The sequence below is a fragment of the Homo sapiens genome, chromosome 15 (assembly GCF_000001405.40).
Source record: "Homo sapiens chromosome 15, GRCh38.p14 Primary Assembly".
Lineage (NCBI taxonomy): Eukaryota > Metazoa > Chordata > Mammalia > Primates > Hominidae > Homo > Homo sapiens.
In genome coordinates this window covers 78,912,755-79,191,423 of record NC_000015.10, presented here as the reverse complement: position 1 = coordinate 79,191,423, position 278,669 = coordinate 78,912,755, and the positions used below count along the sequence as shown (strand labels likewise).

The 278,669-nt window shown below is 48.0% G+C and overlaps 2 protein-coding genes and 3 long non-coding RNA genes across 19 annotated transcripts, besides 20 other annotated features; 3 read left to right on the top strand and 2 right to left on the bottom strand.

The window, feature by feature from the left end:
- The first annotated feature begins 33,189 nt into the window (after positions 1–33,189).
- On the top strand, positions 33,190–37,026 carry LOC107984750 (uncharacterized). Its single transcript, XR_001751627.1, has 3 exons — positions 33,190–33,413; positions 35,842–36,032; positions 36,668–37,026. It is a non-coding gene; the product is annotated as an uncharacterized LOC107984750 (long non-coding RNA).
- Positions 37,027–100,643: 63,617 nt separating this feature from the next.
- Positions 100,644–231,518, top strand: RASGRF1 (Ras protein specific guanine nucleotide releasing factor 1). Of its 9 annotated transcripts, none has more exons than XM_017022455.3 (28): positions 100,644–101,201; positions 126,898–127,004; positions 132,943–133,090; positions 141,836–141,928; positions 144,425–144,678; positions 156,214–156,293; positions 159,108–159,301; positions 159,915–160,024; positions 163,565–163,683; positions 165,950–166,110; positions 171,320–171,383; positions 173,518–173,654; positions 176,015–176,097; positions 178,897–178,935; positions 184,990–185,238; positions 187,249–187,622; positions 189,637–189,762; positions 191,511–191,681; positions 192,599–192,705; positions 193,216–193,328; positions 195,624–195,684; positions 199,630–199,733; positions 201,151–201,235; positions 206,220–206,417; positions 210,725–210,804; positions 218,004–218,121; positions 219,490–219,558; positions 229,188–231,518. In XM_017022455.3, exons 1-28 carry the CDS (start codon positions 100,926–100,928, stop codon positions 229,278–229,280), a joined length of 3,813 nt encoding a protein of 1,270 aa, XP_016877944.1. In that variant the 5' UTR covers positions 100,644–100,925; the 3' UTR covers positions 229,281–231,518. The 9 variants fall into 9 exon arrangements, with proteins under 9 accessions (XP_016877944.1, NP_002882.3, NP_001139120.1 ...); NM_002891.6 differs by having other exon boundaries at positions 184,990–185,247; NM_001145648.3 differs by lacking the exon at positions 178,897–178,935.
- Positions 144,092–144,591: an enhancer, noted in NCBI's record as "H3K4me1 hESC enhancer chr15:79339175-79339674 (GRCh37/hg19 assembly coordinates)". NCBI's record gives its function as "activates a minimal SCP1, AML or CMV promoter by ChIP-STARR-seq in naive H9 embryonic stem cells {active_cell/tissue: H9 hESC(naive)}" and the evidence as "EXISTENCE:reporter gene assay evidence [ECO:0000049][PMID:30033119]".
- Positions 155,986–156,486: an enhancer, noted in NCBI's record as "H3K4me1 hESC enhancer chr15:79327280-79327780 (GRCh37/hg19 assembly coordinates)". NCBI's record gives its function as "activates a minimal SCP1, AML or CMV promoter by ChIP-STARR-seq in naive H9 embryonic stem cells {active_cell/tissue: H9 hESC(naive)}" and the evidence as "EXISTENCE:reporter gene assay evidence [ECO:0000049][PMID:30033119]".
- Positions 156,152–156,241: an enhancer, noted in NCBI's record as "active region_9931". NCBI's record gives its function as "activates an Ori minimal core promoter by ATAC-STARR-seq in GM12878 lymphoblastoid cells {active_cell/tissue: GM12878}" and the evidence as "EXISTENCE:reporter gene assay evidence [ECO:0000049][PMID:35858748]".
- On the bottom strand, positions 178,996–192,846 carry LOC105370917 (uncharacterized). Of its 4 annotated transcripts, none has more exons than XR_932518.3 (3): positions 192,500–192,846; positions 185,443–185,577; positions 178,996–180,698 (listed from the first exon to the last, which is right to left on the bottom strand). It is a non-coding gene; the product is annotated as an uncharacterized LOC105370917 (long non-coding RNA). The 4 variants fall into 4 exon arrangements; XR_932517.4 differs by having other exon boundaries at positions 185,443–185,535; XR_001751624.2 differs by having other exon boundaries at positions 192,564–192,846.
- Positions 184,003–184,297: a silencer, noted in NCBI's record as "tiled region #5581; K562 Repressive DNase matched - State 12:CtcfO". NCBI's record gives its function as "represses a minimal TATA promoter and a strong SV40 promoter by Sharpr-MPRA in K562 cells {active_cell/tissue: K562}" and the evidence as "EXISTENCE:reporter gene assay evidence [ECO:0000049][PMID:27701403]".
- Positions 184,734–185,569: an enhancer, noted in NCBI's record as "H3K4me1 hESC enhancer chr15:79298197-79299032 (GRCh37/hg19 assembly coordinates)". NCBI's record gives its function as "activates a minimal SCP1, AML or CMV promoter by ChIP-STARR-seq in naive H9 embryonic stem cells {active_cell/tissue: H9 hESC(naive)}" and the evidence as "EXISTENCE:reporter gene assay evidence [ECO:0000049][PMID:30033119]".
- Positions 186,498–187,697: an enhancer, noted in NCBI's record as "MED14-independent group 3 enhancer chr15:79296069-79297268 (GRCh37/hg19 assembly coordinates)". NCBI's record gives its function as "activates an origin of replication core promoter dependent on BRD2, BRD4, P300/CBP and CDK7 cofactors, and independent of MED14, by STARR-seq in HCT116 cells {active_cell/tissue: HCT116}" and the evidence as "EXISTENCE:reporter gene assay evidence [ECO:0000049][PMID:35650434]".
- Positions 194,202–194,975: an enhancer, noted in NCBI's record as "H3K27ac-H3K4me1 hESC enhancer chr15:79288791-79289564 (GRCh37/hg19 assembly coordinates)". NCBI's record gives its function as "activates a minimal SCP1, AML or CMV promoter by ChIP-STARR-seq in primed H9 embryonic stem cells {active_cell/tissue: H9 hESC(primed)}" and the evidence as "EXISTENCE:reporter gene assay evidence [ECO:0000049][PMID:30033119]".
- On the bottom strand, positions 205,498–212,535 carry LOC100129540 (uncharacterized). The gene is made up of 2 exons (NR_148998.1): positions 212,101–212,535; positions 205,498–206,962 (listed from the first exon to the last, which is right to left on the bottom strand). It is a non-coding gene; the product is annotated as an uncharacterized LOC100129540 (long non-coding RNA).
- Positions 214,163–214,252: an enhancer, noted in NCBI's record as "active region_9930". NCBI's record gives its function as "activates an Ori minimal core promoter by ATAC-STARR-seq in GM12878 lymphoblastoid cells {active_cell/tissue: GM12878}" and the evidence as "EXISTENCE:reporter gene assay evidence [ECO:0000049][PMID:35858748]".
- Positions 214,323–214,432: an enhancer, noted in NCBI's record as "active region_9929". NCBI's record gives its function as "activates an Ori minimal core promoter by ATAC-STARR-seq in GM12878 lymphoblastoid cells {active_cell/tissue: GM12878}" and the evidence as "EXISTENCE:reporter gene assay evidence [ECO:0000049][PMID:35858748]".
- Positions 214,503–214,652: an enhancer, noted in NCBI's record as "active region_9928". NCBI's record gives its function as "activates an Ori minimal core promoter by ATAC-STARR-seq in GM12878 lymphoblastoid cells {active_cell/tissue: GM12878}" and the evidence as "EXISTENCE:reporter gene assay evidence [ECO:0000049][PMID:35858748]".
- Positions 246,108–246,646: an enhancer, noted in NCBI's record as "H3K4me1 hESC enhancer chr15:79237120-79237658 (GRCh37/hg19 assembly coordinates)". NCBI's record gives its function as "activates a minimal SCP1, AML or CMV promoter by ChIP-STARR-seq in naive H9 embryonic stem cells {active_cell/tissue: H9 hESC(naive)}" and the evidence as "EXISTENCE:reporter gene assay evidence [ECO:0000049][PMID:30033119]".
- Positions 246,176–246,525: a silencer, noted in NCBI's record as "silent region_6720". NCBI's record gives its function as "represses an Ori minimal core promoter by ATAC-STARR-seq in GM12878 lymphoblastoid cells {active_cell/tissue: GM12878}" and the evidence as "EXISTENCE:reporter gene assay evidence [ECO:0000049][PMID:35858748]".
- On the top strand, positions 246,378–270,366 carry CTSH (cathepsin H). 4 transcript variants are annotated; one of them, XM_017021951.2, is made up of 13 exons: positions 246,378–246,533; positions 252,253–252,284; positions 253,601–253,738; positions 254,001–254,106; positions 255,674–255,744; positions 256,342–256,446; positions 258,966–259,052; positions 259,918–259,973; positions 261,931–262,012; positions 263,643–263,711; positions 265,984–266,090; positions 268,306–268,431; positions 269,219–270,366. In XM_017021951.2, the coding sequence occupies exons 3-13, from the start codon at positions 253,670–253,672 to the stop codon at positions 269,292–269,294; spliced, it is 954 nt and encodes a 317-aa protein (XP_016877440.1). In that variant the 5' UTR covers positions 246,378–246,533; positions 252,253–252,284; positions 253,601–253,669; the 3' UTR covers positions 269,295–270,366. The 4 variants fall into 4 exon arrangements, with proteins under 4 accessions (XP_016877440.1, NP_001306066.1, NP_004381.2 ...); NM_001319137.2 differs by having other exon boundaries at positions 259,383–259,973; NM_004390.5 differs by lacking the exon at positions 253,601–253,738.
- Positions 246,647–247,185: an enhancer, noted in NCBI's record as "H3K4me1 hESC enhancer chr15:79236581-79237119 (GRCh37/hg19 assembly coordinates)". NCBI's record gives its function as "activates a minimal SCP1, AML or CMV promoter by ChIP-STARR-seq in naive H9 embryonic stem cells {active_cell/tissue: H9 hESC(naive)}" and the evidence as "EXISTENCE:reporter gene assay evidence [ECO:0000049][PMID:30033119]".
- Positions 246,647–247,257: a biological region, named in NCBI's record as "Sharpr-MPRA regulatory region 2017".
- Positions 246,963–247,257: a silencer, noted in NCBI's record as "tiled region #2017; K562 Repressive non-DNase unmatched - State 1:Tss". NCBI's record gives its function as "represses a minimal TATA promoter and a strong SV40 promoter by Sharpr-MPRA in K562 cells {active_cell/tissue: K562}" and the evidence as "EXISTENCE:reporter gene assay evidence [ECO:0000049][PMID:27701403]".
- Positions 247,646–247,695: an enhancer, noted in NCBI's record as "active region_9927". NCBI's record gives its function as "activates an Ori minimal core promoter by ATAC-STARR-seq in GM12878 lymphoblastoid cells {active_cell/tissue: GM12878}" and the evidence as "EXISTENCE:reporter gene assay evidence [ECO:0000049][PMID:35858748]".
- Positions 248,126–248,175: an enhancer, noted in NCBI's record as "active region_9926". NCBI's record gives its function as "activates an Ori minimal core promoter by ATAC-STARR-seq in GM12878 lymphoblastoid cells {active_cell/tissue: GM12878}" and the evidence as "EXISTENCE:reporter gene assay evidence [ECO:0000049][PMID:35858748]".
- Positions 251,801–252,060: an enhancer, noted in NCBI's record as "active region_9925". NCBI's record gives its function as "activates an Ori minimal core promoter by ATAC-STARR-seq in GM12878 lymphoblastoid cells {active_cell/tissue: GM12878}" and the evidence as "EXISTENCE:reporter gene assay evidence [ECO:0000049][PMID:35858748]".
- Positions 252,171–252,270: an enhancer, noted in NCBI's record as "active region_9924". NCBI's record gives its function as "activates an Ori minimal core promoter by ATAC-STARR-seq in GM12878 lymphoblastoid cells {active_cell/tissue: GM12878}" and the evidence as "EXISTENCE:reporter gene assay evidence [ECO:0000049][PMID:35858748]".
- Positions 266,016–266,065: an enhancer, noted in NCBI's record as "active region_9923". NCBI's record gives its function as "activates an Ori minimal core promoter by ATAC-STARR-seq in GM12878 lymphoblastoid cells {active_cell/tissue: GM12878}" and the evidence as "EXISTENCE:reporter gene assay evidence [ECO:0000049][PMID:35858748]".

Here is a 278,669-nt window from a genome sequence, read left to right as displayed (position 1 = left end):
ATATAGATAGATATAGATAGATACAGATGATAGATAGATAGATATCTGAAAGATTCACAGAGAGTAAATGACAGTGTCCAAACAAAAAGTGTCCTTTCCGCCCTTGCACAGTGCCGCCCCCATTCCAAAAACTCCCTTTCCACTGACCTGCTGCCTGTGTGCATTGTAATCCAGCTCACTCTCTCCCACTCAGAGCTGCCAGGCAGGGCTACAAACACAGGGCACGAAGCTGCCGTCCTCCCTACCTGGCCAGTGGCAAACATCACTAAACCCAGCCACCCTTCCCACCAAACCTGCCCGAGGCCTTGGGCTTCTTCCCATCACAGCGGTCCACACAGCCACCGCCTGCCAGTCAGCATTAGTTACAGCCACCTGACGCTTGTCTTCAAATCCAAGAGAGAGGTGCAGGTCAACTGTGACCCTGGGGCCGAGGCCAAGTCAACCACACCCATTTGTTTGGGTATCACCTATGCTGTGCTCATACTGCAAAGGCCAAGTTGAGCAGTTGAGACAGAGACTGTGTGGCCCACAAAGCCTAAGATATTGACCACCTGGCCCTTTACAGGAAAAGCCTGCCAACCCCAGTTAGAAGCAAAGCATGCTCAAATTTGTATTTTTTTTCCCAGAATAAGATTGTCATTAAACTTATAAATAGGGTTTCTTAACCTATTCACACAGTGAAATGCAGACAGCCCGAGAGTTGTTATCTAAACTAAAAAAGAAGAGAATGGGAAAACCTAATTATCCTGGATGTCACATGCTGACTCCAGGGGTGACTATACTTTAGTTGACTCAACCTTGGTTTGGAAACTTGCTTTCACTCCCTCCCTGGAGTCAGAAGCCTTCCCAGACAGCATGTTCTCTGGTCTTGGTCTTCGAAGCTACGGGGAGTTGTGCCAAGGAAGCTCACCCTCCACAGGCCTAGAGCACGACGATGCCAGGGTCAGGTGTTGCTAACAGCCCTTCCCTCTCTTCCACCTCCTCAAGCCCCCTCCCCAGGAACAGTGGAGGGAGAATGAAAGAAGGCACAGTTTCACCTTCTCCATCTGCCTTGGAAGCCGCAACATCTGCCTTCCAATTAGGATGGAGTTACCGGGGTGACGGGGTTGGCTAGCAGGCCCCTCGGCTCCTGACTCCTCTGGGGCAGCCCCCTGCTCTAATGAAGAGCTAATTAACATGAAAAGCATTGATTTAGCCAACTGCTGCTTGTATAATCACAAGGCACTCTCAGCAGCAGCTTCAAAGCTGTCTCTCCCTTCAGAACACAGGATTCGCATAAAGCGTGGGACTAAACCCTCCCCGTGTTTTTAAACAGTGATTTCCCCACACTCCTGAAGTGAAAACACCAGCTCTGTAAGTCGACCACGTAGGCGCCCCTCTCGCTGCCTTCAAGGGGAACTCTGGTGGGTTTGGTAAATGTTAGTACTTGCCCGTGTGACCCAGAGATTGGGTTAGGAATCAGGTTCCATCTTCTCTCCTGGCTCACAAACGTGTGTGTTGCCAAGAACTAGTAGGAGGCCATGGCTGTGCTCTAGCTGTCTCAACAGAGAAGTAGCTTAAACCCTTACAGTGAGGGGTGGGGTGCCTTAACTATAAGGAACAAAGGCATGAGAGGCCTCTAAGACAACATCTGCATGGATTTGTTTGACTCCCTCATCCCAAATGATGATCATTCATCTCCCTGATCATCCATGTGGGAAAGTTTGAGGCCAGATACCAGCTCGAAGCAAGACCAAGAAATTCAGGCTCTGGCTTGGTAGACTTCTGAGGTAGAGTGCCGTATGAACCATACTTTTACTGTCTGAAAATTGATCTTTAACATCTACAGGATGGCTACTAGCTGCTCCCATGTAAACCCTGCAGTACCCGAAAACATCCAGAGACTTTAGATAGCCCCCAAACCAGCCACAATGGATGGGATTTTGCAGGGGCACCACCTCCAAACATAGCGGGCCAGTCTGCCTTATGGCCAACCCTTGTGTTCCAGTGGCCCAGCTTGGTGTGCCATGTTCTCACCAAAGGACTATCAGTGTCATAAAACTGTGAAACTCTTTCTAGTTTCTCTCTTGACCTGCATCTGACCTCAGCAGACTTCACCCAAGGTAGCATTGGTTAGAAGAAAGCAAGTGGAGCCCATGATTCTAAAACTGTGACGACGGAAGGGTCATTCATCAAAGGTTTTGACTGAAGGAAGTGAATTGGAAGCCAAGGGAAAATTCCAAGAAAGAAAAGGACTTAACTGAAAAAAGGTCATTATAGACTCAATCCCTTTCCTTTATTTATAAGTTTAATAGATTAGTTTGGAATTTGTTGAAGATACTTTTCATCCAGATTTCAGGGAGGTACATAGCATGGTAACCCTGTGAAGACATTGGAGCAATGGATAGTTATACATCCAGGTAGATCGGAAACCAGTTCAACAACTCTAGCCAAAGGCTATTGATAAAAGACAACTGACATCTAGAAGGAGGTCAGAGCCACTAACTAGACGGTAGCTGTGCCTTGGATGAAGCTTATCTAATTTGCAGCTGTCATGAAGTTGAGTACAATACTGAACAAGTCGACGACAGACTCCTCTGTACGGCAGCATCACTTTGTCATTAAGCACACAGACTCTGAGCTGAATCTGCCCAGGATCGGATCCCAGCTCCAGCACTTACTAGCTAGTTATGTTTCGCAAATTACTTAGGCTGTGAGTATTAGTTCCAACACTCAACTGAGCCTCTCCCTCATTAAACCAACAAGAGAATTTAAAGGGATTGTATAGGCCAGGTAAGGTGGCTCACACCTGTAATCCCAATACTTTAGGGGGCCAAGGTGGCAGAGTCGCGGGAGTCCAGGAGTTTGATGCCAGCCTAGGAAACATAGTGAGACCATGTCTCTAGTAAAAATAAAAATAAAATAAAAATGTAATTAGCTAGGCATGATGGCACACCCTTATAGTCCCAGCTACTCAGGAGCCTGAGGGAGGAGGATCAAGGATGCAGTGAGCCGTGTTCATGCCACTGCACTCCAGCATGAGTGACAGAGCAAGACCACATCTCTTAAAAAAATAAGAAAGAGGGCTGGGCATGGTGGTTCACACCTATAATCGCAACACTTTGGGAGGCTGAAGCGGGCAGATCATTTAAGGTCAGGAGTTCAAGACCAGCCTGGCCAACATGATGAAACCCTGTCTCTACTAAAAATACAAAAAAATTAGCTGGGTGTGGTGGCACAGCTACTGGGAAGGCTGAGGCAGGAGAATCACTTGAACCCAGGAGACGGAGGTTGCAGTGAGCTGAGATCCAACCACTGCACTCCAGCCTGAGCAACAGAGTGAGACTCTGTCTCAAAAAAATGTAAAAATATAAAGAAAAGAATAAAAAGGATAGTATCTGTAAAGTGCCTGGAACAGAGTTAGTGTTCAACAACTGTCAGCAGTGTTGTTAGCTGAGGCTGGTCACTGGGTGACTGTAATATCAGTCAGGGTCTCAGTGATAACAGAAAATACACTCAAATTGGGATAATGTGAGGATGGATTGCTTTCTAAAGGGACTATTTACAAAGGTGTGCTTGAGATTTAAAGAATCTGAAGATAGTGCTATAACCCAGGGTAGCAATTGCAAAGCCATTACCACTCCTAAGCCTAAGGGCCGAGGGGAGGAAGCAGTTGTTAAAACCCAGAGGGAGAGAGAAGCATAGAAAGGAGGCCACCAAGGGAAACAGTGTCCTTTGGTTGAAGGACACAGGTGACCACCCTGGGAGGAAGTGAGCGGAGTAAACACCCCCACCCTCTCTCTGATTCCAGCTGGAGCACCCATTGGCCAAACCCAACAAGAAGCGCAAGAATGGGTGAGCCTGGCCATACAGGTCAGTTTCTGGGGCAGAAAGCGGGGTGGAAAAAGGTGACAGTGGGTCTGGAGGGACAGAAAGACACCTGGTACGAGCATGTTACATTTGTTGGGGACAAAGTTAAAATCCTGCCTGTCATTTCAATGAAGCGACTACAACAATATTCAGGATGGCAGATATTTAAGAGCAGCATCTAGAAACAATGATTAAAAGGGTTCAGTCGGCTACAAGTCCAATATTCAGCCATTCATTCATTTACTCAGCAAATGCAGGGAATGCACACTGTGTGTCCAGACCTGCACTAAGCATGACAATACAAAAATAAACAGAACAAGAATGTATCCTGAGCAGAGGACATACTGGCATACAGTCGGTGCTCAGTGAATATATGTGGAACATGTGAATGAATCAACTTCATCGTAATGGACTGTCTTCATAGTCCAATATGGACATAAGATGATTTGGTGGCAGCAGTGACTAGGGGAGGGGAGGCGGAGGGCAGGGACAGGTAGTATCAGACCCAGTCACAATGCTTGTTGAAGTGGTGGTAAGGGGATTGGGAGACTCTCTTCTAGACAGAAATGCGGGGCATGTCCAGGGCCCTGGCTCCCTCAGGTCCCATGTGCAAAAAGAAGCATGACATCCAAAAGCTCGATGGTTTCCCAAATGCCCAGGGAAGCCCCAAGTGCGAAGGCTGGCAGGGAGGTCAAGCCAGGTGAGTGGCGGCAGCCAGTCTCCCCTCAGCTGCCATGGCCGGTGGGCCCGGAGCACAGGGAGGGCAGGCACCAGGCTTGTGCAAACTCCAGCTCTCAGGCAGGTGTGATCCTGTTGTACCGTGTAGGGAGGGGTCCCTGAAAACTGTCAGTCTGAAGGCCCTGGAGGGGAGGTGTGGACTTCCGCATGGGTGATTCCCAAGCCCAGCAACAGAGCAGAGCAGGGTGTGGTCCAGGGAGTGTCAGGGTCAGATTCTGGGTCACCATCACCACCCCAGGAAAAGAGAAATCCAAATAGCAAAAATAAAGAAGAAATGGGCAATTTTAGCTGATGGGGGGCAAATGGAGGTTTCTTGGGGGAAGACAAAGAGGCTGTCTTCAGACCTCCAAACCGAGTCTGAAGGCCAGCTGGGGCAATCGCTGGGGCAATCGCTGGGGCAATCGCTAAATCTGCCTGCTTGGAAGCAGCATCAGCATCCGAGAGCTACCGTGCCTCCAGCCCAGGTCTGAGGTGTGAAGGCCTCCTGAAGCCCTGAGAGCCACTTTTGGGAAACCTCTCCAAATCCTGCACATGCTGCAAGACATGATTAAAACCCAGCCCAGCCATCTACAGGTTTTATGATTTGGGGCAAGTCAGTAAATGTCTCTGAGCCTCAAAGTCTGCAAATATCTAATGGGAGTAATCCAACTTCCCAGGGTTATTGTGAGGATCAGATGAACTCGTTATGGTAAAATACTTAGCACAGTACCTGGCACAGATTAGAGACCCAAGGGCTAATGCCTTTCTCCTCCTCCTTCACCTACTGCTTGATGCTTTGCAGAAAGCAGTGGTTCCGAAAGCAAATGGGGCTTTAAGAGTGAGGGTGGGACAACAAGACCATCTCTGTGGCCTAGAAGAGGCCGCATCATGGGGACTAGCGTCCTCCCAGTTCTGCCAGTTGTTCTTCCTGTCTTTGAAGTTCCCCAGGGACCACGGTGAGCCTATCCAGGCAAGAAAGCCCAGGCAGACTGGGCTCAGTGGCTCACACTTGTAATTCCAGTGTTTCGGAAGGCCAAGGCAGGGGGATCACTGAAGCCCAGGAGTTCGAGGCCAGCCTGGGCAACATAGGGAGACCGCTGTCTCTACAAAAAAAAAAAAATTAAAAAATTAGCTGGGCATGATGGTACACGCCTGTAGTCCCAGCTACTTGGGAGGCTGAAGTGGGAGGATCATTTGAGCCTGGGAGGTGGAGGCTGCAGTGAGCCATGGTCATGCCCCTATACTCCAGCCTAGGCGACAGAGCAAGGCCCTGTCGAAAGAAAGAAAGAAGAAAGAGAGAAACAGGTAGGGAGGGAAGGAGAGAAAGAAGGAGAGAAAGAGGGAGAGAGAGAAAGAAAGAGAGAGAGAAGGAGAGAGAGAGGAAGGAAGGAAGGAAGGAAGGAAGAAGGAAGGAAGGAAGGAAGGAAGGAAGCAAGCAAGCAAGCAAGCAAGCAAGCAAGCAAGCAAGCAAGGAAGGCCGGCCCAGACAGCGCCCTCAGCTGGTGGAGGTTTGCAGAGTTCCAGGGCTCAGCTACCAGCTTCTGGTCCCTACCTGACTCAGGGCTGCTGGGGACTGAGGAGCATCTCCTTGGCCGTCGAATGCATGTACCTGGAGAGCTTTTGCTTTTCATTTTCCTCCGGCCCTCTTAGCACGTCTCCACGCCACTGTCGAGCTGGATGCATCTGCCAAATGTAAATCCTCCGGGTTGTCTGAGTGAACAAGCATTCCAAAGGGGAAGCTCCTAGAATTCCTGGGCCCTGGTTGCCCTCAGAGCTCATCTAGACCAGAGAACGCTTTCAGAGGAACAGCCCTCTCTAAGAAGGCAATTAAAGCTCCACTCTTCCCCTCCAGAACTGCATAATTATACCTTGTACAAACACACACACACACAAAATTCTTAAAATTTCAAGTGTTTCACAGAATTCCCAGCCATGGATCCATAGATCTCAAGTTAAGAACCCTGGATTCACCTAACCCCCTCAGGTTGCAGATGTAGGAGCTGAGGCCCAGAGAGGGGAAAGGACTTGGATGGCCAAGATCACACAGGAGTTAGTGGCAGAGCCAGGGGAATATTTTCAAGCTGCCTCTGATACCTCTCTTGGGCTTCTTGATGCTCCTTTCAGTGTGAGAGCATGAGGAATAGGAGAAGGAGCCTGAAAGCCCTATAATCCTGACAGGCAGCACTCTGGCCGAAGGTGGGATCATTTGCGTAAAAGCTCACATTTGCCTAAACCTGGAGAAATAATAGCAGGGTTTCTCTCCAGCTGCCAGGGCCCTTTCTCACCACCAGGTGGCGCTTGCATCATGCATTAGACTGGAGTTACAGCCAGAAAGCACTTGAAAATAGGGGAGATCTCAGTTCGTCTCCTGATTACAGATGGGGAAACTGAGTCCAAGAGAAAGCAAAGGACTTCTTGAGTTATCCTGGACAATTATCTTCCTTGTCCATGATCCTGTTTCCCTTGTCCAACCACAAGTAAGGCATTTAGACTAGAATCAGTTTCCAACAATGGAACTTTGGGTGTAGCGGAAGTTGCTTGGGGAGGTTTCTTGGGGAAGACACAGAGGCTGTCTTCAGGCCTCCGAGTGAGCAGAGCCTCTGAGCCCCTCACTCTGTGCTGCCACGAGCCCAGCCCCATTTTACCTGTTTGACACACTAAGCTTCAATGTATAATTTCATTCAAACAAAGGGTTATGTGCCTAAAATACTTTGAAAATCCCTGATCAGGAATTCCACACAACTCTACTCTAGGTATCTTTGTGGCTTCAAACACTCAAGTGTTTCCAAACTGGCAAAGGCACATGGTGCTGATAAGAGGAGAGAGGCTGGAGAGACCCCCAGCCAGGAGGGCAGAGCTGGGATTCAAGCCCAGCTGGGATTCAAGCACATCTGACTTCAGATGCGGGCTCCTTCACAGCGTCAGCCATGCACAATAATGGAGCACCTACGTTGCACCAGGGATTAGCCCTGTGTATGTTCAGTGCAGTCACATCTGTTATTTAATCTGCCTCTCCCAACTTTGTCACTGTGTGTAAGGATTACCTCCCCATTTTACAGATGAGAAAACTGAGGCTCAAATGATCTGTTTAAGAGAGAAAAATGAACCAGATTTTCTCACAGATAAGATTATCTTGGTCTTCCAGTCTCTCCAGGGGAATCTAGAAATAAGCAGGAAAACTATGGGTACCCCCAGAGCACCCCTGACCCAGGCCTCTCCTTGTGGTCCACTCACTGCCTCTGTCTCTTGGGTACACATCTCCATCCCTTCATTCATACTCAGCTCCTCCCTCCCTCTTTCCCACTATAGACTCCCTGGACATCCCCAGCCTGATCTCCTTGACACCAGTCAACCTTCCACAGACCCCAGGAAGCCTGACACCTGGATTAGGCAGGAGGCTGCCTGGGACCCAAACCCCTCCCCAATTCACCATGTCTGCAAGCTCACCACTAAGAGTGTCAATATTTGGGGCTGAAGACTTTTCCCATGGTAAAACTAAAACCTCTGGGAAGCCACATATTTTAATCTAAAATTAGACATTTGAATCCCAGAGCGAGTGAGTATCTGATCTTTTCCAGAGAGCAAGGAGAGAAGAAAAAAATTACACAAAGTCTGGGAATTGCGGCTTACACCTTCAATCCCAGTACTTTGGGAGATGAGGTGGGAGGATTGCTTGAGCCCAGGAGCTTGAGACCAGCCTGGGCAACATAGTGAGACCCCATCTCTACAAAAAAATTTTTGAAGAATATCCTGGCATGGTGGCCTACACCTGTAGTCTCAGCCACTCGGGAAGCTGAAGTGGGTGGATCACCTGAGCCCAGGAATTTGAGGTAGCAGTGAGCTATAATCATGCTACTGCACTCCAGCCTGGACAACAGAGCAAGACCTTGTCTCTGAAAAAGAAGGAAGGAAAGAAAGAAAAGAAAGAAAGAGAGAGAGAGAAAGGAAGGAAGGAAGGAAAGAAAGGAAGAGGGAGGAAGGGAGGGAGGGAGAAAAAGAAAGAAAGAAAGAAAAGAAAGAGAGAAAGAAAGGGAAGAAAGAAAGAGAAAGGAAGGAAGGGGAGGGAGGGAGGAAAAGAAAGAAAGAAAGAAAGAAAGAAAGAAAGAAAGAAAGAGAAAGAAAGGAAGGAAGGAAGAAAGAAAGAAAGAAAGAGAAAGAAAGGAAGGAAGGAAGAAAGAAAGAAAGAAAGAGAAAGAAAGGAAGGAAGGAAGAAAAGACAGAAAGAGGAAGGGAGGGAGGGAAGGAGGGAGGGAGGAAGGGAGGAAGGAAGGAAGGAAGGAATGGAGGGAGCGAGGGAGGGAGGGAGGGAAAAAGAAAAGCAAAGAAAAATTACATGAAGATTCCCGGAAGTCAGAGGGGCGGAGGCTGAAGGGAGGCAGTGTGCACAGTGCGGATGCCATGGGCACCAAGGATTGTCATCATTTACCCATGGGGCTCTCTCCCCCAAGACTCCCACATTCTTAAATGTGTGTGTTCAAGGCCAGCCCCCAAGCTGGGTACAGCTAAAGAGATTCACCAGGTAAAGTTCTTGCCCTTGGGGAAGGCAGAAACGAATACACACAATACCACGTGAGCGAGCAATGAGAGAGTTGCCTCGTTGTCGTGTGGGAGCCCAGAGCTGAGGACACTATCCTCTACCAGGGAGTCAGGGAAGACCCAAGGAAGTGACAGTGGCCTAGAATCAGAAAGGGTGAGCTTGGGCAGTTCCAGTTTCTTTGGAAACTGAAGCTTACTCAGTGGTGTGCACGTGTGCGTGTGTGCACGTGCGCTGGCAAGAGGAAGTAGAAGCCTCTCTAAACAAAAGGATACAAAACCAAAATCGAGTACAAAATCTAATATTAATTTAGAATGAGAAAAGAAATCAGAACAAATTACTTTTTTTTTTTTTTTGAGACAGAGTCTCACTCTGTCGCCCAGGCTGGAATGCAATGGTGTGATCTTGGCTCACTGCAGCCTCCGCCTCTCGGGTTCAAGCAATTCTCCTGCCCCAGCCTCTGAGGAGCTGGGATTACAGGTGCTGACCACCATGCCCAGGTAATTTTTCTGTATTTTTAGTAGACACATGGTTTCACCATGTTGGCCAAGCTGGCTTCGAACTCCTGACTTCAAGTGATCCGCCTGCCTCGGCCTCCCAAAGTGCTGGGATTACAGGCGTAAGCCACTGTGCCCGGCCCAAATTACAATTTTTAAAACTGAAAATATTACCAAGCTCAAGAAAGTCAGAAAAATAACGTTTTTATTAATATTCCTGAATTGCCTCTAAAATGCTTTTCTACAATATGTATTTTTGTTTGTTTAATCTTTGATAGCCTCTGATATGATAATAATTTGTAATGCCACCTTTTCTTGTAAATACAACATTAAAATAAGTCTTTCATTTCACAGGTAGATCAGTAAAAAATATTTATTGATAATTTCACAATTTATTATTTGTAGAAACAATTTTTAGGATTGTTATCAATTTGGGAAAACCTCAAATCAAGGATCAAGGATCTTTTATATAAAAACTGCAAGATTTCAAGGCATTTCAGGTTTCTTTTGCAATAATTTCTCTTTAAATTGATGGCACTCACTAAACACCTGGTCACCAATGTACTTGTGGTAGCAGCATATTGTAGGTTTCATGTTATCTTTGTCAATGTTGATTCATTCCAAATCAGCAAGAAATATAAATCTTTTATAAATATATTCATATGATTTTCTCCTCTTCATTAATTGGATAAGCAAACCATCCAAGAACCAACCCATTACTTATATTTAAAGTTCATCTCCTCTTAATAAATTATATACAATATGTGTGTAATTCACTCCTTGATGACAGAATAATTTTGTTGCTTATCTTTATAGCTTTTGTTTCAAATTTCATTAATTTGTATTTGAATATTCTCTCAGTTCTTTAATAAACTAAAGATATCCAAAAAAAGGTTTCCATCAAGTATGTCCTAACCAGGAGTCTGTGATTTCTCTCTTGTTTTACAGAAACATTCCAACATGTCTTCCCAAACTGTAGTTATAATGACATGTTTGAGCTTATTCACCTTTTTTAAATGAAGTTTTTGTATCTTGTACTTGAATTTCTCTTCTATCTTTAAAAAAAGAAAATGTGTTTAGGCTCCTTAAAATACCATGAGCCCACGTGGCAAGGCTTGACCTGTGCATTTTGGGTTCTAGCCAAGGAGAACTTGAGTTGGGGGAACATTTAGCTTGTGTTAGTGAGGTTCACCATCAATTCGATTTAGAGTTAAGTTATTGTGAGCCTTTTCGAGTGTAGGAGGGGCTTCCAGGAATACTCTCTCCACACCCTGCTCCTTGCCAGACCGCTGGTGCCAGGGCCCTGAAGGGCTAGGCCAGCCATTGTACCACAGTATGAATGTTACTGACTCCTCCAGTGCCACAGACATGACAGCAGGTGTGACGAAGGGGACGATGGAGTAGAAAGAGCCAGTGGGCATAGCCAACTGTAGTCAAAATACAGTATCTTACTTTAGCACTTTTTTTTAAATTTTAAAAATTAATGTCTTTGGGAGGCTGAGGTGGAAGGATCACCTGAGGTCAGGAGTTCAACACCAGCCTGACCAAGATGGCGCAACCTTGTCTCTATTAAAAATACAAAATTAGCTGGGCATGGTGGCACATGCCTATAATCCCAGCTACTTGGGAGGCTGAGGCAGGAGAATTGCTTGACCCAGAAGTGTGTGAGGTTGCAGTGAACCGAGATCAGGCCATTGCAGTCCAGCCTGGGTGACGGAGCGAAACTCCATCTCAAAAAACAAAACAACAAAAAAAAATTAATGCCAAATGAACACATTGTTAAAGCCTCTCCTGGGCCTTGGGCTGTGCACTGACATTTCCTTAGCTTCCTATATATTTACCTCTGAAGGTAAGAAGGGTAAGCCACAGAGAGAAAAGGGAATTCCAAGCAAAGGCAACGAGCATGAGCAAAAACACAGTGGCCACTCATTCAAAAATATATAACCAGTAATAAGCCCTGAGCAACTAGGGGGACATGAGGCTGGTGAGATAGACCCTGGCCAGATGACAAAAGGCCCATGTTCCCAGCCAAGGAGGTTAGACCACAACTGGATTAAGAGGCCAGCACAGTGTTCCCAGATTACAGACATTGCTTCCCTTCCTCTTCACTTCCTGAGGTTCCTCCAAACACACACACACTTTTTCTTTCCCTCGTAACAGTTTTTGTTTGTGTGTTTTACGTTCTAATCAAACGTCCAAGGAGGGAGGTCGAGGAGGACTTGAGGGTAGCTGCTATTTGATAGCAGAATTTTAGAAATGTGCAGAGTCCGATGTCATCTCAATCTCAAGTGACTTCACCTCTCCCTGTCTTTAGCCACTGTGCCCATCCCCCCCTTGGACAGTTTTGTTCTCAACCGCAATGGCTCCAAGAGCGAGAAGCAGAGAATGTGCTGGCTGCACAGAGCGATGCCTCGTAACCCGTGGTAGGTGCTTTACGGGAGGCCACCTTTGGCTCATTTTGCTGTGGATTTCACATCCCTGTGAGGCGGCTGGGGCAGTTACTATTATTCCTATTTTACAGCTGAGGGAACAAGGCCCGGAGGGGCTCCGATGACTCACTGTAAACAGGTTAACAAGGCCCCGCTGCTGTGAGTCATCCTCCCAGGCCGAGGCCAGCTGGGCCCCAGCACCATCTAGATTGTCTTATCAGCTGTCATAGGACAACCTGCCTTCAGAGTCATCTCGGAGGTGATCCACATTGTCTCTGAGAGCCACCGTTGACGGCAGGACCGTGGAGCCATCGTCCTTCCCATGCACCCACCACCCACTCCCCGCCGGTGTTCTCAGACCTTCAGGCTGCAGGGCCGAACACTGTGAGAGACTGATCAAAAAATATCCTGACCTCTAATTCTCTGCTAAACCCAAGCAGACCTCGCCTTCTAGAAACTGCTATTGTCGCACAACGAGTAAGGACTCAGTGTTAAAGAAAATGGAAAGTGATAAGGCACTTCAAACCGTTTACATCTAGCCCATTCAGCCCCCGCATTCACAATCATCTGAGGGCCGTGAACAGAGCAGCATAATTCACCTGTAGCGGCCATCCCCTCTGACATCTCCGAGCTTGAGAGCAACTGCCTTTCAGAGTGCAGGGCTGGAAAAAGAGTAGGGGATGGGGCTAGCATTTCCTTGTGAAAGTACACATCAAAAGCTGTATCAGCCATGAAATCTGATGTGCACGGCCTCACATGAGCTCAGCTGCCAGGGACCTCATCCCAGAAGCTTCCATCCCTCCCCCCGAGAAGGTACAGAGAGAGAAGTAACACCAATTAATTTCCTGGTAACCACTGGAGGGTCACTCTTTGATGCTCAGCCAAGAAGGGCATCTCCAGCTTAGGGGTCTGGAGTAGAGAACTGAGTGTGTGAGATTACAGGGCAGATGAGGCCAAAGATAGCCTTGAATGAGGCCGTCTGATCCAGGGCCCAAGATCCTTGAAGTCGAGGTCCCTGTGTGAAGTTCCTGTTGCCCTGATCTCTGCCCATTTGCACCAAGAGAGCACAGAATTCATTGCAAGTGATGGACTTCTTTGGGTCATTTTTCCCCCTGCTTCTCACATGGTAATGTGCATACAAATCCCCCTAGGGATCTTCTTAAGACAGATTCTAACTCAGTACATCCGGGGCAGCCCGAGAGTCTGCATTTCTAACAAGCTTCCAGGTGACGCTGAAGCTGTTTTGGTCCACAGACCACACTCTGGGTCTCGAGGCCCTCATTTAGTTTCCACCCAAGGCCAAGTAGGCAGGTGGGAGGGTCAGAGGTCAGGACAGACAGGTATCATGTGCAGCCACAGCATCAGTGACAGCAGCAAGTGGGGCTCCTTCTCTTTAAAGAGCCTCCCATCCCAGTATTGAAAGGTGGCCCATGGTGTCCCCAAAATAGTCTGATCTTTCCAGCATCCCCTGAAGGCATTTAATCAGCACTTACTGTCTTCCTTCCTCTGCTCACCTAGTGCCCACACTATTAGAACCAGGTAACCTGAGAGCTCCTGAAGATGGCCACGATCATCCGACAGGAGCTGCTCACCCAACAACTTCATCGCTTTGCAGGCAGCACGTACAATGGCTAAAAACCAGCAAAACCAGCATTCATGCCAGGCTTCTTGGGGTTTATCTGGATTTTGCCTCTTATAAGTTGTAAGGCCTTAGAGAGCTTCAGTTTCTTCATCAATAAAATGGGGCTAATAATAGGGTTGAAGTAAAGAGTACGGACCTCTCATTGCACTAGCTATAAAGTGCTAGTGCATAGTAAGTACCTAATAAATGTTAGTTACCATAAACAGCATTATAATCTATTATTATTCAGAATTAGAAGCTATACCAAAGCTCAATCTGCCATGAAACTGATCGGCCAGCTACCAGAAGCCGCCTTGGAGCCCAGGGTTTATTGCATCCCCCAAATCTCCCTCTCCTCTAAGAGTGTTTACCCATTGATAAATGATGGAAGATAGTCCTTTGAGAGAGACGCTGGAGGTCTCCCATTTCCAACTTTTGTCACCCAAATGATAAATCTCAGGAAGCTTGACAAGCAAGTCTAGGATTAGATATTTGTGTCAGGGTATGTCTGCTTTAAACACAGGGGGCTGTATCAGATCCTAGGGCTGCCATAACAAATTATTAAAAGCCAGGTGGCTTAAAACAATAGAAACTTATTCTCTCAGTTCTGGAGGCTAGAAGTCTCAAATCAATTGTCAGCAGGGCCATGCTTCCTCTGAAGGCTCTAGGGGAGGATCCTCCCTTCCCTCTTCCAGGTTCTGCTGGCTCTGAGCATTCCTTGGCTTGTGGCAGCACAACTCCAGACTCTGTCTTCACAACAACTTAGTTCTATGTGTCTCTCTGTCCTCTCTTCTTATAAGAACACCAGTCATTGGATTTAGAGTCTACCCTAAACCTAGGATGATCTCATCTCAAGATCACTAACTACATCTGCAAAAGCCCTATTTCCAAATCAGGTCACATTCTGAGGTTCTGGGTGGACATGAATTTTGAAAGAACAGTATTCAACCCACTTCAGGGACAATCACCAGAAAATGCCCCAAGCCCCATTCTCAGCTACCTTGCAGTACGCACCCTTTATGTACATATGTAGACTGTGCGGGACAGAGGGGCACTTGGGGGCGAGAAGCATGCCTTTCTTCCCATCCTTCCCTCCAATGCCAAAGGACCACACCTAGAGGAGCAGAGCTTGGAGCACCAGGAGTCTGGAAGATGTCACTCACAAACAACTCAAGGCTCAGGAGATATTCAGCCTTGAGGGGTAAGGTCTGAGTGCTGGACAGCAAGAATGAATCATTACTGTCTGCAATGCCTGGAGATGCAGGATGGTTGTGACATTATAGATGTTATAAAAGCACGGGCTGAAGGAAGACAGTACCTAGCTTCATACAAAGACCTTTCCAAAGCACAGCCTCCTCCCTTTCCACCTGTCCCTGGAGTGTGGCTGCTCCCTGAGGCTCCACTCTCAGCCCCAGTTCTCACTCAGCACCCTCCACAGGAGTCCAGGGCAGCCACTGGGTGGTCTGGATACAGAGATGGGGGGATGCCAAGTTGCTTATCACTACCCCACTCCTCTTTCCTGAGCTCCAGATGTGACATTTGCTGTCTACTGGGGATCTCCACCAACCACTCTCAGAAGAACTGAAAGCACAATTCATTCCACTTTTATTCATTGTCTTTATCACTTGCGCCCAGACTGATCTCCTGCCTTTATCCCACAGAAGAGGGTTTCTCAGCCTCTGCACTATTGACATTGTAGGCTTGATAACTCTTCATTCTAGGGGACTGTCCTGTGATTTATGGGATATTTACCAGCCTCTACTTCATCCCTGGTCTCTACCCATGAGATGCCAGTAAACCCTCAACCACCTGAGTGGCAATCATCAAAAATATCTCCAGGTGTGGTCAAATGTCCCCTGGGAGGGAAATCACCTGGTTTGGGTACCATTGCCACAGAGGAATCTCCTGGTAACTGATCCAAAATATGAGCAGCAACCTATACTCACCCTCCTTCTTCAACCCCCATCCAATTGGGCCTGTTTATCCTGCAGTGCCTCTTCTTCTCACCCTTCTTAAATCTATCTCAACCTCTCCAGTTCCAGTATTGAGGCTCTAGTTCAGGGCTTTGCTGTCCAGCTGGACTATCAGAACAGTTCCCTAATAATTCCCTCTGCTGTTAGTCTTGCTAGCATCAGATCCGTTGGATCCATTTCTGTACGGCCCCTGAATCCTCTTTCTAAAGCAAAACCTTGGCCACATCACTCCCCTTCTTAAAACCCTTAAGTGGCATCTCACTGCCTACCAGATAAAGTCTACATCAATCTGGCCCAAGAGAACTTTCTGAGGTGAAGAGAAATGCTTTCTATCTGTGCTGTCCAATATGGCGGCCGCTCGTGATTACTGAATGTTTGACACGCGGCTTGTGTGACTGAAGACCTGAATTTTTTTTATTTTACCTCAAGTATATTAATTTACTGTACAGTGCAGGTCTACTTGCTTAATATAATCTACATATCCTTAAATGATCTCTAGAACATTGGGTCTCAGCTGGTATTTGAATCAACTAGGAAGCTTTAAAAAATCCCAATACTCAGTCACCTCTGGGGGTGGGACACACAGGCAGTGGCATTTTTAAAGCTCCTCAGGTGATTCTTTGGTGCATGTAAGGTTGGGAACCATTGCTCTAGACCCTGCCTACCTCCCAGCCACACACCTCCAGGGTCCCCCAACACATACCTCCTGCCCAGCTCCAGCCGTGCAGTCATTTGCATTTTCCTAAGAATTTAATGCCATTTTATGCCTTCATGTCCTTATCCACATTCTGCTCCCTCTGCCCAGAATGCTCTCACCTACCCTGTTTAGGTTGGCACCCAAATATGGGATGAGGTTTGGATGGGGAGCACTCCTGGGCAGGACAGGACTGAGTCCTCCAAGAGTGCCAGGAGGGATGCTGAGCCTTTATGTGCCCAGAAAGGACAAGATGCCACAGTGGCCTCCACCCAAGGAAGAATGTGCTGAGGAGCAAAACAGTTCTGGGTGGCCAGACCTCCCCAGAAAAGCTACCTGCTTTGGTTAGTTTTCCAGATAATTTCTTCAAGTTCGGCTTCACTTGGTCACCAAACACTAGCCCTCAGTCTCCTCATCCATAAAGCAGGGATAATTATGGTATCTACTTCATAGGGTGGTTAGGGGAATTAAAGGAGCTGATACCCATTAAGAGCTTAGAAAGGCACCTAGCACATGAGAAACATTCCATAAATGCCACTATTGTTGCTAGTATCATGGACAGAGCTGGGACCTTATAAACATTTCATAATAGAGTGTTGTATAGGTAAATTATATTGAACATTGCAATGTCCCATATGCTGTATGTGCTTAGCACTTTATTATCTCATTTAATCCTCACAGTAATAATAATGTATTATAGGAACTGTTATTATCATCCTTATTTTACAGAGGATGGCATTGAAGCTCAGAGTGGTTGATGACTTGCCCCAAGGTCACACAGCTAATATGCGATAGTGCCAGAATTTGAGTTGGGTCCAAAGTCCATCTCCTTCTCACATCTGTCACTTCATTGGCTCTTCACAAGCTCTGTAAATTGGGACTTCTCCCCATTTTACAGATGAGGACACAGGCTCAGGAAAGTTACAGCAAATTGCCCAAGATGACCCAGCAAAGAAGTGGCAAGTAGAGTGGTGTTCAGACTGAAGCCTGACTCCAAAGCCACTGGAGACCTGCAGCTCCTTGCATCTTCACAAAGCTTGTGCAAGTTGTTTACAGAGACTTGGAGCCTTTTGGAGCACTTCCTACAAAAGGAAGTAAGGTTTCTGCCTGTGTCATCCAACTGTTGCCATGGTCTCTGCATGCTTTTAGCAATCAATTACCACTATTAATTTCCACTATTACCCAGCTCATTACATTTCTTCTTTCATGTCAATTGCTGGCCCTGGAGCAGCCTGTAGTTTTGAAAAGGGGCAGCTAAACCCACTGCAAAGGTGTGCCCCAGCACAGTCACCAGCAGTCCAACCTGGTGTCACAGGAAACCACCCAGGCCAGGCACTAAGACTGCTCAGTGAGTTTAAATGCCTGCATCTCCTAGCAGCCACACCTGGGGTGACTTGACGAAGAGACACCCAATTCATAGAGCCAGCTGTCAGTCACTTAGAAACACCTAGAGACCCAGGGTATGGGAGAGCCCTGGACAGGGAGTCAGGAGACCTTTGTCCACTGCTGATGACACTGTGTTCTCACCACAGACTCCCCGCAGGCTCCTGATGACATTGTGTTCTCACCACTAACTCTCAGCCCCTGCCACTGCCCTGTGCTGCCCACCTTGGGGCTTAGCATCCACATGCTCAAATGCAGCTTTGTGGGGGGGAAAGCAGGCAAAGGGATGTTTTACACCCTTTTTATTGGGTATGTAAGGGCTCACCTTTGAGCCAGTCATGCTGCCCTCAGCACACCCTAAGAAGCAGTCCTCATCCCCATCCCGTGTCCTGGCCTCCAGGCTGTGTGATGCCATATGGGCTTGGATGCAAACCCTAGCAGAAAATGTGGCCTCTGAGCCACCTCGCATTCCTGCTGACCTCCTGATGTGGGGATGAGCTGGAGCTGCAGAAGCACTGGCGGTGTAGACAGTTGGAAGTACGTTCTTGGTACCGGAGCTGGACCTGGAGGGTGGCTCTCAATCCTGAAGAGCTGCAGGGATGCATGTGGAGGGCAAATCTGTGTGACTAAGGCCAGCCTGGAGTGAGTGCAGCCAAGCCAAGGACAGCGGCTAGGAGAGGGGCCAGTGGATTCTTGTGTCGCCACGTCTGTGCTGTGCAGCACTGCAGGCTCTGGGTCAGGGTGCAACTTAGGGGAAAGGCAAGTAAAGCCCATAGCACCGCAGAGCCAGTGGGATGTGGGGGCAGGGGAGACTCATCTTTAGAAAGGGAACAGCTGATCCACTCCACGGCAGTGCCTAGAGAGGGGCCACCTGCCAGTCCAGGGTGGTGTCAGGGGAAGCATAATCATCTCTGCCTTGCTCCAGAAGAAATTGCTGGGATGTCCCCAGGAGCCCAGCAGAGGGCTGGTAGAAGAGGGTGGGCGCTTTGGGGTCCAGAGCCAGATCTAATCCCAGAAGAGCCAGGCATGATGATCCAAACTGAAACAGGGGCTTCTAACCAGGGCCTAAAGCCTGTGAGAGTGCACATGGCACGGGACCTGGGAATCTGAGGTCCCTGTGATCCCAGGGAAGACTCAAGTCTGGGGCAGCCAGGGAGCTCAGCAAGGCAACAAGCAGGGCGATGGGATGAGAGGTTTGGGTCAGAAATGCAGCAGTCTGGTGTGACAGGCAGCCCCTTCAAGGAGTGGAGGAGAAAGAGTGGCAGCAACTGCCCCCTGCCAACCACTGACTAACCCTCTGGACACAACGTTCGTTCTGCACAAGGAGAGAAGGGTCAGCAGGGATGGGCCTGATGAGGAAGACCTTGTAACACCATGGATGTGGGGACCCTGCAGGGTCAGCATCTCCTTTGGGGTTGAAAAGGAGCATGGTTTTGGCCCAGTTCAGCTCTGGAGTCTGGAAAAGGGAAAGGCTCACCCAAGGTCACCCTGCAGGTAGGCAGCGGAGGCAGGAGCAGATGCCAGATCACATGGTGCCTCCACAGCCCCTGGTGGCCTCCCCTATAACAACACAGAATTGAGAGTGCTGTTTTTTCTCTCACACATGCGCAGCAGCATTCCTAAGCACCCACGTGCCCTGGGCTGCCCTGCGCAGAACGTTTTCCTGTCACATGGCTGGAGATTTGTCTTGTAATCATTACTATTAATTTTAACTTTGGAGGGCATCCAACATACTCAATCTCATGTAACGGAGCCCTCTTCTGATTCTGCAAGGTCTTCTGAATTCCCCTTTTGCAAATAAGGAAACTGAGGTTCAGATAGGCTAGGTAACTTACTCAAGGTCACACAACTAATTAGTGGCAGAGCCTGGATTCAGACCCTTTGCCGAAACCCTACCAGAGCGAGTCAGCATGTCCACACACTTTTACCCACCTCTGACAGTCTATGGCTGTCTGCTCCTCTCTGGCCCCCTCCTAGACATGTAGACAACCAGAGAACAGGCTTTCAATTTCTCCTTTTAAAATTTGCTCACCTTAGTCTTAAAAGACAAATGCCCTTATGCTGACCCAAGGGAAGGCTGAAAATCGCAGGAGGCCCCCTGCTAAAACGAATCAACACCGGCTAGACCTCCCTCAGGTTCAAGATGAGATCATCCCCTGAAACAGGAAGCATTGCCTCCCACCAGACCAGTCCTCGTGTTTTCTCTGGAACAGGGATGGGGGTGGCCAGCGCAGGGGTCTGCGTTGCAGAGCATCTTTCCCCAAGGGAGCTACAGATATTGCAGGTGCTTAAGTCTTCATGAAGCCTGCGTTCAGCCTGGCCTTCGCAAGGAGACAGGTCCACAGAGCCACAGTACAAATCTCATGCAGAGTGTACAATAACAAAAGAATGCCCCCCCTTCCAGAACTGAAACGTGCATGAACTAAGAGGATTCGTGTAAAGAACCCAGGTCAGAGGCTGTACCATCTCATCTGTGAAATGAGAAGAATAAACAAGAAAAACATTCACCTCCATGGGGAGTTTGAATAGACACATTAATCCCTGGGCATAGGTGCCCAGTACAGATTAGCCCAATTTAAACAAACAAAAAAAATGATGATGTTTCTTCTGCTAAAAAGTGTTTTTATCATTTGTCTCTTTACATTTTGAGATTTTATGTCTAATTCTAAAGCAATCCATATTATTTACCTTTTCTAAAAATTTTTAAACATAAAAACAAATTTTTAACATAAAATATGCTGAGCAGCATTCATTCAAACCAAAATTAAGCACCTTTGTAATCCCACCATTTTGTTTAGTCTATAAAGAAGTGAATGCTTCACCCCTCTCCCAACCCCTCTCCCCACTGGCAACAACTATTAACTCTCTTGTGGTTCCTTCCAGGTCTTTATCTCTGTTTAAATAAATACATGTTGACATATGCAATAGATAAATAATGATCAAAGGCATTCTAAGTATCTTCCTTATGTAAGAAAGAATAATAAGCATGTTAAATAAGAAGAAAAAATTATAATGTTTTAAAATATAAAAGATAGGGCACCCTATCAGTGGACTGACCCTGCACAGCTGCCTCCTGCCCTGTGCCCTGGGTCAGTGGGCAGCCAGGGCTGCAGGGAGTGGCTGTGACTCAGTCTGACCACTGACCCAGGCAGACAGGGGAATGCAGGCAGGAAATGTCAGGCGCCCATCAGGGGAATGGGGCTTATCGATGTGGCATCGGCACCTGCCTCTGGGGAGCTTCAAGAAGTGCTCTGCATGGAGCTGACAGGTCCATTAGTTGTCAGTTCTGGCCATATCTTACTGGACTGGCAATGCAGCCCACAGCCAGCTGGAAGACACGCCCAGATAACACGATCCTGCAGGGTGTAACAGGACATCGTGCCTTTGCTGGCAGTCATAATAAATACCAATTGCTGAGTAATGACAACACAGGGTGTTTTTGCTGGTATTCCTATTTAACCCCCTCACAACACTCCTGAAAGATAGCTTTGATTGACTCCACTTGTAAATGAGGAAACCGAGGCTCAGAGGAGTGAAGTTACCAGCCCAAGATCACAGGAGGAGGGAGAAAGCCCACATTTTCATCACATTCCCTATGGTCAGAGGAGCAGTTCATGGTCTCATACTCTTCATGTTACCCCACATGAAAGAAAATTTTCTCCCCACTTGACAGAGGAGGAAATTGAGACTGAGAGAAGTCAAAATCTGTATCCTTCCAATCAGAAAAGCCCTATTCTTCCCTTCTGGGGCCCAGCGTGGAGGTGGTGCTGGGAAATTCTGAGAAGGGCAGGTTGCATAACATCCTTGTTCTCCGCCAAAAGCTGCAAACACCCACTTACCCCATTCACGAATCTGGGCAATGAGTAGTGGGAGTCAGGGAAAGATATTTTAAAAAATTATCTTCAGTCAGGGAATTTCACAGTATAATTATATAGTGAGGACACCAAATTAGCAGAAAGAAGGGACTGCCAGATGCAGCAGCCACACACCACTGCCTACATCCCCATGTTCACAGCCGGCTCACAGCCTCTGGGGTGGGCTGGGGAACTCTCCCTCTAGATCCTAAATACACATGACTCTTTAACTGATAGAAAGATATCACTGGAAGACTCCACAAAGACCATCAACCCCAATCCCCTCACCTTACACTTAGGGAAACTGAGGTCCCATAAGAGAAGCTGTGTGTTTGAAGTCACTCCCTGATAGGCTCAGGACTAAGGGCCAGTCCCCTAGCTCCAGCCCCTGCCTCCAGACCCACCCAGCTCCTTGGAGCCAAGAGACAGAAATAAACCATGCTTGGGCTTTTAGAGTCCAAAATAAATGCATGTACAGCTCTTTGCATTGTTACCATGGTTATAGATAACAAGGGCTGTGGCAAAGCACAGCAAATTAGTTAATGATGAGAGAGAAACTTCCAACAGTGACACGTTCTGCATGAACAAACTGCTTTCCTGATTCAGTGGCAGGCTGGACCCCAGTGGCAGGGCAAGTGTCTGTGGTGAGCAGGAGAGTAATTACGGTGGAGGTGAGAGCAGGCATAGCATGTTATTCATGGCCTGTCTCCGCCTTCCCCCCTCCCTCTGTCACCAAACAGAATGTGAACAATGGAAGACTCACATGATCTGTTTCAGCCTTGCCTCCCAGGCTGTCAGGAGAGGCGGTGGTTGTGTTCCCTCTGAGACCCACAGGGAGGCAGCCGCTGGCTCTTGGCAGGATGGGAGGTTAGCACTTGAGCTCAGGAGTTCGAGACCAGCCTAGGCAACATAGTGAGACCCTATCACTACCAAAAATAATTTTAAAAATTAGCCTGGCATGGTAGCATGTGCCTGTATTCTCAGCTACTAAAGAGGCTGAGTTGGGAGGATTGCTTGAGTCCAGGAAGTTGAGGCTGCAGCAGTGAGCCATGATCATGTCTTTGCATTCCAGCCTAGCAGACAGAGCAAGTACCTGTCTCAAAATAACAACAGCAAAAAGGAATTTGGCAAGGCTAAACACTTAAGTCTTCCATAAGCCTTGCTTGATCACTCAGTGAATTTCCTCTTTGTCCTCAAGCTCCTGAGGCACCTGGCTCCAGTCCTTACCTGTGGTGGTTTGAAAAACTGGCTGCAGTTCTTCTCCCCATTATATCCACACCTCTTTGCAATGTGACTTTGCTGCTTCCCCCATGAAGAGAAAGAGTCCATTTCCCCTCCTCTTGACTCTGGACTGTCCTATTAACTCACTTTGACCAACAGGATGTGTGGCTGTGCTATAAGTACTGAGTTCTTTGTCTCTGACCCAGGAGTCTCATGTCTTCTGCCAGAATCTATGAAACAGTTACACACTAACCTATTAGCATATGAATAGGGTAAAAATCAAAACTCAGATCTAATACCAACCAGCCATGCTCTTGCCCTAAGACAATCGCAGTCTCTGTTCCCTCAGCATGGAATACATTTCCCTCACCAATCCACATGGCTTACTCTCTAACTTCCTTCAAATCTGCATTAGTCCTTCCTCTGAGAAGCAGATGCTGCAATGGATTAATCATGCAAGGCTTTTATTAGGGGAAATGCCTTGCAAAAGGAATTAGGGATGGAGCAGAGGAAGGCGGGGGTTGTAGTGGGATCATGGTACAAGTCTGACCCCAGGGGAAGGAGAAAAGAGAGAAGGTAGACTGGAAGCCTCCTCTAGTGCTGGGCAGGCTAGGAAAGTTTTGACAAAACCTTCAGGGAGTCCCTGAGCTAAAGTGTGCTGATGAGGAAGTCCCAAGTCTCCCAGGAGACATAGCCTTCATACAAAAGCAGCAATGAATTTCAAAATGAAATAGCCGTGGCCTTCTGTCAGTTATGCTCCCTGTAGTAGAAGGTCTCACAAGACACTTTATCATGGCCACCATAAGACCTCTGCTGAGATGCCCCAGTCTTCCCTGACCACTCCATATGAAAGACCAAGTCCCCCTCAGTGCCCTTTCATTCTTCCCTGCTTTATGCTTTTTAATTGCTCTTATCACCACTGATTATGTAATTACTTGCTTACTTGCCTCATGGCAGCAGAAATTTTTGTCTGTTTCGTTCTCTGCTATATCCTAGGACATTGAATAGTCTCTGGCACTCAAAATAAAAAATGGCTAAATGAATGAATGAACACATAAATGGATAAAATAAGAAATGTTTCCTGATAAGTGCTGAAGGGCCACTTTCAAACTGTATAAACCCCATGTTATAGGCTGAATATTTGTGTCCTCTTAAAATTCATATGCTGAAGCCCGAACTCCCAATGTGATGATATTTGGAGATAGGGCCTTTGGGAGGTAATTAAAGCCAGATGAGATCATGAGGGTGGGCCCTCATGATGGAATTAGTGCCCTTCTAAGAATAGACCAGAGTGTTTGCTCTCTCTCTCTCCATGAACAGAGGAAAGGCCATAGGAGCACACGGCAAGAAGGCAGCCACCAGCAAGCCAGGAAGAGAGTCCTTAACAGGAACCAAATCAGCCAGCTCCTTGATCTTGGACCTTCCCACCTCCAGAACAGTGAGAAATAAATGTCTGTTATTTAAGCCACCTGGTCTGTAGTATGTATTTTATTATAGCAGTCTAAGCTGACTAAGACACCCTAAGTTCAACGTTAGGTAACACTTATCAGTAAGTTTTCGGAACACTCCAAGTAATGTTCCGAAATAATCATGTCTTATTCTACATAACTTCAACTGTCAGCAGGAAGTAGGACCACCTTTCTTGCAGCTGCTACTAGTTGACAAGGAGACAGGAAACTGTATATTTGTAGCTGGTAGTGACAAGTATATATAGGGAGGGGAAGGGGACAATATCTTTGGTTGAGCATCTAATTTTCCATCCACTTAAATTTTCTGTCTCAGAAAATTCCCATCTCATCCTGGACGCTTACACACAGCAGTGCCCCAGAAGACATGGTGTCAGGCGACAATGGGCTGGCCTTGAGGTCTAATCAGCCCCTGAGCTCTGGGGCAGTTTTCCCTACCTTGTTACCATGGCAATACGGAACCCAGCTGCAGGTGCCCACCTGTCACCAACACCAGGGCCAGACTCTGATTGCATCTGAACATGCCTATCAGTGTGGGAAAGGAGGAAGCAAATGTGAAAAGGCCTTATATAGACCCAGGAAATTGTAGGTGGTAGTTAGGAAGCAAGTCTGGGATGCAGATCTCTTGACTTTCTCAGCTGGTTGCCTGAGTCCCCTTGGTGTGTGCACAAAATCCCAAGGCGCCCTCTTTCTGTGGCAGGCCAGCTGTGACCATACTAGGTACCTCAACTCCTGTAGGCAAGCACTGGTGGGTTCAAAATTCAGAAGAGGCGGTCACCATAATTCCTGCTTCCACCAGAAATTCTTAATCTGCTTATACCTGAGGCTCATCCCCCATATCTGTTACTTGTTCCCATGTTCACCTCCAAACCAAGGGTGGGAGTCCAGGCTCCATCCTGTTCTCCTATCTGTTGGTCCCTGCTTACCCATGTGACCCTCTCCCCACAACCTACTCTGTCCCCAGCAGCAGTGGTATCTCCAAGGAGACATAAGGCATGCCAAGATGTGTCAGTCCTAGATTGCCAGGCCAGGGCTCCAGATTCTGTGATCACTCTCACTGCTGAGGCCTTTAGGGAGCTCTTCTCTCCTTATCCATCCCCCAGAGAAAGCTGCTGGTCACTCTTCACCATGCCATACCACCTTCCTGGACCAGGACCCTTCTTCCTCTTTACTTGGGCCATTGCATCAGCCTCCTAAACCATCCCCTGCTGTTACTCTTCCCTGCCTGCTGGGCCCTGAAGTGATGTGGACTCAGGATCTCACAACATTTTTATGAATGCCACTCTTCTGACTCCTGGCCCAAACCTCTCTCCATCAGGGCTCAAAGCTGATTCACATGGTTTGTCTCTGTGTCTCCACCCAAATCTCTTGTCAAACCTTCTAGTGCTATCTCCTGATAGAGTTCTCACGAGATCTGGTTGTTTGAAAGTGTACATCAATACCCCCTTCGCTCTCTCTCTTCCTTCTGCTCAGCCATGTGAGACTCGCCTGCTTCTCCTTTGCCTCCCACCATGACTGTAAGTTTCCTGCGACCTCCCCAGCCGTGCTTCCTGTACAGCCTGCAGAACTGTAAGTCAATTAAACCTCTTTTCTTCATAAATTCTTTATAGCAGCATGAGAACAGACTAATCATTGATCCTCAGGGCAGACCAATGGTAACGGTCTTGCGGGGAAGAAAGGACAATCACTGACATCCCCCCATTCTCCTCATTTCCCCATCTTTGCATATACCCCTAACCCTCCCTCCTTCCCTAGACCAAAACAAAAGCCTCACACATATTAACACAAGCAACCAGATCCCTGGAGAACAAGGTGTCCTCCATGCCAGATGTACGCACATGGCAGCTCTGCTCCAGTCAGGATGCCCTGTTATGTCCATAGATGTGGTAGTAGTATTTTCAGCTATAGGACTACTCACAGCTGCAAGTAACAGAAACCCAGCACAGCATTCCACACATTGATTCTGCCCTGTAAGAAGCCCAGAGCAGGGCAATTCCAGGTTTGATCGGTTCCGCAGGTCAGCATTATTAGGGTTCTTTCCATTTGCCCTTTCTACCATCATCAGATTAAGAAGCCTCATTTCCCCTACATGGTCTCAAAATGTTCACAGTTTCAGGCATCACATGCAGACCAACAGGAAGCAGCAGTATGAAATTACTTCAGAGCCAGATAATCTTTCCCAAAATGCTGGGTGCAGTGGCTCATTCCTGTCATCCCAGCTACTTGGGAGACTGAGGCAGGAGAATCACTTGAGCCCAGAAGTTTCAGGTTAGTCTGGGCAACACAGCAAGACCCCCATTTCTAAAAAAATGGAAAAAAAAAAAAAAAAAAAACAAGAAAAATATTTCCCAGAATTCCCCTGATAGTCTTCACATCACATCTCCTTGGCCAGAACTGTGCCCCACGTCCATTCCTATGCCAGTCACTGGCAAGGGGAATGGAACTCCCATGATTAGCTTAAAATAATAGAGTCACACCGCCTTGGGCTAGAGCAGGGTCTTATTCACCTGATACTGAACTAAACTGGGCTGGCTGCTGAGGAGACAAACGATCAGCTGGTCTGCCTAGATATTCATACTTAACTGGCTCCAACCAGTTATGGCCAGTCCCTCTTCAAGGACAGGCCCAGGCCTGGGCCTGGGAGCAGAAGATTTGGGAAAGCAAAGGACCAGTGGCAGACGGACACTGAGGACATTTCTGCAATGGTCCAACCAAGAAAAGATGGATGCAGAACAATGGCAGTGGTGGTGAAAGTAGAAAAGAGAAGACAGACGCAAGAAAAATATTAGCATTAGAATCAGTGAATTGTGGCAACTCCCTAGATATGGAGGATACGGGAAGAAGGGGCAAAAAATGACTTGGAGTTTTCCAACCAGGGTAATTTTGAGGATGGTGTAGGCATTGGTATTGATTGGGCTGGACATATTTACTCTGGCTCACTGGGAAGGGCAACGTGCATGTGTACAAAACTTGACAGTTGTCAAGGCTTTTCCATTCTCACTGGCCTCATTGGTCCCTCACAGCAACTTTTGCAAGGCAGGCAAGGTGGGACAGGTAATGGCATTCCCATTTTACAGGTGAGGGAAATTGGCTTGTTGGCATGGGTCTCAGGCCCTCGGGGTGACACAGCCTGGAGCTAGGACACAATTGGGCACCAGGACCCGGCATCAGGCCAATCTGAGTTGGGGTCTCCTTAATTGCTGCATTCGTTCAGTCTTTGCCCAGGAGAAACTGCATCTGCCTCCATTTTCTGGCTTGAAAAGTTGAAATTTCGTCTTTCTCTGTGGTTCATACCAGAAGTCCTTTTATTGGTCAGTCTCAAAGGGATCAACTTCCTTGTACTCTATTTAACTGATATTTTTAAAGCATCATAATTGGATGTTTATATTATTATATCAGACTAGGGAAGGACTTTTCAAATATTACTTAAACCCAGAAGCTGAGAAAGAGAAAGAGAGAGAGAGAGAGAAAAGGAAGGAAGGAAGGAGAGAGAGAAAAGGAAGGAAGGAAGGAAAGAAGGAAGGAAGGAAGGAAGGAAGGAAGGAAGGAAGGAAGGAAGGAAAGAAGAGAAGGAAGTAAGGAAGGAGAGAGGAGAAAGGGGGAAAGAGGAAAGTAGGGAGGAGAGAGGGGAAGAGAGGAAAGAAGGAAGGGAGGGAGAGAGAAGGAAGGAGAGAGAATAGAGAGAGAAAAAGAAGATAAAAAAGGAAAAGACTAATAAATTTAAATTTTTAGAAATAAACATTGCAAAGACCATAATGAATAAAATCAAAATGCAACCTAGGAAAATACAGTATTTGCAAATAATATTACGAAGGGCTAATTATCCTAATAGATAATTAGCTCTCATTATCTAAACTATCTAATTAAATAGATAATAAAGAGCTCTACATATCAATCTTTAAAAAAGAAAAAAGACCAACAAACAAATAAGAAAGTGGTAAAGGAAATGAACAGAATTCAGAAAAGAAATACATATATTTGTTGAACCTATGAAAATATACTCAGCTGCAAATTAAATGCACTGATAAATCATTTTCCACCTGACAGTTTATCAAGAAGCAAAAAGATTGAACCTGTCTTTGTGAGGTGTAAGAGAAACAGGGATTCTCACACATTGTGGCAGAAGAATGAACTATTATGAATTTTATGGAACAGAAGCAATATCTATCATTATTATGAAGATATATGTCCTTTCACCCTGAAATTCCACTTCTAGAAATTTCTTGTCTAGAAATACTTGCACTTGTACCATATTACAAATGTACAAACTATGTGACAATATTGTTTGTAAAAACAAAACATTGAACACTACCTAAAAGTCTATGAATTGCAGACTGGTTATTAAATTATGACATGTCATCTTAAAAATCAAGAACTTTGATTGGACTGATACAGAATAATCTTTAAGAAATATTAACTGAAAAACAAAGTGCAGTATATATATAGTATAGTGCCATTCATGCAAAATTAGTGTATTTATTTAGTGGTAATTGCACATACAAGTGTGGAACATCCCTGGAAGGATAAACGAGAAACTGGTTACACAAGTTGCCCCTGGGGAAGGAAACTGAGTAACTGGGAACAGGAAAACAAGAGAAGACTTTTTACTATAAATGCTTTCATAGTTTTAAATTTTGGTACCATATGAATTTATTATCTCTGAATAAATTAGATACAAAACAAAATTGAAATGAAAAGCATACTGAAAGGATAAAAACTTTAATTAGCATGTGCTGGTTTAGAGTGTTAGAAATGGATATTGTATTAGTTCTCTATGCTTCATAATGAGTTATCACAAACTTAGCAGTTTAAAACAACACATATTTATCATTTCACAGTTTCCATGGGTCAGAAGTCCAGACACAGCCTAGCTGGGTCATGTGCTCAGGGTCAATCAAGGGTACAATCAATGTATCAGCTGGGCTGCAGTCTCCTCTGGAAGTTTGATTGAGGAAGAATTCAATTCAAGGTTGTTCAGGTTGTTGGCAGAATTCATTTCCATGTAGCTACATGGCTGAGGGTCCTGGCTCTTTGCTGGCTACTGACAGGACACCTCTCTTAGAGTCTAGAGGCTTCTTGCACTTCCCTGCCATGTGGGACTCTCCAGCATGGCTGCTCACTTCATCAAACCCAAAAAGGGCATCTCTCCCCCCGTCTGCTAAGATGAAGTCTTACATGACAAAACATAATCACAGAGTGAGGTCTCATCACCTTTGCCACACTCCATTGGTGAGAAGCAAGTTGCAGTTTCCACTCACATTCAAGGACAGGGATTACACAAAGTGCAAACACCAGGAGGTGGAGATTGCTGGGGAACACCTTAGAGTCTGTTTGCTGCAGATAGGATTTTTGAGGAAAAAACTCTGTGTGCTTACATGTTTTTCTTAATGGATATTTTTTGTGCAATTCCTATATACCAAGGACCATATTTGGCAGTAAAGTGGCAGCAGGAAATAATATAAATAGGCTATATGTGTTCCCAGACTTGTCTCTCTCCCCTCCTGCCTCCGAACTCAAGGTTTTGGAGGCGCATTCTGAACTAATCCTGTCTGTCCCCTGCTCCTCTGAGGAATCAGGGTGGAGAGGTCCAGTTAAAAAGCTCAAGGGAAGAGCCAACATTGAGAAAAATGCAAAACCTAATGTGTGTTGTGCTAAGGATTGCGAAGGAAAGATATAGACAACCAGTAACACACACGGGCTGCTGAGCTGTCAGTGTTCCCCACTGCTACCACCAGCCTCCAGTTGGCTATGGGAGATGCTCACTGTGAAGGTGACAGGCATCTAGGGCCTACTGAGACTGGGGAGGGGAGGGGTCTTCAGACACTCCAAGTTCTTTTTGGCCAATCCCCTCCAAAGCACCATCTTTGTCCTGGGAGCCCTCTTACTACTGGGGTTTCTTACCCTGGGTCAGAGTTTTCCCCACACTAAGAAATGAGAGCTTCTTTTGACCAGCACCCTTAGGGGTCCTCCAAGCAAGGCCAATCTGGTTGAACCCACCATGACCTCCTGTCTCCTCTGGCCACACCTGTCATTTCCAAGGTCCCTACTCAGAAGATCAGTCATGCATTTTCTCCCAGGCCCCTTTGTAATTAAAGTTTTGTGACAGAAGTTCCTTGGGTAGCTCCGGGCCTACGCATTTCATACTAGACTTACAAGAGTAACATGTGCCTTAATGTGGCTGGGTGCGGTGGCTCACTCCTGTAATCCCAGCACTTTGGGAAGCCAAGGTTGGGGGATCATCTGACATCAGGAGTTCGAGACCAGCCTGGCCAACATGGTGAAACCCCGTCTCTACTAAAAATACAAAAATTAGCCAGGCATGGTGGCAGGTGCCTGTAATCCCAGCTACTCAGGAGGCTGAGGCAGGAGAATCACTTGAACCCAGGAGGCGGAGGTTGCAGTGAGCCGAGATCATGCCATTTGCACTCCAGCTTGGGGGACAAGAACGAGACTTTGAGACTTCGTCTCAAAAAAAAAAAAAAAAAGAGCAAAAGAGTAACACGTACCTTAATGTGTCACGAGTGTCATCATCATAGCTACTATGTATTGACTGTTACATGTCTCTGGGCTATAGTCCTGCTAGATTAGTGTTGTGAATTCCCACTTGGTACATGTGTAACCTCAGACCCAGAGAGTTTTGGATTGCCTGAGGCCACTTGGCTCATGAATGAAGAGGCAGATTCAAACCCAAGCCTGTGGGACTGAAAGTCCCTTTTCTTCCTCTCCATGTGGCTGCTCGTTGCTCAATAACTCCAGGTCATGCAGTCAGCATTTCAGTGCAGCCACCATGCAGTGACTCACAGGGTCTTGGACTCCTTGGATGGGGCCTCTCACTCCCATGGGAAGACAACCCTTCACTGACTTCCTTCTGGCAACTCTGCAGAGAGGCCTGGGAATGTCCTGTGCTCAAAGCTCAGAGCCCCCTTCTCTACCGTATTTAAGAGACTCTTCAGCAGCTGATCCAGGCACTCAGGCCTCCTCTCCTCACCCCACCATATGGGAAGAGAAAAACTATTTCTGGGACACCCTTAGGACTCCCCTCTCCTGCCACATAAGGCAGCAGCATCAGATCCGGAGCTGACAGGCCCTCCAAAGTCATTCGCTCCACATGTGTCTTTCAGTGCTTAACTACTTCTCCATCATATCCCCCCAGAGATATATCAGCTTCTGCTTGCACTCCTCCAATGATGTGATGGTGAGTTCACTATTGGGCTCAGATAGTCCATGCCAAACAAACCCAGGTCTCCTCCCTAAAGGGCTGAATTTAATGGCCCAGCCAATGAGGGGACCTCTCATGAAGTTAAGACACTGGAAGGCACTTTCAGGTGGAGAGATTTTTTTAAAAAACTATGGGAACAGGCCTGCATATCCTGCGCATGTACTCCAGAACCTAAAATAAAATAAAATTTAAAAAAAACTAATTATGGGGAAAAAAGCATTACGGAATGAGAAGCTAAACCCCAAGACAAATCTGATTACCCCCCTCCCCTCATGGGTACCTGTCTTTGTCCATTCTGTGCTGCTATAACAGAATACCTGAGACTGGGTAATTTATAAAGAACAGAAATTGATCGCCCACAGCTCTGGAGTCTGCAAAGCCCAAAATCAAGGCATCGGCGTCTAGTGTTTGGTAAGGGCCTTCTTGACGCCTCTTCACATGGCAGGAGGCAGGAGATCAAGTGAATGAATGCTGCGTGGGGCCTTTTTTATAAGGGTCTGAATCCCATTCACAACACAGGAACCTTCATGGCCTAATCACCTCTTAATGACCCCAGTTCTTGATACCATCACATTGACCACTAAGTTTTAACACCTGAATTTTGGGGGGGACACACTCAAGCCATAGCAGTCCCTGCACCCCCAGGACAGTGCTCAATCTCTCCCGTGTGTCATACAAAGACCTTCACCTTCAAAGGGCCCCAACATGACAACCCAGGCCCATTGCCTGCCATGCCCTGCTTCCTACTCACTCTACACTCCCACCAGCCCAACCGTGCAGCTGCTCCCTGAAAACAAGACCCTTTTGCACTCCCCACCTTGAGAGATGATGGCTCCCCCTCCCAGACTGCCCCATCCCCTTCACTCTTCTTCGCATGCCCTTATGCATTGTCTGAGCCTCAGTTCAGTGGTCAGCTCTTCCGTGAAGTCTCTGCCAGCCCCCCAGGAGTTAATCCCTCCCTTGCCTCCAGGTCTCTTGCAGTGCTTATAACAACGTAAATAGCTTCCATGGCCTGAACACCTAACAGGGTACCAGGCACTGCGCTAGCACCTGGGCATGCCTCAGCTCTAGCTTTCATTAAGAACTCTTTGTAGAAGGCATTATCATCCTTAAAAATAAAAGCAGTCAGTGAGAATAGACAGAGATACTGTCTAGACCAGGATCACATGGCTAGCTGTGGATCCAGGATTTAAATCCAGGTCTCTTCTCTTTCCACACCTACAATTACATTGTGTTGGGATACTTCCCTCCCACTCTGGGCCAGGGTTTCTTAAACTCTTCTAGACTTTGGCCCTTATTAACAAATACATTGTATATTACAATCTAGTACTCACCTACACACATACATTTTCAGAAAATAATATCTACCCTTTCTACTTTCAGTCCCTCTGATCTTCTCTATTTTGTTTCATTTTCTTATATGCTGGTCATGATCCACTAAATTGATTTTGTGATGGGGTGGGATTCCCAGTTTTAAAATACTGCTGTGGATTGCCAGCTCCTGCATTTACAGGCCTCGCACAGGGCTTGGCATACAATAAGTACTCACTCAGTCCCCAAGCCTGACTTCCATTGAGCCAGCCCTCTGCCCTGGCCTTGGGAAATAACTGATCCCTGAAAGCCAAATAGGCAAGATCCCTGGGGCCTCACAACCTTGGTGCTGAATCCATTTCTCCCAGTGTTAAATTCAGAATGCAGCAGAAGCTTTCAGAAGAACAGCTGGAGATTTAGCCTAGCTAGGAGAACGCGGCTAGTCAGCAGGTCCAAGGCAGCAGAACCGTGTGAGGCTCTCTGGTCCCAAGGGCCAGGGTCAGGGACCTGCCCTGGTGGTCGCACAGCCTGGCCTTGGGGCAGAGCAGGAGTGGCAAGGGTCAGAGGCACAGACTTGGATGCTGTCAGCTTCCTATGCCACCCTCCATGGGTGGTGGCACATGCCAGCCGGGCAGTGACAGGCAGGTGAGTTTCATCAGCCCTGGATTTCGCTTCTGACTAAACAGTGATTGAGCTCACTAGGACGATGGGTTCTAAATTTAGCACCAAACTCTGGGAAACTGGTGCATTTGCCCCCACTGCCTGCGGCAAAGCAGGCTGCGAGGGCTCTGCTTCATTCCTCCCACTCCACCTGGGCTGTCCTGCAGCCCGGGAGTCCCGCTGACTCACCCGGAGCTGCCAGGGTGGCAGGAAGCACACCTTACCCACCTCCTCTGAAAGGCTGCTGTTCAGCTGGGGGAAGTGGGTACAGGTGAAACCTTCAGGGAGCTCTCAGTTTCAAAGGCCTTACAGGTGCCCCCCCACCCCTCCACCCCACTGACTCCATCAGTATCTGCCTCTGCAGCCCTCCTAATGCCTCACTCCACAGCCTGAGCTGGGCCTAGTCCCAACTAGCTCTATGCAGGGGGGCCTCGGGTCTCTGTCCTACTCTTCTTCTGTACTTTGGAGCTGAGGGGAGTCTCCTAGGGTTAGGCAATGATAGCTCCTGCTCTGTCATCCAGTCCTAAGAGCTTTTACACAGCTCTTGAATTACAGGTTGCAACTGGGCTCTCTGAATCCTTGGGTCATCTCCCTTCAACCTCACTAAAACCCCTGTGAGATAGGGACTATGATGAACTCATTTCACATAGTGGAAAACTCAGGCTTGCAGAGGTTCACTAACTTGCGGGACATTATACAGCTTGGCCAATTCAATACCAGACCCCTGCTTTTAATGGCCTCAACTCCACTTGCTTCTGTGCCTGGGAACCTGCCCTAAACTTTGTCCTGGAACTTTGCCCAGCTGTTGGTATCACTGACCTCCCAGAGCATGTGAAATAGAGCCTGGGTTAGGATGAGACTCTACAGCTAGAGTCCCTTGCTAGCTGTGTGGGTCTGGGTGTGTTAATTAGCCTCTCTGAGGCTGTTTCCACATCTGTAAAGGAGGGGTGGCTTCGTAATCTGTTCAGTTGGCTAGGCTGAGCTCCATTTTACAGAATTCCCTTCCCTGTGTATTTCTGGCTAGGATGGCTTACAGGAAACCTTCGGGCAACAGCTTTGCAGGGTGGAAGTGAAGCTGGCAGCCATTTTGTAGCTCACACGGCTTGTTGCTTACCTGCTGGCCTACGTCTTTGGTGTGGGGCCTGCGACTTTTCTACCTTCCCTGAGATCTCTGTTCAGCCTCTTCAACCTCTGAGTCAGGCCTGTGTATTCAGCTCTATGACAGGGCACCAGCCTCCCCTAAGGATGCCCAAACTGCCAAGGCTGGAGGTGCAAGAACTGATGTGGCTCGCAGGCTGTCCTCGTGGTTTCCACCTCCCCCTAGTTTGCCTGGGTCTTTCCCAATTTTAAAACTGAAAGTCTTGAATCTCTGGAAACCCCTTTAGTCCTGGAAATACAGGAGAGTTGGTCCCCTTGTTCCAGTTTGTGCTCATGGGATCCAGCTGGTTCTTGCTCTCTCCTGCTCATTCATCTCCCTTCCCAGCTGCCTGCCCTGTGGAATTCAAGGTTCCACATTAGATGCAATGAACCTGCCTCACAGAGATTGCTTAACCAGCCCCCACATTGTGAAGGTCAAACTTCTATGATAAATCCTGATAGATAAGATAGAGAGGAGGGGAGACAGAGAGATGAGGGGAGAGAAAGAGGAGAGAGTTATCAGGTGGTAACAGTGTTTGCCTCATGGAGCTGTCAGCGTTAAATGAGATACACACATGCACAGTGCCTGGCACAGAGGTAGCAGTCCACCCATATTAGATGTTATTGTTGTTATGTAGCCTTTGCCACTTAATGAAGGTCACAAATTGCTCATGTGTAAGATGGCAGTAGCAGTAGCTGATCCTCAGAGCCATAGATTGTAGGTGAAACTAATCTAGGATTATAGCACTTGACTTTGGCAAAGATGTTAACTGGGAGGTGCATCAGAGAACCTGCTGGGGTGCTGGCCAAGTTCTGCCTTGATGGTGGTGGTGGTTACATGGTGTACACATATACGAAGCTTCACTGAGCTATACTTGTAAGATGTGCACACTTCACTGCAATATGTTATAACCCAACAAAACATTAAATTTAAAAATAATGTTGTAGTGGATAAACCAGGAGAACTCATTCCCCTCTGCCATCAATTTGCTGTATGACCTCATGTAACTTCTTTGGATCACAGTTATCACATCCATAAAATGCATAAGCCTTATCAGAGGTCAGGAAACTGGTCCACATGATCTCCTTGTCTCCAAATTCTCTGGATTTGTTTCAAAATAAACAGAAGAGAAGAAGTAGCTAAAGAGGAGGCCCCTGAAGAATTGAGGCACAACCAGTCAACAGGAACTGGGCTACCCTTTATGGGGTGCCTAGTACTTGCATTTCTAGGCACTGTCCTTTGGACAAAGACAGTTGTCGCTTTGTGTCTACACAGGAAACACCTATATGAAGATGCTTCGGAATGCCAGAGATGCTGTGGATCCACAGTAGATCTGAATGCCTGGGTTTGGTAGCAGTCACTGGGGAATGGCAAGGGAAGGCGTATGCCCGAGACCTTGTCACCTGGAGAAGGAAGGATGAAATGCTCATGCCTATAGACCCACTATGTGCTGGGCTCAGCACCAGGTGATGCACACACACACTGTCCCATTTTACCCAACAGTGGCTTAATGTGCAGTCACAAAAAAACAACAGATATGTGTGAACTTAGATTGTATATTCTTCATTCATTTGCATTTCCTAATTTTTTACTATATTTATACAGCAAAAAAAACCTATAGAAATTAGAAATTGAAAAATATGCAACTGTCAAAGAAGTTATTTTTCTCTCCGTGGCAAGGGGTGACTACGGTCAGATTTCAGGAATCAGTTGCACATAATCCTAAACAGTCCTAAATTAAGGCAAAGTTAGGCGGTTATTATACCAGCTGTATCATCCAGGGACTGTGATTGTCCCAATCGCCACGTGTTTGATTTCAACTTTGATTAACTGAAAACAGGCTCGGTTGGAGGCAGAGAGACTAGTCGCGAGGCTCTGGCAATAGGAAACAGTCAAAGCGCTACTGAACCCTGTTGCTATAGCAACAGCATAGCAAAGCTATTTAGTTGTTAACTCCTGAGAGAAAAAGCAGGAGAAAAATTAGTGTAAAGTTATAGCACAATTTGGACTGCAGGTATTTAACCTCCTTCCCCCCAATGCTCCTGTGAGTATATTCAGCATGTTCCCAACTAGCTAAAGCTGTGCTCTCTCTCTCTTCTAGGCCAGAAACCATATCTGAACCAGCGAGACTAGAGTTATTTGAGGATGATCCCTAGAATGGAGATTTCAAATCACACTGTGCAAATGAATCCCCTGGGGACTTTGTTAAAATGCGGAATCTGACTTGCAAGCTCTCAGGTGATGTGGATGCTGCTGGTCCACAAACCACACTTGGAGTAGAAAAGCCCTAGTCTAGACTGCTAAACTTTTATGAAGGAAGGTACTGGAACAGGCATGTCTTGTTCTCTGCTCTATCCTCCAGGTCTAGCATGGTACCTGATACAGAAGTGTGGAGGGGGAGGGCAAGGAGGCTCAATATATGCTGTATGAATAAATGAGTGAATGAATAATGAATATTGGATCCATTCACATGCTTATACTGGCCTTTTTAACCAGAAAAGTGATGCATGTCCAAGGTAACATCATGAAAAGCAAGCCTTCCCTCCTCTCTGGGCTTCTGGACACCTTTTGACAGGTCTTCACTTATTTTGTTTTATCCTTTCAGAAATTATTGTTAATATACATCTTTTTTCCTGACACAAATAGCAATATATTACAGGCATTACTCCACGTCTTGTGGCTTTTTTCATAATATCTATACTGGGGATTGCGGAGTCTGAATCTTTGTGTCTGCCCCAAAGTTTAGATGTTGAAACCTAACCTCCAAGGTGACAGTGTTAAGACGCAAGGCTTCGGGAGGTGATTGGGTCATGGGGTGGAGCCCTCATGAATGAGGCTAGTGCCCTTAAAAAAGAGTCCTGAGGGAGCTTGTTAGCCCTTTCACCTTTCCAGCCGTATGAGGACACAAAGAAAGCACCATCTCTGAGGAACAGGCCCTCAACAGACACTGAACTTGCTGGCCTCTTGATATTGGACTTCCCAGCCTCTGGAACTGTGAGCGATAAATTTCTGCTGTTTATTAATTCCCCCATCTCAGATATTTTGTTATAGTGGCCCAAAGGGACTAAAACAGAGATTGTTCCATATCTGCACATATAGATTTACTTCATTCCTTTAAACAGCCATATAGGAGTCTATTCCAAATGCCTTTACTCATTCCCCTTTTGCTGGACATTTCCCATTTTACAAGTCTTTTGCTGTTTCAAACTATGCTACAATAAACACCCTTGTATATATATCTTTGTGCACATGAAAGCAATCTGTTGAATAAGTTCCTGAGTCAAAGGGTGCCTGTACTTTTTATGATGCTAGATAATGTTTAATTGCCTACCAAAGAAGTTGCACCAATTTTGCAGACTCATTAACATTTTATAAGAATGTCTGGTTCTGTTTAAATTCTATATACTGTCGGTTTTTAACCTAATCAACTTGATAAGTGAAAAGGAGTCCTTGTTTTCATTTGATCTTATTAAATATGAATGAAATTGGATATCTTTTCACACGTTTCTATACCGTCGTATTAACTAGTAAAGTGTTATTTAGGAACATTATCAATGTTGCACATTGATTTGGGAACCAGAAGCCTGAATTCTCTTACTGTTTTGTTTGTTTGTTTGTTTGTTTGTTTGAGACAGTTTCACTCTGTCACTCAGGCTGGAGTGCAGTAGTGAGGTCTCGGCTCACCACTACCTCCACCTCCCAGGCTCAAGCGATTCTTGTGCCTCAGCCGCCTAAGTAGCTGGGACTACAGGCACATGCCACCATGCCTGGCTAACTTTTGTTGTTGTTGTATTTTTAGTAGAGATGGGGTTTCGCTATGTTGGCCAGGCTGTTCTCAAACTCCTGGCCTCCAGTGATTCACTTGCCTTGACCTCCCAAAATGCTGGGAATACAGGCATGAGCCACTGTGCCTGGCCTCTCCTACTGTTTCTAATAGTGTTTTTTCAGTTTATTTGTTGGGTTTTCCAGTTATACAATCACAGCATTTGGAAATAATAATTTTGTCTTTTCCTTTATGATTTTTATTCTTTTTAAAAAATGTATTATAGTAAAAAGACACATGAGATCAACGCTCTTAATAAACGTGTACAGTAAAGTATATTTAACTACAAGCATAATTTTGTACAGGAGATCTCTAGAACTTTTTATCCTGCATAACCAAAACTTTTTATGCCCATTGAATAGCAAGTCCCAATTTCCCTCTCCTCTAAACTCACCATTCTACTTTCTGCTTCTATGGTTGACTACTTTAGATATGTCATAGAGGTGGAATCATGCAGTATTACTCTTCCACAACTGGCTTGTTTCACTTAGCATAATGCCCTCCAGGTTCATCCATGTTGTCGAATATGACAGGATTTCCTTCTTCTAAGACCAAATAACATGCCCATGTACACCACATCTTCTTTATCCATTCATCCATTGATGGACATTTAGGTTGCTTCTCACTCTTGGCTTACAATTTTTATACCTGTATTTCTTTCTCTTATTGTTTAGTGCTCTAGAAAAACTATCAGATAACAGTGGTGAGAGTGAGCATCCTTATCTTCTTGATTTTAACAGTATTAATAGGTTTTCATCATGAAGAATAGTGCTTACTTTTGGTTTAAGATATGTTTTTTGAACCAGGCACGGTGGTGCATGCCTGTAGTCCCAGCTGCTCGGAAGGCCTAGGCAGGAGAATCCCTTTATCCCAGGAGGGCAGTGAGCTATGATTGCACCACTGAACTACAGCCTGGGTGAGAGAGAGAGAGAGATCCTGTCTAAAAAAAAAAAAATATATATATATATATACACATACATATATATACACACACATATATATACACATATATATGTATATATACACACACGCACATATATATTTGACTACAAGCACAATTTTGTATAGCAGTACAACATATATATATATATTCTTGTTTTATTAAGAAAATACCTGTTTTGTTATGAGTTTCCCTAATTCATATTTTACTAAACATTAAACATTTTATTTTTATTCCATTTATTATTCCATTTTATTCAATTTATTATTATTCCATGTATTATTTTATTCCGTTATTTATTTTTTATTCCATTTATTTTCATCAGATTTATTATTATTCCATTAAACATTTGTAATGTTTAATAAAATACGAATGATAGCAAATGAAGTGTAAAAAAATTTTCTAATATTGAACCATCTGTAACTCCTGGATTGAGCCCCATTTGGTTATAGGCCTTTCTCTTTCTTTTAGCGTGCTACTGGTTTTCATTCACTATTATTTTATTAGGATTTTGTATTGATCATCATAAGTGAAGTTCATCGCTATTATTCTCTTTTATGCTTTGCTGGATTTGAAATCCATATCACACTGGTTTAAGGCAAAACTTGTAGTGTTTCTTTTGCAGTCCTCTAATGCAATTTAAGGGGTTTTGCAACTCTGTTTTCCTTCACATTTTATAGAATTTCATTTTTTTCTTTTTCTAAATTTCATTTCATTTTTAATTGACATAATAATTGTACATATTTATGGGAAACAATTTGATGTTGTGATGCTTATAAACATTGTGAATCATCAAATCAGGGTAGTTAGCAAATCTGTCATCTTAAATGTCTATTATTTCTTTTTGGTAAGAACATTCAAAATCTTCTCTTCTAGCTATTTTGAAATAAACAATACATTATTGTTAACTATAGTCATACAGAATTCAATTTTTGTTTGAAAAAAAAAGACTTGTAAAGTCAAAAATAGCCCAGCAATGGGGAAATGATTAAATATATTTGGAATGAAATACTACATAGCTGTTTAAAGGAAGGGGGTAACTCTTTGGCAAATTTCTCATTTTATTCCACAACAATCCATCAGGTGGATTTAGGTCTTCTGTCTGTAACACAATTAATTTGGGAACTTTATATTTTCCAAGAAAGTAATCCAGTTTCTTCAAAATTTTTTACATAGAAATAAGTATTTTCTTAAATCTTAATTTTCTTTGTTTCTATGATTATTTTTCCATTCTCATTTCAAATTTTTTATATTTTATATATTTTTGTTTTCTCCCTTTTTGTCTTGTATATCTTAACTAGTGAGTGACTAATCTCATTATATATTATGTTTATAATATATAACTTCTCCTTGCTGCCTCCATGTAAAGAAGGATGTATTTGCTGCTCCTTCCACCATGATTATAAGTTTCCTAAGGCCTCCCCAGCCCTGCGGAACTGAGTCAGTTAAACCTCTTTCCCTTATAAATTACCCAGTCTTGAGTATTTCTTCATAGCAGTGTGAAAACAAACTAATACAGTAAATTGGTACTGCAGAGAGTAGGGTGCTGCTATAAAGATACCTGAAAATGTGGATGCAACTTTGGAAATGGGTAACACACAGAAGTTGGAACAGTTTGGAGGGCTCAGAAGAAGACAGGAAAATGTGGGAAAGTTGGGAACTTCCCAGAGACTTATTGAATGGTTTTGACCAAAATGCTGATAGTGATATGGACAGTGAGGTCCAGGCTGAGGTGGTCTCAGATGGAGATGAGGAACTTATTGGGAACTGGAGCAAAAGTGACTCTTGCTATGTTTTAGCAAAGAGACTGGTGTGATTTTGCCCTGCCCTAGAAATCTGTGGAATTTTGAACTTGAGAGAGATGATTCAGGGTATCTGGTGGAAGAAATTTCTAGGCATCAAGGCATTCAAGAGGAAGCAGAACATAAGAGTTTGGAAAATTTGCAGCCTAACAATGCAATAGGAAAGAAAATCCCATTTTCTGGGGAGAAATTCAAGCCAGCTGCAGAAATTTGCATAAGTAACAAGGAACTGAATGGTAATCACCAAGACAATGGGGAAAATGTCTCTAGCGTATGCCAGAGACCTCTAGAGCAGCCCCTCCCATTGCAGGCCCAGAAGCCAGGAGGGAAAAGAGTGGTTTCAGAGGTTAGGCCCAGACTACCTCCCCTCCCCCACCACCCCACCCCACCTAGGGCATCCTCAAGACATGGTGCCCTGTGTCCCAGCTGCTTTGGTTCCAGCCATGGCTAAAAGGAGCCAAGGTACAGCTTGGGCTGTTGCTTCAGAGGGTGCAAGCCCCAAGCCTCGATGGTTTACACACGGTGTTGGGCCTGCGGGTGCACAGAAGTCAAGAATTGAGGTTTGGAAACCTCCACCTAGATTTCAGAGGATGTGTGGAAATGCCTGAATGTCCAGGCAGAAGTTTGCTGCAGGGGTGGAGCCCTCATGGAAAATCTCTGCTAGGGCAGTGTGGGAGGGAAATGTGGGGTTGGAGCCCCCACATAGAGTCCCCACTGGGGCACTGCTTGGTGGAGCTGTGAGAAGGGGGCCACTGTACTCCAGACCTCAGAATGGTAAATCCACTGACAGCTTGCACCATGTGCCTGGAAAAGCCACAGGCACTGAATGCCAGCACATGAAAGCAGCCAGGAGGGGGGCTGTACCCTGCAAAGCCACAGAGGTGGAGCTGCCCAAGGCCATCAAAGCCCATCTCTTGCATCAGCATGACCTGGATGTGAGACATGGCATCAAAGGAGATCATTTTGAAACTTTAAGGTTTGATGACTGCCTTATTGGACTTGGGACTTGCATGAGGCCTGTAGTCCATATGTTTTGGCCAATTTCTCCCATTTGCAATGGGTGTATTTACCCAATGCCTGTATCTCCATTGTATCTAGGTAGTAACTAACTTGATTTTGATTTCACAGGCTCATAAACAGAAGAGACTTGCCTTATCTCAGATGTGACTTTGAACGTGGACTTTTGGGTTAATCCCGGAGTGAATTAAGACTTTGGGGGATGGTTGAAAAGGCATAATTGTGTTTTGAAATGTGAGGACACGATATTTGTGAGGGGCCAGGGGAGAAATGGTATGGTTTGGCTCTGTGTCCCCATTCAAATCTCACCTTGAATTGTAATAATCCCCATGTGTCAATGGCCAGACCAGGTGGAGGTAATTGAATCATGGGGGTGGTATCCCCCATGTGGTTTCCATGATAGTGGGTGAGTTCTCATGAGATCCAATGGTTTTATAAGCATCCAGCATTTCCCCTGCTGGCACTGGATTTCTCTCTCCTGCTGCCATGTGAAAAAGTACGTGTTTGCTTCTCCTTCCACCATGATTGTAAGTTTCCTGTGGCATCCCCAACCATGTGGAACTGTGAGTCAATTATACCTCTTTCTGTTATAAATTACCCAGTCTGGGTATTTCTTCATAGCAGAGTGAGAACGAACTAACACAATTTCCTAAAGTTAAAAAAAGATCATATGTTGAAATCCTCACCCCAAGATGATGGTATTAGGAGATGGGGTTTGGGGAAGATTAGCTCACAATGGCAGATCTTCTATAAGGGCACTTGGAATACTGCCCTTACGGAAGAGGCCCCAGAGAGACCCCTTACCCTTCCTCCATGTGAAGAAATGAGAAAGCACTATGTATGAACCAGGAAACAGGACCTCACCAGACGTTGAGTCTGTCGCTGCCTTGATCTTGGACTTCCCATCCACCAGAACTGTGAGAAATAAATTTCTGCTGTTTAAAAGATGCCCACAACAACGGAAATAATCAGCAGAGTGAAGAGACAACCTGTGTAATTTGAAAACTATTCACCCAACAAGGGACTAATATCCAGAATCTACAAGAAATTTAAACAACTCAACAACAACAGCAAAAAGTAATAACCCATAAATAGTCTCATTAAAAAGTGGGCAAATGATCTGAATAGATATTTCTCAAAAGAAGACATACAAATGGCCAGCAGGTATATGAAAAATGTTCAACATCACTAGTCACCAGGGAATGCAAATCAAAATCACAATGAGGTATCATCTCACCCCAGTTAGGATGGCTATTATCAAAAAAGAAAAAAAAACACAAATGTTGGTGAGGATGCAGAGAAAAGGAAACTCTTATACACTGCTGCCAGGAATGTAAATTAGTACAGCCATTATGGAAAACAATATGGAGGCATCTCAAAAAACTAAAAATAGAACTACCATATGATCCAGCAATCCTACTATTGGGTATTTATCCAATGGAAAGGAAATCAGTATATCAAAGAGATACCAGCACCCCAGTGTTTATTGCAGCACTATTCACAATAGTCAAGACATAGAATCAACCTAAGTGTCCATCAATGGATAAATTGATAAAATGTTGAATATACACAATGGAATACTATTCAGCCATAAATAAGAATAAAATCCTGTTATTCACAGCAACATGGATGTAACTGGAGGTCACTATGTTAAGTAAAATAGCCAGGCACAAAAAGACAAATATTACATATTCTCCTATATATGGGAGTTAAAAAAGTTGATCTCATGGAGGTAGAGAGTAGAATGATAGTTACCAGAGGCTGGAAAGTGAGAAGAGAATGAAGAGAGTTTGGCTGATGGGTCCAAACATACAGTTAGATAGAAAAAAAATAAGTTTTAGTGTTCAATAGCACAGTAGGGTGACTACAGTTAACAACAATATATTGTATATTTCAAAATAGCTAGAAGAGAAAATTTGAAATGTCCCAACACAAATAAATGACAAATGTTCAAGTTAATGGATATCCTAAATACCCTGATGTGATCATTACACATTCTATGCATGTATCAAAAATCTCACATGTACTCTATAATTTGTATAATTATTATGTATCAATTAACAAATGTTTGGGCTCTCAAGTCTATGGCACTTTGTTCTAGCAGCCTGAATAAACAAAGACAGTAATATAAGAATCTGACGATAGCTCCAGCTGTGGCCTCTAGATCTGTGCTCTCTAATGCAGTACCCACTAGCCACATGTGACTATTGAAATTCATTTTAATTAATTTAAATGAGATAAAACTAAAAATTATGTTCCCTATCAAATTAGGCATATTTTAATAATCTTATAGCCATATGTGGCTTGTGGCTACTGTATTGGACTACACAGATGTCAAACATTTTATTCTATTAGACCCCAATGCTACAGAATATAATATATAGTTGTATTCGTTCAAATTTCTATAGTTACAAGTACAAAAACCCAGCTAAAACTCAATTAAGTCCTAGAGGGAAACCATGAATTCAGTGCCTGCAAAGCCCTGGAGTACAGCTGGTTTCAGCACAGCTGGATTTACTGCTTCGTTTCTCTTCATCTTTTGGTTCTGCTTGTCTTGGCTTCCTCAAATCACATCAGGGTTTTTTCTCCCTCTCCTTGTCTCAGTTATCCTTCTTTCTATTTGACTTTTCTTTGCTCAGCTTACCAGTGTGTGGCATGGCAGTGAAAACCTTGAGCTACAAAATCAGACTCTCTGACTTTGAATCCTTGTTCCACCATAAATGTCAGCAATTTATTACTTAACCTCTGTATGTTTCAGTGTTCTCATTTGTAAAATTGGGATACAATAAAAACCTTATAGAGTTGTTGCACAGATTAAATGAGATAAAGCATATACAACACTTAGAATAGCACCTGACATATAGTAAGTGTTCAACAAAGACTACCTGTTATATTAGTAAAGTATGTTCTATGTGGCAGGCTATTTGGCCACTGGCAGCTACAGTCTCACATTGTCCGAGCCTAGCATTCCCAGTAGAAAAGTGTGAGCCTTCTCTATTAGCTGAAAAATCTGTTAGAACTCTAACCCAATTTGGGCCAAATACTCATCTTTAAACAATCACTGTGGTCCAGATCATTGGTTACTCTTGACTGTCCAGGCCTGGGTCCCATGCCCCACTTCTGTGGCCAAAGTAAGATTAGCCATTGTAATTAACAACTGCATCAAAACAACAAAGTTTCAGACAGATATAGTTTTCCAAAGAAAAAGTGGGTTACTTTTGCCAGAGGAAGGATATGGAAAAGAGTGTTGAGTAGTCAGAAACGATAGCAAACAGTCTATTACATTCCACCCTTTGAATACCTAACATGTGCACACACACTGCTTTCCTGGCATATAATTTCTAAATGCCCACTAACATAACGCAACTATCTTACATACAGCAAAAATATGTAAACACTTGTCAACAGAAGACAACTCCAAAGTTACACCCAATTACTGTGTCTATCTCCAAGTCCAGAATCCCTAAGTATTATGTATTCCCAATGATCATGCACCCACCCTGACTAAATGATGCATTTAACCACCCCCAAGCACACCAAATATACAATGGCAAATAGATGATGCTATAAGTGCAAGTGCATGCACACACACACACACACACACACCTTATTGAGAAAATGGAAAATAAGAAAAGAGTAAGTGTGGTCTTAAATCATTAGTGTAAGCCACATCCCACTATACAAGAATAAAAAAGACTCCATTATCTGGCCATGGGTTGAATTCCTTGGTCAGTCACTATGTGATATGGTTTGGCTGTATCCCCAGCCAAATCTCATTTTGAATTGTAGCTCCAACAATTCCCACATGTCATGGGAGGGACCTGGTAGGAGGTAATTGAATCGTGGGGGTGTTTCTTTCCCATGCTGTTCTCATGATAGTGAATATGTGAAGAGTGATAGTGAAGACAGTGAATCATGAGGTCTGATGGTTTTATAAGGGGGAGTTTCCCTGCACAAATTCTCTCTTTCCTGTTGCCATGTAAAACATGCCTTTTGCCTTCCACCATAATTGTGAGGCCTTCCCAGCCACATGGAACTGTAAGCCCATTAAACCTCTTTTTCTTTATAAATTATCCAGTCTCAGATATGTCTTTATCAGAAGTGTGAGAACAAACTAATACAGTAAACTGGTACCAGTAGAGTGGGGTGCTGCTGTTAAGATACCCAAAAATGCGGGAGTGAATTTGGAACTGGGTAACAGGAAGAGGTTGGAACAGTCTGGAGGGCTCAGAATAAGACAGGAAAATGTGGGAAAGTTTGGAACTTCCTAGAGACTTATTGAATGGTTTTGACCAAAATGCTGAAAATGATATGAACAATGAAATCTAGGCTGAGGTGGTCTCAGATGGAGATGAGGAACTTGTTGGGAACTAAAGCAAATGTGACTCTTGCTATGCTTTAGCAAAGAGATTGGTTTTGTCCCTGCCCTAGAGATTTGTGGAACTTTGAACTTGAGGGAGATGATTTTGGTTATCTGGTGGAAGAAATTTCTAAGCAGCAAAGTACTCACGAGGTGGCTTGGGTGCTATTAAAAGCATTCAGCTTTAAAAGAGAAACAGAGCACAAAGGTTTGGAAAATTTGCAGCCTGACAATGCAATAGAAAAGAAAACCCCATTTTCTGAGGAAACATTCAAGCTGGCTGCAGAAATTTGCATGAGTAATGAGGAGCCAAATGTCAATTGACAAGATAATGGGGAAAATGTCTCCAGCGTATATTAAAGACCTTTATGGTAGTCCCTCTCATCACAGGCTTGGAGGCTGAGGAGGAAAAAATGGTTTCATAGTCTGGGCCTAGGGCCCCCTGCTGTGTGCAGCCTAGGGACTTGGTGTCCTGTGTCTATGGCTAAAAGGGGCCAAGGTACAGCTTAGGCTGTGGCTTCAGAGGGTGCAAGCCCCAAGCCTTGGCAGCTTCCACATGGTGTTGAGGCCATGGGTGCACAGAAGTCAAGAATTGAGGTTTGGAAACCTCCACCTAGATTTCAGAGGATATATGGCAATGCCTGGATGTCCAGGCAGAATTTTGATCCAGGGGTGGGGCCCTCATGGACAACCTCTGCTAAGGGCAGTGCAGAAGAGAAATGTGGGGTTTAAGACCCTACACAGAGTTTCCACTGGGACACTGCCTAGTGGACCTGTGAGAAGAGGGCTACTGTCCTCCAGACCCCAGAATGGTAGATCCACCAACAGCTTGCACCATGCACCTGGAAAAGTTGCAGACACTCAATACCAGCCCATTAAAGCAGCTGGGAGGGAGGCTGTAGCCTGCAAAGCCACAGGCATGGAGCTGCCCATGGAATCCTATCTCTTGCATCAGTGTGACCTGGATGTGAGACATGGAGTCAACATGTCTCATGGAGACATTTTGGAGCTTTAAAATTTGACAGCCTGCTGGATTTTGAACTTGCATGAGGCCTTTAGCCCTCATGCAATTTTGGCCAATTTCTCCATTTGGAATGGATGTATTTACCCAATGTCTGTACCCCCATTGTATCTAGAAAGTAACTAACTTGTTTTTTATTTTACAGGTTCATAGGCAGAAGTAACTTGCCTTGTCTCAGATGAAGCTTTGGACTGTGGACTTTTGAGTTAATGCTGAAATGAGTTAAGACTTTGGGGGACTGTTGAGAAGACATGATTGGTTTGAAATGTGAGGACATGAGATATGGGAGGGGCCGAGGTGGAACGATATGGTTTGGCTGTGTCCCCACCCAAATCTCATCTTGAATTGTAGCTCTCACAATTCCCACATGTCATGAGAGGGACCTGGTGGGAGATAATTGAATCACTGGGGCGGGTCTTTTTCGTGCCATTCTCATGATAACAAATAAGTCTCATGAGGTCTGATGGTTTTATAAGGGGGGGTTTCCCTGCACAAGTTCTCTCTTCCCTGCCACCAAGTAACACATGTCTTTTGCCTTCTGCCATGACTGTGAGGCCTCCCCAGCCATGTGGAATTGTACTTCCATTAAACGTCTTTTCCTTTATAAATTACCCAATCTCAGGTATGTCTTTATCAGCAGCACAAGAACAGACTAATACACTATGGGTGCCCCAAATTCTGCACACTGAGGAAATCTCCCTTGATTAATGTTCTACATGCCCATGTATTAGATAGGTTTTGGGAGGGATTCCCCTTCTAGAGGATACACTGCCCTAGAATTCTATTTTCTGGTGGCATAATTAAGGGGGTCTGGGGGTTGTCTTTTGGTTTGAGTAATCACAGATCCAATTTTCCAGTTTAGTTATATTAGGCCATCTAACTCCTTTAAAATTCTGGTCTTTTACCTGAAAATTGTTTTCTGGTATCTCCTTTGAGCTGAAATACCCACAAGAGAAATCCTGCTAAGTTATAGTCTTTGAATCTGAACACATCTATTGTCATTTCTGTCATTCAGAAATAATCTTCTCAGAAAATTTGGACTGAATTGACTTTTGGTAAATAAAATTCTGGTGCATTTTCATATTGAATCTGTATTTCCTCTAAAATTGTTTAAGAACAACCTGATTTAAGTGCACTTGAAAATAACACAATGAAAACATTTTCTAAGCTATCCAAACCTTAGTTCTGTTATAATCACATGCAAGCAGAAAAAACCCACCCACTCTCCAGAAGTTCAGTGGGGAATAAACATCGACTTTTTGTATAATATAAGATGACTGATAGGCACAATCATAACTATATTGTCAGGCATTTTTGCCACTATATTCAGAGTCAAAGTTAGCTAGCCAAGTTAACTTTGTTTGAAAACCAAATGAAATGTCAATCTATCAAACTTTTGGGGTTCTGTCTCTAAAGCTGGAGTTGAAACTCATTCATGTCTGTAGAACAATTTCCCCACTCTTCCTTAATCGTATAGCAGTGTCTGTACAAAATAAATAAGTTTGTGAGTATATAAATTAACCATCCTTCTTTTGGATGGTTATATTTTCATTTGACAAAGCAGTCTGGGAGTTATCTGGTTATTTTTATTAGCACAGATCACTGCATTGATTAGAATTCTGGGCTGCAAGCAACAAAGACCAAGTCTAGCTGATGACACAGAAAATTAGTTCATTAAAGGAGAGTGCATTGCTCCCTAAACTTTTGGAAAAGCTGAAGCTTGAGTCTAAGATTTACACATCAATGACCAAACCACACCATAGAACTGTCCTACTGATGAGTCCTCCTTCACTTCTTCCACCACCACTGTCCCCCTGGTTCCACTCCACCTTGCAGATTGACATGATTTGGTTGTATCCCCACCCAAATTTCATATCAAATTGTAATCTGAATTGTAATCTCCACCTGCTGAGGAGGGACCTGGTGGGAGGTGACTGGGTGGTTTCCCCCATGCTATTCTCATGATAGTGATGGAGTTCTCAGAGAGCTGATGGTTTTAAGTGTGGCACTTCCTTGCTTTCACTCTCTCTCTCTCTCTCTTTCTCTCCTGCCACAATGTAAGATGTGCCTTGCTTCCCCTTCACTTTCCACTATGATTGTAATTTTCCTGAGGCCTCCCCAGCCATGCAGAACTGTGAATCAATTAAACCTCTTTCCTTTATAAATTACTGAGTCTCAGGCATTATTTATAGTCATATGAAAATGGACTAATACACAGATGCTCCATCTCTGAAAGCCAGAAACCTCAGCAGCAACCACATTAGCAACATGATTCCACCCAGAGCCCCCTCCTCATGTTACTGTCATTCAAATTAACATCTCAAGTAGGTAAGACTGATTAGTAGAAATGAGGTCATATCCCTACATCCTAGACACCAGGAAAGCTAGAGAAAGTTTTCAAGGTTCTCCCTTAAGGAAGATCAGACTTGTAAGGGTAGATGTTCTCTGAATGTAGCAATGTGGCTCAAAAAATTCTAAACATCCATAAAATGTGGTCAATGCCCATTTCAATTGTCAAACTAGATTTTTCAGCCATGAAATCTACATTCAAACATTTGAATTGGATAATTGCCAAAATTCCATACATTTAGGAGTTGTAGACAGCAACCCCCAGAAGCCTACAGACTATCACATGGAGAAATATAATTGGAACAAGGAAATCTTTCTCTACCTTCTTTCCCAAACTCTTATTAAGTTGACCCTAAATAAACCATTGTTGAGAAAGCTACATAATGAACAAATCTGGCTCACATGGATTCATGCTCTCTAAAAGGTGATAATGAGACATCTCTTCCAGGCAGATAATTATAAAACTTACCTCATCATTCGCCACTACTGGGCCTCCTGTGTATATCTGGCACACCCAGTTGTTTGTCTTCAATGTTATCAGTCATCTGACTTAGGAACTGCCTCTTCTGGTTAGATGAAGTCTCTTAATGGCTGCCTTCTTTGTGCCTTTTTCTCCTTCTGAATGTCAGAAGCTGCAGCCAAATATCAGTTTTGATTCCCATGCTTGTTTTGATGAACTGATTTTTTTCTTTAGTATCTGGACTGATCTTCTAATGCATTCTCCAAAATGCACCAGGATGGTGGCAGGTGACAGATGAAGACCTTTCTAGGAGTCTCTCTAGGAGTTAGGGTCACCACTAAGACTACTGTAAAAGGGAACATTGTCTTCTATCCCATCCCTCCCCTGACTACCAGCACCCTCCATAGCCCTCCACTGAAAGTATATTAAGTCGTGGTTGATAATAGAGAACATTTGTCAATCCTCCTACAGAGATAGGATTCAATATGAAAGAACCATGTTATTTGAAAAACAGTGGGTCTTCATTTGCATACCATGATCCCTGAAGACTCTCCTGGAGCATTTGGATTCACATTTGATATGTAGGTTGAAAAAGAACAGGCCAGATTCTGATTCCTACCTCTCAGTATCACAGACACAAGACAATGATGAACTAAGTGGATTTGATAATGTATACTGGTGGCCTGGGCCACACAAATCTATTTCTTTATTTTTATTTTATATTAATTAATTTTAAAACACCCAGCTAATAAAAACAGTAATCTACTGTCTTTCCTCTTCTACCTCCATATTTTTAGCTAATACGGCATCTACGTCCCTACCACAAAATAAGAGGCTTCCACCACTATTTCTTGATGTATCAATTTATTGCAAGATTGACTTTTTGCTGTATTGGATGAGAATGTCGCTATCTAAAACCGTTCCCTTCCCTCCAACCTTCCCCAGTGTCCCAATACAATTATAGCACTAGGTAGAGCTCCTTTTTTGGTTACCTTTGTCAACATGAACAATAAACTAACACAGTATTTTTTGTTCCATCGGTTTCCCCTTTCCAAGATGAGAAGCTTGTAATCCTGGCTTCCCTTCAGCTATTTCTCCTTCCTTCTATATTTCTATTTCTGTCAGCTGAACTCTTACCTTTGCATTTTTAACACTGAAAAAATTTGCATTCTGTTCTGTAACGAAAATTAAGTTGTCTTTGCTTTGTGTAGAGGTTAAAACTAAATGCTAAAATTCAATAAGCAGTGTTTGCGTGATTGTGATTATGAAGCAATCCTTCACTGCAGAGCCAACTAGTGTAGGATTACTACTCCTTCTTTCTTGCATAGCTATTTACTTTTCCTGAAGTTTATAATTATGTTCTATTTCTATTATCAGCATCTCCATTTTTCCCCCATAGTCCATAATATCACCTATTTTCTCAAGTCCCTTTTATCCCCCAAGGACCCCTTTCAAGGATTAGGAATTGGCCTGCACAAAAGTCCCTCTAGTTCTCCTCACTGATTTTCAGAGTTGATTCCTCAGTTTCCTGAATCCCACATCTTCATTTTCCTTGGTTTACTCTTTTACTTTGCAGCACATTTTCAAACAGCTTCCCCAGCAAAGTGAATGTAGGAGGTAACATTTCAGAGTTCCAGCATGTCCGGAAACAAAGTACTCCTTCCTTCTAATTTCAGTTTGGCTGGGTATAGAACTCTAGGTTACTAATTTTTCCCTTGACAACAACAACAAATCACAACAGCTTGATGCAGAAGCAGATATGGGACTCCAGCTGTCTTTTCCTAAGCCAAACATTTAAAAGGTTGCCAAAAATGTTATTTATGGCCAGGCATGGTGGCTCATGTCTGTAATTTCAGCACTTTGGGAGGCCAAGGTGGGAGGATTGCTTGAGACCAGGAGCTCAAAACCAGGCTGGTCAACACAGCAAGACCCTGTCTCCATAAAATAAAAATTTAAAAATTAGCTGGATGTGGTGGCATGGGCCTCTAGTCCCAGCTACTCAGGAGGCTGAGATGGAAGGATCACCTGATCCCAGGAGGTCAAGGCTGCAGTGAGCTGTGATCACACCACTGCACTCTAGCCTGACAATGGAGCAAGACCCTGTCTCTAAAAAAAATACTAATAAATAAATGTTATTTATGTTAACATATAATGGGTTTATTATCTTTTAATGGATTCATAAATTTTTTATTTTTTAAATAATTTTTTTCTTAAAACTTTGAAGACATTGCTCTATTACAATCTAGCATCCAGTTCTGCAGATGAGAAAACCATTGCTAATTGACCTTTGTTCTAGAGATGACCTATGTTATCTCTGGAGTCTTTTAATCTCTTCTTGGTGACCTGACATTTCACAGGAAAAGGTCAGGTGATGGTCTTCTTCATTCCTTATTCTCTGCACTTGGTATACCCACTTAATCAAAAGATTTGTGCCTGTCAGGAAAATCGCCCTTTTTATATATTTACATAATTTCTTTCCCTCTGTTTTCCCTATTCTAGCTTTCTGGGCTTCCAATTATTTAGATGTTGACCCTCCTTAATGGATTATCTGTGACTCTTTTTTTTTTCTCTTACATCTTTTCTATTTATTGTATTTTCATTCACTTCCAAAGATATTTCTTCACATTTGTCTTCCAACTCTTCTTTTGAACCTTCTTTGGCAATGTCATTCTCAATGTCTAAGCACTTTCTTGCCCCTAATTGCTACCTTTTCACAGCATCCTCTTGCTGGTTAATGAATATATCTTCTAGAATTTCTGTGGATACTAAATAGAGGTGCTTTGTGTTGTAAGTTCCCTTTTGTTCCCCAAAATTAATCTATTTTTAGGGTCTTTTTTCAGTTCCCTTGGTCTCTGTCTTTCATGCTGGAGGATTTCTTCAAATGTTTAGTGATTCTTGATTTCCCTTCATGTGCAAGAGTGAGACAACAAGAGAGCAGAGAGAGATCTGTGCATGCAGATGGCCTCGTTTGCTTAGGGCGACAAGCAGGGAACCAGCTGAGGGGTCTAGCAGGGTGACTCCCAAATACCCAGGTGGGATGTTCTGGCTCAGGACCATGCCATTTCTTTAGAGAGAGCCCTCCGGTGTATTTCTTTTTTCCTGTAGGACAGACTTTTGGGTGTGTGTCTAGGGGGCTGAGGAATGGAGAGTCCATCACCGCAAATAAAACTATTCACCCAGGGAAGCCGAGGCCAACTCACAGCCCGTTTCCTGCCTTCCTCGGCTCCCTACACACTTGATGTTCGCACCTCCCACTCCAATAGGAGATTAGACCAGGAGGTGGTGTTCCAACCGGCGGCCATCTCCTCCAAGCAGAATATCTCTGCTCCACTAAAAACCTGTCTTCCGCCGGGCACGGTGGCTCATGCCTGTAATTCCAAAACTTTGGGAGGCAGAGGCAGGTGGATCACCTGAGGTCAGGAGTTCAAGACCAGCCTGGTCAACATGGTGAAACCCTGCTTCCACTAAAAATACAAAAAAAAAAAAAAAATAAAAAATTAGCTGGGTGTGGAGGCAGGTGCCTGTAATCCCAGCTACTTGGGAGGCTGAGGCAGGAGAATCACTTGAACCTGGGAGACAGAGGTTGCAGTGAACCGAGATTGGGCCACTGCACTCCAGCCCTCCAGCCTGGGCAACAAGAGCAAAACTCCATCTCAAAAAAAAAAACCTAAGTCTTCGCTTTGAAGTTGCCTGTTATCAGTATAATGACTTATCAAAAGAAAAACTAGATTCTATTCTACTCCCTCTGCAAGTTATTTTCTTTTCTTTATTCCATTCCTCCTCCTCTTTGTCCCCGTCATTCCTTCTTCTTTCTTGGGCAACCCGTAAGCTGGCCAAGAGCACCTGTTGGCATTTTGCTTCATTCTTTCTCAGGCCTTCAGAGATTGTTAAAAATATTAAACTCCCAGCTCTTGTTGACTGTGGCACTTTCGTGTTCACAATCCATCAAGTGGCATCATTTAACACTGCAACAGCTTCGTCATGATTACCAAAACCAAGGATTTTATTATACATTGAGTGTGCTCCTGCCATATGGTTTTGAAAGACACTTCATGTCTTAGAAGAAAGGCTAGTTTAAGAAATGTGAATATTTAAAATTCCCCACAGTATTACAGCTTTGTGAAGTCCTCTTGCTCCCTACTGTGAGTTTCTGACAACAGGCTTCTGCTCAGGGATGAATTTGGAATGTGATCCTTCATGTCCGCAACACCTCTGCACCCTCTGCTCAGTCTTTGGGCAGGCAGTTCTGTAACTCAGGGTCTGGGCCCACCTTTGCTATCAGCCCAGGTGCTTCATATTTCTGCTGGTATTTATTGTGCACTGAGGAGCTGTCAAATGCCTGTGGCTCTGGCTAGAGTTGTTTTTACATTACATTACCTTGATCCTGGTGCTCACTTTAGTCCCAGTTAAATTTCAGCAGAATTCAGTCTGACCCCTGCTTCTGGAATCCCCTTGCGGCCCTTCTCTGCCTTCTGTCTGAATGACAATAGCAAGGGGCGGTTTGGTTCTTACTATATCCTTCAGGCAAGGGCCTCTTTGGCTTGAGCCCCTGGTTCCCTGCAGAGGTGTGGGCCCTCCAGTGTCACACACATGATCATGCTTCCCAAAGACAGAGGAAAGATGATCCCACCAGGAGACACTTGAAAATGGGAAACTTGGGAAACTTGAAACATGAGACTCTATTCGATCAGATTGTTTTTCAGAGACATAACTCAGTTCTTTGTTTATAAAAGACAGGATGGGCCAAAAGCTCAATGTGAAAAGGCTTCATCTGAAATATCTGAGGAGTGTTAAGGTCAGGCAGGAAGCTGTGCTTTGCAAGGTTAGAGACACGAAAGTCTCTTTCAAAATTTCGAGATGATAGTATGAAATCCCAGCCAAGGAATGAACTAAACAAGTGTACTAGCCTCCTCTGTTGAGGGCTACATCCCAAGCACTTATGGATCTTGCATTCTAATGGGGGAGATTGAGAAAAGGAAGGAAGTTAGGAAGTTGGAGGAACGGAGGGAGGGAGGGAGGGGAAGGGAAGAGTAGGGAAGAGAAGGGAGGAATGGATGAAGGGAAAGAAGAAAGGAAAGGTGGGAAGGAAAGAAATGTCAGCTGATGATAAAAATATGCAAAGAATTAAAATAGAGGGATTAAGCAGCAAGTGGCTAGGAGCTACTTCATTTTGCATGTTCAAGGAAAGCCTCTCTGAAATGCAATTTGAATGACAAGAAGACAGTCATGTAGAAACATCTCTGCCTATCCTATGATATATGTGCTGTCACCAGTTCCTAGATGAACAGACAAGGGTATATAACGTTTAAAAATAACTTATTCATGGTCACCCAGCTACTAAGGAACAAAATCAGCCCAAGACTCCTTCTACTTCCATAGCTAGCTCTGATTCTGCAGTAGACATGAAGAAGCAGGAACAACTCTTAGGATATTCAAGAGCCTTCTGTCTGGACTTATCCCCAGATATTTTTCAGGCAGGAGCAGTAGGTGGTTATAGGTAAACTGAACACCAGTTTTCTGAAATAAGCTCTTTTGGGGGCATAGCGTTAGGACCATAATATACAGAGGCACCACTGGCACTGCACAACTCTAGGGGTGTCACCCACACAAGCTACAATGTGAATGGTGCCCCTGGCCCCTGGGATTGTGACAGAGGCCGAGGTGCTCCCTAACCTGGGTGATGCACCACAGAATTAGAGACTCAGGTCTAGCACAGAATTAAGTCTGCAAATATCCAGTGATTTTTTTTCTGAAAAGACAAAGACAATGATCCTATGGCATTATCTGGTAAAGAATTCCAGCATGTCCCAAGGCTAATGTTAGAGGACCACTTTCAGGGCTCATTCTGAATGAGGGCTCCACCACCTTCTTTGGTGATAGGAAATGGAGGGAAGTTGGACATAGTTTCCTTCTCCTTCTATAATTCCCCGGTGTACTTTCCTCCAGCTTTTTCCACAAATTCATTATGATAACTTCTATAAGTGCTGTTTCAAAATATCTGGTTCTGGTGGATGTTAGGGAAATACAATTAAAAGAAAATCTCCTTGCAACCCAGAAAACCTCTCCACAAAGGTAGAGGAAGAGAGAGACAACACTTTTATTACTGAATGAGCATTAAACCAGAACGTGATGCATGTCTCAGGCAATTCACAGAGAGACAGTAAAGATAGAGAGAACTCTCATCCTTTTATTTGACCAAGCAGATACAGCACACTGCATACATGTTCTCAAGATAAACAATAACTAGTCCTCAAGTAGAAGAACTTGATAGTATCATGTGTCTCATGTAATTCATCTCAAATTCACTTGATAGTTTGGGTGACCCCCTATGTTAGCTAATTGGTTTTACCCAAAGGGAAAATTAACTTCTCTTTATCTTTTTGACAGGAGGTAGTTTTACAACTTGGAGGCTCCTACCTTCCCACAGAAACTGGTAGATAAGGGCCCTATCTTCCCTGATAGTTACAATTCAAAGCAATGGTTCTTAAGTCCTTAAAAAGGATGTTCCTGGATCTTTGGGTTGCAAAGCTGGCCATAGGCTTATTTCACTTTTTAAAAGGTTTACATATATATCAAAGAGACAGAGAAAAATCTTACAAGTTTTCTAAAGCAAATGCTCTGAGAAAAAGGGAGGAGGAAGTCTCTTCCCTTATTTTTGATAGGAAGAATTAAGCCACTTATTTTTAATTTCTATTTGCTTTTTTATGGGCATGAGGGAACCATTGCAAAACTTTAAAATGGTTTTTTAAAATGGTTTTAAAATGGTTCTTTTAACTAAGTTCCACCTCCCAGATTCACGCCATTCTCCTGCCTCAGCCTCCCGAGTAGCTGGGACTGCAGGTGCCCGCCACTGCACCCGGCTAATTTCTTTTTGTATTTTTAGTAGAGACAGGGTTTCACCATGTTAGCCAGGATGGCTACGATCTCCTGACCTCGTGATCCACCCGCCTCGGCCTCCCAAAGTGCTGGGATTACAGGCGTGAGCCATCGCGCCTGGCCTTGCACATTTTTAAGTAGCTTCCAAAGTCAGTGATTGCACAACCAATAGAAGTTGCTATGGTAGCAAAAGTTAGTGTTATTCTAATCTAGTTGGTGATGAATTGTCTGGAGTTGCTGCTACTGGCTGCAGGAAGCCATGTTCTTCGTGTGGAATTTTTAGTTTTTGTGCCATATCATGAGCAGAAATCGGCTGAGCTTACTGTATGGAAATCAGGGTGTGAAAGTAGGGCACAGACCCAACATGAGATCTAAGCAGCCATGAGTCAGAAATCAGAGGAACATGGGAAATGAGAGGTGCTTGGGTTTCTCCTTTCCAACCAATCCTCACTGGGGATTGGGCTAGGGCTGGGATCAGGGAGGGCAACTGAGCGGTCACTGTGTGCTGCACAAAAATCTAGAGATTTTATACACGTGATCCCCTCTAATCCCTCCAATAGCAGCAAGATAGACATCACTGTACCCATTTTACAGATGAGGAAGTGAAGGCTTATAAAAACAAAAGCAACATGTTCAAGGCCATAGAGTTGGTGGCAATGTCAGGAGCAGAATCTAGATTTTTCGTCTCAAAGTATGATGAGTTGGCAATATTGATCTGAGCAGAAATTCAAGGAAATCAGTTTCACAGGGAGAGGAAGTGTTTGGTCTCAGGGTTAGAGGAGGGAATGGAAAAAGTGTCATCAGTGAATTTAGGTCCAAGTTATCTAGAAAGAGAAAGAGAAAACAAGGAGAGGAAGCTGATGATACAGATTAAAGCTTCACTAGGATATAAGGCCCAGGAGGGTGAGGATGTTTGTCTATTTCATTTACGACCATATCTCCAGGCCCAATAATAGCACTGGGTACACAAGAAGTCCTCAAAAAATTTTTTGAATGATTGTTGAATCAATTCTTGCAATAACATAGGCTGAGGGAAGAACATAGCTTAAGAAAGTGGCTTTAGAATTTCAGCAAAGACTAAAATAGTACATATCAATAACTGTGAAGAGCCTGAGGTTTTATCACTTTTACAAGCTGATGAGTTAAGCTGCCAGTTTCATGGATGCTGGCAGAAGACACAAGACTCCTGGGTCAGAGAAAAAGGACTGTGTGACTCACTGTAATAACAACAGTCAGAGTATCAGCAGATTTTTTTGTCCCACAGGATAATGTAAAGAGGGCCAGGTGACACCTGCATACTCAGTGAGTTGCATTTCAGGAGAGGAACACTGAAGTTAGGGAACTTAAATATTTTCTAATGGGCAGTAAGCAAGCCTGCCCTTTGCTCCAGAGGGAGACACTAACTCTATCTTCCGTGGCTATTTGGATATATACACCATTGAAAGAAGTAGTCTGGAACAAAGGCCTCTATTTGTAAGGCATGCAGAAACATGACAGCCCCATGGAGAGTTATGTCCCAACAATAAACTAGTACTATGTTCCCTGGCCAGAGGATCACCCCTCAACAGCAATGACATTGAGAAAACCACATGCAGATGAAGTAAAGGGTAAAAAGTGTTAGATCCTCAAAGCAGACAGCACCAGCCTCCCTGAGGTCTGGGGAGAAGTTCAGAAAGGTGTTGACTTTTGATATTATAGAGCTTCAGCAATCAGATTTACAGGGAATAAAAGGAAGTGACACTGAAGTGACCTCACAGAAGCTTAATTCCATAACACATGAGACCTTAAGTACCTTAGTCTAAATTCCCCCAAAGCTTGCTTGAAGTCAGTCTTTTCTAAAAGTAATCCCAAGAAGCAGAAGTGAGGAACAGGGGGAGTAAGACACTCAAGAAGGAAAAGGTGATCCAAGGATGTGTTCACAAGTTGGCTACCTCTGTGGACAACAGTGCTCAATCCCATGGCTTCTGAGGAGGCAAAGGAAATCTATCCAGAACTGCCTTCCCCAGAGATAAAAGAAAAAGCATGTATCTGTTGAGTGCATATTGATCAGCTGGATGTGGAGAAATGGGATTTTTACATTCTTGGGTTACTAACTTGCTGCTAATGAAGGACCAAAGACTTTAAATGCCCCTACAGTGTTAGTAAAGACCCCAGGGTTTGCTGCTGACAAGAAAAGAAAAGAGAAAAGAAAAGAAAGAAAAGAAAAGAAAATGAAAGGAAAGCATGTATCCATTGGTTCTGCCCCCCACTCCCATCCACTGGTCATAGGATTGAACTTGGCTTGAACATCCAGGTTGCACATGTGTGAGTTGCAAGCAGGTTCCTGGGGTTCTGTGTGCTTGGGGCAGGAAGTGAGAGGTACTGGTACAGGCCTGAAAAAAGGAGACATCATGCTGCCCCCACATGAAGCTGGTCAAAGCCTATGTGGAACTGGCCACCCCAAGGACAGTGGGATAGAAAGTGAGGCTGAAAGGATATGAAGATACACAACGGGCATTGTATACAGTCCACCCCTTGCACCACTCAGTTCTACACATGTCCTTCATTAAGGTCAGTGCATACAGTGTTCCCTTCAAGGTGGTGGTCAAGGTGATGGTCAGCGACAATATCTTCAAAGATAGAATGCAGCTGGCCCCGAAGCCGTAAGTAACCATTATCCTTCCCCTCTGCCACTCACCCTAGCTTTGCCTCACCCACAGCCAGTGTAGGACACAAGGGAAAACTTCCAGTTTGTCCTCTGAAGGTTTGCTGAAGAGTCAACTGACAAAAGGCAGATTATTTGGAGAAAAGGCATAAAAATGAATTAACGTGCAGACAAGGGAGAACCACAGAATAATTATTCCAACCTCCCAGTGGGATTCACAAGTTTATATACCATCTTAAGGCTATAGAAAGAATAGGGGCTAGGACCATGGCAAAGCAAGTTTGGTGGTGAATCAGGTTATAGTGGCAAGACAGGCTATGGGAGAGAGAGAAGAGTGGGCCTGACTGGCAAAGGTAATCTTGTTATGTAGATGAAATCTCAAAGGTAGCAGCCCTCAGAGAGAATAGATGGTAAATGTTTCTTTAAAGGTGTCAGACTCAGTTCATCTTTCCTAGATCCAGACAAAGGGAAGCTTCAGAAAATGCCTGGCAGCATCAATGCAGATTTTCTACAGATGCAAATCTCCCCCTACAAAAGACAGCTTCTGTTTGTAGACCTTCTGAACAGCCAACTCAAAATATGCCAAAGCATATTTTGGGACGAAATATTTTGGTTTCCTTTGCCAGCATGCTGATCTCTGCTGCTCACTGGGCAAGGTGACCCAGTTCTTTTACACTGAACGGTGTGAGCCCTTAATCACCTTGGTGGTTGTGGGATTTTGGTTGCCGAAACAGCCCACTCACCATGATCACCAGGCATGGAAATGCCATAAAACTCCAGTAAATCCTCTGGGCTCCAGACCTGCTCCTTTCTGACCCCATTGTATAGCACAGCCCCAGCACCTTGTGGTCATTAGGGTAAATTACATGTCCCACCTCTCATATTAAAGCTGTCAGTGCTCCATTCATATCCCCTTGACAATCACTGTCACATGCACATGAGCTTCGTACCTCAAGCTCTAGAGACTCCATGATGAAGCCTCCCTCTGGCTGTGGGAACACACTCAGCCTGCCCTCAGAGCAGGTCAGAGGTACTGAGAAGGGCACACTTTGGGGACAGTCACAACTAATGATGACTAGGAGTTGGTAGATAAATACCCCAGCTATGTGGCCCCTCTGATGGGACTGGGACAACTCTGGGGCATGTCCACATGGTCTTTTGGAGATCCTTGGCAGGACTGAGCCCCAGTTACCCACAGTGGTGACCTGTTCCTTAAGAGAAAGCATGTATCCATTGGTTCTGCCCCCCACTCCCATCCACTGGTCATAGGATTGAACTTGGCTTGAACATCCAGGTTGCACATGTGTGAGTTGAATGCAGGTTCCTGGGGTTTGGTATGCTTGGGGCAGGAAGTGAGAAGCACTGGCACAGGCCTGAAAAAAGGAGACATCATGCTGCTCCTCCATGAAGCTGGTCAAATCCTATGTGGAACTGGCAACCACAAGGACAGTGGGATAGAAAGTGAGGCTGAAAGGATATGAAGATACACAATGGGCATTGTATACAGTCCACCCCTTGCACCACATGGGCTTCCTTCCCTGCCCTATCCCACTCTCTCATGCCCCTACTGGTGTTTCACTCCCTAACAAACTACTCATCCAGAAAGTCTAGTCTCAGAGTCTGCTTCAAGGGGAACCTAAACTAAGACATTTGGTACTGGAAGTGGCCCCAGGAAGCAGATCATCAGTCTGGGATCCTGGAATTGAATGTCTCACTGGCCAGAAGGCAAGAAGAATTGAAATTCTGGTGGTAAGTGCAGTGGTCATCACCCCTGCCATGCTGCAGCATCACTCATGTGCAGTGGGTTTGGAGGGGCATAGGGGAAGGAGATGTAAAGGCTTAAACAATGGCTCTGACATATGGAAAAATCAGGGGGTGATGGTGATCATAAGGATTATGGCACTGACTAGCTATTGTTAATGGCCATAAGAACGACGAAGAAAGAAAATAACAACCACGGGCCAGCCAGATATCAACTCAGGGCACAGTGTAAAAGCCAGAGGGTTCCATGAGGCATTTAAAAAGGCCCTTATCTTGAAAAGCTGGAGGGATGACTGTACTGAAAATCAAGCTCCAACACAGAGCCCACCCATATCATTTAAGTATTTGCTGTGGTTGGGCACTCAGCAACTTCCTGCTGTGAACACCACTGCTCCCTGACTGTGGGCTTTCTCCAGCCTTCAGAGCATGCCTAACTGCCATTCAGTGCAGGACAGGGTGCCCCAGAGTTGAAGCTTCTGGGAACAGCAGAAATTAGTGTATAAATACCCCAGTTTCTCTGCCTTTCTGGTGAGACAACTCTAAGGCATGTTCCACATTTCTCCCAGATGTCCTCAGCAGAGTTGAGTGCCTCTTTCCTCAACAGCAATCTTATGTTGGCTTCCTTCTTCAATCCATCTTACTTCTCTACTCCCCTTCTGGTATTTCCTGCAATCGTCTTCCAAATAAACTATTTGCACTCAAATCCTGATTCCAGGACCTGCCTCTGGGAGAATCTATTCTAAGAATCCACCATAACTTTCTTTGCCTCCTGGACCATGGGCATAAGGAGCCAAAGTGACCAACAAGATGACAGTCATAGCTCAGTCATAGCTTCCAATTGAAAGGAATTCCTGATAGGAGCATTCACCACTTAGGAAATAGGACCCCTAATACAACAGAATCTAAGGATTCAGGACAAGGAAATACAGCTTTCCTAAGTGTCACTGGGAGCAATAGTGAAGGGGACCAAACTTGCTTCCCCTTTCGTTTGCCAGACCTGTGTATTCTAGCTTCTGGTGACACAGTTTGCTCACCAGTTCAGTGTGCATATGGCATCCTGGAGCTCAGCATGCCAACCCTGCAGATTGTTGTCCCAGAGCCAGTCCCTTAGCTAAGCCAACAGGTCGTGTCATTGTTGCGTTGAGCTTGCTCCTTCCAGCTGATGGGTATACCAAGGGAACCCTTTGCAGTGTGCCATTGTCAGCCCTCCCTTTTCCATAAAATAGGTCCCTCAAGCTGGGACCATGTTATTCAGAATACCATGCCAGTTCTGTCTGTCCACAGATAGAAGTGTTGGCAGAAACAATATAGATAGAGAAGGCAAACTCATATCTACAGGAGGTAAAAATCTAAAATGAACAAATTGCTGCCCCATTAGAAGAAGGGTCTGATGTAATTAACCTGTAGTCAAGTAGCTGGCAGCCTTCCTTGAGCAATAATGCCTTAACATAGGGCTCAACATCTGTCTCAACTTTATGCTTATTGATTGGTGGCAAGTCTTAATATACTAATTATATTAATAATTTGCCATCTATGCTACATTTTTCCCCATTTTATTTTACCTTTAAGTCTTTATTATGATGGGGGGTTTATAGATATAGAAGTGCCTAGCTTTTGTTTTTAGTGAAATCTGTTGATATTCCTGTATGGCTTTTTGCCTCTGTTCCTGTGCTTTTAGAAGGCTTTTCTCATTCTGAGGTTGTATATATATTCACCAATATTCTCTAGTATACTGATGACTTCTTTCTCTCATTCTTCTTTTCTTAACATTTAGATGTTTCACCTATCTGGTGTGAGGTAGGGATCTAATTCTTTTTTCCCTAAATGATTAACCAGTACTCCTAACATTGTATATTGTATCACACAACTTTTCATCACTGATTTGAGATGCTGTCATCTCCGTATGCTGAATCCTTCTAGTTTCTTGGTCTTTGTTAAGATTTTCTCCTCTTTTCCACTTATGTATCAATTCATGTGGCAGTCTTAAACTGTATCAGTTACCATAGCTCAAGGCACTTTCACATCTGGTTGGGAAAGCTCCCTTTCTTTATTAACCATCTCTAAAAATTTTCCAGCTATTGTTGCACATATTTTTTAAAGGAAGCTTCTATACGAATTGGGGAGAGCTATTCTAAATCATAAGAGATGGAAGAAAGGGGGAAATGTTTCAAGGCTTCAGATTTAGTAGGAAGGATATGAGGGGTAAGGCCTGAGAAACTGTGATCCAAGTGTACCCAGATGGTCCTTGTTGTGCTGGGGGCTTAGCCAGCTCCAGGAAAACTCTCCCCACGTGCACATTGAGGGGCAGAGGGTTGGCCAAACCAAAGCTCAGATGATTCACTCTCCCAACAATTTGGGAGGGCTCAGGAATCTCTGAAAAAACTCTTTTTTCCTACATCTATAATGGCAAGAGTCAAAATGGAGGCTTACATGACAAAATGGAGACTGGAGAAGGAGTCATTCGAAGAGAGAGATTGAAAATATGAAAGTCTGTTGCCCCATTTGAATCCTTTGAGAGTGCTGGAGCTAGGTCACAAAAGAAATAAAGACCTGCTAAACTTAAGGGGAAAGACTTTGCTGAGATGACCATGGAATGGCCACAGACTCCCAAGCAAGCAGGTCTCTATAGTTTGAGCTGGGAGCTTAACAGGGAGCTGTCAGATGCAAATGGCAATATGAACCAAGAATGTCAGATCCTGGAAAAAGAATAAAATAATACATTGAAAAATACTTCTTTTGAATCTGTTGGACATTTTGACAAGCAAGAGCGATTCACTGCATAAAATTGTAACCTCCCATGGAGAAAGAAGGCAGGTTAAGAGCCACCCTATGTCTATAGTTGTATCTGACTTTTTCAAGTAGGAGCTAAAACTGAAAAGAAAAGCAAGAATGCTGTTGTTTTAGAAGCAGGCTGTGTGAACAGACCATGTACTAGCAAATGTGGGCACATGTGATCCATTTGCTCAGTGGCTTTGTAGCCCCCTCCAACAAATCATAATATTGCTCAACTGGGAAAATGCACTGTAATTACACAAATCTTAGGAAATTTTTACTGTGAATGCATGTTTGTTTTGAATGAATACAACACATTTGGTTTTTTAACATTTTTTTCCCTCGCAGGGTATGTATTGATTAATTCGGAGATAACTTTTTTCTAAAATTATTATCTGCACTTTCAAAGTCACAATGTTAACTCTTTGAGCTGTTTGGACATTTTCATTATGACAATGAAGACAGAATTTAAGAAATCTAAATTCAGCTTTATAAATCAGTGTGTTTACTGGATTTTTTGGTACCACATAAAGGCGTATGAACTTACACTATGATCCATGAGTAAATGCATGGACATTTATTTTATTGGGCTTGTTAGGGAACATGAACAAGGATGTTCAGTATAATGTTTCTTAATGTGGCCAAGGTTGGAAGCCATTAGAGTGTCCATCCCCGGCAGAATTAATAGGTGAAATGTGGAGAATGAACTTCCTGGAGTACCCTACAGCAGTTACAATCAGTAGATCAGATGTTCATATAGCAACATAGATAGATCTTAGAAACACAGTGCTGAATTTTAAAAAAAGGAAGAAACAATGGGATCTGTAACATAATACTAGTAACAACAATTTTAAACACATGCCTACAAAACAACAGTGCACATTTCCAGGAAGACATAGGAACAAAACAATACTCATTAAATATATTAGAATGGTCTTCTACAGGGAGAAGAATAATGAGAGCAGGGAATGGAGATAAAAAGAGAATTAAAAAAGAACATTTTATAATACCTTTTCAATTCTTTTATGCGTACTTCATATTTAAATTGTGATTTTTTTCCCCTTCTAAATCAGGAAAAAAAGCCTCCCACCCACAATATTCTAGGGAGAGAGATGAATATTCACCATCTAACTTCTGAAATTGACATTTATTTTGTGATTCAAGAAGAAAAGGTGGTAGGAATAAATAACATAACGAGGGAATCTAATCCATAAAACTGGGAAAACAAATTAGATTTTATTAATAAAATCTGAACTGGGTACAATCATCAGCTTGTGAGATTTACTCACTTGGTGATCTTAATGTGGATGGGGAAGATTTTTAATTAGTAACTTTGCATATTTTTATGGGAATTAAAAATTTTCCCCTGTAGTTTGGGTACGCATTCACCACTGGATGCAAAACTCAGTGCTCAGACGTGACATTTTCATTCAGTAATGCTTTTTGGACACAAATAGCAATGGAACTCACTGAGAAACCCTACAGGATGATTAGTCCCTAATACTGTTTTCTGCTTTTGTTTTTATGTAGCCCTGGGATTTCAGCTGTATCTGTGTCTTCTCAGTTGATTTTTAGCAGCCAAGACAAGATTGTCAGCAGCACCTGGGTCCAATTGAGCCCCCTGTTGAGGCAGGTCTTCCAGCTCTCACCAGTTGGTAAAGGGATCTTAAGCTGGCCTATTACTCAGAGCTCCTTGTGGCCTTCCTAGGCCATGCCTAGAGTTGAGCATTCAATTCTTGCTTTTGAGTGAGAAGTCAGAACCCCACAGTGAGGCAGAGAACTCACCACACTCCTTGTTGAGAATTTCAGTGGCATCAGTGGGCATCTCTGCTGGGTAGCACCATCAAACACGTGCAATTACCTCTCTACCACTCCCATCTTGCCCGGAACCAAAGAGGCAGCACTCAGCACTCATTGTCCTAATTCCCTGCTTCCTCAAACTGGGTGCTGAGTGTCTTTCAATAAGCATTTTCTCAACCTACAGAGGGAAAGAAGTGTGGTGTCAGTAAACTTAGGAAGCAGAAGCTACAAAGATGCATATGGGTAGCAAGGCCCGCAGTGCTGTTTCAGTTATCTATTTCTAGAAAACACAGTGGCCTAAAACAAGAACCATCTTGTTTGCTGGAGATTCTGAAGGTCAGAAATGCAGACAAGACCCAGCTGGGCGGTTCTTCTGTATTGCTCTGTATTGCAGTTCATGTATTGTCTCTTCACTGCATTTGACTGGTGACTGGTGACTGGGCTGGGTTGGAAGATACAGATCGCATGTCTGATTGCTGAGGGCTCCTCCCTGTGGCTTATCTCTCTCACGGTGTATTTTCTTCGTATGATCTCTCTTTCCAGCAGGATGGCCTGGACTTCCTCACAGTATGGTGGCTGGGGAGCAAGAGGAAAAGGCCCAATGTGCAAGCACTTATGGAGCCTCTGCCTGCATCACATTTGCTAATGTCCCATTGGCTAAAGCAAATCACATGGCCAAGCTCAAGTCTATGTGGAAGGAGACTACACAAGAACAGAAATACTGGGAGGCATAATTCTCCAACAGCTGCAAAGTAACAGTCTATCACAATTTCTAATTCCAGCTCTTGCAGCCAGAAGACACTGTTGGGTTTTTAGATGCAGGGACAGCCCAGAGATCCAAGCAGAGGAAATACGTTTGGCTCTGGGAGAGTCTGGAGTCTTATTAGCAGCTAAAGAGCCTGACTGGGTTGTTGCATGTGACTCCATGGTGCAATACAGCCTCTCCAGCCCAGGGGCCATGACAATAAGAAGCCTCCATAACTGGGAGCCAGTGAATGAAGGTATCCTGAACAAGCATGAAAAGAAGTATCAGCTCAAACAGAAGTTCTATGGGTCTAGGATGGGATCTTGGCCCCAGAGTGGGAAGCGGAAGAATAAACACCCCAGCTTCCTGGCCCCTCAGGTGTGTTCTGGACCACCTCCCAGAATCCCAGCAAGACTGAAGTCCAGGTGCCTACAACATAACCTTCTCATTGGCACTCTTTAATGGTTTCCATCCCTCCATCCCTGTCATAATTCTTCCCTATTAGGGCTTCCTGGGGTCACCTTTCAAATAAACCACTTATACTCAAATTGGGCCTCATGTCCTGCTTCTAAGAAAACCCAGGTTAAGACAGTGATGGATTTGGACCACTGGATGATTTCAAGAGTTATTCAGTGGTCCAAATCCAAAGCTTGAGAAGTCCATGATCTGATCAATGGTGTGGTGGTGTGCAGTTGGCACTAGACAGGCATGGGCTGGAGCCTCAACTCTGCTGCTCACCAGTTTTGTGGCACTTTTGTTTCCAGAGAGAGCCACCTACTATCCTTCTCATTCTTGGTTACACCTGCCACTCCTCTCCTCAAGAGATGGAGTCTATTTCCCTTCTCCTTGATTCTGGCTGGCCTTGGGCTTGCCCAGCCATATGCCTTGCTTTGATCAGAAAAATAAAAGTGATATTTTAGGACTTCTCAGTCCAGGCTTTGAAAAGCTTGCAGCTTCCACTCTTTTGCCCTCTTGGAAGCCAGCCACCTTGTAAAAATCTCTGACACACTGCTGAAGAGACACCATGGACATAAAGAGCCTCCAGCCAGTCCCCAGCTGTTCTAGCCGTCCTGGCTGAGAGGCATGGGCTCTGAGAGCTTTTGAGATGTCCAAGTGAAGATGTCAAGAGGACAGTTAGATACAAATAATTCCCCTATATGTCTCTCAATAACAACCAGGGCCTTTCCTCTGTTGCTTGGGCAAAGAGCTGCGTTGTGCCATTTGAGGAGTTTACCATTGTAAATGGCAAGGCTGCGTGTGTATGAGTATGCGAGTGTGTGGTTTGTGGGCGGAGTGTTTGAAACAGGCTGTGCAGTCTCCCGCCCCTCACAGCCTCCCTCCTACAGACCAAGCCTCAGCCACACCTGTCCCCTCGAGGCCCAGCCCAGACTGCTAAGTCATCAAGCCCCCAGCGTGACCGCAGGACCTCACTCCCAGCCAGCACATAATGTAGCGCTTGAGGCCGACGGGAAAGCCTTTCTCACCCGCCTGTGGGACCATCCTAGCGTGCTAGCCTCTCCTCTAATGCTTGCCTCCCAGCCTCCCCATCTCACCCATTCGCCCTCTGCAACTTCCCTCCCCAGCCTTCCCATCAGCCATGCCCCTAAATCCCCGTGCCCTGGCAAACAAACTCCTTCCCTCTCCCCTTCCACCTGAGTGGTGGCTTTGCTGAGGATGTCCTTCCCCTGCACCCCCTGGAGGGATTCACTGCTCATCCTCACGCACACACCCCCAGCTCAGGGTCTAGAGGTTGGGTCGGGGTCCTCTGCAGCTCAGCATCCTCTCCTCTGCCAGGCCACACCAATTACTATAGGGAAAGGCAGCCCCAGGCCTGGCATCTGATAAGTCTAAGTCGATCATGAGGCTCTTAGTAGTAATTGGTGCAAGGGTGAACATGTGACCCAACTCTGGCCAATGAGATGTCAGGGGAGGTCTGTCAGGGGACTTCTGGGGAAAGATTCCTTGCTCTTAGGAAGGAGACGGCAGAAGGAATAACTCTTAAACCATTGGACGGTGATGGATCTGGGTGTGATTCCTAGAGCTGCTGCCACCATCTTGCAATGAAGCTGAAAGTGAAGTCACAAGGCAGGGAGATGGAGGGAACCTCCATGAGATTATGATACTATTGAGCCCTGTTTCCCTGGAAACTCTCCTATCTCTGGACTTCGTGTCAGGTGAGATAACACAAGGCATTACTGTTTGTCATCTGTAGTCAAAGATGCCCTGGTCGAGACAGCCCTGTGCTTCTCCCATCTTTTGAGGTCTCCTCCCTGGACTCTGCTCTGTGCACTAAGGCACCTGCATGACCCAGAGGGTCACAGGCTTGTGCATCTTACAGCTGGGATCTGCCTTCCAGATTGAACACCCTGATACCTGCCACAGAACAGGTGTGACCTTGACATCCTCTGCCCCAAACTTTTGATGCCAATGCCTGTAGTCCAGAATCCCTTGCATGGCATTACAAGACCCAGAATTCCTCTCCTGGTTGGCTTCCAAACTGGCTTTGCTACACTCTGCTTCAAACACACTGATCATTCATTCATGTAAGTCATTTTCTATCCCTTGACATGTGCCTGGCACTGTGTGAGAAAAAAAGGACACAAAGGTGAGGCTGGGGCGGCCCCAGCCCTCAGGGAGCTCAGGCTCTAGTGAGAGCCCAGAGGAGTAAATGACGGTAGTATGTGGTGTCAGGTGCTATGAGGTGTGCACCACGGAGACTAAGGGGAAGGGGCCTGGGTGAGCAAAGGAAGGCGTCACAGAAGAGGTAACATTAGACCTCGTCAGGTGGATAGGAGTTGGGTGTGTGGGCGGAGGACATTCGTGCATCTTGGGCAGCCTCTGTTCCTAGACCTAACCATGCAGTCTCAGAGCTCTGTGCCTTTGTACTTGCTGTTTCTCCTGCCTGGAATGCCCTTTCCTTTGTTGATTGGCCTGGGAACTCCTCTAAGGACCGAAGTCATAAAGCGTATCATCTGAGAAGCCATTCATGACTCCTGAGGTAGGCTGCTCCTCTCTCCGTTCCCATATCTCTGCACTCATTTACTTGTAAGAATTTGTTCCCACTTTATTTGCCCATCTATCCTTTCATCAGACAGTGAGAAAAAGACCAGGTCATACTCACCGCTATATGCCCAGCACTTGGCCTAGTGCTAGACACCTGACAAATGCTCATCTCTCCCCAACCCCCTTGTCCCCTCCCAGCCATATTTTCCAAAGGGTTGAGCAGACTCTGACATGATTGGGGGAGGCAATGACTGACGACAGGAAGCCCTGTCTGCTGGGCAGCCCCTACAGAGAGCGCTCCAAATACCAAGCCAAGTAGGGTCCTCCCCAGCCTTAGAGACCTTTCCAGTCAAGACCACCATGTACAGTGATTCAGGTTGTTTACTTCACAAAGATATCCAGCCAAGGCAGCAAGGAGGGACTGAAATCCAGCCAACACCCTATTTCCCAAACCTTTTGCTTTTGCACAGTGCTACAAAAAGGGGCACCTTTTTCTAATTTGCACAAAAGTTCTATGTAGAATAGCTGTGGCCCTTGTCCACTTGTGGCAGAACCATGACCCATCACAGGGCTCCCCTAGGAGGCCTGAACCCCAAAGGTACCAGGGCCTAGCCAAAGAGTTATTGCTAAAGGCAGTCCTGATGAAGAGAAAACATCATTGATCATAGCTCTGTTGCACCTATTTACACTGTTCTGTGTTCTGGAAAGTACAAAAAGATAACATGTCTGGCCTGCAGTGACATGTTTGCTTGAAATCATGAGGGAAAGTGTGATTCTTACCATAAATTATAAGCATCAGTTACATAGGCGAATTAAACCAAGGTCCACTGAGCAAGGAAAGTCAGATAAAAGGTCAGCACTCAGAAATGCACATCTTAATGACCTAGACAGTTATTAAAGCTGCATTAAAATTTTAGCTCTGAATTTCTAGGCAGCCAAAGTTCAAAGGGAACCTTGATCAGTTACGTAATTCTTCATTCAATCAATCAAACATCCTGCCAGGCTGATGGCTGCCTGCTCTGCCAGGCACTGTTAGGCACAGGGAATCAATGGTGACAAAATAGACATGGCCCTGACCTCATGGAGTTTACATTCTAGTGGGGAAAATAGATTTTTAAGTATACAAGTAAACAGAAATAAGTAAAATGATTACAAATTCTAATATGTATAATGAAAGCAACAAATAAAAGACTAAGAAAGAGAATAAGAGAAACTGGGAGATCTATTTATAATACAGCAGTCATAAAAGTCTCCTCTGAGGAACAAAAAATAGGCTGAGGCCTGTAGGACAAAAAGGAGCTAGTCTTGCAAAGGGGTGAAAGGGAGGCTAAGAATTGGGAATAACACACGCAAAGGTCCTGTGGCAGGAAAGGAGTTGGATACAAATATACCACAGAACTATGCATACTTTATTGCACTGATCCACCGCATCTCTGTCCTTACCATGAGTAAGTGTCTGCTTCCCCTGCTGCCCACACCTTAAGGCATCCTGCCCTAACGGATTGTGTACAAGAAGGCTTATGTCAGTCTATTCAGCCCAGTCCCCCACTGCCCAGGTGCTGGACCAATTCAGGTTTGAGGCAAAGGAGTTTCAAGCAGTCAGGAACCCTGCAGGGTGAGGTTAGACATCCAGTCACCATTCCCATCAGTCTAAGCCAGTATCCAATCTTTAACCCCTGGAATCCCAAGTGACCCATCATTATAAGCCCAGAAGGTTCTTACTGTTATCCTGTAGGATTCTTTCATTATCCTATTCTTAGGATAATGAAACATGTATATAAAACATATGACGCCTGAGAGCCCCCTATAAGTTCCCTGCATTCTTGCCCCTTGAGCCATGTATCCTTGAGCAAATTACACTCAAACTGGCCATGCAAAGAAACTAATAGGAACAGAGAACCCTGGACAGAATTTACTTCTGATTTTTATTCATTCATTAAATCAATCAATCTTTATTTGTCACCTACTATGTGTCAGGCCCTGCACTTTCCATACGAAGAGGATGTGGACAAAGTGGATGTTCAGTTGGGGCTTTTCTCCCAACCAGGCCTGCCCCTCCATCTGGAGTGGCCACCACCCATCTCTTCTGGACCAAATTCTACTCTCCCTCCAAGGGAAAGCTGTCGTCATTGGCTTAGCAGCTACTATGTACCAGGGATCATTTTAAGCTCTGGGGTAAAGCAGAAAGATATGATTGTCTTCAGGGAGCTTAAAGTATACTGAGGAAGACACTAAACAAATCAGGCCACAAGGGCTTAAGTAATTCCACCTGTGATATGGGCTTCAAAGGAGAAGCACGAGGGATTCTGTGAGAATACAACCAGGGGCCTCAACCCATCTGGGTGGGGCAGGGAAGGCTGTGCAGAGTTTTCAGTAGGAGCCAGCACACTCTGGTCTAATATTCCCATATGGAATCAAAAAGTAGAAAATACAATAAATAGAAATAAATCAGAGAGGGGAAACCCAGACCTGAACCATTAGCTTTGCTCCCTACAGCTTGCCTTTAGCAAGACACAGGCCTTGTAGTGTGCCTGTGTAGAAATTATCCTGCTGTTAGGCTCAGGTTCCTGGGTTCCAGTCCAGGCATCACCCTTTCCTCAGTGTATTATTACCCTGGCCTAGTCTATTATCCTCTTGGAGCCTCAGCTTCTCTGCCTGTAGAATGGGGGCAGCATCTCCCCCATGGGGTTGTGGGAAGATCAAACAAGAGATGCTTATTAAATGGTACAGTGTACAGAACTGTGGTTAATTCCTCCCACACTGTGACAGCCACATGTTCCTGTCTTGTCATCAACGGTACTCTCTGAAACTCCCAGAGCTTCTTGGCCTGATCATCCCATGGACATGCCGACACACATCGGGTTTTTTTCTATATGCCCCTCACAAAGGTATGAGATTCTTGCCTAAGCTGGAATCTCCTGTCCTTTCTGTCCAATTCCAATTTGACGGCATGTTGCAAGTATCTGTTTGACACTGTCGACAACCAAAATAGAAATCCCATCTCCAGCTACCCTGGATACAGCTTGTCACTGTCTTTAGAAGATAAATTTGGTGATGGGTTCACTTAGAATCCTTTCTAGTAAAGGAAGGAGCCACAGAAGCTAGACATCAAGTCCATTCATCCAGATGTGTGGCAGAGGTGGCATTTTAATAAACTGAGGGGCAGGCAGAACATCCCCTTTCACTGCGCTAGAAAGCTGTTCCCTATTCATGCCTGTACTACGCTCCAGCTGATTTTTATTCAGATTGATAGAAGCTATTGTTTATTAAAGTCTACCATGAGCCAGGCCCTGTGGTGGGACTTCACATCCAACACCATTAATGCTCACAACCACTTTGCAAAGCAAAGATTTTTTAGCCCATTTTATGGATGAGAAAACTGAGACTTCAGAGAGGGTAACTGGTTCCAAGTCACCCAGCTGGAGAGTGCTGGGGCCGAGCCTTGAGCTCAGGTGCCCCACCCCAAGCTCTGTCCAGGGTACCACACTGTCTCTGCCTCACTCATGGACATTTTCCATCCCTGCCACTTGCTCTTGGCCTCTGCCTTCCTTGGCTCCTCTTAGCTGGTGGGTTCACAGCATTCCTCATCTGTGGGCCCCCAAGCTGGGATCTGGGTTCCTGGCAGACACAGCTGGTGCCTGACCCCTTTACCCATTGTTGTTAAAGAGACCCAGAAAGGCTGTGCCAGTGTCCCCAGGCCCCTGTGTTCCACCCGCTATGCCTCTGCTTGATGCCTACTTCTGAGCCTGACCTTTGCCTTGCTGAACAATCTAAAAGAGCCTGGAACCCACAAGCTGGAGTCTCCCCTAGGCCCCCTGCTGATCTCTATATGCCAATCACCGCTTCCTGGGCCTTCCAATTGGCCTACACTTCCTACAGCCCTGCCCACCAGAATGGTCTCCAGCATTGGCCCAACTCTGCCTTTTGGGCAGTGGAGTGCAGGTCACCCTTCTGTCCTGATAAAAATCCTGGACTTTTTATCTGAGATCCCCTCATTAGAATATCCTTCCTCTACTGGTATTTCTCTCTGCTCATACCAGCCTCCCAAGTACAAAGGCGGGAAGCATCACCCATCGAGCGTTCTGCAAGAAGCAAACTCACCTGGACTGCTGGTGCAGGAAGGGCCTTCATACCCATCTTGCTGATCCCCACAGTGCACAGGGAGACTGAAGCCCTGAGAAAGGAAGAGGCACGGGGTCTTATTGGCAAAGCAAAGTCTAGAGCTCAAATCAGGTGGCTGCTGTTGATGATCAGGCTATCCATTTGTGATTAGGATTTTGAATGGTTTACAGGAGATAATGCTATAAAAATCTAGGGCTAGGGTCCTTTGGACAGTCCAGAAATCCCCAATACAGGTTTTTTACCACTAGAAAAATGTGCCCCTTCCTCAGGGAGTCCCAGCTCCACACCAGGGCAAAGTCTCGTCCAGCAGGGCAAGGGCTAGATTTCTAGCCTGCCCCTTCCACCTGCCTCTTCAGCAGAGCACCCTTGTGCAGTAGAGCACCTGAACAACTGTACATGGTAGCCCTGCACATGTAACAGTGAAATTCTTGGCCTAAGTGTGTCTGCTCCTTCCACCAGACTTACGGCTCTTTGCGAATGGGCAGCCTGTTTCATTAATCCCTGGGTCTGTCACCCATACCAAAGGCATGCCGGGCAAAGAGCTGAATCAATGTGTGTAGAAATGAAAGTATCTCTTTGCAACCTCACTACTTCCCTTTGCATATATTCACTTAAGCAACCTTTACCTATATTTAATTTTTGTAATTTTCCTGCACCTCAGTGTACCCATCTGCAACAGGAAAACACTGACATCTGCTTGTTATCTACCTCCCAGGAGTGTTGAGAAGGTGGATGGAAGCAACAATAGTTTTCTTATCTCCTTGTAAAAAGATACAAGCCATTACCAGGGTTTTATAGATGAGATCCCCACTGTTCTCCCTAAATTCATGTGTCTGAGCTCCTGTCTCCCTGGTTATGCATTGCTGGCTGGCTGGAGTTATTCTGGGCATTTCTTCAAGTGTCATTGGTAACTTAGAACTCACCAGTGACAAGCTGGCAAATTCACTTACAGAATGCAGCTCCTGAGAACTACTAATGACGCCGTGAGGAGACAGGAGAAAAGAACCAGCAGTATTTGGTCTTCAGTTTAAGGCATAAATATCTGAAAATGAGAAATTCCTTGGAGCCAGCCTCCCAGACGGAACACTTAGTGCTCAGTTACATAAAGAGCTACAGAAGCCAGGAGGTCAGGGCAGAGCTACAGCAAGGCCCGGCAATGGGCCTGGGCGGCAGGCGTGGGAGGCAGTGACAGTGCGTATGGGGGGAGGGGGGCATTGAGAGTATTGCCCAGTTCACCAGGAGTGGTGAATGTCCAGCTTCCCTTTATCCATCTATCCAGCTGCTCTACTGAAATAAAAGCATAATGCCAGACACTGCCAGGAGGAATTTGAATGTGGCAGGATTGCCCAATGGGCAAACTGATTGTGCTTTATGATGTTATAGACTCATTTGAAAGAGAAAGTTGCAGAAAACAGAATTAAAGGAACCTCATCCTTCTCCTCTGAAGAGAACCCGGAGAGTTCTGTGTCCTGAGATCTGTTCCACGGGAGAAATGAAAGGCTTTTATTTTCTGAAGTCTAGGAACTGGGCACAAAGAGCTGGCTTGTCTTGAATGGGCAGGGGCTCTGGGATGGACAGGAAGAGGTTGAACCCACGGGGAGACCCAGGTTTTCCAGAGACAGCAAGCAAAGGCATGGTGGGATATATGTTGGTGTACTGGTGAAAGCTAACAACGTGTTCTCAGGGTGGTGGGCTGGAGGGCGGGGCTCCTGATTTATAGTGTTTACTAGTTTCTGTGGTGTAAATATTTCCACCATGGTCAATTTCAAGCTACCAACTTTATGTCATTGAGCAGGAAGTTGGGAAGAGACACACACAGTCGGTCCTCCTGAGCCAGTACAAGCCGGCTCCAGCACACCACTGACATGGAAACATGCACCCAGCTAAATGCAGCACCTCAGGAGGCGGCAGGACCTTTGACGGGGAGGCCCCTGGGTGCCAGGGACTGACAATCAAGCTCTAAGACCTTGGGAGCTGCTGAAAAAGATCTCAGAGCCCGGCTTGGCATGGAGAGAGAAGAGCCACCCTTCTTTGGAATGAACCATTTGGACTTGAGCATGAGGCTCCAGCAGTGACCATATGGGGCTGAAGAACACAAGCTTTGCTGAAGTTTCTGGACTATGTAAACCATCCTTGCCCACCCTAAGGAGGGGGTGCTCCAGGCAATGACTCAACCATGGTGACTGGGAGCTCACAGCCAGATTTAATTTGGTTTACAAAAATAAAATACTGCCATGGTTCTTGCACATGACTGTTGGGATGCAAATTCATACCTGCTGCAGATTGCTGGGTTCCTCTGATTTATGGGGACATATGTTTCTCAGTCTAGGAGGGGAAAATGAAACACACATTCAAATAACCATTACGCCCAACAGAATGTGGTATGGACCATAAGAAGGATTACCAATATAGTAAAAAAAAAAAAAAAAAAAAAAAAAAAAAAAAAAAAAAATGCTGTCACCCATTTATATGTTACCACATTTGCAAGGAGCTTTCATGTACAAGATCTCCTGCTAGGCCGGGCGCGGTGGCTCACACCTGTAATCCCAGCACTTTTGGAGACTGAGGCAGGTGGATCACCTGAGGTCAGGAGTTCGAGACCAGCCTGGCCAACATGGCAAAACCCCGTCTCTACTAAAAATACAAAAATTAGTCGGGCATGGTAGTGCTTGCCTGTAATCCTAGCTAATCGGGAGGCTGAGGCAGGAGAATTGCTTGAACCCGGGAGGCAGAGCCAAGATCGTACCACTGCACTCTATCCTGGGTGACAGAGCAAGACTCCGACTCAAAAATAAAAAATAAAAAGGATATCCTGCCATCCTCCTCACAACCCTAAAAAGCTGATAATAGTACCATTTCACAGATTTGGATGCTGAGAGTCAGGGAGGCCCAAAACTATATGGTCCATCAGTGCAGCACCAGCACTCTCCTTCCTGCCTTCTGACTGCCACGTTCAGTGTTCTGAGCCCTGTGAAGTGATCAACTCATCCTGGCTTGCCCAGAACTTTTCCAGTTTTGGCACTGAAAGTCCTGCATCCTGGGAAACCCCTCAGTCCCAAGCAAACCAGGATTTGTCCAGGACTGGTTTCAGTACAAAAGTCCTTTGTCCCTTGAACCTCTTCATCTTGGGCAAACAGGAACAGTCACTCTAATCCCCCATCCTACTATGGAACTCAGAGGAGAAAAAGGAGGAACTTTTGGCTGGGCAGTTGAAATCAAGGAATTCTGGAGGAAGTTTCCATTGGCTAGGTCTCTAAGGCTGAATTTGAACATATGGGAAGGCGGGGGATGTGCTAGGGTGAGGAGATGAACACTTTTCAGGCAGAAATAAAAAGGACATAAACACAGAGAGGGGGTCTCCGAGGGCATGAGGGCATTGGCAGTTGTGGTTCTGCCTGGGGCATCAGGAAAACCAAAGTGCCACTTCACCTGTACTTTCTGGAAGGAACAAGGTCTCAGTAGCTAAAGAGTAGTTAAGAGTCCAGAACATGGTCACAGAGACTGCTAGTCCCTTACCAGTATTCATTCTGCCCTTCTTTCTTGTTAACAGAAACCCACTCTGGCCAGCAATATCTCCAGCTAAAAGAATATATTTCCAGCCTCCCTTTCACAATGGCCAATAAGATATAAGTAGAAGTTGTTGGATAAACTTCCAGAAAGGCTTCTTAAGAGAAATCAGCCAGCCAGAGAATGCCCTTTTGCCTCTTCCTATTTTTCTTCTTGCCTGGAACCTGAGTGTGATGGCTAGAATGCCAGCAGCCATCTTGTGACCTTGAAGATGAAAGCAACATGCTAATGAAGTTGGAGCAAAAAGGTAGAAAGAGGTTGGGTCCCTCATGACCATGGAGCCACCAAACCACCCAGGACCACCTACTTCTAGACTTCCTTTACATGAGAGCATGAACCTGCATGTATTTAGACCACTGGAATGAATTCTGTGTTGCTGGCAGCCAACTATCATTCCAGCAAGGGCACAGTTCAAGCAAAGGCACTGAAGCAAGAATGCACACAGCTTTGGGGGTTGCTTGATTACTCCCCAGGGTGGAGTAATCCCTTGGTGTGGTTTCTTTGGATTTTAATTTTCATTAGGATCTATTCCCCTACTCTCACCCATGGGCATCTTCCTGGCAACTCACAGTAGAATGTAATGGATTCCTGGGACCCAGGATCACATCTTCCTTTGTCCCTTGGTACCTCCAACTACTTGCCAGCTTTTCACCCAGTCAGCCAATGGCACTAATGACCTCAGGGAATGAGTGTGCATGGAAAAAAGCAGGAAATAAAAGAGGTAATGCTTGGCTTTTGAGTTACAAAATCAACTGTTGGAACTCACAGCAAAGACATTATTTTGAGAAAGGTTTTTCTAATTTCAAAAACCAGGATACTGTACATTCCTGTGAAATTTCAAAATACCAGCAACAAAAGACCCCACAAACTTCCAGAGAGTAAAAACAGATGACATGCAAGAAGGAAGAAGAACCAGAATGGCTTCTGAGTTCTCAGCAGCCAGTTGCTAGAAAACAGGGAGCAGCGCCTTCAAATTTTCACGAGAAAATCATTTTCAACCTAAAAGCGTATTCCCAGCCAAATTATCAATCAAGAGGGATAGCAGATCCAAGACACTCTCAGACATCCAAAGATTCAAATGTTCTGTCTCCCACACACCCTTTCTTTAGGTAGCAAATGTAAAACAAGAAAGAGAAAGACACAGCTTCCAGGAAGCAGGGGTTCCAACACAGGACAGCCATGAAGGGGAATCTCAGGAAAATGCATACAGTTGGCCTAAAGAGTAACCAGGAAGGGAGCATATGGGAAAACGTGTAGCCACAGGTGCAGAGAAAAGCAGACACATCAAAGGCAAGGCAGCTATGAACTCCAGGACAAAGAGTTAAACAGCGTCAAAACATTGTATGAGTGGACTCTTCGTTTATCGTGAAGCAATATTTGAACACATATAATACTGTATACACCAGTGAATAAAATGACCAAAATGTGAGAAAACTATGGTAGGCAGAGGTTAGCAGTGGGAAAGCTGTGGGAGAGTTAAGTTCATATCTACTATGACAAAATATAAACCAATAATATCAATTGTTGATGAATAAAACGATATCCATATAAACATATCATTTAGGGACATGGTAAATACAAGGAAGAAAATTCAGAGGAGTTGAGGGTAGTTGCCTCTAGTGAATGGATTTCAGGACATAGGAAGAGGTGAGATACTAACTTTTTAAACTATGTCCATTTATTATATCACTAAATACAAATAATAGCTTTGAAAACTATCCTTTAAAAATAATGAATTTTTTTATGTCTGTATCAAAATATATCATGTACCCCATTAAATATATGCAGCTACTATGTACCCATGAAAATTAAAATAAAAATGTTTCAAACTAAATAAATAAATAATAAAAATAAAATAACTTTTTTAAAAGTAATGAATTTTTCAATGTGTTAACCAATTTTAACACACTGGATAACAGCAATATAATCTATCTGTAATCCATAATTTTTAAATGTTATAAATTTAAATTTATAAGATAAAATTTTAATCAATCTTTTAATGCCAAGGCACTAAAGGCACAAACAGTAGATTACAAAACATTTATGATAGATCAGAACAGTTTTTTCTAATACATATGTATATTTTTAACTTTTTATTTTAAAATAATTATAGATTCACAGGAAGTTGCAATAAGAGTAGAAAGGGGTCAGTATATCCTTCATCCAGCTTCCCCTAAGGGTCTCATTTACATGACTGCAGTACAATAACAAAACCAGGAAACTGGCTGGGTGTGGTGGCTCAAGCCAGTAATCCCAGCACTTTGGGAGGCTGAAGTGGGTGGATCACCTGAGGTCAAGAGCTCAAGACCAGCCTGGCCAACATGGTGAAACCCTATCTCTACTAAAAATACAAAAATTAGCTGGGTGTGGTGCTGGGCACCTGTAATCCCAGCTACTTGGGAGGCGGGAGGCTGAGGCAGGAGAACCACTTGAACCTGGGGGGCAGGAGGCTGAGGCAGGAGAACCACTTGAACCTGGGGGGCAGAGGTTGCAGTGAGCTGAGATCATGCCACTGTACTCCAGCCTGGGTGACAGAGCAAGATTCTATCTCAGAAACAAAACAAAACAAAAAACCAGGAAACTGGCATTAGTACAATGTGTGTGTACAATTCTATACCCTCCTGGCATGTGTATAGATTCATGTGATTCCCCTCTGCAATCAACTGTTTCATCACTACAAAGATTTCTCTCCTGCTGTCCCCACAGTTTCTAAACCCTGACAATCACTAATCTGTTTTTCATCTCTAAATTTTGTCATGGTTAGAGTGTTATGTAAATGGAATCGTATCTACAAGATTGGCTTTTGAGACTGGCTTTTTTCATTCAGCATAGTACCCGTGAAGTCTATGCAGGTTGCCATGTGTCTCAGTAGTCCATTTCTATTGATTGCCAAGTATGATTCCATAGTATGGCTGTATCACAGTTAGTTTAGCCACTCACCTATTGAAGGACATCCTGGTTGTTTCTACTTATTGGCTACTGCAATTAAGCTGCTGTAAGCATTTCTGTACAAGTTTTTGTGTGGACATACATTTTTATTTTTCTGGGATAAATGTCCAGGAGTGGGATTTCTGGGTTGTAGGGCAAGTTCATGTTTAGTTTTGTAAGAAACTGCCAATCTCTTTTTTCCAGGGTAGTCATCCCTTTTTACATTTCACTAGCAATGGTGAGAGACCCAGGTTCTCCACATCCTCACCAGCATTTGGTGTTGTGACTGTTTTTTATTTTAGCTCTTCTAGTAGGTGTGAAGTGATAGCTATCATGGTCTTAATTTGCATTTCCCTAACACCTCATGACTCTGAACATCTTTTCATGTGCACATTTGCCATCCATGTGTCCTCTTCAGTGAATTGTCTCCTCATGGTTTTTTGCTCATTTTCTAATTGTATTGTTTGTTGTTTTGTTGTTGAGTTTTGAGAGTTTTTTAATATATTCTACATATGAATCTTTTGTCAAATATTTGTGGTTTACAAATGTTTTCTCCCAGTCTGTAGCTTACTCTCTTTTTATCCTCTTGGCAAGGTCATTTTAAATCTTTTTGGTTACTTTATTTTATTTTCTTGTAAACTGACAATTTATAATTGTACATATTTATGGGGCACAAATTGATGTTATGATTTATGAATACACTAGAGAATAATTAAATCAAGCTAATTAACATATCCATCACCCAAAATGCTTATCATTTTTTATGGTTAGAACATTTGAAATTTACTGTCTTAGCAATTTTGAAATGTACAAAACTCTATTATTAACTATATGCACCATGCTATGCTATGCAATAGATTTTTTTTTTTTTAAAATCTTACTCCTCCCATCTAAGATGTTGTACTCTTTGACCAGCATCTCTCCACTCCCCACAACCCCTGGCCTCTGTAACTACCATTCCACTCTCTGCTTCTATGAGTTTAATTGCCTTAGGTTCCACATACAGATGAGAATGTGCAGTATTTGTCTTTCTATGCCTGGCTTATTTCACTTATCATGATGTTCTCCAGTTTCATCCATGTGGTTGCTAATGACAGAATTGTCTTCTTTTTTAAGGCTGAATAGTATTTCATTGTGTGTATATACCACATTTTCCTTATCCAGCCATCTGGTGGATTGACATGTAGGTTGATCCCGGAACTTGGCTATTGTAAATAGTGCTACAATGAACATGGGAGTGCAGACATTTCTGACTAACTGGGTTTAAATCTTTTGGGTAAATACCCAGAAATGGGATTGCTGGATCTCATTTCTAATTTTGATTAGGTCAAGTTTTTGATATTTTTCTTTAATAAATCATTTTTGTTGTCATATCAAATTACTCTCATCAAGTCCTATGTCCTGATGATTTTCTTCTATAATTTCTTCTAAAAGTTTTATAGTTTATGTGTTATATTTATATTTATGATCCATTCTGAGTTAAATTTTTTTTGTATACAGTGTAAGGCTTAAGTTGAGGTCCATAGTTTTGACTATAGATATCTGATTATTCCAGCACCTTTCTTGAAGAATTATCCTTCTTCCATTGAATTGCTTTTGCACCTTTGTCAAAAATCAGTTGGTCATAATTGTTTTGGTCTATTTCTGGATCTTTTCTTCAGTTCCATTGCTCTATGTGGCTACCCCTCTGCCAATACCACACAGTTATATAATATCTTGAAATCAGATAGACTGATTCTTCCCACTTTCTTCTACTTCTTGATTATTGTTTTAGTTATTTTAGGTCCTTCATATTTCTATATAAATTTTAGAATTATCCTGCCTATACTACAAAGAAAAAATGTTGCTTGAACTTTGATAGAGTTGTATTAAGTCTGCATATCAATTTGGGGAGAATTGGCATCTTAGCTATGTTGAGACTTCCAATCCATGAATATCATATATCTCCATTTATTTAGATTTTTTTATTTCTTTCATCAGCTTCTGCAGTTTTAAGCATACAAGTCCTATACATATTTTGTTAGAATTATACCTAAGAATTTATTTTTTAGCAATGGTAAATGGCATTGTATTTTTAGTTTTGGTTTCTGTGTGATTATTGCTATTATATAGAAATACAATTTATTTTCATGTGTTGCTTCTATATCTCAGAACCTTGCTGAACTCACTTATAGTTCTAGGACTTTTTTCTTTCTTGATTCCTTGGAATTTTCTATATAGACTATCATGTCATCTGAAAATAGGTAGTTTTATTTTTTCCTTTCTGATTTGTATGCTTTTTATTTCATTTTCTTCCCTTATTGAGCTATCCAGGACTTCCAGCACTATGTTGAATTATTTAAAGGAGAATTAACACTACCTGTACATAATCTCTCCCAGAAAATATTAATAAAGAACACTTCCCAATTCATTTTATGAAACCAATATTACCCTGATAGCAAAATCAGATAAACACACTTCAAAATGTGAAAACTACAGACCATATCCTACATGAATATAGATACAAAAATTCCTTAATAAAATCTTAGCAAATAGAATTCAGCAATATATGAAAGGGTCCAGGACCTTTCACACACACCAGAACCAAATGGAGTTTCTTCCAGCAATACAAGGTTGGTTCAATATTTAAAAGTCAATCAACCATATTAACAAGCTAAGAAAAAAATCATATCTTAATATCAACTGATGCAGAAAAAGCATTTGACAAAATTCAACACTTTATCACTTGATGATAAAACCTCTTGGAAAACCTCAAATCAAGACAACTTCCTCAGTTTGATAAAGAACATCTATTTTTAAAAACCTGAAGCTAACATACTTAAAGGTGAAAGCTTAAATGCTTTCTCCCTAAGATCAAGAATAAGGCAAGAACAAGTACTCTTGCCACTATTATTCAAACAACTATATATTTTTTATTTTTATTTTTCCTATTATATAATCCCTGCACTGGAAGATGGAAAAAAGTCAGATGGCAATGAGGAGAGTTAGAAGACAGAGTGGGTACCCAAGAAGGGCCCTGCACCACCACTCCTGGATTCAGCCCTATGGAAAGGGAACAGCAGAAACTCTCTCTCTATGTAGGGATCATACAGCAGAAAAGCCCTGTGCATCATCTCCCGGTTTCCCTCCCACCCAGCTTGGTGCTAGGGTGGTAGAGCAGAGCTGACTTCTTAAGCTGTCTCAGCAATGGCTCAAGTTAGCTTCAGAGTCTCCACTCCTCAGCGAACAGGGTGGGGGAACCAAACGTTCCTTGCCCCAAGGTGCTCCTGAAACAGCTGAGAGAGGGTGGTACCTAGAAAATTCTGCAAGTCAGGGGTGAGGAGGGCACAGCAGTGACCTTGTGTATTGTGTGTGACCAAGGTCCAAATAGAATAAAGAGCATCTCCGTAGATGCTCCAGTGGCCCCTGTCAGTAATCACACACACACACACACACACACACACACACACACACCAAAAGCTCGCCACTCCTGGGTGCTTGCTATTCTACAGTCTACCGCCACCCAGAATTTAGACAGAATACCAAAGAAAAGGGAAGTGAAACCCTGACTAAATGGAAAATGTGAACCGACTGGATTTACTGTCTGCCTCCCATCAGAATCAGGCACAAAATAGAAACGAAGCTCAATTATAGAAAAATACATGACTTGCACATGTAAGTTTATGGCCTGAGTGGCTGCTGCACTTATTTGAATGCAGATTTGCCATTATCACTTGGCAACCTGATGTAAAATGACCAATAAAAGAAAACCCAGAGAGCTCAATTTTGAAACATTGGAATCCTCTGACCCACTTAGGTGCCCCTGGGGGGTGGGTGGAAGGATGACAGAAGGGTAGACCCTGTGGCTAAAAGAAGGATCACAATGGTGGAAAGACTCTTACATTCCAACATAACAAAATATGTACAACTTGAGTCATAGGGTCCCATAATGCTTGGAAGAAGGTGTTGATCCCTAAAGGAAATGCAAAGCTCCCATCTGGCCACCCTTTCCTCACTCAGCACTCAGAAATGCTGGAATTCAGGCCCCTGAAAGAGAAAGTCCATGCTTTCACTGAAAAGGTCATGCACCAAAATTCTTACCAGGAAACCTCAACAGGATTGAAAGCAAAAGCCTCTCATCTCCTACACCGACCTGTGACTGATGGCATAACTAGCTAAAGATGAGGAGGTCCCCAGGTATCAGCTCACCTCTGTTAATAAAAGTTCCCTGGCAGATTCAAACTTCTTCCCTAACAGATAGCAGATAGCAACCAGTGACCCAGAAAAAATACAGAGATGGCCAAAGCTTAGACTTTGTTTGACACAACTCTGGGTTCCACACACAGGTTCCTACGCACCATGACCCCTCACATACCTCTGTCATCTCTGTCATCAAACAGCAGAACAAAGCACCACTTTGAAACCCTGAAATCCCTCCCCAGGGACCAACAGCATTTTTCCCCACGAGATGCCACACCCACCAGAGGTGGAGAAGGACTTCAGCAGGACAGCCATGAACATCTGGCACGGGAGCTCTGTGGACATCCTGAAGCTGCCATGTTTGGACATGACCTGCCACAGAGTGGCACGTGGGCCACTCCAATGGGACATTTTCCCCTTCCTGAGCCTCCATTTCTTTACCTGTCAAGTGGGGTTGTTGTCAGGGAGAGGGCCTTCCAAAGGAGTCTACAACCCCAATGCTTGGTGGCTCCAGTTTGAGCACACACAGCAAATTCAGAAGGCAAAGCCATTCAGTTCATTTCCCTTTTAGCTGTACTAGCCAGGGTTCTGTAGGATGCAAGTGATAGAAAACCAAACTGGCTTAGGCAGAAAAGGGGAATTCACTGACTAATTTAACTGAAAAGTAGATGCAGGCACAGCTGGATCCAGTTAAACAAAACCATCAAGAACCAGTCTCCTTCATTCATTATTGCTGCTTTTCTCATGCTGGCTTCAGTCTCACTGATACTGGCAAGACTGGCTGCCAACAGCTCTAGGCTCATATCATATGCTTTTCAGCATCCCCAGCAAAAAAGAAAATGCATATTCCCTGAGAGCTTCAGAATGCCCCTAGAATTTCATTTCTTTGGCTCTGATTGGCCTGGCTTGGGTCACATGATCATCCCTAAGCCATTCACCAAAGTCAGAGGGTGTCGTGATGATTGGTCAGGCGTGGAGCTGCAGGTAGAGTCACTTTTCATCTGGGCCATATGGCTGAAAAGTGGGAAAGAGGAGCCCCAGAGGAAACCAGGGTACTGTCACCAGAAGAGGGAATGAATGCTGAGCAGCCAAAAAAAAAAGTCCACTTCATTGGCTCTTGCTCTTCTATGAGATGAAGTCCCCAATCTAGAATTCTAGCATCTGATATTTTTGTGGCCCTCTGGGCAGCACTGTTTCTAGCCTGCCCTGGAGGTGCCCATCCAGGGTGTGAGGTCCAAGGCAGAGAAGATGGGGTGGTGAGTCCTGCTGTCCCTAGCTACAAAGAGGACGCAAGCGTCTGGTGATGCCTCCCCATCAGCTAGCTGGCAAGTACCCACCTGCCTCCCTGCCCACCACAGCAGCCCCAAGGCAAGGCCACAAGAGGTGATGATCCACAGAGTGAACACAAAGCAGCATCAGAGAGTCCAGAATCTCAGCACCCTTTCGAGCCCCTCTGCAAATCAGGATGCCTACATTCGGCAGCTTTATCCCTGAGCTCTGGCCAGAGGGACATCACCTCTGTGCATCTCAAACTCCATTCCATTGTGTACATGGCTTCCCCTGGGCCCCAAAACCAAACCCACACAGAGCCTGAGCTCCCCATGCAGTAGAGGTCTCACCAGCAAGACTTGTTTCCAATAGGTCTGTTTATGGATGATGCTGGATCTCTTCCAGATCCGCCTCTCCTGATTCACTCTCCACCTTGATCCATGTTCTAAGAAGCTTATCTTTATGGACTTCATTGACAGGCTCCTTGGCCGTCCGCCTCCTGGTTAGGTTTGTTCAATGGGAAGCATCCATAGGAGATCGGGAGAGGGTGGGGAGAAGTTGGAATGTCGATTCCTTCCAGGTCACCATGGGTTGTCTCTGTCCCTTAATGAAGGTCATAGCTCCTGTTGCATGATCCTCCCAACATGGCTCTCCCTTTGGGACTAGCAACTACCCCTTCAAGCCTCGTTGGTGACAGCTCCCCACTGTTACTGGCCCGGGGCTACTGCACCGTCCATTATGGTTTTCATAAACCCTGACACACCTTTTCAAATAATTCTGCTAATAACTGTCCTCTGTTACTCAGAGTGTGTCATCTGATTCCTGCCAACACCCTGTCTAATCCATGGCCCATTCCATGTGACCCCTTGGCTTTCCCAAGGCAGAGTCCAGGTATCTTCCGGAGCATCAAAACTGAAAGGAACCTGCTCTTGTGGCTTTAAAACTTGCAGCAGAGGAGCATCAGCTTAAGTGGCAACCCTCACAATGAGGCTTTGTCATAAGAAAGTAGTGGTGGTAACAGCACAGATGAGAATCAAAAAGAGATTAAGCGACGTGCAGGTGGAAGACTTTACATTGACTGCTAAGAGGGAAGAGTGCTGCAGGCCAAGAGAAGAAGGAACGGCATGTGCAAACACCAGAGGCATGAAGCAGCCTGGGAGGACTAGGGAACCTCATGCAACTCAGCATAACGTCAGCAGAGGATGCAGGGCAGAAAAGGGGGAGCCTTGAATGGCATGCTGGTGAGCTTACATTTTATTCTAACAGTAACGGAGAGCAAATCAGGGGCTTCTTATTCTCAGATCTAGAGAGAAGCCAGATTGCAGGGAGGAAGGCCAGTGAAGAGTCTGTTTGGGATTGAGAATCTGGCAGTAGGGATGGAGAAAAAAGGAGAAATAGAGAGAACTCAAGAGATTGTATATCTGAGACTTGGTGACCATCTGGCAGTGGGTGAAGGAGGCATTTTACTGAGACCCAGAGAAGTGGAGCAACTTGCCCAAGGCCGTCTAGAAAATCAGCAGTCTTATGGCACACTGAACCAAGGTCTTTTGACCCCAGTCAGGACTAAGTGCATTTCTCAGCAACTTGTAAATTAAAGTCGATCTGATGTTCGATGTAATCAATTCTGCAGACTCTTGCTTGCTGAACTGCCCACCTAAGGACCTCAAACTCCGTAACTCCCTTGCCTTCACATACCCAAGATGATTTGGAACATGCTTCCTTATCTCCCATGTGTATACACCTCCTTCTCAGCACAAGGACTGTATTTGAGCACTTGGTCCCTTTGGATAAGAAGAAAGCTGCCTGTTCCTCACCCTAGAAATAAGGCAATGTCTTTGGCACACACCACCCTGGATTCCTCTGACATCTTAGGTATCCGGAGCTTTTCAGAGGAAAATTCTGCAATGAGACAAGGGCAGAAGCCAAAACAGTTTTCGAAGCAGCAAAACATCACAGAAAGGGGCTAAAGAAATTGGCCTTCCAGTTGTACTGTGCCTCTAGCTAACCTGGCAACCTCAGGTTCTCTTCCTTCCTACAGGTTGGGATGAATGAAGGGCATGTAGAGTGGTTAGACTAAGTGATTTCCACAGTCCTTTTCAAATATAACTCCCTGTGCTACTGTGAATGATTCCAGGATTAAGAGACTCAGTTTCAAGTCTTGTTTGTGTCACTGGGGAAATCACTTAATGTTTTGAGCCATCTTTTCCTCATCAGTAAAAATAGGAGAGATGACAACAATCTCACTGTATTGTTCATGCCTATCTCAAAGGGCTATTGTATCTCAGAGCTCAACAGGCACTAACTCACAGCAGACTAAAGGCAAACAGGCTAGAATCAGGCCAGGTGACCTGCAGAAGGATAACATAGGTCACAGAGATCACATTCTCAGCACCAAAGTTCCCCAGGAGGTGATGGAGTCCCCACCGTGGGGTCCAGCCAGAGACAAGGAATCTGGAAAGAAAGATACTCCCTGGCTCCATTCCTAGGAGAAGGAGCTTGTTATCCTCAAGAGTACAGAGGACAGTTCAAGGCTGTACTGTGAGCCTCCAAAGGTATCAAAACCCTAGGCATTCTTCGAGGAGAGGAACTTGGAACTGGGATCAAGACGGGGGCACCTAGGCAGGGGCTGCAAGGAGGACACAAGCTCAGAAACTGGCGGGAAAGTCCTGTCACAGGATCAGAACTGTTAGTGGGTAAAGCAGGCAGCCACTTGAGGAACCAAGCAGGGGACCAGAATTAGGCTAAATGAGAAGCAGGCTCAACACCCATTTCCTTACAGTCGGAACCCAACACGTTCGGGAATCACTCAGGAACTAGGGAAGAGCAACAACTGAAGATGGCGCATCTGTGTGCCCAGCTACGGAGAGCTGGGATGGTAGACCAGGAAGGTGAAGCACAAGAGAAGAGAAGTTAACAGCTACGAGAAGCAGCTGAAATGGTGACTTGGAAGGCACTTTGAAAACTATAACACACTCTGCAGACAGAAGGCGGCAGTCTTCTCCCTCTTGGTTATCTGGAATCTTAGGAGGCAGTGTGACGTCGTGAAAAGTGCGTGGGATGTGAATTCCATAAATTAAACCCTGCCACATGTGAGTTGTGTGACTCTGGGCGGTTTCTTTAATCTCTCTGAGATTTCGTTTCCATCCAAACCTGTTATACCCTTCCTCCCAGGCACATGGCTAGTCCACATTTCCCAACTTCCCTTGCACTTAATGAGTGGCCAAATGACTAATTTTCACCAATGGAATGTGAACAGAAGTGAGATATGCCACTTCTGAGATGGAGCTTTAAGAAAGAGGCTGTGCCTCTGCCCCACTATTTCCCCTCCCACGGTTAGAATCTGACTAAGTTACATGCTGACTAGAACAAGGCCCTAGGGAGTAGCAGAACCGCAAGATGAAAGAAGCCTGGATCCCTGAATCGCCATGTGGAGAGACACTCACCCAAATACCCTGGACTATTAATAAATCAGAGGAATAAACTTCCACTGGGTTTAAGCCATAAACTTTTGGATTCATTTGTAAAGTCTAGCCTGTGTCAGCTAAGACCCAGAAACAGACCTGGGAGTTCATTTACAGTGTATTTAGGCCATGTGTCTCAAGGAGTTGTGCAAAGTCTAAGAGCTCGAAAGGTGGGACATTGCTATGGTTTGAGTGTCCCCACCAAAACTCCTGTTGAAATGTAATTGCCAGCCAGACACAGCGGCTCACGCCTGTAATCCCAGCACTTTGGGAGGCCGAGGCAGGAGGATCACTTGAGATCAAGAGTTCGAGACCAGCCTGGCCAACATGGTGAAACCCTGTCTCTACTGAAAATACAAAAATTAGCCAAGTGTGATGGCACACACCTAAGGCCCCAGCTACTTGGGAGGCTGAGGCATGATAATCGCTTGAACCTGGGAGGCAGAGGTTGCAGTAAGCCTAGACTGCACCACTGCACTCCAGCCTGGATGACCAAGCGAGACTCCATCTCAAAAAAAAAAAAAAGAAAAAAAGATTAATTGCCAATGTAATGGTGTTGGGAGGTGGTGCATTTAAGAGGTGATTAGTTTGTTATGATAGATTAATGTCTTAGTTCTCACAGGAATAGATTAGTTCTCATGGGACTGGATTAATCCCTGTGAGCATGAGTTGTTATAATGTGAGGACACTCTTGTGTTTTGTCCCTTCACAAGTGTCCAATCCCCCTTGACCTTCCACCATGTTATGATGCAGCATGGAAGCCCTTGCCAGAACCAAGCAGATGCCAGTAACAGGCTCTAGGACCTTCCAGCACCAGAATCATAAGCTACCTAACCTCTTCTCATTATAAATTAGCCAGTGTCAGGTATTCTGTTATAGCAACACAAAATAAGCTAAGACATGAAAAGTTATTCATAAAGTGATTCTCCATGTTGGGCACCACAGTTGCAACAAGAAACCCCTCATTGATTTTTCCTTTTTTTTTTTTACTTGAAATATTGAAATAATCCTAATGATAATATATTTTTTAAACTCTCTGAATTCCATTTTTTAAAAATCCTGTCCTATTTTGGACTCTGCAACAAACCTACTCCAAAGAATCAGTATGGGATTTTGGACCAACCGTTCCTCATTTAGTAAGGCAGTAAAAATCTCTGCTCCAGAATACTCTAGAAACTCTCTAGAACTGTACCATTGTAGATGGATGAACACTCTAAATAGCTGAAGATTTGCCTACTCTCTTAAGCACCAGAAGTTTTTGACTGAAAACATTTCTTAAAGTGTTTTATTTCTTTACTATCGTAACTTTTTATTACAAAAAGTAGAAAATATAGATCAGAGAAGAAAGAATATTGAATCTAAATAAGAAACTGAGCACATATGCCTACCTCCCCTCCCACTCCCCTAAAATGATTCAAAAGATCAGATTAGCTGGGCCTGATTCCAATGAAGGGGGTGGTAAATCTTTGACTTATTTTTCATATTCTTCTGTGTTTATAAGTCAATTCTAGCTCTCTGTATTTAACAAAATTGGATTGAAAGAATACTGGAGAAGCAAGAATAGCAAACTAAGATTCCAGTGTCCGGAATTCTAGTTCTAGCCATAAACCTGTGACCTTTAGCATGCCTTTTTCCCAATCAAAAGATGAGGAACTTCGGCTAAATTATTCCTAAGTTTCCTACCAGCTCTGTATCGTTTAGGGTCCAGCAGGAAACAGATGAAACATTCAAATTGGGTAATTTGAGAGGCGGTTGTAATAAAGGGACTATCTGCAAAGGTTTGAGCTGGGAGTAGGGAAACCACAGGAGCCGGTGCACTGCCCTAGAATAAGAACATCCCTAGTCCTAGAGCAGTAAAGGCAGGGAGCAGTTACAGGAGCCTAGGGACAGGGCTGGTAGGAGAGGTGCAACACCAACCTCATTCTCCTCTCTCCCTCCAGGAAAACAATTATCTTGGTCCAACCCGCATCAGAAGCCCTTGATGCAGTTGAGACCCACAACTGATACCAGCCTCCTGGGACACAGCAGAGTGGAGAAGAGTGGAGAGCAGGTCTGGAGTGGCAAATGGGAGCTGTCCAGCACAAATTTGTACTGATGATTGCACTAGTGCATGATACTCTATCCTCTGGGCTCATTGAAGGCTTAGATACGTTTCTCTTCACTTACTGTCAACCACATGTTTGGCTCACTCACCTATGAGTTTTTCGTGCCCAATCCAAAATGTACTAGGAGGCCGCATCACCAGATTCACTAAAAGGCACTGTATAATGTAAACGCGGAGGCAATGAGCTATGACCTAGGGGGCTTAACTCTGGTAACAACGGAGCTTGGGAGTACATGGACACTAGTGGTGTTCCTTTTGGCTACTCAGGGGCCCTTTATGTTTGTTTCCTGGCCTGCTGCTGAGCTCTAGACTTTAGCAAGTCCTTGAGCCTCAGGGACACTGGACAGTGTTAGAGGAGAAAAATATCAGCTTTCTCCAGCCCTGGTGCTCTTGACAGTACAAACATCTGCAACTTCGGTGCACAGCTGCACTTACTCTAAACAGAGATCAGTATCAGAGATTTGTTCCTGAATAATATAATTTATTAAACTGATATGTGCCTAGATATGTGTCCAACTCTACCCCCTGTGAAAAGAGTGTGTGTTCCCTTTCCCAAAGTCCATGGAACAATCACAAAATTGACCAGATACAGGACAAAACAAAAACAGCAATAAATTTTGAACTGTAGAAATAATACAGACCATTTTTCTGAGCACAATGCAATATAGCTAGAAATAAGCAAAAGCAAGCAAAAAAAAATCAACTTGGAAATTCAGAAAGTACTCAGTTAAACTTTGATAAATATCCACCTAAAGAATAAATCAGTTTCATACTATTTTAATATAGTGGTAATCAGAAATTTATATAGCAATCCTGTTGTATCTGGAAGAAATCTGCACTTACAAGAAAAGGTGTAGTCTTAAACACTATTATTATTAAACAAGAAATAATGAAAATAAACTAAGCATTCAAGAAGTTGAGGGGACAACAAAACAAATCTAAAGCAAGCAGAACAAATAATATAATAAATAAACATATAGGTATATATTAATGAGCTAGAAGAACAATAGAATTGACAAATAAATTGGAAGTCTTAATAATATGATTTAAACTCTTGTAAGAAAAGACAAGTAATATAAAAACACAAAATCAGCCCTTAAAAAGGGGAAGTAACACGTGGAGAAAATTAGAAAAACTGTAAGATAATATTTGGTAGGGCTATTTAATAAATTGGGAAATGTAAATAAATTATCTTGGGAATTATAAATTACCAAGATTGACTCAAAAAGAGACAGGAAAAACTAAATAAATCAATGATAATGTAAAAATTATCCATGGCTAAGTGGGGTTTATCTAAGAAATACAAGCATGCCTAAATATTGGAAAATATATTAATGTACTTCAGTTGCCTAACTGGCAAATCCAAACAGATGAATTAAAATTTTAGAAATAAGAATGATTCAGGATTCAGGCCAATAACAGCTTAAAAATAAATATATAAATAGCAATCATTTTCTTATATACTAAGACAGCCCCGTTTTTTAAAAAAATAGGAAGGAGATCTTATTTCCAACAGTAACTGCAAAACATATCTAGAAATAAATTAGATAAGAAATATTCAAGACATGTATAAAGAAAAGTGTAAAATTCCACCAAAAGATTTTTAAAAACAAAGAATTGGCATGACACCTTTTTCCTGAATAAGAAGACAAAACATTTGTAAAAGTATTCATTCTTCCTAAACTAATAAACATTTTCAATGTAATTCCAGCTGAAACCTCAATGAGACTTTTTTGAAACTAGACAAACAGAGTATGAATTAATCTTGAAAAGTAAATACAAAAGAATATTCAGGAACAGTATAAAAAGGAAAAGTGATGAAGATGTGTCTGTACCAGCAGCTTTCAAAATGAATAATAAAGCAATAAGAAATAAAATCATGTGTCAGTGGCATAAGAACAGATGGACAGAACAATGGGACAAAAAGTGAAATCTGGAAATAGTCCCAAGCATGGACAAGAATTTGGTATATGATAAAAACGCTACTTCTTATCAGTAGTAGAGTTTGAATTATTCAAACAAGTGGTGGTAGACAACTTGCCAGCCATTTGAGGAAATTAATAATAAAGCCAGACCCTAACCTTAATCCTTTCTCAAAAATAAATCCAAATGAATTAAATGATAAATGCAAAAAATAAAACTACAAAAGAAAATACAGCAAATACGTTTCAATCTTGAGCTAGCACGGTGGGGGGGCGATCTAAAATCAGAAACTATTAAAAAAAGATTTGTCAACATTCATTTAAAATTTGTTACAACATACACAACATATAGATATGGATACACAGGATTAAAATACAAATAACAAAGTGAAATAAGCCAGTCACAAAAAGACAAATACTGTTGTATGATTCAGTTACCAGAAAAAGGGGTCTCACTGCAGACCCCAAGGGAGCATTCTTGGATCTGAGGCGGGAAAGAATTCAAGGTGGGTCACAGAGTATAGTGAGAAGAGATAGTTTATTGAAAGCAATTGCATTACAGAGTGGGGTGTCCTCAGAAAGCAAGCAGAGAAATGCACCATCTTTAAGATTTTATTTTATAGGGTCTTGTCTATGCAAAGACGAAACTAAGCTGTGCCTATATGCGGGTGAGCAGGCAGCATGACAAAATTTATTATTCTATTGATTTAAAGAAAACTGTCCTTGACATTTTAGTGTGTGAGTACACCGAAGCCTAACTATTATTATCTTGAAAGCACACGTTGTTATGGGTATTAAGACATCTGGCTTTCTGATGTTGTAGGTGTGTGTCCTTGTGGGTTTTCTTCAACTATAAACATCTTTGGACCATGGGTTGCAACTGGCACAGAATGTGCCTTGCTAGTTCTAAGATGGAGCTGAACTTAAAACGGCTTTACTCTGGCGCTCCTAGGCTTCTGCTTCCCTAACAATTCCATTTATGTGGTACTTAGAATAGCTAAATTCATAGAGATGGAAAGTGGAACGTTGGTTGCCAGGGACTGGGGAGAAGGGGGAATGGGGAGTTGTTGTTGAAGGGGTACAGTGTTCCAGTTTTACAAGATAAAAAGGGTTCTGGAGATGGATGGTGGTGGTGGTTGCACAACACGGTGAGTGTATTTAATACCACTGAACTGTACGCCTAAAAATGACTAACATGTAAACATTATGTGTATTTTACCACAATGAGAAAAAGACAGCACTATTTCCAGCATGTATGATAGCCAATGGTTAATATCCCTAATATATAAAACACTGTGATAAATCTACAAGAAAAATATAAACACGACTGCCAAAATAAAGATATAAAACAAAAATTCAAAAAGAACAAATGTGAATGACTGTAAACATGTTAAAATGTCTAACCTCACAACTTTAAAAAGAAATTAAAATTAATACAAGAAGGAATATCATTTTTTGCCCTTTCAAAATGGGCAAATATTTAAGAAACTGGCAATATTAATATCCAGGATTGACAAGTCAATGGAGAAATGAACTGTTTCATCCACTGCTGGTAGCCATGTAAGGAGTAAAAGCTCTCTGAAAATCAAGTAACACAAACCAATGTTGCAAATGTGCATCATTTTAACCCCGAAGTGCAACTTTCAGAAATTCAGCCTAAGAGAGCGAAGTGTATATAAAAAGATATTAATTGCATTATTTCCAAAAACTATGAATTGAAAACAACCTAAATCCCCAATCAGAAAGAATCCATTAATTAAATCTGTAGTAATATTTAAAATGTCCCCACATACTGTTAAGTAAAGAGACAGCAAGAGATTGAGATCATAAAATAGCATAGCATAGTTTCTGTATTCCAGAAACACACTTTGGTAGATATATTTACTTAGGAAAAGAGGATTGTATAGAAAAAAGTGATCATTGGAGAAATTATCTGTTTATTTTCTATATTGTCTAAGTTTTTTACAAAGAGCCTGCAGTAATTTTAATCAAACGGAATACTATGGCTATTTTCATTGGCTAGAAAGTAAAAGCGTAAATCGCTGGTGTCCGCAGTTGGATGTCTGGGCAAAGCTGACCAATTGAGCCCAAAGTTGGAGTAGTAAATCCCCAAGGGCAAAGCCTCCATTTCCAAGTCTGCTTCTGACCCCTTGTGCTTAAGTCTTCATTTCTTTAAATGACATGGAAACTACATTTTTCTTATGGAATATGTTGCCAAGGAAGCAGAGGTTCTCTAGATATTCCATCCACACACACGCTGCATGCCCCACACACATACACACCATACCACTCAGAAACTTCCACACATGCAATAGACAACACACATCACACACACACATACACACACACACACACACACACACACACACACACTAGAAATCCTCACTAGCGGGCACCTCCCATCCAGTCAGACCCACAGGACACCCATCTCAACAAATGCTTAAGTTGAGCTCCAGTCCAAAGTCTAATCAAAATCCCACATGAAGACTTAGCAGGATTTTGAACTGGGCAATGTCCCTGTCATTAGCTAGCCATTTCTAAATGCAGAGACCAAACCCACCAAAATATTCCTTAATTCTCCTTCTTGATTCTTTATCTACAGAGACCTCAGCCCACAGGGCTGGGAGGTGGGAAATCCAGGAAGCCAGTTCTTCTGGGATGAGGCCTGGACGAGCAGTCAGAGTACCTCATCCCAGCTCCTCCCTGTAAGACTCTGTGCATGTTGTTTCCACTGTCTGGGCCTCAGTTTTCCCATCTGTGAATGGGATTATTAACCCTTATGCAAATCCTTCTTGGGAGAATGGAATGAAGCATGGCAAAGCCCAGATGCACCTACGGTGCTCCTGTAGACATCCTCTCCACCTTTGAGGGAGGGTTGACCTCAGGACTAGTGGACAGCACACATGAGAGCTAGGTGTGCCCACTTCCACCAGCTATGGCAGGGAATGCCTACCCCCTTCTTGGCATTCCCCACCCCAGCCCAAGCTAGGGCCGGCCTGGTAAACGTTGTCTTCTTAGCCAGCTAACTTAAGCACCTTCCAGGGGCTCTGAGCTCTGACTAGTATTGAGGCAAACGACCACAGAGGGGCCAATCAGCTCTTCTCCGGTTTCCAGCTGTGGGGACTGGAGAGAAATCAATATGCACACAGCTCAGATGGGAGTAATCAAAGCGCCAGGGCTGATGCCACCCCCCTCTTTCTCACAGAGAGGTTTTAAGCCAAGCCCAGCCCTCCTGCATGGACTGGCCCACGAGGAATTCCTGTAACTCCAAGACCAGCAAAAGGAGGTGGCTCAGACTCCCCAATGCCAGCAAGGGGAAGGAGGGAGTGGAGAGCAGATGTTCTTGGCCCAGGCTTTAGACCAGTGGTTCTCAACCCCAGCTGTGCATTGGAATCATCTGGGGAGCTTTTAAAAGCACAGATGCCCAGGGCCCACCCTCAAAGTTTCTGACTTAATTGGCCTGGGGTTCAGCCTGAGCACAGAGATTTTTAAAACATCTCCAGGTGGTTCCAAAGTGCACCAGGGCTGAGACTCACTGAAGTGGGTTCATTTTTTTTTTTTTTTTTTTTTTTTTTTGGAGACAGAGTCTCGCTCTGTCACCCAGGCTGGACTGCAGTGGTGCGATCTCAGCTCACTGCAACCCCCGCCTTCCGGGTTCAAGCAACTCTCCTGCCTCAGCCTCCTGAGTAGCTGGGACTACAGGTGTGTGCCACCACACCTGGCTAATTTTTTTGTATTTTAGTAGAGACAGGGTTTTACCGTGTTGCCCAGGCTCATCTCGAACTCCTGAGCTCAGGCAATCCGCCTGCCACCTCTCATCGGAATCTTTCCCCCAGATCCAAGGGAAGATGGTTTTCTTCCTGCTACACTAAGGGTCAGACAGAGAAGGCATGCTTGGGCATCCCTTGTAAGACAGGGACTGTATTTTGTTTATCACTGTATCCCCAGTGGCCCACCCATGCCTGGCACAGATGAAGGGCTAAATGAACACTAGTGGAATGAAATGTGTGTGAATGAGTGAATGAATGAATGAATCCCATTGCCTCCCACCTCTCGAGTGCCCTAGAACTTTCAAAGTGTGGTCTGCAAACCAGCAGCTTTTCATGACCAGGGAACTTGTTAGAAATGCAGATTATCAGGTCCTGTCCCAGATCCACTGAAAGAGAATCTGCATTTTCACAAGATCCCCAGGTGATTCATGTGCACGTGACCATATCATGAGTTCTCCCGTATATGAGCGGTTCTCCACCTTCACTGCACATTACAACTACCCATGAAAGTGTAGCTAGCCCACCCATGATCTCTGGGAAGTGCTTGTTAAGTGCTCCCAGGTGATTCTGATGTGCAGCCCAGGTTCAGAACCTATGTACCATAAGTCCCTCTGCCACAGCAGCCTCTGTGCAGGCTCAGCCTTGACTCCAGCCTACCTGGGAGACCCTCTCTTGACCATCGTACCCCCTCTTGGGATAAAAGCCAACCTCCCTGCAACCCAGGGACCACCCACTTAGCTCTACAAAGACCTCTGGGACAGACTGCCCCGTTCAAATCCAACCTCCGCTGCTTCCTAGCTGAGCGGCCCTGAGCAAGTCATTCAACTCTCCCATGCATCAGTTTCCCCGTCTGTACAATGGAGCTCATTGGGGAAAAAAATAAACTTACTACATTGGGTTGCATGACGATTCAATGGCTTAATTGATCTAAAGCACTTAGAACAGTGCCCCTTCCCTGAAGTTTTCTTGGCTTCTGTAACAGACTTCCGAATAAAAGAGTTTAGATAAAGAAAGGCCAGATTAAGAACCTCAATCCTGCAAACTCTGCTTCCATGAAGAGAGCAAATGAGAAGAAAAGATGGTGATAGTGTAGGGAAAATTAAGACTGAATGAAAAGGCTTAGCCATCTAGCCTATTTTCATTATTTGTGAAGAAAAATCAGCACCACTGAGTCCTTGGGGTCCCTAGGACTGGAACGATGGCACTAGAGGGAGGACTAAGGTTAACAAGGCCAGTTCCTCCCCCAAAATGCTCCCACTCCAGGAACACAGGCCTGCCTCACTGTGCTCAGGACAGGGGCAGCTCCATTCCTCCACAGCAGAGCTTCTCTGTGGATTCTTCCGTGACCTACACAGGGCTGCCTGGTTTCCAAGCCCTTCCCTAGGGCTCCAAACTAGGGTGTGTGTGTGTATGTGTGTGTGTATGTGTGTGTGGTGTGCTGCATGTGTTGTGTGAGGTGTGATGCGTGTGTGTGTGCAGCCCAGGTTTGGTCTGTGGGAGGGGTGTGTTATGTGGTGTGTGTGTGGTGTGGTGTGTGTGGTGTGGTGTGCATGGTGTGTGTGGTATGTGTGGTGTGTGGTCTGGTGTGTGGTGTATGTGTGGGTGTGGGTGTGTGTGGTGTGTAGGGGTGTGTAGGGGTGTGTGTGGTATGTGGGTGTGGTGTGTGTAGTGTGTGTGGTGTGTGGTGTGTGGTGTGGGGAGTGTGGGGGTGTTGTGTGTAGTGTGTGGTGTTTGTATGGTGTGGGTTGTGTGTGTGTGTGGCGGGGGGTGTGGGGGAGTGTGGGGGGTGTGTATGTGGCATGTGGTATGTGTGTGGTGTGTGGCATGTGTGTGGTGTGTGTGTGGTGTGTGGTGTGTGTGTGGTGTGTGTGTGGTGTGTGGCATGTGTGTGGTGTCTGTGTGTGGTGTGTGTGGCGTGTGTGTGGTGGGGTGTGGGGGGGTGTGGGGAGTGGTGTGTGTGTAGGGTGTGTGGTGTGTGTTTGGTGTGTGTGGTGTTTGGGTGTGTGGTGTGTGTGTGGTGTGTTGGTGTGTGGTGTATGGTGTGTGTGTGTGGTGTGTGGTGTTTGTGTATGCGGTGTGTGTGGCGTGTGTGTGTGCGTGTGTGGTGTGTGTGGTGTATGGTTTGTGTGTGGTGTGTGCGGTGTGTGTGTGTGGTGTGTGTGGTGTGTGTGTGTGGTGTGTGTGGTGTGTGGGTGTGTGGTGTGTGGTGTGTATCTGTGCGTGTGTGGTGTGTGCTGTGTGTGAGTGTGGGGTGTGTGTGTGTGTGTGTGTGTGTGTGTGTGTGTGTGTGTGTGTCGGGGGAGGGGTATACGCAGTTTCCGTGCGGAAAGATGGTGTCTTTCCTTCACAGGGCTGCGCGGGCACCCATCCCCGCTGCAAAGCGCCCGGGCCAGGCGCGGCTTGCTCCGGGTCGGGGCGAGCTCGCTGCCCTCTGCGGCAGACAGCGATGCGCGCTCCCCGCCCCAGCTCCCGGCTCGCCCGGCGGCCCGCGCGCCCTCCCGGTGCAGCATGCGGGCGCTGTGACGTTCTCGGATAAATGCCGTGTAACTGTGTAGGCGAATGAGAGCTAAAAATAAGAACGGAAAATCTATCATTAAGGTATCATTGCGCCAGCGCAGCTATTTGAAGGCTCCCATGGTCCCCGGCGCCTGCGTTTGAAGCCCGCCTTCAGGCTTTGGGGGGTATTTGCAGAAAACTCCCAGCAGCGGCTCGCCAACCAGACCTCAGGGTGCACGGGGGGTGGCGCCGGTAATTATGGCAACTCTCAAAATAAAATAATATAAAATAAAGTAACCAACGTTCACCAACCACCACCCCATCTCACCCCCTGTACTGTCCTCAGGTAGCTGGGGAAGCCGCCGGGAGTGCAGCCGGATGCTGGAATTCAATGTGACCCGGCTGACTATGCAAAGACTAGGACTGGACGCTTTTGCAGCTCTATTTCGCCACCCACCTTCCTCCTTCCACCTCGTATTAGAAATAAAGTGGGGGGGGGGGGCGAGCCTTTGGAGGAGAAAATGACAACTGGCACTTAACCCCAGGTCTACAGTGCGCCGCGGTGGGGCGCAAAGACGCAAACTCCCGGGATGGCGAGCCTTCGGGGTTTCATTGGGTTAAACGAAAATTGATCTGATTTGCTTTTTAACATCCGAGGGAGAGAAGGGGAGATGAGGGGAGGGAGGGCAGGGTTTGAGTGTGTGCGTGTGCGTGTGCGTGTGTGTGTGTCTGGGGAGGGGGAGGAGGCACCAAGTTGCAGCCTGCGCGCGGCTCTGCGCCTCGGCGGGGCTGCGTGCGTGTGTCCCTGTCCGCGCTGCTGAAACGGGCTCTTCGAGGGATCGGCGTCACATGACTCCGCCTGCCCCTCGCCAGCGCGCAGATCGCCAGTCCCTCAGTTTGCCCGGCACCGGAGGAGGGTCGGGCGGCATCTTCCGGGTACTGGGGCTCTGCGGAGCGGAGAAGAGGTTCCAGCGGGGAATGGTATATCTGGATTCAAGAAGCCGCGGCTCGGCGCCAGATCCTGGAGTGTAGATATTTGGGGGGAGGGGAGAGCTAGAGGGAGCGAGCGAGCGAGCGCCAGAGAGAGGCAGCGCGCAGCGCGCACGGACGGGGGGCTGCTGCGCGGAGAAGATGTAAGCGCGTGGGGTCTCGCTGGCCTCTGAGCACCATGCAGAAGGGGATCCGGCTGAATGATGGCCACGTCGCGTCCCTGGGACTGCTGGCGCGCAAGGACGGCACGCGCAAAGGCTACCTGAGCAAGCGGAGTTCGGACAACACAAAATGGCAAACCAAGTGGTTCGCGCTGCTGCAGAACCTGCTCTTCTACTTCGAGAGCGACTCGAGCTCGCGGCCCTCGGGGCTTTACCTGCTGGAGGGCTGCGTCTGCGACCGCGCGCCCTCCCCCAAGCCGGCGCTGTCGGCCAAGGAGCCGCTGGAGAAACAGGTGAGGCGAGCGTCGCGTCCTGACCTCCCTGCGTCCCGGCCGCGGCCCTGGGGGCTCAGGGCCTTCGGCTGGCTGATGGCGCTTGAACTTTGGCCCCTCTACTCTTGGCGCCCTAGGCGCTCTCTGCACCCTCAGCGAGAGGGGAGGCTTGCTCCCAGCCAGGCGAGTGACTGCGGCGGGCAGAGGGGGCAGGGATTGAGGGCGGGGAGTAGATGTGGGCTGCGGCTGCCCTTCGCCGGACGAGCCCCGTGGGAGGCGGGTACAGAGGGGCCGACACCTGGAGATGCAGAGGAAGATGGGGTCCTAAGGACCAGAGACGATGAGTCTGGACACACGTCCAGCCAAAAATGGTGCTCCCAACCCCCACTCCCACCGCCCAGCCCTAATAGCCCCGATCGTCTGTTCTACACCGGGAACGTGTAATTCCCCGCGCTTAGGCATGGGAAGGGCAAGACGGAGGCGTCCGAGCGCTGCCAGCCCTTGCCTCGCCGCAGCTGAGGGCGGAGAGCGGTCTGCGCTAGCTCCTCGGAGTTGGGCTGGGGTTATGGGGCTACACGGGTCGGTTCGGTACCATCGAGCGGTGGTGGGCTCCCAGCTGGCGGCCGCCGGAGCAACAAGCCCAAAGATTCCCAAGGACCGCTCTGATGCGCCGGGGCTAGGGCCAGGGCTGCTGCGGAGGCAGCGGGACGAAGTGGGCGCTTCTCTCCTCCCCCGCCCCCTGCGCCGCCGCCGCCGCCGCAGTCGCGGCTATAGCGCTGCGCTCTGGTTTCCTGAGCTGCAAGGCTGAAGAGCCAGGCCTGGCTCTAACAGGGAGCCCGGGCGGGGTGGGGGTGAGCCTCTGGCGTGAAGGGAGGAGGGGCACCTGCAGAGAGAGCCACCTTTAAGCTTGGTGCGCTTTCCAAAAGCATCTGGTCCAGTCCCTTGCCACTAGGAAGATAAAGCAGATGATAGTGGATCCTAAAATGCCACTGCAGGCAGGAACCTTCCATCCATAGGGCCTAACGGCTGGTGATTGCCTAGATGGGGACACTGAGGCCCAGAGAGAGAAATTCACTTGCCCAGCGTCATGCAAGTTGTTGAGGCCGTCCCAATGTTCTGAAAAGACAACCGAGATCTCAAAAGCCACTGCTGCATGAAGACACAGACTGGTGGTGATTGAATTGGTTGAAATAAAAGCATCGCTTGAAGTCTTCCTCCCAATTGTCAGGACAGAGATCCGAGCTCAGTCTCTCTAGCACATCTCTTCCTTCCCTACCTTCAGCCAATGGGTGTTAGGAGATAGTTTCTGAGGACTGGGAAGTGTGGACAGGAATTTTTGAGGGTGGGTCCCTGGGGATGACAAGCCATGTGGTGAGCAGGGGCTCCCAGATGGAAAGAAGAGCAAAGAGCAGGCAGCTCCTTAAGCTTCAGCTCAAATGGAGCCTGGGGAACTCATGTGGAAGAGCCAGTCCCAGGCCAGACTAGAGAATTTGCTCTCAGCCCTTCAGAACTTGCCCCTCTCCAGCCAGTGTCTACCCATATACCCATACCTACCCGGGGCCTGCAGCCCAAGCCCCAGCCCCAGCCAGATCCCCCCTCCATCCCTCAACCCACTACACTAGATCACAGAGCTGAGCTCCTGGGTAGGCAGGAAGTGAGGGGTGGGGGAAGCCAAGTTGGCATGGGCTCATATTATCTGTTCTCAGCCCCCTGGACGTGAAGGCAGACAGGCCTGAGACTGAATCTCAGCTGTATGACTTCCTGGCTGTGTGACTTCAGTTAACTTGCTGAACTTCTCTGAGTTTCCATTTTGTAATCTACAAAATGAAGATAATAACACCTACCTTTCTGGGGTTTTGAGAGCCCTACATTAAATAATGTATATGAAAGTAAGCGCCCAATACATTTTAGTTAGATCTAGACGAATCACAGTTGAATCTGAATTATACCCACCTGGACAGAGCTATTTAGGTCACCAGATGTTAAAGTCGAACAGAACCTCAGAGATACAGCCTTCCCATTTTACAGACCAAGAAACTGAGAGGCAAAGAAAGGGAGTTACCCAACAACGGGGTAAATCAGTGGCAGAATCAGACCTAGAATTCATCCAATGCCTAAGAATTCCTGAAAATGAGACCCTACATTGATTTCAAATCATCCAACTCTTGGCCCAGGTATTGAATCATCCTAGCAGTAGATCATGGGAGGAACATCAGTGCAAAACTAATTGATGAGATGCACTCATGTTCAGAGCTGTTTCCCCAGAACACTACTAGTCAGAGATCCTCAGGTTTGTTCACGAGAGCAGCCCTCCTGGCACAAGAGAACAGAACCGGGTTAAAAGTAGCAGATGATGGTCTGGCGCAAATTTCTGTTAAAGACTCATACTTAAATCACATATGTTTATATAGGTTCCATTTGCCTCTAGACCAACTTTGACTCCTGTGGAAAACTAGATCCTGCTCCTTCCGGCTACACATGTGTACAAAAATTCATCGCTGTTTCTTTTCTCAATCTTTGAGTAAAATCGATGGTGCCAGCAGCTGCTCCATGTTTCTCTTTGACTTGGGTGCCCCATGGCATAAGCCACAGAGCCTAGCATGATAGGTCTAACTCCAGGCCATTCTGTGACCAGGCTTGAGCCTACGAGAAGCTTTGGCTCAATCTGCTGGGCATGTACAGAGTGCCTGAGTTGAGAGGCGTCTACGAAGCCATCTGTTTAACTAGACTAGCTGGTGTCTGATGAAGAATTGGTTTCAGCAGGAAGCCATTTTACCAATGTCCAAGCAGACAGCTTCCTCCCTGAAGGGCCAGGGATGGTTTTTGAAGGAATAGAAACCAACTCTTGGCTGGGAACCCCTAAGTGGCTGGGGCAGAATCAGGGACCGTGCACATAGTAGATGCACAGGAAATGCACACTAAGCTGGACTTGTTAGCCTATCATATGTTAATTCCATATTTTATGTCCTCAACCTAGAAGCTGACTGTCACAGGCTGTGAGCCCCTGAGGAAGACAGACATAGATAAGGGTGAGCTCCTCACCCCGTGAAGATGCTCTAATAGCGGGATATGCAAGGCGCTCTGGCACCAAACACCAAGCCCATCCTAACATTGTGCAGTCTCATCTGGCTGTATCCAGACCAGTCTGACTGCCTCTGCTGCAGCCTCAGTGTCCAGGGAGCTCTAGCCTAGGATCCTAAGGCCTCATGAAGTCAGACTGGCACAGCCATGCCCCCTATTCCATCTGGCAGCTGCAAGCCACCTCCCTGGCCTGGGCCCTTTGCTCAGTCCTGACCTCTTCTGCTCCCAGCCCTGTAGCCCACACACTGAAAGCCCAAGTGCTGTTGACTTAGAGCTTGGGTTCATCTTCCCTAGAGGCTGGCCCTTGGTGTTCCATACCCTTCTTTGGCATGGAGTCCCCCAACCCCGACTTTTCCCACTCTCATTCCAAGCTCCCTGAAATAAAATGTCCAGCCCCAGCTTCTCAGTAGGGTACCCAGCCAAACCAACTCCAGCACTCCTTTCACTCTTCCCAACCAGGAAGGGTCAAAATGTGGGCACCAGGCTCTTCCTGATTCTCTTAGGACAGAAGAGACTCAGACAAATCCTGGCAGCCAGAACCTCAGAACCTGATGTTGTTGGAGGTCCCAGAAGCTGGGGGGGGGGGGTCTTAGAACCTGTTGTCTACCCACTTAGTTCCCTTCTCTAGAGACAAGACAAAGCCCCACTCCTGAGTCCTCATGCACAGGACACATTACTGGTTGGCCTGGCAGATTCAGATCAACAACAGCCCCGAGGTTAATGAGTACACTCATTTTACAGATGAGGAAACAATTTCATCTGTGGCTGCCCAGCAAGGCAATGGCAGAAATGAGATGCGTTCTCTGGCTTTCTCACTCTGTAGCTATTCTGTTGTCACCACAAAGCACACCCTCCTTGGAGTTATAACACATTCAACCTCTCAGCCAATCAGAAAAATGAAAAGCTGAATGTAGAAAAATAAGGTTGCTCTAAAAGCAGCAGCCCTTAGACACAGAACCCTGGGACGCTGGTATACATATGGTGCCAACAACGCAGAATGTAAGATGCTTGCACCTATAGGAAACCAGCAAGACTACCCAACCCGTTCCAGACCATGCCCAATCCTAGCAGGTGTGGGGCCCCAGGATCAACTGTGTGGGCTACTCATCACCCACCCCATCCCCCAAATGTTCCTAGAGTTGGAATGAAGTTGAAGAGGCACAGTAATTATGCCTGGAGTGGGACAAGGGAATATCGGCTCCTTGCGCCTATGCTTGGTGACAGTGTGGTGAGGATCAGAAACAAATCGTACATCCACAAGCCTGAACTAAAATTCCACATTGTTTATTCACGCAGCAAACATTTTGGCCCTTGGTGTCAGGCCTGTGGTAGGTCCTTCAGACACAGAGAAGAAGAAAACTTAATCTTTGTCTTCAAAACACTCACAGTTGAGTAGGGAGCTCGCCTCTCTCCTCAAAACTCACTCCCACAGTAATCACCAAGTGATGGCAATTCTTCCCTCCTGAAGAGCCTGGGACTCTTTCTCCCTGCCTTGCCTTGTTCAGGAGCTCATGGAACCCTGCCTGAGACTTATTGTAGCTATTCTGTTGTCACCATAAAGCACATACTCCTTGGAGTTATAGCACATTCAACCTCTCAGCCAATCAGAAAAATGAAAAGCTGAATGTAGAAAAATAAGGTTGCTCTAAAAGCAGCAGCCCTTAGACACAGAACCCTGGGATGTTGTGAAAGCATCAGTGGCTCCCATTGCCTTTAGAAAGATATTCAAACTCCCAACCATGACCTGGAGTACCCAGTAAGATCCACCCTTTGCTGGCCCCTCTAACCCAGAGCCACCCATCCCACTCTCCTCCTTCCTCATCCTGCTTAGGCCACCACTTTTCAGAGCTGCATGTGCCTCCCCTTTCCTATCTCAAGGCTGTGGCAGAAGCCATTCCCTCCACCTGAAATGATCTCCCACCAACCATGCCCTTAGAATGAACAGCTCCTTCTTCTCCTGCAGGTCTTAGCCTAAACGTCACCTCTGTCATCACGTGCATTTACAGCACTGGACTCTTCATTCATACAGCTGATCACAGTCTGTGATTACCTCATGTATTTGGCCAGTTGCAAACCATCCTTCTCCCCACTGGAATGTAAGCACCAGGAGAGCAGGAGGCAGGCAGAGGCAGGAGACTAATCAGGGGCTGCTGGAACCCAGAGTCCAGGTGAGAGAGGTGGAAGCCCTGAGAGGATGAAGGAACGGGGTCTTTACGATTAAAAAAAACTTCACCAAGAGACACTCACGTGGAAAATTGGCAAGACCTGCCATCCCATTGGTTGTAACAGAAAAGAAGACAGGATCAAACCTGAAGTCCATGGTTCTGCCTGAGGCCACCAGGCAGATGCATGTCACCAGTAGAGAGGGGAGAGCTGAAGACAAGCAGGTTTATGGGCAGTGGAAGAGGATGAGTGGCAGTGATCTCATCACATTTAATCTCAGGGAGGTCACATTTGAGAAGCCCAAGGGCAGAAAAGGGCTTTAATGCCCCCACCCTCTAGTATGGTAAGGACACTTATTACAGAAACCAGCGGAGCCCCACGAGGAGGACAGTGGGTGGTGTGTGCTGAGAGGGGTGGACCGAACAAAACGGCATGTGCAGAAGCTCAGCAGGTGGCGGCCCTGTTGTCCAGAGCCCAGGGAATGAAGTGATGTGGCTGCCAGGTGCACCGCAGGGGACGTGCAGGCTGGCTGAGAATAGTGCCAGCTGGGCAGAGCCTCATGAGGTCACTTTGGGGTCTGCCTGCACTCAACGCTTTCACAGCCTGGCCTGGCTGGTCAGCCTTTGCTTGCACTTCTTCAAGAGCAACGAGCCAGCACTGGGAAGTTGAATTTGGCGGCTCGTCTACACTAGGATTTCAGTTTTCAAGACTGCCAGGCAGGTGCCATCACTCCTCCTTCATAGTATTTGCCAAACCTGCACAGGAGAAGTAGGATTTGAACCTTCTCTCCCACTGGGTCACTATAGACAAATCCTTAACTTCCCTTCATCGATGATTTTCTGCCTCATTCTGAGGAGCCCTGGGGGCCACACTCCCACATCAATCAGAGCAGTCCCATTTTTAACTGTTTTATATGTTAGGTTTCCACATGAGATTTTATCTTTCCTAGTGCTTTAAAAAGCTTGACCTTCACCATGAGTTATTACTAAATGCCCTTCAACTCTGCCATGCTATGAATGCAGATTTAAATGTATATAATTTTGTAGCAGGATGTTTCAAAACGCCAGATCAAAAATGTTGAATGACAATAAATACCATTTATTGAGCACCTGCTGTGTGCCAGGCACCAGAGTACATGTTTTACCTACAGCTCTTCCCTTAATTATTCCAACAGCCCTGTGAGGTTATCACTAATTGCCCATTTTCTAGATGACAAAACTGAGGCTCAGAGATGTTAAGTTGTTCAAAGTTACAGAGCAAGTACATGCAGAAGCTGGGCCATGAACCCAGGAGGTCTTCCTGATTCTAAAACCTGAGCTCTTCATCCACAAACACATCATAAAGACTGGCTGGGGACTGTTATTCCTTGCTGTCTATTGCCAAAATACATGGAGAAAGAAAGAGAATTAATAGCAGGTGAAAATATGTCACAGTCGCGCCAGTGATTTTTGTGAAGGCGGCTTTTGTTTCTGCTTGGGTGGGAACCTCGCAACTCTGAATCCCCTGAGCATTGATGGGAAGCGCACCAAGGCAGGCATCCACACCCCACAATCCGGTTTCCCTGGAATCTGTGGGAGCATGGAGCCGGTGCCCGTGTGCGTGCAGCCAAGAACAGAACTCAGCCCCCTGATGTTTATGCAGGAGCACTAGTGACGCGTGGACTTGAGAGAGGTCCAGAACACTGCCAACGCCCAAACACTTCCGTGAGGGCGACTGTCGTGCAGGGAGCAGCTGGGAGGTGTGGACACCCCCACTCTCTGTCCCCGACTCAGAGAGGAGAGTACAGCCCCTCACATGCAGCCTTCATTTCCAGCCTCCAGCCTCCTTCACTGAGGAGTTATTTTGTCCCTGATAGTGAGGCAGCATTGAGAATTCGCAGCCATGGCGACCCGGCATTAGATCCTGGCTCTAAGTCTCGGCTCTGCCACCTCCTAGCTTGGGAAGGCTTTTAAGTTCTCTGAGTCTCAGTTTCCCCATCTCTGTGTTAAACTACACGCTGTTTGGAAAGCCCTAGCACAGCGCAATAGGTGTTATCAGTAAATTGCAGCAGCTGGGGCTTTGGCTTCCACCTTTATGACAAGACTGTTCCTCACTATAGCAGTGACCCAGGTCCCTGGGGTCTCTCGCAGGCTGGAAGCAAGCCAACACTGAGCCCTGACCCTGCATATGAAAATAGGATGGAAATCTTAGCTCAAAGAACCTGTGAGTTCCTGAAAAGGTCCAAGCAAGCAAGCCCTTACCAAAGGACAGATGATTGCTGCAGGAGCTTTCTTCATCCCTGTGGACAAATCATCACGAAGCCCTGTTAGTTTTTCCTCCTGGGTATATCTCTCAGAGCTGTGCCCTCTGTCCCTCTCTTCCTCCACCACTGTGGTCCAGGTTGGCATCACCTCTCACCTGGACTCATCTTACGCAGTGGCCTCCTAACTGGTGTGTCGGTCAGGGTAGGTTGGGTTGTGCTGCAATAACAACCAACCCCCAGATCTCCATCAGCACAACTAAGACTCATCTCTTGCTTGTGCTTTATGTCCCATGCAGCTGGCAGGAGGCCACTGCTCATGATGATCACTCAGGGACCTGGGCTGGTAGAGGCTTGGTCCTGACACCAGCCTCCATGGTCCCCTCCACTGAGGGGAAGGAGTGTGACAGATGTCTCATTGGCTTTTCCCAGAAGGGACCCACTCTGAGCACAGTTCACTAGACAGGGTGAGCCACCTGGCTTTATTTCAGAAGAGGTGCAGAAGTACAGACTTACTGTGTGCCTGGACACAGAGCGCCAGAAAGGCTGAGAGGAGAATATGGTGCTAATGGTAGCCACTGTCCCCACACATGCACTGTGCCCCCACCCCCAGTCCACTGGCCTCTCTGCAGCCAGAAAAATCTTTCTAAAATGCAAATCTGATCATCGGGCACACACACAGTAGCTGAAGAGAGGTTTTATGGTGGTTTCATGAGGACACGGATAGTATGTGGTGTGAGTGTAAGCTCAGAGCTTACAGGGGCAGGATCCTTGCCTGGCCTCCCCTCCTTTCATTAAGCTCGGTGACTCTGTCATTCTTGACCAAATGTCACAGAAGCATTTTGGCCACTAGGCTTCCCTGGAATTAACAAGGGAGAGGATTTTAAAGGCTAAAGTGTCCTCCTGAGATGTTAACACTCCATTGACAGCCTTCACTCAACAGAGATTTACCAGTACCTCTGAGGGGCCAGGCCTATGCCTCCCTGGCACTGGGAGGATGGGACAAACAGCAGGGGCCCTCCCTGGAGGGGCTTGCCATACAGCGAGGGGACAGCCTGTGAACAGACAGTGACAATGCAGTGTGATCCCTGCTGGCACACAGGAGAGCCAAAGAGGGGTGAGAACTATGGGAGTCCAGTAAGGGCACTTCCCCCAGCCCTGGGGTGTGGGGGGTGATTAGGGGCATATAGGTTGCAGGGGACACCAAAGCTGCCCTAAAAGCCTGTGTGCTATGTCACAAAGCTCAGGCCTTCCCAGGCCCAGTGCAGAGCCAGTGCAGGGCTCTGAGTGGGAAAGGGGCTGCTCCGATCTGTGTGTTAGGAAGATCACCAGAGTGTGAATGAACAGGAGAAAACCCATCTGGAGGCAGGAAGCCAATTAAGAGGAGGCTGCAGAACTGAGCAGTAGCAAAGGCCTGAATTTGGGGAGTACCATGAGCACTAAAGGTCTCCCCTCCACTCCCATCCCAGCCGTGACTCAGCCACTGAAGCCTGTGCTTTAGTGGTGGGCCATTAATAACACCCAGAGCTCAAGATTCTGAGACTCTGCAGCCCCATGCCCTCTGCCCCATGCCCTCTGGGGCTTCCCACATCCTGGGTTTGGGGCGGCAGTGGGAATGTCAAATTCTCATCCCGTGAAAGCTTCAAGTGTTGTCTCCACACCTTCCAAGTCAGCCACCCACTCAGATAAAGCACCTTTTCAGATTACAAAGTCTTTTTCACGATTAGCATTTCATTTAACCACCACAGTGACCCTGCAGTTACTGTGGTTCTACATAAGAGAGGCACGATCCTCATTTGACAGACGAGGCTTGCATAGACAGAGTTCATTCTCTCCACAAATACCAATTGAGTGTCTATTTTGTGCCAGGCCCTGAGCTCTCGCTGCTAAATGTCAGAATCAGAATCTGCACCAGGCCTCCAGGTTCTAGGTCTAGTGGACATTGAGGCTGGTTGTTAAATGAGGTCATTTATACTCTAAAGACTAGATTTTACTAATCCATCAGGGCTAATGCAATTTCTTTCCCCTGAAACATGAGATAATTATTTTCCAAAAGATACTTCCTAGTTGAGCTTTCTTTTTTTTTTCAAACTGGAAAATCCAACTCAGATCTTAAAATAAAGTCCTTTCAAAATCAGTTTTAGAAGAATGAATGAATTTTTGGTAACCTTAGCTGGTATTCCAAAACTCCATGTAGAAATTTAGAGAAACGTGATCAAGATGAACTTTTCCTGTGAGACTATATGAGTGAAATATAATCAACTTTGTTTAGATACCTCTTGGGCTCTTAGCCAAACTCAAGAAATTAGTGAAATCATTTGGAAGAACCTGTTCACATGTAGTGTTCTCAGCCTGCCCAGTTTCCCTGTGCCCTAAGCCTGCTGCTGCCCTCCCACCCCCTTTCCTCCCTCAATGGGCCTTCCTGCCCCCTCACTGCACTAGTGGCCACCCCAGCTCCCTTCATCTCTGGTCACATCTGCAGGCAGCAAGGAATTGGAGTTGGAGGGAAGGGCTGGTGTTTCAGGAGGAAAGCCAATATCAGGTGGGCACCAGTGAGGAGAAGCAAGTAATTACATCTTAGAGTTTCCTGGTAGCCTGAGCAAGGAGGGAAACAGGCTAGTTATGAGATAGTCATTGCCTCATGGAAAGACAAAGTCCAGTTGCTCAGGCAAGAGTACCTGTGTCCCAGAAGCTTACATACAGGGGACCAGCAGGGAAATGATGATGACCTCGAGGGCAGAGGCACCGCCAGTATAGGGCATGCCCCCATGAGTCGCATCTGCTGGCTCTTAGGGGAGGCTGAGCATGCTCAGTGAAGACCACATTCCAGGAGGCTTAAATGGTGGGGTCCCAGGGAGGTGTGTCCTGGTGTCCAGATAACACAGGGTGCAGCTTGGAGAAGCCTGGGGAATGGAAGGTCAATTGGACCCTCTTAAATAGCCATTGCTTTCTTTTATTTTAAATTTTAGGATTGGTAATGCATGTCCATAGCTCAACATTCAAGAGACAAAAAAAGTATACAGTGACAATGCTCCTTCAATGACTCTGTTCACTTCCCTAGTGGCCATTATACCAGTTTCTTATCCATTCTCCCAGAGGGATTATATATATATACATGTACATGCAAACATCTGTCTGTCTATATGCATGCATGTATAATTATATAAATGGTAACACAGTCTGCACCATGTTTTTCTCACTATTTTGTGGAGAGGATTCTCTGCAAGTACATTGATCACCATTCTTTTTTGTGGCTCTATAGTATTCCATGGTGTGGACATGCTATCATTTTTTTTTTTTTTTGGCCAGTCTCTTCTTGAGGGATATTTAGGTAATTTAAAGTATTTTGCTATTACAAATGGAGCCGCAGTTAATAAGTAAATATCCCTGCACATGGGCCATTTCCAACCAAGTTTTTGACAGAAGCTGAAGGGCAGATATATCCATACTGAAGTTTGTACCTTCATTCAGCAAGTATGAGAAAAGGGGCTGTTGAAAAGGGGAGGGCAGGCTGGCTGAGGCGTCATCACAGATCGAAAGATGTTTGTGCAGGACCAGCCAAGTGTAACAGCCACCAGGACCCGTTTCATCTGTAGCCATGGCGCCCAGGCCCTGGAGTAGTTTACATTAAAACAGAGACCCTTCCGCAGACAGAAGCTTGGAGGCCTACACTGACATGGGCCCCCAGGCCTTGGGTCAAGCACAGCCTCGTTCGAGGCTGATTCTGAAAGAGGGGGGCTTTCAAGGGCTTCTAAGCCCTGAGGTTGCAGTCACTTCCTGAATCTCCTCCCACCTACTTCCTCTCAACTCCCAGCGAGGCCAGGCAGGGAGGATGAGTGAGCACATAGCATGGCACCCAGGAGGTCAGTCTCTGGCCGCAGGCCTCTTCCTGGGCTGGTTTGGGGCCCAGAGTGACGTATGTCTTAGGCCTTAAAGACTGGGAATCTGGACAGAGACCTGAGACAGGCACTGAGAACAGGGACAAAGCAGAGGTTCTGGTGCGGCCACCACGGCCCAGGAAGACTCAGACTTGAGAACTCAGAGGCAGAGTTGGGCAGAAAGAAGCCAATTGGAGCTAGGAAGGAGGTCACAAAGTGGGGTCCTGACCCTGCATGAAGCCACATCAGGAGAGGTAGGGGGTATGAGTAGTCAGGGTGGATGAGTTCTTTCTGGATTGGTGTGGGGGATCTAGTGGGGCATGGGAGAAGCTGATACTTCCTGCTCCGTGGACTGCCTTCCTGCTCAATGGAAGTATTAGCCTCTGCTGGCCCCACAAGTGCAGGAAGTATTCCCTGACTTGGGAATAATGTGCTTAGTGAATCCCCCACTGTACACCACGGCATGAGCACGTGCAGCCAGGGCTGGAAGGAACCAGCGTTGGTGAGCATGCACTGCATTGCAGCAGCTGTGAGAGAGGTTGGAAGATGCTCTTGGGGTGGCCTGCAAGGGTCATGGGACAGTGACTTCCCCTGGGAAGGAGATGGAAAAGGGAGCTGGAGGATCTGGGTGGGGCCGGGGGGGCCTATATGGGTGTCCCCATATAGATGGAAGGAAGGAGAGAAGATGGACCCTGGGCCAGGGCAAGTGCACACATACGCACATGCATGCACACACACACACACACACACCAGGTTCTCTGTAGCACAGCCACTCCCTGCACTGGGATATCACGCAGCATGTGGCAGAAGCACAGCACCTGTGGGCCCTCAGCCCCAAAGGTCAATGATGGCGGGGAGGAGGAGCCAGGACCCAGCTGGGGAGAGCTGGCCCTAACCAGAGCAGCAGAGTGGGACCTGGTAAGGGGTGGGATCAGCCAAGAGTGGTAGCATCTATCCCCGAGCCCACCCCACCCACCCCTTCTCTCAGAGGAGGCAATGAGCAGAGGCCCAGGCAGCAGGTCTGAACTCCCAAAAGGCGGGATGAATTGGAGGGGGCAAGGAGATCAGAGGGGACTGTTTGATGGTCCAGGTGGGTAATGAAGAATCCCTGAAGCAGGCATGGCAGTGAGGATGGGGGAAGGCACAGATTCCAGAAATACTAGAGAGGAAAAACGGATACAACTGGCAGCCAGTTACACAGCGGGAAGAGGAGAGAAGCAGGAACTGAAGATAATGTGCAAGATGCCACAAACGCCATCTCCCTGTAACCCACTGATCTTGCATGGCTGTGACCGTTCTGGTTATGAGCCCCTCCCCACCACGCCCTCAGGACAGTGGCTGGATCCTACGTTGTGTGTATGTGTGCAGGCATATGAATGCTCATGCATGTGTGTTTTCCAGTAATGTGCCACTGCTAGGTTGATTAGACCCATCATTTGACCTTGTAAATGAATCCAGTGGTTTACAAAACACTATTTGAGCCTTTTCATGAACGAGGAGCTCCCACAATGCTGTCCTAAACAACCCCATGAGGTGAGTAATATTGTCCCCATTTTGTGAAAGAGGAAACTGTCCACAGAAGTGAAGAGGTGTGTTGAAGACCCCAAGGCCAAATAATAAATAATAAATTTGAACCCAGGTCTGATGACTCCAAACCCTGGTAGACCCCACAACCCCAGGGCCCCAAAATGGACTCCCTGGAACACTGGTTTTATGGAATATTAATAGATCTTCCCAAAAAATGAAAACAAGATTCCATGGGTGTTCCAGAAAAGGCTCCTTATGGAAGGACTGCCCTGTGCCCTGTCAGCTATCCCTGAAGAGGCACGGATGGCTTTCATGAAAAACCAGTCCCCCCAACCCCTTCCAGCCAGCTCCATTGCCCATGCCTGAGGGGTATATTCAATACCACCCTCTTTGTGGCTTTTGCTATTAGCCAATTAATAAGCTGGGCTCCTGGGCAGTGGTGACAAACGCATTCAGTCACCCATTCAGTCAACCAGGGCTACCCTGTGCTCTGGCCAAGGCACGGTGCCAGGCTCCAGGGAGAGTTCTTGGTCAGGAATCATTTCTTTGAAAGGAGCAGGAGCCTTTTGCTCAAAGCAGCTTGAGCAAGAGAGGACTATCCTGGAAGAAACACAGCGGTAGTTAATGGAACCCAGGGAGAAAATACACGTCTGGGTCTCCATGGCCTGAACACCTCCGCCTAGCCTTGCCCCCACCACTTGATTCCATCACCACCTCTTGCCACTTTCTCTGAGACCCTTCTGCTTCCTTCTTGGCTTCTTACTTGCACTTAGAGCTCAGCACATGCAGCTCATCAGCCTGGTCTCTCTGTGCCACTATGCCACATTCCCAGGAGCCTCAGATGGGTGAACCCTGGTGCATGTCCACTGCTGCTCCAGTCAGCTGCATCCAGGACCATGGGCCTCTGAGAGGGCATGAGGAGCAGGGGAGAAGTCCTGGGTTTCTAGTATGACAACAACCACGTTGCTCCTCCCTCAGGGGTTCCAAACTCTGGGTGATTATAACCAGCTGGGGGGCTTTCAAAAAGACCAGTGCCTGCAACCTCCCCTCCCCTCCCCTCCCCACCCACCACTCTGTTTTAATGGATCTGAGAAGGGACTTGAGCGACAGGGCTTCTTTAAGTTCCCAGACATCGCTAATGTGTAGCCTGGATTGAGACTATGGGCTGTAGCTGGAAAGATAATCAGAACATCATTATGATATGAGTTGAGAATGGCCTTGATGGCACAGGATGGGGCGCTATCTGGGAGCCCCCAGCAGCTTGCCCATTTGGAAGAACCACCATACCTTTCCAAAAGCACATATACAGCTGACATGCATGTTGTCATTGATGGCTGCAAAGTGAACTATGTCTGGCTTCTAGTGGGGGCTAAATACTGGTTGAATTAATGAACGAGAAATGACTTGGAGAGTAAAAGGTGTGGGAAATCTTCACTCTAATACCACGTGTATAGAATAGACCAAGGCAAGTGTTGTTGGGCCTGTTTGTCAGAAAGGAACCAGGGCTCAGAGAGATGACAAGGCTGCCCAGAGTGCCCAGCTCTGAGCTTCACTGCCAGACCCAGACTCAGCTATGGAGGGTTCCACCTGCTCCTCTGTCTGTAGGGGAACCAAACATCCCAGTTTGCTCAGGACTGTCTTGGCTTTAGTACTGAAAGTGCCACACCCCCAGGAAACTCATTAGTCTCAGGCAAACCCAGGACAGTTGGTCACCCCACTGTCAGTGGTTGTCCAATGTTCTGTGTTCAGTGGAGAGGCTGTAGGGGCTGCTGGTCAGTTGGGAGAGGCAGGAGGCAAAAGAGAGTCTAAGTAGGTGGGGCTTCAAGCCCCCAGCCCCAGCTTCCAGAGGGGAAGTAGATCCAGCTCCAGACTGACCTGGGGTAGCAGGGGCCATTTTGCAGCCCAGTTGGACAGGAGAGGCATACTGGGGCCAGGAAGGACATACTGGACAGGAAGGGCATACTGGGGCCAGGTATGCGCTGGAGCTCAGGCACCGCCAGGTCAACTGAGGCCACAGGTGTGGTTCCAGAACATTTCCTCCAGCAAAGACAAGGGCCCACATGTGAGTCTAGTCCTGGCACAACCCCAGATGTGATTTCTGAATCCCTGCCTGTGAGCCTGGTAGGTCGCAGGTATAGTTTGTGGATCAATCCCTCTTTTCCTACTGAAGCCCCAGGCAAAAGTCTAGACTAGTGAGTTGTTCTCAACCTTGGCTGCCCATTGGAATCACCCGGGGATGCTACGTCAAACTCCAGTGTCCAGCCATGGTTGAGACTCGCAGGTCTAGGGATACTCAGCAACCCAGGTCAAGCCTCAGGAGGTCCAGGCTCCATCCATGCACTTGGGAAGGCCTTGGAATCATTGTGGATCTGTTACAGTGATTTTGATTCTGCGAGTATTTCTCGCTCGATCTTAGGACTCCTGGTGGAATCTCAAATCAGGTTATCCATCTCTTACTTCAGGTCTAGGAAAGCTCTAGGTCCATCCTTGATCTCTGTGGAGGCCCCAGGTGGAGCTCTGGGCCCATCTCTGCAGCCCTGCAGGGGCTTTAGAAGTGGTTCACCAAGTCTTGCCTCTTCTGTAGCAAAATCGGGTGCGGCCCATTGGTGGTTTCTTCCTCTGTTGCATTTCTGGGGAGTCCCTGAATGAGGCTGTGGTCTGTTCATACAACTGCAGTTGGACCCCAGCGATGGTTCTGTGAATCCCTGGATGCATTATGGGGCCTGGGTGTGGCTCTGAGTTGGCCCATGCAGGCTAGTGAGGCTCACGATAAGGGTCTTTCTACACAGCCCATGGCACCTTCCAGGTGTGGTAGTGGACCTGGGCCTCCCGCCCAGGTGAAGCTCCACATAGGGTACTGGCCCTGCCCTCACAACCTGGTGAGTGCTCTGGTAGTGCTGAGGCTGTCCTTGCAATACTGGGCTAAGCCAGGTTCGGATGTATCTCTGGACTATAAGACTTCCCATCATTGACCCTCACATCAACTGCCTATCCTCACCCTAAACTGGCTCCAGTCCAGTTCAGGGAAGAGCCTCAGCCCAATTTCCCCACAGGGGCCACTTGCCCTTAGAAGGAGCCATGGGCTTATCAGTTCCCCTTGAAGCATGAGCATGTACGGAATCACCTAGGGTGCTCTTTAAAATAAATTCCAGCCATACCCCTAGGGATCCTGATTCAGAAGGCAGCTAGTGCCTGGAGATCTACATTTTTAGCAAGCGCCCCAAGGGATTTGGAGTGGAAAACTGGGATACTGAAGTAGGAGAAATGTATTTTTACATCTACTTACCTCTGGGGCAGCTCCTGCCCAGCAGAGCTGTAGATCTGAGCCTGGACCTAGAAAACTGGTGGCACCCAGCAAGACTGAAGACAGTCCTGGCCCCACATGTAGTTTTATCTCAAGTAATGGTGGCTTGCCTTAAGCAATGCTTCTCATACCACAGGGTGCAGCAGGATCACCTGGGGGGCTTGTTTCAAAACAGAGGTCTGGGGTGGAGCCCAAGAACTTACAGTCCTAACAAATTCCAAGGTGATTTGGGTGCTGCTGCAGCTCCAGTGACTTTAAGGACTCTCATGGCAGTAAGGGTGGTGGGACATTCTTGGAAGAACAAGAACCACAGTACAGGCAGCATTCCCAGCACACGTAACTGAGAAGAGGTGGAATCCAGGTGTTCCAGGGCAGCCAGTCTTGTCCCCATGCCATCCTCAACCACCTGTAGCCAGAGCCTGACACGCCACCTCTAGCTTCCCACCCTCAGTGCAACTCAGCGGCACCCCGTGTCTGCCAGTGCCACCCTCGGTGCTCTGCTATCTCTGCTTGGCCTCACACCTCCTCCTCACCTGCCCTTCTCGTCTCTCACAACCCCGACTCCAGGTGGTCTCCTTATAGCTTCGGATGATACTGCCAACCAACTGCCTCTCCTCCTATTTCCTAAGGCAAACTCCCCGCCTCACTTCCCTGTTGGGGCAGTTTGGGGAGCCCTTGCTCTACCTGGCTCCAGTCCAGTTAAGGGAAGAGCCCCAGCCCAGCTTCCCCACAGGAACCAGCTGCCCTTAGAAAGAGCCATGGGCTTATCAGGCATCATGACTCCCCTTCTGGGATCTGGGCAGTCTGGTGGAGGACTGCGGGGGATACTAGATCTATTCCAGCAACTCTAGTAGGCCTGTGAAGATTTGTTATTGAAACTTGGACTCGGGTCCTGTATCTGAATGTATCCTATATCCTTGATCACATATAGTGAGTCCTGATCTCATCCAGGGCCCAGGGAAGGTGGGCATGAGGCTCTCTGTTGCATTGGAGAGTTCTAGGATGTCCCTGGGACTGACTCCAGAACAATGCTGCTGTTCCGCAGAGGAATCCAACCGGGATCCAGGCAAGCCTATGTGGTCCCATTGTTGTGGCAGGTGTGATTTGGGTCCTATCCTGTGGTCACACTGAGGCTCGTGTGTTGTGAGTCTGAGAAGCTCTGGGTAGCTCTGGTTGGTCTCAGCATCATTCTGGGGATGTCCAAGTTGTGATCCTGGCCTCATCACAGCAGCTCCAGTGTTGCCCCCAGTGTGAGTCTGGTTTTTACTCTGCAGCTTTGGAGGGATCTGTCTCTGGCCTCTGCCCAACCTTGTAACTCTGAGGAAGCTCAGGTGGGAGTTCAGCTTTCAAAGGTGACTCAGGTCAGCCAGAGCTCTGAACCGATACCAGCTGAGGTTATGAGACTGTCTCAAGAGCTCTGGTGCTATGCAGGGTCATTGTTTTTCCATGGAAGAAATTGATATTAAGATTATTTATTGGCCGGGCGCGGTGGCTCACGCCTGTAGTCCCAGCACTTTGGGAGGCCGAGGCGGGCGGATCACGAGGTCAGGAGATCAAGACCATCCTGGCTAACACGGTGAAACCCCGTTTCTACTAAAAATACAAAAAATTAGCCGGGCGTGGTGGCAGACGCCTGTAGTCCCAGCTCCTCGGGAGGCTGAGGCAGGAGAATGGCATGAACCCGGGAGGCAGAGCTTGCAGTGAGCTAAGATCATGCCACTGCACTCCAGCCTGGGCAACAGAGTGAGACTGCGTCTCAAAAAAAAAAAAAAAAAAAAAAAAAAGATTGTTTATCAAGAACTCCCAGAAACCCCCTAACTGCTCCAGACCACCACCCTCGTGAGGTCCTCAGGCAGTCGCTGGCAATATAATGCTCCTCAGTTCTCTCCAGCTATCTCAGAGCTCCAGGGAGCTGAGCTGGCCTGACTGAGGCTTTGGAGCTTGGGCCTTGAACCAAAGCAGGCCTGTGACTCCTCCTTCCTCCCTAAGCTCATTTCCCAATAGCAGATGGTACTACTCCAGAATCCAGAAAGCCTCTCCCAAAACACACCCAAACCAGCCAGAAAAGATCATAGGGACAGGAGAGCAAGTCTTAGGGCCAGAAGATATGTGTTCAGATTTCTAGGACAGTGGGAAGGAGATGGGAGCCCCTGGCCCTGGTACACTCAGTCACAGCCTGGAGAAGAGGAGGGAGCCAAGAAAGGGAAAACTAGGGGGCCCTAATATGGGGTGCCACTTTGCAGCTGGTACCACCCTGACCAGCTGACTTCACCTGCCATGTGGAAAGAAGCTGGGAAGAGTGGGGAGGGAAGACCTGGGAAGGGGACACAGAGGAGAAAGGCAGGAACAGAGACACAAAGAAAGAAGGAGACAGCTGCAGAGGGCCAGGCACAGTGGCTCACAACTATGATCCCAGTACTTTGGGAGGCCAAGGAGGATGGATCACTTGAGGACAGGTGTTCGAGACCAGCCTGGCCAACATGGCAAAACCCCGTCTCTACTAAAAATACAAAAAAAAAAAAAAATTAGCCGGGCATGGCGGCGCACACCTGTAGTCCCAGCAATTCGGGAGGCTGAGGCAGGAGAATCACTTGAACCTGGAAGGTGGAGGTTGCAATGAGCAGAGACTGTGCCACTGTACTCCAGCCTGGGCAACAGAGTGAGACTCTGACTCAAAAAAAAAAAAAGAAAAAAGAAAAAGAAAGCTTCAGAGAATGCAAAGGAGAGAGAGAGAAATGGAAAGAACAGAGAGGAAAGGAAATGATCCCTTTCCAGGCTCAAAGAGCCAAGAGGTGGAGTTTTTCTAGAACTTTGGCCTATCCATGCCAGAGGCAGCTCTGCTCCTTGTTGAAGGTGCAGTAAGGGGAGATGGCCTTGCAGTGGGTCCTGAGACCCGCCATGAAAACAAGGCTTCAGGCTCAAGCATGTCCAAGCCAACATTCATCTCCCTTGCATATTTGCTCCTTGGGGACACAGCATGAGCATCGGCAGCCCAGCCTGAGGGTGCAGCTGCTCTCCCGGGGCTGGAGACCAGCAGAGGATAAGAGGTCTGAGTGTCCCTTGGGGAGGGTTGCCCTGAGCCTTGACATGCTCCTATGCAGCCACCAGTCACCCACGAGATGGGCAATTCAGATCCTCAACAACTTTGTGTCTATTTCCCTGAAGTTGTCCTGAACTTCTAAAATGGAGTAGGGCCTAGAAGATCATCATATTTTTACCCCAAGCCCATACTAGCCAAGAAATCACCTGTGCTTCAAAGTAGGCACCCAAGCTTGCCAAGGAGAAAGTTATTAAAAATATTAATAAAAAAAGAAGTATAGTGAACATGCATTGGATGCTTGCTTGCAGGCACCAGCATTATCTCACTTGACTCTCACAACAATCATGCAAGGAAGGGACTCTTCTTATGCCCATTTTGTAGATGAAGAAACTGAGGTGAGAACCTCAGTGACTGGCCCCAGGTTACACAGCTAGCAAGTATTACCAACAATAGCATTTCCCAGATAACACAATGCCACCTACACCTGTCATTTGTTGTCATCTGAAACATGTAGGAATATGAACCTCCACCTGCTTAGTCCTCCTCCAATTATTAAGGCCACTTCTTTATCTCAAAAGGAAATCAAGTTTCCCAAATAGAGTCTCCCTTTATTTAAAAAACCCCAGACAGAAACTAAGGCTGAACTGAAGCATCTGTCTCCCTTTTTTCCCAGTTATATGCTCTGTCCCCGTCAGGGGAGCTGCCCAGGTAGGGGCTAGGTGGAGAGTGGGCTCTTTGACCCAAACTGGACCACAAAGCTGGGCTATTGCAACCCTGAGACTTCCATGTGCTCTCCATCTCCAAAGTCCCAGAAGATCAACGGGACACACAAGCATATCCCAGACCCAACCTCACACCTGTGGAACCAAATGCGACCTGAGCAGAATGTTAGCACCTGTGCATTTCCCAGGCAGAAGCAAGGCACCCCGAACATTACTCCCCAGCCCCTGCTGCCACCATCCATGGACCTCATGGGGACATCCTGGGTTGGGGGCTTCCACTGTCTTCAGGTGTCTGTGTCAGCTCATGGCAGGGAAACTTCCATTTGGGTGAATGGTGCATAAGAGCCTCATAAGGGCCAAGGTTTTCTGCAAGTGCCATAAAGTGTAATGGTGAAAGCTAGGTTGTGGGATATGGGTTTTTACTGTAAAATAATTATAATGTCTGTGAATGTTTAAAATTTTCATAATGAAACGTTGGCAGTGGGTGAGGAAGGCAGACAAAGATCAAGGCCTTTTCAGCCCAGGCACCTCAAGGACCCAAGAAGAAGCAATAGGAAGTCCCTTCTTCTGCCCCCGTTTCCCCCAAATCTTTGACTTCCCTTACTTAAGAAACACCAGCATTTATAGTCTTTACTATTCTGATACCATCACCAAAATATCTCTTTCTGTCCGACTGCTGCAGCAAGACCTGCTTCCCCTGGAGAAATCTGCCCAGTCCCTCCATCCTGGCTGGAAAGCAGGATAAAGATGGGAAATTGGTTGGCACAGAGAAAATTCTATCACTTATATTCCTCACTCCCAGGGCTCCACTTATTTGGGGTGAGTCTACATTGGGACAAAAACAGTGGTTACAGATCCTCACTAACCAAAGACAGCAAACGGGGTCTTGCCATCCCCACATGGGCCTGTGTCCCTGAGAGATACAGCAGTGTGGCTGGGATGTCACAAGTGCCCACAAAGGTTGCTTGCAAAATCATTATTAGCAAGTGCAAGAGGAGTGAGGACCATCATGAGGTCCTGGGTGCCTCATCAGGATGTCATCAGAACCCCAAGGTGAAGCATTCATGTGTCTGTTCATTCACTCATTCTTCAGCTATTCATCAGCATCCACTCAGTACTAGGCTCTGTGCAGGGTTCTAGAGTTTCCAAATTAAGCAGGTACAAGCCCTGGCCCTGAGCAGTCCAAGACCAAAGGGTCAGCCAGGTTGTGAGGCTCCAAGGAAGGAGGGGCCTCAGGGAGAAGTCCTGTAGGTGAGGGGAAGGATGGAGTGCAGACACCCCCCACCCCCAAGCCTAAGCCCGGCCAGGCCTGTGGTCCAGGCAAACTCTTTTCCCTGAGACCTGAATCTCTGGCCTGTGTGTTCCCTGGGGCCCAGGGAGAGGTCATCGCCTGGCCTCTGCTGGGGTTCAGCCTGCCAGGCTGACCCCAGGACACAGTGCCATGCCTAGACCCTCAGACCACACTTAGGCCACACACCTGACCCTCACAGAGAAGAGGGGTGGGCCAGAAACATACACAGCCTCTGAGAGCTATGGGAGAGATTGGGAACAACCCAAGGCCTATCCAGAAGTGCAGGGAAAGACCCAAAACACATCCACACACATCCACACTCTCATTCACATTCTCCAGATATATCGATAGATGGATAGATATAAAAGCGTGTGTGTGTGTGTATATATACACATATATATAAATATATATGTATGTATATATATATGATACATCGATATAAAAGCATGTGTATATATATGTATGTATATATATACTTATACATATAAATATACGTGTGTGTGTGTATATATATATATATATATATAGGCTCAAAAAGACCTTGAGCCCAGCTCATTTAACTCCCCATTTCATAGATGAGGAAGCTAAGGATGACAAGGAGGAAGAGACTTAGTTGCCCCCAAGCCACACTGTCTCAACTGCAGAACTGACACCAGATAAGACCCCCTTTCCAGTGCTCTTTCCCTACCCAGAAAGCCACTTGCCCCCTATTAACTCTTCTCCATTACAGTGAAGAGAACAAACAGCGTGAACAGAAGGACCCTGGGCTAAGAGCCAAGCCACTGTCACCCTAGACAGCCATCCCAGAGACACCTCACACCCACCTCCAAGCCTCAGCCCCCTCTGTGAAGTGGGGTCGTGCCACCTACCTCCACCGTGGCTGGGCTCCCTCAGGAACACAGGGACAGTGCCTGCAGGGTGACAGGCACACAGCAGGGCCTCACAAAATCAGTCACTTTCCCTTTTTTTTCCCCACACCACTGGTTGTGTTTTAGGTTTTCCTGCACATAGGTTTGGAAATCTGACATTCTCACTGAGTCCCTTTCACCTCTCTAAGCTCCCTTTTTTGTAGCATCTTCCAGGAGCCTGGAGCTCATCCTCTCTCTCTAGACGTGGGCTTTGGTCTTTCCCAGTGGATTATACTCTGTCTCTGTGTCTCTGTAGGCTTCTCCCTCTCCCACCTGCCCCCCACCCATCTATCTCTATCTTATCTCTGTCTCTGTCTCTATCTCTGTCCCTACCAATTCCTACATAGAGCAAAGTCTCATTTACTTGCTACCCAAAGTCCAGATTTGTGCTGATTCAGAAACTCTGGGTGGAAGCTGACTTTCCCTTAGCAAACAATTTCTACAAGTCAGTCGGGCAATGTGGTTGCATAAAACAGATGTCAGGGGGCAGGTTTACGAGCACAAAGGGAACAAACTGCTCTCAAGTCATTCGAGGCACTTATATTCCAGCTCAGGCCTCCTGCAGCAGCAAAAGCACCACTGGGCAAAGGCAGCCCAGGGTTCTGGCTTCAGTGATGCTGCTTCTAGCCCAGTGACCTTGGACAAATGAATGTGTCTTGCCTCCACATGCCCTCTAAATGGGGATAACAGACTTAATTTCTAGGGCAGTTGTGTCTCTAGTCAGGTGGTGTGTGCAAAGAACCTAGTACCATGCCTGAGGCGTGGTAGATCCTCCAGTTTCCCCTTCTTCTTAAGGTGGAGGCCCTCACAGCTGCCTGGACTGCAGTTCTTCTGGCTGGGAGCCTGAAGTGGCTCTGGATACTCCCAGAGCTCGCCCTGGCCCCTGGAGCCTGGCTGTTATGCCTCACAGGGAAGCTTCTGGGTCACGCTTGTCCCGAAGGCCACCCCTCCATAAACTGGCCACTTCACTTGAACGCTAAGCCTGTCAGTCACTCAGGGTCTAGGCAGTGTCTCCTATCCCAGGAGGACAGCAGATGCAGGATGCTTGTTAGGAGACTGTGACAGTAGCCCAGGAGAAAGGTCGTGGGGCCTAACCTAGGGCAGCAGTGATGGGGTCAGAGCGAGGCCACACAGATGGAGTAGACGGGCAGATGAACTGGCAACTATTGGAGTGACAGGAAGGGAGTGGGGAAAGCCTCTGGGTAGCCTGCGGCCGGCTTCCTGAAGCCTCCAGGAACCCCGTGCCTGGTCTGCAGGATGGAGAGTTGGGCATCATAACCTGTCAGAAGCTCAAGGTCTCTGATGACTGGGTTCAGGCCTGGAGGGTCTTCCTGGCATCCTTCCTCACAGTTAGGTTTCCAGCAGGGGTGAGGCTGTAGGGGATTCCAGTACACATGGGTAGCAGGGAGCCATCTGCTTCCCTACCCAGTAGGGCTGATTGGGAAGAAGTCTCTGTGAAGAGTGAAAGGCCTCAGCCAAGCCCATCACCCCATGCAGCTCTGAGTCCCCTGGTGACCCAGTAGGGAAGGAGAACACTCCTGCTGTGGTCCCAGCAATGGGCTCCTATAGCTCTGGGACATTCCCCTTGGGGCTCTAAGGAGACCCAGCAACTCCACTGTGCCTGTATGTAGCTGAGTGCCTTGTTTCTGATTTGGGACTCTGAGTCTCACCTACCTACAGGCTCCCTGAGGTGGGGACTTTGCCTTTTTGTCTTTGCATCCCAGGGCCAAGCCCAGGGCCTGAGCAGGCGGCAGTTGCCCAGTGCAGGTGTGTCATCCCAGCTTCTCTGCTTTCCCGCTGTTTGGCCTTAGGCAAGCAGCTCAACCTCTCTGAGCTTCAGGTTCATCAGCTGTAACACAGAGAATACCTGTTCTGCTTGGTGAATGTGGAAATAATGAGATCATGGGAGACAAGCATTTGTGTGTTCATCATCTCTCGAGAGATGGGGAAAGTGCTAGGTAGCTGCCTGCCACTATGTGTCACCTGCTTCCTCCTCTAGGGGGGCAGGGTGCCCACTGGAGCCTTTCAGATTCAGTTATTTGAGGCTGTAGCTGACATTTCATTCTATAGCCCCAGTTATCTGTTTCCTAGGAAACAAGAGACAGACATTGACTCTGTAACAACTCACTCTCTCTCTCCTCTCTCTCTCTCTCTCCTGCCATACTCATTCCCCCCGCCCCCCACTTCACATACACCCGGCTGCCACCTAGACTGACAATTAACAAAAATACATAAATGTCAGCAGAAGCTAAAATTAGTTTACACACTGCACCTTGTGCTGCTGCTCCCTGCCACCTGGACACCGAGGGATGGAGGGACGGGCACCCTCTCTGGCTCAGTGTCACACCATGGCTGGCCCGTGGTGCATCCTCTGAACAGCAGACCTAAGGGCCCCTCTTTGTACCTCACCCCCTGCCTCTCTCCTCCCAGTTTCACCAGGCCCAGGCCCAGGCTGGGCCCCCAGCACTTCGTTTGTCTGCCCTCTCTCTCCGACGAATCCCTCTGCATGCGGAGCTGGCCCCTCAGAGCCCCCTGCCCCTTCCTCCTGCCAATGCCCCAGCCCAGTCTATGACTCTCCCAACATGCCCAGTTGCTCAAACCTGAAACCTGGGCTTTGTCCCTGCTGCTCTCTCCTCCCACGGCTCCTCCTCTCAGCTGCACCCCAGGTCCCTGCCCACCTGCCCACTGGCATCCCTGTACAGCCCCCTCCCCCTCCCAAATATGCTATGAGCTCTGGACACCAAGCTGCCCCCATGCTCTTCCATTCAGCTGAAATAAAACTGAACCAATGTCCCATCCTCTGGGAAGCCCTCCTGATCTCCCTGGGATAAGTCAGTGGGTGACTTTCTCTGTGCCCCCACAGCCCTTTGTTCTTACCTCCATGACAGTAGTGATCACACCACATTAATTACAGCAATTACAGTGCTTACTAGGTGCCAAGCATTCTTCTAGGAGCTTTACATGCATTTAACTCATATAACAGTATTGCAGATGGGTGTCTATTGTCTGGCTCTTCTGCTTCCCTGAGTCCTTAAGGGGCAGGGCCCATGGTTGGCATGGTTCTAAGTTAGTCACCTGCACCCAACACAGAGGTGGCTTTCAGTGGGCTCTTACAGGGACCGTGTCTGTTTACTCATCGCTCTAACCCCAGGACCTAGAAGGGCACTTATTCCATTTTTGTGGAGTGAGTTAAATACATGCTGCATTGAATTGGTACCCAGTTCCCAAAAGGATGTTCTAATGATGTGCTTTCCCTGCCTTCCCTCCAGCGCGCCTGATGATTTCAAACTGGCTTTTTTGCAATTTGTTGTTGAACAGGGCTTTGTGTGTTTTGTTTCCTTCTTACAATATCCTAAGCATAGGCTCTGTTACACGATACAAAAGCCCTTTTAATCGAGAACTGGAAACTGCTAAATAGAATGGCATTCTGATTATCACAAACAAGGAATCTGTGCCTAGCTGATGTGGCAGCAGGCACTTTGCAAAACAGCTAGATTGATTGCAAGAGTCGTTGTTGGTCCCATGGACACTCTGGTAATTGGAGATGTCTTCTTCTTGATACAGCATTACTTCACGGTGAACTTCAGCCATGAGAACCAGAAAGCCTTGGAGCTGAGGACAGAGGACGCAAAAGATTGTGACGAATGGGTGGCAGCCATTGCACATGCCAGGTATGTCTCCTTGCCCAGGGCAGGAAGCCCCTACTCCACAGTCCAGGCAGAAAAGACCAGACCCAAGGGCCTTTGAACAAAGCCAAGCCCCATGAAGTGGAGGGCATGGGAAAGGAGGAGGAGAAGCATCTCTTGGCAGGGTCCACCCTTACATCCTGCACCTCTGGGATGAGCCTCTCAGTGCCACAGGGAATGAGAGGCCATGAGTATTGCAGCTCCTACCCTGCTCCCACACTAGTTACCTTTTTTATATTAGCAGAACCAAGTATGATTTGGTTTGGTTAAAGGATTTTGTGGCTCCTGAAGCCTAAGGCCTCCAACATTCTGACCCAAATGCAGCCACTCATTTGCTGCATTACCATGGACCAGTCCTCTCTGCTCTCTGGACCTTGGTTTTCTCATCCAGAGGCTGACATTCTAAGCCTCTCTGAACTTTGACACTCAGGGATTCTAGGCCTGCTCCTCCCCTCTGCTCCAGCAGTAAGTGCCCCCTGTAGGGAGACTCCCTGGGCCAGGAGAGGGGAAAGCCAAAGGACAATAGGTGCCACAGAGACAACAGGGGCTCCAAGCTGAACTGAGTCCCTTTTGGGTCCTAAGGAAATGATGGGTTTGTGAGCCAGGATGTGGTCCCAGAGCTGACAATCGCCTGGCAGAGCTGAACATGGTTAGGGGCAGCAGCACCCAGACTTACGTTTCTGGGCAGTGGATTTTTCTACCTTAGTGGATAATAGTGTTTCTGTGTCTCCTGCCTAAAAAAATGGAAGCTCCTGAGGGCAGCGACCAGATGTGATTCTTTGCATTACCAAGGCCTGATAAAGGCATAGACAGAGTGCCCAGTAAATATGGGTTAGAGGAATGCAAGGATGGATGGGTGGTTGGAGGATGGATGCAAAGCTGGTTGTTGAGTTTATATATGGAAGATAAATGGTGAATTAATGCAGGATACATGGATGATACATGGACAAGTTAAAAGTATGTGTGGATGATGGACATATGGTTTGATAGATGGATCCTAGGGCCCGTCCTTGAGCCTTGGGTCAGACTAGTTAACCAGAAGCCCTTATTATGACTATAGCAATGACATTGGCCCTGAGATAAGGCCATCTCTAGTTCTTTCCTCAAGGGGTATCCATTCTAGCTACAGAGACCAGGTTGTCACATATGAACCAATAGTCAGGCCCAGTGCACAGTGCTGGGAGACAGATGGATGCAACATAAGTATTCCCCCAGGGATATCGCAGTCTAATCAGGTAGACATTAGACATATGCACAGGTAGCTCTGGTGTATAGAGGCTGAGTTAAATACAAAACAACATGAGAGAGAGACATTACTTCCATCTGCAGGGAAATGGGAGAATCTGGGGAAGCTGGAAATAGGGTAAGATTTGGCCTGAGTAAGGGGATTGGGAGTCAGACTTAATGGGTTAGATTGGTAGCATTGAAATGCTCATTTCTCCCCACCCACCCCCCTACGACAACAACAAAAAAAAGCCTTAAATAAAGGTGCTGATACAGGAAAGAGAATTCCAAGAATAATGAAGAGGCAAAGTTTGGGTGTCATAAAGTAGATGAGGTTGGCCAGGTGCAGTGGTTCACGCCTGTAATCCCAACCCTTTAGGAGGCCAAAGTGGGCAAATCGCTTGAGGTCAGCAGTTGGAGACCAGCCTGGCCAACATGGTGAAGCCCCATCTCTACTAAAAATACAAAAATTAGCTGGGCATAGCGGGGGGTGGTAGGGAAGCCTGTAGTCCCAGCTACTCAGGAGGCTGAGACAGGAGAATTGCTTGAACCAGGGAGGCGGAAGTTGCAGTGAGCCAAGATCGCGCCATTGCACTCCAGCCTGGGCAACAGAGCAAGGCTCAGTCTCAAAAAATAAAAAAAATAAAAATAAAAGACAGAAAGTAGATGAGGTTGGACTATGGGCTGCAACCAGACCATAACTGGATCTTGAATACCGCTAAGGTGTTTGACCTTTCCCCTGTGAACGGTGGGAAGCCATTGAGGGTTTTATACAAGGGGAGTAGCATGATCAGAACTATGATCTGAATTGAAAATTGCTCATGATGTAGAGGATAAAACTGAGTGAGGAAGAACCCAGATGCAGGGGGAGCGATTGGACCTCAGTCTCCTAAGCACTAAAGTAGAACCAAGAGCCAGTTATTTTGAGTAGCAAATGAAATTATTTATGTGAAGGGGCTTTGTAAATGTAGAAGTATTATAGAATTCTAACTTTTACGTGCTGATAACCAGGACTACATTGATTTAGAATCTCAATCAATACAAAAAGTTTATAAAGGTAATGAAATACCAATACTTATAGAGTAGAGTGGCTAAAATGCTTAAGACAGACAATAGTGAATGTTGAAGATGAGTGGAACAAACGTAACTCATCTAGTGCTGGCAGGAAGATAAAATGGCACAACCACTTTGGAAAATTGCAAGGCAGTTGCTTAAAAAGTTAAACATACATCTGCTCTGTGACCCAGCAGTTCCACTTCTTAGTGCTTATCCAAGAGAAATGAAAAGATGTCCATAAGAAGTCTCATATGCAGATATCCCTTAGCAGCTTTATGCATGATAGTCCAAAACTAAGAATAGCCAGCGTGTCCATCAACAGGCAAATGTCTAAAGTCACCTTGGTATGCTGCTCAGCAGTAAAAGGAACCAGCTACAAATGCATGCAACCTGGTGGAAGAATCTCAAAATCAATTTGCTGAGTGAAGAGCCAGACACAAAATAGTACATGATATTTGGTTCCAGTTACATGAAATTCTAAAATAGGCAAAATAAGCCTGTGGTGATAGAAATCAGAATAGTAGTTGCTTCTGGTGTAGGGATTGACAGGGAAGAGGCATAAGGGAACTTCCTGGGGTGATGGAAATATCATCTGGATTTGAGTGCATGCGTTTATCAAAACTGATCAAACTGCACTTAAGACCTACGCTTTCTACAATATGTACATTAAACCTCAAATTTTAAAAATGAATGATATATATATATATATATTTTAAAGATAGTGTTCTAATTTTCTATTGCTGCATGAGAAGTTACCACCAACTCAGCAGCATGAAACAACACCCATTATTTTACCTCCCTGTTCTTTGGGTCAGAAGTCCAGGCTTAGCTGAGGTCTCTCTCTGCCAGGGTCTCACAGGCTAAAATTAAAGAGTCAGTGGGCTGAGCTCCTCTCTGAAGACTCTGAGAAATCATCACTTCCAGGCTCGTTCTTGTTGTTGGCAGGATTTAGTTCCTTGTAGCCATGGGACTGAAGTCCCTGTTTCCTTGCTGACAGCTAAGAAGGGGAGGAGGGGGCAGTTCCTAGAGGCTGCATACTCCTTGCCACATGGCCTCCTCCATCCTCAAGCTAGTAACTCTCCAGCCTCAGATTTCTCACTGCCCCTTCTACAACCAGCAGAGAAAACTCCCCGCTTTTAAAGTCTCATTCAATTGGATCACAACCACCAAGACAATCTCCCTGCCTTAAGGTCAACTGAGCCACATTGACACAAGCCGGTGACAGGAGAAGAAGCCCTGCAGGGCAACTGTGCAACGGTGCATGCCAGGCAGGCCATGCACACCTCTCCTGCCTACCATGGACAGGATAATTTTTCAAGCAATTCACTAAATTAAAGACTGGCTCTAAGAAGCCAATAAAATAATAATAATCCAATTGACATCAATGTTGCCAAGCCTGTCTGGGCCTCCAGAGCCTGACAGAATGTTCTGCATCTGAGGGTGTCTGTCTGCTCTACAGTCTGTCCAGCTCTCACAGTTCATCATGTGCTTATGATAACCCAGGGAGGGGTCCCTTCAGCCCATTTGACAGACGTGTGACCCAATGTCACACAGGACATGGGTGCCTGAGCGGGGGTGGTGGAGTCCCAGATCCTGGCTCCCAGCTTAGGGCTCTGCAACTGCCAGGTAATGCAGATTCAACACAAACTAGAAGCCTTCCTCCTCAATAAAGGAGCAGCTGGTGATCAATACCACCTACCTGTGAACAAAAACCTCTCCATATGCATCATCCTTTTGGAAGCCAGCAGCACGTGTCAATGGGACAATGGTGGAATGATGGGACATGCTGATTGTTTGCCTTCTTCCTTTGTCAAGCCCTGGGGTCTGGGTCAGCCCACTGGCCTCCCAGGAATGTCTCCCATTCAACCTGGGGGGTGGGGAGTGATACAGTGATGGTCGCAGAAAGGGAAATCGAGGCACCTTCCTTAGAATAGTCAACATCATCATCAGCCATCCTGGCTGAGCTGAGGCTTGTTGAGCAGTGCTTGGGACAATAGGAGCTATCATTGTACCACTTATCTACTATCTAGGGAGTTGGCCATAAGACCAGAGGCGGACACTATAACTGTAAGCATCACTGAACCTCAGACACCGTGTGTGTGTGTGTGTGTGTGTGTGTGTGTGTGTGTGTGTCTGTGTGTCTGTGTGTGTGTGTGTGTGAGTGTATCAGTGGAGACACTGGCTGTCTTCCACAGCCATATTGAGTATTAAGTATTTTTACATATTCCCAATTTAGTTTTTATTTACATATACATAATAGATACTTCCTATGTACGAAAAAAGGCACTGGAGTGTATTAATATCATGTAGAGACACAATGTTCTCTCGCGCTGTATGTATAATATTCTGGTATTATGGGATGCCTCTGTGGGGGGTGTGTGTTTATATACAGCAAGGTATAAAATGCAACATCAAGTGCATTTTACAGTGTACGTTTCAGGGGAGAGAACTGTATACCAAACCAGAAGACAAAACCACTAAAGGGGGCACAAATGCATGGTCAGGGGCTGGAGCCCGACTCTAGCTCCAGCTTTGACGCTCATGGACTGTGATTTGGACCTCAGTTTCTTCATTTGTGAAATGAGATAATTGGTCTTTTGTGATCCCCAAGTTCCCTTCTCACTCTGAGAGTCTGTGAGTCTGTAAAGATTGCACCTGCACGAGGGGGGATAGAAGGATAGGGAAGGATAAGGGAGGATAGGGAAGGGAAGGGAAGGGAAGGGAAGGGAAGGGAAGGGAAGGGAAGGGAAGGATTGGGAAGGGAAGGATAGGGAAAGGAAGGGAAGGATAGGGAAGGGAAGGGAAGGATAGGGAAGGGAAGGGAAGGATAGGGAAGGGAAGGGAAGGATAGGGAAGGGAAGGGAAGGGAAGGATAGGGAAGGGAAGGGAAGGGAAGGGAAGGATAGGGAAGGGAAGGGAAAGATAGGGAAGGAAAGGGAAGGGAAGGATAGGGAAGGGAAGGGAAGGATAGGGAAGGGAAAAGAAAGGAGGAAGGAGAGGAAAGGAAAGGAGAGGAGGATGGAGGGAGGGTTGGAAGAGGGACAGAAGGAGGGAGGGAGGTTAGCAGAGCAGCCTGCAGATGAGGCGGACGCCTATTTTACAGCACTCTGACGGGGTCCATTAGTAAGAAGAGACTAACGAAGCAGCTGAATTTTCACACCCATGGGGTGAGGGGAGTTGTGGTGGTACAAAAACAGACTCCTTCATGCTCTCAACTGAATTTCCTTTACAAGGAAAAACAAGTCTCTTGAGAAGTTGGAAAAACTTAAAAACCTGATATTCATTTTCATCACAGAAGCACAAAATCTTATTATACTTTAATAGGATAGCATTATAAACTAAAGGATTCTCTCTTCTAGCCCTGTTATTTATCTTTAAAAGTGGGTGGGAACAAGAACACAGATGTGCTTTCTGGATCAGGCTCGCACTCGGGCCCACCGCCCCGCCTTGCTCCAGCTCTCTCCCTGCCTGGACTGCCCCCACCTCTACCCTGCCAAGCCCTCTCACTCTGCAGGGTGCTGGGAGTCAGGGCCTTCTGCTAAGTGCAGGTGGGTGGGTGAGCCCCTCTCCCGGTCAGTGCCCTGCTTGGTTCGCCAGAGGACAAGGAGTCAGCATCTTACCTGCCATGTCCATCTGTCCACAGCTACAGGACCCTCGCCACAGAGCATGAGGCATTAATGCAGAAATACCTGCACCTGCTGCAGATCGTGGAGACAGAGAAGACCGTGGCCAAGCAGCTTCGGCAGCAGATCGAGGATGGGGAGATCGAGATCGAGCGGCTGAAGGCAGAGGTGACTGCGGGCTGGGGGGTGGGCCCAGGCCCTAGGCACAACATCTCAAACCCTGGGCTCCTGCAGGATTGGGGAGCCACATGACAGGCAGGGAAAGCAGCTCCCAGATGCAGTTCTTCCAGACTCCAAACTTAGGACGTGGTGGTACTGGCAGAATGAGAAGGTCCTGTGGTCAGACTGGGTTTAAATCTCACCTCTGTCACTTATTGACTGCAACCTGGAACAAGTCCCTCAATGTGCCTGTGCCTCAGTTTCTGCAGCTGTAAAACAGGGCTTTCTATAAACACCTGACCAGGTCGTGAGGATTGAGTGAGATTATCTACGGGCAAGCTCCTAGTTACTGTGTCAGCCACTGTATTGACTGAGCATTCTGCATTATTAGCCCAAGACTCTGGAGAGCGCAGGGTCACTGGTAGGTCATTAGAGTGTGGGCTTCTGCTCAACTCCAAGGCAGCCCCTTCCCTCCATCCATCTTGATGAAAGCTCCTGCAGCGGCCCACCAGCCAGCATTCTGGAGGCGGCATTGTTGCCAGACTAAGCCTCTTTGCACCTGGCTTCCCCAAGTGTGGTCCATGAAGCAGCAGCATTGGTTTCACCTGGAGCAGAATCTCAGGCCCCACCCCAGATCTTCTGAATTGGAATCTACAGTTTAACAGCCCAGGTGATTCCATTTACATTAAACCTTAGGAAGCACTAGCTCTTAGTCCCTTAGATGCCCCTCACCAGCTATCAACCCTGGCACAGAATGATCTGATCATCTCTTCCCCTTATCACCTCACCAGCATGCTCAGAACCATCTGGCCATATCATACAAGGACCACAGATTTTGCACTGAGGAGGGGAAAATGAAAACAAAGACTCCTGAAGTCAGCTGGGTATCTAATTTGCAGGGTCTGATGTGAGGTGAAAATGCAAGGCCCAGGCCAGGGAAGTCATTCTCCTGTCCCACAGCCTCCTGACTTGACTCATGGCAGACAGGCAGCACCCAACCTCAACCTGTAGCCTCCCCTGCCCTGACTGCCAGGAAGTGCGCAGTAGCTGGACTGGGGTGGGCAAGGAGCTCCTTCTGAGTCACCCACGTAATGCACCCTGGCACTGCCAGCCTGCAGCAGGGATGGCTGTCGCCTTGCCCTGCGACACCATGGGGCGCACACTGGACCCCAGCCTGCACCTATGCCCAGGCATCTGCTGAGGGTTGGGGGTGATGGTGGACTGTGAGTCTCCTCAGCTGACTCAACCGGTTGCTCCCTGAGCAGATGGTAGCAGAGGTCTTGGGGTCTGGGATGCCAGAGTGTGGGGAATAAGCAGCCAAGGACCCATCCAAGGAGCTGAAAAAGCGGTGGGAGGTAGGAACATGCATGAACCAAGGCTCCAAGAACCTGCAGTGTGCTCATGGTCCCATCAAATTCCACTCACTAAACACAATTCAAAGAGAAAACTATCTTAAGAATTTCAACAAAAGAGCTTAAAGTCCCGAATGCAGAGCCTTCTGAGCATAGGGCCCCATCACACCTGCGAATCCAGCTCTGCCTGGAATGTTCAAAGATCTAAAGCCAACAATTTCACCTTGTTCCGCAGCAGCCAAGCCCTGAACTAAGAGTAATATCAACTTGCAACCTCAAGGTCAACAAAAATTCCAGATTCTACACATCTCTGCTAGCCTGATAACAGGCACCTTCACGACATACTTTCATTCCCCACAACCATCCTGATAGGATCAGTCACCTGCATTTCACAGGAGAAACCAGACTCAGAGAGCCCAAGTCACTTGCCCAAGCTCACACAGCTGGGAAGTGGCAGAGCTGAGACTGGAACCCAGGTCTCCTGTCTGCTTGCCAGTCTTTCCACTCTACTCTGGTAGCCTCTTCCCACAGGGCTACCAGAGCTCAGTTCAGGGATGTCCCCACTCCGGCCCACCCAGTTCATTCTGGGATCAATCCTCGCCCAACACAGATTGCTAAATCTAAACTGAACTCCTGTATGGGATCAGGGAAGGAGTCCAGCCCCAGTACCAGATTATTAGCTTCATGATCAAGAGTGTCCAAGTGTCATTCATTCATTCACTTACTCACTCACTGAAGATCACCTACCACTGACCTCATCCTTTTCCCCAAGCACCACCTCTTCAGTCACTGTGGGCACCAGTGCACTATCCGCCTCCTGGCCTTTGCACATGCTGGTGCTTCTGTTTGGAATGCCCTTTTCATCCCCACGCATCCTACCTGGTGACATCCTACCAAGCTCAAACGCCTCACCCTGGGGGACCCCTGCCTCAGAGGGTGCTCCCTGCTGTCTGCTCCCATGGCTTTCCCACACTCAGCTCACCATGTGAGAGCAGGCTCCATGTGTGCCTGTCACCCCAACAGGCCTGGCAGGAACTCCATAAGGACGGGCTGTGTCGCTTATCACTCCTTCTTTTGGCCTGGCACACAGTAGGTACTCAGCAAGGGCTTGATGAGTGGACGGTTGTCAGGCTCGGTGGGAAGCATTAAAGAGATGACAGTTTCTGCCTTTGGGTCTGATTGTGGTAGAGTGTCTTCAGTGCCATAGTAGGGCTTGCGCTGTGAACCCAAGTCAGGAAATTGGTTGTTTGATAGCCTGGGAGGTGTGGGTTTATGTTGCACGTGGCCTTAAATGGTGTCAGGGCATTGTAGGTCAGAGAAGGGGTGTAGGTGCAAAGGGCAGAGCCCCCTGTGGTGTTGGGGAGCAGAAAGCAGGTCAGTCATGACTGAGTGAGAGAGTGTGTGTGTGTGTGTGTGTGTCTCAAAATGGCAGCAGAGACCCATTTGATGGGAATTTTCGGAGCAATGCTTCCAATTGAGTGTATTAGGGCAAGATATTTTTAAAGAAGACTTTGAAAGAAGGACCATCTTGGGAAAGCTTTCTGGCCATAGTGTCTCTCTTGGTCTCTCTCTGTCTCTCTCTCTCTCTGTTTCTCTCTCTGTCCCCCTGATATACACACACACATACACATATGCACAAACACGTCCTGCAGGTCAGAGGGTAGTTGCTGGCTCTGAGTGGGCTCTAGGAGAATGGAAACAGAGCTCATTCTTGAGGAGTGGCCACCAGGTGGGCAGGACACACTGAAAAGCCATGTGAGTGATGAGTGCCACCAGTGAGGAAGGCCCAGGGTCTTAGACTATTGGAGCCAGCAGGACTCTGAAGACACCAAGATCCATGGGGAGGAAGCGACTTACCCAAAGTCTCTCGCCTCCACCACTGGATCTCCTGGCTGAAATCCTTGGCCTGAGCCTGCCCCACCACAGCCTTCTCCTCCCTGCTGAGGAGAGGACCTTGATAACAGAGTACATATTCAGGAATGACAGTGTTGCCTGGATGGCCCTACACTCTCATAGTCCACCTCTCTTCTGATGGCCAAATAAGCTTCCTCAGGCCCCATCCCACATATTCCTGAGGATTCCCAGGGGTTTCCCTGGCCACCTCTTGCTTTCAAACTCCACTCTCCTGATCTATCACTGCACTTCTCATGGCTTCCTCCACTCAGTCTTCACTGCTGCTTTCCCCTTGTGTGGTCACTACCTGTATCTGTCAGAATAGGCTAGATTATGCTGCAGTAACACCCTCCAAATCTGAATGTCTTAAAACAACAGAGGTTGATTACTGACTCTGTGTGTCCATTGAGAGTTCTGCTGAAGACTCTGCTCCCCAAAATCCTCCAGTGATTGAGACACAAGCCAAGGAGGCTTCTGCCATCAAGAAATTCACCAGTCATATGGCTGGGCTGGGGAAAGGCACATGGCACACTGCTCACATCACATTGGACAAAGCAAGTCACGTGACTGTGCCCAACTTCAGAGGATCTGGGAAATACAATCCCACCATTTCCAAGAAGAGAGAGAACCAGAGTATCTGCAAAAGTCCCAACAACGACTCAGAGGAGGCTCCTCCTTCAGTCCCTACAACCCACGACACAGGCTGTTGTATGTAACAGAATGGAGGGGCACTCCACTATTAAAACAGAAAACAGCTCAAAAATGAATAGAAAACACCTCTGCCCTCATGTCACTCAGCCTTTCCTGCCACAACCATCCTTCACCAACCTCCCCTTTAAACACTGACTTCTCTCCTCACACTCCCACGTGCCACTTTTGTTGTTGTCCATAACCTCTTTCCCTACCAAGATCTTCCCCCTGCATCCAGTGATGTGCCAGAGCCTGCTTCTACCATTGGCCATTGGCCATCTGCACAACACTCTATCATGCCAGCTTGCAAGAGCCAACTGTTAGATTTTCAAGAATTTCGCTAGCTGGGTATTTGACCTTTGGTAGCTTGAAATGGGCTGAGCTAGAAATGGGCTGACATCATGGGAATTGGCAAATGCTACAAGTCAGTTTTCCTTTCAGAGAGCTTTACTGTTTATAATGTACCATCATATCATTGTCTGCAACTTTTTTCATGACCAGCTCTGTAATTTGCAGGGCTAAGCACAAAAGAAAATGTGAGGCCTTTAAAAACTTCGAGACAGCAACTGCAGAAGCTTAAACCAACCATTGGGCCCTTGTAAGCCTGGGGCTCTGTGCGAGTGCGCAGGCCACACATCCATGAAGCCAGCCCGTCTCTTCTCCCTCTGTGCCCTCCATCCTGTGGCACCCACCCCAGCCATCTCTGTTAACAGGAGATCATGCCGACACACGTGTAACTTTACTAAGTAAAACAATCAATCCACTGCTGACTTAGTCTCTTCTCTCCCTTCTAAACAATCCTATCAGGACTTCTCTTTCATTACCAGAAAGCCCCATGAAGGAACCATCTAAAACAAGGGAACATCTACCTATGAGAAGACTCCTCCCCTCCTCTAGAATGCTCAGTTTGGCATGATTTCATTTTCTTAATAGCTATTTCTCTCCCATTTGCAATTGGAAGTAAATTTGGAGAGCTAAGACAGGCCCTAAAGGGCAGCATAGGAGTTTGCAGGTGGCTGTAATATTTTATTGGAACGGGAACACACATATCCTAGAAGGCTGACAGTGGAGGGAACTGCAGAGATCTTTACCCTAAGGTTCAAAATGAAGACTTAGCCTTGGAATCAGTTTTGGGTTGGTTTTTCTTTTTTTTTCGATCTTGTCGCCCAGGCTGGAGCGCAATGGCACAATCTCGGCTCACTGCAACCTCTGCCTCCCAGGTTCAAGCAATTCTCCTGCCTCAGCCTCCCAACTAGCTGGTATTACAGGTGTGCGCCACCACACCCAGCTAATTTTTGTGTTATTAGTAAGATGGGGTTTCACCATGTTGGCCAGGCTGGTCTCAAACTCCAGACCTCAGGTGATCACCTGCCTCAGCCTCCCAAAGTCCTGGGATTACAAGTGTGAGCCATTGCAACTGGCCTAGAATCAGTTTTGCAAACACACTTTGATGTGGAACCCCAATATACAAAATAGATAGAAGACTGCTCTGGGGAAAGGAGGGGAGGGTGGCCTTGGTCCTTCCCCACCAGCACCCCCTCTCCATGGCCACCCTCCCTGCTGTGGCCCTGCTCCCCATCTCTCCTGCCATCCCCCATTCCCAAGACCTGCTGCCCTGGCACACAACACTCTATCACACCCATGCCTTTGTTCATATCATTCCTTCTATTTGAATTCCTTCCCCCACATATACCAACTGTTGGACTCCTGTTTGCCCTTCAAAACCTTTCCTGGGGAGCCTTGCCACTTCCTGGCCAAGGCTCTCCCATGGCAGTGGGTACACAGCTCTGTTCTGGCCTGGCCTTGTTGGATTGCAAGCCACCTCTATGAATGCCTGACCTCCTTCTTAGGCTGGGAGCTCCTCCAAGGAAGGGGCACTTGGCATGGTGCTCAACACAGACACCATCAGAGCATGCTGATAAGGTTGGCACAAAGGGAAACAGAGATGGGGGGCACCTGTTGGGCTTGGATGGGGGCAGAGGGAAGCAGGGAGGCAGGAGAGAGAGCTGAGCTGTGTGGCACCTGCTTGAAAAGCAAGCAATGCAGCAATCTTTAGTAAACCATTGGCTGCTAACAAAGAGAAAAAGATCTGGATTAATTCCATCACCCATTACTGCACTGACTAAACACATTCCAGGTTAAAGAAAGTGTCTCCAGAGAGGGGAGTAGGGTGGAGCAGGAGCCATTGCACCGTGCCCAAAGCAGGTGTAGCAAGTGACAGTTTGCCTCTAGGGGGCAAAGAAAGCCAGTCTGAGGGTGGTGGGTGGGCAGGAGCCAGCCAAGACACCAGGCATGGAGCCAGGTGTGGAGTCGGCCAGCCAGAGTCAGGGTGTGAGCCAGAGGTCCAGTTCCCCATGGCTGTAATTCACGAGGGTCAACTAAGTAGGGGCAGGATGTAACCAAACAAAGCAGGGTGCAAAGCAAAATCTACTTCCAGGAGGCACCTGCCAGTGTCAGGGAAAGGCTGCCTCCATGAGCCCTCCATGAGCCCTTTAGGCCTGGGGCTCCCACCACCATCCCGATATTGGCTCCTAGTTGCAATGGGCCAAGACTAGACATAGTTCAAGACTTTTGCAGTCCCCAGGCTTGCAACCCTCCAGAGCTTTGCCCACTTAGCTTGATCCTTAAATAAAGCCTCCAAAGTTTTTGTTGCCTGCGCATGTAGGATGGTGCCTGACCTAATTGCATCTATTTTCTGCCCTAGTCCCTGTTGAGTAGATGTCCCGGAATGCCTCTCTCTGAGAAGAGCACCATCAGTTTTAAACACAGACCACTTCCCCAAGCCCAGCACACATACACACACATATCACCATCCTAAAGTGAAAAGGGGTGCTATGTGCAAATCCCAAAACTGGCAAAGAAAGCATCCTGGCACAGAGGTGAGAAGAAGCCGAAGGTAAAAGTGTTGACTGAACAGGCTCCAAAGGCGGTGTGTGTGTGTGTACGCTTGCGTGTTCCTTAGCCCTTTAGAGTCCAGATCAAAGAATCAGTCATCATTTCAATGTGCAAATGTTCTCAAAGGATCGAAAAGGGGGAGGGGGTGGGGAGAAAAGCCCATCTCCACACTGACTATTTCTCAGTTAGATATTTTCAGCCACTCTTCAATCACAGGCTGCGGTAATTTTAGCAACCAGGGAGTGGAGAGCGGGTAACTGTTCCATTTTGCTTTCAAAGTGCTTGATTCACTCAATTATGAGCGCCCATTCATCCTGTGGTTCAGCAAGTGGCCTTGAGGGGACAAAAGCCATGTGTTCCCAAGAGAGAACAGCACTGGGCTTTGCGGCTTTGTTCGTAGAATCCCCTGAGCTACTATCTTTAGACATGTGGGGCTTCATTACTGCAGTGTTTTCCCTTGGTTAATGTTTTTGTTGCTGCTGTTGCTCTGATTTTTTTTAATTCACTTATTTGTGTAGACAACAAGAATGTGTTGAGTGCCCAACCTTGCGCTAGGCACCAGGAGCACAATAAATGAAACAGCTGCAATCCCTTCTCCCTTAGAGCTCACGGCAAAGATAGAAGAGTAGACAAGCAATTCCAGCATTTTCACAGGAAAGTCCATGGTGCTGTGGGAACCCTGCTACAGGACACAAAACAAGGACTCACAGAATTGGAGTGGTTGGACGAGCCCTGCGCAGGAGGATACACCACTGGCCTGTCTATGGGATGAGTCCCAGAGGCCCCTGGCCACAGTGCAGCTTAAGGTGTACCTTCTCCTAGGCACCATGCCTTGGTTTTGTTCTTGCAGCTATGTCGACATCTGTGATCCCCAAATTATGCAAATGGAGATGTTTAGAGCAGCTAGATATTTGAAGAGCTGCTCCACTTTTCTAGGCCAGCAGTTTCCAGGTTATGATTGAAATAGGCCTCTGATTCTAAGAGGTGCTTTGGGGCTGCCCAGGAAGGAAAGCGCCAAGCCAGCAGGACTTCACCCGGAGCCACCTGCTCTATCTGATTTATATCCAGATACAATTTTGTTTGAAAAATAAAGGGATTACCTAGATGCCCATCAAAGGGGGAATGGATAAATAAAATGTGGTCTACACACACAAGGGAATATTGCTTGGCCTTGAAAGGGAAGGAAATTGACCCACGCTGCAACATGGAAGAAACTTGAGGACATTATGCACCATGAAATAAGCCGGTCACAGAAAGACAAATAGTGCATGATTCCGCTTAGATGAGGTACCTAGAGGAGTCCAATTCAGAGGCATAGAAGGTGGAATGTGGTTGCCAGGGACTGGGAGGAAGGGGAATGGAGAGTTATTGTTTGATGAGTACAGAGTTTCAGTTTTACAAAATGAAGAGTTCTGGAGGTAAATGGTGGTGATGGTTGCACAACAATGTGAATGTCCTTAATGCCACTGAACCATACCCTTAAAAATTGTTAAAATGGTAAATTTTAATATGTTACATGTGTTTTATCACAGCAAAAATTATTTTTAAAAAAAGGGACCGGTTGTTTGGGGAGTAGGGAGGAGAACCACAGATTTAGGCCAAATTCTGAGATTACAAATGAGGTGGCTACAGCCCCGAGAGCAGAAGGGCTTCGTCCAAGGTCACTCTGGTTGGGCAGCCCAGCTGGCCTGGAACCCAGGTGTCTACCCATCCCCCGTGCAGCGCTTCTCACAGATGTCTGGGGCCTGTCTGGTTCCATGACCTGGATGCACAGAGTCAGAATCACAAGCTGTGGCATCATGGCTCTTGGGGAAGAAGAGGCAGGGCACTCGGCTGCCACCCTGTTCCTGCCACCCACCGGCCAAAGACCTGGGGCCTCTGTGAGCCAGCGCCCCTCACAGGCTGACCTGTGTTGCTGTTGCAGATCACATCCCTGCTCAAGGACAATGAGCGCATCCAGTCCACCCAGACTGTCGCCCCCAACGATGAAGACAGCGACATCAAGAAAATTAAGAAGGTCAGTGCTATCCCTCTGGGTGGCCTTCTTTGGAGCTCTCTCTTTAGAGAGCCAGCCCAGGGTTGGCAGTATCCACACCACAGCCCCACTGTCCTCAGAGCGTGCCCCCCATCCCCCAACCTCAGCTCCAAAGACAGAGCCCACACTCCCTTATCCCTGAAGGGTACCCTGTCAAGTCATTTCTTCTGGTTGTCCCTATGGGGCAGAGTGCTTCAGCCCATTTTATAGATAAGAAAACAGGTTCCACAAGAGGAAGGAGTGGGGAAAGCCAGGACAGAAACCCAGGCCTGGGACTCTCAGCTGACTGCTTTCCTCGCATTGCCATTCACCTTGCCAAGACCCCCAGGGCCACCTCTCCACTGCCACTCCCTGGCATGCCACCCCCACTGCCATGTACACGCCACCTCTCACAAGTACCTCCTGAGTCCCCAGCAGACCCAGCACGGTAGTCCAGCCTTTTTCAGACCTCACTGCTTTTACCCTATTAGAGTTCAGGAGGGACAGACATCTCAGAAGCTACCAAGGATCTGCCCAGTGGCCAGGTAGTGACATACCATGGGCCACCCTGTGGTGGTGTGGCAGAGGGAAGGAGCGTGGGCTGTGTTTGTAGCTTGCCAGACTCAAGACAGGGGAGCCTGACTCACCCTAAGAAAAACAGGTGAAACCACGGAATCCTATTTGTTGAGTGCATGAAAGGACCCCAACGCCATCCCTAGAAACTGCAAACTGGCATCCCATGGGCCAAGTTCAGCGTACCAGTGTGTTTGAGATTTTGAGATTTTCATCCCACACAGTGGGCTTTTTTTGGTTTACATTTTTAAAAATTTGTTGCCAGTGCTTTAAAAGCTAAACACATCACACAAAAATCTGGATTTCTGGTTTCTCAAGAATAGAAATAGCTAACATTAATTAACTACTTTTTATGTGCCAGACATTATTTTAAGAGCTTTATGCAGATTAATTCTATCCTCACTAAAATCCTCTGAGGTTTATTTATTATTTTCATTTTACATATGGGGAAGCTGAGACACAGAGAGGCAAAGGAACTTGCCCAAGGTCACACAGCTAAGTATTTACAGAGTAACATTCAAACCCTGGCGGCCAAGCTCCAGAGGCTATGCTGCCGGGACACAACATCTCCTTAAAAAGCAGAAGGCCCAGCAGCCCCAGGCCACCTCCTGCACATAACAGCAGCCAGCCCAGGCAAGAGGTGCCACCTTATGACATCCCCCACCCCCAGCTAGCCTCACGCACCTCTAGGAACTGCCAGGGCCCCACAGGCATTGGGACTTGCCACCCAGGTCTGAGTCAAGTCCCACCTGGGCAGAGACGCCCTGACCGGTGTTCTCTACTACAGCCCCAGTGAGCTTCCCAGCTCACCCCTGTATTTGGAGCATTCTGGTTGGAACATTTTGTTAAAGGCTAGCTGAAATCCACCTCCCATCGCTCTATTTTCACCCTCCTGGAGCCTCAGAGTAAGCCCCTCCCTCTTTGAGAAAGCCCTTCCTATCTTCAGAGATAGCTCTTGGGCCTCGGGCAGGCCTCTTCTGTCTACGGCACCCATCTCTAGCCAGCAGGTCTGCCCCTGGACAACTGTACCTGCTGTTTGGAGACAGCGGTCCTTTCAGTGAAGAATACTGTATGAGCACCTCTGCCTGATCCCAGTACCCTTCCTCCCAGTGTGGACCGTGAGCTTGCACACAGCTCAGAGGCCCCTTGATTGGAAGCCTGTACAGCTTAAAACAACTCTGTGTGTGTGTGTCAATCAAGGCCCTTTCCCAAGTTCTTGCCAACATGAGGCCACTCCAAGCAGCCCAGCTCCAAGGCAACTGAGTTAAGTGTCTCTGTTCATTTCCCTACTGAGTCAGGAGGAGAGGCTCCAGGCAGGCACTAGGACTCAGAAGCCGCTGATGAGGGCTAAGTATGAGATTAACTAATTTTCCATGTTCCGTTCAATTTGATAATCACCCTTCTATCCAAAAGAGCTTTAATTTAAACTTCTGGGCTCTCAGGCAAGTCATTAGACAAGACAAGGCATGAGCTGTGCCCAGCAAGGCCCTGCAACCCTTTATCCTCGGGCGACCTCCCATTATGGAGACATAGAGCCACATTTTTCCTCCTCCAGCGAATGCTTCCAAAGCAACCCAGGGGTCTTGTTAAACTGCAGAGGTCTGGGGTGGGGCTTGAGAATCTGCATTTCCAATAAGCTCTTCAGAGATGCCGATCCAATTTGTGGACCACACTTTCAGTCTAGCCATCATCTCTTTAGCCCCATTTTACAGATGGGAAAACTGACTCAGGGCAACCAAACAACTTGCCCTGTATCATGTGGGCAACAGAGCTATGCCTGGTCTACATCTGAGCTCTTTTTGCTACATGCCCGGCGTAGGAATAACAAAGCCTTGGTTCCTACCCTTGGGGAGCTCACAGCCTGGAAGGACAGGAGTGGTCCAGACTCCCTGACAGGAGCCTCTCCCCACCGGTCTTGCTGCTCAGGTGCAGAGCTTCCTGCGGGGCTGGCTGTGCCGGCGGAAGTGGAAGACCATCATCCAGGACTACATCCGGTCACCCCATGCTGACAGCATGCGCAAGAGGAACCAGGTGGTGTTCAGCATGCTGGAGGCTGAGGCTGAGTACGTGCAGCAGCTGCACATCCTTGTCAACAATTTCCTGCGCCCGCTGCGGATGGCCGCCAGCTCCAAGAAGCCTCCCATCACACACGACGACGTCAGCAGCATCTTCCTGAACAGGTGAGCACCCCTAAAGGTTGGCCAAGGCAGGAAGGAGACTAGTGAGCATTGGCCGCAGCTAAGCTTTGACACACTCTCTCACGTGGTTCCCACCGAGTGCAGATGAGGCCCAGAGAGGACAGAAGTGCCCAAGATCACGTGGCTAGAAACCACCAACCCCAATAATTGTGGGGTCTGGGGCAGGGGCACAAATGTAGGCTCACAAAGTATAGGTCCAAACCAGTGGGCCTCAACTGGGGCAGTTTTGCTCCGTGGGGAACACTTAGGAATGTTTGGAAACATTGTTGATTGTCACCACTTGAGGGAGGTTGCTGTTGGCATCTAATGGGTAGAGGCCAGAGGTGCTGCTAAATATCCTACAATATGCAGGACAGTTCCCCATCAACAAAGAATTATTCCAACTACAATGTCAGTAGTGCCACGGTTAAGGAACCCTGGTTTAAATGTTTAAGAGTTATAAATCAAGCTACAAAACGTAAACTAAAGTACCTTATTCTTTGACCTTGATACCATCATAATGACCTGGAGGCCAGGTTGAAACTTAGAATTCTCAGGTGCCTTAGAGTTCTGCTGTGGACCACGCTACCCACATGTCTTACAAAGAAGTCACTTCTCCCAGATGGTGACCCTGGCATTAATATGGGGCTTGTGGTTCTTCAGAAGGCTGTGCTGACGGCTGCTCTTCTGCTGTCAACTTCTTTTTAAAAGGAAATGGTTTAAATGAGCTTTCTGGTTGGTGATAAAATTGTATAAACTAGATAAAAGCAACAAAACAGCATGCTATTTACAATGGAATGTCATCTAAGAATTCAAGTAAATCATTATGTTCCCCTATCATTCAACTACATTTCTTTTCAAATATTCAGCATTCAGTCCTTTCACTAATCTCAACCAGCCTTTTCTCCAAGCCCTCTGCATGAATATTTGGGACCCAGGGCCACCTTCCCTGTGTCCTTCTCTTCCCCCTTTCCCTAACAGTGTGATGTGCTGAGTTTGAGGGGACTGTGGAACACCCCAGCGTGGGGATGTATGAGGTTGTGAGTCAGACATGAGTCTGAGGCTCAGGTGAGAGATTGGGCTGAAGAAACTGAAAGTCACTGGGGTGGGACAGGTTGACACCATAGATGTGGGCAAGCCATCAGAATATGGGGGACAGAGAGAGAAGGAAAGAGAGAGAAGCAGGCAGGAGGAGGAAAATAGCTTTTGGCCTCATGAGACCTTTCGAGACCAAATCACAGGGCCCCACAAGGCTGCTTTTTAATAGACATGTTGATCACAGTTCTTAGACATTCAATAAATGCTTTTATGCATTGACTAAAACAACAACAAAAAAGAGAATTAGGTGTGTGTGAAATCAGGTAACATTTAACCCAGAAAGTGGGTTGTTTAGATTCAGTGACCTGGAATTTGAATGAAAAATGTGAAGAACGTGTTCCTTGCTGAGCAAACCCTGGATAGCTCAGCTGACTTCACATATTCTCAAACACAAGCCCATCTGTAGGTCTGGGTGGAGCCCAGGGGACTGCATTTCCAACAAGCTTGCAGGTGCTGCTGATGCTACTGGTCCCAGATGGCACCAAAATGGGAGGCTTGAGATAAACAGAGGTGGCTGTCTGTGTTTATCTCCACCATGACTCCTTATTTGAGGTTTACTTCAGGAGGCAGTAGTGTAGTTCTATGTTGTTTGTGCTTTTTTTGCATTTTAGGCCACCATTGCAAACTTTTGGTGACCATTTATCATCATCACTAAGAGGTGTCCTTTTGTGTTTGTTACCTTTTCGTAATTTTATTATACTTCATTGATTCATCTGAAATAGAATTCTTTTGACCTGGAATCTTTGGTAGAGAATATTCATGCCAGCTCACAGCATTTGTTCAAAAGTTGTTCAGAAAAAAAAATCACAACATGGTTTTATATTTTTATCTTCAAAGAACTGAATGGATCAGGTCAGATACCTTTAATGGAGAACAAATGAGAAAGAGGAAAGGGGGATTTTGCCTTCTCATGAAGCTGATATTTTCAACAATGACCTCAAAAAGAAACACGATAGACCTCAAGATAGACCCAGGAATCCTTCAGCAGGGCAACTGGAAAGATTTACCTAAATCTGTTTTTCCCTTTCTGTTGTCAATACAAGGCAGTCCATAGGGTTGGGCCCCAGCAATGATTAGGGATGGAAGGAATGGGTTGGTAGCCAGCAGCCCCACCAAAGGCAAGGACACTCATCCACTCACTCATTCAACAGACAAGCAACACAGAGTGCCTCCCTGCGTGCTGGGTTCACATATACAGAGTGAGCCATGCAAACCCCACCATCAGGTCAAATGATCCAGCAGATGTTTACCATGAAATGTGGTGAGAACCACCAAAGAGGCTCCCTGGAGGAGGTGGTGTCTGAGCTTAGTCTTTAAGGACATGAGAGAGTTTACAGGAGGAGGAGGAGGAGGAAAGAACTTTCCAGATAGAGAGAACAGCATGTGCAAAGGCCCAAAGATGAGAGTGGGACTTGATTCTGGAGGCAAGAAGGAGCCATCACACATTTCAGGCAGAGAATGTCATGGTCAGGTCTGTCGCAGGAAACTCAGCCCCTCTGCCATGTGGAGGGGCACTCCTTGGGGAGAGTGGAGTATGGGAGGCTGGTAGACAGGCTAAGTGAGCATGGAGGGATTCCAGGGCCTGAGCAGGCATGACTGCCCAGCACATGTTTGCATCCTGCCAGCAGAGGCAAATGTGCATCTGAGTGCACTTCCCTGGTGCCTTGTAGGGGGCTGGATAACTGAAGGCTGGTGGACCCAGAGGCAAAAGTTCGGAAGAGTAATGAGCTCCCTATCACACTAAGAATTCAGAAGAGTAACCCTTTGTCAGAAACATCAAAGAGGTTTAGAAGTTGAATTAGATGCCCTTTAAGATCCTCCAGCTCTGAATAGTGACACTATGACTGTGATGCTTTCAGGGCCTCCTGGGCAGTGTGCATGCCTGCCTAGAACAAAGATGAGTGGCATCCTCCACAGGCTTCAGCCTGAGAAGCTCCCTTACCCATCCCCATCTCCCCAGGTAGCCACTTCTTCATCCCAAGGATGCTGCCCATTTCACCTTCTTTACAATGGGTCCAAGGCCAACTGTTGCCTACTTTAGCAATCTTATTGATCCCAGGAAAAAATAGCAGCAGCCTGGTGAATTCTCAAGACCTCTAGAATATGGACTCTAGAGGTCATCAGAAAAGGCTTCCCCAGGAATGGTACCTGCCTCTTACAGGCACTGAAGGATCAAAGAAGAGACTTGGTGTAAAGTGTTTAGCACAGAGCCCAGCGTAGCCCAGGTGCTCCATAATAATGCACCCTGCAAGAAATCAAAATCAAATATAACATGGAAGGAACACTTCTGACTCATTTTACAAAGTCAGCATTACCCTTATATCACAACCAAATACATCACAAGAAAACTACAGCCCAATATCCCTCATGTGCATATATACAAAATAGCAAAGTGAATCTAGCAATATATAAAAAGAGTAATACATCCTGATCAAGCAGGATCCATCCCAGGAATGCAAGGCTGGTTCAACATTGAAAATCAGTCAATGTAATTTACTCTATTGTCTTCCTAGATTAAGTGAGAAGACCTGGTGGTTATATCAATGGTTGCAAGTCTGACGAGGCTGGTTCCTCTCCTCTACCCTGGTCCCTGTTCTCAAACAGGTGCAAGCCAGAAATCTTTCCTTCCCCAGGGGTCAGGATGGGAAGGAAGAGCTGGAACATGACTGCCTCCAGATCATCCTCGCTTTATACCTGATCACTTAGGGACAGCACAAGCTTCACTCTCTTAAGCTCTATGCTTTTTTGCAAACATAAGGAACTATTTTTTGTGACCTTAAAACAGCCCCCACTCAGCACTTTGCAGGATTGAAGCTTCTGGACTATACTTCCCACACTACAGCAGGGCTTTGTGGGACCTGCATTGTGCTGGGCTCTCTGCCAGCACTTGGCCTGCATGCTTTCTGATCCTCAGAGGCACCCATGAGGCTGGAGCCAGGATCAGAGAGGTGGCAGGAAATGCTCAATAGCACACAGAGAGTGGGGGCAGGCTGGGATTGTAACCTAGATCTGTTTCATGGTAAGGCCCCAGCTTCCCCCTGCTGCCTTGTTAAATAATGGGTTGGAATTCTCTCCAGCAACCCATTTTCCTTGCCCCCACTGCTAATGAGTGTGGGTCATTACAGCACAGGTCTGGGCATGCACCCTCTGTTGGAGAACTCCCCCTTGTGTGTGAGCCCCACCTTTTCACTTGCTGTCCACGCTGTGGGGGCTGATCCAGGATGTGAACCTCACTGCTCTCCCTGCCTCAGACCACAGCACAGAGGTCTGTGTGTCATAAGCCACGGTGGAGCTGCTAGCTCACTTGCTGGAAAGCTTTTTCATATGTAGCTGTCCCCTAGATTTGCTTTTAGGCTGAAATATACAGCCACATTAGAAACCTGGTGCTAATTTGATGATTTAATTTACTGAAGCTCATTTTAAAAGGTCCTTGGGAAGAGAGAAGCCTCTCTCCAGCTTGGCAGATTCATTGAGGATGTTGCAGAGCTGGGGAGGGTGTTAATTGTGTACTTCTCAAATAGGGGGGAAAAGATCTTTGAACGAAACATTTGCAGCAGGCTTTGTTCAGCCAAGACAATAAGCTTAGAGACGGGCTATTTCCCTTTAATAAAAACCATGCCCAGCACCATGTGCAGGGAACCACAGGTGTTGCCCATGACAAGAGGCATCCTGTCCCAGTGGCAGATGGTTTGTATCTTGCTTCCTGCGCTGACTGATTGGCAGTGGCTGCCTGGAGCCCTGAGCTGAGGGAATGATGAGGTTCAGCAGGGGAGCATGCCACAATCAATTCATCCTGTCTGCATGGGCTGGAGGGTGACGAGGGGCAGGCCCTGGAACCCATGATGAGTGACTGGTGCAATGCAACAGGCAGGGTGTGGGGGCAAGAGTGAGGGGGCCTGGTTCTGTCCTGCTCCTGCCCAGTCCTATCTGCCTTGGACTGGCCTTGGGTATGTCATGCCCCTTTCTGGGCTCAGGGAGGGAACCAGGCAAAATGAACATGTCCTGCAGTCAGGCCACTTCTCTGGCTGGAACATTCTTCCTACCCTACTCTCCTTCCAACAGCAGTCCTACTCTTTGTTCATGTCTTTCCTTGGATGCCATGTCCCTGACCACCCCCACATCCCTTGCTGCCATTGGCTTATGTCCCCTTGTCGTGCTGTCCCAGAGCCCCTATGCTTCTCTTTGTTGCATGCATCACACTTAAATAAAGATTTCTTTTTGTGTCTAGGTCTCTCACTATATTAACTGTTCAATATGAATGGGGACAAGGCCATAGATTACAGCTGCACCAGCTGTGCACTGCACAATTCTGGGAGCACCATTCGCATTGCACAGGGGTGGGTGGACTTTATTCTGTAAAGAGCCAGATAGCAAATGATTTAGACTTTGTGGGACATACCATTTCTGTTACAACCAAGCAGTCACAGATAATCCAAAAACAAATGAGTGTGGCTATATTACAATAAAACTTTTCTTTTGTTTTCAACCATTTAAAAATGTAAAAATTATTCTAAGCTCTCAGGCCACGCAAAAACAGCAGCTATGCTAGATTTGGCCCATGAGCTGTACTTTGCCAACCCCTGGCATACACTAGACTGTGAATGGTGCCTACTAGAATTGTGCATCCAGCAGCCTTGATGGGGACTATTTCTGTTTTTATCATTGCTGGAGTTAGACACAGGGAGACCACTGTCTGAGCAAGTGCCTGAAACCTAGTAGGTACTCAATCACTATGTGTTGAATGAGTGAATGGAACACTAGCTCTGCAAGATGTTATCAGGTATTCCATCTTCAAGGGGTCATGTAGATTTGAGAAAGGTGCATGGTATATTCCCCTTAAAGAGTTGCAATGAACTTGGCATTTTAAAAGAATCAATCATTTTTATTTAAACTGTTATAGAACATATGATAAAAGTGGAAAACTTCCCAATTTTTTTTTACCAAAACTTGATTTTAAAAATAGCACATTTGTGTGTGTACAGACTCTCTCTCTCTCTCTAGCTCTCGCTCTCGCTCTGATAAGTAGAAGAGCTATGTGAACAAAGGGGGTGGTGAGAGCAAAGGGAATGGCCTGTGCAAAGGCCCTAAGGCAGAAGAAAGCAAATCCAGGGAACAGAAGGCCAGAATGGTAAGAGGGCATAGGGAAGAGGGAGTAGCCCATGAGACAGACAGAGGCAGTTCCTACAGGGTGTTGAAGGCCAAGTTAAGGCCACTCCCCCTGATTAGATTCAATTTTTAAGAGATGAATCCACTATGTAGAGAATGGGTGGACCAGGGGCAAGAGTGGAAGCAAAAGACCAGTTAGGGGCCCACTGACAACAGTCTAGGCAGAGGTGACAGGGGTGGCAGATGCAACAGACAGAAGACAGCAGAATCAGCAACTTTGATGGAGTAGATATAGGGATGAAGGGGGGAGGGGGTGATAGGTGATTCCCAGGTTCCGTCTGAGAGGCTGGTGGGAAGGGCTGCTATTTAATGAGAAGAGAAGGAGGAGAAGCAGCTCTGTGGGGTAGACCCGAGGTCAGGGTCAATAAAAAAAAAGTCCTAAAAACTATTAGGAGTTCATGTTGTTAAAATATAAGCAAAATCAGGCTGGGCACAGTGACTCATGCCTCTAATCCCTGCACTTTCGAGGCAGAAGGATTGCTTTAGCCAGGAATTCAAGGCCAGCCCGGGCAACATAGGGAGATCCCATCTCTACAGAAAACTTAAAATTAGAATGTCATGGTGGTACACACCTGTAGTCCCAGCTTCTCAGGAGGCTAAGGTGGGAAGATCACTTGAGCCCAGGAGGCCGAGGCTACAGTGAGCCGAGATCACACCACCATACTCCAGTCTGGGGGACAGAGCAAGACCCTGTCTCAAAAAAAAAGAAAAATCAGTAGTTTTTCCCTATATCTACAGCAACCACTTAGAAAATATACTATGAGAAATAGCAACAAGAACATAAACTGTCTAGGAAGAAACACAGGACCTATGTGATGACGCATAAACAAAGACACAGTAAAGTAGAGAGATGCACCTGGATGAAAAGATGTGTGTCGTAAAGATGTCATTTCACCCAAAATATTCTGTAAATTTAATGTAATACCAATCAAAGTGCAGCCTAGCAAAATGATTTTAACATTCAATTGGAAGAATGAATGCATACAAACAGATAATGTTCTTAAAAAACAACAATGAAAGAATTCCCCACCTGTAATTAAAATATATTATAAAGGCTTATAAATATATTGTAAAATAACAAAAACAACCTAAGACTAATCCAAGATCAACAAAATAAAATAGAAAGTCCAGAAAGAGACTTAAGCATATATTAGAATTTTTCTTTTTTTTTTTTTTTTTTTTTTTTTTGAGACAGGGTCTCACTCTGTTGCCCAGGCTGGAGTGCAGTGATGTGATCTTGGCTCACTGCCAGCCTCTGCCTCCTGGGCTCAAGCCACCCTCTCAACCTCCTTAGTAGCTGGGACCACCAGTGTGCACCACCATTCCTGGCTAATTTTTTTTATTTTTTGTAGAGACGGGGTCTCCCTATAGTGCCCAGACTCAAGCGATCCTCCTGCCTCAGCCTCCCAAAGTGCTGACATTACAGGCGTGAGCCACCTCACCTGGCAAGAATTTGGTAACTATGAAAAACCAGCCTAGTAAAAAGCTGGTATATTTGATTAATTGGTTAATCTGGCTAATTGGTTAGCCAGAATTGACAACTGGCTAACCAAACTGAGGGAAAGGCTATGTCTATCTCCCTTATTCATATCGTACACCAAAGCAAACAATAGTTAAGTATTTACATGTAAAAATGAAACAATAAAATAATATATATGTGAGTATGTAAGCAGTTTGGGAGTGGGGAAAGATATGATTCCCCAAGCCAAGCAGAAAGAAAATGGTCTGCCTTACAAGGAAAAATGGAAAAACTTCAGAATAACACCAGACACAAAATCAACAGGCAAATAGCTGAGCAAAGATGTCTACAACATAGATGTCAGACTATACACTTAATATAGTTATTTAAAATTAATAAGAGAGAAGATTAATAAGAGAGAAAATAGCAATGAACATGACTAGGCAATTTTTTAAAAAGAAATACAAATGGCCAATATATAAGAAAAATGTTCAACCAACCCATTAATAATTTGATTTTTTTAAGCAAATCAAGTCAATATGAGATAATTTTTTTAGTTGGCTGGGCAATGATAGTAATTTCTGAGTAGTAGGATTACAAGTGAAATTCTTTAAATTTAACCTTAGAAATGGAGGCTTCATCAACTAAATTTTTATAATTCTAGCTTATGATGTTCCTGATATGCTGCTACACAGGCATGTGCAGTATTGGGATATAAGAAGGTTCATTTCCTCCCTGGTCCATCCTGAACAGTTGTCTGCTGTGCTGAAGCTGTCTGGGAATGGCTAGCCTAACTCTTGCCATGGCAGTACTCAGGGTTATCTAAAAGGATCTAGACATATGTCAAGATCCTATATATCAGGGGTCCCCAATCCCTGGGCCACAGACTAACACTGGTCTGTGACCTGTTAGAATCTGGACCCCACAGCAGGAGGTGAGCAGTGGATGAGCAAGCAAAGATTCATCTGTATTTATAGCCACTCCCCATTGCTCACATTACCACCTGAGCTCCACCTCCTGTCAGATGAGTAGCAGCATTAGATTCTCAAAGGAGCACAAACCCTATCATGAACTGCACATGTGAGGGATCTAAGTTGCGTGCTCCTTATGACAATCTAATGCCTGATGATCTGTCACTGTCTCCCATTACCCCCAGATGGGACCATCTAGTTGCAGGAAAACAAGCTGAGGGCTCCCATTGATTCTAAATTATGGTGACTTGCATAATTATTTCATTATATATTACAATGTAATAATAAAAGAAATAGGCCAGGCATGGTGGCTCACGCCTGTAATCCCAGCACTTTGAGAGGCCGAGGCAGGTGGATTACCTGAGGTCAGGAGTTTGAAACCAGCCTGGCCAACATGGTGAAACCCCATCTCTACTAAAAATACAAAAATTAGCCTGGCATGCTGGGGCGCACCTGTAATCCCAGCCACTCAGGAGGCTGAGTCAGGAGAATCGCTTGAAACCGGAAGGAGGAGATTGCAGTGAGCCGAGATCGCGCCATGGCATTGCAGCCTAGGCAACAGAGCAAGACTCCACCTCAAAAATATAATAATAATAATAATAATAATAGAAATAAAGTGCACAATAAATGTAATACACTTGAATCGTCCTGAAACCATCTCCCCACCGCACCTCCCCCACCCCACCATCCGTCTGTGAGAAGATTGTCTTTGACAAAACCAGTCCCTGGTGCCAAAAAGATTGGGGATGGCTGCCAAATATGGCTCCCTCAAGAACCCCTGAGAGTCCCCTGACCTGACCTCCTTGCCTCCCACCTCAAGTCAGACATTCTTCCTTCTCTGCACTCTCATGCACCCCTGGGTTGGTCTCTTGCTACTGGACATTTTGAAGGGTCTTCACATGTGGACTCCCAAAATTCTTAAAATTGGAACATTTATCCATTCAACAAACTCGTTTGGGGGTCAGAGCCAGACAGAAACCAGCCTTACCAAGGGTCATAAGAAGTTGCTATACCTGGAGGGACTGTCTCTCTTGGAACTTTAGGGAGATGATAGACAATTCACAATACTGGTGGGATCCACACTCAGAAGTGAGAGCTCAAAGTCTTCTCTGCTTGGATTTTTAAGTTCGCATTGGTTTCGGTCTTTCTCAGTTTTCCTTTCTTTCTGTATATTCTCTGGAATGCAGTTGCTAGTTTCGCCCTTTAGCCTGGAGGTGTTGTGTTCTGTTCTGTTCTCTCTCCCTCCCTTTCTTCCTCCCTTCCTCTCTTATCTCCCTCACCCCTTTCTCTCTCTTGCTATCTCTCTCACATCCTCTGTCTCCCCACCCTACCTGTTTCTCTGCAAAGCAGGCATGAGCAGGACATTTCACATCCCTCTGGGGTCCTGAGCCTCTAACCTCTGAGCCCCCTCCATCAACTGGCCCCTGTGCCCTGCCCCCCACCGCCTCAATGCTGGAGCATCTCTGTGCTCACCAAATGTCTTCCACCCTTGGCTCTCATTGTGCTAAGACAGTGAGATGGAGGAGGGCTGCCTCAGAGCACAAACTGCTGGGAGAAGGGCCAGCACCCCAAGGTGGGAAACACCAGGTGCCTCAAACAGCCAAACAAAGCAGTGGAGAAACAGAGGCGGGAGGGAGCCCAGAGCACACAGTGGAGAATGCCGCCAAAGAAAGACAGGAGAACATTCCAGGGACAGAGAGGGTCCGGCCCAAAGGCTCAGGGCTGTCCCTGACTCCTGAGGTACTCACTTTCTCTCTCTGGGCCTCAGTTTTCCTATCCATAAATGGAGTGTACCACAAAGAGCCTAGGGGGCATCTGGGGAAAACCCCCACGTCTCCAAGGCGGTAGGAGCTAAGGAGCAGAGGGAAAATGGTTGGGCAGGAAGGAATAGGAGTGCCTTCAGGAAGCAGCAGAAGCCGCCTCGCTCTGGTGTTCTCTCAGTCCTCACAGCTTGTCCTGGGAGAGGAGACGCCCGGACTGTGTTCTGGGACCAGCTGCTTGGGGAGCAGTGGATGGAAAACGGGTTGGGGGGAAGGCCGGGCAAATGTGGCTGCCTGTACCCAGCCCGCGCTAAGCTGCCAATGAGAATACGAGTTCAGCACGTTACGTGGCGACAAAACAGGGGCTTTGCAAGCAGCGGGACTCTGGGTCTTTTGGCTTCTCTGACTTTGATTCCAAACAGCGGGGGCGGTCACTGGGTGTTGGGAAACTAGCGTTTTCTGAGCGTCTCCTGTGCACTGGGCACTCGAATTGTCCCATTGCTTCCAGGGGATTCCTCATTTCACCTTCATATTTTACACAGAAGGACTCGAGGCTGGGAGACCTTAGATAACTTATTCATGGTCTCACAGCCGGGAAGGGGCATCAGGCAGATTTCAGCCCCCCTCTGTGCTAATCCCAAACTCTAGCTCTTCCGTTGATCCATGGCTTTTACTCGTGTTTGCCAGAGCCCTGGTTTCCTCCAAGATACCTTGGGGGAGGGGGTGTGGGGCCCAGCAGGCCGGGACTTGAGGAGACAGAGGCCACTGGCCAGAGCAGCTCCCTGCCCTCTGCCGGCCCGTGGATGTGCCACCCCATGCATAGACGAGCCTGGGCTTGATTTAATGCTGTGCTGTCACCATCTGGGAATGCTTAGTGATTCTTTAACCAGGGGCCTGCATTCTCATTTAGCACCACCAGGCACCCCCAGATTATATGATCCATCCTGCCGGTGCAGTTTTCACGTTAAGGTCTCACATGAGAAAAGGGTTCGCTGCTGAAGTCACGCAGGAGGTTTGGGGACAGTCACCTCTGGAGCAGCAGGAAGTCCCTGGGGCAGAGCTGACCCTGTGCTTTCTCTTTCAGCGAAACCATCATGTTTTTACATCAGATCTTTTACCAAGGCCTGAAGGCCCGCATCTCCAGCTGGCCCACGCTGGTCCTGGGTGAGTAGTCAGCCCTCACTGCGGCCCCCAGAGAAGTCCCCCTCCAGGGGCCACCCCAAAAGCCTGGGGCAGTTTTGTCCTTCTAGAGCATAATAGAGTGTCACTTTTTAAAACCCACAGAATCCCTCAGAGGGGGCAGAAGAGAAAAGACAAGTTGGCAAATGCTGTATTTCTAAGAGGAAATGATATATTTTTAGTTTCCTATCCACTTTCCCCTTTTATAAAGAATGTATACACATCCATTTAAGAAAAATTGAGAACCCATAAAAGTAGAAAATGTTTAAAAATATCAAGCATAGTTCTGCTTCCCAAAGATAACCACTACAAACACTTTGGTGTGTTTTCTTCCAATTTTTTTCTGTGCATAGATCTTGGGTTTTTTTCCACTTTACATAATTGCAAACATACTGAATATAGAATTTGTATCTTGCTGTGTGTTGTTTTTTTTTTCTTTTACTTAGCATTATCCCATAAGCATTTTCTCATGCCAAAAGCATGCTTTTTGATCGCTGTGTAATACTCCAGTACCCATGAAGGCACTGTCATTTATCTAACCATCTGCTATGGTTGGCTCTTAGAGTTGTTCCAATTTTTTATTGTTAGAAGTAATCATCTCTTCATAAGAAATTTTCTCCATATTAGAGATCATTTCCTTGGGATGGGTTTCCAATGAGCAGAATTGCTAAAACAAAGAATCCAAACATGTGAAAAGCTCTTGCTTCATACATATTGTCCCATTGTTCTCCAAGATGGCTGCACTGCTCTAGTTCCACAAGCAACAGACAGAAGAACCTCCTGCATCTCACCCTCAACCTACACCAAATGTCTTTCTTTTTTTTTTTCACTTTCTTAATTTGGTAGATAAAGGTGAGTGTTGGTGTCATCTCCATGATGGAGGCAAAGAAAATGGCTTAGGGAAGTAAAGGAATAGCAAAGGCTGCATAGGTGGAGGGCACAGAGCAGACCCAGGCCTGGCTCTCCAGAGCTCCCTTGCCCTCAGGCATGGAGGCTTCCCAGGGGGAAGTAGGCACTATTATTTTTCTCAAGTCAAAGACCCGTGTTTTTCTCTAAGGTCAAAATAAGGTGTCCTTAGAAAGATGGGGTCCGCATATTCTGCAGTTGCATTGTTGAAGACATTGTCCGTCAGGTGGTCAGACACCCATCACATGAGCTACCCTCTAAAGTTGATTACAAGGAAACCATGTTTCCTTTCTTAAATGGGACTTATAAGAAGATGTTTTGGCCGAGCACGGTGACTCATGCCTTTAATCCCAGCACTGTGGGAGGCTGAGGCAGGCAGATCACCTGAGGTCAAGAGTTCGAGACCAGCCTGGCCAACATGGTGAAACCCCGTCTCTACTAAAATTACAAAAATTAGCCAGGTGTAGTGGTGCACACCTGTAGTTCCAGCTACTCGGGAGGCTGAGGCAGGAGAATTGCTTGAACCCAGGAAGCAGAAGTCGCAGTGAGCCGAGATCTCACTACTGCACTCCACTCCAGCCTGGGCAACAGAACGAGACTCTATCTCAAAAAAAAAAAAAAAAAAAAAGAAAAGAAAAAAGAAGAAGAAGATGTTTCAAGGCCAGGCACAGTGGCTCACGCCTTTAATCCCACCACTTTGGGAGGCCAGGGTAGGCAGATCACTTGAGGGCAGGAGTTCAAGACCATCCTGGCCAACGTGGTAAAACTCTATCTCTACAAAAAACACAAAAATTCAAAAATTAGCTGGGTGTGGTGATGCACACCTGTAGTCCCAGCTACTTGGGAGGCTGAGGTGGGAGAATCACTTGAACACGGGAGGCAGAGGTTACAGTGAGCCGAGACCGCACCACTGCACTCCAGCCTGGGCAACAGAGCAAGATTCCATCAAATAAATAAATAAATAAAGATAAGGAAGATGTTTCACATGACCCCATCCCAGCCTATCAAATCGTTGAAGGGCAGATTTGGGGAGATTGGTTGGGACTTGGGGGCACTGGAAAGGCAAAGTATATACCCAGGAAGCTTGAGACAGAACTATAGGCAGAAAGGGCCCCACCTGGTGAACTAGATAATGCAGAGCCTGGAAGCCCTGCTTGGACAATGGCAGATGAACGAAGGAGCAGAGACTCATGTGTCATATGGTAGGAAATCCCTGGAATCAGGAGGTCAGGAGACCCAGCCCCAGGCCGGCTGCTGACTTGCCCTGTGACCTCAGATAGGCCACTTCTGTCTCAGGACGGAGACTGCAGGAGGGAGGGTGGCCTCTTGGGGAGTGTCCTAGGCCATAGCACCATAGGGCACGGGGACAGGCAGAGGGAGGAACTGGGCAGCCTTCCAGCTGCAACAGAAGCCTCAGCCGACCCCACAGGAAGCTCTGGAGAAGGGGTGACCTCACACTGGTGTCCTGAATTGAAGCAGGAGGACAGACCAGGCAAGGCAGCTTCCTCCAGCTGAGGGCAATGCCTGGAGAGGGACCCAGCTGACAGCCATCGGCCACCAGCACTCCTGGCAGCTGGGGGGATCCAGGTGGCACCCCACAGCGCCCACTCTACCTCCTCTCTCTGACACTCCCATCACAAGTGTCGACTAGACAGGGCCCCACGTCTCTAAGAGTCTGTGATTCTAATGTGGTCCCAATGATGGGGGCCCACCTACTAGCACTGGATAGGGCAGTGGTACTGGAGTCATCCCCAAGAGCAGAGATGTCTCTGGGGTGGGGAACTTGAACCTGGCCCCTGGCCTCTCTGGGTGTAGCTGGGGGAGCCAAGGGCCTAGGGGATTCTGTCCCCACCAAGCTGCCCTAGCCACCCGCTGACTGCCTCGTCCTTCCAGCTGACCTATTTGACATCCTGCTGCCCATGCTCAACATCTACCAAGAGTTCGTCCGCAACCACCAGTACAGCCTGCAGATCCTGGCCCACTGCAAGCAGAACCGTGACTTCGACAAGCTGCTGAAGCACTACGAGGCCAAGCCTGACTGCGAGGAGAGGACGCTGGAGACCTTCCTCACCTACCCCATGTTCCAGGTGGCGTCCGGCCCTGCCTGGGTGGGGTAGAGTCAGGGAGGCAGGTGTGGGGGATGGACCATGGCGGTGGGGGCACAGTGCTTAACGCACCCCAGCTCTGGGCTGCCAAAGGGGGCGGGGGAGGTGGTCAGGGCCAGCAGCCGACAATGCTGGGTGCAGGGCAAGCTGACTGTGGGCCTGTCCACGCCACCTTTCTCTCCTGGCTCCTGAGCACCCCACCCCACCCTCAGCCAGAGCAGAGCCCTAGACAAGACCCTGGAAGAGCCTCCAAGTTAGAGTCTGTGACCAAAGGGCAGCCTATCTCCTTCCTCAGTTCTGCTCATGGAAGTCCTCTGGGCTAAAAGAACCATTTTCTCTCTCCCACCACCCCCTCGTGCTCTCTCTCCCCTGGCCCGCACCCCATGCTCACGCGCTCTCTCTCTCTCTCTCCCCCTTTCCCCCGCCCTCGCCACCTCTCTCTCCCTCCCTCTCTCCCTCCCTCCCTCCCTTCCTCTCCCTCTCCCTCTCCCTCTTTCTCTCTCTCTCTTGCTCACTCCCTGTCTGCCCCTGCCTTGCTCCCCGGCCATACTTCCCTGGCTCTTTCTCCACCCTCACCTCTCCCACCTGCCCGCAGATCCCCAGGTACATCCTGACCCTCCATGAGCTCCTGGCCCACACGCCTCATGAGCACGTTGAGCGCAACAGCCTGGACTACGCCAAGTCCAAACTGGAGGAGCTGTCCAGGTGAGGCCTGGCTCTTCAGTGCACCAGACCGGCAGACAGGGCAGGGCTGAGGGTGCCCCTCACCAGGAGTTCGCTGAACCCCTGACAAAGCTTGAGTTCAGATGGGGATTGTAAGGGAGGGGCACAGCTTGCCACAGCTCAAAGCAGAGGCCCCTGGAGTGGTCCTGAGGGGGTTACAACTCAAGCCCCGGTAGGCAGGAATAGTGGGTGCTGTGCTATCCCTGGCACAGATAGGGCCCGAGGGAGGGCCCTGGGCACTCAACACCTCCCAGGAGAGGGACTGTCCATGACTCCCAGGCACTCTCTGCTCTCCAGTGTCAATGTGTCAAAACCTGTGGCCATAGGAGGCCCAGAGGGGGTCCTGGGTGACAGGCCCTCATGTGCCCAAGGCTCTAGTTAACCAGAGGCAGGTAGTGGCAGTGGTTGGATAAGCACATGGCTTGTCCAATCTAGTGCCCCTGTCCTCTGGTCAAGGCCCCTCACCTGGCCCTCTTTCAGCCCCTGAAGCCCAGAGGGAAGCTTCCTCTGCAAGGGCAGACACAGGGGAGCACGGAGGGGGCTCTTGCAGCACCCCAGGCAGCAGATGACTGTGGTCATCCAGGAAGAGGTTCCAGGAAGAGGTTCAGGTCCTGGATGCATTTTGAAGGTGGAACCAACAGGATTTTCTGATGGATTTGATGTGGAAAGAGAAAGACTAGAGTCAAGGGTGATTCCAGGATGTGGGGCTGAGCCACCAGAGGGCGGAGGTGCCATCAACCGAGCTGGAGAAAACTGCAGGAGGGACAGGTCTGGAGGGGAGTTCAGGAGCTTTCTTGGGAGCATGTTGAACTTAGGTGCCAATTCAATGTCCAAGTGTAGATGACAAGAAGGGACTGGGGAATTTGAGTCTGGAGCAGAGGGGAAAGAGAAATCCGGCAATCATCAGCTTGCAGATGGTGTTTAAAGCGACAGCACTGGTGAGACCGCCAAGGGAATTAGCTTGGGCAGGAAAAAGATGAGAACCAGAAGCTGAGCCCGGGGGTATGCACCCTGTGAAGACCAAGAGATGAGGGAGGGCCTTGTGGTCAGAACTAGGCTGCCAAGGGCTACAAAGAAGGTCAGTCTGCAGGGCCTGGGATCCAGCCCCGGCCCTACCCAGGGCACTGCCAAACACTCAGTGCCCTAAAAGTCTTCCTGAGGCCGGCAAGGGGCAGCCAACCAGGCCACAGCTCCCAGCTGGGTGGAGGGAGGGACAGCACAGGGTATAGGCTGCCCCCGATCCTTCCATGACCCAGCCAAGTTGCACACCTGAGTGGAGAATCAGGGCAAGGATGTCATCAGGGTGTGATTGCAGAGTAACGAAACCACCAAGCAGGAAGGTGGAGGGACTCCAGTCCTCCCATGCCCAGGGATCCAAATCCCGCACACTCTTCCCCAAGGGAGAAGGTTTGGGACTCCGGTAAGGCAGCAGGCTCCTCCTTGCTGAGGGATATCCTATCCTGTTGCAAACAGAGCTGCAGGTGGCACATGGTGCCAAGGTATTTGACATAAGACCCTGATCCCTTATCCCCGGGATCCTAGGTGTATGGCCTACTCTTCCTTCCTCCCACCCAACTGCCTGTACCTGGCCCTGAACCCAGCCCAAGTGGCACAGAAGGTTTTCCTATCACCATGACAGCATCCCTTTAATTCTCCTTTCACGCTCCCACAAGCAGGAAGCCATTAGATAGCCAAACCCCTCCTAGGCTGCGCTCAGAAACACTCCCCACCTCTGGGGACTGGGCCTTCCTCCCACCTTTTTATCCTGACCCCTATATTCTCTGCTCGCTGATAACCCAAATCATCATTTCCAGGGCTCCCAGGAGCCTCGCGACCTTGAAACTCCCACCGCCTTCCCAGAGCTCCCCAGCTGTGTGCGCATATGGGTCCCAAACACAGACCCCCACCTGGGGCTGGAACTTAGAATGTGTAAACTGCAGCTGCTCAGGAAAACTAGTTTTGCTACCTTGGAATTACCCGCCTTGTGTTTTACCAAACACAGGCTTCCCCCGCAAAACCCCACCCTCATCAAGAGAAGTGGTTTTAATTACCATTGGCTATTTCCATAATGGATCCATCTCTAGGGAACTAGCATGTGTCCAGAGGTGCCTCCCTCTCAAACATCAAGCAGGGGTCTGGGCTTCCAAGAAGAGCATTGCTGGGGAAGAAAGGGGGAAACTGAGGCTCCCAAGGAAGAGACTCCAGCGAAAGGCCCTGGTCCATTTATTAAAGGGCTAGTCTAGTGAATTTAAGCCTAAAATGCATGTCCTCAACCAGGAAAGATAATAATAACTCTTTTGCAACCAATGATAATAGCAACAACAATCACCACTACCCTTTATTTAAGCAGCTGTCACATGCCAGGCATGGCATAGCATGCACGGGTACCTGAAATCCCTTTTATTCCACCTTTGCCCCAGCATTCTGTAGATGAGGAAACTAAGGATCAGAGGGATTGAGGAGTCTGGTCAATGTCATGCTGATTCAGTTAAGCACAGATCCAGCTCCGGAAGAGGCAGTGTCATCTTTGTTTTGGGGTTTAAATTGAATAATGTCTATGAGAGAAGTTTGTAAGCCGCACATATTAACCAGCCTTCTTGTTGGTCTTAACTGTGGAAATTCAGGCATCAGCAGCAGATAAAAGGTTTTGTACTTTGCTTGGAGTAGGTGGGGTACTTTTGCCAGAAGCCCCCCTTCCCCACTCCCCAGACCCTGCCACTGCCAAATTCCCCTCTACCTTCCCAAGACTCCTGGAAACCCACCAAGGCAAAATTGGCAGCTAACACCCACCTTTTCCCACCAACGCCATTTTGTAAAAGCTATTGGATGGCGCCATCTCTTGGAGAGGAGGGGTATTACAGCAGTCGGAGAGCGAAATAGGGGAGTTGTCTATATTCCCTCCCAGAAGGGCCAGAGCCTACAGAAGTAGGCTAAGGTCAGTCATCCCCTGAGCCAGCGGGATTGCCAGGTGCTCCAAAAGGTAAGCCATTTCAGGGCCCAAGCGATATTAAGGACACAATTATGCAAATATTTGGAGAAAGAGCATTCAAGAAGAAGAGACAGCAAGTGCAAAGGCCCTGAGGGAGTAATGAGCTTTGCTCTTGGGATGGGAATAAGGCTGGTAGAAGGATGAGGGTCAGGGTCATGAACACAGGATGTCTCCTGTGCTCCCATATCCTTCCCAGTGCTGAGCTGCACCTGCTGTCTGTTCTACATAGTTCAGACTGTAAAATCTGACAGATGTGCTTCATAGCTGCTGACTTCAGTTTTCTTTTTTCTGAAATAAGAACACTTGCCTCCTTGAGCTGTCAGAAGGATAAAATGAGGTCGTGCCTATGAAGTGCCCGGCATGCAGCAGGCACTCAGTAAATGCACACTCCCTTCCCCTCCATGACCACAGACTCCACCTGAGAATCCTTGTGCCAGGCTTTCTTCCTAGGTCTGGCCAGAAGCCTGGCATTCTCGCCTCCCTGGGAAGTAGGGGCAGCCTGTCTCTGACTGTGCAGTTTCCCATCCCCACAGAATAATGCACGATGAAGTAAGTGAGACGGAGAACATCCGGAAAAACCTGGCCATCGAGCGCATGATCATCGAAGGCTGTGAGATCCTCCTGGACACCAGCCAGACCTTTGTGAGACAAGGTATGGCCTCTGCACCCTGTCTCCCCTGCCCCCACCAGGTGGGCCCCAGCAGCGGGAGGGAGGCGGCACTCGGGGACGCCACCAGTTGGTTTGGCTGCCACATGCCAAGACCTGCCAATGTGATTGCAGAATATTCCCAGGCTGCTGGCGGAATGCAACAGCTATATGTAGATGTCAGTATCTATACATATAGATGCAGATATTATTGGTTTTCACAGTTTCCTTCTCTCCAGATGTAAACAGAATTCTACCCAGATGGCCTTGGTTTGTCTATTGTATGTCATAGTAAACATCGACATGTCCTTTTTGGGGAGAAAGTATGGGGCGGGGGATGAGGAGCTAACAGTTGTCTCTGTGAGTCAGAAGCGTTTTCAGTGTCTGGGAGGAGGTCAGTGTTGGGTCCATTCCCCTGTCCTTTCCTCATCATCCTCTGCTGCTTTGGAGAGACCATTTTCACAGTGGTTCTCATGGGTAGAAGGTCTTTCCCAAGCTTCAGCCTCGCTTACCTTGGGAGCAGTGTTTGAGAGGCACGGCCCCGTTGAGAGGGGTGGGTGAAGGCTCTCTGTGGCTCAGGGGACTGACATCAGAACTGCAATGCATTTGAAATTCATCACATTCAACTTCCATGTTTTGTGGGAGACTCAGCTCCTGCTGGCATGCCTCACAGGTGACCTCCACCTCAAACGGACCTCCAGAGTCCCTTCTCTGTAGCCCTGGGATTCTCTGCCTAACGAAATACTTGCCAGCGCCTCCCGCTGGCCTGTGCAGCTGCCTTGGACAAGGGTATCACCTTTTCGGAGTTTTGTCCCAGCCCCTGTGTGTGGTGGCCCCTACATCCTTCCCCAGGCCCACCCTGTGACCTGCTGAGCTCAGAGCCAGCCCTGCCTGTTTCTCAGCTCCCCTTGGGCTGTGTTGGGCATTCTCTGTGCCAGAAATATTCTCACACAGTATTTTAGGCCCCCTCTGAAGGAACCCCAAGTGGACCTGGCTTGGAAGTAGCCCAAGAAATGACCCCTCCTGGGGTGGGCAGTATCCCCACAGACCAGAAATCTGCTCCATCACCCTGAGTCAAGGCATTTTCTCCCTCTCCAGCCGGGCTGGACCTGGAGACAAAATGAGTGGATTCTGCAAGGCGTTTCTCACTTGTCAGTCATGCAGCCAGCACTGATACCTGCCCTGCTCATGCCAGACGTACAGGGGGTTCTGGGGACACTCAGAGAACAGCCTCAGCCCTGCCCTCCGGAAGCCTATGGTACAGAGGAAGAGAGTCATGAGGGGACAAACGCAGGAACACCAGGTGCCAGGTGGATCTCCCTGATGCAGGAGGCAGAGTGGTGGCCTGGAGCAGGACCAAGAGAGTCACGAGGGCTTTCCCAAGGATAAGCAGGAATTCACAGGGAAGACAGAGTGAAGGAAGGGCTTTTCAGAACTAAGAGTGACACTCAGGCTAACTTGACCCAGAACTACATGTGAGGCAGAAGAAGGGGACAATGGTAAGAGTGCAGGCTGGGAGGTGTGCCCAAGCCAGACCACTGGGAGGCCTCAAGTGCCTGAATCCTGGGAACAGTGAGGAGCTGTGGACCTCAGTGGGGAGGGGGCCTGAAGGGTATGTATTAGGGTGGGTACACCAGAGTAGGGCAGCAATGGCTTTCATGACAGGCACCTACTCTGCTCAGTAATGGCTTCCTAGAGTGCTGTGCTGAGGACTGAGAAGCTCTGTCTGGGCTCTGCAGTATGGTGCAGTGATTGATTGGTGATGCCTGCCATGGCTGTGGACAACAGGAGTGCAATGTATCTTTTTTTTTTTTTTTTTTAAATCTTAGTAGCTATCTTTTTTACAAGTAGGATGGGAGGCAGGGTTTGCCCTAAGTAGTTCCCAGCAGGAGTGCAATGTATCTTGTTAACCCCTCGGGGCCTGCAGCCAGCTCCCCACTTGTTCAGCTCCCTGCCATCCCCAGACCTCAGCCCAGCCCTTCATTCTCACCACATGGGCCATGCCCTTTGGGGTTCCTTTGCTTGCTTAGCCCCTAGCCCCTGGCTGGGATGTCAGTGGGCCCTGCATGGAGCTTCTCTGATCACCTCTCATCCCTCAGCCATCTGGCCCTGCAGAGAGGCCTAAAGGAGTATCCCAGGGGCACATTTGCTACTGGGAAACAGAATGGACTTGTCCCACTGCTGCTGCCCCAGCATCTCAACCTTCAAGGCTGGGTCAGAGGCAAAGGTCACCCCAGGAGATGGGCTCAGGGTCTCTCTCCTCCACCCACAGGTTCCCTCATTCAGGTGCCCATGTCTGAAAAGGGCAAGATCACCAGGGGGCGCCTGGGGTCTCTCTCCCTAAAGAAAGAGGGCGAGCGACAGTGCTTCCTGTTTTCTAAGCATCTGATTATCTGTACCAGAGGCTCTGGAGGGAAGCTTCACTTGACCAAGGTAAGGGCTACGGGAGAGGGGCTTGGGGGCTGCCCAGCTAGGGTCATGCAGGCGCTGTCCTGGCCAGAGGGTCTATGGGCCCAGGTGGTGGGCAGGGGTGTCAGAGACGTGTGCATGCACACACACACAGATATACACACAACCCATAGTTTGGCCAGCTGGAGAGAGCAGAACTTGACCGATTTTCCACTAGGGAAATCCTGGGAGATGGGAAGGTGAGAATCGAGGGCTTCAGATTCCCCACACTGGGCACCTGGGCAGAGGAGCCAGAGGGCCTGGACAGACCCCTAAAAGGCATGTGTGTGTGCATGTGTGTGTGTCTGTGTGTGTTTGTGTGTATGTATGTGTGGTGTTTTTGTGTCTGTGTGTTTGTATATGTGGTGTGTGTGTATGTGTATATGCGTGTGTGTGTATGTGTGCGTGGTGTGTATATATATGTGTGTGTGTCTGTATGTGTTTATATCTCTCTGTGTGTATTAGTCCATTTTCATACTGCTATGAAGAAATACCTGAGACTGGGTAATTTACAAAGAAAAAGAGGTTTAATGGGTTCACAGTTCCACATGGCTGAGAAGGCCTCACAATCATGGTGGAAGGCAAAGGAGGAGCAAAGGCATGTCTTACATGGCAGCAGGAAGGAGACCATGTGCAGGGGAACTGCCCTTTACAAAACTATCAGATCTTGTGTTACTTATTCAATATCACAAGAATAGCATGGGAAAAATCTACCCCCATGATTCAATTACCTCCCACTGGGTCCCTCCCATGACACATGGGGATTATGGGAGCTAAAATTCAAGATGAGATTTGGGTGGGGACACAGCCAAACCATATCAGTATGTATGTATGTGTATATGTGTTTGTGTCTGTGTGTGTGGTGTGTGTATGCATGTGTGTGTATATATTTGTGTATATGATGTGTGTATTTGTGTATAGTGTGTGTATGTGTTTGCCTCTATGTGTGTTGTGTCTCTGTGCATTTGTGTGTGTTCATTGTGTGTGTGTGTATGGTATATGGCATATGTATGTGTGTATATGTATTGTCTTTCTGTGTACAGGTGTGGTGGATATGTGTGTGGTATGTGTCTGTGTGTCTATGTGTATATCCGTGTATGTTTATATGTATGTATGTGGTGGGTGGGTGTGGTATATGTGTATATGTGTGTGTGTCTGTGTGTGGTGTATGTTTTTGTGTACATGTGTCTCTGTGTATGTATGTGTGATGTATGTGTGGTGTGTATATGTGTGTGTATGTGTATGTGTGTGTGTGTGTTTGTATGTGTGTGTGTGTGTGATGTGTGTATCTGTGTGTGTCTATGTGTGAGATATGTGTTTGTGTGTCTGTGTGTGTGGTATGTGTTTTTGTATCTGTGTGTGTGGTGTGTGTGTCTGTGTCTGTGTGTGGTGTGTGTGAAGGGCAGGGTAGAGGGCCTCCACTGGCTGAGGGCCAAGGCATCACTTGGAGCTTTTCTTTCATCTCCACCCCAAAGGAGCTCTGACAGAGCCCCTTCCAGTGACCTTCTCAGGTGTCCCCTCCTCCAGCACAGGAGACCTGGAGGCTGCTGAGCTGCTCCACACAGAGCCTCAGGACCTTGCGGCCCTGCATGAGACCCTGATGCTCAGCTAACCAGCTCATCCCTAAAGGGGGAGGGAATGAGCATCTCAGACCCCCTCCTGACTCCTCATAGGCCGAGGGCCTTTGCTCATGCTGTCTGTTCAGCCACACAGCCTCCTCTCCCCTGGCAGACCACCTTAACATGCCTCAAGGCCTGTTCAAGTGCTACCTCTGCTGTAAAGCCTGTGGCCTGGGCAGGATCTCCTGTCCCCCGACACAGCCCACTACTTGTCTCATTGCTGTGAGCTCAGCATCAGTCCCAGCTCCATCCCTCACACACATGTGACCCTGGAAAAGACTCCTGCCCCTGTCCACACTTCCTCTATCAAATAAGGACATTGACCCTCACAGAGACATTGCACAGATAAGTTAGCAGTGAGCTCACAGTGGATGTGGATTTGCTGTCAATTAGGAAGCACTTGCCTCTGTAAGCTACAGTCCCTCCAGCCCTGCATTCATCACCTTGGAAGCCTGAACACACTGTGGCCTGGAAAGGGCCAGAAGGTGCTTTTTTTTTTTTTCCCCAAGACGGAGTTTCAGTCTATCGCCCAGACTGGAGTGCAGTGGCGTGATCTCGGCTCACTGGGAACTCTGCCTCCTGGGTTCACCCCATTCTCCTGCCTCAGCCTCCCAAGTAGCTGGGACTACAGGAGCCCACCACCATGCCCGGCTAATTTTTTGTATTTTTAGTAGAGATGGGGTTTCACCGTGTTAGCCAGGATGGTCTCGATCTCCTGACCTTGTGATCCGCCTGCCTCGGCCTCCCAAAGTGCTGGGATTACAGGCGTGAGCCACCGCGCCCGGCCCAGAGGGTGCTCTTAATTAAGCCACAGCATCAGATAAACCATTCTTCCAGACCCTGGATGCCTGGCCCATAACCTCCTGCAGAGCTAACATACCCAGCAATGGCTTCAGGGAATATGTTGCTTATGTTCACATGGCCACAAATTAGCTGGTTGGCTGCACAAGGGGAAATTAATTTACAAATATTGAATACTTCTGTTTTAACCAAATTATGTGTCAAGGAACGCTTTCATTATTTATTAGCTCTGGAGTTTCTACTGATAAGATCTCTGTCTAGGCTGGGGGTGTGGCGGGGGTCAGTGGAGGCAGGTTAAACTGAAGACACGAAGGCTCTGAAAATCCAAAAGCATGTTTTTATGTTAGTTTTATTTTATCTGGAGTTTTCTGTTTGTTTGCTTGTTTGTGATTAGTTTTTTTGTGGGGGTTTTTGGGGGGGGGTTGTTTGTTTGTTTTTGAGGTGGAGTTTCGCTCTTGTCACCCAGGCTGGAGTGTAATGGCGCAATCTCGGCTCACTGCAACCTCTGCCTCCCAGGTTCAAGAGATTCTCCTGCCTCAGCCTCCCGAGTAGCTGGAATTATAGGCACCCGCTACCATGCCTGGCTCATTTTTGTATTTTTAGTAGAGACGGGGTTTCACCATGTTGGTCAGGCTGGTCTCAAACTCCTGACCTCAGGTGATCCACCAGCCTCAGCCTCCCAAAGTGCTGGGATTACAGGCGTGAGCCACCGCACCCAGCTGTTTTTAGTTTTAAAAGTCTCTTAGCACATTGGCAAAGAGCATGGAATCAGAAATCAACTCAAATCCCAGCACTGCCACCCACCAGTAGGTGACCTCAGACAAGTCACATGGCCTCATCAGGCTTCAGTTTCCTTATCTGCATAAAGGGTGTAGAAATACCTCCTTTACAGGAGTGCTGTGAGGAGTAAGTGAGGGAGTTCTCGTGTCAGGTACACGCTCAGTGCTCACTGGATAACAGACATTGTCACTCTTAATTATGAATAACGAACTTGTATTTATAACATCAATCCTTGCATAATGCTTACTATGGGGCAAGAACTCGCTCAAATACATTATGTATATTTAATTCCCAGAACAGCCCACTGAGACGGATACTACCATTTTCCCCATTTTATATAGACAAGGGAAGTGAGACAGAAGAAGCCAGCACGTGGCAGGGCTGGGATTTGAACCCAGCCAGTCTGGCTCCAGAGTCTGTGTTCTTAATCACTATGCTCTAGTCTCCAATAGCCATAAGCTAAAATTCAAATCACTTCTCTTGAAATATCCAAGTGGCAATAGAATGCCTTAAGTCCTTTCTGAAGGGGGCAGACTACAGATCTGCAAGATTTAAAATGACTGTAAGAATTTTTGAGACCCTGAAGTAAGAGAATGTCAGAGCTAGATGGGGCTTTCAAAATGATCAAGCTCAGTGACATCACTGGGCAAGCTTGAGGCCCAGTGGGTTAGTCCTGGGGGCTAACCCAAGGCCACCAAAGAGCAAAGCAAGAAGTCAAACACAGGGTTTGGTGGTCCACTTTGCCTCCCAAGGGGCAGCCTGCTCTGCAAGCATTTTCATATATAGATTAGTCACATGGCCAGGTCTCCATTATCATTCATTATTGTTTTACTTTATCTGTTGCTGTGTAACAAATTACCTCCAAATGTAGTAGCTTAAAACAAACATTTATTACCTCACAATTTCTGTGGGTCAGGAAATCAGGAGCTACTTACCTGGGTGGTCTTGGCTCAGGGCATTTCAGGGGTTTGCAGTCAAGATGTCAGCTGGGGCTGCAGTGTTCCGAAGGTTCAACTGGGGCCGGGGTATCCTTTTCCAAGATGATATGCCTCCATGGCTGTTGGCTGGAGGCCTCAGTTCCTCATTCATAGACCTCTCCCCACAACATGCCAGTTGGTGTCCCCCACAACAGGTGATGCAAGAGACAGCAAGAGAGCAAGCAGGAGAATGTGGTCTCCAAAGTGGCACACCATCACTTCTGATTTATTCTTTTAATTAGATGTAAGCCACTAAGTCCAGCTCACACTCAAGAGGAAGGGAATTAGGCTTTGCCTTTTGAAAAGAAAAATGTGAAAGAATTTGTGAACATGTCTTACAACCACCACAGCTGTGGCCACTCTTATTTCTCACTACAATGTTAAGGGACCTCCTACCCAAGAGATGCTCCCACACTCATGGATGGGAGGCATTTTTCCAGGTATTCCTAATAATTAAAATAAGTAACTGACCAGGACTGGGATCGGGCCCTTGAGGCTCTCTCCAGACTCACTGCTAACTTGCCAGCGGACCTTGAACAAGACATGCAACTTCTCTGTCTTCATTTCTTCACCTGTAAAATGAGAATTACAATACCCATAAGACCAGCCTCTGTCTTCCTGTGGGTAACCTGATAGCTTTGGCCTAAAACGGGGGATTTCAAACCTCTGCAGATTTAGGGCTATGAAGCGATGCCCTGGAGCTGCTGTGGAAGCAAGAAGGGGCCAAGCAGGCCAGGTTCTGTCCGCTCCACCCATGGCCAGAACTCAACCTTGGTTTGGGGAAGGCCTCTCTGAGACAATCTCCTTTGACCCACTTCATTGAGCTTCTTATATGAAGATAAAGTCCTTCCACTGAAAAAGCAAAATACCCACTTGGCATATAATATATCCATCCATACATCTGTGTGTATACATGGATGCTCCTTGTTAAAGTCCCCTCCAACCCTATCATCCAGGGACTCCTAAACCAGCATATCTACCCCTCAATCCAAAGCAGCCCCTGCTGCTCTTTTTCAGAATGGAGTCATATCCCTCATTGACTGCACTTTATTGGAGGAGCCAGAAAGCACGGAGGAGGAAGGTGAGTGTGAAAGCTGCATGTGCGCATGTGTGTGCTTGCACAGATACACACACGCTCACTCCTAAAGGTTGGGCCAGGCATTAGTTTCTTTGGGAGGAATGGAGGATGCTGAAGTGCGGAGGGGAGGTCCACACATGCCCTCATGCACACACCCTGTTCAGTCCCTGCTACAGCTGGGCTTTGCTCCCCTTGTACTTCCAATAAGGTGTGGAGAGGCCAGAGCCTGAGGCTTTAAAGAAAGAGCTCCCAGCCCGGCAGGTGATGACCCTGATCCACCTTCCTGGTTCGTTCCAAGCTCCCTGGGCTGCTGGACCAGTTGGCACTGTTAGGTTTTGGGGTCACAGCATCTCAGTGAGCACCCCTCATTCACACACCTGTGTGTGACATGCACAAGGGCTCTTGGGGCCATGTGCTGGAAGCCAGGGACACACCCAGCCCTATCTCTGTCCTGCAGTGGAAAAGGAAAGAATGTGCAGGGGCCACTGACAGAGGGATTGCAGGGCTGAGGGTCCTGAGAGAGAGAACCATGCCCTTGCAGGGGCCAGGAGGGGAGGCAAGACCTCGGTGAGAAGGGGCTGAACAACTCAAATGGGGCTGAATGGGGAAGTGTGCGGAGGGCAGAGTCCTTGGTGCTGTGATGTTTGATGGGATTTATCTCCCAAGGCATCAGAATTGGAGGTGGGGTCATTATTCAGATTAGGGGGTGGGATCACTACTCTCTCTTGATTGGGCCAAAGTTGGCACTCATTTCCCTTCTTCACTGACCCCAAGCCAAGACCCTCAGAGATGTCTCTGGATGCCCTGCCCTGTGGGGACACCAGCAGGACCCGTGCTCTTTTCCCTCCTCAGACTGGGCCTCCTGGGGTGGGCTGTGTCTGAAGCACCTCAGCATCACAGGCCCAGCATGGCATGGGGATGGGCATGGGCCTGGGGGTTGCCACACACACGCTTGGCAAACACACACACACACACGCCCTCATGCACACACCCTGTTCAGCCCCTGTTACCACTGGGTTCTGCTCCCCTCATGCCCTTCCAATAAGGGCCAAATCAAGTGGTTCCCCAAGGGAAGAATAAACGAGGAGGCAGCTTACCTGGAGCCTTCCTACCAGTGCAGCCTTCTTTCATCTTGGCCACAGCAGGTCCACAGGAAAACCCAGGCTCAAGTGGCACTGTCAGGCCCCAAAACTCTTTACCCTCCTAGGCCCAGGGAGGTGGGATCCTGGCCACAAGCGTTCCCCACCTGAAACACACCCACACACAGGCACCCACTTCTCAGAGACTCCAGCACAGTCCCAGGAGAATGGGCTCCCTCGTGCCCAGCAAGGACTCCTAAAATTCTCAGGTGTCAGAACTGGAAGGGACAGGAACCTCAGAGAAATCAAGTCCCACTCCTGTTGCACAGGAGGACATCTGAAGCCCAGAGGGGGAAGGAAACCACCTCAACATCACACAGCCATAGAGCTTTGGAGCAAAGCAGAACCAAAGCAGGCCCTTTACACCATGAACCCATTCAGTGCACCCCTAATTAATGTGAGTGCATTGAAAAGAATCTTGAAGCTGTGGTTTTAGTTTTTCCAAATAAACAGCTTTCAAGACTTCAAGGGACTTTCAGGTTAAGAGCAGTAACAAAAATACCTAGAATTCACTTTTGCTTTGGGGAGCTCTAAACTGAACTAAATGTCCAGCCCAATCCATAAAAGTTTAAGACCTTGAAGTTCCTCATTTGGCCCCAGAACCACCTTGGGGTAGCAGGAGGGCCTGGCTGAGAGGCCCATTCTAGCCCTGCCCTGGCTTGGCCACCACCCTGCTGGGAGCCTTGGGCAAGTCCTCGCCCGTGACCTCACCTCCATTGGTGTAATGAGGGCAGAGGGCAGACTGTGATTCCTAAAGGCTCTCCTGCTCTGAATCCGGAACTGCCCCTGAGTGGTTGTAAGCTACGTCTTAGTTCTTCCATCTTTGAAATGGGGATTTCCCACTTAGGAAAATAATATTCTGAAAGTAGCAGCAATTGGCCTGGTGCCTTACCAACGCAGAGCCTCCACTGGTACGTACGACAGGGACCACTAAAACATTTTCCACCTGAAAAGGCGTCCACATTCATGCTGCTAACTTTATGTTTTACAACTGGAAGCCAAAGGATCCGGCCAAGACATAGATCACTTGGATTTTAAAATCGGGGTGGAGCCAAAGGATTCCCCGCCCTTTACAGTCATCCTAGTGGCCTCGTCCAGACAGGAGAAGGCAGCGTGGACCAGTGACATCAGCCAGGTGAGTAGCGTCACCTGTTCCTGAAAGCGAGTGGTCCCTTCATGCCTAACCAGGTCAGGGATTTGGCTGGTGGCAGGTAGGGGGTGGGGGTGGTGGAGTAGCTGCACTGTTCTACAGAGAAAGATGCAAGAATCTTCCAAGTCCACAGCCCTACCCAAAGCTGAGCTCAGCTAGTCCATCCCGTTTGTAGTCCCCTGGGTCACCTTGAAAGTGTGGTCTGGAAACCCCTCTTGCATCTGTATCACCTAGCAAGGTGATTTTAAAAACTTCAGTTTCCTGGACCCTTCTCCCCTTTCCCCACTATCCTGCAGACCTACAGATCTAAATTGTTGGCATGTGACCTGTAAATCCGCATTTTAGTACATGCCCCAGGTCATTGATACGCACAGAAAAGTCTGAACATATTAGATGTAATAATGTTCACAGCGAGAGAACGGTGTCCCTGAAAGCCAAGGGTAGCTTCTTCAGTGAGTCGGGGCAGCTACCTAAGATCAAACCCAGCCTCAATTATGCACACGGAAGATTTAGTTTTGCTTTGGCCTGCTGTAAGCATTAGGGTCATTCACCCTATTTGGAGCATTAAGCAGGAAGCACAGACTTTTCCAGGCACCAGTGAGCAGACCCAGAATGCCCATGGGTGCCTAAAGTACAAGGGGTGAGACTTGAGTCTATAAAGAGGCTGTCAGCAGCACCGGGGTTTAGGCCCCAGGACAGGCCCCTCCCTGAGCCCAGCAAGGGCCTGTGATGGGTCAGGGATGTGCCATCCCAGCAGCTGGGAGCCTTGGCCATCCTCTCTGCGGGGTGGGGTGGTAGGAGAGCAGCCAACAGCAGAAGGGGAGGGAGGTTGGTGGCCCCCCATGGTCTAGAGGGTTGCAGGAGGCCTGTGCCTGTAGAAACTGAAAGGGCAGGGCAGCATCTTCGTGGGACCTAGGACGGCTTCCCTTGCTTGCTCCCCACCTTCTTGGTTTTGTGCCCCTTCCAGGCTCCCCTGACTGCCGCTCCCAGCCTTCCTTCTGGCCCACCTGCCCATCTCGCAGTCCCAGAGGAGTAAGGCGGGTGGGATGATGCATGGCACGTGCCTGTTCTGAGTCTTCCCACATGTCTTCAAAACACCCAGAAAGCCCTAGAGAAAACTGCAGACCCTGAGCTTTGCCCTTTCACATCCCCAGTGAGCCGCAGCCGTCAAAGGCCTGGGGCTGCTTGCCCAGAGGGTGCCCACCAGGCCTCTGCCCTCCTGGCAGCCGTTGTGGATGCCAGTGAAGGGGTCAAGGTGGGAGTCCTCTGGCCCCTTCCCCAAGCCCTCCTGCCTCCATAACACTCTGAGCCCATGGCCAAGTCTTCTTTGTTTTGGAGTTGCTGGTAGAACCAAAGCTAGAGAGATTGTCAGATGGGTGGGAGAAGTGGGGCTGAGAAATGCAAATGACAGAAGCCTCCCTCTTTGGGGTCGTGGCCTTGCCCAGAAGTCTGGGCCTGGGAGCTCCACCACCCACTGTGCCAGCTCTCAGCTGCCACTTCCCAATGACTTTGACACCCTCCTCCCTGCAACACACACATTCTCAAAACCAGAAGATTCTGTGATGTGCCACCAAGCCTTCCCTATCGCTATGCCAAGAAGAAACCCTCTCATGGCAGAAATGTGAAGACCCAGGGCAGGGGACAGTGCAGGGGAAAAGAGGCAGCTCCCCCAAGAGATGCAGTTTTTATTTTTGTTTGGGCGGGTACTTCCTATTCAAAGCAAAATTTGGATTTTGAATATTTTTGGAGGCCGAGTGAAATGTACAATCATCTGTGCCCCTCCCGCCAGCAGCCTTGCCTTCTCCAGGGCCCCACACCCATGGACTCTTCATATGGAAAACCATCCACAGCATCCAAGTGTTGGCACTGTGGTGGTCAGAGGACAGAGAGAACAGTTCAGCACCCTCGTGCAGTGGCGCAGAGGCCCTGCTGGGCTGGCCTCCCAGGAGAGAGATCCCACATCACCATGGATCTGATCTTGTCCTTGACACTGGACCCCAGAGGTCAGCAACAGAATGGTCAGTGTCAGATGCATTCATTTTGCATCCCAGTGGTTGTTTGTAATCAACCCAGTGAGGTAGAAGTCATTATCCCCACTTTGCATATAATGAAACTAAGACTTGAGGTCAAGTAAGTTCCCCAAGGTCATTCAACTGAGACTTGACTTCCGGCCAAAGTCTAAAGGATGCGCCACGCTGACCCTGCCTTTGCCAGGACAATGCCCTTGAAGCTTGAGGACCCTGTATCAGACTGAGGCATGTGAACTTTACAGTTGGCAGAGCTCCTGGTGGGCCTGGGTCCAGGAATGGAGAGCTCTGACCCTGGGGTCCTCTCTCTGATTCCAGTGTGTGGATAACATCCGATGCAATGGGCTCATGATGAACGCATTTGAAGAAAATTCCAAGGTCACTGTGCCGCAGATGATCAAGTAAGTGCCCTTAACCCCATCTTGACCAGGCAGCATTCCAGAGACTGAGTACCACAAGGTGACAGCCAGGACACTGGGATGAGCCAGCTACTGGGGTTCAGAGATGCTGGGCTTTGTCTTTGGGGGTGTTTTGGATGTTTTCTTGTTTGTTTGTTTTGAGTTGGGTGATTGCTATTTGGATGATTGCTTTGGCTTAGTTTTTTGGGTTTTTTTTTTAAATTTTTTATTTCCATAGGTTTTGTGGAACAGGTGATATTTGGTTACATGAGTAAGTTCTTTAGTGGTGGTTTGTGAGATTTTGGTGCACCCGTCACCCCAGCAGTATACACTGAACCCCAATTTGTAGCCTTTTTTTGTTTTGTTTTGTTTTGTTTGTTTTTTGTTTTTTGTTTTTTGTTTTTTGTTTTTTTGAGACCAAGTCTTGCTCTGTCACCCAGGCTGGAGTACAGTGGTGCAATCTCAGCTCACTGCAACCTCTGCCTCCCGGGTTCAAATAATTCTCCTGCCTCAGCCTCCTGAGTAGGTGGAACTACAGGCGTGTGCCACCATGCCTGGCTAATGTTTTGTATTTTTAGTAGAGACAGGGTTTCACCATGTTAGCCAGTATGGTCTCGATCTCCTGACCATCTCGTGATCTGCCTGCCTCAGCCTCCCAAAGTGCTGGGATTACAGGTGTGAGCCACCGCCTCCGGCTCCAATTTGTAGTCTTTTATCCCTCACCGCCTTCCTACCCTTTCCCCCTGAGTCCCCAAAGTCCACTGTGTCATTCTTATGCCTTTGCATCCTCATATCTTAGGTCCCACTTATGAATGAGAACATACAATGTTTGGTTTTCCATCCCTGAGTTATTTCACTTAGAATAATAGTCTCCGGTCCTATCCAGGTTTCTGTGAATGCCATTAATTCATTCCCTTTTATGGCCAAGTAGTATTCCATCATATAAATATAACACAATTTCTTTATCCACTCATTGATTGATGGACATTTGGGTTAGTTCCACATTTTTGCAAATTGTGCTGCTATAAACATGCATGAGCAAGGATCTTTTTTGCGTAATGACTTCTTTTACTCTGAGTAGATACCCAGTAGTGGGGTTGCTGGATCAAATGGTAGTTCCACTTTTCCTTCTTTAAGGAATCTCCACACTGATTTCCATAGTGGTTGTGCTAGTTTTCATTCCCACCAGCAGTGTAGAAGGGTTACAGAAGTCTTACCTTTTCACCACATCCATGCCAACATCTATTTTTAAAAATTTTTTTTATTATGGTGCTTTGGCTTAGTTTTGTTATGGTTCATCTGTTTTGTACATGTGGATTATTTCTGTATTAGGTTGTTTAAAATATAACATTAGGAATGAAACTTTATGTACTCTTTTTTAATAACTATTTTTCTCTTCCTAATTAAAAAATGAATATATAGAACATTTCAAAAACCAGAAAAACCAAAACGCAGGCTCCAGGACCACTGTGTTTGTTTGAACAATCCCCAGAGACAATGTCCTACTAAACGCAGCTCTCCAAGCCCTGGGTAATACAGCCTCCCTCACCTGCACCAGGCACAATTCTCTTGCAGTCACCTGCACGCCTAACCCCCTCACCACACACTCCTTCCTGCCCCAACCCTGGAGCCCACTGGCTCTCTGGCCTCCATTCCCACCTCTGAATTCTGAGCCTGCCTTGCTCATCTGGTGCACGCTAGGACTCTGCTCCCATCTGGGCCATGTTGCTGTTGCCAGAACAATCATCTGGGTAACCCAGGCCTGTTTGCTACTTCACATACATGCTCTGGGGAACTGCAGATGTAATGCGTTTAATGCAGAATATGATTTAATGTGTGAAATCCTTTGTTTCCACTCGCCACCACTCTGAAGTCAAGTCTGATGAAGTGAGTCCTTTATGAACCTACTGTGTGCCAGGAGCTAGCCGAGGCAGTTTCAGGTCCACCAGGTCTTTAAGCCTCTGCACAAGTTGATAAGGAATTATTCCCCTCATGACTACATCACTGAACAGGTGGTGGGGTACAGCAGAAAGGTCTGGCCTTGAAGGCAACAGCCCTGGTCCCCAGCCCTAGCTTTGTGTGTGACCCTCGTCCCCAGCCCCAGCTTTGTATGTAAACCTGGTCCCCAGCCCTAGCTTTGTGTGTGAATATGGACAAGTCGCTTAACCTTTCCGAGCTTGGGTTTCTCACGTTGTAAATGGGGGACATGATAATACCTACCTACCTACTTCCTAGATCCGTTTCAATAATCCAATAAAACTCACAGCTGGAATTACCATTATATGTTTAGTGAGTACCCACTCAATTACCATTATATGTTTAGTGAGTACCCACTCATGCTCTGGAAAGGGTGCCCATTGAGACAGCAAAAGGAGCAGATGAACTTTGGGAGGCCGAGGTGGGTGGATCACTTAAGGTCAGGAGTCCAAGACCAGCCTGACCAACATGGTGAAACCTCGTCTCTACTAAAAATACAAAAATTAGCCAGGCCTGGTGGCATGCGCCTGTAATCCCAGCTACTCAGAAGGCTGAGGCGAGAGCATCACTTGAGCCTAGGAGGCAGAGGTTGCAGTGAGCCGAGACCTCACCACTGCACTCCAGCCTGGGTGACAGAGTGAAACTCTGTCTCAAAAAAAAGAGAGAGTGCGGATGAAACAAAAATAAAATTAAAATCACCTATGAAAGAAAAAAATAACAAAATTTTGAATAATGATGGTGATAAAGTGAATGGAATGTCCAGATTAAACTTACAACTTCAAGGACCCATCTGCTTACCAATCTAAAGCCTGGTTTTCTTCACAGGAGGACCAGGGAGGGGACCAGGGAAGCAGAAATGAGCAGGTGGGGTCTCCGTCCTCGGGAAATTCATCGTTTAGTGAGAGAGAGAGAGACATAGAGAGATTATTAGAAAGCAGTGTAGTGCATGCTGTAAAATGGAATCTGTGTAATCCAGGCGAGGTCCAGAAGATGAGTGATAGATCTACCTGGCACAGTTGAGGATGGTTTCTTATGGAATGGGACATTAGAGCTGGCCTCGAAGGACCAGTTGGAGTTTGCTAGACGACTGAGGGGGAAGGGCATTCTGGGAAGAGGGAACAGCATGAACATAGGTTCGGAGGCAAAAAAGTGCACGGTGTTTGGGGAGAGTGCAGGGTCGAGGAGAGTGATGTCATGCAGGCAATGACCTTGATGCAATTGTGGCCTCCAGGTACACTACCAGACAAACTATTCTAGAGGCTTTGGAACAGATTCATAGGCTAAGTTAAGATGCTTCATTACGGCATCTAATGTATCAATTTTTTTTTTTTTTCTTTGAGACAGGGTCTCGCTCTGTCACCCAGGCTGGAGTGCAGTCGTGTGATCTCGGCTCACTGCAGCCTCTACTTCCTGGGCTCAAGTGTTCCTCCCACCTCAGCCTCCCAAGTAGCTGGGACTACAGGCGTGCACCACCACACCTGGCTAATAGTGTATCAATTACAAACACATAGCAAGACACCAGGGAAAGGCGATGAGATAGCTGGTTAGGCTAGTGTGTGTGCAGATGGGAGGACCACACTGCCTGCATCCTGCTGACACAGTGTTTCTTTGTGCCACCTCTCTCCCTGCCACATCAGCCTTCACTGCTGATGGAGTGAAGTTTGAACCAAGGAGCCCATGCAATGGAAAGCACTTGGGCCAATGGCACAGAATTGCCCTCTCTCTGGTATAGGGACGAGTGCCTGGCCACAGCTGTAGCCGTCAGTTCACCTGGAGAACAGCTACACCTTTCTCTGCATTTCTTGGGCAGGGGACACAGAGGGTCAGAATAGCCATTGCCAATGGGTGGCTGACTTAAGACCTAATAAATATTGAATGTTCCATATGCCTCATGAATATTAAGCATAGCATCAATATTTGGCTATTTAGTGCCATTGGTCCCTCTGTCCCTTCCTATGTTCAGCATGTAGGTGCTCTCCTTGGTATACTGTGTCTAGTATAAATCTTCTGTACTTAGCTTCATCTGTCTTCCTTATTTAATTCTCTTATTTTTATGGCCCAATTTGACTTTCTTAAATAATACAGCGATCCACATGACATAGTGAAAGATGGGGCTGGCGGTGGGCAAGGGTCAGATCACGGTAACGCGACCGGCAAGGAGTGGGGCTTTATTCTGTAGGTGATAGGGCCAAACCCAGGGGAGTGGCAGGCTCCCCACTGCCAGCCACTCTTATGGGGAGAATGGGGAGCGGATAGCCTAGCTGGAGAAAGGTGCAGGGGTGATAGGTGGGAAGTGGGGGGTATTCCTTCCATATGTCTCCCAAAACGTGCTGAGTTTCTGGCACAGTTCCCTGCTCTCAGACTGAGTCAAGAGCATCCTGATTTTGGGTTTGCAAGACAAAGGTATACGCCCCACGTGTCCCGAGTACTCCCACCAGCCCCTAACATGATGCATCCAGGCCTTCCCGCAGCAGCTCTGTGGATGGATGTAGCGGTCAGCGTCTCAGGTCAGCCACCAGCAACCCAAAACTGAAAAGTCTCCTTCCACCTGCCAGGCTCCTGGGGCTGAGGCCCTGCCCCAACATGTGGCCTCAAGAGCAGGTAGACTCAAGGTGGGGGCACTCTCCCTGGGAAAAAAGAAAGAGAAAGTCCTTTACCCTTCAGGCAAGGCCTGTCATTGATGCCTGGGAGATAGGAATACCACTTGGAGCATTCATCAAGAAGTGTTGAAAGATCAGAGAGAAGCAAATCTGAATTTCCACTGAGAAAATGTTCACATTGTAAGGCACTGAATACACTTTCTAGCAGGGATAGCAAGTATCTGGCACTCAAGCCAGTCATCTCCCATCCAGAGCCCCTGGCAGACATTGCTAATGGATCACAGCACTCTCTTGTGTTGAGTCTGGAAGCACAGCTCTGGGCCACTGCTACCAGTCTGCCTACTTTAATGCACTCTCCCATTTTGCAGACAGGGAAGCTGAAGTGCAGGATAGTTCTACAGAATATTGGAAATATTGCCGGGTGCAGTGACTCAAGCCTGTAATCCCGGCACTTTGGGAGGCTGAGGCAGGCAGATCAATTGAGGTCAGGAGGTCGAGGCCAGCCTGGCCAACACAGTGAAACCCCATCTCTACTAAAAATACAAAAAATTAGCTGGTCATTGTGGTGCATGCCTGTAATCCCAGCTACTCAGGAGTCTGAGGCAGGAGAATCGCTTGAGCCCGAGGTGGAGGTTGCCATGAGCCGACATTGCGCCACTGCCCTCCAGACTGGGCGACAGAGTGGGTGAGACTCTGTCTCAAAAGAAAAAAAAAAAAAAACAAACAAAGAGGCTGGGTGCAGTGGCTCACTCCTGTAATCCCAGCACTTTGGGAGGCCAAGGTGGGCAGATCACAAGGTCAGGAGTTCCAGACCAGCCTGGGCAACACAGTGAAACCCCGTCTCTACTAAAACACAAAAAATTAGCTGGGTGTGGTGGTGGGCACCTGTAATCCCAGCTACTCAGGAGGCTGAGGCAGGAGAATCACTTGAACCCGGGAGGCGGAGGTTGCAGTGAGCCAAGATCGCACCACTGCACTCCAGCCTGGGCAACAGAGCGGGAGTCCATCTCAATTAAAAAGAAAAAAAAAAAAGAATATTGGAATTGCCAGAGGCACTGGAACCAACAGTGATTGTGAGGTTTAAAACAGAAAAGGAAAGGAAAAGGAAGGAGTAGAGAATGCAGGGGCTTTTCTTCACTTTCTCTTCCCCTTCCGGTGGCAGGAGCCCACAGAGAAGGTGCTAGAAGCAAACCCTTGCCAGAGGGGTCAGATGATCCCTATTTGGATGCCAGGTCTGGGCTGGATGCTTTGGGATCCGTGACATGGGAGTAGCTGTACTCTCCCTCTGAAACATGCAGCCCAGTGGGAATGACTTGGCTTCATTTGAGAGACAGTTACTGAGCCCCTTCAGCCTCCAGGGCTGGACGTAGCCCTTACTCGATGTTGCTGTCCCAGGCACTTCCTCCAGCCCAGTATTTCTTTTATTATTGCTTCTTCACAGTTTCTCACCTTCCTTTTGAGACTTTTAGTGTTGACTAAAGGAAAAATGATCAACTTTTAAAGAATTCAGGTTTGTTTTCTTCAGAAGCCTTCCTGAGGACTGTAGACGGAGGCCAGCAGCCCGGGAGCCACCCTTCTGTGAGGTCCTATCAGATATCAGCACAGTGTTTCAGCCCACTGCTTAAATGCAGGTGGGGGGCTCAGCACCTGCAGAATCACATCAGACTTGCTGAGAAGTGACACTGAAGCAGAATCACATCAAGGTTTGGGCCTGAGAGTGCGTCTGGTTAGAGATGACAGAGGTGTCATCACTAACCTTATCAGACGTCATATTATGTTTGGGAAAGGCAAAGACGAGGGTCATTTATCTTGTAGGGAGAATAGAGACTCAGGCAAGAGACCTGGGAGGCCATGTGCTCTGGCCTGCTTTGTCCTCAAAGCATCTTTCCGGAGCGCTGCACATCGTCACGGAGTCAGGGGCCTTGTGGAGTCATGCCAGCAAGCAGAAATGAGCAGGCGTGGCTTCTCTCGTTTGCTACTTTGTCTCACGGTAGTGAGAGGTCCCCTCTCTGTCCACTCTGTGTTGCTTCCATTTTCTGTCATTTCAACCTCTTTGTCCTTCTCTGAGTTCTAGGGGACTTTCTCAAATGTGTTTAATAGACCACTCAGATTTTCTGAGTGTCCGATCTGCCATTTGCTGCATCCGTCCCAGCCTTCAATTTAGCACTCTTGTTTTTCATGTCCAGGAAATCCTTCTGACCTTGGATTACTCCCTCTTCATGGTTGCTTCTCAAGGTCCCATAGATGCAGTGTATACTTTCCTGAATCTTGGTGGAAACCAAATCAGGAGTTTTCTAAAATGTTTTGTGTCTTGCAGCAAAGCTAACTTAGAAGGCAGCATTTCCTCGGTTTCTTTGGAATGCTCTCTTTTTGAACTGCAGTATCTTTACGGGCCCTGTGCTTTTCCCATATTGTTCTCATCCTAAAAAGAAATCCCACTGCCCTGCTCATTGAAGGCACTCGATAAAGTTTATTTATTTCAAATCCCAAGAATGCTTCCAAAGAAAAGTATTTAAGAAAGACAGTGTGAAAGGGATGCTATGTCCATTTGCTCACTTCCTCTGAGCACTATCTGCACTCCTAGGTAGAAGATACCCTCGAAAGAACAGGTGAGCCAGGTGCGGTGGCTCACGCCTGTAATCCCAGCACTCTGGGAGGCCAAGGCAGGTGGATCAAGAGGTCAAGAGTTTGAGACCAGCCTGGCCAACATGGTGAAACCCCATCTCTACTAAGAATACAAAAATTAGCTGGGCGTGGTGGCGCATGCCTGTAATCCCAGCTACTCGGGAGGCTGAGGCAGGAGAATCACTTGAATCGTGGAGGCAGAGGCACTCCAGCTTGGGTGACAGAGCAAGACTCCATCTCAAAAAACAGAAAAAAAAAAAAAGAAAAACTAGATAGTCTGGGCACAGTGGCTCACACCTGTCATCCCAGCACTTTGGGAGGCCAAGGCAGGAGGATTGCTTGAGCCCTGGAATTCGAGACCAGCCTGGGCAACATGGTGAAACCGTGTCTCTACCAAAAAATACAAAAATTAGCGAGGCATAGTGGCATGTACCTGTAATCCCAGCTACTGGGGAGGGTAAGGCAGGAGGATCACTTGAGCCCAGGAGAGCAAGGCTGCAGTGAGCCATGATCACACCACCGCACTGTACTCCAGCCTGAGCAAATGAGACCTTATCTCATTAAAAAAAAAAAAAAAAAAAACTAGATACGGCCATCAGCATGTAAGTAATAAGGACAAACAAAAAATAAAGAAGTAAATAAAAAGAAATGAGCACTATATTTGATTCTAAGATTCTTGGTAGTCAAAACAAAAAGTAAAACATGATTACAAAGACTCACAACATCCAAAAAATGAAAACCCAGAGTTGCCCAAGAGTCCTAATAGCTCCCATTGGATGACCAATAAAAGACGATTCCAGTGGCGTAAGCACCAGAGGGCGCTGTGTGGTACAGCAGCCTTCAGGGCCACTGGTTCCCACTATGCCCTGTAGAGGCTGCTGACCTCAAGTTCACAAGCAGCTGAAACAAGACCCCTGCAAGTTCACCCCATCTTAGCCCCTTTGTTCTGGCTAACTGCACTGGACACCTGTCCTTACATCTTGACAGCTGCTAGCAGATCAAATAGACCACATTTTGTTTTTCCATGTATCAGCTGATGGACACCTGGGTAGTTTCCACTTTGGGGCTATTACAAATAATGCTGCTAAGAACATTCATGTACACATATTTTTTTTTGAGGCAGAGTCTCGCTGTGTCACCCAGGCTGGAGGGCAGTGTCACAGTCTCGGCTCACTGCAACCTCCATCTCCAGGGTTCAAGCGATTCTTGTGCCTCAGCCTCCCTAGTAACTGGTATTACAGGTATGGGCCACCACACCTAGCTAACTTTTGTATTTTTAAGAGAGACAGGGTTTCGCCATGTTGCCCAGGCTGGTCTTGAGCTCCTGACCTCAAGTGATCCTCCCACCTCAGCCTCCCAAAGTGCTGGGATTACAGGCGTGAGCCACTGCACCCCATCCACATACACATTTGTGTAAACAGAGTTCCTTACGTCTTGTGAACTCAACAACAAATGTTTTTAAATTTGTAATACTTCTCCAGTATTTCTAGGGGTTTTATAATGGAGAGTTTTTAGGATATTGGGAAAAAGAAGTTGTAGCCCTCCTTCAGTGTCATCCTTCCCAAGCTTGTTCTCTTAATAAGACCATCCTGTGTTGTCAGTGTGTGGGGGAAGCAGTGATGAGCAGGCCTGGTGGGTGCCATTCAGATGCCTTTAGACCCACATCACCTCTGCATCCTTCCTCCCCTCTCAGGTCCGACGCCTCCTTATATTGTGATGATGTTGACATTCGCTTCAGCAAAACCATGAACTCCTGCAAAGTGCTGCAGATCCGCTACGCCAGTGTGGAGCGGCTGCTGGAGAGGCTGACGGACCTGCGCTTCCTGAGCATCGACTTCCTCAACACCTTCCTGCACTCCTACCGCGTCTTCACCACCGCCATCGTGGTCCTGGACAAGCTCATTACCATCTACAAGAAGCCTATCAGTGCCATTCCTGCCAGGTGGCTGAGGTGCCCTCCTCCTCCCATGCCCGGAGAGCTTCCAAGCCTTGGAGGAAAACTGAGCTTGCACGGGGCCGGGGGGTGACCTGGAAGGTCCCTGGAGGAGCAGCAGTAACGTGTTGGGGTGCTGCGGGACACACACCGCCACTGCCCCCTCTCCCCAGGAACCAAGCCTCCCTCTGCAGAGAGGCAGGGACAGCTCACCTGCCTGGTGCTACTGCTCAGTCTCAGCTGCTTCCATCTCCACCTGCCAGGATCCTGGGGTGTGGAGGGTGCTCTCACCTCTTAGCCCCGCTCCTGGAAGCACAGGGTCCCACCGTCACCAAAGGACAGTGCTTCCTTTGGTGAAAAAAGAGAAAGGAAATGAGGAGGGGAAGGAGGACAGAAGGAGAGAGGGAGAGGGAGAAAGAAAAATAAAGGGAGAGAGGAAGGAAGGAAGGGAGGGAGGGAGGGAGGGAGGGAGGGAGAAAGGACTCTTACCCCTGCTTTGCTTAGACCACCTCCTACTCTAAGAAATGATGGAGCCCTTTTTGGCCTACTTGGGGTGAGTCAACATAAGGAGTGCAGGCCACCTTAGCCTTTGCTTCTCAAAAGTCATGGGGCAATGAAGGACTTGGCCAAGGCTGTCCAGCAGTAGGCCAAGTTCAGGGATTGGCTCAGGCCCCTAATGGACTTCACTGCATCCAGGAATGGTAGGTGATTATCTTTTCCGAGAGGCCACCTACCCAGATCCCAGTTGTGGACAGCCCATCCCAGCCCTCAGAGGCTCAGAGGCTCTCTGAGTGCCCTGCCCCAAAACACCCTAGGCAAGACATTATGCCAGAGCCTCAGCTCTAGGGCTGCCTGGAGCAGAGCTCCTGAATCACACTGGCTCCCCAGGGCTCCCCAGGAACCTCACCATTCCTCCCCCAATCCACACCTCTGCTGCCAGAGCAACGCAACGACCCAGAATACACCCGTTCCCTCTTCTGTTCCCTCCTCCTGCCCCCACCTCAGGCCTCACTGGGGCAGGGTACATCTTGCCTCTCTGCCCTGAACTTCTGAAACCTCAATGATCAGATTCCCAGGGCTCTGAGAAAACAGAAGCAAACATCCCATCCAGGATGGATTTACCCCCTAAAAGTCACTGAGATCATTCCCAGGGGCCCAGCAGACAGTGTCCTTCCTTTCCCAGCAGCAGTGCCCTGCAGAACAAAGAGGCTGGTTCAGAGCCAGCTCTCAGCCCTATGGCCTTGGCTGAGTCCCTTAACCTTTCTGAGACTCAGTTTCCTACCTGTGACATTCCTGCAGTTATCCTGTAGGAATAAGAGTGCCTACGTCCTGGGGCAACAGTGAGGGTTAAAAGATCAATCCTATCCTGTGTGCAACGTGGAGCAGACAGCCTCGATGAGACAAGCTATGGTTTGCAATGTTCTGGATGTATAACCTGTTTCCAGCCTGGCCTGAGGTGGAACCCTGTCATGAGGATGGTAGGGGCCACTTTCAGCTTCCCATCCCCCTAAGTTTGCATATAGGGCCGCTCAAGCCCCAAAGCAGGTGGAAAGGACCCTGCGTTTAGAGTAGGAGGCATCAGATGAGTCATTTCCTGTCTCTGAGCCTCAGCTTCCTCATTCCACAAAACATGCCTGAGGACCTCTCTAAGGATGAGGCCAGAGAGTGTAGGCGGGAGCAGGCCCTGTGTGGGATGGAGGGGGGTTTTGCACAGTCCGCAGCTCAGGGGACCCTTAGCACTTCAGGTCAGATGCTGCAGCTGCTGCCCTGAGGGGGTGGGGGGGCGGAGCATAGAAGCCCCAGATCCTCTGCCCAAACCATCCAGAGCAGGACCCTTGGCCCCAGGCCATTTAATCGCATTGTCCCTGCTCAGAGGATCAGCTCAAGTATGGGTTTCAGGGATCCTAAGAATGATGGAGCCGTTGCTGCCACTCCGAGCCCCACCGGAGACGGCCCCCAGGCCTAGGCGGGCAGGCAGGCCTACGCTAACTGTCATTTTCACCCCCGCCCTCCCCACAGGTCGCTGGAGCTCCTGTTTGCCAGTGGCCAGAACAATAAGCTCCTGTACGGTGAACCCCCCAAGTCCCCGCGCGCCACCCGCAAGTTCTCCTCGCCGCCACCTCTGTCCATCACCAAGACATCGTCACCGAGCCGCCGGCGGAAGCTCTCCCTGAACATCCCCATCATCACTGGCGGCAAGGCCCTGGACCTGGCCGCCCTCAGCTGCAACTCCAATGGCTACACCAGCATGTACTCGGCCATGTCACCCTTCAGCAAGGCCACGCTGGACACCAGCAAGCTCTATGTGTCCAGCAGCTTCACCAACAAGATTCCAGATGAGGGCGATACGACCCCTGAGAAGCCCGAAGACCCTTCAGCGCTCAGCAAGCAGAGTGAGTGGCCATGCCGTCGGAGCTGCCCCCCAGCCTCCCAGCCCCACTGAGGCTCAGCCTGGCCCAGCAAGGCCTCAGGGCTGCTCTTCCTGCTCCCATGGGGAAGGAAGGGAGAGGCTTGGGGGTCCCACCAGGCAGATAGTGGAGGCAGCACAGAGTCTGGGCGGTGCAGAGAGGTAGCCGTATGTGGGAGCCCAGGCTGCGGGGGGAGGCAGGCAGAAATTCCCAGGGCATCGCCACACTTTAGATGAGTCAGTTCCCATCACGAGCAATTTAGGCATCCCTCTGCCCTGACCACAGCATCCTACGGCATCCCTGTGTTTGTCCATGTCTGCAGAGGACAGGGCCTGGGCCAGGCCCATTCAGGGCCCGGGAGAGAAGAGGTCGTCAGCAGCTCCTGCCCCCTGGGATTCAGTCTGGCTGAGGACCCAGACCAGACACTGAAATGTGGACACCTGATACGAATGGCTTGTGTCAGGAGGATGCTCCAGGGGCACAGAGGTTGGGGTGGGAACACCATTAGGAGCGTCATAGAAGGCTTCCCGGAAGAACTGTTCGATCTCAATTTTTACCAAGAGGAAAGGAGAACATTCTAGACCATGGGAACAGGATGGGAATGACTGAGGAGCAAGAAAAGGCCTTGTGTGTTTCGGGGACAGCTGGACGCCAGGCAGACCTGGAATGCTGAGTGTGAGACAGGCTGGAGATGATTCCAGGACAGGCTGGAGCCTCCCTACTCTCAGGGTTTCTCCTGACTGTTCTAAAAGTGTCAGGTCTGGTTCTGATTTAGATCCGAACAGGCCACATCTTGGGTGCCACAAGCATTGTCTCGGTTAGCACATGAGAGCACGTGCACACACGCACGCACCCACGTGCAACCAGGGGCTGGTCAGACGCCCCAGGCTTTGAGGAGGAGGCCTTTGAAGAGGGAAGGATTTCTCTCCTCTGAGCTGGCAAGAGGGAAGGCAGAGGGCACCCCCAGCAGAGGGCACAGCTGGGGCAAGATAAATCCTCCGCCAGGCTCCATACCAAGTAACACTCACCGTGGCACATGCAGTTAATGGGTGATGCATGCAGCTGAAAGTCAGTCACCAAGGAAATGGCCTGCCAGAAATTTCATAATTTCACATTCTGAAATGTAACGCAAGGCAGTCCTGAGAAGTCATCTGGTACCAGGCTTCTTGACTGGTGATCCAGGAGCCCATGAATCTAATTATGTGCCAAACTGTGTGTGTGTGTATATGTGTGTGTATGTGTATTTGTTATGTATAAATGTGTGTGCGTGTGCATGTGCCTGTGGACATTCTTGTCTAAAGAGAAGACCTGTGGCTTTGTGTTCTCAAGGTCAGATGCAACTACATCCACTTTCTACGTGGGTAAACTGAGGCCCAGAGCAGTTAAGAGTTTCTGACCAAGACCTCACTGTGCCAGACCTAGGCTTTTAATATAATTCATCAGCCTCCCCAGGGTGTGTGGACCAGGAGTCTCCCAAGATTAGGAAGCCTCTATAATTAATTATCCAAGACAGGACATTTTAAGAGTGACCAGGGGCACGCGGCAATAGGTTAAAAGCAGAGGAAAACTGGAGCAGATGGTCACCTTAACTAATAAGCTTCACCAAAAAAAAAAAGAGAGATCGTGTAACTCAAAGTGTGGTCCGTGGACCAACCACATGGCCATCACCTGGAACCTGTTAGAAATGCAGACTCTCAGGCCCTGCCTGAGACCCCTGAATCAGAATTTGCATTCTGACAAGATCCCCAGGTGTGTCTGGTAAGGTTTGAGAAGCCCTGGTGGAGCAAAAGCCACCTTGGAGATCGACAGTGCTCATTAGCAAGAGAAAGGTTCTGATGAGTCCTGCGGGAAACAAAGCTGTTAAACTTTCTTCAGTGGCTGTATCCCAAGTTTACTCTGTTTTGCCTCAGTAAATTATAGACATAAATTTTAAAATCAAATATTTAAATTTTAAAATTAAAATTAAGAAAAGTAAAATTATTTATTTCTTTTCTCCCAGGCTCAGAAGTCTCCATGAGAGAGGAGTCAGATATTGATCAAAACCAGAGTGATGATGGTGATACTGAAACATCACCAACTAAATCTCCAACAACACCCAAATCAGTCAAAAACAAAAATTCTTCAGGTACAATGCACCAATTCAAAACCACAAATAGATTTCCAGTTTGGGAGAGGGCAGTAGGTCAAGTCGAGTCAAGGCAAGTGGGTGTCATCCCTTATGCTTTATGAGTGACTCCTAAGAGCAGTAACTTTTCTGATATTTCATAACCCACCCACCACCACCCGCCCCCCGCCACCCCAAGGGAAGGGGCTGTGGGCACTGGAACATTGGCTGGGTAGATCCTGCTCTTCAACTCAACCAAGTCACTCTCCCAACTTCAGACAAGACTGCCTTGAGCCCACCCAGCACAGGTGGGCAGGGAGGCTCAGCATCTAGGGCTCATTCGTGGAAGATCCTGATTCAGAAGGTGCTTCCTGAACCCCAGCACAGGTGGGCAGGGAGGCTCAGCATCTAGGGCTCATTCATGGAAGATCCTGGTTCAGAAGGTGCTTCCTGAACTGAGTGCCAGGCTCTGCACAGACCCCTTTCATCATCTTGACAGCTTTGCAAAAAGGCTAGGTGTTTCAAATAAGGGGAAAGACTCCAAGAGGCGGTGACATTGCTCACCCGCAGTCCCAGACTCCTGATCCTGAAGGATCCTTGAGAAGCAGTCTTGGTCTCCGGTTTTCATAAAGCCCTTTCCCCTATACAAGGGGGCTGTGAGATACCCAATGGTGAGAGAGAGCTCCCAGGGGACCCACCTCCCAGGCAGCCCCTCCCCACACAGCTTTCTCCAATGTCCCTGCTCTCACATGCAAAGGGCCGCCTGCAGCCTGAACTCCCCACTATCCAGGCTTTCAAAAGGAACCCAATAGGTAACAGGGTCACCGAGCTTTAGAGAGAAACTGCCTGGACATACTGCAGCCCTGCCACAGCTGCTCAGACACACAGAAACAGAGCTCATGGAGAGCCAAATTTCAGAAATAAGCTTTGAGTCCTTAAAATAAATCATATGTGCCTCACAGCATTAAATACTGCTATTTTGTCTTCAGTAGTCTGGATTGCTTTCCAGAGACAAGATGAAACCAAAGGTTTCAAGAGTAGGTTTCTCCTATCATTACTACTAAAAATTATGATTATTATTATTATTACTAATAGCAATGATATTCCATGGCATTTATATAGCTTTTCACCTAACACAAAGTACTTTCATCTATGTTATTGCCTTTAATCTTTATATCCACCTTTTGAAGCTTTATCCCTATTATTCAAAGGAGACTACTGAAACCCAGAGGGGTTAAATGACTTACCCAAGGTCACACAGCTAGTAGGGGGTAGGGGAGAATTTCAACTCAGGTGGCTGGACTCCAAGAGCCATCCTCTCTCCATCCCACTGTGCCCACGAGCCCATCAGTATGAATTGTTATGGATGTCAGACATTGGACAGGTTATGTGTTAATCCCAAGTAGACTGAGAGGGTAAGAAAACTCATGATGCTGCCCTCAGGCAGGCCTGTGCCCTGCTGGACCTGAGAGGTGAAGGGGTTGAGAGCTGCAGAAAGATGGACGGGGTGACTGGAGACCTTTTTCAGAAGCAGGAGTGTGCTCCCCAACCTGGGACAGCCCTGAGGGTGTTGTGGTGTGACTCTCCCCAGAGCTTCTAACACAGAGAGAGACACACACACACACCAGCACCACCCGACATGCCCTGGTACCCTGAAGACACAGCCTGCTGGCTCTTAAGGCTGCTCTAGCCTCGGGACCCCTGGTTTTCTAACAGCCTGAGGAGTTGGGACTGGGGACAGCTGAGGGTTGGTTCCCTCCTCTCTGCAGAGTTCCCACTCTTTTCCTATAACAATGGAGTCGTCATGACCTCCTGTCGTGAACTGGACAATAACCGCAGTGCCTTGTCGGCCGCCTCTGCCTTTGCCATAGCAACCGCCGGGGCCAACGAGGGCACCCCAAACAAGGAGAAGTACCGGAGGATGTCCTTAGCCAGTGCAGGTATGTGGGGTGTTCTCCACTCACAGGGTCCTCCCCATGGTCAGCCCCAGTGGCAGGTGATAGCAGCCATGGTCCCGGGGACTTGCTCTGCTGTGGGTGTTTAAGGTGTGCTAAGGATGGCACAGGTGGGTCCTGTTAAAGCACCCACCCTCGGGGAGCTCCCTGCTTCAATTGACTACAGTCACTCACTGGACACGAAGCTTCCTGAATCATTATTTTGGCTTGGGCACCGCCTTCCACTTGTGGAGGTGCTGGGTCACAACCCCCACCTCTCTGCACTGGTTGGGGCTCTGCACACACCCAGGGCCTGAACCCCACACCTAGAGCCAGGGCCACTGCACATCTAGGGCACAGCGTGCCCTGCACCCTCCTCTTCCAGCTGCCAGCTGAATGCCATCCATCCTTCCCCCAAACTTCCATCCTGCAGGCCTTTGCTAGTGCTGACCCTCCTGCCTGGAGGCCCCTTCCTTCCCACCCATCGCCCTTTGCTACTTGGCCAGCTTCTACTCGACATAAAGCCCATTGCCCATGGGAACCTCTGTCCCGCCATGCTCCCACCTCCCACTTCTGCATCCTTGATCCTGCAGCAGAGACTGGAATAGGGGCCCCTTTGAGCTCTGTTCCCTGGGGAGGCCCTGCGTGGCTCTGTCTTGGGAGGCTGCCTGAACCTTCCAGCAGCTCTTGAAAGATGGAGAGGTCTGGAAGAGGCTGGGCATGCATGGACCGTGTTGACTGAGGAGCCATGACATCTGTGCTATTGGTCAGACACTAGTTGTTAAACATGTTGTTATCCCCCTGCCCATGACCCCCTCACTCACCCCAGCTCAGCCAGATCCGAGAGGCAAATCCAGACTAGTGTCAAGCTCTGTTTCTTGTCCTCACCTGTCCTCTCTCCCCTCTGCCACGCATGCTGCCAGGGTTTCCCCCAGACCAGAGGAATGGAGACAAGGAGTTTGTGATCCGCAGAGCAGCCACCAATCGTGTCTTGAACGTGCTCCGCCACTGGGTGTCCAAGCACTCTCAGGTGGGTGGGAGCCCTCCCTGGGCAGGCTGCTGGGGACCACCAGGCAATGGCCCCAGGAACCAGCTGCCTTCCAAAAGCAGCTGCGGGCAGAGTGAGCTGATGGCTGGCAGTGGGGCAGCAGAAGGGAGGGAGCTCAAATGTGCCACCCTGATGTTCCCGGAGGACTGCTCAGATTCCCTAGGAGGGAACAAAGGACATGGAAGGGACAATGGGTCTCTGTCTATCCACCCTGCCTGTAGCAGGGGTACAGGTAGGTTTGTGCCTCCCTGGCCCAGGGGTGCAGCCAGCTGAAAGATGGGCTTTGATCTGGTTCCAGTGCCTTTATCTAAGATTCTCTAGGCCTGGAGAGCCTCTCATGCCCTGCCAGGAAGCCAACAGAAAGGAAATGAGGCAGGTCAGCCTGCCCTGGGCAGAATAGAAACTGGAGCTCCTTCCTCTGGCCTGGGCCCAGACCACTGCAGAGCAGCTCAAAAACAGTAACCAGAGCCACCCATCACACCTTCCCGGCAGGACTTTGAGACCAACGATGAGCTCAAATGCAAGGTGATCGGCTTCCTGGAAGAAGTCATGCACGACCCGGAGCTCCTGACCCAGGAGCGGAAGGCTGCAGCCAACATCATCAGGTAAAGGCAGTACCTGGTTCCTGGCTCAGAACTGCCTGCTGGGACAGGAGCCCTGCCTTCTGCCTCCATGTGGGCTGGTCAGAGGCCCGGGAGGTGAAGAGCGCCCTTGTCAAGGACAGCCCCAAGTAGGAGTGCTGGGGTAGAGGTGAGCTCTTGGGGGCAGGCTCAGGGCTGGGTAGTCTATTTGTCCTTCTTTCCTCTCTCCCCACCCTGCGCCAGACCTTGATCTCTTCAAAGCAAGAACCCAGCACACTTCTCCATGTGTGTCCACAGCTGCTAACCCCTGTCTAGCCTGTGCCATCCAATATGGTAGGCACTAGCTACATAAGGCTATTTAAATCTTTTTTTTTTTTTTTTTTGAGGCGAAGTCTCGCTCTTGTCACCCAGGCTAGAATGCAGTGATGTGATCTTGGCTCACTGTAACCTCCACCTCCCAGGTTCAAGAGATTCTCCTGCCTCAGCCTCCCCAGTAGCTGGGATTATAGGCACCTGCCACCACGCCCAGCTAATTTTTTTTGTATTTTTAGTAGAGACGGGGTTTCACCATGTTGGCCAGGCTGGTCTCAGTCTCCTGACCTCAGGCGATCTGCCCACCTCGGCCTCCCAAAGTGCTGGGATTACAGGCATGAGCCACTATGCCCGGCCTTGGCTATTTAAATCTTAATGAAAATTAAATAAAATTTAAAGTTCAGTTCCTCAGTGACATGAGCCCAGCAGCCTCAGCTTCACCCCCGACATGTGGCTAGCAGTCCCTGCATTGGACAGTACAGGGTGTAGGATGCTGCCATCACTGCAGAGATCTATTAAACAGTGCTGGCGAGGCCTGATTTGTAGGTGCTTGAGTGTCTGTTGAATTGAATTCAGTTAAGTTGTTTATCCCCAAACCCATGCTTGTCCTCTCCTGGTGGAGGTCAGGGTCAGGCAGCCCGATGTCTGAGATGCTCAGCCAGTGACTCATGTGACCTGGGCAAGTCCCCGCTCTGAGCCTCATCCATAAAATGGGTGAACAATACCCGCTTCAAGGCTGGGATGAGATCACGGGTGTCACTTTTACAGGCTGTTCAGTGGGTGGCGGGCACCTACCGACTCAGCCTGTCTGCTCCCAGCCCAGCCCAGGTGTGAGGGCTTGGGCCCTGGCCTTTCCTCCTCACCTCTTGCCTGGCCCCAGCCTCCCCAGACTTTCCCCCAAGTCCTGCCTGTGACCAGAGTGCCCAGACATCCTCCCCAGCCAGGCCGTGGAGGCCCCATGCTGGGGCCCATTCTTCCCTCAGGCTCACAGTCCTAAAATCTCTTTCAGGCCTCCACATCTTCAGTACAGAGGCCAGAGTGTGTGCACACATGCCCACACACACACACACGCACACACACACACAGCCGCCACTCGTGGTCCTCCCAGGAGGCCTTAGGAGTGTGTGGAGCCCCCCACCGAGCATATTGATCAAAGCCACCCTCGGAGGGGAGCCTGTTCCCTGGGTGTGATGAAAGAGCAGGCTCTGGAGTTGGCAGCCCTGGTTTGGAGCGTGGGCCCACCATGCTCCAGCTGCGGGACCCCAGGTGAGGCAGTTCCCTGAGGGGCCGTTTCCTCAGCTGTAAGATATACACGACAATGCCTTCTGCCAGGCTGATCCAGAGAGCCACTCCCCGCAGCCCCGGCAGGCCTGCAGACCCCTGGCTGTCCCCACGCAGCCCAGGCCTGGCTCTCCAGTGTCCGCAGCCTCCGTTGGTACTCACCAGCTGTGGCTCTGAGCCCATCACTGTGAGCGTGCGGCACTTTGGCCTGACTTTGAGGCTCTACCCTCATTCCCCACCGTGTGTACCACTCTCCTCTGCTCTCCCAATTCCATCCTTGCAGTCCCTCCTCTGGGCCTGTGGCTGCCATGCTGCTGCCTCCCCACTCCCTGTGCTTCCTTCCTGTCATGCATCCTGTCATCCATGTGCTCGCAGGAGCGCCTGCTGAATGTCCAGTCCTGTGCTGGCACCAGAGCTATGGGGCTGAATCAGACACCGTCCCTCCCTCAAGGGCTCCCTGCCTGAGGTGGCAGAAAGGCCATTCCCACCCAGCCAGATGCAGGAAGCCCAGGGGCTGAGAGGGCCCCAGAAGGGGACCTCCCACAGCCAGGAGCGCCAGGACCATCAGGAAGAAGAGTGAAGGAGGAAGGGGAAAGGGTGCTCCTGGCAATGGGGATGACGAGGACAGAGGGGCGTAAGAGCAGAGGCCGTGTGGGGCTGTCCGAGCTGGGGAGGGGCTGCTGCAACGTGAAGTGGGGCTCACCGTGCCTTCTCGCTCCTGCCTAGGACTCTGACCCAGGAGGACCCAGGTGACAACCAGATCACGCTGGAGGAGATCACGCAGATGGTGAGCTGGGCCTGCCCTCTTGCTTTCCAAGGCTTTCCTCCCCATCCTCCTGCCCAGGACCCCTGACCCATCACAGGCATCACCCGTATTCATTTTCTGTGGCTGTTGTGAAAAAATACCACAAACTGGGCGGCTTAAAACAACAGGAATGGGCTGAGCGCAGTGGCTCATGCCTGTAATCCCAGCACTTTGGGAGGCCAAGGTGGGCAGATCACCTGAGGTCAGGAGGTGGAGACCAGCCTGGCCAACATGGTAAAACCCCATTTCTACTAAAAATACAAAAATTAGCTAGGCGTGGTGGCAGGTGCCTGTAACCCCAGCTTCTCAGGAGACTGAGGCGGGAGAATCACTTAAACCCAGGAGGCGGAGGTGGCAGTGAGCCAAGATCCTCCACTGCACGCTCCAGCCTAGGTAACAGAGCGAGACTCCATCTCAAAAAAAAAAAAAAAGAAAGAAAAAAGAAATGTATTCTCTCATAGTTCTGGAGTCTGAAATTAAGATGTGAGAGGGAGGCCAGGCGTGGTGGCTCACACCTGTAATCCTAGCACTTTGGGAGGCTGAGGTGGGCAGATCACTTAAGGTCAGGAGTTCAAGATCAGCCTGGGCAACATGGTGAAACCCTGTCTCTACCAAAAATACAAAAAATTACCCGGGCATGGTGGCGCATGCCTGTGATCCCAGCTACTTGGGAGGTTGAAGTGGGAGGACTGCTTGAGCATAGGAGGGAGAGGTTGCAGTGAACTGAGATCGAGCCATTGCCCTCCAGCCTGGGTGACAGAGTGAGACCCCCATCTCAAAAAAAAAAAAAAAAAAGGTGCTGGAAGGGTTGTGCTCCCTCCGAAGCCTCAAGGGGAGGCCCCAGTGGTGGTATAAGAGCTGGTGTTCACACCCAGGTCTGGCTGACTCCAGAGCGACAACTCTCCCTCATTCCGTCTACCACACTGCCTCATCCCCAGAAGTTGGAGTGCAGCTCACCACCTGCCCAGAAATGATGGGACCCCAGAGACAGAGCTGTGCTCACCATGAACAAATCCAAGCTCATAGTGGCATTCCAGACGGAATAAGGGAATGATGGTCTTGTGCACTTCCAGGGTCCAGCTACAGCCCACTTTTTTCCAAGTCAGTGATGTGCACCCCAGAATGCCATCACAAGCCACCCCAGAGCCCTTGGCCCCTGCATCACAGCGGCTGGGGATACTCAAGACAGGCTCACTCTGACCACACCTTCCCCACCAGAGGCAGAGATTGTGCCATGCTGGCTCAGCCCCTTGCTGGTTGAGTGACCTTCAGTCTGTTGGAAGTAGCCAGCGTGAGGACTTGGGACTCTGGGTTCTGGGCCCCTGCTGCCCCTGCCCCTCCCATGTTCCCCTCCTGGTTCCTGGAAGTGGTGAGGGCACCTATGAAGCTGTAAGCACTCTGCCCACACTCTGCCCCCAGAGCAGTGCTGCAGGGCTGGGCCCCCAGGAACCCACACGTGGTCCACAGGCAGGGAGGTTGACGGTCCCCAGACCCTACTTCCTCCAGACTGACCCTTTGGGGCCAGAATGCTGGGTAAACCCCAAGACGGAAGTACTCCTCTCGGCAGCTGAAAGGAAGCCGACTGCACTCTGCTCCTGTTTCCCAACAGGGGCTCACCTGGAATGTTTACCCCTCAACAGCATGAGGGCCCCTTGTTCCTTCGTGAACAGCCTGAGGTTCTTCCAGAACAAACAGCTGCTGAGCTGCCCTCTCTTGTCCCCAGAGCCTGTGTGGGGCAGATCCGGGTTGAGAGGGCCCCGCGGCCTCACTAGAGACAGTGAGGATTTTCAAAAGCCTATAAAAGGTGGAGGAAGTTGTCAGTTTTGATCTCTGCTTCCAGGGTCACCCTCTTTCCCAGGCCACCCCAGAAGTGAGCGGAAGGAGCCAACCACCCCACCTTGGCCAGAATGCCTCTTCTGGCCTCTGGTACCAGTGCAGGCCTCTGGGCCCCACAGCGCCTGGGCCTCTGGGCCATAAGCCACCCAGCCCCTTGAGCTCACCCTTGGCCCTGGCAGTTCAGCCCAACCCCAGGGCACCAGGCAGGACCCTCAGATGGGAAGGTGGCTGGGCTGCCCACCTGTATTTATTCACTCAGCTGCTTCAGAGGCTGAGGGTCCCCTCCCTGTGAGCACACAGGGGATCCCCTGCCTGGGTTCTCTCACTACAACCCGGCATCCCAGTGGCCCTGCCACTCTCCTTTCTGTGTCCCCAAAGGCTTCATGTCCCCCAACACCCATGTTCCTGCACCTGGGTTTCTCTACACACCCTTCCCTGCCCAGGGCAGCTCTGCCAGGAAAAACTCACCGACAGCCACCACACAAACACACACACACACCCACACACACACACTACACACACCAAACACACACCACACACACATACACTACACACACCCAGCAAACATACCACACACACACCAGACCACACACACAGACACCACACACACACCACACACACCACACCACACACACCACGTACACACACACACATCACCCACACAGGCACACGCACACACACCACATACACACGCCACACCACACACACCACATACACACATCACCCACAGGCACACCACACACACACACACCCCACATACACATGCACACACCCCACACCACAAACACCCCATACACACCACCCACACACCACACACACCACCCACACACCACCCACATGGCACACACACACCACCCACACACCACCCACATGGCACACACACAGAGGCTGTTTTTCTCCACGGTCCTCGCTCCATTCACATGACTTGGAACCACTTAGGCTGGAGATCCCTGACGTCAGGAACCGTGTTTCCTGCCTTTCTATCTCAGCGTGTAGCAAGGGCCTTGGTGCAGACCTCAGTGCCCGTCTGTGGAGGAAATGGGAGGAAGGGAGACACTTAGTCTAGGAGGGATGGCCCCACTTCCCTTGGGACCCGGCAGATGGGCTGCTTGCAGGTGCTCAGCCCAGCCGGGACTTCTGGACAGGGTAAAGTGAGCATGGAAAAGTGAAGGCATGAGGCACACGAGACAGTCATCTCTCAGAGCACCTGCTGCCTGAGGGGTTGACCGCTCTCCTCCTGTGTGGCCCAGGTGGTCCTGAGGTGGTGATGGGGGAGGATTCTTGTTCCTAACAGGCTCCTCCCAAGACCAACACAGTTGTCCCTTTACCCACCGCCTTCCAGCATCCCTCACTCAGATCCAGCAGACCTTCCACGAGGCCTTTGTGCCCAATACACTGGCCTCCCTATGTCCACCACTCATCCATCTCCTGCCGTGGCCACCACTGTCCTCTGGCTAACGTTTCCCTGAAGATTTTCTCTGGTCGAAGGGCCCAAATAGTGGAATCCCTTAATGATGGTGTCCAAGGGTGGCCCCTGGGGGCCAGGGACACGGACTAAGGCCCAGGACTAAGGCAGGACAGCTGTCTTCTGAGCACAGGGCCATCCCAGGAGCTAATCACGCCTGGGAGTCCACACCTGCTAGTTTCAAAAGGAAATTGTATAGAGCCAGCTGTGGGCTCAGGCGGACGCTGAAGGGAGTGGCCAGGCACAGCCTGAAGTCAGACGACCTGGGCTCCAGTCCTAGTCAGCCCACTTCCAGCTTAGCAACTTGGGCCAGTGGCTCACCTCTGGAAGCCTCCATTGTCTCATGCACGTGCTGGGAGCTCCCTGGCAGGGTGGGTGAGGGCAGTCCGAGCACTGGGCTGCACACACCGGCACAACAGGGCGGGGCCCATCTCCCTCCGTCCCCTTCCCTCCACCTCCCCTCATCATACTCCATCCACCCTCTCATCAGATTCGAGGCAGCGTCATACCCCGTCCACCCGCCCACCCAATTCGAGGGCGAGATACCCCCACAGAGGCAGCTGGGAATCCAGGAGGTGTCCGTCATGGGCCTAACTCAAAATGTTGCTCCCCCAACTCAAAACCAGGCTGAAGGCGTGAAGGCTGAGCCCTTTGAAAACCACTCAGCCCTGGAGATCGCGGAGCAGCTGACCCTGCTAGATCACCTCGTCTTCAAGAAGATTCCTTATGAGTAAGTGTTGCAGGCACCACCCGCCTCCCCCCGCTTCCTCAGGCACTGTCTTGGACAGCACCCTGGAAGCACACGCAGTGAATTTCCAGAGCTGCACGGACCCTCCACAGCTTGAAACAATAGTGCCTGGGTCAGCAGAATGAGGGAGAGAAGCCTGTTCCCGTTCCTGCCCACCAAATTCTCTCCTTACCTGTCAGCTGCACACACACACTTTTCTGGAATCATCTCTAACTCAGAGCTCCTAGAAAGAGAGTATCTAGAAAAGAGCATGTGTTCATGTGTGTGTGCACATGTACCTGTGAGAAACTGTGCACACAGGCAAGAGCGTGGGCACGTGTGTAGGTCCAGTGACCTCCAGTAGCTGATTTAGGGGACAGGCGTGGACTTTGAAGAAGCCCCAAGGCCTGCTGTTACCTGTTCTGGCCTCAGTCATCCCTGGTGTTCACTGCAATTATTCTACTTATGTAATTTTCTATCCCTCTTCCTTCATCTGATGCTATGCCAAAAGGGCATTTGTAAACACTATTTTTAATAAGTACACAGCATTCTCTAACAGTGTGTTACTAAGCCACGAGAGTGTTTTCAGCCTTCACTTTTATATTTATCCCTGCGGTAAACATCCTTGCAACAAATATGTCTGAATTCCTAACAATGGTCCCAGAATGGTTTCCCAGAATTGGGCTCACCGGATTTGAATCATTGTGGGGCTTTTGGCCTCAGCCCCACCTGGCACTCTCGCAGCCCTCCCCAGCATGGGTGCTGCCTCGTGTAAATAGAGAGGGTCGGCACTTTGGAAACCTGTCACATCTCCTGGACATAGAAACAGATGATATTCCTGATATGTCCCTCTAGGAGGAGAAGCGGGATGTGTTTTCAAACACAAATCACCTCCCCGGCCCCTTCTGCCCACAGGACTCTGCCGAGGTCCCCTCTCCCTGTCACTTTATGATGTCAGGAGCCTGTGGCTTGGCTTGCAGGCTTTTTAAGCCTTTTATCTGCCCCCTTTTAGGGCCTTCTATTCCCTCATCCTACAGACCAGCTGCTGCAGTGACTAAAATGTGAATTCTCCCTGTCAGAAAACAAGATTCATAACAAATTATTTCCACCATGTGTGCCTTCCCACACCTTATTTCAGCCTCCCAGTAAACCTGTGAGGAAAGGATTGTCTTGATTCCCATTTTACAGATAAGGAAACTGAAGCCCTGAGCTATAAAGGGTTTGTCTGGGGCCACACAGCTGCGACAAGGCAGAGCTGGACTTGAGCCCAAGGTTCCTTCCTTCCAGGGCTCTGCAGAAGGTTGTTCCCCCAGAAATGACAGCCTCAAAAAGCCAAAAAATAAAATAAAAAGCATGGAGCAATGAAATCAGCAAGGCAAACCTCACCCCCTCCACCTGGGTCTCCCCTTACTTCCTACAGGGAGTTCTTCGGACAAGGATGGATGAAACTGGAAAAGAATGAAAGGACCCCTTATATCATGAAAACCACTAAGCACTTCAATGACGTGAGTATGGATGGGAGCGCCTCTCTCACTGGGGTTTTTCTTTGGCAAGACGCTCAAGAGGCTGGGTAGAGAACGGGCTATACACCTGGCTGGAACCAGACTCCTGGGTCCTCTCCAGCCCTGCCACCCCTTGCCATGTGGCCTCGGGCTGGTTGCCTCACCTCAGTCTCAGTCTCTTCTCCTATTAAGTGGGGCTGACCATGGAACAGTCATAGGAGGATTAACTGCGTGGTCATCTAAAGACATTCAGCCCAGCATTGGCTCGCTGTGAGCCCTCACCCAGAACTTGTGATTCCTAAGTGGGGGTTACTCCTCGGAGCAGGGTTTTTGCGGAGTCTGTGGCAAAGAGAACAGAAGGGAATGAAGGATTAGAAGGAAAGGAATGAAGACCTTGCTATGCTTCCTATTTTTAAACCTCATCTCAGTATTAGCAACAAGCAATATTTGGCTGGACAATGGCAGACAGCTTCCCTCTAATTCATACATTATCCAGAACCCTCGGAATCTCCTAAGGTTTTGGCTGTTTCAGCTACTCTGGCAATGATGTCCCACTCGCTGCCCCTCTTCTTGCCTTTCTTGTGGTAAGATGGTCTTTTGGGATAACACTAAAGAGAATGTTTAATTCTCTTTAATGTTAGGAGGCCACAGTGCTGAGCGAATGTTTAATTAAACATTCTCTTTAATGTTAGAAGGCCACAGTGCTGAGCGAATGTTTAATTAAACATTCTCTTTAATGTTAGGAGGCCACAGTGCTGGGCGAGACTAAGGCTCCTGAATCTCCCTGGCTAGGATCAGGATGGCCCAATATCCAGCTCCTCCAGCCCCCTTCTCTAGACCTCCCAGCCCCAGCTTTCCTGGGGAAGAACTGTTGAGATGGGACCAAGCACTGGACCTGCAAACTGGCCTGGCATAAGCAGCTCAAAGGGCCTGGACTGACTCTGATTGGCACACTAAGTTCAGATGGGTGCATCACACACCCCCAGCTCCCAGAATCCCTCCTCAGAGAAACATGGGAGCAGCAGAGAACTGGGGGGCAGACAGGTCCCAGAGCCTTCTGAGGCACAATTCACATCCACAGGGAGCATTTGCAATGTTCTTTAATAAGAATATCCACTGCCCCCTAACCGGGTGCCTACCTTGTGCCTAGCACTGAGCTTTTTGTGCATAGTAATCTCATTGAAAGCTCACATCAACTAAAAGATGGGGGCTGTCCTCACATTTTTAGGTACAAAGAAACCAAGACTCTGGAAGGGCAAATGCTGAGGTCTCCTAACTGGTGTGTGGTAGCTCATGGCTTCCATTGCTACACAGTGCAAATCAGCTGTGTGAGGAAAAAAAAAAAAAAAAAACTCCCTCCCAGCAACTTCCCCACATGTGTGCAAGTTCCAACCCCTGAACCACAGAGCCGGGTCCACTCCCAGCCTCGTGACAGCCCTGAGAACAGTTGCACTCAGCATCCTCATTCTTCTGAGTTTAATCATCAACACGAGGAAAGAGCCTTTGAGGGCCGGTGGTGGGAGCACATGATTCCACTTGCCCTGACCACCTTGGCCAGGGCCACATCCTACCAACCCCAGCCGCCAGCACACCATATCCTGGGAGGATCCTCAGCAGCCTAGAAGAAACAAGAAAGACCCAGAGATTGCAGCTCAGGGGAGGAGCCCTTTGGGGCCTCCTAGGCCTGGGCACCCAGTGGTTCCTGCAGTGAGCACAGCAGCAGAAAGGAGACTCGTGTGCCTCTCAGGAGAGAAAGAGGGACAGAGACCAAGCCTCGGGAAACATAACCTGACAGAGGCCTGATCCAACCACACCTTACAGCACCAGGCAACAAATCACTGTCCCCTCCCTTCCCTGTCCCACTGTGTGCCCAGGAGTCGAGCAAGTGAAAGACAAGAATATGAAGTGAGCATTCACTGAGTGTTCACCCCATGCTAGACGCTGTGCTTCAAAAGCATCATCTCATTTAATCCTGCCATGCCCACTTTGTGGATGAAGAAACTGAGGCTTGAGGAGGGGAAATTTCATCCCCAACATTACACAGCAGAGTACAATTTTGAACGCACACGGTCTACTTCAGAAGCTGCCCTTGTAACGACCTGGCATTTGGCCATCTCTGTTCAAATCCACCATTTGGTTCTGATACACAGGATGTGTGCTGGCACAACAATGATTTTCCTCGTCTCTCCCTGGCACAGTTCTATTTGCTGTTTTCTGGTCCTTTTGCCTTTAATTTCTTTGTCCTCTTAACTGGTACTGGCCAGGATCTTCAGGACCATGGCCAAGCTGGGGTACTGGTGTAAGGCAAGCAAGGTTCCCAGAGAGCAAAATCGAAGGAGCTACTCGCCCTTCTGCACTTGTACCCCACACCTCAACTGCCTCACCCTAGTCCCGTCTCTCTCCACAACAGCATGGAATGGACATGGTGATCATGTGTCTCCTTCTTGGGTTTTTTGTGGGGTTTTTTGGTTTTTTTTGTTTTGTTTTGTTTTGTTTAAGACACAGTCTCCCTCTGTCGCCCAGGCTGGAGTGCAGTAGTACAATCTCAGCTCACTGCAACCTCCACCTCCTGGGTTCAAGTGATTATCATGCCTCAGCCTCCTGAGTAGCTGGGATTACAGGTGCATGCCACTGCACCCAGGTAATTTTTGTATTTTTAGTAGAGACAGGGTTTCACCATGTTGCCCAGGCTGGTCTCAAACTCCGGACCTCAGGTGATCCACCCGCCTCAGCTCCCAAAGTACTGGAATTACAGGTGTGAGCCACTGCACTCGGCCACCTTCTTGGTTTTAAAGGAGATATTTCTAATATTTCCCCATGTGGAATGATGTTTGCTCCTTTACCAGGTTTTTTTTTTTAATTATCTTTTATTCCTTGGGTGCTAATGGATTTAACCATGAATAAATACAGAATTTTATCAAATATTTCTTTCTGCATCCATAGAGATGGTCATATGGTTTTTCTCCCTTGCTCTGTTGATATAGTAAATGACAATTATACTTTTTTTCTAATATTCAATCATCCTTGCATTCCAGGGACAAACCCAATGTGGTCATGGTATATTAAACAAATGGGTGTGTAATTTTCCTTTCTTATATTATCCATCTCTGGTCTCAGTATCAAGGTAATACTGGCTTCATAGAATAAACTGGAAGATATTCCTTTTATCCTTCTTCTCTGGAAGATTTGACTGATCTATTTCTTTCAAAAATTAGTATAACTTTTATATAAAATTCTTTTTAAGTTCCATGTTCTCTTGATGGAAAAAAATTTTAACTACTACTTCAATTTAATTAAGAGGTATAATACATGTACTACTTTGTGTTATTATCCTTCCTGATTCTCTTAAGTAGTAGTTCCATTCTTAAGTAGTTTTACAATTCATTTTTCTTGATGAGCATCCTTTAGAAATTGTTTTTGAGAAGATTTCTTAGCGATAAAGCCCTGTAATTTTTAATTCATCTGTAAATGTCCTTTTATCGCCTTTTTTAAAGTAGTAGTCTTTTTTTTAACTTTTTATTTTAAAATAATTAAACAGTCACAAAGGCCGGGCGCGGTGGCTCACACCTGTAATCCCAACACTTTGGGAGGTCAAGGCCGGCAGATCACTTGAGGTCAGGAGTTCGAGACCAGCGTGGCCAACATGGTAAAACCCCATCTCTACTAAAAATACAAAACTTAGTCAGGCATGGTGGTGTGTGCCTGTAATCCCAGCTACTTGGGAGGTTGTGGTAGGAGAATCGCTTGAACCCAGGAAGTGCAAGTTGAAGTGAGCCGAGATGACACCACTGCACTCCAACCTGGGCGACAGAACAAGACTCTGTCTCAAAAAAAAAAAAAGAGTCTTAGAAAGTTGCAAAAGAATGTACCAGAAAGCCCACTGCTTCCTGCTGTTTCAGCTCCTTGCAATTCTAATTCCCTGATGTTCTAGCCCCAGCTTCCCACCCCCATCCCCAGCTGCTCCAGATCCAACCTACATTTGATTTGTTCATGTGTGTGTCATGTTTGGCCAGGTGATGGAGTCCTTGAAGATATCTTCTACTGTGTATGTGAGACCAGCAGTGCTTCAAAGTGTGTCCTGTCCAAGCTCTAGTTGTATGATGGTAGATTCCCTCAGAATTTGGCACCTTTTAACTGTTTATTTTTCCAGATGAACTTTGGAATTACTTTGTCTATAATTACTTTTCTAGAGAAAGCTCTCGTTGGTATTTGGTTTTTTGTATGTTTGTTTGTTTTCAGATTTTTTTTTTTTTTTTTTTTTTTTTCTGAGATGGAGTCTCGCTCTGTCACCCAGGCTGGAGTGCAGCAGCGCAATCTTGGCTCACTGAAACATCCACCTCCTGGGTTCAAGTGATTTTCCTGCCTCAGTTTTTCAAGTAGCTGAGATTACAGGCATGCGCCATCACGCCCAGCTAATTTTTTTTGTGTGTGTATTTTTTGTAGAGACAGGGTTTCACCATGTTGGTCAGGCTGGTCTTGAACTCCTGACTTCAAATGATTCGCCTGCCTCGGCCTCCCAAAGTGCTGGGATTACAGGTGTGAGCCACCGCGCCTGGCCTGAGTGTTTTATTGGATTACATTAAACACATGTATTAGTTGTCAGAAAAATGACATATTTACATTCCCATTTGGGAATTTGATCTCTTTCTCTGTTATTCAAGCCTTTTATATCCTTTGGTGACCTGTTTTTTCCATCCTACATAGTTCTCATTAAGTTCCTAGGTATTTACAGATTCCCATTGTTATTTGGAAGGTTGTATTTTTGTTGTATTTTCTAATTGATTATTGCTAATGTATATATAAACTTTTCATTTTTGTATATTGAACCTTTAGCCAGCAACCCTAGCAAGCTCTGTTAGTTGTTCTCGTAGTTTTCCAATTCCTTCTTGTATTTTCAAGCAGGCAATCATATCTGCAAATAGTGACCATTTATCATCTTTGCAATACTTACTCCTCTTTTTCCCTGTCTTATTGCATCGGCTTAAAGATCAGTAACTTGATTGCTTCAGAAATCATCCGCAATGAGGACATCAACGCCAGGGTGAGCGCCATCGAGAAGTGGGTGGCCGTAGCTGACATATGCCGCTGCCTCCACAACTACAATGCCGTACTGGAGATCACCTCGTCCATGAACCGCAGTGCAATCTTCCGGCTCAAAAAGACGTGGCTCAAAGTCTCTAAGCAGGTGCGGGCAGGAGGCTGGCACCACTGCCTCCCTGGGGCTGGATTGGGGCTAGGGCAGGAAGACCCGTGGGCTGGCCACTGGGCATCCACAAGTGGGCAAAGTACTGGGCTGAGGTCTAACACTCCCAGGTAAAACAGAATAGCTTCCCCTATATCACCTGGGACCAGATAGCAGGCCCACAGATATGGCAGTGAGACCTGGACTGTAATCCCCACTTGAGTAATTAATACCTCAAAGTGGAAAGAATATGATGGTGATTATTGGTCCCAACATTTTTCTTCTGGAGTTGGGGCAAGAGTGGTGGCTTTATGGGGATCTGCAGGGCAGCTGAGACAGTGGTCAGATGACCCTTCCATCAGAGGACCCTTCCATCGGAGGACCCTTCCGTCAGAGGACACTTCCGTCAGATGATCCTGCAAGCCCCTTCCCAGGATTCTAATTTCACCTGCGCTTCTGGCCACAGAGAGTTAGCTGCTTCCTGGAACGTGTTGGCTAGTTGATCACCTTAAATGTGTGCTCAATCCCTCTTCACTCAGAACATGAACCTGAAAAGCCATAAACATAAAACATGAACATAAAACCATAAGATAGATTCTTCCTCAGGAATGAAGTTGCCTGCATTGGGGTCAGGAGGGACCAGCACTCCTTATAGGAGAGGACAATGAGGCACTTGGACCACTTCCTTGGTGCACTTGGTGGATGCCCCCACCCCAGCCTGCATGTGTGCAGGAGGCCAGACAAGCACCCCCAGTAGACAGGGCAAGCCCCCAAGCACAATCCCTTGGCAGCAGTGTCTGTCATCCTGACGCTGGGTGGGCTGTGTGGGACCCAGTGGCTCCAAGGGCCCTGTCTCATCTGGACCACTCTGGACTTGCATACTGTGTCCCCCTCATTGTTCTCTTTATCACCTGCTCCTCACTACCCTCCTCATGTCAATGGCAGGTCATGATTCCACCCACCAAGCAGACGACATGTCCATAATCCTCCCTACTTAGCAGCCAAACTCATCTGGGACATCTCTGCTACCCTTCCCTCACCTTCTGGTCACTCCAGCCCCTGATGACAGCAGGACTACAGAACATGCAGGGACACCCCATTACAACCCAGTGGGATTGGGCCTCTTGCTTCTTGGCACACAGAGATGCCAGGCTTAGGGCCAAGGACCGTGAAAGATGCTACTCTTGTTTGTGGGCTCCAGGAAAGAGCAGAGCTCAGGAGCACAGGAGCTCAGAGCTGCAGGCACATCTAGCCAAACATGGTACATGCTGTCATGAACTCGTGGAGGCAAGTGTTGAGCAAGGCTCTGCAAAACCTCCAAGTCACCCAACCTCGTTTGGCTTGTCAAGGTTCAGGCAGGGCCCTTGCCACAGTCTGGGGGCCCATTCCAAGTAAATCTCTCTCTCCTTCTCCCCTGTTCTTGGGAATGACATCATCTTTTCCAGAGGCCCTGCAGACCAGGCTTCAGTTTCCCACCCCACTTAGGCTTCCTGGAACCCACACTCCTTGCATTTCTTGGTCTTGCTCTCCTGCATTGCCCTCCTCATGGAGTTGGGAGGGAATGAGTTTGGCCATCCTGAAATCTTCTGTTCTCTACAGAGAGTGCAAATCAAGGACAGTCAGTGGTCAGGGCATGTGATTCAGCCTGTGTTCTAGGATGTCATTCTGGACCTAGGGTCAGCTGGCCTGGTCCAAAAATCAAAAATACCTTTGGCACCACATGAGATCTCCACCCTCTATGCAGTCTGGACCCAGCTGTCTTCTGCAGCCCCCAGCCGTGTAAGAGTTGTGTGTCTGCACAGCACCTGGCCCCAGGAGCTTCTGGAAGTTCCTGGCCATGGCCTGCTCGGCATCTGCCAGAGGCAGTTCATTCTCTCTCTACAGGCGTCCCATGGACACTGGAGACCCTCTAAAATGGCCACGTTTCTTAGATGGCCTGAACTGTAACCTCAGCAGCCAGTTTTTACTGCTCACTTAAATGTGCTCACCATAGCAGAAAAGCATTATGTCCAAGTCTGGTTCAGCCCCTGGCAAGCGTCAGGCAGTTGGATTTCATTTGGGACTTTTCATTTCCCCTTTCTTCTTTTAACCCCTCTCCCCATCCTCTTTGGGGAAAAAAAAAACCCAAGAGACGATCTGATGATGATACTCTTCCATACGACAGTACAATGACTAACGTGGATTTGTGTGTCGCCTCTCCTGGGGATCGCTGTACTTTAGTGGAGACAAAAGCCTCGCCTTGGCTAACAATCGATTTTGGCCTCTCTGGGAGGGAACATTCTTGTCCAGCCAGAAGTCCTCTGCTTGGTGAACAGGAAGTGATGGAATTTAGGAGACCACAAAATCATCTTTCTTCCTGACACTGACTCCAAGGGTCCTTGCTTGGTTCCTGCTTTCAATCCCATATTCCAAGGGCCCCCCATTTCTGCCTGCTGGTGTCCACACTCTAACAGAGACACCCAAGATCCCAGAGGCTTGGTATCCCATGGAGCATCACAGGATAGAAGCTCCTGGCCCAGCTAGAAGATGCTTGAACTGCTTCAACTTGGAACATACTTTTTAAGCAGCAGCTGAGAAAATTCTGTGGCTTCCCAGGCCATAGAGCTCCTTCCTGGAGACAGCATGACAACCCAAAGAGGAGCATCCATACACAGCAAGCACGGGGATGTGGAGGAAGTTAAAAACGTGCCCAGCCCAGAGCCACAAATTGGTTCCAGAATATCTTCTGCACATTTTCACAGCCTCAGAGTACGGTGACACTTCATCTAGAACTGCATGGCCACTGGGACCTCCTGATCAAGCTTCTGTGTCTTCCACAATTCTAGAGTATCTGAGCTAGTATTGCCTTAGGGAACACCTGGACTTACCCTCCCATTTTCCAGATGGGGACACTGAGGCCCATAAAGGCAAGAGGAGTGGTGATTTGCCAGTCGGCATGCCAGGGATAGGTGACAGAGGCTGGGGAGGCCCTAGGTTTCCTGACTCAGCCCCCGCCTCTGACCTCAAGCCGTATCAGGTCATTCCTCTGCAGGTGGATGGAGAAGAAAAGGAAGGAGGGTGCTGCTCTGGAAAGGGGCAAGTGCAGGAGGGAAGCTGAGACTCTGGAACGGAGGTGGGCCAGGGCATCCAGCCTTTGCCAGTCATCGGACAGCAGACATCTCAAGTGAAAGCAGAATCATCTGCCTTGACTCCGTGTGGTGTGTGCTATTCTGCTGCATGTCTCTTTCACCAGATCCAGAATACAGCTGTGCTCTGAACAGGATTAGTCCACACCAGGTGGCGAGGCTTTTTCTACTTGTTGATAAGGCATGGAACTGAATGGTACGCTCAGCCCTTCTTTCCCCTTGAAGAGCACACACAGATCTCTTCCTGTCAGAATGGAGACTTAGATTGTCCTTCTCAGTAGACAAATTTCTCAGCAGAAATCTGACCCCAAGATTGGGCGTGTGCTTGGCCTCCGGGGCCTGTGTCCCCTCCAGGCTGACTAGGGCTCTGGTGGCGTGACGTACCGCTGTGCTCCCGCGGTTTCTCAGCCACATTCTGAATCTTGAGGAACAGAGCTGCAAAGGAAGTCTCTAACCTATCTCACCATTTTATCAATGAGGGAGCTGAGGACCCCTGAGGGAAAGGGCCTTCCCTCGGGCTACACAGGGAAAGGTGCACAAAGCCAGGCTTGACCCGGGGTGCTCCATGGGTCAGACAAACTCCAGCCACCGAAACTCTGCTCCAGCCTGATGTGTGCGCTGGGCCTGGCGAGGTCGCTTGGCAAAGCCCTTTGCTGTGGAGCTTCCTCTTCTCCAGCCAGGCCTTTTCTTTTCTGATGATCAGTTCGTCTCCCATCTTTTTTCTTGATCCTTAAATTTGGGTGGCATTTCTGGTGTGAAAAGGGGAACGTGTGAAATGACGGTCACATCCTTTGGGTCTAGTTCATGAGAAAGATCAGGAAAATGAAAAATCTGCCATTTCCTGCTCTGAGCGCAGGCTCCTGGGAGTCACCCACTAAGTCCTTCTAAACTGCCCAGGTCTCGGGATCCTGCAGCATTTCCAAGGGCCAAATCCACACTCAGGTCCCTCACACCCACTTCCTTGCTTCTGAGAGATGTGGGAGCACAGGCACACTCAACAAGGACCCGTGCCCAACTCCTGAGGAGTTCAGGGGCAAGGTGCCCAAACACAGGAGGCCCCCAGATCCCAAGGGAAGGCAATTCTGGAGCCCTGTTGGGCAGCATGTTGGAGTGTGGGCCTGATCCCCGGGCCTCGGGGATCACAGCGTGTGCTGTGTGTTAGTAAATGCTTCTGCTTCCTTCTAGACTAAAGCTTTGATTGATAAGCTCCAAAAGCTTGTGTCATCTGAGGGCAGATTTAAGAATCTCAGAGAAGCTCTGAAAAAGTAAGTGTGTGTCGTTTTGTCGCTGTTATTTTTAAAATCATAGACCTGCATTGCAGAGGCATTCACGTGCCGCCCCCAGCCAGAGCAGGAGGTCTTTCTGTCTGTCTGTTCGTCTGTCTACCCACAAGACCCCTAGATTTCCTGGACCCCAATGGTGGAGTCCTCCATGGTCTGCCAGAGAAACTCCAGAGTTTGCTAGCATTTCCTGAGAGAAGCACAGGAATACTGCTGGGATCCCTGAAAGCATAGTAGCTGTGATGATAATAGTAGTGGTGCCAGATTTCTCGATTCTAAAATGCACGTTTTCTTTTCACATTTTAATAATTCTGACATCAGGAGACGTCTTAACGTCAGTTTTGTTTATTTAACACAATTGTGTTTCCTTTTTCACTCCAGAATTCATCATCAAAATGTTTGCATTTTATAAACAATGGCATCCGGGAATTAAAAAAATACAGTTTTACAATAATCATACTTAAAGTTTGTAAAGCACTTGCCTAGACATTGTGCGCTTAACGCCATCAACATTGCCCACACGGCGGGGTCCTCAGCCTCAGCACCCTTGCTGTTTTGACCAGGATGATCCTTTGTTGAGGGGGACTGTCCTGTGCATTGTAGAATCTTTAGCAGCATCTCTGGCCTCTACCTGTGAGATGCTAATGGCACCCCTCCAAGTTGTGACGACCAAAACTGTCTCCAGACATTGCCAAATGTCCACTAGGGGGCAAAATCCTCCCCACTTGACAACCATCAGGATAAGGCTGCTTCCCGCATCCTGTTCTTCCAGACAAAGAAACTGAAGAGCTAGTGTCTGGTCCAAGGCCACGTGGACGGTCCAAGGCCACATGGCCGTGGCCTAGCACCAGGACTGGCCCAGGCTGGCCTCCAGAGCTTGTCAAGGTTTGCCCTGGGCTCCAGACGAGCTCTCCCAGGGAAGCAGTGATTCAGCCCATCTGCACACACTGTGGCCACACACTCACATGAAGTGGGGGGTTTGCTTCTGTCACTCTCATTAGGTGCTTACTCAGGCTTCTGCACTAGTCTCAACCCTCCTTTCCTTGAGTGAGTGTTCCTTCCTCTCCTCGCCTGACTGGCTACTCGCCAGACCTTGGAGAGACCCTGGGAGATCCCTGGGGTCCCGGTTCCCTATATAGCTCAGGAAGCCTCTCCCCGCTTCCTGGTGTTCCCATGATCACGGCTGACGCAGGGAACACCAGAGTTTACTACCCCCAGACCCTGAGGATGGGGCCAGCCAAAACCTCCAGCCCTTGACAGTGGCTTTGACAGACTGCTCACCCCTCTGCCAGCCTCGTCTGCCTCCTCTTTGCGTTTTCTTCCTGCCGCATTTGGTCTGTCCTTTGCCAGCTCTGTGTGCCATCGCCTTGACCATCTCCACTTTGTTTGTGTCCTCAGACAGATGTTGCACCCATCTGTGCTGTCCAGCCGTCTCTCTTCTGCCTGGGCTCCCGAGAGCCCCTGTGGACTGTGCTTGTGGGGAGCTGCCCCCTCCGTGCATTCACCAACTTGTCCGTCCGTCCGCCCCCGGGGCACCACTCCATCCACCTCCTCACATGGCTGGCTTCCTCGTCTGCCGCCGCCACCACCGCTGCCTCCACTGCCTCTGGGGCCCCCCATTCTGTCTGAGTCCCCACCCTGACCGTCTTCCCTCTTTCAGGTGGCCTGTGGGCCCGTGTAAGTGTCTCTCCCACATTCCCCTGCTCCCTGCAGCACAGGGCAGAGGTGGCCTGCGGGCCTCTGGAAGCTAAGAGCTTTATGCAAACCAGGTTCTGGACTTGCAGAGACATAGGCAGGGCACACAGAGGAGGGAGGGACTGGGGAAACCTGGGGCAAATGCTTCCCGCACCCCCTCTCCTGAGGCTCTAAGGTTTTCACAAAGAGCGGTGTTGCATGAATACTGAGCGTCTGTTTCACTAGGCAGGGGACGGGGGCAAGAGTAGCGAGGTGGCAGTCCATGGGCATAGCCAATGACCTCCCCAGAGAAGGAGTCCTGCTATGGGCCTCACCATGTTGGTCTGCAGCCCATTCATACGTCCCAGGCATCTTTTTTTAGCTTTTCATTAAGATATCCAATTCGGGCTAGGCACAGTGGCTCATGCCTATAATCCCAGCACTTTAGGAGGCCGAGGTGGGCAGATCACTTGAGGTCAGGAGCTAGAAACCAACCTTGCCAACATGGCAAAACCCTGTCTCTACTGAAAATACAAAAATTAGCCAGGCGTGGTGGCACATGCCTATAATCCCAGCTACTTGGGAGGCTGAAGCACGAGAATCGCTTGAGCCCAGGAGGCAGAAGTTGCAGCGAGCTGAGATCGTGCCACTGCACTCCAGTCTAGGTGACAGAACAAGACTGTCTCAAAAAAAAAAAAAAAAAAAAAAAACAAAAGAAAAGAAAAAGAAAAAGAAGAAAAAATATCCAATTTCTGCCAGCATCCAGGCTGGAGAATGGCCTTATTGCATTTCCCAGCCGAGACTTCACCACCAAACACCCCACTAGCCACTCTCTTAAATGTCCCTTGCCCCACCTGCAACAGCCCTAACTATGTGTGCCCCTTCAGTCCCTGCCAGATGCCCTGAGAGTGGCCTCATCTCCCCTTCTCATTCCCCAAGCCTACATACTGGCAAAGTCCTATGCCTGTTCCCTCCTCCCAACCTCCCAGCAATCGGAACCTTCCCCCAGCTCCAGGCAACAAGAATTTGGTTGAAAACTGAATTTAGTAGCAAAATGTGGTCACCAGCATTTTTGGGGCCGATTCCAGTTTTGACTACCCTGTCTAATCTCAACCGAGCACACACTTGCATATCTGCACCTTTTGTGTTTAATTTGAATAGGAAGCCCTTGATTTAGAGGAACACGGGGGACAGGCTGTTATTGTAGGCTGCTGCAGTGAAAGCCTTTCCCCTTTGTTCCCCTGAATTAAGGATGGGAACAGCCATGGAGGAGCGTGTCAGCTAGCTGACTGCCAGGCCATCCCCTATACCCTTTAATCAGGGTGAGAATCAATTTATCTACATGGATGTCATGAGCCCAAAGGCTGAGCTCTAGAGTCTCAGGGGTTCCAGCAAAGCCAAGTATCTATCTCTATCTTTATTCTCTGCCTGTGACCACAGAGCAGCCTAGCAACCCAGTGGTAAAATGGGACTTTCCACCCCCACCCCATCGCAGTTTTGTTTTTCAAAGACTACTTACCTGATCACCCTGTACCTCGTGCCAGAACCTTGGACCCTGGCCCCAGGGGATTCAGCCCACACAGCCCAGCCTCAAGGGCCCTCATGCCCTCCCTGAATGCCCTTCCCCAGGCCTCAAGATGGGAGAGAGGAGATCCCCAACCACAGCCGGCAGAAACTTGTAAGAGAGAATAGCCCATCCCACAGCCAGGGCAGTACAGGGAAGAGAGAAGTTGGAGAGAAAGAGGAAGGGGAGGTGGACTCATTGCTTGTCTCGGGTTGGTTTCCTGGAGTTTGGTGTAGAGCATGGGCAGCTGCCTCTTGCCAGCAGCAGCTGGTCCCCCATAATCTCCCTTATTCCATTTAACATCATCAGGAGCGTCTTGGTGGAAAGAAACATCCAGTTTGGGGGCTCCAAACAACCACAGGCAAGGCCAGGTGTCACCAGCATGGGAGTGCGACAGCGAGGCCTTGCCCAGAAACCAGAAGCAGCTTTCAGGCTAGGGGTGGGACACTTTCCTCTCTGCTCCCTAAAATGCTAGCTGCAGGCCCGTGAGGGCTCTGCCAGAAGAGGAAGCCACCCCCGTATCAGCTCTGCTTGATAGGCCCTGCCAAGGGCAAGACTGGACCTCACCCGAGAGAGGCCAAAAGGCCAATATGGAAGGTTCAGGACTTGCCTGTTGTTGGGTGTCTTGCCTGCAGGAAGCCCCAACATGCTTCCCTTTTCATTCAGAGGCTCGGTGTGGCTCAGTCCCTATGCCGTGTGTCCCTGTGGGGCCCTCCAGCAGTCCTCTGTCCCAATCTGGCAACTCCATACATTTGCCCACATGGCTCTGGATTTCGGATGGGTGTGTGTGTGTGTGTGTGTGTGTGTTTGATTGAGTGTTCTCTTGTCCCCTCCTTCATGGCCCCTCACTATAGAGCAAGCTTGTCCAACCCGTGGCCTAAGGGCCGCATATGGCCCAGGATGGTTTTAAATGCAGCCCAACACAAATTGGTAAACTTTCTTAAAACATTAAGAGATTTTTTTGTGATTTTTTTCCAGCTTATTAGCTATCGTTAGTGTGTTAGTGTATTTTACGTGTGGCCCAAGACAATTCTTCTTCCAATGCGGCCAGGGAAGCGAAAAGATTGGCCACCCCTGCCATAGAGGTAGTAAATAGGGACAGAGGTTAGTACTGGGGCTGGGCGTGCTACTTGCAAGTGATTCGATTGCAAATCCACCACCTTCCCACAGCTGAACCATGACTCCCCATAAATACCAGGGGAAGTCGACCCTCAGTGATCAGAGGACCTCTGATCCTTTTCACTGATCTGGGTGGTCAGAAACCCCCAAAAGCCTTGAGAAACACTCTGAGTCCTTTGGTCATTTGCAGTCAGCTTGCAGTCACCAGGCCTCCCGTTCTCCCTTCCATCCTTAGAGCACTCCACGGCTACCTGGCTACTGTCACACATGCAGGGTGAAGGGGGAGAGCACCTCTCAGAACCCACCGGTCAGCACTGCCACAGCCTTACGACTCCAGAGTTACTTCTCAGATCTTTGGATTATTTCTCCATCAGACTCATAAGCCTGGGCTTCAGACTTGGAGTATGATAGAAAGGAAATGAAGAGCTGGCCGGGCACAGTGGCTCACACCTGTAATCTGAGCACTTTGGGAAGCTGAGGCGAGCAGATCACTTGAGCTTAGGAGTTCTAGACCAGCCTGGGCAACATGGCAAAAATACAAAATTTCTGTCCCTACCAAAAATACAAAAATTCGCTGGGTATGGTGGTGCATGCATGTAGTCCAGCTACTTAGGAGGCTGAGGCAGGAGGACCATTGGAGCCTGAGAAGTCAAGGCTGCAGTGAGCTGTGATTGTGCCACTGCACTCCAGTCTAGGTAACAGAGTGAGACCCTGCCTCAAAAAAAAAAAAAAGAAAAAGAAAGGAAGGAAATGAAGACCTGTGCATGTAATAATCATGGACTGGAAGGGATGGAAGGATGCAAAGCAGCCCCTCCAGTGGCTGGATGCTCCTTACTCTTTTCTTTTTTTTTTTAATCACAAAGCACAGTAAATATATATATTTGAAACTACAAGCCTGTATACAAATGCATATATGCATCACAGGAACAAAAATTCCACAAAACAATATATACCTTTATTTCATTTGATGAAGTCAGATATTTTCTTTTTCACTTGTTATTTTTATTTGTTTTCAATTAAATAGAGATGGGGTCTCACTATGTTGCTCAGGCTGGTCTTGAACCGTTGGACTCAAGTGATCCTCCCACCTCAACCTCTCAAATCCCACTGCCTGGGATTACAGGAGTGAGCCACCACTCGGCCCTTTTTCACTTTTTAAAAATTCTGGTCTACACCTTCTAAATTGATTTCAACACCCATGAAAGGGTCAGCCCTACATTTGGAAAAACACTTCTGTCTGCTGTGTCCCTAACGCCAGGCCTCTGCCTCCTTCACGACTTTGCCATACTGTGCCAACTGTATTTGTGTTTACCTAACAGCCTCTTTAAATTAATTCACTTTTTCCCAAAAAGAAATAAGAAGGAAATTTTGTATCATGGCAAATGGAAAACCAGCTTACTTGCTGTAAATACAAGAATGCCATTTAAAAATATATGGTAAAAACAAAATAATGTTTTTGAATTCTGGCCAAATACTGATGTTTGCCAACACTCTGATTCTGACACCTGTTGCTATTTGTCTAAAAAGAGAAAATGTGAAAGGAGGAGAATGGCAAGTATCAAAAGTGTCAAAGTCACACTATCACCAAATGAGGCGCTCTCCCTGAGCAGAAGGGAAAAAAGTAAAAATCCAATGTTTCTTACCACGTGAATTCATGTTATTTAATATCGTGCCTGTAAATCAGCTGTGAGACCACCTAAAACTGTCTTAGCTGCTATCATTGCTTTATACATGAGGAGCCTGAGGACCAGAGAGGGAAAGACCTGGCCTAGGGTCACACAGCAGGCAGGTGAGGGACAGGGGCCAGGTTTCTGCTCTTGCTCTATCATCCTCCCGGCCTCACCTTCCTCCAGGCTAGCAGGGTTGCCAGGTGGCCACAAAGAGACAAAGGTAAGATGGGCTGGGAATAAGGGTCACTGCACTGTGCTCGATGATGCCACCGCATCTGTGTGCTGAGCTGAGAGGAGGCGGCAGAGCACTGGGGAGGAGGCCCCAGAAGGAGCTAAAGGGAGCCCTGCCGGCACATAACGACCGCCGGGCTCCATCACAGGCTCCATCAACCCTTACCCAGCACCGAGCCAAGGGCACCAGAACACGCTGGGAAGGAACAGTAACAGGAGGCCCTGCTTTGGACCAAAAATCAGAGAGGCATGGCCCATCACTCCGGGGGCCCAGCTCCCAAAGATGCAGTCCCCCATGAGTCACCAACCATGGAAACTATCACCCAACCCCCTGCCCCAAAGCCACTTTCAGGAAAGTGATCTCAGAGAGCAAGGGTTTCCTGCCCTGGCACCCAAGCCCAGTGCTTAGGTGGGTGGGAGATGCCAGTGGAGACAGGAGAGGTCTCAGGGAGCAGAGACAAGGGTGTCAGATAGGGTGACTGGCAGGAGTTGGGGGGCTGGGGCTGCAGAGCCCTCCAGGAGGTGATTCGGGGGAGGATCCGGATGGGAGAGTCTCAGGGAGAGATAGGAAAGGTGAGTCCAGAGGGGCTGGTGACAGAGCCCAGGGACTGACTGGGACAGAAGGCAGAGAGGTAGGGGAGGACCTTCTGGCTCAGGGAGGAAAGAGACAATCTGAGATGCCCCAGTGGGTGTAAGAGGCCCCAGTCAGCACCATGTTGCCCCCACCACCCCAGAGGACTGGCCCTGAGACCCAGCCGACAGTCCTGGGCGTGTAGAATAGTCAGTTCTAGAGTGTAGTGTGATTCTTGGTGACTGCAAGTCCCTTTGCCTCTAGCAAAGCAAAAGGTGCATGCGGGATGTTCTGTTCTTGGTAGACGTTACTTTTTTAAAATGAAAAACTTGTGTTAATGCCGTTTGCTTCCAAGTTGTGACCCACCCTGTGTCCCTTACCTGGGGATGTACCTCACCGACCTGGCCTTCATCGAGGAGGGGACGCCCAATTACACGGAAGACGGCCTGGTCAACTTCTCCAAGATGAGGATGGTGCGTTCCCCCCAGCCAGGCAGGGGAAGGGGGGCGTTGAAGCCCAGATGACTCAACCTGGGGCCCACCCACACTCTGCCCCCCAAGGCCCAACCTGCTGCATAGGGTGCCCCCATTTGGGAGCCTGGGTCCAGCTTCCCCAATGACAGCCATCACTATCATTGATGAGCAGTTAGAATCTGGCAGGCCCTGAGCCATGCTTTCACCGGCATTTCCTCCTCTAGTCCTGACAGTCTGAGAGGTAGCTGCTCTTCTTATTCTGCACCTTTCAGATGAGCAGACTGAGGCTGAGTGAGGTCAAGTGAGCAGCCCAAGGTCACCCCACAAGTAAAGGGCAGAGCCAGGTCTGGAGCCCGGGTCCAGGTGACTCCAAAGCCCCACACTGTCATTCACACCCATCCGTATTGTTCGTATCGACACTTGCTTGATGTGGACAAAGTAAAACCACTTACACAGCACCTCCTAAAAGAGTAAGTTTCCAGTTTTCCCAGAAAAATCTAGAACTTGGGATAAGGGCTGAGGAGACTTCTCCCATTAGGAACAGGATTCTAACCGTCTCCTTCTCCCCTCTCACTTCGCCAGAAAGCCTCTACTTGCACCAGTTTTATATAATGGGCCTTGACATTAGATTTTTGTTGGATGGAAAGGGTTTTTTCAGGCACCATCCTGAAGAGCGAAAGCTGCTTTTCATCGTGTCTTGTGCACAGCAGGCGCTAAGGAAGTGGCTGATGCCTTTAACTTTTGCTGGAGTCGTGGGGTTTTGTTCTAGTGATGTTAGGTAGCTTATGCCACTAATTAAAGGAGATTTTTTTTCTTCTCTCAGTCACATAGTGTAATTTACCTATAGAGTCTTGACAAGTCTTGGAAGCAGATTTCTGTTTAAAAAAAAAAAAAGAAAAAAAACATGAGGCCGGGTGTGGTCGCTCACACCTATAATCCCAGCACTTTGGGAGCTGAGGCGGGTGGATCACTTGAGGTCAGAAGTTCAAGACCAGCCTGGTCAACATGGTGAAACCCCATCTCTACTAAAAATACAAAAATTAGCCGGGCGTGGTGGCATGCACTTGTAATCCCACCTACTCAGGAGGCTGAGGCAGGAGGATCACTTGAACCCAGGAGACAGAGGTTGCACTGAGCCGAGATCACGCCACTGCACTCCAGCCTGGGCGACAGAGTGAGACTCCATCTCAAAAAATAAAAATAAAAACAAACACACATGATGCCTCCGTGGGACCTTCCAGGAGGCAACATGTATGGAATTAAGAGGCTGACTTCAGATTTAGTTGTTGATGCCCCTTCAGCTCTGCAAAGTTGGGGGTGGAACTAGGAGAGCAAACTGCATTCTGAAACACTCCTTCCTTCCCACAGATATCCCATATTATCCGAGAGATTCGCCAGTTTCAACAAACTGCCTACAAAATAGAGCACCAAGCAAAGGTAAGCTGTGCCTTTTCCTGGTCACTTGCATGCTTTCACAGTGGCTCTGTCTAGGCCACCTTCCACCCTGTCCCCTCCATACCCGTCCACTTTCCCTTCCAGAATTCTCTCGAGCCCAGCTCAAATGCCATCCCTGTAAGGAAGGCTTCCCTAGTCCCTATTTCTTCAAATTGGGCCTGTGTTCATCTTGTGACTCTTGTCTGATTTTACCTGCCATAGGATGGTTTATATTCATGTCTAATCTCCCCCAGGGCAAGACAGGCAGAGTTGATAACATCTGTTTCTGAAAGGTACTATGCTTACAAGTTACAAAATCCACAGATATAAGGAGTGCACAGTGAAATGTCCCCCAGCCACCTAGTTCCCCTTCCAAAGGCAACATTTCCGCCCGTTTCTTGTGTCTAGGTCCACAGGCAATCCATAAACACAAGCCAACTTTGCATACCATTCTCTAGCATACTATACACTGCTCAGTATCATTCCTTTTTTTCCTTCATAATATATCTTGGAGATCATTCCTATTAAAATAGAAGCATCCTTATTCTTTCTTACAGCTGCAGAGAAATCTATTTAGCCAATCCTCTGTATTGATGAACATTTAGGTTGTTTTGATCTTTTGCTGCTACAGACAAGGCACAAAGAAATACTTTGTACATCCAGAAACAGGCAGGGAGGGCCATAGGGTATGGATCCCAGGGTCTGTGCTGCTCTGAGGGCCTAGAGAGCCTTACTGGAGTAGGAGAATCCTGGAAGAGTTTTCCTGGTCGGGGTAGACATGTCTTTCTTGCAGAGAGACAGGCTTGTGTAATGCTAAGTACAGTGACCCCCTCCACCACCACCACCAAATGGCTGGCTGCAGAGAGTAGCATCAGGCCTGCCAGAAACAGATGGAACTGGTGGGATCCTAAAAGGATCAGGGACTTTGTCCGTAGGACCATAGGAAGCCCTGAAAGGAGGTTATATAATTGGACTAGTTTGCATTTTTAAAAGATTTGCAAGGCCATGTAAGAGAATGGTTGGTCTGAAAAAAAAAAAAAAAAGTCTCAGCTAGCCAAAAAGAAAAAAAAATTGTTTAATAAAAAAGAATGGTTGGCATGTTAGTCTCATTACATTATTCAAAGCCTGTACTGTAGGCCCCATTTTACAGATAAAATAACAGATTTGCTAACCCAGACTCTTGGGCTCCCAATCCTATGACTTTTCTTTTCTTTTTCTTTTTCTTTTTTTTTTTTTTTTTTTTTTTTGAGACAGAGTCTCACTCTGTCACCAGGCTGGACTGCAGTGGTACAATCTTGGCTCGCTGCAACCTCCACCTCCCGGGTTCAATCAATTCTTCTGTCTCAGCCTCCCGCATAGCTGGGATCAGGGACTTTGTCCTTAGGACCATGGGAAGCCCTGAAAGGAGGTTATGTAATTGGACTAGTTTGCATTTTTGAAAGATTGCAAGGCCATGTAAGAGAATGGCTGGTCTGGCACGCCACTATGCCCCAATAATTTTTGTATTTTTAGTAGAGACGGAGTTTCACCATATTGGTCAGGCTGGTCTCAGACTCCTGACCTCAGGTGATCCACTCACCTCAGCCTCCCAAAGTGTTGAGATTACAGGCATGAACCACCACGCCCAGCCTCCAATCCTATGACCTTTCTTCCCTGCCCAGAGATACAGCATCTTAACCTCCTAGTGTGCAGTTCACAAAAACATCCAGCTCCAGACACACCCTCAAGCACACCGGAAAATCAAGCTTTTATTGTTTTTCCCTTCTAATGTCCTTTGTGATCAATGTGTTTTTTGAGAATGTGTCAATTTTTTGCCATATTCTGAGAACTCATGATCTGCTTTATAGCTGATAGCCGTATCGAAGGAGAAAAATCAGTGGACTAACTACAATTAGTTAAACTGGCCACTTTTGCTTTGCTTTCCATTCATTCTCTCACTCCACAAATATTCATTGAGCAAGTCCTACATGCCAAGCACTATAGTAGGCTCTTGGCTCAGCAGTGAACAAAACAGATAAACTCTTGGCCCTCACGAGCTTGTGTTCTAGAGGGAAATAGACTAAGAGGCAAAAAATATAATATGACAGATGATTATTACAACCATGGAAGAAATGAAGCAGGGGAGAGGAATGGGAGGTTGGGAAAGGAATAGGGGGCCATAGAATCCTAGAATTTTCTTTTCTTTTCTTTTCTTTTTTTTAAGACAGAGTCTTACTCTGTCACCCAGGCTGGAGTGCAATGGCGCGATCTCAGTTCACTGCAACCTCTGCCTCCCGGGTTCAAGCAATTCTCCTGCCTCAGCCTCCTGAGTAGCTGGGACTACAGGTGTGAGCCACCACGCCCGGCTAATTTTTGTACGTTTAGTAGAGACGGGGTTTCACCACGTTGGTCAGGCTGGTCTCAAACTCCTGACCTCGTGATCCACCCGCCTCAGCCTCCCAAAGTGCTGGGATTACAGGCATGACCTAGGATTTTCAATGTTGGACAAAACAGAAATAAAGGGCATCATGAGCCACAACATCACCTATATTATGCATCCAAGTGTTTGAATCTAATCAGGAGGAACCAACAGACAATTTCAGAATATGGGACATTCTGCGAGACAACTGCTCTGTAACTCAGTGGTGTGCTAGTAAATGTTAAACTGGTCTTGGGGGTAGAGGATTGAGTCTTGATGTGTAGCATTTGCTGTTGAAGAGAAAAATGATTGGAACGCTTGTTAAAAATGGTAACATTGGAACATTTGTTTAAAATAGTAGGTTTATTCAAACCTGATGCAATAGAGGCCAAGACTGTTTCTTGGGGGAGAGAGATTGAACTCAACTGCAAATACAACAGGGACAGGTGGGGATTTGTAGTCAATGGGCCAAGAAAGGGGGTCAGTGGATGGAAAATTACTAAGAGGAGATAGCAAGAGTAGGGGAATTCTTGCTAAACCGGCCTAACAGGTTTTTATTAAAGTCCGGCCAAAGACTTCGGGTATCAGGGGTGGAGAATGAAGAATTTGAGCAGATATCAAGGTGGGGGGATTCTTGCTAAAGGCAAGCCAAATTTGAAGCCTAGGCATGAAGAGAACTCAGAGGAGCCTGTTAGGTGATGCCAGCAGGGCCACTTTCAAACCACCACCTGGACATCACTGAAAGCAGAGTTGGGAACAGAGGCTAAAAATTGGCACATGCAGGCTGGCATGAGCCAGCTCCAACACACTACTGCATATAGTCTTCAAAAATATCAATGTCTTTTAGCAATAAAATATTTTCAATTAAAAATATATATATATATATCAGCTGGGAGTAGTGGCTCATGCCTGTAAATCCCAGCACTTCAGGAGACTGAGGTAGGAGGATCACTTGAGCCTAGGAGTTTGAAGTGAGCCTGGGCAACATAGGGAGATCAGAGATCCTATCTCTAGCAAAAATCATAATAATAATTAGCTGGGCATGGTGGTGCACGCCTGTAGTCACATCTACTCAGGAGTCTGAGGCAGGCGGATCACTTGAGCCCAGGAGTTCAAGGCTGTAGTAAGCTATCATTGCACCACTGCACACTAGCCTGGGCAGCAGAGTGAGGCTTTGTGTCTAAAAATAAAACACACACACACACACACACACACACACATCAGTGTCATGAAAAATAAAAAAGACTAAAACACACAGGCTGGGCTCAGTGGTGAGCTTTTAATCCTAGCACTGTGAGAGGCAGAGGGAGGAGGCTACTTGAGTTCAGGAGTTCAAGATCAGCAACATAGTGAGACCCTGTCTCTATAATGAAAAAAAATTTTTTCAAAAAAAAATAATAAAATAAGACTAAATCATATGACATCTAAATGCAATGTGTGAATGTCGGTTAGATCTGGGATTTTAAAAAACAGCTATAAAGATTATTTTATTCATTAAAACTTGAAGAAATTTGAATCTGGTCTGTACATCAGCTAATTTTATTTTATTGATATTAAATGTCCTAGGTATAATGATGTTATGGTTATGTAAGAGAATGTCTGTATTCTTAGGAGATGCATGGCTGAAGTATTCAGTGGGGGAAACACTACACTATTTACCTTCAAATGGTTCAGCCCTCAGAAAAAGGATTATACGTATATGTTGTATGCATAGTTTTTATATTTTTTAAATAAAAAGTTGGCCGGAAAACAGACAACAGTAAAAGCATTAACCATGGAAAAACAGATATAAATACTGGAAGAAATATGTAAAACAGGACTATCCACTAGAAATATAATGCAAGCTACATATGTAACTTTAAGTATCCTACAGGGTCACATTTTTTAACTTATTTTTATTTATTTATTTATTTTAGTTTTTTGAAACAGGATCTCACCCTGTCACCCAGGCTGGAGTGCTATAGTGTGATCTTGGCTCACTGTAGCCTCGACCTCATGAGGTTCAAGCGATCCTCCTACCTCACCCTCCTGAATAGCTGGGACTGCAGGTGTTCACCATTACACCCAACTAATTCTTTTATATTTTTTGTAGAAACAGGGTTTTGCCATGTTGTCCAGCCTGGTCTCGAACTCCTGGCCTCAAGTGATCTGCCTGCCTCGGCCTCCCAAAGTGCTGGGATTACAGGAATGAGCCACTGCACCTGGCCTGTTTTTTTGTTTGTTTGTTTGAGGCAGGGTCTCACTCTGTCACCCAGGCTCAAATGCAGTGACACAATCATAGCTCACTGCAACCTCAACTTCCCCGGCTTAAGGTATGACCACACCCAGCTAATTTTTTATTTTTTTATAGAGACAGGGTCTGCCCATGTTGAACTCCTGCGCTCAAGTGATCCTGTCGTCTTGGCCTCCCAAAGAGCTGGGATTACAGGTTTGAGCCACCATTCCCAGCCTCATTTTTTTTTAAAAGCAAAAAGAAATAGGTAAAATTAACTATAATAAGATATTTTATTTAATACAATATATCCAAATAATTGTCAGTTCAGCATGTAATCAATTTAAAAATTGACTGAGATATTTTACTTTATTTTATTCATACTAAACTTTCAAAAATCCAGTGTGTATTTTACACGTCACATCTTAATTCAGATGAGCCCTGTTTCAAGTGCTCAGTAGCTACACGTGGCTAATGGCTGCTGCACTGGATTTGGGGGGCTCTGTAAGAACTGAAAATGGCTATCTCTAGAGAGCCAGGCCTGGTGGCTGAGAAGGGGCAACAAAGGATTGCTGGTTTTCATTATGAACCGTTTAATGCTACTTGGCTTTTTTAATTACACAAAATAAGGTATAAATTAATTTTATATCTAAAATAAGATATAAATCAACTTTAAAATAAAAAGAAATAAAAATACAATTTAAAAATAAATAGTCCCGGGCCTGGCACGGTGGCTCTCAACTGTAATCCCAGCACTTTGGGAGGCCAAGACAGGAGAATTGCTTGAGGCCAGAAGTTTGAGACCAGCCTAGGCAACAGAGTAAAGGCTCCCAACTCTACAAAAAAATAAAAACATTAGCCAGGCGTAGTGGCTCATGCCTGTAGTCCCAGCTACTCAGGAGGCTAAGGCAGAAAGATCACTTGAGCCCAAGAGGTTGAGGCTACAGTGAGCCATGATCGTGCCACTGCAGGGCAGCCTGGGCAACAGAGTGGGATCCTGACTCTGTTAAAAAAAAAAAAAAAAAAAAAAAAATTTAAGTCCTCATGGTCTGGTAGGGAAACTTTGAGTTTTCGGGCATGGCTCTTAGAGGATAAACACATGGTGATTTTAATAACAAGATCAAACATTGAATTCATCAGCTTAAAGCACTAAGGGAATCAGGCCTAAGCCACTGGGGGTACAGAATGGCTCCCTGGCCAATTAACAGCAGCAAGCCAGAGCCTGCTCAGCATCTCTGGGGCTCCTCCCTCTGCCTTATTCAACACCAACCAGCCTCCACCCAGCCCACTCTCACATCCTTCTCTCAGTCGACCAGGGAACACCTGGGTTCAAATCCCGGCGAAGCCACTCACCAACTGTGTTACCTTCTGCCTCAACTGTAACATGAGATTCTTTTATTTTATTTTTGAGACGGAGTTTCACTCTGTCACCCAGCCTGGAGTGCAGTGGCGCGATCTCGGCTCACTGCAACTTCTGCCTCCCAGGTTCAAGTGATTATCCAGCCTCAGCCTCCCAAGTAGCTGTGATTACAGGTGCCTGCCACCACGCCCGACTAATTTTTGTATTTTTAGTAGAGATGGGGTTTTACCACACTGGCCAGGCTAGTCTCAAACTCCTGACCTCAAGTGATCCACCTGCTTTGGCCTCCCAAAGTGCTGGGATTACAGACATAAGCCACTGCGCCTGGCTGGTCACATGAGATTCTTATACCAGTGTGGGATGGGTTGTTTTTGATGATTAAATATGACAACCTTTGTAAAAGGACTTTATAAAAAAAGCATTGCTGTCTGATGCAAGAACTCATGCATACATGAGTAACGGTTGGTTTCTGGTCTCCATGAATGAGTGAGGGGATTTTGAGGGCCTGTTGAGGGGGTCTAATGTGGCTAAAGAGGGGGGTTGTTGGCAACTGCAGGGCTAGAGCCCCTGCTTTGGGGGCAAGAACCTCCGGGAAAGAGCAGAGGGATTTAAAGGCAGTGGGTCTCCAGTGTCCGTGTGCATCCGAATCATGCTCACCAAAAAGAGTGAGTTGTACTGTATGTACCTTTTTTTAAGTAAAATGATACTCAATCCTTGACAAGCCTACTCTGCTGACAGTGTTGGCCGTTGTAGTAAGAAACCCATGATCCTTCTCCTAGGGATTTATGATTTAAACACTTAGTTGAGGCAAAAGGCTGTATTCTAGAAGATCTTCATTGCAACATTTATTTTATATATAAAATATCAAAAAACCTGAAAACGGCCGGGCGCGGTGGCTCATGCTTGTAATCACAGCACTTTGGGAGGCCGAGGAGGGTGGATCACCTGAGGTCAGGAGTTCTCAACCAGCCTGGCCAACATGGTGAAACCTAATAGTATAAATGAAAGCATACCAAGTGCTGTCCATTCCATAGGTACAACTATGGAAAAGTACTTTTGTATTCTAAGAACGAGACGATCACACAAAAAAATGAAAACAGTTATTTTAGAGTGGTGAGATTATGGGCTTCTGTTTTTCTCCAAAAATGTATTTTATATTGTCATGTCCTTTATTCTACAATAAAAAATATTAAGATAAAAGTATCAACATAACTCAGCAGTATTTGAGGGTCTGTGTTTGTGTGTTCATCCAGCCTGAGAACCACAGAGTTGCCATGTGGATCACACAGGGCTCATCCAGAAGGCACCGTGGTCACACTGGGCCCTGGAAAGTCTCAGAAGTTACCAAGAAAATTTCAGGGTTTTCTTCCATCTCCTGCTTTTGTCTCCTTAAACTTTGATGTGCAATACAAATAAATATTACTGGCCAGGGCCAGTGGCTCATGCCTGTGATCCCAGCACTTTGGGAGGCCGAGGCAGGCGGATCACCTGAGGTCAGAAGTTCGAGACCAGCCTGGCCAACATGGTGAAACCCTGTCTTTACTAATAATACAAAAATTAGCCAGGCATGGTGACGCATGCCTGTAATCCCAGCTACTCGGGATGCTGAGGCAGAAGAATCGCTTGAACTCGGGAGGCGGAGGTTGCAGTGAGCCAAGATGGCGCCACTGTACTCCAGCCTGGGTGACAAGAATGAAATTCCCCCTCAAAAAAAAAAATAAATAAATAAATATTACTGCTCCTCAGACTTCTTTCATTAACTGCTTTGCAATGGTGCTATATGCTGCCAGTCTTCCTCGAAAGTACAATGTCTTAGGAAAATTAGCCTGACTTAGCCAAGTCAGGTCAAGAGTTCAACACCAGCCTGGCCAACATGACAAAACCCCGTCTCTACTAAAATTGATCCTGCACATGCTCACTACGGAGGAAACTAATCAGTTTCCTGATCCCCAGGGGGCTTGGGAGGTAGAGATTCATGCATTCTAGAAAGGACTGTTCACATGACACTACTATCTAGGTATAAAAGACTATTTCACATGGTCATAAAATCGCCATGTCTTTATCACTGGGTGTAGGTTAAACCAGACTGTGATATCTAAAGTCATCTTCCTAGAAGTGCTGGGAACGAGCTGCTAATCAGACATAGTAATCACTTTATCTGTGACTATTAATCAGCATAGCAGACAGCCGGTTCCAACCTTTATAGTAGCAGAGTCAATTAGCCAAGACAAAAGCAGCAGACTTTATTTTTCTCAAGCAGCTACCAAAAGATTCCCAAACATATAATAAGAAAATTTGGCCAGGCACGGTGGCTCGCACCTGTAATCCCAGCACTTCAGGAGGCCAAGGCAGGTGGATCACTTGAGGCCAGGAATTCAAGACCAGCCTGGCCAACATGGCAAAACCCTGTCTCTACTAAAAATACAAAAATTAGCCAGGCATGGTGGTGCATGCCTGGGATCCCAACTACTCAGGAGGCTGAGACAGGACAATTGCTTGAACCCGGGAGGCAGAGGTTGCAGTGAGCCCAGATTGCACCACTGCACTCCAGACTGGGCGACAGAGCAAGATGCTGTCTCAAAAAAAAAAAAGAAAATTTTTTTCTTTCTGCTCTGGATTTATGTAGCGGGGAAAAATGTGCCTTTAGTTCCAAACAACTGACAAGTAAATAAGTCTTGGAAAGATACTTTTTGGAGCAGGGGGCTGCCTGTGAGGTTAGAGCTCAGATCTCTCATTGCACATTTAATGCGCAGGCATTCAGCAAAATGCTTCAGAGCAGGAGTGGGGTGGGGAGAGAGGAGAAGACAGGATAACCTAACTCATGTGAGTGCATCTTTCTGATTTTCCACTCTTAAGATTTCTCCCCAGGGTGAGAAAAAGGGAGGCTCTTCTCTCACACAGCCTCCATTTCCACTTGCCTCTCTTGGAGTGGATCTCTCACAGTACCATGTAATCCTAGCGTTTTAATACATTTTGTCCCAACATTTTATTATAAAACTTTTTATTTTATTTTATTTTATTTTAAGACAAGGTCTGTACCCAAGCTGGGGTACAGTGGTGTGAACACAGCTCACTGCTGCCTTGACCTCCTGGGCTCAAGTGATCCTGCTGCCTCAGCCTCACATGTAACTGGAACCACAGGTGCACACCACAATACCCAGCTACTTTTTTGATTTTTTGTAGAAACAGGGTCTCACTTTGTTGCCCAAGCTGGTTTCAAACTCCTGGGCTCAAGCGATCCTCCTGCCTCAGCCTCCCAAAGTGCTGGGATTAGAGGCATGAGCCACCACGCCCAGCCTTATGAAACTTTTCAAATATACAGAAACACTGACAGAATTGTGACAGACAGATCAAACATACAGAAACACTGGCAGAATTGTGAACACATATATCTGCCACCTAGTTTCTACAATTGACTTTTTTTTACTTTTGTACCAGCCTTAATATTATGACAATATTAAATAATAATCCTAAGACAATACTTACGTCGACTGCTTAAAACTTATGTCAAGATGGAACACTACTGAATGCATTTTTGCCTCATATGCCCACCTGACTCTCCACAGTAAGAGGCTTGGGCCCTAGGAGATAAAGTGCATCCACAATCAGTACTATGGAGGTCCCACAACCCTCCCATTCCCTTTTCTCTTTTCTTTTCTCAGGTAACGCAATATTTACTGGACCAATCTTTTGTAATGGATGAAGAAAGCCTCTACGAGTCTTCTCTCCGAATAGAACCAAAACTCCCCACCTGAAGCTGAGCCCAGCCCAGACCCAGCTGCTCCCGGGGACATGTGCTAGATGATACTGTACATATTCGTTTGGTTTCACTGGATTTTCTTCTTCAGTATGTGCTTCTCCAAGAATACAAATCGTCCTTGTTCTTAGATTCCTGTAGAACCGGAATATGAATTTCTGCACCGTTTCAGACTTCGCCCACCCATCCCTCCCCTCGTCTCCTGCAGTGCCTGTTTCTTTTAAACAGCTGTACTCTTGGTCCCTCTTCCCTAGACTCCTCACTCTTCTCAGAGGGGAAACAGCACCCTTGCATACAAGAATCTTAGACTCCAGTCCTGCTTCCGTCCCTCCCCAGCCCAGGCTCCTGGGTTGAGGTGGCCACCCAGGCATCCTCCCAGCATGTTCCATGTAGTTGTTATAACTGGGTGGGGGGTGGGGGGCGGCGGGAGGGGGAAACCATACCCTGAAGTCCAGTCATTGACAAATCTTCCCGCTGATGGTGATGTCAATTTCCAAAGCAGCTTCTCCAGCCAAAATCGCAGGTCTCAAAACTCCCCATGTGTCTCCCAGTAACCTGGACGGAAGGGAGTCCTCTCTGCTCAGAACCACACCCCTCGTACCAATGCTGCCATCTCGTTCAGGCCCCACGTCGCTCCTTGCTCTAGGATTAACACCAGATAGCATGAATAGCAGTCTCAATACAACTGGATGAGGCCCTAGACTTCCCGAGGAAATGGAGTCACAAACACCAAGCCACGTCGACTCTTGCCGACCACTGGCCCAGCATCCACTGAAAGTCGGGAACACAAAAATGTCACTTTTCCTCTTTAAGCTGCCTAACGGTCACTACAAGCTTACATTGAGATGCTCTAAGTCTGTATACCTTGTGATAATTAGTACCACACTGTAGAATTAGGAAATCAATAACCAAGTGTTTTTATTGCATATACTGTAGTCCTGTCTAAATGCCTTCTAGCAGGAATATAGTAATGTAGTGCTTATTCTGTGAATATTACCATGTATTTTTTACACTGTACAGTATAGAAAACACAGGTTAACTCCGAAGTGGCAGGCATGCTCCACTACAACAGACAGACAACTTTTGCTGTAAGCAATACCTAGTGGTATGAGAATTCTATTTCAAGTCCTAAAATATTTCAACTTACAGCTTGTTTGGAAAAAAATTTCCATTTTTGTAAAAATATATGTTTCCTGATTACCTCTTGCTAATAAATCTATTCTATCTCAGGGTGAACAGCGAGTTTTGATGGGTTTCATTCGTTCAGTCAAGGAATATTTGATGAGCACTTGCTCCTTACCCAGCCCAGCCTGGGACCGGAGATCCAGAGTGTCAAGGACACCATACCTGCTTTTTAGGCACCAACAGTTTGGTGGGGAAGACTGTTTCAGTTGCCTATTGCACCAAGAACAAGCCACTCCAAAACATAATGGCTTAAAACCATTTTTGTTACCTTTCACAGTTCTATGGGTTGACTGGGTCCAGCTGTCAGTTCTTATTTGGAGTCTCTCATGAAGTTTCAGTCACTCAGCAACTGGGACTGGAGTCATCTGAAGGCTCAACTGGACCGGGTGGTGCTCTAGTTGGTGCACCAAGATGGCGCTGTCACATGGCTGGATGTTGATGTCTGCTGGGCTGCACTGGGGCTGTTCATGGGAGCATCCACACGTGGCCTCTCTGTGTGGCTTGGGCTCCTCACAGTCCGGAAGCTGGGTTCCAAGAGCGACTGTTCCAGCAGCCTCAGGCAGAAGCTACAAGGCTGCCCAGATGCCATCCTGCCCAGATGTGTCCTCACTGTCACCCAGGAAGGGAAGCCCCGGAACACCACCCTCAGTCACAGGCATGGGGCCCACTGCAAGGCACAACCCACTCCAGAGCTCCCAAGGCCGCCTCCCCTGGGACCTGCAGCCAGCTGGCTCCATAACTGCTTTTCCGTTTCCTCCAGGCATTTTCATCCTAGCCCTACTTTGTGCTGGGATCTGAGGGGGATAGCAAGCGGAGAAAGAAGGGATCTAGAGGGAGAAGATTCTAGATCCTTCTTTTGACTGCCAGCTGATTTTGATTGCCAGCTTTACCTGCTTCATGAGCTCAGCCAAGTCACTTAACCTCTCAGAGCTTCACTGTTCTCATCTGAAAAATGGGGATGAAAATGGTATCTCATTACAGAGTAGAATTAAATGAATTATTATAATTAATGGTATTAAGTACTATTAAACAGTTAATGGTAAAGAAGGAAGAATGTGTTTTGAGGTGCCAATGAAGTAGTATAAGACAAGCTGCTTTGTTAAGCAAGACATCAGCTGTTACTCCTGGCACCAAAAGCCGTCCTGGGGTTCCATGGGTCAGTGGCCTTGATACCAAAACAAACTTGGGCCCACCTGCCCGGCACAGCAAAGCCAAGCACTGACATTGGGATTGCAGCGAGAGAAAGTGAGGCATTTATTGCAAGGGCACCAAGCAAGATGAATCACGCCGCTCATGCTTAACACCTGAACTTAAGTCTTTACCCTACCTGATGGCTTACAGGTAAGAGTTTTTAAAGTTGGGATGGCAGGGGTTACAGGCAAGGTCATAAATCAACCACAGAGGCTACACATTGGTTGATGTATAAAGGCGGGACATCTTCAGGGGGGTGCCGTGCACCGGTCATAGGTGGACTCAAAGATTTTCTGGGCCAGGCTCAGTGGCTCACACCTGTAATGCCAGCATTTTGGGAGGCCGAGGCGGGAGGATTGCCTGAGCTCAGGAGTTCGAGACCAGCCTGGGAAACATAGTGAAACCCCGTCTCTACTAAAAATACAAAAAATTGGCCAGGCACAGTGGCTCACGCCTGTAATCCCAGCACTTTGGGAGGCCGAGGTGGGCAGATCACAAGGTCAGGAGATCGAAACCATCCTGGCCAACATGGTGAAACTCCATCTCTACTAGAAATACAAAAAAATTAGTTGGATGTGGTGGCAGGCGCCTGTAATCCCAGCTACTCGGGAGGCTGAGGCAGGATAATCACTTGAACCCAGAAGGCAGAGATTGCAGTGAGCCAAGATCGCACCACTGCCCTCCAGCCTGGTGACAGAGTGAGACTCCATCTCAAAAAAAAAAAAAAAAAATTAGCTGGGCATGGTGTTGCACACCTGTAATCCCAGCTGCTGGGGAGGCTGAGGCACAAGAATTGCTTGAACCTGGGAGGCAGAGGTTTCAGTGAGCCGAGATAGCACAACTGTCCTCCAGCCTGGGCGACAGTGCGAGACTCTGTCTCAAAATAAATAAATAAATAATAATAAATAAAATTTTTAAAGATTTTTCTGATTTGTAATTGGTTAAGGAAGAGAAGCTTTGTCTAAAAATTTGGGATCAGCAGAAAAAAACGTTAGCTCTGGCTTGTGGGCATGACCTCCCACAGGCCCCTCAGGAAGAAATTTAGAACAAAACTGCAGTCAGAGTTCAGTTCTATGTGCTAGCGGGTCCATTTGGTGGGGTCTCTTCCTCTTCACCGAAGGTGAAAAGCACAGTTGGGCGGCTTGGCCTTCCAGCCTCAGCAGGGAGGCTTCTGCCTCTGTCCCTACAAGCAGACACTGGGGCAATGGATGCATCAGATTGGAAGTCAAGCATTTCTTCATTTATTCAAAATAGGAAGGCAGCGTGGTGGAGTGATTACAAATTCTAGAGCAGGCCGGGCGTGGTGGCACACACCTGTGATCCCAGCCGAGGCGGGCGGATCACTTGAGGTCAGGAGTTCAAGACCAGACTGGCCAACATGGTCAAACCCTGTCTCTACTAAAAATACAAAAATTAGCTGGGCATTGTGACGTGCCTGTAATCCCAGCTACTCTGGAAGCTGAGGCAGGAGAATCGCTTGAACCCCAGAGGTGGAGGTTGCAGTGAGCCAGGATCGCACCACTGCACTCCAGCCTAGGCGACAGAGCGAGACTGTCTCAAAACAAAAACAAACTCTAGAGCAGCGATTACCAACGGGGTGATTTTACTCCTCGCCTCAGAGTCTGGAGACATTTTTGGTGGTCACAGTTGGGGAGGCCAGGTGATACATCTACTAGGTAGAGACCAGAGATGCTGCTAAATAGCCTACAATGCACAGGACAGCCCCCACCACAAAGAACTATCCAGCCCAAAATGTCAATCATGCCGAGGTTGAGAATCCCTGCTCTAGAGCCAGACTGCTCAGGTTCAAATCCCGGCTTCACTGCTTACTAGCCATACGACCTTAGGCAAGTTACGAGACCACTCTATGCCTCAGTTTTCCCACCTGTGCAATGGAGACAAGCATAGTACCTGCCTTGCAAAGTTGTTGTATTAAATGAGCTGCTACAGGTGAGGTGATCAGCACGTGGCAAGTGCTTGAGAACCATCAGCTGTTGTTCATTCATGAACTATTTCTAGAGCACTTACTTTGTATCAGGCCCCATTCCAGGCATTGCTGACTTAATGAACAAAGCAAACAAGATCCCTGCCCACACAAGGCCTATGTTCTAGTGGGCGGTGGACAGTGAGCAATTTTTTAAAATACCCAAGGAGGCTGGGCACGGTGGCTCATGCCTGTAATCCCAGCACTATGGGAGGCCAGAGGTGGGTGGATCACCTGAGATCGGGAGTTCGAGACCAGCCTGATCAATATGGAGAAACACCATCTCTACTAAAACTACAAAATTAGCTGGGCATGGTGGCCTGTGCCTGTAATCCCAGCTACTCAGGAGGCTGAGGCAGGAGAATCACTTGAACCCAGGAGGTGGAGGTTGCGGTGAGCCGAGATCGCACCATTGCACTCCAGCCTGGGCAACAAGGGCAAAACTCCATCTCAAAAAAAAAAATTAAATAAATAAATAAATAAAATGAAATACCCAAGGTAGGGCAATAAAGACCACGAGGACAACCATTAGGGGAACACTGAGGCTGGGACATCTAGCCTGAAACTTGGATAATGCAAAGCCAGACACCTATTGTTAAGGAAGCTGTGAGGTCATCACTCACTCACCTTGAGAGGACTCCTCTTATAGGCCTGCTGGGCACCCCCCAGGGATGGAAATAAAGGAAAATCTTGAGTTCCTTCAAGGGAAATTCCAGGCACCTAGCTCTCCCTGAGAAGCAAATGAGAAACTTGATAAGCAAGAAGGTAACAGTAGCCTGAAACAATAGCCAAGGAAGTTAGAGTGTTGGGATGTTTCCTATGGAAACCAAAGATAACCTCTTAATATATGTTATTTTTCAGAAACCCAGATGACCCTGGCACATAGACCTCAGGTAAGGGGGAACCAGGACTAACCGCTGTCCCCTACTCTTTGCTCTTCCTGAGGGGCCTGGAGGAGGTCATGCCCACGAGCCAGAGCTAACATTCTTTTCTGCTGATCCCAAATGTTTAGACAGAGCTTCTCTTCCTTAACCAATTACAAATCAGAAAATCTTTGAATCCACCTATGACCCATGCCCCCCTCCCCAAGATGTCTAGACTTTTTAGGTCCAACCAAATATATAGCCTCCATGTTTTGGAGGTTTGTTGGTGGTGTTTTTTTGTTTGTTTGTTTTTGTTTTTGTTTTTGAGACAGAGTCTCACTCTGTCACCCAGGCTGGAGTGCAGTGGCGCGATCTCGCTCACTGCAAGCTCCGCCTCCTGGGTTCATGCCATTCTCCTGCCTCAGCCTCCAGACTAGCTGGGACTACAGGCGCCCACCACCACGCCTGGCTAATTTTTTGTATTTTTAGTAGAGACAGGGTTTCACTGTGTTAGCCGGGATGGTCTCGATCTCCTGACCTCATGATCCACCCGCCTCGGCCTCCCAAAGTGCTAGGATTACAAGCGTGAGCCACCGCGCCCAGCCTGTTGGTGGTGGTGTTGTTGTTGTTGTTGTTGTTGTTGTTGGTGGTGGTGGTGGTGGTGGTGGTGGTGGTGGTGTTTATTTGAGACAGGGTCTCACTCTGTTGCCCAGGCTGGTGTGCAGTGGCATGATCATAGCTCATTGCAGCCTCAACCTGCTAGGCTCAGGTGATCCTCTTGCCTCCGCCTCCCAAGTAGGTAGGCCCACAGGTGTGTGCCACCTTGCCCAGCCTGCCTCCATGTATTGATTTATGACATTGCCTGTAACCTCTGCCTCTCCATCTTTAAAAGCCCTTGCTGTAAGCCATGAGGGAATTCAGTCTTAAGTATGAGCTGCCCAATTCCCCTTGCTGGGTGCCCTGCAATCATTGCCTCCCTTTCTCTTACTGCAATCCCAATGCCAGTGCTTGGCTTTGCTGTACCAGGTGGGCAGACCCAAGTTCTGTTTGGTAACAACCTGCTGCAGATGGTCAGTGTTCTGATCCGGCAGGAGGCACTGGGCAATTCTCAGGGGCTTTCTCAGGACCTACACTAGGATGAGGCAAGAGAAGCACCCACCCAGGCATAACATTTAAGGGGCCACCAAAAAAAAAAAACAGTATTATTATTGAAATGAATAACATTTTACGGCAATATTTTAAAAAGTCAAAATTTACAATAAAATCCACAATGACCAAAATACCAAAATCATCAAAGACAGGATCAATATTTCTGGTGTTCTTCTTTTGCCTCACTCTTCAAAATGGCAGACACTGGGCTTCTTGGCCCTTGGTCAATGAATCATAAAATACTTCTAGTGTCACGAAAGGAAATAGCACTCCAGGCTCTAGGCTAGTTCCTGGGGAGAGAGGCAGCGGATTTGGTTAGCTTCTCTGTTTACTGGCGGATGTACGTGGTTGGTTGGATTTTTAGGGTCTCCCCTCCCAACTCTGTGAAGGAGTTTTTTAAAGTCAGCACAAAAGAAAGTTTGTACCTGGCCTATTAGCATTCTTTGGTGTAAGTGGGTTTCACAATGGCAGATGGTGTCACCTGTTGATGTATGACTGCCCCTCAGCAGGCTTCATGCTCTTGCCTGGTGTTTAGTGATTACAGTCTCTTTCCCAAGAGTGGCCCTGTGGAGGCTTCCCTGGCTGCCAGGCCAATAACAAGCTGAAGAGGCAGGTTGTTATTGTCAGGGGAGTATGAAGGTGCCACCCAAAACCACCCAGCCTTCAAGTATTCATGAAGCGCCTGTGTGTGCATACCTAGGTAACAAGCATCTAACCAGCTCCTGACCTCCCCGAGCCCATGACCCAGCTGAAGAGTGGAAAACCACAAGTCAAATAACATGTGTCTAGCTCCCAGCCCACACATCACTCCAGACTCCAGATCCTTATAGCCAACCACCTAGACGCCGTCTCGATTTGGGGGCCCTATTTCCACCTCCAATTCACCTGGACCAAACTGACCTCATTTTCTCCATCATATCTCAGTTCCTTCAACCCCCAACTCAGTTGTGCAGGCCAGAACCAAAGTTAATAATAAATGTCAGAGCAAGGGTCTCCTGTCAGGTTCACCTTGCCTTCCCACTTCCCTGCCTTCGTCAAAGCTCTTCCCTCCACCCTGAGCACCATTTTTGCTCTGTCTTTTCTGCCTTTCCAAATCCCATCCTTCTTCAAATGTCCTTCCCTCCAGGAAGCCTTTCCTGATTTTCTCCCAGCCAAGGGCTTCATCTGTACCCATCTCAGGTCAATAGGCTCTATCTGATGGCACAGACCCATGTCACTTCCCTCACACGAGATTCTACATGGGCCAGGGAAGTCTGACTTGGCTATTGTCTCATGCAGCAAACTGATCCATGTCTGACCCATGGGAGATGCTCAGGAGTCAGGTCTGATTCAAAGTGGGGCTCCACAAAAAAGGAGATAAAGTGGACTTCACCCAAATTATAACTTCTGTGCATCAAAGGACATCATTAAGAAAATGAAAGGACAACCTATAGAAGGGCAGAAAATATTTGCAAATCAAGTATCTCACAATGGTTTAGTATTCAGAATACACAGAGAACACCTATAACTCAACAACAAAAACCAGACAAGCCAATTAAAGATCAATTAGCCAAGCATGGTGATGGGCACCTATAATCCCAGATACTTGGGGTGCTGAGGCAGAAGAATCGCTTGAACCCAGGAGGCGGATGTTTCAGTGAGCCAAGATCGGGCCATTGCACTCCAGCCTGGGCAATAGAGCAAAAACTTCATCTAAAAAAAAAAAATAGACAAGAGATTCGAATAGATATTTCTCCAGAGAAAATGCACAAATGGCCAACAAGCACATGAAAAGATGTTCAATACCACTGGTCATTAGGGAAATACATATCAAAACCACAATGAGATACCACTTCATGCCCACTAGAAGAGTTATGATCTAAAAAAAATGGAAAATAATAAGTGTCAGTGAGAATATGGAAAAATAAGAACCCTCATACATTGCTGATGGAAATGTTAAATGGTTCGGCTGCTGTGAAAAAATAGTCTGGCAGTTTCTCAAAAAATAAAGAGAGTCACCATATGACCCAGCAATTCCACTCCTAGGTTTATATCCAAGAGAAACAAAAATGTGTCTACACAGAAACTGGTACACAAATGTTTATAGCAGCATTATTCATAATAGCCAAAAGGTGAAAACAAGCCAAATGTCCATCAACAGATGAGTGGATTTTAAAAACGTAGTATAGGCCAGGTGCGGGGTGGCTCACACCTGCAATCCTAGCACTTTGGGAGGCTGAGCCTGAGGATGAATTGCTTGAGCTCAGGAGTTCCAGATCAGCCTGGGCAACATAGTGAAACCTTGTCTCTACAAAAAAAAATACAAAAATTAGCTGGGCATGGTGGGGAGTGCCTGTGGTCCCAGCTACTCAGGAGAGTAAGGTGGGAGGATCGCCTGAGCCTGGGAGATGGAGGATTCAGTGAGCTATGATCACGCCAACGCACTCCAGCCTGGGCAACAGAGGGAGACTCTGTCTCAAAACCCTGTCTCAAAAACAAAAACAGGTCCCGTCGCTACTAAAAATACAAAAATTAGCTGGACGTGGTGGCAAGCACCTGTAATCCCAGCTACTCAGGGTGGCTGACACAGGAGAATCACTTGAACCCGGAGGCAGAGGTTGCAGTGAGCCAAGATTGCACCACTGCACTCCAGCCTGGGTGACAGAGCGAGACTCCATCTCAAAACACACCCACACATACACAAACACACACACAAAACATAGTATAGCCATACAATAAAATATTACTCAGCTTTAAAAAGAAATAAGTACTAACGCATGCTATAACTTGGAAGAACCTAGAAAACATTACGCTGAGAGAAGAGAGACACAAAAGGTCTCTTATCATATGATTCCTCTTACATGAAGTGTCCAGAATAGGCAAATCCATAGACACAGAAAGCCGAGTAGTGGGTGCCAGGGGAATGGGGTGGGGAGAGGGGAATGAGGAATAATTAGTTCATGGGTATGGGGTGTTCTTTGCAGGTGATGAAAAAGTTTGGAAACTAGAGAGAGGTGATAGTTGCACAACATTATAAATGCACTAAACACCTCTGAATTATACACTTCAAAATGGCCTATTTCATGTTATGTGAATTTTGCCTCAACAAAACGAGGAAAACTGGCTGTAACTGCTCATTCACAAAGCACTTCAGATGTGATCAGGAGATTATGTAGATTAATGGGATAACTGAATTGCATACCTTAAAATGGCTGAGTATATGATATATGAATTTCACTTTAATTTTTTAAAAGTTAAAAAAAAAGAAAGAAAAAGGGATTGGCAAGGCAGAGCTTCTCAGAGGAAGGGTCTTAAACTTGTTCTTGAAGGAATAGAAGAAGCCCAGGGTTTCTGGAGAGAAGAGGGGCTGGGGTGACCCAGATAAGGTAGACGTAAGTGATGGGTTGAGCTGCAATGGGGTGAGGAGTCCAGGGAGAGAGGGACCCTGGGGGCGGCAGGGAGGTAGAGGCAGGTGGCGGGTGGGTGGGCCTGGGTATGGGGCTGGGTGGGTGGCTGGTCCCGGAAGTGTGCAGAGGCACCACAATAGGGCTTTGGTGCTGAAATCTTGCAGGCTCAGTTCCTACCTGGCCTGATTCCATTTTCATTCAGTCAAGCCCTTATCAGCCCTTGTTTGCTTGTTTACTATGCAATTATTACCCAAATCAGACCAAGTGACTCATGACCCAGAAATAGTCAAGGCCCTTCTCATCGCCAGGAAGGGGAGTTAGGAATGTTCTGCTCACGTCGGGCAGGTCCAAGCAAACTTGCAATCCTCTCTGGTCACTGCCTCTTCTGGGTCTCTCCATGGCCCCAACTGTGCCTTTCTATTTCTTTGTTCCCTCTAAACCTTGCACCCACCTGCAAACACCATCCACCCATTTTTGCTTCTCTCGAGAGACTTCTCAAGGCACCCACAAGCCTAATCAGGAGGTGAGTACAGCACCTCCAAATGTCTTTATTCCAGGACCCGAAGCCCTTCAAACATCACCTTCAATGCCACAAGCCTTTTACCATCTGACTCAGAATAAACAGTAACAACCACTGCTACTGCTACTGCTACCATTTGTGTTGTGCCTGCAGAGAGCCAGGCTCTGTGTTTGAGCACTAACACACGAGTGTGTTCCATTTCACTGAAGACACAGGAAACCAGGGAAGTGATTTTCAAAATATTTAACCACCAGTGTGGCGTGGGCACTGAACCACTCAGACTCACGGCCAAACTGGTACAAACTGGCTAAAGATCAGTCAGCTGCAGGAAACCCTGAAAAGTCATAAAGGATTAAACGTGAGTGTGTGGTGCAGATTATTAATTCAGGAGTTCAGGAAGAGGAAGTTTCCGTAGAGGAAAAATTCAACTGGGGTGAAATTTGGAATGGGTTGGGGACGGTGTGGCTAAGAAAGAGGAGAGGTGGGCAGAAGAATTGGGATGGGGCTGTGTCCAGGACAGGAAGTAGACCTGTGAACTGATGCTGAGTGCAGTGGTGGTGGGCATTACAAGCAGGATAAGGAAAAATCACAGAGGGTCCTAAGTGCAAAGCAAAGGAGTATAGGCTGTGAAAATTTGTGAACAAAGAGAGACTGAAGGAGGCCCTGGAGAAGAAACAACGAGGCTGTAACTGTGGGATTCAGAACTCCTGCCTCTGAACTCCAACTTCCCCTAGAGGTAGGAATTATGCCAACTAAGCTGGGATAAGCTCACACTGCACGGGAGTTTGCAGCTTGCAGAAAAGTCCAGAAATGAGTACTCTGTTACAGGGCCAGGACTAGGGCGAGAGCAGTGAGGCATACTACTGAGGTGCAAAATGTCAGGGAGTGTCCAAAAATGCAGTAATCAAGATAAATAATACTTGAATGCAATGTTTTAAAATGAAAAGTTAATGCAAAAAACACATGGTGAGCAAAATGTCACGTTTTAAAAATAAATATGGGATCAGGCAGTCGCTCGCGCCTGCAATCCCAGCACTTTGGGAGGCCGAGGCGGGCGGATCACCTGAGGTCAGGAGTTTGAGAACAGCCTGGCCAACATGGTGAAACCCCGTCTCTACTAAAAATACAAAAATTAGCCAGGCGTGGTGGCGGGTGCCTGTAATCCCAGCTACTCAGGAGGCTGAGACGAGAGAATTGCTTGAACCTGGGAGGCGGAGGTTGCAATGAGCCGAGATAGCACCATTGTACTACAGCCTGGGCAACAAGAGTGAAACTCCGTCTCGAAAATAAATAAATAAATAATCGACCTTTGGACTTGCACAGCATAACCTCGCTGCTTCACCCTGATCCTGGCTGTGATGAAACACCAGCTTCTGGACTTTTCTGCAGGTCTCCACACTTTTCTTGGCTGTGGGTGCAGCATCTCCAGGGTTTGGCCAAAGGGGTGGTGTTCTCCATGTTCTCTGGCTTTCCAGGGGACAAACAGTGCCTTCTCATTCAGTCAATGGACATTTTTCAGGCTGGAATTCTCTGACCCACAGCCAAGGGAAGTAATCAAGGTGGCTAGGCAGGATGTCTCCTGGCCAACAGAACTAACAAGAGTTCAAATTCACATTACAAGGCAGCTGAAGCTCCTTTGGTGGCTGAACCTCCTTGATGCGGACTTACACCCCTACTGTATTCGTTACCTTTTCCACTCTACAAACTTTGGTCACTCATCCCTGCATCCATTCATCCCTCCTTCCACCCATCCATCCAACAATACAGCTGTTGGTCCATCTTGCCATGGACAGAGCCGTCTATCCAGCCATCCCTTCTTCTATTCATTCATCCACACATGCATCCAAACACATAGCCAGGCACCCAACCACTGAGCCAATCCCCTACCGACCTACCATATAAAATCAGCCTGTGGATGTGGAAGGAGTCCCACCTCTTACCAGCAGGCCTACTTAACTTCTCCAAGTCTCAATCTCTTCATCTGAAAATTGAGTATGTGTATGCTCATAAGGGCCTTCACAGGGTTGTTATGAGCAGTAAATAACAAAACCCATGTGAATGGTGGCTATTATATTACCATGGTAAGAAAATGAATGTGGCAAAAGGCCCAGCTTGTCTGCTACAATGTTGGCTCTAACAGGTGATCTGGAAAACCAGTCAAACCTGTAGTTAACAGTTGTGGGGGGTGGGGGAGGGGGGTGATAAAGTTGTGTTATCCTTTTTGTTATCCCCAGATTCAGCTTAAGGAAAAGAATAAATGGATGTGGGGCAGGTAACAATGACTAGAACATTCATGCAGGAGGCATTCTGCATGCAGGCAGTGACTGCAGATTCCAGGACCTGTGGTTAGCGGACTCCTATTGATGTTTCTGGGAACTCTAGACCTGGAAGTTCAGGTAGGTAGGCAAGCCTCAGGACTCATCGTCATCACTTGTTCCCATGGGGCAAATGCTTTAGTGGAGAACTCTGGACTCAGGTAGCCAGGGGTTCATAGCAGGGGTTCAAATCCCACTCTTACTTACTTGTGTGGCCTTAGACAATGTACGTAAGTGCCTCAATTACCCCATCCGTACAATGGGGATTAAGAAGTGAAGATTCTGCTGATACGGTGGCTCAGGCCTATAATCCTAGCACTTTGGGAGGCCGAGGCAGGTGGGTTGCCGGAGCTCAGGAGTTTGAGACCCGCCTGGGCACCATGGAGAAACCCTGTCTCCACTAAGATACAAAAAATTAGCTGGGCGTGGTGGTGGGCACCTGTAATCCCAGCCACTTAGGAGGCTGAAGCAGGAGAATTGCTTGAACTGGGGAGGCGGAGGTTGCAGTGAGCCGAGATCGTGCCATTGCACTCCAGCCTGGGCGACAGAGCGAGACTCTGTCTCCAAAAAAACTAAATAAAAATAAAATAAAAGGTGAAGAGTCACAAAGTTTATTTGTGTGAGGCACTTGGAGCAGGGTCCAACACATCCCCACAAGAGGTCATGACTCTGACCATGGATAGGCCTGTTCTTTGCCCTTGGCCTCTCAGCCCCCATATGCACCAGACCTTCAGACCAATGAGGCACCTGCCAGTTTGGGTGTTTCATCTGGTGTATTGGTTTCTTCCTATTGTTGTGTTCTAATTACCACAAACTTAGAGGCTTATAATAGCACAAATGTACTCTACGGAAGTTCTGTAAGTCAGAAGTCCATGTGGACTTGGTTGGTTCCCTGGAGGGTCTGGGGGAGAATCTGCTTCCAAGCTCATTCAGAGGGCTGGCAGAATGCAGTTCCATGCTGGTGAAGGGCTGAGGTCCTGGTTTCCTTGCTGGCTGTCACTACGGCCAGCTTCTATAGGTTGCCTGTGTACCTTGGCTTTGGCCCTCTTCAAAGCCAGCAGTGGCAGATAGAGTCCTTCTCATGATTCAGCGCTCTCTGACCCCACCTGCCTCATCCCCCCTCTGACTTCTCCAACCTCTCCTTCTGCCCCCTCTCTCCGACTCTTCTCCTATGCTCTTCTGCTTCTAAAGGCCCACATGATTCCACAGGGCCCCTCGGATAACCCAGGATAATCCTATTTAAAGTCAGCTGATTCAAACGTTGATTCCATCCGCAAAGTCCTCCATGGCAGTCGCTAGATTGTGCTTGAGTGAATAGGAAGCTTTCGAGTTCTGCCTACCAGCCCTGTCCAGCCAAGACTGTGCCAGCAGCTGCAGTCCTCAGCCTCATTTCTGTAGAGGTGTAGAGGACTGGAACCACGGAGAAGCCCTCCAGCCAGCTGGAGCCAGAGGGTCAGACAAACTCACCATGAAAAGTGTGTGCAGGTAGCAAAGGATAAAAAGCACACAACGGAGCATCAGAAAAGCCCATGCATGGGGGGAGTCTCTATTCTGGTGCCATGCTCAGGGCCAGGTATTTTACCTATAATTATATTTAAACTGCATGACCGTATCTAACTACCCTGGAAAGCAGGGATACTTGCTCCATTTTACAGATGAGGAAACTGAGGCTGGTGGGGGGGAGGCGGGGGGGAACCATTTGCTTAGGTCACACAGTGAATCTGTAGTAGGGCTAGAACCAAACATTGGTCTCCAATTAACCAGGTCAGTGCCCTCCACATCTCAGCACCCAGGGGCCCTGGCCTGCTGGAACGATCCACAAAGGAGGGTCACCAGGGACCTAGCGCAGGAGGCAGCTCTGGGGCCTGAGGTCTAGCATGCAGAGCTTTCAATTCTGACATCCTCCAAGTGGCTGGGATGGGCAGAGGGGTGAAGCATTCCAGGTACACATGAAGGGCAGGACATCTGCCTAGAAGGACACCTTTATCCCAAGGCCAGCGACTTCTGTTCCAAATAGTAACCGAGCAGGGTCTTTTCTGAGACATATGCCTCAAAGCACAGAGAGACTGGTCACACCCAGAGAGGGGCATCCAGACAGAGATGGAGTCACAACCTAAGGAAGATCTGCTTTATCTGAAAAAAGGTGCCTGCTGGAGCTCACCCTGGTTCCATGGAGATTCCATGTCCACATGCCACACTGGCCACAGGAGAGGAGAGAGACTGTGGGGGAGGCTCTTTAAATGCAGATTTCTGAGCCCTACCCAGACCCAGTAGGTCATATCCCAGGAAAGAAGTCCAGGAATCTGCTTCCCCAGGTGCCTGAGACACAGAGTCTGGGCTAGAACATCAGGGGATGAAACACCAGTCGGAGGGAGGCCACGAGAGAGCTCAGATCTGGCTCTACTCACAGGTTGGAAAGATGCATTTTTAAAAAGAGAGGGAAGGGCACAGAGGCTCACATCTCTAATCCTAGCACTCTGGGAGGCTGAGGCAGGAGGATCACTTGAGCCCAGGAGTTTGAGACCCCATCTCTACTAAAAATACAAAAAAACTAGCTGGGCGTGATGGTACGAGCCTGTGGTCCCAGCTACTCAAAAGGCTGATGTGGGAGGATCTCCTGAGCCTGGGAGGCCAAGGCTGCAGTGAACTGTGATGATGCCACTGAACTCCAACCTGGGTGGCAAGAGAGCCAGGCCCTGTCTCAAAATAAATAAATAAAAATTTAAAAATGAAGAGACAGAGAAAGAGCAAGCCCAGAGCAGAGAGCACTGCAGTAGGTCAAGGCTGGGTTCAGACACTCTCTGCGCACAGACTGGGAAAGTTACCATCTACTCTTGTGGCCTCAGTTTCCTCATCTGTAAAATGGGGGGTCAACAACATGCCACTTTGCAAGGTGATGATGTAAGTGAAGAACAGGGCATCACTGGGCATTTGAGGCTACGGCACAGGCTGGTCTGAATCACCCTCTCCTCACCCAAAGCAGTGACAGCACCGGCCTCCTCAGCCTGGAACGCACGTTCTTCTGTCTGTCTCACACCCAGACCCTTACATACCATCTTCTTTAGCTTTGCAAACTACAGAGAATGGCCCTACAGCTCTTAATGTAGCTTCCTCAGCAGAAAGACTAAAATGTCTGTTGAGGGGGCAAAACAATTCACAAGGAGGTCGTCTAGCTTCTTCAGTTGTAAGTCCACTCCAAGCAAAAGGGAAGCCAGGGAAATGTGGTTAACCAGGGCAGGGAGACGTGGGGAGTGTGGGGGAAAGTCTGAGGTGGAGACACACAGGGACATGGGGGGTATGAGGTGGGGACAGGCAGGGAGATGGGGGTGCAAGGTGGAGACACGCAGGGACATGAGGGGGTGTGAGGTGGGGACAGGCAGGAAGATGGGAGGTGCAAGGCGGGGACAGGCAGGGACATAGGGGTGTGAGGTGGGGAAATGCAGGAAGATGGGGGGATGTGAGGTGGGGACTGGCAGGGATATGGGGGTGTGAGGTGGGGACAGGCAGAGACATGGGGGTGTGAGGTGGGGACAGGCAGGGACATAGGGGTATGGTGGGGATAGGCAGGGAGATGGGGGGTGCGAGGTGGGGACAGGAAGGGACATAAGGCTGTGAGGTGGAGACAGGCAGGGACATGGGGGGTGTGAGGTGGGGACAGGCAGGGAGATGGGGGGTGCGAGGTGGGGACAAGCAGGGACATGGGGAGTGCGAGGTGGGGACAGGCAGGGACGTGGGGCGTGCGAGGTGGGGACAGGCAGGGACATAAGGGTGTGAGGTGGAGACAGGCAGGGACATGGGGAGTCTGAGGTGGGGACAGGCAGGGAGATGGGGGGTGTGAGTTGGGGACAGGCAGGGAGATGGGGGGGTGCGAGGTGGGGATAAGCAGGGACATGGGGGTGCGAGGTGGGGACAGGCAGGGACATGGGGGTGGGAGGTGGGGACAGGCAGGGACATAGGGGGTGGGAGGTGGGCACATTCAGGGAGATGGGGGTGTGAGGTGGAGACAGGCAGGGACATAGGGGGAGCGAGGTGGGGACAGGCAGGGAGATGGAGGGTGCAAGGTGAAGACAGGCAGGGACATGGTGTGAGGTGGGGACAGGAAGGGACATGAGGGGTGCGAGTTGGGGATAGGCAGGGAGATGGGGGGGTGCGAGGTGGGGACACGCAGGGAGATGGGGGACGTGGGGATGGCGACAGGCTGGGAGAGGGAGAGGCCAGGCTGAGACCTCCCCGCGCGGTGCCAGCCAGTCCAGGCAGATCCAGGACTCAGCCAGGCCTGATACCCAGATAAGCCCTTCCTCCCAGAGGAGATAAGGGAGCGACGCGGCCGGCCGACAGGTGAACTAGAGCTGGCGAGTTAGTCGGCGCCGCCCCCTCCCGCGAGCCCGGCCTCGGGGGAGTACCGCCCACCCCGCCCCGCGCTCGCTCCGCCCCGCGCTCGCTCCGCCCCTTCGCGCTCCCGCCGCTCCTCCACGCTCGTGCCGCTCCCCCCCCGCGCTCCCAGTTGACGCTCTGGGCCGCCACCTCCGCGGACCCTGAGCGCAAGAGCCAAGCCGCCAGCGCTGCGATGTGGGCCACGCTGCCGCTGCTCTGCGCCGGGGCCTGGCTCCTGGGAGTCCCCGTCTGCGGTGCCGCCGAACTGTGCGTGAACTCCTTAGGTACGCAGAGGGCGCGCCGCCCGAGAGGGTGCTAGCAGGCCCTAGAGTGGACGCTGGGAGAACTTGGCCAGGGGCGCACTGGGCTCCGGAGGAACGGGGCAGAGCTTTCCCCGGTGAGAGGCCAGGAACTCTGCGTGCTGGCACGGGGAGGGGTAAACTGCATTATAGGCGGGGGTTCTCGGAGGGTGGGCGGCTTGTAGGACCAGAGGAGCAGATGGGCTGAGTGTCCAGGGTCCCACCTAGCCAGGTGGCTCTCCAGCCTAGAATACCAAAGGAGCCCGCAGCTCCTTCCGCCTTCCTCAACTGGGGACACAGAGTGTCACACAGAGGACTCTGATCTGTCCCTGCCAGAGGTGAGCAAGGACGTCCCAGCCTTCTCTAGCAGCTTCCCCCGGGACTTGGCACACAGGGGATCCCCGTAGTGTCTTGGGAGTCCCATCTGTAGAGTAGGTTGGACGGGCTGTTTGGAACAGTGAATCCCTGTGCAACGGCACCAGGGAAAGCACTCAGACCAACAGCGCTTTTAACAGCACCCCAGGGCCCATGGCGTCAGGTGGAGCCCCAGGACTCCTCTTGTTGGCCAGATTGGCTGCGACTGGTCCAGCTTCGTGCTGCCCTTGCATCCTGTCTACTGCCCGGGCTCAGGCACCTCCCCTGGCTGAAGGCAAGGAGCCTGCTCTTCCCTACTGCCTCCCTCCTTTCCTACTGTCCCTGGTCCCAGCCTCAGCCCACAGGCTCTGAACTTAAAGACCACCTGCCCCCTTCACCGAGAAAAGTAGCCAAGAAACAACCCAAGGAGCCAAGAACCTAGGGAGGGGGGGTGCCCTGAGCTCTGGAGGAACGGGACAGGGCTTTCCCCCAGCTAGAGGCTCAGGGGATGGGACAGAGATCACTGAGGCTGAATCTGGGCCAGAGGGTTGCCTCATTCCTTCCCACCTATTTATTTAAAAAGCTCCCCAGCCTTGCAAACCTCAGTGGGCGCCCAGCTCCAGGTCAGTTCCCGCCTAAGGAAAACCTAGCTGCCGCAAGCGAGGGCTGCCTGGAGAAGGCTGGCGCTGAGAGGCTGTCTGAATTCCAGAGCAGGGCTTGGCAAACTTTTTCTGTGAAAGACCAGACGGTAAATAACTTAGGCTTTATGGTGGTCTCTGTAGCAACTACTAACTCTGCCATGGTAGTGTGATAGCAACCATAGATTGTATGTAAGTGAGTCAGTGTAACTGGGTTCTAATAAATGATTTTTATGGCCACTGAAATTTCAGTTTCAAGGGATTTTTGGGTGCTACGAAATATGTTTCTTCTAACCATTTAAAATTGTAAGAAACCGTTTGTAGCCCAGGAGCTGTACTAAAACAGGAGTCAGGGACCGGCTGCGGTGGCTCACACCTGTAATCTCAGCAATTTGGGAGACCGAGGCAGTCGGATCACTTTAGGTCAGGAGTTCGAGAGCAGCCTGGCCAACATGGTGAAACCCTGTCTCTACTAAAAATACAAAAATTAGCTGGGTGTGGTAGCCAGGTGCCTGTAATCCCAGGTACTCAGGAGGCTGGGGCAGGAGAATCGCTTGAAACTGAGAGGTGGCGATCACTCCAGCCTGGGTGACAGAGTAAGACTCCATCTAAAACAAACAAACAAACAAACAGGGGAATACTGTACTTTCCTGAAACCTGCTGTAAATCCAGGCAAGGTATTATGGCACTTTTAAAGTCCTGACTAGATTGGAATGGATCTATTTTAGGGTAAGGCACGGTTCACCAGCAGATTATTCTGGCCCCAGAATAATCTCTCCAGAGGCAAACTGGTAGTCAATTGTCCTAAACTCAAACCCTGCCTCCAACTCTTGTCCTGAGTTGAGGTCTGTCTTCCTCTAAAGCCCTCAGCTGCAGCAGGGCCCTTAATCAAGATCTGGAATCCCCTGAAACCCTAAAGGGAGCCATGTTGAGGAAATGTGCATTTTCCCCAGGGAAAACGGCCATAGATTGGTCTCTGGAACAGGTTCGAGACCCAAAAACGGAGATCTAAATGCTGTGTGGTAGTGATCTTCACACTGGAGGTATGGATCCTTGGGGAAACAGGAAGATATTTCAAGTGATGCCGGCAGAGAGTGTTCTGGAAATCCATTTACAGACCTTTTATTTCCAAGTGTCCTCTTTGCTAAAACTGGGAGAGAGCCCCTGAAGGCAAGGGGGAACCTCTTTCCTCTCATTCAATCTGAACCTGAACCCATGGGTATAAAAACAATAGGGACAGCAAACAAAAAGACAAAACGGTAATAAATCGTTCATATCTGGCATTCTCAATTCCTCAAGGAAACTGAATTGAAGAGGAGAGGACTTCATGGGGATATCAACTGATGAGGTCTTAAAAATAATGTTGAGTGAGGCCAGGCGTGGGGGCTCACGCCTGTGATCCCAGCACTTTGGTAGGCCAAGGTGGGTGGATCACCTGAGGTCAGAAGTTTCAGACCAGATTGGCTAACATGGTGAAACCCCATCTCTACTAAAAATATAAAAATTAGCCGGGCGTGGTGGTGGGCACCTGTAATCCCAGCTACTTGGGAGGCTGAGATAGAATTGCTTGAACCAGGGAGGTGGAGGTTGCAGTGAGCTGATATCGTGCCACTGCCCTCCAGCCTGGGCAACAGAGCCAGCCTCCTTCTCAAAAAAAAAAAAAAAAAAGAAGGAAAGAAAGGGAGGGAGGGAGGGCTGAGTGATAGAGCACCATGGGATTGGATGCACAGAAAGGAGTGCGAAGAATTAAGTGGCATTGCTCTTAAAAACTGCCTCCATTCCCAGCTGCTTATTTGAGCAGGGTTTCCCAGCCCTTTGACCTATAAGAAACAAAAATAAGACCAGAATTAATGCTGAACCTTTTCTCAACCAAACAATATTCACTCATGAAAATATAAATCCATTGCGGGGGATGGGCAGTAGAGTACTGTTTATCACATTAAGAGATGCATTTCTGATACAATTTTACTTTTGATGTTTAACAATTACTTTTCATAATGTATAATACATTTGAAATGTTTTAATCAGTTGGGACACTAATAATAATTATGATTACTCAATCCAGAATAAATTTTTTTTTTTTTTTTTGAGACGGAGTCTCATTCTGTCGCCCAGGCTGGAGTGCAGTGGCGTGATCTCGGCTCACTGCAAGCCCCGCCTCCCGGGTTCACGCCATTCTCCTGCCTCAGCCTCCTGAGTAGCTGGGACTGCAGGCGCCCGCCACCACGCCCGGCTAATTTGTTTTTTGTATTTTTAGTAGAGTTGGGGTTTCACCGTGTTAGCCAGGATGGTCTCGATCTTCTGAACTCGTGATCCGCCCGTCTCAGCCTCTCAAAGTGCTGGGATTACAGGCATGAGCCACCGCGCCCAGCTCCAGAATAAATTTTTATAATATTCACAGATGTATGGGTCACAGGTAGTAAAAACATTTAATTTTTTTTTTTTTTTTTTTTTTTTTTTTAGACAGAGTCTCGCTTTGTCGCCCAGGCTGGAGTGCAGTGGCACGATCTTGGCTACTGCAACCTCTGCCTCCCAGGTTCAAGCAATTCTTCTGCCTCAGCCTCCCAAGTAGCTGGGACTACAGGTGCATGCCACCACGTCTGGCTTATTTTTGTATTTTTAGTAGAGATGAGGTTTCACCATGTTGGCCAGGCTGGTCTCAAACTCCTGACCTCATGATCCACCTGCCTCAGCCTCCCAAAGTGCTGGGATTACAGGCATGAGCCACGGCGCCCAGCCAAAATAAATAATTTAAATTTAAACTTTTTGTTGTTGTTGCAGAAAAGAATGTGAAGGTGATCAAGCATAAAAATGTATGTTCCCTTAGGATAAAATTCTGCCAGGTGGGGATGGAGATAGGTGTTCAACAAGAAAAAGAAACTCTGTATAATATCTGACTCTTTTTTGTTTTGTTTTCTTTATTTGAGATGGAGTTTCGCTCTTGTCACCCAGGCTGGGGTGCAGTGGCACAATCTCGGCTCACAGCAGCCTCCGCCTCTCAGGTTCAAGCGATCCTCCTGCCTCAGCCTCCTGAGTAGCTGGGATTACAGGCGCCTGCCACCATGCCCAGCTAATTTTTGTATTTTTAGTGGAGCTGGGGTTTTGCCATGTTGGCCAAGTTGGTCATGAGCTCCTGACCTCAGGTGATCTGCCCACCTTGGCCTCCCAAAGTGCTGGGATTACAGGCGTGAGCCACCACACCCCGCCTAAATACCTGACTCTTATAGAAAAGTTTGTTCATGTTACTGATGGTGGATATCAAATCATCATGGTATTTAGATTCCACTGGCTAGCTTTAAAAGAATGATATAACAATCTTATTTTTAGAGATTTTTTTTTTTTTTTTGAGACAAGGTCTCACTCCTGTCACCCAGGCAGGAATGCAGTGGCGCTATCATAGCTCATTGCAGCCTCAACCTCCCAGGCTCAAGTGATTCTCCCGTCTAATTTTTTTTATTTTTTTGTAGAGACGAGGTCTCACTTTGTTGCCCAGACTGGTCCCAAACTCCTAGGCTCAAGGGATTCGCCTGTGTCAGCCTCCCAAAGTACTGAGATTATAGGCTTGGGCCACACTGCCAGGTGTTATTTTTAAATCTCAATATTTATAAGTTGGAATATGTCTTTGGAGGTATTCAAATTTAAAATGAAATGTTTAGATAAGAACATACATGGGGAAATACGGCAGGAATCCAAAAACAAATGGCTGGCCTGCTTTTGTAAAATATTTTGTCTTGTTTGTTTTATTATGTTTTTGATAATATCTGTACATATTTGGGGGTACATGTGAGGTTTCGTTTTTGTGAAGTCTTGCGGGAACGCAGTCCTACCCATTAATGTTCACAGTCTCTGTGGCTGTCTCTGAGCCGCAGGGGCAGAGTTGAGTAGTTGTGGCAGAAACCATATAGATGGCAAAGCCTGAAATATTTACTACCTGTCCCCATAAGGAAAAACAGTGCTTGCCCTTGGAATAGATAGGTTTGTTTTTTGTTGTTGTTGTTTTTGAGACGGAGTCTCTCTCTGTCGCCCAGGCTGGAGTGCAGTGGCACGATCTCGGCTCACTGCAACCTCCGCCTCCCGGGTTCAAGCGATTCTCCTCAGCCTCCCGAGTAGCTGGGATTACAGGCACACACCACCATACCCAGCTGATTTTTATATTTTTGTGGAGACAGGGTTTCGCCATGTTGGCCAAGCTGGTCTTGAACCCCTGACCTCAGGCAATCGGCCCACCTCGGCCTCCCAAAGTGCTGGGATTACAGGCATGAGCCACCGCGCCCAGCTGGAGTAGATAGCTTTTTAAATTAACTTCTTACCGAAATATAACTTCATACAGAAAGGGGCACAAATCATTGAGTATGCATTTCCACGAATTTTCTCAATCTAAACACACTCAGTTAACCAGCGCCCAGTTGAAGAAACAGGATATGAGCAGCATCCCGGAAGTGCTTTCTGCACCCCGACCCAGTAGGCATAACCACCATCCTGACTTTCAACACCATTGACTAATAGTATATACTTTTTCACATTAATTTGGGGTACAAAACCAGGAAGAGTCGGAGTTTCTTTTTGCATTCTGCATTATATAACACCATTTTTGGTGTTTTAAATTTAGTCCAGTTTTCGAAAATGCAAATCAGTTCTAAAGTGCCCTACTTTGCTATAGACTCAACATTACTGTGATGCGCCCAGACCTAATTTTTTTTTTCTTTTTACAGAGAAGTTTCACTTCAAGTCATGGATGTCTAAGGTCAGTGCCCAACTTCTTCTTTTTGAAGTTTTTCATTTCACAAAGTTTCCTGTTATCAAACCAAACTGTCCCAGATTTGAGACAATGAAAAAGGGAATTTCCAACTTTGCCTAGTGGGGTCTTTCCAGAAGTTGAACTGGCCAAACACTGGGAAAGATGCAGTTAAGTAAATTCCTTCCAAATAGTGGTCCCAAGTGATTAACTTGGCTGACAGCCTTCCAAGCCCTGGGATTCATTTCTGTATTTTGTTTTCAAAGCACATTGTGGAGAATGTAAATTAGTACAACCATTGTAAAAAAAACAGTATGGAGGTTCCATCAAAAACTCAAAACAAAACTACCATATGACCCAGCAAGCCTACTACTGAGTATATATCCAAAAGAAAGGAAATTAGTATATTGGAGGGATATCTGCACCCTCATGTTTATTGCAGAACTAGTCACAATAGCCAAGATATGGAATCAACCTAAGTGCCTATCAATGGGTAAAGCAAATGTGGTGTATGTACACAATGGAATATTATTCAGCCATAACAAAGAATGAAATTCTGTCATTTGCAGCAACATGGATGGAACTGGAGGTCATTATGTTTAGTGAAATAAGCCAAGCATAGAAAGGCAAATATTACATGTTCTCACTCGTATGTGGGAGATAAAAAAGTGGATCTGATGAAGAAAGACAGTAGAATGGTGACTAGCAGAAGCTAGGAAGGGCAGGGAAGCAGGGATGAAGATAAACTGATTCCTGAGTACAAAATATTTTTTTTTTTTTGAGACAGAGTCTCACTTTGTCACCCAGGCTGAAGTGCAGTGGCACACTCTCGGCTCACTGCAACCTCCACCTTCTGGGTTCAAGCGATTCTCATGCCTCAGCCTCCTGAGTAGCTGGGATTACAAGTGTCTGCCACCATGCCCGGCTAATTTTTGTATTTTTAGTAGAGATGGGGGTTCGCCATGTTGGCCAGGTGGGTCTTGAACTCCTGACCTCAGGTGATCCACCCGCCTCAGCCTCCCAAAGTGCTGGGATTACAGGCGTGAGCCACTGCACCTGGCCCAAAAATAATTAGAAGAAATGAGACCAAGTGTTCAAAAAACAAGTAGATTCAACTGTAGTAAGCAATCATTATTTTGTATTTCCAAATAGCTAGTAGAGAATAATTTGAATGTTCCCAGCATAAAGAAATTTTTAAAGTAATGGATCTCCCAATGACCTTGATTTGATTATTACACATTATATGAATGTATCGAAATATTACATTTACCAAAAAAAGTACATCAGTTATATATCAATAAAAAATTATACACATTTGTTTTTAGAAAACCAAAGCACACTGTGTACTGGTTGCAGAATCAGTTGGGGAACACCAGTGCATGTGCTTTTGAAAAATGGTGATCTTTGCTGTAAACTTGACCCAGCACCAGCAGTGGCGTCCAGGAGTGCCCCACATGTGGCAGGTTTGTTCACCAGTGCCTCTTGGACCACATTCTGACTTTCACGCAGCTGCATGGTCTTCATTCTGGCCACAGGTCCCTGAAAACGGGGTTGTTTTGTAACTTCCCAAATTTCTCAGCAGTACCCCGCCCATTAACACAGATTTGGCCTGAGAATCATAGCAGAAAGAAAACCTTCATCTTTCCTCTTAGGAAAACAAAAAGGTCTCCCTCTAGGGAGCTGCAGCCTGTTTCCATGACTTGCTACTGGCGTGTTTTGTTTTAGCACCGTAAGACCTACAGTACGGAGGAGTACCACCACAGGCTGCAGACGTTTGCCAGCAACTGGAGGAAGATAAACGCCCACAACAATGGGAACCACACATTTAAAAGTACGTGGAACGCCTTCCTTCCTTCCTGGAAGGATGTCAGTTAGTGACCCAGCCCATGAAAGGGCCCGCTGGGGGCTGGTGGGTGGAGGGAGCAGAAGCCCAGGCTCTGAAGCTGTGTTTGGCTGACCTCAGATTGTGGCTCCGCTGTTACTCTCTGTGTAATGTGGGATCGTAAATTTGGGACAAAGCCGGTACCCCTCTGGGTGGTTGTGAAGTTTACAAGAGACTCTGTAGAAGCCCCTGCCCCATTCCTGCCATCTGAGGGTCCAGCCTGGAAGCCAAGGTCTGTCTTTGGATTGTTGCGGGGGGTAGGGGTTGCTCATGGGCTCAGAGCAGCCCCTGGGAGCATCTGCCTTCACTCCGGATTAATTTCACTAGAAACTCACATAGGCCGGGCGCGGTGGCTCACGCCTGTAATTCCAGCACTTTGGGAGGCCGAGATGGGTGGATCACCTGAGGTTGGGAGTTCAAGACCAGCCTAACCAACATGGAGAAACCCCATCTCTACTAAAAATACAAAATTAGCCGGGCTTGGTGGCGCATGTCTGTAATCCCAGCTATTTGGGAGGCTGAGGCAGGAGAATCACTTGATCCCGGGAGGTGGAGGTTGCGGTGAGCCGAGATAGTGCCATTGCACTCCAGCCTGGGCAACAAGAGTGAAACTCCATCTCAAAAAAAAAAAGAAACTCACACGCACGTCCAGCGTATTTTCTGAGGACTCTGAGAAATATTGGTAGTTGACTAAATTGGTAATAAAGGCATCAAGCATGAGCTGGAAAGAAACTTGGGCTTGAACCTCATTTCTGCCCAGTCCTAGCCTGTGACCTCCAGGGATGCTAACATGGGCAGTAAAGAGGAAATGAGCCCAGGTGTGGTGGCCCACACCTATAATCCCTAAAGACAGGGTCAGGAGTTCGAGACCAGCCTGGCCAACATGGCAAAACCCCATCTCTACTAAAAATACAAAACTTAGCCGGGCATGGTGGCAGGTGCCTGTAGTCTCAGCTACTAGGGAAGCTGAGGCAGGAGAATCGCTTGAATCCGGGAGGCAGAGGTTGCAGTGAGCCAAGATCGCGTCCCTGCCTCCAGCCTGGGTGACAGAGCGAGACTCTGTCTCAAAAAAAAAAAAAAAAAAAAGAAAAGAAAAGAAAAAGCAGAAATGATCACGCATCCCTGCTGGGGCTGTGTAGAGACCAAATTAGGCAGCAGGTGGGAAGGCCCCTGGCACCAGTGGAGTGGTTCTTTACCTAGCTATCCATCAGACTCACGAGGGGAGTATCTAAAAAAGTAAGTGCCCAGGCCCCACCCCAGACCAACTGCATTAGCATCTCTGGAGTACGGCCCGGACATCTATACCATTGAAAAAGCTCCCCAGGTATTTTGGCAGCACTGTAAGGGCTGATTGAATTATCTACTGAATTATATTAAATACAAAAACTTAAAGGAGATGGGTTGCAGTGGTTCTAAATACGACACAGGTAAACAGGAGGTTTCATCACTTTTTCTTGTTTCTTCATTAGTGATTCACTAACCATTTCTGTTTTGGTTTTTTCCTTCTCTTTTGTAGTGGCACTGAACCAATTTTCAGACATGAGCTTTGCTGAAATAAAACACAAGTATCTCTGGTCAGAGCCTCAGGTAGGTATAATTCATTGCAACCAAATCTGAATCCTTTTACTGAAACCTTTGGAATAAATTTGGAGCCTGCTCTGCTTCTAGGCAGATTCAGTCCCATCCCCAGATGCAGCTGAGGGTATCCCCAGATTCTTTGGGGGAACCAGAAGAGTCAGCTCTCAGCAGTTCCTCAGTCCAGGCCCATGGCCTTAGCATTGTGGACCCTTAACTTAGGGCTACCAGATTAAAATATAGATACTCAGTTAAAAATGAATTTCAGATACACAACAAGTAATTCTTTAGCATAAGTATATTCTAAATATTGCACAGGATATACTTACACTACAAAGTTATTTGTTGTTTACCTGAAATTCAAATTTAACTAGGTGAGCTGTATTTTTATTTGCTACATCTGTCTACCCTATCCTAATGCTCTGGACTCTCAAGGGGACATGTCATTTAGCACTTGGGACCAGTAGACAGGAGAGGGAAGGTTCTGAGAGCTGCAGCCTTTCTTATTCTCTCTTGGTGATTCCATGTTTATACATTTCTTCTTCTTGTTGTCAGAAAGGTTTTTGGTTTTGTTTATTTTCCTGAAAATAATGTGTTTGGTTGTTCCAGAATTGCTCAGCCACCAAAAGTAACTACCTTCGAGGTACTGGTCCCTACCCACCTTCCGTGGACTGGCGGAAAAAAGGAAATTTTGTCTCACCTGTGAAAAATCAGGTATGCCTGGCAATCTCCATCCTCTCCCTGCAAAACGGCCACACTCCCAGACAATACACCAGGAAGAACAACTCAAAAGGTCCACAAAACCACCACAAGCACATCCCTGCCTCTGTTTCCTCTCGGCATCTCTCCAGCCCTCTTCCTTTGAGGGGCCAGGGAGGTCAGCACTTCTCTAGGCTGCTCTGGAGGATGCAAAAGTTCCTCTTTATTGGGCTAAAGTTTACTCCCTTCCTTCCCCACGCCCCAGATTTTCCCATTGGTCCCAGGTCTCTCCTACAGAGCCATCCAAAACGTTATGTTCCCTGTGCCCATCTGGACACCAGAACCCCATGCATCTCCTCTTCCCGCCTCCATCTTCTCCGAGCCACCAGGGTCCAGCCCCTGCCCTGGCTGGCCGCCTCCCTCTGGTTAGTCCATGTGTCATGCATCAGCAAGCTTCTCATGGCAGGGGCTGGCCTCCGTGGCCCTTGCTGTGGGGCACAGAGGGCTTGGCAAGGTGAGAGGCCCTGCCTTCCTCCATGGGGGAGCAGTCTGGGGGCATCTCAGCACAGGCCCTGTCCCAGAGAGTCTGGACCCTGCCCCCGCTGTTCTCCCGGCCTGCTGCGGCCCCTCCCCTAGCAGGGAACCTGCCGTGGCCTTCTTCAGAAGGATGCCGACCTCTGGACTCTAGGAAATATGAGGTGAAGGTTTCCTTCCTGGAAACTCCTGGCTTTCCATCGAAATTCTCCATGAGAAATGTTTTTTCACTTTCCAAAAAGCCATCCATGCAGCACAGCTTTAAAGCCTCCCGGGCTTGCAGTGTTCCTGGAGCCTGCCAAGTGCTGGATGTTTAACTAGCATCAGGAGCCAAAGCAAACCTCCCCTTGCAGCAGGAGGTGGAGTAGAAGCCTGCCTTTGCCCCGTGACATTTTTAGACCCTCTGAGAACCACATGACAATTCAGAGCAACACGTAACCTAAACCTGCCCACCACTTGGACAGGTGGGAAAGAGAGGCCCACCAAGAATTTTCCAAGTCCTCCTGTTAACTGATCCTGGGCCATCAGGCAGGACGCAGCCGGCTGGGCTAAGGGAGCGGAATGAGGTGCTTCCTGACGCAGATGTGTGCCGTCTCTTACTGTGGCCGCTGTGTGGGGATAGAGACGGACAGCAGCCACAGCGTCCATCAGCTCAGCACCCTCCTTGAGAGTTTCTCACTTTACAGAGGGAGAGCCTGAGAGGGAGGGTGGTTTGCCTGAGGTCCAAGGTAAGTAAGTGACAAAGGGGACTCAAAACCAGGCCCCTGCCCCAAGTCGAGCACCCAAGGGTCAGCCGAGCTCCGCCTCCTTCAGCAGTGAGCTTAGTCTCCCCCGAAGTGGCCACGTCTGCCTCGTTGACTGTCTCATGGACCCTCTCACCAGGCCGTCCCTCCCTCCCCCAGCTGAGAGAGATATGTGAAGGGAAGAGATTGGGTGAGGCCAGTGTCAACCTAGGGTGATGACCTGGGAGGCAGGTAGGGGACTTAAGAGACATTTCAGAAGTAGAAGCTGGAAGACTGAACCAGCAAGGTGAGGAAACAGAGATGAACCTGAGAGAAATCCTTACAGCAGCCACCAGCATTGTGCCCACGGGGGTGACTGCCTGACCAGCAGAATCTGACTTAACCCTGCTAGCGCCCTGCAAGCAGGAACCCTCGCCATTCCCACTTTACAAGCAATGAAGCCAAGGCTTCGAGAGGGGAAGTGACTTGCCCAGGTCACCCACCTGGTGTGTGGCAGAGCTGGGATGTGAACCAGGCAGGCAGGCTGCAGCCCCCCACACCTAATCCTCATGTTATTCTGGAGGTGTTGTGAATAAGGGGGCTAGGCAGCGGCAATGAACTGTTAGAAGGTGGGGAAATGGGTGGATGGGGCGGGTCCCCCAGAGTCTGGGGTGTCAGGGGTGTCTGGGTGGGGTTGTCTGGCAGTTAGTTGGATGTCTGAGCCTAAGTGGAGGTCAGCACTGGGCTAGGGTTTGGGGAGCTGTTAGTTTAACAGGACTGGGCAGAAGAGACTGGAGGTGGAAAGGTGAGAGAAGGTTCTAAAAACAGAACTTTGGGGCATCCTTCTGCAGGGAACCAGTAGGGAAAAGAGGAGCCAGTGAAGATCGAGAAGGAAGAGAGCCAGAAGACTGCAGAATGGGGTGGGGGACTCCAGGCCCTGGCAGAATGGTGGGGATTGGCCACCAAGAGGTGGTGATTGGGAGTCCACAGGCACTGGTCAGAGGCCACCTGCTGCTCCTGCTCCTTTGCAAGCCTCTCAGGACTTGCGAGGCTCAGAATGAATGGATCTGGAACAGGGCTTGCGAGCCTCAGAATGAATGGATCTGGAACAGGGCCTGCGAGGCTCAGAATGAATGGATCTGGAACAGGGCTTGGTAAACTGCCAAGGCACCTGGGGACTCGGGAGCTCTGGCAGGGTCAGCAGAGGAAGGCAGAAGGCAGGGCTGTCTCACGGCGTCCCCATCACTGATGTCCTCTGCTCTCCCCTGGCCTTTCCAGGGTGCCTGCGGCAGTTGCTGGACTTTCTCCACCACTGGGGCCCTGGAGTCTGCGATCGCCATCGCAACCGGAAAGATGCTGTCCTTGGTAAGAAATCAGCCACAGGCGACCCCCTGCGGAGGACACCCCATCCTGATGTGGGCCAGGCCTGGGCCTTTGGTTTCCCTGGAGCATTGGCTAAGGGTGCTGTTTCAGGTGGACCCAGATGCCCCAGCCTTGTGGACATCTGGCATGAGAATCTCAATTGATGCTTTTCCCGGGAAGGATCTGAGTTTATTAAGGAACCGGCCCAAGGGCTCATTCCTAGATGGATCTGGGTGGTCCTTAGCTTGACAGCCTGGAGCCTTCCCGGCGGAGGGGTTCAGAAAGGCGGAGCCTGCCTGGTGGGTAGCCAACTAGGAGCTACACCCTTCCCAGCAGCCTCAGTTGTCTTCATGAGGGAAGAGCCGGGACCTATGCATCCATCCCCTCGCCCACAAGAGACGGATGATGCCCCTGAAGGAACTATCCTAGCCCCTGCCTCTGTGGAGAAAGGAGGGACAGTGCACAGCCGGCCTGGTGATGCCATGAGGACCCTGGGTTGTGGACAGGTGGGGGTAGGGTCTCTGGCTGGGCCTGTTTCCCCCATCCTATACACCGCTGTGGGACCCCACACTCTGCATCGTATGGGCACACCTACGGGGCAGGGGTTTGGACCCAACAGCCCTTGCCCCCTCTCACCTTCCCTGGCTGCCCCTGCTTACTGAGCCCCTCCCGACATGTGCCAGCTGCTGGGCTGGCACTGCAGGACATACAGCAACTGTCCCTGCCCTTGGGGAGTTTATAATTTGGTCACCTTGACACAGCACTGACGGGGCCTCAGATGTGGCTCAGCCAGGGAGGCTTAGCGCCTCACGCCAAAGCCTTGACGGCTTCTCAGCTGGCAGGTCACTGGGTTGTGTCCTTCTTCCAGGCGGAACAGCAGCTGGTGGACTGCGCCCAGGACTTCAATAATCACGGCTGCCAAGGGTACGTCTCTGACCAGAAGGGGCCCAAAACTTCCTCATTTCCCACTGACCGCTTCGACAGGATCCAGTGTGTGCTGGGTCTGCCACAGATATAACCCACCACTGCCCTGGGCGATGGCAAAATGGTCTCTGTTGTACAGGGGTGGTCACCTCACATGGCCAGGTCTCATAGCCAGGACAGGGCAGAGCTGGAATCTGAGTCCAGGCCTCTGTCCTCTCTCCACTGTATCACCTGGCTCTCCACAGTGCGGTTGGCCTCACCCGCCACCAAGGCCTCTGGGAGTGTGGCCAAAAGAATTTAATAGAGTGAGCAACACACCATTACACATCATCCTCCAAACCCGAGATCCACACACAGATACAGGGTTGGCCTTTAGATGAACTCACTAAAGTCCCAGCCTCCCAAGCTCATTGCGCCCTGTGAGGGTGAGGTGGCTGTGTGTAAGGGCTGTACCTTGCCTGGACCTGCTTTCCTGGCCCACTGTAAAGCAGGTTGCCAGGAATTTGCTGACATTTCTACAGTGACTCTAGCCCTCCCTTCATGCAGTGCTCTGAGACATTTCTGTGGTCTTTGCTCACCTGGCACATGGTGTGCATAAAGCCAGGCTCTTGGGGTGCCGTGCCTCGACTCCCCTCCACCTCCCTGGGGCACATCCCTCTCCCAGACCCCAGCCCCTCTGAGCTGGCTCTTCCTCCTGCAGGGAGCCGTGCTGCAGCCAAGTCCTGGGGACCCAGGGGTGACGTCGTAGCCTGCTCTCAGATCCACCATCATGCTCAGTGTCCCCTTACTTTTGGTCTGTTTCCACTCCACAGCTTAGAAACCCAACCCATAACAAGAGTCTGACATTTGGGCACTCTGGGGTCCCACCGTTTTTATTTTTTATTTATTTATTTATTTATTTATTTATTTATTTTTTCTTTTTTTGAGATGGAGTCTCGCTCTGTTGCCCAGGCTGGAGTGCAGTGGCGCGATCTCAGCTCACTGCAAGCTCCGCCTCCCGGGTTCACCCCATTCTCCTGCCTCAGCCTCCCAGGGAGCTGGGATTACAGGCGTGCGCCACCACACCTGGCTAATTTTTGTATTTTTAGTAGAGATGGGGGTTTCACCATGTTGGCCAGGCTAGTCTCGAACCCCTGACCTCAGGTGATCCACCCACCTTGGCCTCCCAAAGTGCTGGGATTACAGGTGTGAGCCACCACATCCAGCCTGTTTTTCAAAGGAGTCTATTTGCTTTGGTTCAGGACAGTACTTCCTTTTCTCATTCATACAACAAATATCACAGAGCACCCGCTGTGTGTAGGCCCTGGGGATACAGCGCTCAGCAGAACTGGAAGAGCGGGCATTCTGGCAGGCTCAGAGAGACCACAGTCAAGGCTAGACTAGGTCAGGCGGTGCGGAATGCTATGGAGAGAAACAGAGAAGGGACGGGGATTGCTGGGCAGCTGCTGAGTTTTTGTTTATTCTGGGAGGCCACATGATGTAGAAAAGACCCACTTTTGGAACCACTTCCCAGCTTTAGCTGTGTGGCCCTGGCCAGGTTATTCAGCCTCTTTGCCTCAGCCAGTGACAGCATCCACCACACAGGGTCGACACGAGGGGTCAGGGAGTCATGCCTGGGAAGCACCTGCCCAGGGGCTCGGCTGTGGCGATGACAGTGCTCTGGGCTGATGCTGTTGACCATGGTGTGGGGCTGTGCACTCCTGACAGAGCGGCTGGCCTTAAGGGGTCTCTATCCCACTGAGGCATGTTTGGGCTGGTCCTTGGACTCCGGTGGCCTCATCTGAGTTTGCTGAGTCTTATCCCAAGGCTGGGCCTCTCAGAGACCCCCTCTGCCACTGGGACATGCCCAACCAAGTCCCCAGCCTGCCAGGCCAGATATCTCGCCACGCCAGTCCCCGAGGGCCCCGCCTCTATCAGGACAGCCCCAGGTGGGCTCACCTGTGTGTACTTCTTGCAGGGGTCTCCCCAGCCAGGCTTTCGAGTATATCCTGTACAACAAGGGGATCATGGGTGAAGACACCTACCCCTACCAGGGCAAGGTAACTCCAACAGCCTCCACTCTGTCTTCTTGGCGTACAGCATGCCTAGCTTCACTCCCTCCCCAGCCTTGGAAGACATCCCTTCTCCCCCCACCTCCCTCCCGCCGGAATTCTCACAATTGTCTGTTCTCTCCAAATTCTTCCTTCCCCTCCTCCACCCACCTGAGCCCACTGCTCTCACCAGTCCAGGGGCCTCTTTATCATTCTCACCCCATACCCGCTCTGCGGCACCATCTCTTTCCTTCCCGAGCCAGACTTCTCAGGACCCCTCCTTCCCCCCACCTGCCCCATCTTCCTGGCTCCTCTCCCTCCTGCCACGAGCGCCATCCTCTCGCCTCTGTCCATGCAGTTGGCCTCTTGTGCCAAGGACCCTTTGGGGGCCCACCCCCACCCCTACCCTATCAAGGCTGCTGGGCCTCCCACCATCACCTCCGCCCAGCCTGGCCACAGCCAAGTGCCTTGTCTTTCCCCAAGACCTGTTGCTCCTCCTTTATTTCCCCTCGTGGTGATGAGCAGCACTGGCCTCCCTCAGAATTTCCCAGGTGTCCACAGTCCTGTTGGGCCGGTCCCCCTCTCCACCCCACCCTGCCGCCAGCCTGCTGACCACCACAGACCTCACATGACTCCCTTGGCCCATCTGTGTCGCTGACCACTCAGACCGGGGCCTCCATCCAGACCCCTGAGGGTGGCCTCCCCCAGGCCTCTCAAACCCAGCTCAGACCCCACGCCTGCCTCGATCAGAATGCCGCCGAGGCTCCATGCGGCCTTCGGGAGAAAGCCCAGACTCCAACTCAGTCTCCCTGTCTCTTTTACTCTCCCTTCTTTTTTTTTTTTTTTTTTTTTTTTTGAGACGGAGTCTTGCTCTGTTGCCCAGGCTGGAGTGCAATGGCGCAATCTCGGCTCACTGCAACCTCCGCCTCCCGAGTTCAAGCAGTTATCTGCCTCAGCCTCCTGAGTAGCTGGGAGTACAGGCACCCGCCACCACGCCCAGCTAACTTTTTATATTTTTAGTAGAGACAGGGTTTCACCATCTTGGCCAGACTGGTATTGAACTCCTGGCCTCGTGATCTACCGCCTCGGCCTCCCAAAGTGCTGTGATTACAGGCGTGAGCCACCGTGCCCGGCCAACTCTCCCTTCTTAACCTCACGCCCAGGCCCAGCCACATGCTGGTTCCTAAATGCCAGGTCCTACCCTCCCTCTAGTTCTGTCCCTTGTCCTGCTGCCTTCTCTCCTGCCTTGAAAGGGCTGCGCTTCCCTCCTTGTGACCTTACCCCTGCACCTGCCTCTTGCCAGCATTGTTTTTTGGGCTGAGACTGTCCCCACTCCCCTGCCTCACAGGCTCTGACTCGGCCTCCACTTCTCAGTGAGTTTCCTCAGGCCGGGTGAGGCCCCTCCTCAGGCTCCCACCACACACCATGTGTGCCCACCTCTGCCAAAGCCAGCACAGGACCATCTGCTACCAGACCCTAAGCTCCTTGAGGACAAGGATGCTTTAATTCTCTCTGAAATTATCCCATCCCCCAGGCCCTGGCACATCTTGTTTTGTTTAGTAAATGTTATTGAACTGCGTGGGGAGGCTGAGACTTCGGGTCCATAACCTGTATTTCATGCCCTTTGCATCCTCAACAGGATGGTTATTGCAAGTTCCAACCTGGAAAGGCCATCGGCTTTGTCAAGGATGTAGCCAACATCACAATCGTGAGTGCCGATCCCCCTCTGGGATGGGGAATGTGTCCTGATGAGGAGGCCTCTCTCATGCTGTCGGATAGCCAGTGGGCCCAGCAAGGCAGCCCTTCTGGCAGCACATCCCTTTGACGAGTTCATATTATCCCTGGGTCTCAGTCGCTGTGATGGTGGCGAGGCAGGAGATGGGAGGGAGAGCGCAAACTGGCAGGCAGGCCCTCTGGTTCTGAACTCCAGATCCACACATGCCTTCATTCTTTTGGTTCTGTTTTCTTGCTTGTAAAATGCAAGCAATTGTCCGCATCCTGCAGAAGAGGGTATGAGCACGTGCTTGACACAGCGTGTGTGAAACTGAGGAGGGTGAGTGTGTGTCACTCAGGATGAGCCAGGTTCTGTTGCAATAACAACCGTGCCCAATCTGCATGGCTGACAACAGTCAAAGGGTGTGTGGCACTCCTGCGCCCATGCACAGCTTAGGGAGGGTGGTGTGTGCTCCGTGTCATTGGCCTCACGCCAGGACTAGAGGGAAAGAAGGTGGTAAATGATGCCCTAGCTCTAAAGCCAAAACAAGCCGCCCAGTCACAGTTGACCTCAAGTGAATAGGGAAGTGTGGTCTTACCCTGCTTCTCCCAGAGAGAACTGGAACGTGAATGAACGCCTTCGTGACTGCAGTGTGCATGCATGCAAGTGTGGGAGGGTGTGTGAGGAGTGGAGGAATATCGCTTAGGTTGTGTGTGCGCCCACGAATGTATGTACAGTTCACAAACGTGATGTCTGTGTAATGACAGCGGCTGCCATTTAGTTGAAGCATGTGCCAAGCTCTCAGCAATAACATCTTAACTTGATGGAGTACTTCTAGGTGCTGTACCAACCCTCAATACGCACTATCCCCTCTAGACCCGAACTGGCCCTAGGAGATGAGTATCCTTATTACCTCATTTGACAGGTGAGGAAACGGGGGCTCCAAGTGGTTAAGTAATGTGCCCAAGGCCACAGAGCTAGGAAATAGATGCTGGATTTGAACTAAGAATGTGTCATTCCAGAACCAGGGCTCATTGCCTTGACAACATACAGCGCAAATCCTGTACTCAGGATGTCACCCTCTTCAGAATGTTGCTGCTGTCACTCAAGCTGGCTGCTCTGGGCCATGATATCCCAAGGACAGGTGAATTTGGGCCTCAAAGGTATCCCTTTGCATGGTCCCCAGGAGAGCCTCATTGGTGACACCTGCAGGGCCCTGACGACCAGGCCAGAACTAGCATTCAGCCCTCTTGGGCAGGCCCATGGGGTGGAAATGGTGCCACCTGCAGAAGTCATCGCCCCTGTGCTGGGCTGGCCTCTGTGCCCTCCATGTCTCAGATATGCCCTGACCTGTTGGGCTCACAAGGCCTTGTCCACATACCAGGAAGGAGGGCACTCCCTTGCCAGGCACCTGTTTGCTTTTCACAGCTGGGTCTCTGTCCACCCCTCTAGGGAGGCAGGACTGAGGGAGGCTGGGCGCCCCGTCCCTCCTGCACTTGCTTTCCTTCAGTAGGGCCCTGGCCTCAGCACAGGTAACTTCCCCCCTCATTTCAGCTCCCAGAGGTCTCTTGGTTAGTGCACTTGAACCCAGCCACCCCCAACCCAGAAGCTCCAAAAAGTGCCAATGCCTGGGACCCACCCTGCAGATACTGTTGTAGTTGGTCTGAGGCACAGCCTGGACTTGGGGTTTTTTTAAGGTTCTGCATGGGGTTCTACCTGCTGCTGTCACCTGGTCTCTGCAGCTCTGTTCCAAAGCTGCAGCCTCCAGGAAGCCACCCTGACTTCCCCCCACCTACCTTCCCCCTTGGAGGGGACAGGTTCTACTCAGAAGTCACACAGCCCTCGGATGGGTCTTCTCGTTTCCACCGCCATCTGGGACCTACCCGTCCATGGTTTATAACCCCTGTGTTCTAGCAGCAAAGCTTTGTAGACTCTGGGTTTATGGGTGTAGGGGTGAGAGCTGCTGGCCCAGGAGAGGACCTCAGGGAATGGATGTGAATGACTGAATGAGTAGGTCCACGCTGTACCCCGTGGTCCCTATCTCAGAGGGTGCAGGGTTTCCTAGGAGCAGAGTTGGGGAGAGGAACGAGAGATGGCCAGACAGACCCAGCCAGAGACAGGAAGGGAGAGAGGCCGCAGGGGAGCTGCTTCTGGCCATCCATGCTGCTCTGGGCCTCTAGCCCCTAGCTTGAGGCAAAAGGCTGTACTGTGAAAGGAGTGGGGAGGTGACAGGCCATGTGTTTCTGTCTCGGTCCTGTTTCCACAGTATGACGAGGAAGCGATGGTGGAGGCTGTGGCCCTCTACAACCCTGTGAGCTTTGCCTTTGAGGTGACTCAGGACTTCATGATGTATAGAACCGGCATCTACTCCAGGTGAGTCAGGGTCCCAGGAGCCAGGAGGGACAGTGGGGAGGGGCTTGGTGGGCCTCCTCACACCCCACTCGTGGGACTTGGGCTCGTGGCCCAGACTCCTGTGTGTCAGACCCTTCATGACACCTGCCAGGTGCTGGGCGTTTTGCACATCCCTCAGTTAATCCTCACACAGCCCCAAGGGCCAGGAGCCATGGCCTCTTCTCACAGCAAAGGAGAGGTGGTCAGAAGGGATACGACAGACACAGGCCACCTGGCTAGTGAGAGCTAGGGCCAAAATTTGAGAGCTTTGTGCTCCTTAACAGAAGAGTTGCCTCCAGTTTAAAAAAAACCCATGTTCAGGCCAGGCGTGGTGGCTCATGCCTGTACTCCCAGCACTTTGGGAGGCCGAGGCAGGTGGATCACTTGAGGCCAGGAGTTCAAGACCAGCCTGGCCAACATGGCGAAACCCCATCTCTACTAAAAATACAAAAAAAAAAAAAAAGCCAGCGTGGTGGTGCATGCCTATAATCCCAGCTACTCGGGAGGCTGAGACACAAGAATGGCTTGAACCTAGGAGGTGGAAGTAGCACTAAGCCAAGATCGTGCCACTGCACTCCAACCTTGGTGACAGAGCAAAGCTCTGTCTCAGAAAAAAAAAAAAATACCCATGTTTAAAGATTTGAAGACGTAAAATAGGGAGAAGAGTAGCTGCCCTCACACACTAGGATCCTGTGCTGGAGGAGTCACCCCAGGCTTCTTCAGAAAAACCAAGCTTTAGCCTCTTTACTATGGGGTTTCTCTCACCCACACCTTTTCGCCTGCCTGGTTTGCAGCCTCATTTCCCTCCCTTCATCAGTTGCTGCCCGTTAACGTCACTCACTAATGTCACTCACGTCTGTGCTCTCCTCTCCCTCCCTGAGGCTCTGCCCTGGTCACCATTGTCCTTGGACCCCCTAACCCCCCACACACTGTTCCAGCTTCCACTGGGAGCTGTCTGCCTTCTGAAACACTCCTCTTGCCAACGCCAACCTTTGAACACACCAGTGTCCCTGCTTTCCCAGGGTCCTACCCTGAGGGGGACCCTCATGATCTGGTCCTCCCTCTTTTTCCACACTCATCTGCCATCAAACCCGTCCCCGCCGTTCCACCCTGCAGCCCCCACCCCAGCCACGCAGAAGGGTTCGCAGTTCCATGGGCGTTCCCCGCCTCCACAGGGAGCCTTCCCTGACCCACCCTGCCCACCCTCCCCCCCCCCCCCGCTGGGTTGGATCCCCCCCACCTCCTGGGGGCTCTGTCGCCCTCCCACTGTCAGAGCCCTCAGGCCACTGTAGAGAAGCAGCCTCTTTGCCAACCTGCTCCCTGCCAAACAGGGCTTCCAAGGGACAGTTATGCATGCTGCCTGGATCCCGGCACCTGGCCCTGGCGCGAGCCTATGGCCCACTTACACATCAGCTGAATTCACACCTGACCACTGCAGTTTGTTCTCTTGAATTTCTTGGAATTTCCTTATGGAGGCTAGTTCACTTTTGTAAACAGAAAAAGTTGTATTTTTGCCATAGGTATAAAGTAATATTTAATAAATGCAGTGGCAACAAAGCAAAGCTGTGTTAAAGTCTGCCAGACACTGTTGCCTACAGAAGGTGCAGCAGGAAGGTGGCTCTCTCCTTGCCAGGAAAGAGGGAGTAGAAAGTGTCAGGGGTGAGACACGGGCCAGCACCATATGGAGATTCTCCTGACAGAAGCAGAAGAACCAAAAGAACTGAAAGGGCCGGGTGCGGTGGCTCACACCTGCAATCCCAGCACTTTGGGAGGCCGAGGTGGGTGGATCACCTGAGGTCAGGAGCTCGAGACCAACCTAGCCAACATGATGAAACCCTGTCTCTACCCAAAATACAAAAATTAGCTGGGTGTGGTGGTGCACGCCTGTAATCAGGCTACTCGGGAGTCTGAGGCAGGAGAATCGTTTGAACCCTGGAGGTGAAGGTTGCAGTGAGCAGAGATTGCACCATTGCACTCCAGCCTGGGCAACAGAGTGAGACTCCGTCTCAAAAGAAAAAAAGAACTGAAAGGAGTTCTCTCACGGAGACTAAATGTGATTACATCACCACCTTACATGCCTCCCTGGTCCGCTGTGGGGAACATTGCTCTAAAGCGCTCAAAGAGGCGTTGTTGGATGGGACTGTCATTGCTTTTATCCTTCCCATATGATCACCTCTTTTTGAATTTTGTTTTCCAGTACTTCCTGCCATAAAACTCCAGATAAAGTAAACCATGCAGTACTGGCTGTTGGGTATGGAGAAAAAAATGGGATCCCTTACTGGATCGTGAAAAACTCTTGGGGTCCCCAGTGGGGAATGAACGGGTAAGCAGCTCCCAGGTCCCACTTCTGGGAGGGGGATGTTGCTCAGGCCTGGAGGCCCTGGGGGCATCACTTCCACCTCAGAGTTACGGCTTCCACAGACGAGCTGGTCAGCCAAGCCCTAGGCCAGGCCAGGGGGAAAGGGAGCATGAGAATGTAGCCTCCACATTTCCAAGCCCCCATTTGCAGCCCTCACAGGGCCCCAGGTCTTTAGGACGCTGCAGGGAGAGCAGGAGGCCAGCTGGCTCAGAAGGACTGCTAGGAAAACAGCTCAGAACTTGGAACTCTGCTGGCACGAAATCAGTGTCTGGGAGGGTCCGTCTTTGAGAAATCAAAGCAACAAATGTACCCCTGATCACTGACAGCCCCTCCTTCCGGGAGAAAAGGCTGGCATGGGGCGGCCTGGGTGTATATGCTGCTGTGCCTTTGTCCTGTCCTCCCAGATTCCATGTCCTTGTCTGAAAAGGAGAGCTTTCCTGTTCCCTCGGGCTCCTGGTGATAAAATAGCTGTGTGAGGGCCCGGCCAGGGCTAAGAGGGGGCCCTCGGTAAATTTTCGGGAGAAGTGGGATATGGATCATTCATTTGGCAGCTAAGGAGAGGGAAGAATGAATTCTTCACAAAGTCAGGTCCGTGATTTGCCGGTGATCAAATAAGCCGAATGCTACTGTTTTATGAATAAATTTAGAGGGTCTCACCCCTGAAGTCAGCTCTTGGTGAGCAGCAAAACATTCTAGAAAGGCCTGTGGTGGGGAGACCGCCGGCCGGGCCTCAGCTCCTCTTTCTGCCCAGGTACTTCCTCATCGAGCGCGGAAAGAACATGTGTGGCCTGGCTGCCTGCGCCTCCTACCCCATCCCTCTGGTGTGAGCCGTGGCAGCCGCAGCGCAGACTGGCGGAGAAGGAGAGGAACGGGCAGCCTGGGCCTGGGTGGAAATCCTGCCCTGGAGGAAGTTGTGGGGAGATCCACTGGGACCCCCAACATTCTGCCCTCACCTCTGTGCCCAGCCTGGAAACCTACAGACAAGGAGGAGTTCCACCATGAGCTCACCCGTGTCTATGACGCAAAGATCACCAGCCATGTGCCTTAGTGTCCTTCTTAACAGACTCAAACCACATGGACCACGAATATTCTTTCTGTCCAGAAGGGCTACTTTCCACATATAGAGCTCCAGGGACTGTCTTTTCTGTATTCGCTGTTCAATAAACATTGAGTGAGCACCTCCCCAGATGGAGCATGCTGGTCCTGGGCCATGACTCAAACCAGGTCTGTCCTCGCCACTCAGTCTCCCAGGAGGGAGGCATCAGGGGGTGTCCAGGCTCTGGCTGGGAGGATGGTGGGGGTGCTGGCGGTATTATCCACCAGATGGGGTATCCAGGATGAAGAGCAGGCTTAATTTGAGATCTTGACTATTTGTCCCAAACCTGAGTGGAGAGGTGGGGAGGAAGGAGAAAAACGGGCCAAGCTGCGGCAGAGGCAGGATTCAAACCCACAATGTCAGCCCAGAAGCCTGTACTTCTCTGTGTGGCCTCCCCAGTCTCAGCTGCCTACTCCTACTCAGACTCTGCCCCCCACCTCCACATGAGACTGCCCACCCCTTCCTCACCAACCCCTTATTTATTTCAAACGTGCCCAGATGCTCCTGTCGTTTCCACACCATCCCTTCCCTTATCTTGCCTTTTGAGAAATCTTGATCTCTGTTTAGAGGGCGGCCATGAAGTTGCTGCTGCTTCCTGAAGCCTCCGGGCTCTGGGATGTCTGTAGAACAAGCTGGAGTCCACCAGCTCTTTGTCCTATGGCTCACAGACTTTCTTAATGATAAAAGCTGTCATCTTATTTGGGCTTCCTGAAAAGCTAAAGGCTTGAGAATATTTGAAAAATATATATGTTCATGATAAGGCTTATTTAGATAATGCAAATATAGTTTAATTTATTAGAAAATTCTAGTAACATAAGACCACAACTGTATAAGACAAAAAACAATCACCTTGCTAGGCATGGTGGCTCACGCCTATAATCCCAGCACTTTGGGAGGCCGAGGCAGGTGGATCACCTGAGGTCAGGAGTTTGAGACTAGCCTGGCCAACATGGTGAAACCCCGTCTCTAATAAAAATACAAAAAAAAAAATTTAGCCAGGAGTGGTAGTGCACACCTGTAGTCCCAGCTACTCGGGAGGGTGAGGCAAGAGAATCGCTTAAGCCTGGGAGATGGAGGTTGCAGTGAGCTGAGATCATGCCACTGCACTCCAGCCTCAAAAAAAAAATAATAATAATAATAGACTTCATTGGATGGAATTCTATTCTAGATTTAAAAAAAAACTAACATGAAATGAAAGCATAATTTCTTTTTCTTTCTTTTTTTTTTTTTTTTTTTAGATGTAGTCTCACTCTGTCACCCAGGCTGGAGTGCAGTGGTGTGATCTCAGCTCACTGCAACCTCCACCTCCCCAGTTCAAGCGATTCTCCTGCCTCAGCCTCCTGAATAGCTGGGATTACAGGCATGCACCACCACTCCTGGCTAATTTATGTATTTTTAGTAGAGATGGGGTCTCACCATGTTGGTCAAGCTGGTCTCGAACTCCTGACCTCAAGTGATCCCAAAGTGCTGGGATTACAGGAGTGTGAGCAACCGCACCCAGCCTGAAAGCATAATTTCTGAATTTGACAAAGATTCTCAAATCAATGGTCAGTTGTATAAAAGGATTCCCATTGAAGTCAGTGGTATAAAAGGATTCCCATTGAAGATACATGGCAAATAAGTCTAAGGGTACCATTCTTGCTTACATCTATCTGGAAGATCTGGCTGCTGTGATAAATAAACCCAATTAATATTTGCAGACAGCATGATAATGTGGCTAAAAACATTCAGGAGAATCAACAAAACTTAGAACTAATGAAAGAGTTCTGAAAGTGGCTGGATACCAGAAAAAAAAATCAAAAACTCAGAAAAAATACACTATTTTTTGTTACTATTGCAACTTTACTATTGCAACAAAACCAGCAGCTAGGAATAACCACCAAAAAGTCTTATATGAAGAAAATTACTAAATTAATAACACTATAAAGGAAGACTTAGATAAATGGAGAGCCACCATATTCTTTTGTTGTTGTTGTTGAGACAGAGTCTCACACTGTTGCCCGGGCTGGAGTGCAATGGCATGATCTTGGCTCACTGCAACCTCCGCCTCCCGGGTTCACGTGATTCTCCTGCCTCAGCCACCCGAGTAGCTGGGATTACAGGTGCCCACCACCACACCTGGCTAGTGTTTTGTATTTTTAGTAGAGACGAGGTTTCACTATGTTGGCAGATTGGTCTCAAACTCCTGACCTCATGATCCACCTGCCTCGACCTCCCAAGGTGCTGGGATGACATGCATGAGCCACCATGCCCGGCCGAGGCACACCATATTCTTGAATGGAAAGATTAGCATAAATAAGTTGATTATTGCCAGAAATAAAAGTACAGATGGTATATTTCCAACTAAAATCCCAATAAAATTCTGTTATCCTTTTTATCTGGGGGAAAAAAGGCCAAGGTAGTTTTATAAATGAGCAATGAGGGTGGATTTTTTTCACATATTAAAATTTACAAAATGTTAACCCTTAAAACAGTGTGCCAATTAAGAATAGATTACTCACTCAGGTCTAGGAAGTAAGAATTCGATACATCCGTCACAGACGAGTCCATTTTCACCATTCAATTAAAGGTGCTAGAAGCTGGGTGCGGTGGCTCACGCCTGTAATCCCAGCACTTTGGGAGGCTAAGGCAGATGGATCACGAGGTCAGGAGTTCAAGACCAGCCTGGCCAACATAGTGAAATCCTGTCTCTACTAGAAATACAAAAATTAGCCGGGCATGGTGGCGGATGCCTATAATCCCAGCTACTCGAGAGGCTGAGGCAGGAGAATCACTTGAACCCGGCAGGCAGAGGTTGCAGTGAGTGGAGATCGCACCCCTGCACTCCAACCTGGGTGACAGAGCGAGACTCCGTCTCAAAAAAAAAATAGTGCTAGAAATTGAACAGTAGGTTGGAAAAACAATGTAACCTAAATCCTCACCCAGCTCTATATTGTTTTTAAAGTGAACATTTTCTTTTCTAACGGGTTTAGATATAGAATGACTGTGGAGACAGAGGAGAATTCTTGCACACCCACACCCAGATCTCTCTGCGATGAATGTAGTAGTTTGATACAAATGTCACAATTAATGATCCAATATAGAACATTATTAACCACATTCCAATTAAATACTCATTTAAAGGGAGGGTCCTGGGTGAGGTTCCAAAGAAATTCAAATTACCACAAAAATCAAATAACTGTTTTCAAAATTAGCCTCCCCTGAGGGATTTAGGTGCTCCGCAGGGATTGTGGGCTTGGGCTGGAACACAGACCTGAGACTTTGAAGCAGAGTTCTCCTTTCCATAAGAGCCCCGAATGTCTCAAACCCAGACAATGATGAGAGTCTTTTATTATAAAAAGGCCTGCAGGCCTGGTGTGGTGGCTCACGGCTTATAATCCCAGCACTTTGGGAGGCCAAGGTGGGCAGATCACCTGAGGTCAGGAGTTCGAGACCAGCATGGTGAAACCCTGTCTCTACTAAAAACACAAAAAAATTACCTTGGCGTGGTGGCACGCACCTGTAGTCCCAGCTACTTGGGAGGCTGAGGCAGGAGAATCGCTTGAACCCGGGAGGCAGAGGTTGCAGTGAGCCGAGATCGTGCCACTGCACTCCAGCCTGGCAAGAGAGCGAGACTCCATCTCAAAAAAAAGAGGGGGAGGGGGAGGGGGAGGGGGCGGGGGGGGGACTTTCAGGGGCCAATTCCCTCCTTTTCAGCCATTTACCAAACACCTGCAGAGTATCCACTGTGTGCAGTCCTCTCCTGTGCCAGGCACCAGGGAGCACACAGGATGTTTATAACATCCAGTGTTGGCAGGACTGTTGTGAAACAAGCAGCATGGCCTGTGCCTTGGTGCTGTTTGGATTTAAAGAGATCGGCAGACATGGCTACATCCAACTGAGATAAGTAAATTTCAAATGCACTTGAACCCTAAGGATGCTACAGAGCCTGGTACACAGCAGGTACTGCCTAATTGATCTCAGTCATCACCCCTGCCCCTACTCCATGACAGGCCCCGTGCGGACCTCTAGCAATCTCAGGCCCATGGACTATGTCTTTAACACTAAGGTGCTCCTGCACTTAGGGAAAAGATAGCAGAGTTTTAAAAAAACAAAAAACAGTTAAAGTCCAAAGGTTAAAAACAAAGACATCACAAGAAAAGAAAACTACAGAGCAATGTTCCTTATCAATACAGATGTGAAAATCCTCAATAAAATACTAGCAGACCAAATCCGGCAATATATAAAAAGAATTATATACCATCTCTACTAAAAATACAAAAGTTATTTACCATCTCTACTAAAAATACAAAAATTAGCTAGCCGTGGTGGTGTGCACCTGTAATCCCAGCTGCTCCAGAGGCTGAGGCAGGAGAACTGCTTGAACCCGGGAGGTGGAGGCTGCAGTGAGCCAAGATTGTGCCACTGCACTCCAGCCTGGGTAAAAAAAAAAAAAAAAAAAAAAAAAAGTATTACTATATGAACCCAGTAATTCCACTGCTAAGAGAATTGAAAACATGTACACACAGAAACTTGTACATGAATATTCCTAACAACATTATATATAATTGCCAAAATGGGGAAACAACCCAGATGTCTGTCAACTGACAGATAAAATATGATACATCCATACAAAGAAACATCCAGCCTAAGAAGGAAGTGCTGACACACACTACACCATGGATGAACGTTGGAAACATCAGGCCAAGTGAAAGAAGCCAGACGCAAAAGACTACACATTGTGTAATTCTGTCTATATGAGCCAGGCACAGTGGGCTCACACCTGTAATCACAGCACTTTTGGAGGCCAAGACAGGAGAAGTTCTTGAGGCCAGGAGTTGAAGACCGTCCTGGGCAACATGGCAAAACTTCATCTCTACAAAAAAATACTAAACAAACAAAAAATTAGCCGGGCATGATAGCAGAGCCTGTAGTCCCAGCTACTCAGGAGACTGAGAGGTGGGAGGATCACTTGAGCCCAGGAGGTCAAGGCTCCAGTGAGCCATGATTGCATCATTGCACTTCAGCCTGAGTGAAGAGCAATACTGTCTCAAAAAAAAGAAAAGAAAAGAAAGAAAAAAAAAAAGGCCAGGCAAGGTGGCTCACGCCTGTAATCCCAGCACTTTGGGAGGCCGAGGTGGGTGGATCACAAGGTCAGGAGATCGAGACCATCCTAACACGGTGAAACCCCATCTCTACTAAAAAATACAAAAAAATTAGCCGGGCACGGTGGCAGGCGCCTGTAGTCCCAGCTACTCCGGAGGCTGAGGCAGGAGAATGGCAGGAACCCGGGAGGCGGAGTTTGCAGTGAGCCGAGATCACGCCACTGCACTCCAGCCTGGGGACAGAGCAAGACTCCATCTCAAAAAAAAATAAAATAAAATAAAAATAAAAAAAAGAAAACGAAAAAAAGCAGAAGCCTGTGTACTCAAGACTTTAAAATTTCAAGACATGTTAATTGTGGGGGCTCAGGGCATGTCCCTACCATGGTCATTATTAGTGTGAGTGAACTAAGCATCTCCTCCCAAAACCATAGTGTCCGTGACAGGAAGCCCAGCTCCTGCCAGAATATCCAGTGGAAAGAATGCTAATGGAACACAACTTTTTGGAAGCAGACACACCTGGATTCCAATCTCAGTTCTCCCTTGAATTTTCTGTGTGACCTTGGCGGTAGTGGGGGTGTTAGTTACCCTCTCTGAGCCTCCATTTCATTGTCTACAAATTGATATAATCATATTTTCTTCGTGATTTTTAAAAGTTTTTTAATTTTTGTAGAGATGGGGTTTCACTATGTTGCCCAGGCTGGTCTCAAGCTCCTGGACTCAAGCGATCATACCGCCTCAGCCTCCCAAAGTGCTGGGATCACAGGCATTGAGCCACCGCGCTTGGCCGCCTTCACGATTTTGTGGACAGAATTGAGATGATTTATGGAAATACTCAGCGTCACATCTGGCTCTTAGTAAGCACTCATAAAAGAGAGTTATCTTTCACTCATTTGTCCAATAATCATGTATTAAACTGCGACACATGCCCAGCCCTGCCCTAGGAGGCAGAGGCGGCACACAGCAGGGGCAAGTCAGGTCTACTAGCTGCACCTACAAACTCATGAGCTTCCTCACCCAAGTGAGTCTTTTCACTTTGCCCTGGAGACAGCCAAGAGCCATCCTGCCAGCCAGGTTTCATGTGGGACTGTTGTAAAAGTTCCATCTGCATAGATCAAGCTCTTATTCATTAAGCACCTAGTGCAGGCCAGGCTCTGTTCTGGCACTCCAGTCATCTGACTTCCTTTAGTCCTCCCTCCTGGTCTATGAGGCAAGATAGTCCCATTTATAGAAGAGGAAGCTGAGGCTCAGTGAGATGATGTGGCTTGCCCATGGTTACAAGCCATAGGAGAGGAACCTGGGGTGGTCTGGGCCCTAGCCAGCACATGCTCCACCCAACCAGACGCCTGTGACAAGGGCTGGATTCCTCAGTACGGGAACCTTCTCTTTGGTACAATTGCTGGTGGCCTCTGGGAGTGATTCAGGGGCGTGTGCAAAAATGTCCACTCCTGCAGAGCCGGGTGCAAGTTGATTTGCCCCCTTTTGTGAATTCAGCCACTACTGGAGGGCACAGAAGCTACCCTGCTGGGGACCAGGCTGAAGAACTTCAGCAGTCCTAAGATCTGGGAAGATTAAGCCCCTTCTCCTACTTAGATATATGTGTGTGAATAAAATGTAGAATAAATGTATATTGCTTGAAATGTCACAAATGGGCCAGGCATGGTGGCTCATGCCTGTAATCCCAGCACTTTGGGAGGCCGAGGCAGGTGAATCACCTGAGGTTGGGAGTTCGAGACCAGCCTGAGCAACATGGAGAAACCCCGTCTCTACTACAAATACAAAATTAGCCGGGCATGGTGGCGCATGCCTGTAGTCCCAGCTACTTGGGAGGCTGAGGCTGGAGAATCGCTTGAACCCGGGAGGTGGAGTTTGCGGTGAGTCGAGATCTCACCATTGCACTCCAGCTTAGGCAACAAGAGCAAAACTCCATCTCAAAAAAAAAAGAGAAAAAAAAGAAATGCCACAAATGTACATGCATGCAAAAATTAATAGCTTCCTTCTAGGTTGTCAAATTCTAGCTAAGATCACTGAAGAAGAATTTAGGCTGGGAGTAGCCTTGTTCTGGGTGTGTGGTGACCAACCAGCCCGATTTGCCTGGGACTGAGAGTACTTCTGGGACCTGGAACTTTTAGTGCTATTAAAACTGCAAAAAACCTCAGGAACATGGCCAGGCAGGGCTGGCTCCAAGGGCATATGACCAGTGAAGTCATACAGCACTGGGGTTTTAATGCTCTGCCGTCATCATCTTAACATGCATAATTATTTTCTCTTTGAACATGTGTTTTTGTAAGTGAGTCCAAGGGGACAACTGGAGCACATGCCAGGGGGCGTGGAGCCTTGGCTGACACGTGTTACCACCTCCCACCACCTTCCTGCCTCTCTTGGCCAGTTTCTGAGCCACTCACTTCTCTAACACATGGCAGAAGCCTGAATGAGAGATCGGGAGGATTTGGAGCCAGGCACGCACGCTTCATAGCAGCTCAGGATGGGGCATGGTGGTGGCTACCCCTGACCCAGGCTGGCAGCTCTATGGCACGCCAGGTTCAGTGGGAGTGAACCTCTCACCCGCCCGATCGAGATATAAAACACGTTCCAGCACAGAGGCTGCAATCCCTGTGGGCCACCTGTCTGCATGAGTAGGAACAGCAGGTCCATGGAAGGGGGAGACTGACTTCCTGCCCCGGCTAGGTCCAGGTATTTGTTTGGAGGCTGATGGGCCATGTGTACATGGAGTTGCACAGCAGGACCCCAGATGCCTATGACAGCCTGTACCTGCCAGGCAATTCTCCCTATGTCCAAGGGAGTACAATATTAAATAACACATGGAAAACACTATGAGAGGTCAAGAGAGAGGCCACAGGAGAAAAGAAAATATGTTGTATTTTCTCATACCTTTAATGGCACTGGTTTCCTGCTTTGTTTTTTGTTTTTTTGAGACAGAGTCTTGCTCTGTTGCCCAAGCTGCAGTGCAGTAGCGTGATCTCAGCTCACTGCAACCTCCACCTTCCAGGTTCAAGTGATTCTTATGCCTCAGCCTCCCCAGTAGCGGGGATTACAGACGCACACCATCATGCCTGGCTAATTTCTGTATTTTTAGTAGAGACGGAGTTTTGCCACATTGGCCAGGCTGGTCTTCAACACCCACCTCAGCCTCCCAAAGTGCTGGGATTACAGGCATGAGCCACTGTGCCCAGCCTGGTTTCCTGCTTTTTGAACAAGGGGCCCCGCATTTTCACTTTGATGCAGCCAGCTGTACCAACAGAAAGTGGTCACCCTATTTGGGTCCACCTGCCTTGTGCTCTGGTGTACATAAAGCCTTCATCTGCTCTTGGGGTCACTAGCCCTGCTCTTGGTGGCCACCTGTGCCAGACCCCTCATCCAGAACATGTGCTAGGTGGAGGCCCAGAAACTGATTCAGGAATCCTCACTGGCTTCCAGAGCAGAAGGCATTCACAGCTCCAGCAGGAGCCATGCCATCATTCGTGGGAATTAATCATCACCCGAACACAAAGAAGGTACAAAATGGTGGTGGCCTCTGGTTGCCTGGGTTCAAATTCCAGCTCAGCCATTCACTTTATCACCATGAGCAAAAATCAATAAAAACCTACTCCAGTGTCCTTGCTGTATTATGCTGGACTATGCTATTTCACATTTATTACTTCCAGCCCTTACAATGACCTATAAGGTAGGATTTATTAATATCCTCATTTTACAGGTGGGAGAATGATTCACTTTCCCAAGGCCCTACAACTAACGCAAGAGAGCTGGGATTCAAACCCAGGTCTAACTCCTAAAATCTTTACTGCTCTTCCTCCTTACTTCCCAACTCCTGCTGTGAGCCTCAAAAATGGAGGTGAGACTAACACCTTCCTCACAGGATTACAGCATCTACTTGACATAATGGGTGTATGACCTGAAATTTTAAGGTCAAAGTATTTTTTAGAGATGTAGCATTGTTCTAAGGCTTCCAAATAAACAGATCATTACGTTTCCCACGGTAGAGTGACATTAGGATAAAACCCCAG

Coding starts and splice junctions, on each gene's coding strand:
- RASGRF1 (NM_002891.6), top strand. CDS start 100,926: ATGCAGAAGGGGATCCGGCTGAATGATGGCCACGTCGCGTCCCTGGGA. Junction 133,091..141,835: donor TCGAGCGGCTGAAGGCAGAG/GTGACTGCGGGC, acceptor TTGCTGTTGCAG/ATCACATCCCTGCTCAAGGA. Junction 191,682..192,598: donor GATGTCCTTAGCCAGTGCAG/GTATGTGGGGTG, acceptor GCATGCTGCCAG/GGTTTCCCCCAGACCAGAGG.
- CTSH (NM_004390.5), top strand. CDS start 246,443: ATGTGGGCCACGCTGCCGCTGCTCTGCGCCGGGGCCTGGCTCCTGGGA. Junction 263,712..265,983: donor ATGTAGCCAACATCACAATC/GTGAGTGCCGAT, acceptor CTGTTTCCACAG/TATGACGAGGAAGCGATGGT. Junction 266,091..268,305: donor AGAACCGGCATCTACTCCAG/GTGAGTCAGGGT, acceptor TTTGTTTTCCAG/TACTTCCTGCCATAAAACTC.